This window comes from Rhinatrema bivittatum, chromosome 11, assembly GCF_901001135.1.
Source record: "Rhinatrema bivittatum chromosome 11, aRhiBiv1.1, whole genome shotgun sequence".
NCBI classification, from domain to species: Eukaryota; Metazoa; Chordata; class Amphibia; order Gymnophiona; family Rhinatrematidae; genus Rhinatrema; species Rhinatrema bivittatum.
The window spans coordinates 85,573,638-85,861,995 of NC_042625.1; the positions used below are offsets into that span (position 1 = coordinate 85,573,638).

General features: G+C 42.6%; 2 protein-coding genes and 2 long non-coding RNA genes across 15 annotated transcripts; 2 read left to right on the forward strand and 2 right to left on the reverse strand.

The window, feature by feature from the left end:
* Positions 1-13,319: 13,319 nt before the first annotated feature.
* EPB41 (erythrocyte membrane protein band 4.1) lies at positions 13,320-224,116 on the reverse strand. 11 transcript variants are annotated; one of them, XM_029571504.1, is made up of 26 exons: positions 224,017-224,116; positions 132,131-132,638; positions 128,335-128,550; positions 122,064-122,168; positions 116,463-116,505; positions 108,739-108,814; positions 107,743-107,961; positions 104,265-104,352; positions 96,698-96,850; positions 95,411-95,508; positions 94,045-94,217; positions 89,810-89,917; positions 86,402-86,524; positions 85,520-85,642; positions 77,884-78,095; positions 72,031-72,087; positions 71,897-71,941; positions 69,778-69,840; positions 63,081-63,263; positions 59,993-60,043; positions 38,546-39,019; positions 36,059-36,187; positions 32,732-32,833; positions 29,059-29,139; positions 27,683-27,791; positions 13,320-13,902 (listed from the first exon to the last, which is right to left on the reverse strand). In XM_029571504.1, the coding sequence occupies exons 2-25, from the start codon at positions 132,626-132,628 to the stop codon at positions 27,693-27,695; spliced, it is 3,519 nt and encodes a 1,172-aa protein (XP_029427364.1). In that variant the 5' UTR covers positions 132,629-132,638; positions 224,017-224,116; the 3' UTR covers positions 13,320-13,902; positions 27,683-27,692. The 11 variants fall into 11 exon arrangements, with proteins under 11 accessions (XP_029427364.1, XP_029427363.1, XP_029427366.1 ...); XM_029571503.1 differs by lacking the exon at positions 13,320-13,902 and adding an exon at positions 14,401-21,803; XM_029571506.1 differs by lacking the exons at positions 13,320-13,902; positions 32,732-32,833 and adding an exon at positions 14,401-21,803.
* Positions 78,014-130,112, forward strand: LOC115073237. Of its 2 annotated transcripts, none has more exons than XR_003851953.1 (3): positions 78,014-78,118; positions 78,357-78,423; positions 130,019-130,112. It is a non-coding gene; the product is annotated as an uncharacterized LOC115073237 (long non-coding RNA). The 2 variants fall into 2 exon arrangements; XR_003851954.1 differs by lacking the exon at positions 130,019-130,112 and adding an exon at positions 122,602-122,730.
* LOC115073235 lies at positions 173,744-207,312 on the forward strand. Its single transcript, XR_003851952.1, has 4 exons — positions 173,744-173,787; positions 175,019-175,071; positions 180,149-180,297; positions 207,182-207,312. It is a non-coding gene; the product is annotated as an uncharacterized LOC115073235 (long non-coding RNA).
* Positions 224,117-237,530: 13,414 nt separating the features above from the next.
* Positions 237,531-247,341, reverse strand: LOC115072903 (CCN family member 2-like). Its single transcript, XM_029570894.1, has 5 exons — positions 247,002-247,341; positions 243,342-243,555; positions 242,274-242,525; positions 240,780-240,994; positions 237,531-239,122 (listed from the first exon to the last, which is right to left on the reverse strand). Exons 1-5 carry the CDS (start codon positions 247,230-247,232, stop codon positions 238,811-238,813), a joined length of 1,224 nt encoding a protein of 407 aa, XP_029426754.1. The 5' UTR covers positions 247,233-247,341; the 3' UTR covers positions 237,531-238,810.
* Between the last annotated feature and the right edge of the window lie 41,017 nt (positions 247,342-288,358).

The following is a 288,358-nucleotide window of genomic DNA, read 5'->3' on the forward strand; positions in this document are numbered from 1 at the left end:
CTAGGCACACATTTCTTATTGGGGCTTTTGATGGTTAACATTTCGGAAGCGTTCCCAATCTCCTACAGAATGATTATGATCTATTAGTTATGAAACAGCAGTGCCAATGGTTCAGGCACTACAGAGCTTGGTGCAAAGTGCACTGCCCCTCCCGTTTTCCTACCCCACCCGTTCGCACGGGTGGGGTAGGAAAACGGGAGGGGCAGTGCAGAAAACGGGAGGGGCAGTGCAGAAAACGGGAGGGGCAGTGCAGAAAAGAACCCAGACTGGAATGGTTCAGAGGCGCTGAGCCGCTATAGACCAGGCAGAGTGGGACAAGGAATAAGCAAAGGCAATCAGCACTGCCAGCAGACGCGAGTAAACCCCTGAGGTTGTTGCCAGGCCAGCTGCTTCCATGCTTTTACGGATGGACTGATGTACAGCGCTGTACTTCCCATATCCCGAAGCAAAGATGAACTAGAGCTCCATGCTTGGGAGTGGGCAAAACCTGGACTGGATTGGCACTTTAGCAAGTGATGGAGCCAGCTGCAAACCCCATCTACTCCTGGCCAGGGCCATCAATACAAGCTGGCAAAATGAGCCCATGCCAGGGGAGGGGGGCATGACAGAGGCAAGAAGAGAGAGCCCAGCCCCCTTTCTGTATTCTACCAGTGTGGCACTCCCTAAACTGTCCAAAAGCAGCCCAACACGAAGGAGGAGTGGCCAAAGGCTCTGCCAGCAGGAGAAGGTTAAGTGGGGGGTGGGGGAGGGGAGGGCCAGGGCTGACCCTACTGGAGTGCAGGGGCCACCTGAGACTGACGAGCAAATCAGGGCAGGGAGAGAAAAGTCAGGAAACCAAAATTCAGCATAATCATTCAATGGGATGGCAGGGGGCCAGAAGATGATTGCTGAGATAATAAATAAAGGAAGGACACATCCTTTGCTGTCACTAATGGTGTCAGGAGGAGCTGTGTCTCTGTGCAGTCAGAAATTTACAGATGCGATGGTGGTGGTGGTGGTAAAACCACAACTGTTCCAGCACGGCCCCCTTACCCTGCCTGATGGAAAGACATTGCCTTGCCTAGAAGCCACCATTCGTAGGATGAAACAGCGCTTAGCCTCAGCTGATTTAAAAAAAACCAAACAAACCAGGGAGTTTGTGAACCCAGGACAGAAACAGACCAGCAACGGATGCCAAGTTCAATTTGATTCATAGGCTAAATATGGATAGAAGGACCCTGACAGAGAGGAAGTAACAGGAGATGGGAGCCCATCACAAACCTGCACAGTGTTGCCAATTTGCCCAATTTCTGGCGGGAAAGCTCTTGACCAGCCCTGGTCTTTCGAACTTCCATCTCAGCCCCGTGTGGGATTTGTGGCGCCTGATTCTCCTGCTGGTCATCAGCACTACAAATACCAGAATGCACCAGCAGGGGGCATCAGAAAGCCTGAACTAGCCTACTCTGTCTAGCAATTGGGTCACTGGCAACCTTGACTTACATTAAGAAAGAGATGTGGAAGGATGGTATAATGGGGGAAAGGTTTCTAAAAAGGTTCTTGGTATCCTAAATATTGCCAGTTACTACTCTTAACAGAAATATGAGGTAACCTGCACGGAGCGGCAGTTACTACCCTTAACAGAAGGCATGGGGTATCCTGCACGGAGCGGCAGTTACTACCCTTAACAGAAGGCATGGGGGTAACCTGAACAGAAACATATGGGGGGGGGGGGGTAACCTGCACAGAGTGGCAGTTACTACCCTTAACAGAAGGCATGGGGGTAACCTGCATGGAGCGGCAGTTACTACCCTTAACAGAAGGCATGGGGGTAACCTGCACAGAGCAGCAGTTACTACCCTTAACAGAAGGCATGGGGGTAACCTGAACAGAAACATATGGGGGGGGGGGGGGTAACCTGCACAGAGTGGCAGTTACTACCCTTAACAGAAGGCATGGGGGTAACCTGCATGGAGCGGCAGTTACTACCCTTAACAGAAGGCATGGGGGTAACCTGAACAGAAACATGGGGGGGGGGGGGGGTAACCTGCACAGAGTGGCAGTTACTACCCTTAACAGAAGGCATGGGGGTAACCTGCATGGAGCGGCAGTTACCACTATAAGAAACATGCTGGGCAGACTAGACGGACCATTTGGTCTCTATCTGCTGTCATTTCTGTTAGTATATGATATGTTATTGCCTTGGCAAATTTCTGTATTTTCCCTTAGATTTTCCCTTTTCTCCTTCTTCTTCTTGCAAACAGGGCTGGTTGTCGGGATATCAGCGAGGAATAGTCCATGGGCCTCATTTGCCAGGGAGGGGGGCTAATTTGCACAGCTTGGTTGCCTTGTAACCCAGACCTCTTTGGGGCTCCCGAAGTTGGGACCCCCGACCCTCAGCATTAGAGTGAGTGAGACTGACATGCAGGCCATATTGCAGGAGCTCGGCCAATGCCGTTGCTTGCATTTGCATATCTTTGCTGATGCACCCCAGGGACAGATTAAAGGAAGAAAAGCTTGCAAACGTGCCCCCAGCACACAGGAAAAAAACAGGGACGTGAGCTCTGGCAGGAGGAGGAGACATGTGGAAGTTATTAAGGAAATATTTCCATGGATCCTTATCGTACCAGCAGGCTCTTGGCAGGAAAGGCTTTCTTGCAGATTTTCTCTTTCTCCAGGTCGAGGGCTCTGCGCGTTCCCTAATCTCGGAGAGGTTTGGAAAGTATGAAGGCGTCAGGCCGATTCTTTAACAAGTGAAAGGGCTGGGGTTAGCTGCAGAGGGGTTGTTTCTTTAGGGACAGTTTTCAACCCTTTTGCTGTGAATAATTTTGCAGGTCTCTTATCTGACTCCCAGCTAGGAGAGTGGTGCTCCTATTTTCCCAGCTTATATCACAGCTGAAACCTGGAGATGCAGGAACAGGCGGAAGTTTCTGAACGGCCTGGGCAGGAGAGACACCTGGGTTTATTGATTTGCGATCTCTCCTGGTCCTGGCACTTTGCTAATATTTGCATCCTCTCTAATCGAACTCCTCTGACCTTTCCTTGGCTGCTTTGAGAGCTGAGAGACCAGAATTAGGTAATCTGTAGGTTTTGTTTTTTTTTTTTTAAATAAATAAATAATGATTAAACTTGATTACTGTCTAATGTCGGTGCTCAGGAAGATGATAAATGTTGGTTTTGGCGCACAGAGACGAGGACATTCTCATTTGTTCTGTTTCTGTAACAAGATAAGTGGAAATGTAAGGTTAACAGCAACAGAAGAAGAGGTGATATTTTTTCACTGGACTGACTTAATGCGTTTCTTGGCTGGTTTTTGGGTGATCTCATGGCAGGCGGAGAATGCATTCAAGTGCACTGTCAGGGCAACCACCCGACTTGTAATAAGATAAAGACATTTTGGACAGAGGTCTGGGGAAGCGGTAAAGGTGTACTGAAATCCAGTGTGAGCTGGGATTTCAATGTATTTGGAAAATGATTGTAATTCGGAAAGATCTTTGTACTTACAATAACAAATTGATGGATATTTTCCTATCTTTGGCCTTAAAACTCATCCTTAGGAACTGGGAAAATGGTTCTTTCCTAGAAATAGGTCGTTGGTGCAATATTTGATGTTTGACGTACAAATATGAAGCTGTTGAAGGCAGAAAATATGAAAGAGAAGATTTCAGGTAACCTAGAAACCTGTAGCTCAGGGGATGTCCTTGCAATCCGGTTTGTCGTATCGTGAGATAAACTCTGTCGTGCAGTACGGTGGCAATGCCCCCCCCCCCCAGACGAGTCACTGTTGTAGTCATTAAATGTAAATCGCATAGAGAAAATTCATGGCCACTGCATACAAATCTCTGAGTACACACAAGCAAATCTTTCCTGACAGAAAGCCGTTTGGTGGCCTGGTGGCAATGAGTTGGTGGCTTCAGCTGGCTTTGTAATGAACACAGTGGTGCCTGATTGGCCACGTGGTCAAAGGCCGACCAGGCCACAGTCAGACTTATCCTCTCTGACCAGGGTGGAGACAATTTCAAAGCAGCAGAGCCATGGGGGGGTCATGCCATCTTTTCATCTTGTTTCTTTTTGGTGCATGCAATTTTACAATAGCAAACCCACTCCACCTCAATGTTCAAAAAACTCCCCTCCCCTGGGCTTGTGGTCTTCCTTTCACCCCTGCCCCTCCCCTGCCATTGGCCCCAGCTGCAGGTTCCCTTGGGGGCAGAAGTGATCACCGGTTGCTCCTGTCCACCAGTGCCACCCTCCACAAGGGGACCAGCCTCAGGTCAGCTGGCGCAATTTGGAAACAGAGCAGTGGCAGTCGGAGCAACTGGGATTGCTGCTGCCTCCTGTGGACCTGCAGATGGGATAAGGGCAAGGTAGGGTGACTTTATATTAATTTAGGTGGCCTGCTTTACTTTTGCAAACAAAACAAAAAATGAATAAGAATTTTTTTAAATGTAATTTTCAAAACAAAATTAAGTAGGGAGTTTAGTTAAATTTCCTGTCTAATTTTAAATGAAAGCACATTCCTCCTGTCACTCTAGCATGTCTCACACACACACTAAGTGCAGGAGGAAATATGCACTGGAACTAGTTATAGGAACTGGCAGAGCTGTGCAGGGGTCTCAGTCCTGGAACAGCAAGGGCTGCCGCAGGGTAGGAGGGAGGTGCATTAGCAGAGCTGTGCATGTGTGGGTGTGTGTGATGCTTGTACAGTTTCTGCTCATGCTGTTTTACCTTTCTAATTCTCCTGATCGTAGTTGCATTAGCAGTAAGATAACACATCCCAGAGGTTGAGCCCTGCCTGTCGGACTATGGAAGTATGTGCTTTAATTAAAGACGTGCTTGCATTCCAAAGAAGAATGAGAAGCAGATGTGTCTGGCGACAGATTCTGGTCCAGAACGCCGTGAATCACTGTGCGGCTTACACTTTTTGGACATTCAGGGGTGCAGTCTGTTTCTTCACGAGATGATGAGCAGCACAGGCTCTGTGGGTGTTTGAGCACCCCCAGTACAGTCTCCTACACTCCACGGAGAGCTCCATGCTGCAGGGTTGTGGGAGAGGGCAGCGAGGCGGTGTTTATGTCTCCTTGCAGTGCATTGGCTGGGTTTGCAATGTCTGATTAATGGGCTGCAGACAAGAAATGCACGCGCCTCCTGTGAGCCTGTCCCTACCTCCCCCTGAACCCTATTAATGTCTCATCCATGGGCTCCAGGGGACGGCAGGCACTGCAATTCTGTCTCATGGCAGAAAAGGCCCAAATGGTCTTTCCAGTCTGCCCAGCAAGCTTATGGTAGTAACTCCTGCGCCACCTTTATAATTATCAGTTTCCCAGACGGTCAAAGTCAGGACCCTCGTTGGTTGCTGTTGGAGTCCAATTCTCCGTTACCTCTTGCTATTAAAGCAGAAAGCAACGTCGGAGATGAATCAACAGGATAAAGGCTTCTTGGTTAAGGGCAGTAACTGGCACCTTTCTATCCTTTTCAGGACTCCATCCCCTCGGGTCGGTGGCTGACAAGGGCTGCTTTTAATTTAAAGAAACTCATGTTCATGCTCACACAGCCAAAGAAGAAAGGCTGTTTGTACACAGCCGTTCTTAAAAGAGTCGAGGAAGGGGAAGGCTAATTGAATCTTGAAACCAGTTCAAGTGGGAACTCTTCGGAGGCCTGGAATCAAATGTCAAAGGGCCGTCTCGCTTTCTTCCCAGTCTCTGAGTGATTTGCCATCGTCCAGCCTTGCTCCAGTCCAGTTCTATATTAAAAAAAAAAAACAAACCCCATCTACTCCAGGATGCATTAGTAAAGGGAGCTGCCTGAAGCTCCTGGTAGACCAGCGCCTGGAAAATTATGAAAAGCTTTCAGGACCGCAGTGATCTGAAGGCAGGGACCGAAGTGGTCTCCAAACCTTGTCTGTGTTCACAGCTTTGGCTAATATTCATAAATAAGCCAGCAAGCGATATTCTTACACTGTGCAGCGAGCGTTGAGGATGGTGGAGTGTCATTATCTGAGATCTCCTCGGTTATCTCTTACAAACTAGGCCTCCAAACTTTTAACTGAGGCTTGTCGTCTTCCGGGAGGGCCTGGGAACTAAAGAACCGCCCCACTTCAGTCCAAGGGGAAATAGTTCCTCTGGGCGGCTGGTCCCACTCCAGCGCGAAGCATAGAGCTCGGACCCAAAGCCAACTGGCACGAGTGGGCCCGAGATTCGCTTCGGTTAACCATCATGATGCAGTGCGTCCGGCAGGAGGCCAGCAAACGGATGCAAGCAGGCACAGGCACACGCGGTGCCCTCCGCAAAGGATGCGGTAACGCCAGCCTCCTGGAGCAGAGCGTAGCTTCATGTGCTACCGGAACAGAGAGGGGTGGGGCTCGAGTTTCCTGTTCTCGCCCACAAAAGAGATCCCAAGATCTGGGCGGCATTTGATCTGTTGTTTGCAAACCACCGCTTGCCTCATTCCCACCTCCCTGCACAAGAACCGGTCTGCAGCACGATGGCCCTTTGCACACCACAAATTTGGTGACAGGGTTGTGATCCAGCTGGTAACGGTGGGATGTCGAGTAGGGATGTGCAGTCATTACAAGCGTTTCGGGGGTACACGCATACGAGTTATTACAAAAAAACACGCACAACTATCCATTTTTACCCGTGCACTATAAAGTTCACGAGGTTTGCAGGTACCCCCCACGTGGAGGTAATGAATGCACATCTCCAACGCCCACAACACTTTGTAGTAAATGCACATTTTGCAGATTTCTGGGACTGGCACTGCACAAAAGCTTGGAAGCTTCATTATTCCTGGAAAGACAACATAAATGATTTTCTATCCCACATTAAAGCTACAAATTTTAAAATCTTAAATGAGCTTTATGCTCCAAAGAGCAATCAAAGCAGTGACCATCCAGTCCTAAAATACAATAAATATAAGATAATCATGAAATACAGCAATAAAATCCCATAGCCAATCATAACACAAACAAAAGATCAAAAGCAAGAAGCCACCTACCTCTAACCATCCATTATAGCAGGATGCCACCTTTTTTACCTTTAACTGGTTGTCTTACAGGTGTGGAGGACTGTGTAAGGGCAGCGCCGGTGCTTTCTAGATTATAATATGGTCTAGTTTGACCAGAGGCTGGTCTCCTGCTGCCAGGCATATCTGTGTTACATTGTATTCTGTCCGGTGTATTTGACTGAGGGAGAGAAGTTGCTGGATGAAAAGGGTCATCTAGCTGTGTTGTAGCTTGGCTATCACCCAATGAGTATATATCTATATATTTTTTTTCCTTATGGTAGCCATAAGCTGATGAACTTCGGCTATGCTGCCTCTACTGCTTGGGTGTCTGTGGCATTGTACCAAGCAGTAAGTCGGGCAGACCAGCTGGGCCTTACCTGCCTTCAGATGTACCTACAAAAACAGATGGATGCAACTGATAGAAAGACAATTGGCTGAAGGCTGCAAGCCTCTCTTATTAAGGACTTGTACAGACAGTGGCAGGAGAACTCTCCAGCTGCAGAGAGAAAGCAGCTCATAGCCCCAGAACAGGCCCAAGGGGTGCACAGTATCTTGACGTCGGTTGGCAACCTTGACAGGCTGTCCAGTGGCCGGCTGTTAAGTTATTTCTAGTAAACCAAAATAGAACAAATTAAGTGGGCATGCAACTATTTTATTCAGCTCAAGCGAAATACTGCAAGTGGCATCAAACACGGAGCTCCACCATATAATCTTTAAATGAAGCCATCCACCCCTTGGCAACATCTTTCGTCAGGTCATCAATCTTTTGGAATTTTTTTTATTTAGTGATGCAGACACTGTCACTTTTAAAGCTTTTTCAAGGCAATTTTAAGGTTCCAAAGTCCAATGAGTACACCAGATCGCAGGAGTAGCTCAGCAGATCCCAAAGTGCCTTCCAGTGCCAGCTCTGTATTGCCACACACTCAGCTGGGGGATGTGCATTGTACGTATCCGAGTCTTTGCTCTGTGGAGGCTCAGTGTGGTCTTATGCAGTCTTCTCCCTTAGAGGTTTCTCATGCTACATTGTACTGCTTACGTGTTTGCCCTGTATTTTTTTTTTTTTATGGGGGGGGGGGAATAAAAGGCACATATCTTTATCAAGACCAACAGATCATGTGTTAAAATAAATCTGCTTCTTTTAGAGTATTTCTTGTTTTGTTAACAAATGCAGTTCCTGTAAAGAAGGCGTGATGATGATGATGATGATCAGCCCAGCGGCCTCCCAATTTAGTAAGATTCACAGTGGTGAGAGCTAAATGAGGTCCAGCTGTCAAAAACTGTAAGGTTAGGCATGAAAGAGAAATTGGAGCCAAAAAGAAGTACTTTTTTTTTTTTACTGCCAAGGGAATGAATTACAATCCCCCATCCCCCTTCTGCCACCACTGGTGTCCCACGGCCATGGGGTGGAGCTTGGGTCTGTGCAGGGGCCACGCCCACCCCACAGTGAGCAGTTTCTGGATTTATTCTGTTTTTCGGGTGCTGGTGAGCTCAGGAGCTGTGATGTAGATGTTTTGAAAGTCGGGCCTGGCTTTCGGTTTTCTTGTCTCTGCGGCTCCGGGCTGCCACTGGCGTTGATGGAAATAAAGAGGAAAGGTGGGAGGTGGTGCCGTCCCAGATCCAAAAAATCTCCTGCCATGATTGGGAAAGTTTTAGGGGAAAACGGCACAGAATGTCCTGGATACAGAGTACAGACATGGCTCTGTATACAAGACGAGTGTGAGCGGGACAGGGCAATGTATTTTTCTCTAGTGAGTAAACGTGGCAGCCTGATCTTATTTTGAATAAATGGCACCGGGCTCGCCCATGCACCAGCGAGGAGCTTCTTTTGCTTGAGCCTATTACAATGGGAGGCAGTGAGAGGGGGCATCTATTGTAAGATTTAATCCAGGCCCAGGTGTAGGAGACTCCCCCATCCCCACTCCTCCCTGGCTAATAACTCATACCAGAGCTCAGGTTAAATATCCCACAACACAGAAGGGTGAACATTGCTTTCATGCAGATGGGTCCAAGGCTTTGAGAGTCAGCCATAGCGATCAAGTCCAGCACTGGGGCCCATGCTAAGTTTTTGCTCCCCCACCCCATTTATTCTCTTTTCCAGGCCCACCAAAAACACACCCAGCTCCCTTCAGTGATACAACCGGACACCCCCCCCCCCCCCGTGAACCCATGGCTGGTGCAAAGGTGAACCTTACAGCCTTAAACAACAACCCCCCCATTCCACACACAGAGTTAAGAGTTGTGCATTTATATTTTACATGAAAAATAGGAAAGTACAGTATTCTGAGGTCAAGATATCCCTTCCATTACATTTACATGCACTGCTGTGATGCCGACCAGAAATCCCTGCAGAAGAGACACCTGGAACCCATAAGGTATTAGGCCTATTGTGAAAATAATGCAGTCAAAGCTCCCCACCCCAATATACCCCCAAAATAGTCAAGTGTATAGTGCCCCCCCATGCCCCCAAAGTAAAAGAAAAAGCATTGATGGTGTAGGACCCCCCCCCCCCCCCTCAGCCCCGACTCTCCTCCCACACCCCCAAACATTGAAAAAATAGTTAAAGTTCGTGCAAGGGGCCCCAGGCTGCGCCCTAGCCCGTGCCTTTGATAAATGGCGCCGACCTGATCTTGCCCCATCTCGATCATAATGCCTCTATTGCCCCATGGTGCGACCACACCATGTGCAGTTCTGGTCGCCCCCATCTCACAAAAAGACGTAGGTGCAGAGGAGGGCAGGAGAACGATAAAGGGAACGGCGCGGCTCCCCAGCTTGGAGAGAAGGCGTGAGAGAGGTCTACAAAATCCTAAGCGGGGCAGAACAGGTAAACAAGGAATGGTTATTTACCCTTTCAAATTGTAGGAGTGGGGGACCCGCCCTGAAACTAACAGGTAGTGGATTTAGAGCAAATTGGAGAGAGGTTTTTTTTTTATTTTTCACTCAGTGGTGTTTTGGTGTTGGAGGATGTGGTCAAGGCGGCTGGCAGAGCTGGGCTAGAAATGGGTTTGGACAAACTCGGGGAGGAGATGTCCATAAACCGTTATTAGTCTGTGGGAGAAGGGGGAGTGAGAAGCAAGGAATGGTCACCTGATCTCTGGGAGCTGCTGGGTAGTTTTCAGCTGGATTGGCCACAGGTCAGAGCCAAGCTGCTGGGCTGACCCAGCATAGCACACATTAGGGGCAGATGTTCAGTTTTGTTATGAAATAGAAAACTTTTAATGTGCACTCCCCACCTCCAGTTCTTGTAGCTCTTCAACATTGATAGAACTAGCAAATGCATGGGGCAGGCCAGCAAAACACTGCACAGCTTCTTACAGGCTGTAAGGCATGTTAAAACTACATCTCTATTCAACTATAATAAAACTTATTTATTGACTCTACAGGAAGTTTTAAACCAATTAAACACCAGCAGGAATTTTGTGTTTAGTAAAACAAGGCTGGCACTAGGGTGTTACTGTCTGTAGGGCTCTGAATGAGGAGGACACACGGAGCGGTGGTGGCATCTAGTGGCAAGCGGATGCTACTGCAGGTAACGGGGTTGTAGCGCCCATTCCTGGAAAACCAACTTCAGTTGTCACCAACTCAAGGCCTTCCTGCAGCTAGGATGTAATTCAGATATCTCGATCTCCAGCAAGGTAACGGGAAGCACCATTTTAAAATGAACCCCAAAGAAGTGATGTATAGGGTCCTTCCAACACTTAACTGCTGTGCACTTGAGTTTTTGCACAGTGTCAACAGCCTGAGGTGGCAGTTTCACCCCCTCCCCAGCCCTGTGAGGGTGCATGAATCCTGCCTAGTGTTAGGAACTGATATGATCCCTGCCCTGCCACCACAGCTCTGCTAGGGTACCTTCGTCCTGGCCTGTGGCCTCCCCATATTATGGGCCGATGGAGCACACTGTTAGCCCGGGGTTGGCCGCACGTTTGAATTGCTAGCTTCACCCCTCATACAGTAAGGGGTAATAGCGCGAAAACATGCGGCCACCCCCCCCCCCCCAAAAAAACAAAACAAACTAATAGTGCCTGCAACATGCGAATGCATGTTGCAGGCACTATTAGTTATTCCTGCGCGATCCAGAAAGCACATTTTACTTTCAAAAATTAATGCCTGCCCAAAGGCTGGCGTTAATTTCTGCCGGCACTGGGGAAGTGTACAGAAAAGCAAAAAAACCCCAACTGCTTTTCTGTACACCCTCTGACTTAATATCACAGCGATATTAAGTCGGAGGCCCCAAAATTAAAAAAAAAAAAAAAAGTTTAAAATTGGCCCACGGGTCAGAAGACGGACGCTCAATTATGCCAGCGTCCGTTTTCCGAACCCATGGCTGTCAGTGGGTTTGAGAACCGATGCTGGCAAAATTGAGCATCGGCTGTCCGCAGGTTTTCCTGTATCGGCCTGTTAGTTAGTTGTTTCAGGGTGTGCTGTCAGAAGATTGCAAATTACATAACGCATGGTATTTCAGTTAACTATAATGACCCTGCCGTTTCAGTAGCAAAGCCTAGAGTTGCCATTACATTGCTTGGTCTCACTTTTTTTTTGTGGATGGTGAAGAAGCTTCCTAATGCATGCCATGATCGTTGGAGGGTGCAAACAGCGCACTGAAGCCCCGATCAGCAAGCAGAGAGGCAGTTGGGAAGTGAAACAGAAAAAGTTGAACGTTGTTGTAGTTTCTTTTCTTTCTTAATAACTGGATAGGGAGCTTCAGTCCATGGTCGTGAAATCCCGCTGGCAGGTTCATCCCATGCTAACTCGTTGGCGCTCATGCTCGAGACATTCTGTTTATGCCGGTGATGGAAGGGCGTGAGAGGAGCTGGCTCTGCCTTGGTTAGCGATGAGTACATTCTGTCCACCCTCACCTCAGATTTAGTTCATAATGAAAAGGACTATGAGAGTTACACTGATTGCACTGTTATAGGTTTATATGTGCGCTTGATATTGCAGTAGAAACTAGAAAGCAAAACTAACATGCCAATGCTTTGTTGCCACTGCCATCTGGGTTATACTTAAAGTATGACTTTTTGCTCGACCTTTAAGTTACTTTTTTGTAAACATTTTTTTTATAACTAAAGGAGTCCATTTTCAAAGAAGTTAGGTGTCTCCTTTGGAAACCGACTAGGACCAAGTGCTTAAGTTTAGGAACCTACTAAGTGAACTGGGTCGGGTCAGGGGAAAAGAGCAAGGCACCTTCATGTAGGTGAATAAAAGTGTAGGCCCAGAGCCTTTTCATCCCAAAACTTGAGGCATCTAAGTTCAACTGAAAATTCACTTTAACTTTCAGCATTTAAAACAGAGGCTCCTAGGTCAGGCATTCAGCTTTCTTTCAATATCTGCCTCTTAAAACCTAATTTGAACTTTACAATAGCAAACCAGGAAAGCTGCAGGTAATAGAAAACTTGGCTAAAAGTTCAAGTGCTCCATTTTGATTGGGAAAAACTTATACAAAAACTGCCGTTTAGTGGACAGTAGTTTAAAAAACTGAAGGGGTCGATTTTCATGGATGCGCCGATTTTATAACATGCGCGTGCCAGCATGTGCATGTTATACAATCTGATGGCTGCACGCATGTGCGGGCAGTGCGCTCTCGGGGGGAGAATTTTCGCTAAATACGCGCGGTGATGCAATCGGGCCTCCCCCAGGTCCCTCCCAGTCCGCTCCAGTTAAGGAGCGGACTGGGAGGGAACTTCCCTAGCCCCCTACCTACACTTCCTCCCTCTTCCCCTCTCCCTAAACCTAACTTTCCCAAAATTTTTTCTTTTATTACTTACTACTCCTGTGGAGCAGCAATAATCTCCGCACGCTGGCCGGCCGCCGGCCCCTATGGAGGGCACTGGCACCTGTGCGCAAGGCCAGGCCACCCACATATACCTTGGTATTTGCACGCATGGGCCTTTGAAAAACCAAATAAAAAAATCTCAAATTGCAATTCTAATTATCATAATTCATGTAGGTACAAACACTGATTTCATTGCACTCGTGTTTTTACCCAAGAGGTCTCCAAATAAAGCAATATGTACTAATCCCTTAAAAACTCTAGTTTGATTTCTCCCTCAGAACAGACTATGACAGCAGATAAGTACAATTAGGCCCATCTATTCCTGATGCAATGCCACAGTAGACCTCTATCCTATCTCATGTTGTTAACAAGGGAGCCTGTCCTTATCTTGGGCTTTCTTGAATTCTCAAACTGTTTTTGAATCTACCACCTCCACTGGGAGGTCATTTCATGCATCTACCACCCTTTCCATGAAGAAATATTTTCTGAAGTTGCTCCCGAATCTGTCCCCTTGGAAGCTCACACATGACTTTAAGGTTTTTTTACATTTACTTTTTTTTTTTTTTTTTAATTGAATTCTCAATGACAAAAGTGTACATCAGTGCACCACCACAAGGTCCTAAACAGGACAAAAGTAAAAGCATTGAAATACAGGAATAAAACATTCTTGCCAATGATTTCTACCTTTTCAGGAATTTGAATGATTCCATCATATCTTCCCGTTTCTCCTCCTCTAGGGTGTTCATATTCTGGTCCTCAATTCTCATTTCATATGGCTTCCAGCAGAGACCATGAACCATCTTGACGGTGTCTCCTTGGACCACCTCCAGCCTATAGCCTTTCGGACACTTTATTCTAGGCGAGGTCCAGTGACTTGCTTAGGGGCATTATCAGTCCGTATCTTCTCCCTGTGCACTCTAGCATCCTGGCTACCCCAATTTGCTATCTTGAGATTACTGGACATGTTCACCTCAAGATACGTTTCCTGCTTGGTGCATATCAGTTTTTTTTACTTCCATCCCCACTTCACGTTGTATTTCCATTATCCAAATTCATGATTCTGCACCTGAATCTTCCTTCAGAGCTTTCTTACATGCTTCTCATTTTATCTTCTCCCTTACGGGTGTCCATTCTGTTGCAGATTATAGTGTCATCTGCAAAAAAAAAGCAAACTCCTAACCTCTCCACAAAGGCGTTGGCAACAAAATTGAACAGAACTGGCCCCAAGACAGATAGCCAAGGCACTTCACCAATTGCTTTTTTTTTCCATCCCATTTGCCACTGCCCTCTGTCTAGTCCTGTCCACCATCGTGGGGCTCTAAACCTGCAGCTCACCTTGGTTTATGAGCCTTGTCTGTGGAACAGCAACAAAATCGTTGCTGAAACTCAAGTGATTCCCATCTCTAGCACCAGCCCTTGATCTAACTCTTAATAACCTTACCACTCTGTGCTTCACTTTATAATGCAGTCTGTTGGTTCCTTCAGTACTAGCATTTATTTTCAATGAAGCTTTCTGGTGTTCTAGGTTGACCAACCTTGTGATGCCAACATACCAAATATGAATTAAAAAAAATAAATCTCAATTTTATAGTATTTGAAATAGCAAGATGTGGATATAAAATGCTACAAAAATAAGTGTCCATACATAAAAAGACAGGAGTTTCAGAAGTATTTATTTGAAAATTTATTGAAAAATGCAATAAAAGAAGTAAAATACTTGAACACATACATTTCTATGGAAGTCCATCACTCTCTCAACTTAAACTACAAAAGTCCAAAATGGATCCAGGTGTTTACTGTACCTTGATCCCCTAAAAAGATTTTGTTTTAAATTTTTGTTGTTGCATTATATAATTTTGGTAAATAAAAAAATGTAAACATCTATTCTATACAATTCACAACATATTTTAAAAAATTACAATGTTCCTTCATATTTTAAACTAATACATTTGAAATTGTTTGTAGAAAATAAGTTAGAGCTCAGACACCCTTTCCCCTCCCTTTAAAATTAATTTAGTAACCTGCAGCCTCATGTAAATTTAAGATTGTGTCACCCTAGTGATTAAGTTATTACGCTTAGAGAACCCTTTGAGGGATCATTTTCCTTATTTAAGAAGTGTATGCTAGGGGGTCCCCTTGCTCTTTAACAACAAAAAAAAAAAATAAATACGGCTGATTGGAACATCCCAAAGTGATTAAAAAATGCCACTTGTTTTCAATGTTTCTGGCAATATTGGTCAGAGAAATATGATGCCTAGGGAAGAGTCTGGTCATAGTGCACAGAAAAATCAGCCGCTGTCATAAGATGCACATTCTGCATGTAATGTCCTTTGACCTAATGGAACCAGCTAGATGCTCTGGAAAATAAAATAAAATTGGATGGTATTACACTAATTTCTTCGGAGAGTATGGGAATATCAAGTCTCATTCACTTAGAAAATATGCTACCCCACCCCGAGAATGAGAACACAACTTTTAACTGAAATTACGTCCTTAGCTACGCAGAGCATGCAACGTTCTGCACTCTGACGTCAGGCAGCCTTCTGGGAATGAACAGAAAAGTGTTAAAAAAGCAATTATACTGTACAAAAGCTGAGCTAAATGAAGTGCACTCAAATATTTTAATATCTGGATGGAATACCGATGTTAAAATAGCACTGCTTCCAGGGACGAACTGGATCCAAAAGGAGTATTATCAATGTAGTAAGTGGTGGATGTATCACCATCCACGTGGAGCCTGTTATTGGATAGTAGTGATACGTTTAAACGATCAATAAATTGTAAGCATTAGTGGAAGTACTTAAATCTATTACAGGATCAATATCTGAGGATGCAGGCACCAACCAATACAGCACAAACTAAAAGTGAAATCCTATGGTGCCTGAAGCTAGGAGGGATTCATTCTTCCTCCAGACTAGTCCTCAGCATGGGACACCATCACCTCAGCTGTATTTCTGCAAAAGCCTTCAGCGAAAAATGGCTCTCATCAGGCTGTGCTTTGCCACTCCCCCCCTGCCCGGGTATGACTTTCACTTTCATATATTGCTGAAACGTACAGGATGCAATCAGTGGGAAAGTACATCCAGCTGCATGATTACCTGTTTCTGCAGACAGGCGATGCCAGAATGCATCGGGGAAAAAAAAAGAAACAATACGAGGTACTAATATGGGGGCCGATGAAAATAAGGTGCCCTCGGCAAAACCTCAGAGTTTTGCCTGTAATGTGTGCATTTTTTGAGTGTACACTTTAATGCAGTGGCAGCAAAGAGTTTTGTGCTCAAAAATTGTGCGCACAACACAGGGACGGTAACTTTTAAACAGCCGTGTGGGCGCACATGTACATGCGAATGGACGTGGCCATTTTACAACTTACGTCCATATGTGTGTGCATGATATAAAATCAGCTGTACGCACGTCCGGGATTGCAATTTTATATGGACACGCGCATGAGAGTGTAAATGCCGGCTCTACCATGTAAGTGGGGGGATTGTATTAGATGTGCATGCTGACAATTACCAGCGTCCCCGGTCCATTCCCAGTTTGCCCAGGTAAAGGATAGGACTTCCTAACCACCCTAGACAATATATTTCCCTTTTAGCCCCAATTCTTAAAACCCCCACTAACTAGCCTTGGTTTGTTTGTTGCAATACTTACATGCCAGCCATAGCAGAAGTAAAGTTAAGCAGTAGGGGAACCCGGCGCGCGCTTGTGCGTGTAAATTCGTGCGCGCTTGTGCGTGTTACAGACCTGGACTGCCCATGTCCCACACAGACTCCACCCCCTTTTTTGCATTTGTGTACCAGGAGATATGCACGTACTCAGGTGCCTCTTAAAATCCGCGCAGCCTGCGTCGGCCCGAGATACTTGCGTATCTCCTGGCTTTGGCACGGGTAGGGCTTTTAAAATTCACCTGTGGGTGATTCAGTTAGCACCCGCACATGGAAGTGCCACGCAGATGAAGAAATTAACCATTATCCTCCCCACCCCATGCAGAGGGGTGCGCTGGCTTAACTCAGGGTATCTTAGCGCTGAAAACGTTACTGCTGGTCAGAGATGGAGTAAAGTTTCCAGTGCTCCCATGTGGGCACTTGTGAAACCATTAAGGATGGGTGGGTGCATTGGTCAGTAAGAGTTTCACAATAACCCCATACCTGGTCCTGCATTACTTCTTATACAAATTACTGGGCTTGCCATGAGGGGTTTCTTCTTGTCTATTCCCGCCCTCCACTATAATGCCCAATTACTTTAATAACTAAAACATTTAAATCTTGGTACACCATAGCCTTTGATCAATGAGTGCTTTGCGTGTGTACCTTATAGCTTGCAGGCTGGTTCTGCTTGACTCCCCAGTGTACACTGGCTCTTGCTTCTGGCTTTAGTTTGCTTTCACCTTCCTCTCCCCATGCAGCCTCTGCCCTCCCTCTTCAGACAGTTGGTATGTCCTGACATTTATCATCCTGAATGCAGAGTTCCTTGGGCTTGCACTCTGGGTAACTGATACAGAGCACTGTACTAGTGTAACAAGGAAAGCAGGAACTCAACAGATGTAAAATAGGCCACTTGGTCTTTATCTGGCATTCTCTCTCTCTCTCATCTGCTAATTTTTTGTGGGCTGTGTTGCTAAGGATATATCCCAGCTGCCAGCCATAGAAGCTTGACCACATGTAGGATCTCTCCTTATCCAAGTCAGTTTTTATCTTACTCTGTGCATCTACTATCCTGGGTCAACAAAGCATACACATTCCCATATTTAATCCAACACCCAGCATTGCAGATATCTAAACCAATGGTTCTCAACCAGTGTGTCGGGTGTCACCAAAATAGCAAGCCTTTGCTTTCTATAAAAGCCACATGTGCTTGCTGCTTGAGGAGAGTGCAGAGTAGGAGCTGGTACTTAAAAATTCCTCATCATTGTTCCCTGTTGCTGCTTTTCCCTTAACCATGGCAATCACTACCACCATCAGTCCAAGCTAGAAATGTTGCAGGCATGCTGTATCCTGCCCCTGCCTTCCTGCACCCCCTCCCCTCCCATACACACACTCCAAGCTTCTTGGAGTTTCAGTTTTTCTCTGTGTGCTTGTTTATAATTTATGGTCTTTTATTCTGTATTAGATAAGTCCGCCTGCATTCTGGATGCTTGACAGAGGTGAGGGATTCTGCTAACTAGGACGTAGATTCTGTGTAGGGATCTAGAGCAGTCTGGCTTGCTTTGTTTCTCCAGTAGTAAGTGTACTGTGTTCTATATTTGCAATCTTGCTTTTTCATAGGTAAGGTTGCTGTTATGGTATGGCAGGTATGCTGTATAATTTCTAAATGTCTTTTTATCAGGTTTTCACATTATTTCACAAAGTGGCTGTCAGGGAAGGGATTCTGACGTACTATTACTGAGGGGGGTATCAGAATTTGAATATATTTTTGTATAGAGAGTTGAAAGGGGAAATTTTCTGACTCCAGGAGAGGTCAGAACTCCCTGAGGTTAACAGTGAATGCATGAGAGTTTGTCTGTATCGAAAAGCTGTGTGCTACATATGCATATCAGTCCCAGATTTCTCACTGATGCAATAAACAAAGATTAAAATGTTTGTGAATAAAACATTTAATAATGATATTTTATAAGCAGTTATTGAAATTAAAGAATATTTTATCTTTCTCCTGCATTATTTTCAACAATAAAATATTTAGGATTATTTTTATTTTTAGTATAGCTGTTAAATGGAGTGTGCAATGCGTCATGCACATGATTATCATCTGTCAGGTGTGTCATGATGGAAAAAAGGTTGAGAACCATTGATCTAAATGGCTACCAAAACTAGCAAGACAACTGTCCTAACATCTAGCCACTTGTGTAACTGTGGCCTTGCTTGATGGTCTCAAGCCACCAGTGACCTGCTGGGGAATTATAGCCTGATACCCTGAGGCATTTAGTAGATCCAGCCTGGGCTCTGTTTTCTCCCTATCACCTCTCCCCTTGCATCCACTCTTGAAGGTATAAAGGGTGGGTTGTTTGCAATACTGTAACTAAAATACCTTCTAGTGCTTTTACCTCTTTCATGTATTGTCTGCAATGCTTCATACGAGTTTGTCAAAATTACCTATTTTGGGGTCCTTATACTAGGATTCAATCAATTTTCTCTCTATGGTTTATCCCACATTTGACATTATGGAACCTAGAACTTATAGGATGTATCTCACATTTTGTCATCATATTTTGAGAATAAAATAACCACACAACATGTCCACTCAAAATAGAGTAATCATAGTACTAGCTGACAGCAAAATTATCTCCACCTCCAACGTTTGTTACTACCACGCTCCTCTGTATCTAAAAGTTTCCTGTGATTCTTCTGATCATGCCTCTTATCAAAGAATTTCCTTTTCTATGGAAAGTGTTACCTTCTCATATCCCCGCCCTCCTCTTTTCTCCAGCAAATGTAATTTTGAGTGATTTATGCCTCACCGGCCTTCTGCCATTTTAGCTGTTCCTCTCTGAACCATGCCCTCAATGTCCTCTTACAAAGATACAGCCTCCCGCACAGGACAGTACTTAAGAAGGCGCCTTCCTAGTGAACTATATAACGGCAATAGCACTTTTTTTTTCCTGCTGCTGCTTCTACTTGTGTGATCAGTTTTCCCAACTGCATTATTACATTGACTATTTACATCTCCTCCTTGTCTGACAGGTTACACTAGTTCCTGTGATTACTGTATGCTGCTCTTGGTTCTTGTTGCATGCCATTACCTTTAGACATCTAAGCACCATTTACACATCGCTAATCTGGCAATAGCTTCTGCTACTGGGGTTGAGGGAGCCACAATGCTTAAGAGGATTTTTAAACTCCTTAATATTTAAACCTAAAAGCTTGGTCCCTAAAGTGAAGAAAGATTGTTCCTGAAACAGAAAGGGACAGATTTACTAATGCACGAGCCATAACCCCAGTGCATGCAAAATCCCCTTGTACTGTCTACCCTGAGAAGCACAAAACTAGGGCTGTGCATTTTTCCATTTGATTCAGTAGTTTAAGCATGTTACTTTTTTTTGTGTGTGTAAAATAGCATCTAAACACAAAGTTTATCAAATGAGCAGAGGGGAAAAATAGCACACCCTACAGAGTTACTGAAATTGGTTTTGTGATTTAATAAAAAGTTTGCATGTCTGGGTTTTCCAGCTTTATTCCCCTCTACATTTGCACTATAAAGGTAATTAAACTGGGCTTGGATTTAAAGTCAGATTAAAGGTTGATATCTTGAAATGGCAGGTTGTGTTGGGTACGCAGAGCAGGGATCTATTTGCATTCCTTTTCTGTCCCCCCCACAGAAAATGTGAATGTTGATTCACCTTTGTTTTTTATATAGCTGAGCTATATTTTGAACATGCCTTTCCTCCATATAGGTAATAATCCCCTTTCTTTAGCTCCTTAGTAGCATTTTACATTAGGGGGGGGGGGAATCACCCTAGGTTAACTCTGCTCTGCTTCTGGCAGAAAGCAAACCCTAGACTCGGGTGTGACCATGAAAACCCTGAATTGGCCAGGGTAAAGGGTTAATGTGAGGTTTAGGCATATATAAAAGGTTACTAGTGAGGCTCAAGATTTGTTAGGACTTGACTGATCTTCTGCAAATCTCAGAACAATTTTTTATAGCTTTTTTTTTGGTTTTTTAAAGACCTGCTCCCAGTATAGTTAGTCTTTAAAAATCAGGCATGTGTTTCCTTTAGTACTATCCAGAAATTCCTTCTTGAATATCTTTTCACTCCAGGAAACAAAGCTTTCTGCAGCAGTAGTGGAAGATTTAATCAAAGGAAAACTACACTTATACTCCACAAAACACAAAACCTAGCTTTCAAATAATGTTTTTAAATAGATTTTATATTATTACAGAAGTATGATTTTTTTTCCCCTATGATACCTAATATATTGGGAAAGATTCTATTTTAAAATATAATTACAATGTTAAAGACACACAGATACGTGATACTTCAGGAAAGGGATGCATTTCAGAGGCTACAAATGATTTAAAAGAAGTGGCAGGAGTGAAGGTATTGTGTGCCACAGAGCCAGAAACTAGGGTGGACGTCACACAGCCTCTTTTAAAACTGGTTCTGAAGAACTAAAAATCAGATGGAAAAATAGCAAAGAAGAATTAAGTACACGGCCTCTTCCTCTTTTCTCCCCCCCAAAAAAAGTGTTAGTGACCCGTGTACTATTCAGAAACTGCTGCCGCTTGTTGGAATGTTAGAGACAGGAGGAAGTCAAGGCCGTCACAGTTCTACTACAACGCTTTAAAAATTTACTGTAGAAAAAGATGAGTGAGAACACTTTTATATATACAGTCCCTTAATCTATTGTCTGCACATGTGGAAAAAGAGACAATTGTCCATGTCCTACAAAAAAAAAAAAAATACATTGGCTGAATGTTCATCACATTAGAATTGGCTGCGACCTCAGTCTCTTAATCCTCTGTAGGCTTGAAGCTGTATATTAGATCCGGGGCAAACTCTCACATCTACCTACTACTGTTGGTAAAACATTGTGCAGGTACTGACCTGCCCTGCCATCAGCAAAAAAAAAAAAAAAAATGAGGTGAAGAAAAAACCCAGCTGGTTTTGCATCCTCTTCCTTCCAGCATTTTGCATTATTGGAGATTCATGGAGTTAGTGAAAGGTGCCACTTTTGTATTCAACACACGATGAAGGAAATGGAAAAACTACATTCAGAAAGCAACCTACACTCTCCCCAGAAAAAGCCAAAAAATTAACCTCGGGCTGTGGCCATGGATGTGTAACAAAGCAAAACAGCTGATTAAAAAAAAAAGTCAACAAAGTGAAAAGTACTGTTTGGCATTCTGTATCTTAACCTAAAAACACATTGATCCAGCGTATGGAAGGGACTTCTTAATGCTGCAAAACACAACTCTTTAAAAAAAAAAAAGAAAAACGAATTGAGATGAATGTTCAGTTTGCAGAAGATCCTTGAAATCAGGACCCTGCATTCCAGGGAGCTGAGTCCTCGAGTTTGCTGGTGTTTCTGATGGTTGTCTTTACTTAAAAAAATTTTTCCTAGAAAAATATAAAATAAACTAAGGGTTACCAACTAGTAATGGTATACAGCACGTGTCAATTTCATCTAAAATGGAAACCTCACTTCACCTTCTTAATTGTATTTCCTCTTATCTTAGATTTTCATACATTTAACACATTTAAAGCAGTTTAACATTATAAGTACACTAACATTTTAACTCATTTTTTAAACCGTGTGAGACGCAAAAAGTCTTTTTTTTTGTTAAAGCGCAATTCGTACCTCGATGTCTAAAGGTGCAATGGAAGTCCTTTTTAAAAAATCAAGTTCCAAGACAGGTCCAGTCTTGCTAACAGAACCTCATACAAGATTCCTCACTGAGAGTTGTTAAATCCTTTCGCCATAACACAATAAATTCCTCTTGTATAATATTGTTAAATAAACTGGTTTAAATGTGTTAAAAAATGCTGTATGAAAATCTAAGATAAGAGGAAATACAATTATTAAGAAGGTGAAGTGGAGTTTCTTTTTGGTGTTTCTTCAGAATTACCTCACGGGCCATGTATTCTGTTTCAGTTTCACCTAACCCATCAGACTTTTTTTTTTTTTTTTACTATTTTGATGGCATAGCTGCGTTGTAGTTCTATTACCTTTCATACCCAGTCTTTTGAGCATGAAAAGCTGGCTATGCTAGTTGACAGAGGTGTGCACTCACTGCTATCAAAGCACTTGGTGAAGACATGTGGGGCCGAGGCCAGGCTGAATGGCAATACCTTGTACTGGAAGTGACTGTCGCCTACCAGGAATCGTAGGTACTTCCGGTGACTGGGAAAGATTCCTATTGGGCATAGGCGTCCTTTAGGTTGAGGGAGCAAAGCCAGTCCTCTCTTTGCAGGAGGGGAATCAGGGTGCCCAGCGAGACCATCTTGAACTTTTCTCTTTGCAAATGTTTGTTCAAGGCCCTCAGGTCTAAGATGGGGCATAACCCCACTGTTTTCTTTGGAATCAAGAAATATTTGGAGTAGAATCCTAGTCCCTGCTGACTTTGCGGAATGGAATCTATCACTCCCGCCATTAACAGGGCGGAGAGCTGTCCAAAAAGCCTCCTGATGTGCGATCAGGCCCTACGATGAACAAGGGGCAGAGTCTGCCAGGACACTCAAAATTTAACAGATACCCTCGATGGATGATTGACAGGACTTACTGGTTCGATGTGATCTGTGGCCATCGGCTCTGGAAGGGCTGTAGCCAACCTCTGACCGGGGGCACAGGTACAGGGCTTATGCTCCCTTGGGACCAGTCAAAACCCTGTGGCGGGGCTTTGCTGGGGAACCGGCTGAGGTCTGGGAGTCCGCTGCTGTCGAAAGCGGCCCCAAGAATTACCTCGAGGCACATGTGTACACAAGGCTGGAGGACATTATTTCCTCTGGTGATAAAAAGACCTTCTGCTGCCCAGACGTGAGGACTTCTGGACAGAGAACGGAGGGTCTGAAGTGCTGGCGGAGAGATGGTGGTCTTTCAGCTGAGCCACAGCATCCCGCACCTTGTCTCCAAACAAGTTCTCCCCAGTACAGGGCAGGTCTGTAAGCTTATCATGGACTTCCGGTCGGAGGTCTGATGCTCAGAGCCATGCCAACCTAGAGACCCCAATGCCCGCTGCCGCCACCTGAGCCACAGTCTCAAAGACATCATAGGTGGAACGCAACTCATGTTTTCTGCACTCCAAGCCCTGTTGGGCAACGGCCAGGAGGGCTTCCTGCTGTTGCTGGGGGAGGTGTTCGGCTACCTTCAGGATATGCTTCCAGAGGTTGCGAGTAGGAGGCAATGTGAGCGATCAACATTGCGCCCTGATACTCCTTACTACCCAGAACATCTGCAGCCCGGTGTTCCCACCCTGGAGACGCCGAAGTGTGGGTATGGGAGCGTTTAGCTTTCTTGATTGTGGCGCCTTTCAAATCCTAAGGCCGGCTGGACCAGGTAGAATGCATCTGCCTATAGCTCACTAGCAGTACTGAGACTGGGTGATCCATATCCTGAGGAGCAACTCCTTAAAGATATCATGGATGGAGATAGCAAGCACCTCCTTTGGGGCATCTACAAACTGGAGAACCTCCAGCATCTTGTGACGGGTGTCCTCCTCCGCCAGAAGCTGGAAGGGAATGGACTTAGCCATGGCCTGCACAAAGCCCGCAAAGGTCAGATGCTCCGGCAGGGATCTACTCCTCTCATCCGGAGAAGATGGATCCAAGGGGAGGTCTTGAGTCTTGTGAATAAGGCTTCCAGGTATCATCCCCCCAGGGATCATATGGGGCTTCTTTCTCACTGAAGTCCGCTAGGGCACCCCAAGGAGGGCCCCTGCCTGAGACCCCTGGCCTCGGGACTAAATGCACCGACAGCACTTAGGGTACAGACTGAACTGGGGCAACTGATGGCCTCGAGGGCACAGAGGGACTAGGAACTGGACTGGGCAAGCGTAGACAGTACCAGTGCCCCCGATGGTGCCCCCATCCTCCTCCTCCGAGGACACCATAATGGGGATGACCTGAGAGGGAGGAGGACTTGGCGGCCGCTAGGGCATCGCGATACCCCCGAATGCCAATAGCAGCTGCATGGGCAGGATGCCCAAGAGGACATCAAGTCACTCCAGCAGCAGCGGTAGATTCGCAGGGGCAGGCTCAAATACCGGGGGCACCGGCGGCTCGATGTTCTGAAAAGTGCTGAGCACTGCCTGTTGCAGTCTGTGGTCCAGCTCCTCCTGGAAGTCCACTGAAGCGAGGATAGAGGGAGGAGGAGCAGGACGAGACGTCACCGGAGCCTCCCCAGCACCGATGTTGGTGGGAAATGCCCAGGGCTCCCACATACGATGGGGGTCGATGCCTCTTCTTCTCAGGGTCACTTTGGGGGCAGCATGGTGCCCCGAGCACGGCACCGTGCGATGATGGTGATCAGTGCTGATGCTTCTGAGATTTCCCACTGTGCTCAGCCCGGTCTTTCCCTGGTGCCGAGGACAGAGATGATCATGAGGTCCTGGAGCGCAACGTCACCGAAGGCGGCCCATCTCCGGTCCTGCGCTCACGCGAGGACACTGGAGGGGGAGTGGACAGTGATGGAAGCAGCTCCATTGGTTCCCCACGGTCTTTGGGATAAAGCCAAGCTAAAAGAGACTTGGGGGTTGTTTGGTCACAAAGATGACACTCCTGGATGTCGTGCAGAGGATGCAGATCTCCTGTGGATCCGTGATAGACATGGCTCGAGGAAACTGGTGGCATCAGTGAAAACCCGACTATGCCATGAAAAAGCCGGCGAGTGGTTGATGACTGGCAGATACCGAGAACGGCAGAGTCAGGAATCAACTGCAAATAAGGTACACAAAACTTACCATGCTGCCCTGAAGCACAGACGGGAAAAGGGGGACCCAGTGCAGAAAAATACAGAGAAAAAAAAAACACTAAAAAGAGCACAGCTCCAAAAACCTGTGAGGCTACAGCTCCGTGGAAAAGAAGAGACTGAAGGGGGACCTTGCATGGATCCGTGGATAATGGCGTGCTGGGCATGCTCAGTGTGCCTAGTCAGAGGTCTACAAACTTTCTGTGCCAGGCTCCATCTGATGATGTCACCCATGTGTGAGGACTACCATGCTGCTTGTCCTAGGAGAAAATTAGTTTTCACTCAATGCCAGAGGATGTGATTAAGGCAACTAGTGTAGCTGGGTTTAAAAAAAGGTTTGGATAAGATCCTAGAGGAGAAGTCCATAAACTGCTATTAATCAATAGGGAATAGCTACTGCTTGTTGCCAGCATCAGTAGCATGGGATCTGTTTAATGTTTGGGTACTTGCCAGGTACTTGAGACTTGGATTGGCCACTGTTGGAGACAGGATACTGGGCTTGATGGACCCTTGGTCTGACCCAATATGGCCTCTCTTATGCTCTTATGACCAAAGAACAAAAACGTTTGATTATGATTCACTGGCGGTTGCTAAAATGGCTCTAGATGAGAAAGATTAAATATTATTGCCCTAAGTAAACCTTTGCTGATTTTCTCAGAGCAAATTAGAGTTTTAATGCCGGCCTGTAGAAAATGTTGCCATTGGGTCCAGGATTACCATCACAAAAGTCACTCTGAAGCACACTTGAATAGGCTCAGGGCTGATGGGGGGACGGAGAAGCGTAAGGTATACCCCCTCTCTTTTCAAGCCCTCCAAATCTCTCCATCATGTTAGTGCCCCATCTTTATTTTACGGTTGCCTTTTGGAAGGGCGAATACTACATTTGAAAAATAAATCATCCATATTTTGCTCTTTCACTCTTCCCTTCATCTGCTGAGTTTTCTTCCTCTTTTCTCACTCACTTTACCTTTTAGCCTTACACCTTCCTGTCTCATATGTTTGCCCTTTTAAGTTCCGCCTCTCCCTGCCCTCCAATTTCCCATCTTTCAGGACTCATCCCCTCTAAGCTTCCTCACATCCCATCCGTTTCCCCCCACTTACATTTTAGCTGCTTTTCTCTGTACACGAGCCACAAAAATGAGAGCAGCCGAGAAGCCGGTATCACAGAGTAATATGCGCCTGGTCCCCACAGTCGCTCCTTCCCCCTCCTCCCTTGTGCGGGTTTGTCTTTAGACAGAAAGCACGTGCGGGCAAAAAGGGGCAGCGAGCACATAAGATACCAGTGCCGGTGGCATGGGAGGGCGATACATACTAGTTACAAAAATATAATCAGCCCCAGCAGCAGCAGCAGAACAACAGTAGTGCAGCTCATCCACCTCCCTTAGAAGAACAGAGAACCAGTCCTGCTGCTCAGAGTGAGAAACTTTCAGTAACAGTGGTAAGGAGGATCATCATATGCTGGGTTACTGCTAATCCATCTTTCAGTTCTCCGTGACGTCCAGCTAGGAAGACTTGCTCTCAAGCTGACTGGATGCCAGGGAAAAGTTGTTCTTTTAAAAATTTAGGGCAAGGATACTATTAGTTCAAATCTTGAGACTGGGAAAGTGATGATGTCCGAGTGCTGCAGTGAGTGTGATCAGATCTTACAGAGCCTCATTCAACAAGCGGAGCAGGAACACTGAATCAATGAATAAAAAAAAAAGAACAGCTTCTGCCCTTTAATGAAGATATGTTTTTGGACATGTGACCTGCCAAGGGCCCTATTTTATTAGGGATGTGCCTTTGTTTCTTCCGTCTCCTGGGGTTTGCGCGTACCTCGCCAACTTTCTAATACACGCAATTTGCATTTTTAATAATGAGATACATGCATGCCATCCATTCTCCTGCATGTGCTAGAAAGTTGGCGAGGTACGCGCGTACTATCAAAGAGGCTGAAACAAACGCACATCCCTAAGTAAGCGCGTAGCTCACCAGCTTTCTGATACAGGTGAAAAAACGGATATTATGCACATAACTCATTATTAAAACTACACACATAATATCCGTTTTTACGCGTGTCCTAGAAAGTCGGCAAGATGCATGCATCCCCACCGAAACGGAAGAAATGAATGCACATCCCTACTATTTACTTCTCCCCGAGATAAAATCCTTATTAAAAAGAACCCTTCCTAAGTGTAATCCTTATCGTCTCTAGTACATACTATTGCTTTCTGAACCTATGGTAGGGCCTGCAAGAGGTTCCTGTGGTTCTTTTCATATTGTTAAGCAGTAGCGAATGGACTGCCTTAAGAGCTCAAATAATGAAAATTTTAACACGAGAATGAGGGCAGTAGTTAGTACAGTGGATCTGAAAAAAGGAGAACCAGTGTATTAATCATGAAGTTAATCAATTAACTCCTGCTTAACTGAAGGTTTTGTTAGAACAGGCTCTTGCTGAGATGCCATAAAAACATGAAAAAGTTAAAATCAGCATTAGGTGTAGCGAGCCACCAATTGAAGACGTGAAAGTTAGGCCGGGATTCCATTTGATTACCTCATGCCTGCTACTCTTCGGCAATCTCTGTCTCTTGGTGTAGCACCACCTTTGTCACTGACATGTCTGGGTGCTGCTCCTTCACTTCTTTAATTGCCTGAACTAGAACCTGTGACAAAGAAAACCCAATGAGAACCAGAAGGGATCTGTAAATTATGAATTACCATGTTACACCTCTCCTCCTCCTTCCACCCTCCCCAACAAACATTTTCCAATGCACCTCAAGAAAGCTCGGTATGTTTTGCATTATGATAGATTTGTAAATTCCGAGCGGAAGCTGGCTCAGGTTCACCTGGAAGCTGTATTCTTCTCTGACCCACTTAGATGACATCTGGACCCCAACTCCGCTTTTCATTTCAGTGATCAGGAAGATTTCCCCCACTGCCTTATCACAGTACATGACAACATTTCACTGCTGCTAAATCCACACCATTTTCTTTTTTTGAAGTTTGGGTTGCGTGCGAGTGTGTGTGTGAGAGAGAGAAAGGGAATGTGTGTATATATGAGGGTGAGAGACCTTATGTGTAGGGGAGAACATGTGTGTGTGGTATGTGAGAAAGAACGAAAATAAAAAGAAGTTTGTGAACAACAATCCCTTTCGCCACCCCTTCAGGGCAAGTGTTCATCAAAGTTCCCAGGTATGGAGAACTGGCGGATTTCTATCCTTGTTAGTTTTAATCATTGGGTGTTTTCTTATGTGTCTGCTGTTTTGCAATATGTTTTTTAAATATGCATTTTTAATTATTGAAATTTATTCTGTTTGGTTTTACTCTTACTGGGAGGGTGTGTGTGTGTGTGTGTAAGATGTTAAAAAATGCATTTATTCACTCAAGTTTTTCAAGGAATTGGAGTAAAAGAACTGTTTAATTTTTGGCTTTGGCTGTGCAATAGTAGTCTGATATGCTTTAGTTCTTTTAATTTTATGAGACTGTTTTAAATGCTTGTCGAGTCTGATTTTGATGTAATGTACGTTTGCGATTTTTGTTTTTATGTATTTATATATATATGATTGTTTGATATGTAATCCACTGAGGATGGTGGACAAGCAGACTACGTTTTTAAATAAATACATAAATACATATAGCTCCATGTCCAAGGGAACAACCTGAGTCAGGCCTGGCTACTGGGATTAGTTCATTTTGGATCCCGGGCTATGTGGTCAAGCTACTCCTTTCTGAACAGAGCACTGTACATATCTACAGTCCCCGAATTCAAAAGAATATATTTTCATTTACAAATAAGGGTTTTTATGTTATCCTCATGAAGCAACTGTAGAAAAACTGTACACTGAGAGGCTCTGAATGATCTGCAATTCAAAGTTTTATGTATTCAGAACACCCCCTAACTCTCTCACCGAATCTAAACAATCATTTTACCTGATCATGGTCAATATCAGAATCTCCACTGATCACTATTCTTTTTTCAATTCGTGTTTCTGAAATGCCACCTTTCACAGTCTGCAATGAAAAGCACAAAACTCACATCTTTCAGCAAAGCCTCATTGACTAAGCTCCCCCACCACCACCCGACCCAGAATAGGGGAAAAAAAAGCCTTAGCAAATTAGACCCTAGGACACAGGAAAAAAAAAAAAAAAAAGAGAGACAGAAGATTCTAAAGGGGAAGGTTCTTAAATATTTCTCTACTTTGTATATTTTTGGCAATCTAAAATAGATCTCTTCTTCTTGGTATTCCCTACATTTTACTGCTGTTTTGAGTATCTCCTATAATATGCTTGGCTCCATTTCAGGCACACTTTCCATCATGGCACATAAATATTTTGATGCTTATGATGAGATTGCTATGAACAAAAGCTGTCAAAAGTAGGGATGTGCTTTTGGTACAACTGTTTTGGCGGGTACGTGTATACCTCACCGATTTTCTAGTACATGTGAAAAAAAATGGATATCATGTGCATTTTTAATGAGTTATGCGTATATCATCCATTTTTTCACATGCATTAGAAAGTCGGCGAGGTACGCACGAACCCGCCGAAACAGAAGAAATGAATGAACATCCCTAGTCAAAAGTAATATCAAGCTTTTAGCAGTATCAGAATATCCTTCAGCAGTGCAAATTGTCCTTTTCCACTAGGCAGCTATAGTTTCTAGGCTTCCAACTTTTTCAGTCATCAGTTACTGCACCAAAACCATGAGTACCTCCAACACTTTCTGTGCCCTTTTTACACTACTACATGCTTGCTCCCGCTCTCCGAAGCACGACATTGTCTGCAAAGCATCAGGGGTAATTGGGGCTGTTTTGATATTGACATGGCTGCCTCTTCTCCCTGGTCTCTTTTCATCAGAGCATGGAGTTTAATTTTGGGCCCTGTATTCTCAAAAGAATTATCAAAATGTTAGAAAAGGTAGCCAAGAAGGGTGCTTCCCTCATAAATGGGTCACAAGGGTCTACCTATCCCGAAAGACTGCTCAAGTTAGAAAAGGAGACGGTGGGGGAGGAGTTTTATTATGCTGCACGAATATGTTAATGAACATTACAGGATCCTTTTACCCCAGGAAACACGAACAAAATATGTGGGCAACCTCTGCTGAGAAGAAATAGATTTTATCACCTACAGAGAAAGGTATCCTTTACTCAGCATGGTGAAATTAAGGAACATTTCTCCAATGATTAAAACAAGGACTTCGAAAATAAAAGCAAGCAAGTTCTTGGGAGGAACTAAAGCATAGGATGATGCAGAACGATTCTGGGGAGAATCTAGGGGCTTCAGCAGATTCACTTTACATTCTGTTATTATGGCTGCCGGAATACCAATGTAGAAAACTAGGCCACTAGAAGCAGATTAGACTCATGAATCTAATTCTGCCCTCCTAGGTACTCTTGAAGACAGACTCCCCCTGCAGCTGCTGGAGCATCCAATTTGTGCCAAAAGGATCTGAGTGATGTTGGTATATTCTGCTCTGCTGTGGGAAGTGAGGGACTTGTGATACCACGACCTGCTCTGCCAGTGCTGTTCTAAAATTATGGCTTTTTAGAGGTAAATTAGTTCCAGACCCTGATGGGATCAAAAGCTTATTGCCCAGCTACATTGGGTAAGTCATACTGAATTTGGAGTTCTACTTTAAAACCAATTGATCCGCATGCAATTACGGGTAAGCTGAGGATATACAATTACTTTTTATAGGCATAGCTTTTATCCCATGCCACTCTTAATGAAACTGCAAGAAAGCTGAGGAATAGTGAAGCATGAAGTAGTGAGGGACAGAGAAGTAAACAGCAGAGGAAAGTAATATACCACCCCATGTCACCCTGGTGTATATATATATATATATACTGCCTTTTCATTACAGAATTCTATTGCAATATTTCACCTATTTTACAAAATCACTGAGTAATGGTATTTTTAAGGCTCTGGAATTTCATAGGATTTAGAGTTTCAACGTTCACAATATTCAGTGTTATATTTAAAATGAAAATTGTACAACTGAGCTAAAAAATGTCAAACTATAAATTCTAATTTTTTTTTATTGAGGATTAGCATACAAATGTTTCGGCCTGTACTAACATGTCAAATTAATGCCATCAAATCCTGCTTTATAATTTTTTTTCTCCTTAAGTTTACTAAGAGCTCTCTATCTAGTGCCCGGTCTTAATTTTCCACATGCAGCAGCAGATTAACCAACACTGTAATCTGGATACACATCTGTCTTTGTGATGCACATCAAGAATTCTGAGGGGCAACACAAATCCTGAGATCTATCCCATATTCTCACATTTTACAGAGCATAGTTTAAAAACTAAAATGTTTCCATGCTGTTGAGGTTTGCACCACACGGCAGAGCCGCGCTATGGGATGGGAAAAAAATCACCATTCTTTTCAATTAAACCCCTCACTATAACAACATAGTATTAGATGGCTCATAAGGATCAATTGGTCCACCTAGGCTGTCCAGTTCTTCCTGTCTGCACACTGCTGTAGGAGATATCATTTCTTTCCTAGGTCAGTTTTATTGTCTCCCTTCTTTGGTTATCCACCTTTCTGAGTACATGGCCCATACAAGTTCCCATACTTTAACCATCATCTGCTCTCCTCCAGAATATGCCTTTTACCTAAACTCCAAACCGTGTTCTTACTACTACTCTCTACAGCTGTTCCACGTGTGCTTCATTTCACTCATAGTATTAGCCTCCACCACTCTCTCTCTCTCTCTGTAAAGATGTATTTTGTCCAAGCTTCCTTCTCTCTAGCTTCCTATCATGATCCCCTGCCCTTAAATTTTTTTCTATAAAAATGTTGCACCTTCCTGTACTTTACTGAAGTTTGCTAAATGTTTATATTTCTATCATATTCCCCCTTTCTTTTAACCAGGCTGTGAAATAGAGCCTTTTCGGTAGTCAGTCCTATTTTATGGAATGCTCTGCATGATCCTTTAAGGCAAATACCTAGTAGAAAGGAGTTTAAAAAAGCATTGAAAACTCAGCTGTTTCAGGAAGCATTTAGGGATACTGAACCTCTTAGTCAGAGTAAGTAGCATTAGGTGAGTTGTTCTTAGATATAATTTTATTAATGACCAGTTGATAGTTAAATACCCTTATTTTACTTGTTTTAATTTCTGTTCTTTAAGTTTTTAAAACGTAATTGCCAATTTCTTTATTTTTATGTCACCTTATTTTTATGTTACTGATAATACCATATATTGTATTTTTATTCTTACTCTGTTGAAACTTTGTTTTATTATTTTATTCAGTTTATTTTATATTTAAACCCGATTATAATTTTGTTTTATAACCATATTATTGTAAACCGCTTTGGTCAGTATTAATACTGGTAAAATGGTATATAAATATGCTAAATAAATAATAAATAAATAAATGCTGCTAAGTCTATCTGCCCTCTTTAACTGCTCAACAAGGAGACCGCTCGTAGTTGCAAAGCAGTAGGAAGGCAAGGGAAGCAAGAAACACAGCAAGACACTTCAGCAAGGACTTAGAGTACATATTTAAAGTGCTGCTGGCTATTGTGTGTAGTATAGTTCAAGCAGATAATAATGGAAATACTGATGAGGAATCAGTATGTGCGCTCCCATTACCTTTGTGATCTGAGTAGTGGTTGTGCTGCTGGTGGTCTCCGAGGTTATGGTGTGAGCAGTCAGCAGAATACCAGGATCTAAATCTCCGTTACCATCTTCGGTCTAAAGTACAGATGCAAAACTATGAACCTTGCTGCACTGCAGACTAAACTATTAGTTCAGTCTAGGTCCTCTTATACGTCACAGTTCTGGCCCCCTCGTTCACTACAGATTCCCACTGCTGGGCATGGCAACAACTCCCTGCGTGCCTTCTGCCTTTTGTTATCCTGCTGAGTCTCCAAGGCCTTACAAATACTTGGTGGCTTACTTGCAGAAGCAAATATATCAAAAAGCATAAAATGTTAAACGTATATAAATACAATAATTTGGCACTATCAAGAGTAGACACTGCGATGTCCTAAAGTTCAGTTTGCTTGATAATCTTGAGCTCTAGACAAAAAAACACAGGGCATCAGTCAGGTAATCCTACAAATTAATCAAAGGGCCCTCACTTTGGCTGGAGGGTAATGTAAATACTCTTCAATTTTACTAAGTGAATCTTGAGACTGAGTATCATGGTAACTCCTCTAACAAACCCCAACACATTTCTACTCATTTGGACCCTGTGTCAGGGGGAGGGGTGGATAGGGACCTTACTTTACATGAAGAGAACCTCGTCTGTGGAAACCAGAAAGAATAAGGAAGGTTACTTCCCTGACAACATGCTGGACTCTCCTGCTACAATAAACTGCTCTTTTTCTATGGGGGATGTTTTCCCGATGAAGTCACGTTCTCTTGTTGCAATATCTATTCTTTGATAATATTGACTTTTTTTTTTTTTTGCTGCTATTTATAAATTAGGCTACTTGTGGAATCAAATTCTCTTTATATCTATCCTAGTGCACCTACCTCACTTCTGAAATCTTTACTCTCTGGGACAAACAAGCCCTCAAATGGTCCCCCTCCTGATGCCATATTTTGCTTACTCTTTTTACTTTTGTCCAGGTTACCAAACAGTGAGCTTTTGTTAAATATACTGCAAATTACTGTGTAATTCAACTTTCATAAAATGGAATGGATATATCAAGGGATTTGATCATTCAAAAGATATTCCAGTCTAGGGAAGCCAATGTAATAAGGTGCGTTAAGCTTTAGCCACAATTTAATAAGATTTTTAGTGCTGGAAACGTGTGCTAGAATGTGCTAAGTGTACTACACATTTCTACTGGTATCTCCATTTAAAGGAAATTAGCATGAATGTGCGTGATAAAAAGTGAACAAAGCATTGACAGCTTTAATGCTTGAAACTTAACTCCTGGTTCAGAGGTGGAATAAAGTGAACTCATATTTCTGGGGCAGGTGTTAGTCTATGGTGCTGTGCCAGCATGGTCCCAGAGTGGACCACCATCCCCAGGAACCATAGCTCTGGCACCACCTTGGCACGGCACCATACGCAAGCACTAGCCCCAGAAACAAGAAACCCCCAAGGCAGACAGGGACACTACCCTCCCTTCCCCCATACTTACCTATCCAGTAGAATCTCCTTCTCTTCCTCCTGTCTTCCCCACCAGCCATTTTAAAGATGGAGAGGGGTCAGCTGAGGTAACTGACTTCATTTGGAACGGTCAGTGGGGAAGACAGGGAGGCAGCATTCGACAAAACAGTAAGTATGGGATGGAGACAGTTTCTCTGGATTGGGATCCTGTACTGGACCAGACAGCCTCTAATTTTTAGAAGTTAAAAACAATAGTAAAGTAGTACACTTTTTAACTTTATTACCGGTTCTAGACACATTTTTGACTTTGTGAACGTTTATTCCTGATGCATTTCAATGCCATTTGCTTATTGCATTGGGAGTTAACTAATTTTTTTAATATGCAAGTAAAAAAAAAAAAAGTGTGCAACATTTTAGTGCATATTTTTTTTACTTGCATTGAATTACATTGGCCTCCTAGTGAACAATGCCAAATGAGTCTATGTACTGAAGTCTTTTCCTGGAATTGCTGGGAGAGGACATAATGCAAATGCTTTCTAATTGCAACAATGCAATGGGGATGCACAAGCCTATAGGGAAGGGTTTAAGGCAGTTCTCTAAGGGAGAGTTGATAAAACAGGCATAGTCTGTCATGATGCTAGGTATATAGTGCCATGACAGACAAGAGCTTGCAAAGCCTAGATGGATTTATGAGAAATAGGTGGGGCCAACTACCATGCCACCATGCATATATTAATGAGGGACTATGAAAAGCAGTCCCAATGTTTACAAGTCGGAACAGATTGGTCACAGCAGGATTTGGGAAGGCAAACCTGCATGCTAGTGATGGTACTGAATTTAAGATGACTAAAATGTTGGTATTTTGTTTTTATAAACATGTTTTTAAAATTTTAAATTATGTACAAATCTGCATAGAGGAACAATAAACACATCCAACATTCCAAGCTCTGAGTAATAATGTAGGAGATTCTTGAGAGGTGAGAGTGCAACAGCATGAGCCTTTCAGGTACGCTTAAAATGTGTGTTTGTACAGAAACAGATCTACTTCCTGGTTGGGTGAAGAGATAGTTATATGCTCTTGTCATGATTTACCCTATCCCTAAGATAAACACACCTCTTTACATTTTTTTCAGATGATAGACCCTATAACAAAAAACAGTAGTACTTTCCATATCACTTGCTGAATGAACAAAGACTGACCAGAAAATTTCTGTTTGAGCAGTGTTTCCACTATTGGGATGTTTTTAGAAACAGAAAGTTTGGGACTTGTGGTTTTGCTTTAGTTTGAAAAAAACCTTAAGTCCCATAATGCTCGACTTCTACTGATCTCCAGTAACTTAGCTTAAAATATTGCTTTATTTGAAAGACTAATTTTGTTTATAAAATAAATGACCATACTGTTTAGTTTTGTTATGTGTAAGATTTTAACCCATAAACAACCGGGGTTGGCCTCTTTTCTGTCTCTGCTTGAAGATATTCTAAAATATATTCAGAAACTTTTAAGGACAAAGTCAGATCTCTGCACAGTCGCTACATTATTTTTATCAGGTTAGATACAATAATAATAATAATCATCAAAAATGTTCTTATCAGTAAAATGACCCCTAGATCACTAGATGCGATGCTAAATACAAACAAGGAATATGATAACAGGTAAAGATCAAACCCTGTCCAGTGGTCCTTATCAGCTCTTACATTCTGTATTAAATGAAAGTTTGCCAATTCATCAAAACGGTGCTAAGAATGCTGGGAGACAGAAGCAGAGTGGCTGAAAGACAGCTCATTTATAAACGAAGTTGAATGCACGTTTCCGGGGCATGTATAGGCTAGGACTTAGTTGGCTGGGGGCTCACCTGTGCAGCTTCGTAGGTAATGGTCTTGGTTTCGGTGTGGACTAAAGGAACCTCTTTGGTGGGGATTTCACTTTTCGCCATGCTTGACATATCCGAGATGGTCACCGTCTGAGTCTTCACTAAGGGGGGCTATTAAAGGAAAGTTACAGACACTATCAGGTTTTTTTCTGGTAGTGATGGTGATGCTGCTGTTAGAGATTGTTCTGACAGTGATCTGTTGAAAGTATCATGGACCCAGAAACTACTTTACACTTGGAGGGATTTTTTTTTTTTTTTATATGAAAAGTCTAATTTTCGCATTTACAAGGTGCTGGGGGGAGACCTCATTGAATCCCTCTGATTTCAGTCATAAATGCTGCCTTACTTAGTGACTGACAGGAGTAATCGTTCTTTTCTATATTTTTGGTAGATTACTACCCTGCTTCCCCGAAAATAAGACATCCCCCGAAAATAAGACCTAGTAGAGGTTTTGCTGAATTGCTAAATATAAGACCTCCCCCAAAAGTAAGACCTAGCAAAGTTTTTATTTGGGAGCATGCAGCTGTGATTTTTTTACCCTGCAGGATTCACAGTTAGTTGTCATCACAAACCAGCATAACCAGACAACTATTCAGAATATAATAAATGTTCAATTTCTTGTTCAACAATGTATGTGAATTCTTCTTCATGGAAAAATAAGACATCCCCTGAAAATAAGGCCTAGTGCATCTTTGGTAGCAAAAATTAATATAAGACACTGTCTTATTTTCGGGGAAACACGGTAGAAGGCTACTGACAGTTGTCAGTAGGAGGAAAGCAAGGAGCATGCACAGCCACAATCCTGACTGCTACACAAGTTCCAATGACATACAACATATGGAACTTGCAACACCAAAATAAACAATGTGCATTTATAAAATGATCTCCTAATATTAAAGGTTTTGGTTTTTAGGTTTTATTTTTTCAGATTTTGTCACACAAAAAGAGAATTGTTTTGAATGAAAGCAGGTTGGTTTAGATCTTCTAGATTTGGTTTAGATCATTAAGGCACATCAATATAGCTTATTTTATTTTTAAACATTCGTCCTACTGCTTTCATTGCTAACATAGTTCCAAATTCTAAGAAAAGCAGACCCTGCTTGCAACAGGATAAGAATTAAAAACGGACACACAACAAAAGTTGTATGCAGCACCTTGCAATACACAACTTCATTTTAAGTAAGGATAAGATGGGAGATGGATTCCCAACAGAAACCAAAAGCTTTTACACACAGATAGACCTGTCCATGACCTCTTTCCAAAACACTGTCAGATGTCCGTAAATTAACAGTACTTGCAAGGAAGGGTATATCATAAAAGAAACAGAAAAATATATTGTACCACCACCTGTTAATTTATTTCTTACAGGACAAAGAATATTAGTCAGAATAACCTTGCCAAAGGAATTGGGTCCCTTTCACCCTTTTGTGAATCAATGGTTTAACAGCTGCCACCATGATTAATAGAGAAGTGAAAGCTCCCTATCAGACTGCATTTACCTTAGTAGAAACGATTAGTAACTACAAACACTGAAGCAGGCAGTAACCTCAGCTGGGCAGTTACATCAATATAGGCTGGCACGCTGCTGCAGGCAAGTTCAACTTTACAAGGAGAGCAATTATGGGGGCGACCTCAAGCTTTCTGCTCTATATTTAAAGCAGTCTCTTGTTGGGCTCTTACGGGGGGGGGGGGGGTCTAAGAATGTAAACTCTTCGACTGCCACATCATATCTACTCTGTTTAACTCGAGTCATTTAGTTACTGCATAGTGAAATAGATTTTGAAGCTCGGGAGGTGTTCACTCCCGAGTTGACCACATTTATATGAAGTGCATGCAACCCAATGCTACATACTAGCACAATGAGCAGATATGATCTGGAAGTTAGAAGAAAAAAAAAAATTCCATGCCTCTGAAAGGTTTCAATTTTAAATAAATTTTCACCGCCAGTGTGCGCTTCTTCAGTGCAACACTTCTCCCCTCAACAAAGTCATAACTACCGCCCAGTAACGTTAACCAAGTGATGAACTTAAACGAATGCAGCTGGTGATGCAGCTATGTCATTTGTAAATTAGAGTGTAGGCCACAGGGACTACAAAAATGTGCTAGATTGAAAAGAAAAAGCTTTGTTTGGACTATGCCATGTTCTGCATTTACTTAAAAAAAAAATCCCCATTTTTTCCTACAGCAGTTTGTGGACTATGGGAGAATGCAGATCATGCTGGTAACTGAAACCAGTCCTTTTGGCAACTTCAAAAAATGCCAATGGAGAAAATTCTCTTCTTTGCTATTGGGCCAGCGTGTCGAAAAGATGTCCATCAGAACCTTTACATCAGACTTAAGTTCCAGGGGTCTATGCCTGCTGCAGAGTTAAGCTTTTTGGTTGTTACTCCAATAGAAACACGCACACCCAAGGAAGGTTTTTTTATTTTTATTTTTTTTAAAGAGTTGCTCTGATCTGTTGTTTACTACCTGAAAACAGCGAATGAGGATGGGAGACCCACTATCAACAAGGGAATTGTAACACTTTCCATGTATCCTTACAAACGGCTCCCTTGTTGTAAAATAAATTTCTTCACCATCCTCTGTTCCCTCCTCCTCTTTTTCCTCACTGGCGTGTAGCTGAGGTACAGCGGGGATAACTGGGGTCAGGGTCCCAGCCTCAGGCTCCTTAAAGACCTCTGCTTCTGTTTCCAAACCTAGGTCAGCCCTCGGTTGGCATCTTGGCTCATCCTTGCTCTGAAGGGGGCCAGAAGCCTCCTCTTCCTCCTCACTGCTTGTGGAGGAAGGACCACAGTCCTGGCTTTGCAGGAACCCTGGCAGAGTAGACCTGTGATTTGCACTAAAGGTTACTTCCTGTTCTGAGCCCTCAACTTCAGGGGCTGGGATAGTAATTTTTCCCTCTTGCACTTCATCCACTTCCTGTTTAGGAATGCCATTCATACTCTATAAAGAAAGTGAACACACAAAAAGGCCAAAAAACAGTCATTAAGATTAACTCTGAATTAATAAAGTGAAGTGTCTTCTAAAAGACATTAAAAAGCTCATTACGACAGGTCGGGTTCTAACATCTTGCAGTTGCTCTTCTTTTGGCACATTACACAGCATTAAATAACATTTAAAAACACATGAAAAGAGAGCAATGAACTGAGACTTGTAAGTTCTCTCATTGGCAAGTCCTTGGGCAAGATATTGCTCATGTTTTCATGGAAAAACAGAATAGGAAAACAGATAAATAAATTCTCTCTGTGCTTTTGCTGAAACAGAAAAGGCACATGTCTGCTGGGGACCCCTGGTTGCATTTTTCTGCTTTAAGCGTTTCTTGCGACAACGCATGGCCTATTTCTTTCCATATTACAGTACTTTTAGAGCTAGGGGACAAATCCCTTTCCTGAGAACCTGGGGAGGAAACAGCATTACACAATGTGCCCAGGAAATATTCTCAAGCAGCTTTCCAACCAGTGTAGCATGATTCACGGAATTTCCCCAGCACATGTCATTGTACTTCATACTCTTGTACTAAGAAACTTTTTTTTTTAATGTAATTTTTCAGGCTCCCCTAGGTCATTTATTTCAGAGGCCCCTGCTTAGCACTTAAACATTCTCAAATATTTGAAGTATGTACAGTGCTATATGAGAAATGCTTGGTTGGGGATAAAGAAGCATTTTTGTTTTTATCCTGCAGATCAAGTTATTAGTAGTTTTTCCTCTTCTGGATTTTCATATTAGTAATTATTAAGGTGATCAGAAAAGGAGGCTTGACTCCATTGATCTCTGGTTTTCTTTCAACTTAGAGAACAAAAGAAGCAAACCAACCACAAAGGAGTGAAAACAGTAGTGTGAGTGGTAGCAAAAGAAGCAGATTTAAAAATGCGATGGACTAAAATATGAAAATTGTAAAAAAACAAAACAAAACAGTAAATATTAGCAAATAGTGCTAATCAGCCCTTGATTCAAAGGTGATTTTAATGTTTCATTTTTTAACTGATTAGCATTCTATGAATACTATTTTTGTATTTATATTTTTAATATTATTATTTTTTTTTTTACACAATCTTCATATTTCTCAGTTCATTACATTTTTAAATAGATATTTCTTTTGCCATAGCTCACACTGCTGTTTTCTTTCAGTCTCACCAACTGTGCATGACACAAGAGAGCAATTTAATATAGCTAAGTATTTCAGTCCTCTGTGCAGAAACGGTGTTTTAAAAAAAACTGTGTGCTCAAATTCAAAGTTGCTTATTATCCAGTCAGGTACAAATCCACCTCAGCTCTAGCCTTGCAGCTGAATGGCAAATGTTAGGCTTAAGCTAGATGTGAGACAGCATATCTTGCAGTCAGGGGTATTACAAAGCTTTCATAATCGCTGTCTGCACAAAGTGGAGGGTTCCCACTTACTCCTCCCAGTGAGGGCTTTTAGCTGCTACTTCACAATACCTCCAATAATTTATCATTAAATGAAGTGGTACTTTCACCTGACTAATCAATCAGCTGCTTTGATTTTTAAGCATGGCCTTTTCTTTTTTTAATGATCCACCAACACACAAGCATGTCAGTTTATTGCGCTACGCTATCCAGACGGTGATAGACAATTACATAACTGCCATAGTATTTTTTTTTCTACTATTATGAAATGTAGTTCACAAATCAGACCCTTAACTAGCGCCCAGAGCGAGAAGACTCAAACAAAGAATTCAATGACCAATGCAACACTGACATCTCAACCAAAACAACCAAAAAAAAAAGCATCAATTTTTCTGGGGAAAGAGAAAAATGAAGAAGAGACCATGACAATCTGGCAGAAACCATAAGCATTTTCAACTCTTCCACAACTGAAGTCCTAAACTTTGACATCTTAAAAATACTTTGCCATTATTAGGTTCAGAATATCTTGAAAGATCCAGATCTAAACTCCCTTGTTTACAAACACGATAATAGGGAATGGCACCAGAAGGATTTTAGCCAAATAAGTTTGAAAAAAAATCCACAGACTGGTCTGATGTGATCTTGACCCACTCATTATAAAAAAAAAAAAAAAAAAAAAAAGAGTCAACTGACCCCCTATGACCAGGACTGAGGAGTGGGCCGGCCTCGCTTTATTGCGCGGATCTGTCTCCACAACTACCCTGGTCAGAGCCATCCTTGTTCTGCTTTCGGCCCCGAAAGGACTGGTTTCAGGACTGCAGCCTTCCTGAGGCCTGCCTCTGGGCTCCTCCAGAAGCCCTACCTTGGCTAAAATGCCTTTGTCCTCGAAACCGAGAACGCAAAGGAAAAGAACCTTTTGCCCCTTTAGGCTTATCCTTAGGTAACTTATGGACTTTTTTCTCCCCCAGATGTTTTATCAGCTCCTCCAAGACTTCTCCAAAAAGCAGCTTTCCCTTGAAAGGCAATGCACCCGAGACTTGGAAGAAACATCCGTCAACCAGTTTTGTAACCAAAGAAGCCTCCTGGTCGAAACCACTGACATCATTGTTCTAGAGGAAATCCTAATGAGGTCATACAATGCATCAGCTCCACAGGCGGCCACAGCTTCTAGCCGCTCCACCTGCTTCGACTCAGAGACATATTAAACAGTGAACCACAACTTTAAAGAACTTTTTAAGATACCACCATACACACAGAAAATAATTTATGAGACCTTCATATATAGGAGGCTAGGATCAGAAGCACTCTGATAAACAAAGTTATCCAACTTGCACAACCATAAACTTGAATGATGCCTCACCATTTTTCTAATCAACAGTCTCAATTCAACAACTTTTTTTCTCTTTTTCTTTCAAATAAATTTATAGACAAAAAATATCATCAGACACTTATGACATGATTTGTGTTTCGAATGACATTCCTTCATCAGGGGCTGGAACAATACTAACATTTCTATAAAAAAATAAAATAAAGAGATCAGTTATAACATGTAGATTAACAAAGGCCTAGTTTTCATGGTATCCCCAATGAATATGCATGACACAGATTTACATACAATGGAGGCAGTGCAAGTAAATTTATCTCATGCATATTCATGGTGGATATCCTAAAACCGTGGCTTTTGAGGACAGGAATTGGCCACCCCTGCTATAGGGGACTGCTGTACAAGAAAAAAGTTCTTATAACCAACCAGTGTTAAAAGTTTATATTTAAAAATTAAACAAACTAAAGACAAAGTGATCAATAAAACTATTTAAAATTGAAATATCTGCTTAAAGATGATCAAACTTGTATGTTTATCCAGCATATTTTTCAGAGAATTGGAGGGAAAAAGGCAGCAAAGAAGCCCTGTGATTTTATACAAAAGCGTACAACTTCAGTTTTTAGTAGTTTTCATTAAGAGGGTCATTTTCAAAAGGATTTATGCACATAGATCACTTTTTGAAAAATTATCCAGGAGGTTGTGTGGGGAAGGGTAGGCACGTAACCATTACATGTGCACATCTTTAATTTTCCAAAAGCATGCACTTAAATATATATACACAAAGTCATACATGTTCAGCAGCAGGGGCAACTTTCACTCACATATTTGCACAATCCAGGAATTTTCAAAAGTGAACTTGTGCATGCAAGCCTGCTTTAAAAATTTGGGATAAAGTCTACAAGTAATTTGTACCTGCAAACTTTAGCCCAACATAGGCAGTTGAAAATTACTGTACTAGAGCTCCTGGGTTCTGTCCAGACTGGGATAGACTGAATGAACCTGTAAAATGAATATTCCAAGAAATTTTAATTACTAAAACTAGGATACACAAAGCTGCAATCTACAGCAATGCCACAAGATGGGACAATTCCTCAGAAAACCAAGTTTGAGCTAAGTTACAGTTGACTAGCTCTAGTCCACAAGCAGTAGCTTCTTCAAGCTGGTCACCTAAGTGGTGTGATCCTGGACTCTTTATTGCAATCTGGCTTTTGTAGACATCCATCAGTGGACCTAGTTTGAAGGGTATGACAGGGGAATACGGGACATGCATATAATCACAGCTATTGTAGGATCATTCCTTACTGGCTACAATACATTACAATAAAAACCTGCATCAAAATCCCAGAAATGCTGTAAAGAAGGCAGAGAAATTTTCAGACACTGTTGTGCAGCTTGAAACTTCCCTCCTCCCTCCCAAGTGGGTAAAGGCAGCAAGGTTAGGTCAGGGGAGGGAAAATAGACCCCTGCAAGCACTTTCACAAATGCATTTTGCATCTGCTTCAAAAAAAGATGAGAAATAACAGCATATCCCTGCCATCTGAAATTTTCATCTTGCAGGCCCTTAAAAATTATTCCCCAGCCCCATATAATACATTACCTACATGCAGGCAACTTCAATTATCAAGCATGAAGACTTACTACTGCTATACAAAGTGGGGAAAATGTGTTTCATGATACTTTTGATCTTTAGTAAATGGCCATCGGCCAAACAGATCAGCACAGGATTAAAGCACAATAGTTATAAACCAAAGAACACTTTTTTTTTAATAACATATTAGAAAGTATCAATCTAGTTTCCCTCCAAAAAAAAAAAAAAAAAAAGTGTTGATAGCACCTGCGATATTTTGGAAGACTGTGCCCTCATGTTAGCAAGTTCTCAACTACGTCTTCTTCACTTCTCTGGGAGCCCCTTACAGCCAAGGCTTGAACGAGAGGACAGGAATAGCGACAGAAGAGAAGACAAGAATTAAAAACATGCACAAGAGTAGACAGAACGCCTGCAGAAAAAAAAAACTCCTCTCTCATTTACGTGGATAGTGATAGAAACAAGAGTTAAAGATAGTTTAAGACAACAAACCAGAGAAAAATAAAATGGTGACTTTAAATCCCTAAAGTTTCCCTACTTTCCTCTGCCATTTTTTTGACCATTTTTTAAATCATGCTCTTTGACTTTCAGGCTATCCTGTGTGATCATGGGGCTGGGCCTGTGTGACTTCTTGCTCCTGTTCAGCTCATTTGCACAATTTCTTTTTAAAAAAAACTCATGTAGCATGATGAAGGAAGAGGAGCATAGTCATAGACTGGAAAAATGAAGGGCGAATTAGATGATTTGGCCTTAAATTTTTGACACATTTTTTGATTTAATCATTGTTATGGGAGTGGCTGTAATTTGACTTATAGAGTTCTCTGGGGTACAAGATAAATTAGGCTTTCTTAACTTGACTCCAAATGCATATGAGTCATTCCTTATTTTGCTGGCAAATGAAATAAGATTTATAGTACCAATATGTTCTACAGGCTGTGAATGCTTCCTACAAAAGTACCGGCATTACAAACTTTTGTCTCAAGATGGATTTCATTTAGATGAAATGACAATTTTTAAGAGGACGATGCCGAATGTGAAGCAGGCACAGATTTAGTCATCTCTAGCTTAATTCTTATGAAACCAAATTACAACTTATAATAGTATAATTATCGGAATTTGCCTGTCACTGGAGACTAAGCTGTAAGAATAGTTATAAACAGCCTGTATACCCTTCAACCCGATTAAATATGGGGTTTGCATTTTTCTCACAGCTCCTCTTCTGTGCAAATCATTTATTACATATTCAAACAGAATACCATTTAATAGGGCCATGACTCTAGCAGCATCCAGCATTACTTTAAAGTGCGGATGTGACCTTGAAAAGGCCAGGTGCTGATACTACAGTGGTCACTATATGCAGGCATGATAAAGGGGCAGGAGCCAGGGCACCGATGTCTGTCACATTACTCTGCAGAGTGTTAAAAATCATCCCATGCCCCCCCTCCTCCCACACACACACTTTTTCTGAAGTTCTGCACTACCTTTCATAGTCATTTCTCATCAAATCTACTCAATGGAAAAACAAGAATTGCTAATATCCTCATAAACAGACTAGAAATTTACTCATGCAGGTTAGGTTGCCAGAATTAAGTGGCCCTATCCAATTAGAAATCTCTGGGTGTAAACCAACAATTGCATAATCTGATATGGAAAGCTGGACACTATTTTACTTCAGGGAGTTCAGCTATAAAATTCTTAGATGTATGAATATTATTTAAGCAATAATCCTACAAGGAAGGGAGTATTTTACTTGCAGCTAACCTCTGGTGAGGAAGACCTTACTGTCAGAAAATACCCTTTCCAGAGGGGATTTCTGTTACAAGATGTATACAAGAGCAAATAAAACGTATGGGATGGAGGCAGATTTTTTTTTTTTTTTTTTTTAAACGGTTGCTACATTAAATTTTGAGTAGTCAGCTCTATGAAACAGGGCATTTCTAGATGAGTACAGGGTACATTTTCAAAAGGGTACCCAACTAGCAATGAACACTTGTACTTTTCAACCTTCACAAATCCAACTGATTTTCAAACACAAGACACATACATACGCTGTATTTGAATTTTGTTTAGTTATGCGGCTAAAAGTATGTGTCCAGACTTCTGTATAACGTGAAAAGATAGTGTGAAGTCTGTGTGTTAGTAGAAAGCCTACTATGCATGTACATTTTTGAAACTGAAATGCGTGCACTCTTTCCTATGCTAACAATGGATCATCTCTTTAGGATGTATCGAGTGTTGTGACCCAAATTGACAACTGTTGGAGACAGGATCCTGGGCTCGATGGTCCTTTGGTCTGAGTTAGCAGACATCTCATATGTAATTTTGTTATAACATTATAAAAGTATGCACATATTTCCTGACAAGTAAAAATCCACTTAGCTGGATATAACTGATTAAGGTGGATTAAATATCTAACTATTTAAAAAGTGCTTTAGCCTTTGAAAATTTACCCCCTCATATTCCATGTTATAGGTAATCAGACTGTCTGGAGTTTAACTGAATATTCTATTAGCTTGCAATGTGTTAGAACAAGGGACAAAGACAAGATGCTGTTCACTTTTAAACTAATCAAGTAATTAAAATAACTGATAATTGGTCAACAAAGAGCCAGTAAAGAATGCACATAACGTTTTCAAACTAGTATAGACACTTTAACTACAGCAGTTTACATGACAGATTAACTAATTATTCTCAAAGATAATGCAGGTCATCACATGATACCCTGGGCACTACTTCCAGAAGTAGGCATATGAATCGCTATCACCCGCTAAACAGGATGACTAGATATTTCAAAAATATTTTTTATGTAGTCTTAGCTTTTCTTTTTCTTCCCCAAATTGAGGGCTTTATCATCTTACCGCCTTCACCTGAACCGCAAGGCCCATGTTTAAGGATAGGCACATACAGACCCCAGCCAAAAATGTTCATGTGACCATGAAAGCATATACACAGTATATGTCACTGTGGCTCCCAATGCCTTACATAAGAACATAAGAATATGCCATACTGGGTCAGACCAAGGGTGCATCAAGCCCAGCATCCTGTTTCCAGGATAGAAGCCTGGAGATATAACAAGTTAATGAAGCCTTGCCTTTGTTTAGGGCAGCTGGTCTTTGCCTATTACATGCTTATATTCATGTTTAAGATTTCTTGTCTGGCAAGAGAGTGGCTCAGCTCTATCACTATCAAACTTGCATCGCTTTGAGCGATTTTTAATCTGGAAGAGCGAATAAAATATGATTTTTAAATAAATAAAATAAATAAATGGTTAATGTTATTGCTCGATAATATACCCCACAGGTGCCGGTTTATGTACTGCCACCTTAGTCCACCCACTTATTTGTGCAATAAGCCAACTGAGCAAACAGACATTACTGAAGGTATAAGATGAAAAAGTAAAGACTAGTGCAAACGTTGTCCAGTCAGCATGGCTGATAATTTAAACTTTATTTTGTGTTAAAATTATATTGAAATATAAAGGTAACACGAGTTAATCCCTTTAGTTATCCATATTTTATTTAGGATACATAAAAAAAAGAAAATGCTTTCTGTGGGCCTGCAGAACAGTTCACTGTTTTGAAAAGAAGGGTTGCTTTTAATAGTATATCAACACTCACCGGTAAGAAAGAGACTGGACCTTGGAGTCAACACAGCTGTAGGTAGCAAGGGACTGGAGCAGGCATTTTACATCAGATAAGGATATACAATGCAGAAGAGACTTAATTAAGCATTTATATTCTGTGTTAAGACATGATTCTAACCATAGGGCAAATGCTCCATTGGAGCCCTATTCTTTGTCACAGCCATGAGATTAGAGAACAAGGTAGCTTCAAAATTACCTCAATAAAAATGTAACACTAAATGACAACATTCATACATATTAATGAAAATGAACTACATAGGAAAAAGTGACTCAGATAATGTTTTCTTTCTCTGGGAAGATAAGCAGAAAACTATGACACCTTGCTATAATAAAAATTATTCTTATATATTGCTGCCAGTTTCTTTAATCATCCAAAAGAAGCTGAATCAGAGTTACAATAGCTTTTTACTTATAAGGCAAAAACCAAAACTCAAGAATTGTACAAAAGTATCTCTCAGATATATAACTAAAAAACTGCACACATCATTCTGATTCTACTTTACTTGCATTCACATACTACTAAAGCAGAGGTTAAATTTAGCAGTAGGTTCTTCTGCTCCTCAGGCAGGGGACAGGGGGTACTGCAGATGCAGCATTAACAGCCCCTAGGGAGAGGAAGGCCCCCTAACCAGACTCGGGGTGCACATGTATTAGGTTTCATAAGGAGCCCCTGTGGCCCCTGGCTGAGAACTGTCACTGCAATAGCTGGGCTAGAAGGCTTAAAAAAAATGGGAATGGAAAAATACCCCTGAGCAATTATGAAGAAAGGGCTCATGGACCAAAAAGGCCTGTTCTGATTCAGCAAATTTAAGGCCTAGATGTTGTTGTAACAAGTACTGTTTTAGATTTTGTACAGCCAATATTTAAAATATCCTTTTTGATCGAAAATTGTGAAAGTCGTTTACCTAATTTTACGTTTTATATGGGCAACCACTTCACCCTCTAAGGCATTCCCATTTTTCTACCTTACCAATCTACTGACCAAAAAAACATATTTATAAACCAAATACAAGTAAAAGACAGCAAAGAAACATTATCACAGGCATAACTAGTGGAATGGATGCCTGCTTAAATATAAGAAGCAACTCAAGGCAGTCTCTCTCCAGGGATGATGTCAATAAGTATAAAGGCCCTCTTTCACCTATTTACCCCCAAAATGAGAAGACTTATATGGAACAAAATCAACTACGTGGTGCCTTTAACGTTACACAATGGCCCCTCGAAGCAATGGTGAACTTAGAACATAAGAACCTGCCATACTGGGTCAGACCAAGGGTCCATCAAGCCCAGCATCCTGTTTCCAACAGAGGCCAAAACCAGGCCACAAAAACCTGGCAATTACCCAAAGTAAAACCAAACTAAAATTAAATTGAAAGAACTGTTAATTTTTCCTTGAAGAACTTTCATTCTTTAGAATGCCAAAGAAAAAATTTCAATGCATCCCGAAAATACCCAAATCTGTTAGTATAAACATGGAGAAATACATATTTATGGGATAATGGCTTAATGCAGACCGTGCCAATTATAGTAATGCTATCATAATGCAAATATGCAGATTTGCATGAGGCAAATAGTTTTTTTTTTATAATTAACAGTAAAAACAATTTACCAGAATCATTGTTTGCTACTTGACCCAAACTAAAACTATTTGAAAGACAGTCTGGAATAGATTAATATAGCTGATTGTTACTGAATCCTGTTTTCATACTTTAAATCTCACATAAGAGATCATGTGTGGTTTTTTTTTAGTAAATACACACATTTCTGTTTTTGACCACATTGCAGAATTTGTGGATTGAAATCAGAATTAGTTGAAGTGCCATTTTTTTTTTTTAAAGTCTTGAATTGGCTCTCTGCTTTTGCTATTTTTTTGTAGCCGTTCTTATTTTGTAATCAACTTCACTTTTACCACTAAACTGGCAAGATAACCAGGAAGTATTTCACCTTCGAAATGTTTGTAACAAAGTTTAAATATAGAATCTTATGTCTAAACCCTTCTGTTAGTTGTGATACATTTGAATTTATATAAATTAGTACATACATACTATGTAAATATTGTACGTAAATGGTTTTTAATTTCTGCTATGGAGAGTACTGATATCAGAGGGCAAAGGCCAGAAGCATCCCTAGAGAAATATACAGACACAGTTTGGACTTTATAGTCTCTACGAAGCTCTGTTGCAAAGTTAGATCTGAACTGGTCAGAAGCCAGTAGAGAAATCAAAAGTAAAGCAATTCATTCTACAAGAGGAAAAATATCCTACAGAACTCCATTGCCTGATCAACAACAATAAATACATAAATAAATAAAGCTCACTTTCACAATTCACTTCAAAGATTAATGTGATCAACTTCCTTTTATCAGCTTTACTAGAACACCCAACAACAGCTGGGCGAATATTGCTCTAATCGAGGTTTCAGGGCTAGTGAGTAGTATTCCTGTTCTGGGGATTTAGTAGTTTTTCGGGGAGTATATTTATTGCTGCATTTGTAATGTTTACATTTATGCAACTGCCCCCACACCCCTTACCGAGAGTGGGGGTTGGGCTCTGTGCTAAGTTATGCTTGTACTTTTGGCGATTTATGCAGTAAACCACTTTGGGTCACTTTTCCCCCCCCCCCCCAAGAAATGCAAACTATAAATTCAAGTGTAATGTAATATCACAAAGTCCTTCCTTCTTAAATGCTTTGTATTAAGTGGGACACTTCAGTACCGCTCCCTCACTTCCATTAATTTAAAGCTACAGGGTTCCAGATCTATCCAAAAAAAATATTAAGATGTCCCTATTCACATTCCAGAAGTTTTCTGTGCTCCTTGCCTCTGAATCTATTTACAAATATTTATATAATGAACCTTTTCTAATTGTTTTTAAAGCATTTTTCTCTTCATAGTCAATCTGAGTACTGGGCTTCTCTCAGTTTCTGACGAGGGTTCTTTAGTCAAATGGAACGCGTCTCAGAAAACAGAGTACACAGGGCAGGGCTATACACTGGGAAAATCTGAGGTCTGCTCTGTGGCTAAATCTAAAGCAAATATAGTGAAACAAATCAGCTGGCCTACTTGGCCAGAGCGCGATACAGCCTTTGCAAGCTCACTAGATTTTGAGTATATAGTAACTGGTCTAAAATGGCATAAGTGGGGCAGATATTTCTGTGCAAACAGACATTTGATGGTGCCCAAGACACCTGCCCTCTATTTACAGAGATTATCCATTACTACTGAGTCTAACAAAGGGAAAAGCAAGTTCATCAGAGTTGAGGCAGATTAGAGCAAGTGGTTGGCTAGCTTAATTTAGCTGGAGAAAGAAACTTATCAAGTGGAAGGCTGTAGTGTGCCCCATGATGAGAATCACAGACCTTGCATGCTTTGTTTCCTTCTCTATATCTTCTATTTCAATTGGTACTTCTGGAATTTGAATAGAAAATCCTGAATACAAGGAAGGAGCTTTCTGAGGTCGCTCTACATCGCTTGACCTACGTAGACAACTACGTAGGTCAAGATTAATACCCTTTACATGACTGCATAGCAGCTGTTCATGAAAGCGAATTCAGTCTTCTACCAACTAAAAATCGAACCACGGCATGTTCAAATGAATCAATATTTTGATACATGACCTCATAAAAGATATGAATCAAGCTGCTTCTTCTATATAAAATGATTGTTAAAAGATAGATATAATACATATAAAATGACATGAATTAAAGAAGCAATTTGACTATTAAACACTGCTAGTTATATAAATATAACTGTGAGACTATACAGGTTGGATGACTATTTTTGAAGAGGTTAAATCAGGAAAAGCATTTTTTTTAAAATGCAGAACTGTAACACATGACATTCAGTTAATGTGGGCTATAAATCTGCTTGCAGGGCACTGAAACTGACACTATACCCTGGGCACAGGAATACCACAGACTGACTATGCATTCTGTCATGCACTACGGATTACTTCTGCTTTTACAGAAAAATGTTGAGGTGGAGTCTTAATACAACACCACACATAAGCAGCTGAGACTCCATCAATACTATTAAACAGCCCTTGCAGACAAAGCAGAATGACAACAATTCTTGGCCCACTGACCATGTGTGCAGTTTATTCAGCACTCTCACTTAGAGCCAAGATGACTCTTCCGTAAGCCCATGGTTTTTATTATTTGAATGGCGGTGCCCCTTCATAGGGGCCATGCCTTTGGCCTGCTTACCACACATTCCTAAAGAAGCCTTAGGATCCAAGATATTTCTATAGGGCTATAGCATTTCTCCTTTCTTTGATAGCCAAACTGTAGCCATCCCCTAGAGATTCTCCCACATAACTTAATACCTCCCTTTCATCATTTCAAATGCTTGTCAGATAAAATCTGAATAAAAATAATGCTAAACAGAATTATGCTAACAACTTCACCTTGACTTACATAAAAAAAAAAAAGAGGCATCCAACAGTTTGGTGTTTTTTTCTATTTAAACTAAACATAATTAATTAAGTTCAGTAAATATATTTGCATCATAACATTAAGAAGAACTGAATTAAACAACAAACATACTTAAAAGTGTCAGATTGTGGGCAGGATATTACCTCTTCACACATAGAATATGCCACAAATTAAGAATATATACATCTGTACATATTAAAAAAACACAATGAAACCAAAATGGAAAAAAAAAAAAAAAAAGGTTACAGTTGCGACTCATAACATGTTTAAATATCTACTTAAAAATGTACTAAACAGAACATTTCACTGGAAGTACAATCTAGCTGTGAAGCAGGAGTAGTGCCTTCTTAAAAAGACAGTGTTTAGATGTTGGAATCATTATGCGCTGTACTTAGGATTCTTTAACTGTGAATATCTCTGCAGGGTATAAAATGCCTTTCCCCTATTCTGTCTCTAATGGGAAAAAAATCTTTAATAAGGTCCAAAGGCCACAAAAATCTGCTGGAAAAGGCATTTTAGATTCCTAGTGCTCAAAGTTTCTCAGATGACATGAATCTTGATCACACTTTTTAGCTGTGCTATAAGTTTTAAGGCTTCACAATAAATGATGAGCAATTACTGTTATGGATTTTCTACAATATACAGATGAAAGTGATGGTATAAAGAAACAATTTAGCATTGCTGGTTTTGGGTGTCTTCATATTGTAATTCTGAACTATTAGATTGCTGCTGTGCACTTGCAGGTGAAGACAGAGGTTCCACAGTCTATCATCCGAAAATGAGACTCTCCTGTAATACTACTGAGTAGGTTCTCCCTCAGTTTACCAGATCAAGGTCTTCTCTAGCAGTAACAATTCTGAGTGGGCCAGTCCAGAATGTGACATGAAAATGGAGAACCAGAATCAATAGGTAAGAGGATATCTTTCTTGTTTCTGGTTCTTCATACATATTGCCTAGAATGTACATGCAGGTAACAAAATGATTTAAAATAAATAAAATACAGCTACGTTATTTCAAATTGCAGGATGTGGTGCCTTCTTGAAGCAGGGAGATTCTGGATTATCTGCAGGGAAAGCGATTCTGTAAAGGAACCCACGAGGGTCCGGGGGGGGGGGGGGGGGTGCGATACTGGATCTGGTGCTTACCCATGGGGACACAGTTTTTGATGTGGCAGTGGTTGATCATCTGGGATCCAGCGACCACCAGATAGTGTGGCTCAGGATCAGAGTGCAGGTAGTGATGGTTCATTCTAAGGCGAGGGGTCCCTAGACATCAGGAAAACTAGCTTTGTTAAAATGGCAGAATACCGCAAGGAGTTTGTTAGATGGGCGGGAAAATCTAGGGGAAGTAGAAGAGCAGTGGGCAAAACTAAAAGGAGATATTGTAAGGGCAACTCACCTTTTTGTTAGAAAAGAAAAGGTTAAAAGGAGAGAGGGGCCCTTATGGTTTTTTTTTAAAGAAACAGCTGAAAAGGTAAGGGAAAAAGGTTAACCATCATAAATTACAAGAGACCTCAGAGAAAGTAAGATAGGAGAGCGAAGATGGAAATAGAAGAAAACATTACAGATATGGTAAAATGGGGGGGCAAGTCTTTTTTTTTTAAGATATGTTAGTGATAGGAGGAAGGGCAAAAAGGGCATTGTGAGACTCTGAGAAGGGGAGGAATAGAGGCTGATGAGGAAAAAGCAAAATTGCTTAACAGATATTTCTGTTCGGTGTTCACTGAGGAAGGGCCGGGAGAAGGACCATAGAAAACGGACACAAATAGGACTGAAGCAAGACAAACCTCAAACTATTTTCAGAAATGTGTGTTCATGAGGAGCTAGCTTAACTAAAATTAAAGCAAACAGCGGGGCGGGATGGGATACAGCTGAGGATTTAAAGGGAACTTTAGAGAAATTCTCGCAGCTCCACTGGCTGACCTTTCTAATGCTTTTTTTAAGAGACTGAAGTAGTTCTGGAGGACTGGAGACAGGCAAACGTGGACCTAAGGAGGTGGGGCTTGGAACTACAGGCTGGTTAGTCTGAACTCAGTGCTGTGTAAATTAATGGAATCGCTGCTAAAATGGAGGCTACTGCAGTTTTTAGAATCCAATGGATTACAAGATCTGAGGCAGCATGGTTTTTACCAGAGGTAGATCTTGTCAGACAAATTTGATCAATTTGTTTTGACAAGGTGGCCAGAGAGTTGTATCAGGCGAAAACATTAGATGTAGTATACTTGGATTTCAGAAAGGCCTTTGACAAGGTTCCACATAGGTGACCTATAAATAAACTAATTGCCCTTGGAATGCACCTTAAAGTGACTGACTGGGTTAGAAACTGATTGAGTGGGAGGTGACAAATGTTAGTGCTATATGGAGTTTACGCCAAGAATAGAGGTGTTACTAGTGGTGAGCTGCAAGGACTGGTCCTTTGACCAGTTCTTTCCAACATTTTAGTAAGTGATATTGGGGAAGAACGATCAAAGATTTATCTTTTTGCGGATACCAATGGGTTGAGCAACCCATTGTATTGTAGATAGTTCACTATCCTTTCCTTCCTTCAGCAGAGTCTCCATTAAATTTTCCCACCACCGAGGTGAAGCTAACTGGCCTGTAGTTTCCAGCCTACTCTCTGCTCCCACTCTTGTGAAGCGGGATCACTACCACTCTTCTCCAATCTTGCGGCACCACTCCAGTTTCCAGGGATCTATTGCACATCCATTGTCCTTCAGTGATCCCGCCAGCACATCTCTGAGCCCCTTCAATATCCTGGGATGTACTTCATCCGGCCCCCATGGCCTTGTCCACTTTCAGTTTTCCTAGCTCTTCCCATACATTCTCATTTTGTAAATTGAGTTTCTTCTACTCCTCCCCCAACCACAGTCTTGTCAACCAGCAATGGTCCTTCTCCAGGGTCTTCTTTAGTGAACACCAAATTGAAGTAATTGTTTAATATTTTGGCTATTTCTTTGTCGCTCTCCCACCATTGATTTTTGCCTCCTTTTAATTTCACTACGCCACTTCGGATCTTTCTCTGATATATCTGAAAAATATTTTGTCACCCTACTTTACACCTCTTTGGCAATCCTTTCTTCCGCCTGACTTTTTGCTTTCTTTCTTCATCTCCCTCAGTTTCACCAGATATTCTTCCCTGTGTTCCACTTTTTGGGATCCTTTATATAATTCTTGAATGCTGTTCTTTTTGCTTTAATTTTATCAGCCAACTCTCCTTTGAGAGCCAGATCAGTTTCTTATTTCTGTTACTTTTGTTTACTTTTCTAACATATAGATTTGTTGCTCTTGTAATTGCTCCTTTTAGTTTGACCCACTGTTGTTCCACCTTTAAAACTAAGTCCCTTGGATGGTATAAAAAAAAACCCCTTACTCTGGAACAAAGGATTTTGATGTTGTTTAGAAGTCTTAAGGCATCAGGGCAAAAAAAAAAACAAAAAACCTGAAGGTGCTCCTATTCTACCACTGAAGGTATCTGAACTTTTAGTGAACTTCAGGGATAACTGAAGAGAAATCCTCTGTCCAAAAACGAATATATTAAGAACAGATGTCTTATTACTAAAATTCCATTCTTGTTACACCATTTGGAAATTTTTACATTCTGTAATAAGTATCATATGAAATAACTTCTAGAGGTTAGCCCTGTATCAATTTTGTTTGAAAAATATCTTTCATATACAGATTCTTTCAAGAGCTAAGTTGAGAAGGTTAAATTGTAAAGGTCTGGATGTAAAACTGGGCCTAAACTGGTGAGATCCTGAAGAAGTGTATTATAATTAGGCCTTCTAGTCTTTTTTTTTTTTTTTTTTTTAGCAATAATAAATACCAAACTCTACCTGGGTAATTCTTTAAACTATGAACTTTTTTGTTTTGCTTTTCTCAGGTTTTAGAGTGAGTGATGAAAAGGAAAGGCACGTACAACCATGTTCTATTCTGAGCACTGCAATGCTTGAGGATCTCTGAATCTCAAGAAGTTATGTTAAACTTTTTTTTTTTTAATGTTACATATAAAGAGATCCACTTGAGCCCTTCTAGCCCATTACTCCAAAAACTCCTGAAAAATTTCTTAACATGACCATTCTTCCAAATAAATCAAAATTTCTGCTCTAAAAATCCCATTTTTTAAATGTATTTTTCCTGCTGCTTGAGATGTATTTAGGATCAGTAAAGGTCTCAGGCCAAAGATTTCATATTGTTTCCTTCCATATTTTGAGATCTTGAATATAGCTGTTAGAATAGATAACGCCAAAGACTGACATTAAAAGACCTAATAAATTAGTCTATGTAAAGAAGAGTACCTCAGTTCCTAAGCACAGATGAGAGGATTTGGCTCAAATAAATTAGTCCATGGAAGAACAGAGTTTATAACCATGTGGTGATTTCAGACCAGATGGAAGACGTGTGCCTTGAAATAGCTGATCTTGACACTAAAATTTCAAATAAGTGCCTGGAAGCATATACAGCAAGAAAAGTGTCTTTATATTTAAGATTATTGATTTCAGCATGTACCTAGGAAAATAGTTCTGATAAATTTCTTTAGATATTTAAAATCTAGTATGGCTCAAATCTCCGATCCTTTTGTAACAAGTTATTTTTCTTTTCTTCACCTAATGAATTGGAACAATAGCCATAATATCCGTCAAAAATGTGAAAAAAAAATCCCTCAAAAAAGACACAAACTATTGGGTAATCTCTGAAAAACCTTTTCACCTAAATTGTTCAATGTAATTTAACGGGTCTCAGTACTGAAAAAGTAGTTTTCCATTTACCAGCTACTGAGATTGCTGGGCCCCTTAAAGCTTCTGCTCACAATTCAGAGACTGATGTAGAGAAACAGAAGATATTAGTTTAGTTTCAGTTTACTCATGCCTTCCTGCAGACCAAGTCTGCATCCAACATGTGAGACAATAGGCCTAATATCAATATACAATGTCCAGAATTTCCTTTTAAGAAGCTACTGCAAAAAAAAAAAAAATATGTGGAAATGCTTTTCTCTTTGAAAATTCCATCTATGAATTTCCATGTTTTCCTTTTAGGTTGACCTTGGAAACTCACAATAGCAATATATCTGAGACTTATTTTAGATTTACATTTTTTTGTTATAGTCCGCTTTTCGGCACTTCAAAGTGGATTATATTCAAGTATTATAGATATTTCCCTATCCTCAGAGGGCTCAAGTTTGTACCTGAGGCAATGGAGGATAACATGATTTGCCCAAGGTTACAAGTAGCAGCAGTGGGATTTGAACTGTGGTTTCCCTGGCTCGTAGCCCACTGCACTAACCACTAAAAGTTTAATCCTGGTATGATGCATCGATACTTTGTAAACCGTTGTGATGGCGAAACTGAACGACGGTATATAAAACTCGATAAATAAATAAATGTCATCTTTTTTCTGTGCAGATTTGATATTATTTTATCCTAATTATACTTTTATTTTTACTGTTTGGTTTTATTTTTTGTACTCATGTTATGCTTTTATTATGTATGTAAATATGTAAACCGCATTGTGCATGTTTGTAGACAGCAGTATATAAGATTTCCGAAATAAATAAGTAAACCACTAGGCCACTCCTTCACTTTAATGGTTAATACCCTCTCTGGTTTTTCCAGAACTAAGGAACCTCTTTATTAGAGGCACAATAGTCGCAAAATGTGTTACCTCCATCAGGAGGATATTCTATGCATCCACCATCCTTTCTCTGAAGAAATACAGGTGTGTTCATAAGTTCATATACTACTGGCAGAATTTGTAAAATGTGTAGCATTTTAAGAAAACATGACTAATCAGACAAAACATGTCTGTTAGTTTTAATGTTTCAAATTAAAACTATTATGCATCACAGAATAGCACAATCATTAAACAAACCATAGCAATAAGGGAAGCATGCTCAGTAATGGCATAAAAGTCTCTCCAATGTATATAATAGAATGTGAAGCTTCTGTCTCCCCCTGCTGGTGTAGGAAAGAAAACCTGCTGGTCTAGAATGGTATATAAAGATTTAGCCAACACTAACATTTCTCAAATTTACAGCCCGTGGTACATTAATCTATGAAACAGAAATAAGAACCATTGTAAGCATGCATGTTTAAAACCAAAAGCCTTCCAAGTTACTTAATAATGGCATGCTTTATTTTGTCTTTTTTATAAGTGGATTGTAGTGGCTCAAAGGTAAGAAAAAACAGATCTGGAAATCAGTTAAACTCTTTACTCAAAACCACAATTAACATAACTGATTTTGCAAACATAAATAACAGCAAAGGATCACTCTGACCAGTTCACTGCCAAAGTTGAGGTGGGAGGTTTGTAGATTAGGACAACATAAGTTTCTTGTAAACAAAACGCACTGGTAAAGTTTCATCAGTCAGCTGCTGAGTTCTAAGTAGATTGAAGAAAACGGACAGACATGAGACGTAGTGGAAAGACAGAAGAGAAAGTGAGCACTTTGGTCTTGAAATCTCCAGGGAGGAACACAATCTTCCATCATAGAAAGACCAACCACCAGACAGTCAGTGCAAGAACTAAGCAAAAAGACATCATGAAAGGGACACGGGGATGTGGAAAAATAATTGAATACAGCCGACACTTTTCAAGGGACTTGTGCTCCTCGGGAATCGGGATAGAAACCTTGGGAAGAAGAATTTCCTCTTCTTTTGCCTTCCCAGGCCAGGCTCTTTCACTGGGATTTTCTCTCTTTTTAACCTTGTCGTCTTCCTGCACTAAGAGAGGATGTTCCTGTGTCTGCTTTCATGGTAGAAGATCAAGAAAGACAGAGAGAAATGAAACAAAAGCGATAGATGGAAAAAAAAGTGCTCAGAATGACCCTTAAGGATGTGCAAAGTACTTGGGTTATGTTTCCTGGGCCCTCCTTATAATTTAAAGCTTTCAGTGGCGTGAAATGACAGGAAAAACCACAGCAGCAGATGCTGAAACAGCAGCTCAAGAGGGTAGAACTGATGGTCTTATAAGAATACGCTCTCTACAGAATCAATTGTGAGACCTTGATGGTAGGGACAGAACGTGTTCATAGATCCTCTTGAGACCGAACTGACTGATGCTGCTGGGAACTCTCCGAGTGTTTTCTAGCACCGTCCCTTTGTGACCCAATCCTTTTACCCCATATCTCTTCATGATGGATAAGTGGCCTCCTTTTAAACAAAATACATAAACTTCTTTCATGTTTTAAAACTACTATTTTTTTTTTTATTATTACAAATAGAAAATGTTCCCCTATAAAAAAATCTATTGTTACAATGCCTTCTCATAACATGCTGACTTTTAGAAAAGAACTGACAACTGTACGGGACCTCGACCATTATCAAAATCACGTTCACCTTAATGGAATGTCACTCATATGCTGGAATGGCTTCATTAAAATATGACATTTTGATCTGGGATATTTAGACCCCCAGTTGGTCATGCTTGGCCCTTGAAGCTATCCTTAAGACACTATATTAAACTGGCAGTTTATAAGGCTGGCTAGGGATGCTACACGGAGGCAGCAGTCACCACTTTGGGGAAGGTGGTCTCTGCTATCGTACATCTTTCTAGTGATCAGGCTCAGGGTACACATGTACAGAGTTCTAAAAAAAGCTGAAGCATGTGGGCCCCTGGCCAAAAACTGGCACGGCGCTATCTGGTCTAGATTTAGAGGTGGGGGGGGGGGGGGGGTTGGAAAAATGAGGGAAAATCCTGGATGGTGCAACTGAAGGTATTAACCCAGAAAAGTCAGCTCTGAATGAGCTGGATAGCCAAAGGAACAGGAGAAAAATGTTGGGCAAAGAAAAACAAAATGGCGGTTTTATTTGTTGGCAAACAAAACTGTCTATGTCCCCCCCCACGTAACACCCGCAATGGATGTGCCAAAGCTGTAGATAGCAGGCTTTAATCTAGATTATTCCGGAAAATGAAAAGATGCATTAGGAAAAACTTTGCTTCACAAAGATTCCTCTGATCTACAATAAGTAGAACTAGTTATTTTCGGGAATCTGAAGAGGCATGATTTTCTTATATTCTGTTCCACTGAATTGCTTTAATGGAATACAATTTCTTCTAAGAAAGGAAAAATTTGGTTTTAAGCTCTCTCAGCTGATCCATCCTCCCAAAGTTTGGTTGGAGTTTCTGGACAGGATCTTTGCACACCCCTAAGTGATGAGTATCGGTGGGGAAGTAGCCGGGTGACTGAGCAGCAAAACACAAAATCTGTATGCAGAAGTAACATGAAGGGAAAAAAATAAAAAAAAAAGACAACATATAAAAAGAACGATACAGTTAAATATCTGGTTTGTTTTCAGAGATAACGGTTTATACCTTCATGCAGTTATTTTATTTTCCATCTAGCCATGCGCTGACTAAGCAAAGGTTTAAGCTGCAAAAAGCTGCAGCAGGTGCCAATCCTATGCAAGTTAGGGCTGGAAGGCATGTGAAATGTAAAAATTATTCATGTAGCAAAAATAAAGAGACAAATAAATAGTTACTAAGCCGCAGTGATTACTCTGGGTCTGCATTAGTGCCATTGCAAGAACAGATTCTGGGTTCAGAAGCATAATCAGCATTTTAACAGCAGCTTTACCTCTGGCCCACCGACCTTGCTCTCGGAGGGCACCACAGTGGCTTTCTTGACCTGGACATGCACAAAAATGCATAAAGTTGAGTTGCTTGAAACATAAACCTATCAACAGTATTGAAACTACTCTAAATCATGCTATAACTATGCCAGTAGTAGTGGAGGAAAAAACTTCCCTGAAGGTCAACAAGCAGGACATTTAAAAATGCCGTAAACGTAACACAGTAATGAACTGAAGTGATTAAAGCACTATCTACAAGAGAGACCCCAGCCTCATGAGTCCTACACCTTTTGAAAAAAAGTGCATGTAAAGTCAAACCTGTGGTAGACGATACTGCTAGAAATATTTCAGCACTAGTCCATCAGCAATGCTTCCAAATGTATACTCCCTTTTAAGTAAGCTTCATCCTCTCAGATGTGCCACTTAAGAAAAGGCTAGAGTTGCAGCAATCAAAAATATTAAAATGGGGCGAGTAGCAAAGCACTCTATAAAATACAACTATTAAATTAGTGCCATTCTATCCAGGACTCGGGAGCTACATACATTATATGGCTCTTTAAATACAGCACAGTAAAAAAAAAAACAAAACCCAGAATGTATGAGCAGGATTTAAGATTTGGTTTGTTGCTTATGTGATTCATTGAACACCACAGACTGACTAGCACGGTGTTAAATGGGGCAATTTTTATACATCATGGGGGTCCTTGCACAAAATGGGGGTCCTTGCACAAAATGGGGGTCCTTGCACAAAATTCTGCAAGGACATTTTTAAAGGTGAAACTCCCCACAGAGTTTCACCTTTATAAATCTGGGGTCAATGTCATGGGTTACTCTATAGGGATGTGCATTTTGTTTCTTCTATTTCGGCGGGTGTACGTGTACCTCGCCGACTTTCTAGTGCACATGAAAAAAAAACGGATGTGTGCATAATTCATTATTAAAAAATACAGGGATAATATCCGGTTTTTTTTTCATGTGTTCTATAGAAAGACGGCGAGGTGCGCGCACACCCGCCGAAATGGAAGAAATGAATTATTATCCCTAGTACTTTAGTGCCTGCTTTGCAGCAGGTACGAAGGCTGCACTGTAAATAATGCGTTGGGGGGATTTCAAAACGAAATCCATGTGTGTTCTCTCAGCCAGCGCTGCTGCCCACCCCTTTTTGTTGCTGGGAAAGGCACCAATTGCTGAGGAACAGCACAGGTGCTTTTATCCATGACAGGGGAGGAGGGGAGGCAGGGAAGTTTTGGCCTTCGTTTTTACCAGGTTGTGCAGGACTTTAGTTTGCTTTCACTGCGCACTTTTTTTTTTTCCCCATGTGTACTAAAATGAAAATGAACTGAAAAAAAAAACCAAAAAACAACCCCCAAAATGAATTGAATACAAATAAAATGAAACAAAAATAAAAATGAGTATTTTTGGCTGCACATCCCTAATGTTTACCCAGGTAACTGCTTCCTTACCTGGGTAAAACCTTTTGAAAATTATCTTCTCTGTGCATAACTACAGTGCAGCAAGTTCTATTCCTGCAACAGATCAACTTCTTTCCTTTTTTTTTTTAATTCTATTTTAGCATGGTTTTCAGTTATTCATGCAGAAGGGTTCTATTTGTGTCTCTGTACCAAGCTCAAAGCCTGATTTACTAAGGCTTTTTTCCCCATTCTGTGACTGAGAAAAATGCTTAGTGAATGACTCCCTTTAATTTGGTTCATGAGTAATCTATTCCTTTTATTTTTCTTCAGCAGCTTCCTGCTCAGCTGAAATTAGCCTCTACTAAAACTATGGCACTGTGAGCTTTCGTTCACTATTACCTAGTCCCCCACCTTACTAGCTCAGCAATCAAGGAAACAGTAATAAAGACTGCAGAGCCCAGTACAAAATGAACCTTGAGTTTGGCCAGGATTCTCCCTACCCCCTCCCTCTCTGGCAGATCCATGAACACTGTTTCCACAGGACCCTTAGCCCACCCAACCAACAGAAGCCAGGTTCAGGATTCAAACCTAGATCCCTTATGTGGCAAAGTATAGCACTGCCCCCAAATTTCTTCTTAACAGCATTATCCTCTGATCCATGGACATATGGGTTCATCATCTCAAGGTTACAAAAAAATTAAATCATGGAATGCACAAGTTTCCAAACATCTTTATGCAAAGTGAATCTCAAGGCACTGTTTCATATACTAAAGATGGAGTTTGGAACTGAAACAGATTTCATTTGCACATTATCAATTTCAATAGCAACTGGGAAACGGACAATAACTAATACTCCAAACCAAGGCTTTGAATTACCCCAGAAATAAACGGTTTTATAATGTTACCAAGATGCAATACTAGAGTATTATTAGGTTCCACTACTGAATGCATGGAATGTCCTGGGATTGCCATTCAGTACAGAAGTATTCATGTGCACATACAAACACCCCGCCCCCCCAAAACATTTTGGAAGGTAATACAAAATTACCAGCCAAACAGTTTCTACAGGTCATAAAATTCAAACCTCTTTTTTTTTCTGGGAGAGGGAGGCCCAGGCAGCTCTGACACTGTGATATGTTTCTGTAGTCACAGACATTATTTATAAACTCAAACATGCAAGAACAGCAGACTTGTTTGGGGTATACCATCACCAATTAGGATAGTCAAACCTTCAAAACTACTTTTCCTTTTTGCTTCAATCCATTATGCTTTATTTTTTGTTTTATACGGACAAGTGTATATAGCCAGCATGCAGCTTATCAGAGTATAGTATCTCCTGAGAACAGCTCGTATTTGCCTCACCATCCTGAATGTTCCAGGATACACACTGAGGCGCTGACTTGCCAGGTACGTCATCAAAAATGCCAACAAGTGCCTGATGAATTTGCTGTGCATTAAAGATTTCAACCCATTGTCATACAGTGCTGCCTAATGAAGTGCTTGACTTCTTCCTCTCAGCAATGTGGTCAACCTCTAAGACGATACTTTGAAAAGCAATAATACTTCAGGCTCATTACAAATAGAGGCACAGTACTGGGGGGAGAAGGGGGCTGGAATCACCAGTCATTAAACTTTATTTTTCAGTTAAAATTGTAGCTAGGACACTGTGTAAAGTACTCACTCCTTCTCCTGCTCCTGTGTGAATTTGCCCGTTGATGTTAAGGGTCCGAAAAGGAGAGTGCGTAGACAGGCGCTTATCCCACTCGCTGGGCCGGGGGGCAGGAACAGATTCCATAAAACTTTTCTTCAGTTCACTGATACTGGCCTGGTGCTTCATGATTTCCTCTTGAGTTTTGTCAAGATCCTAAAATGAACGAAAACCCATGCAAAATAAATCACAAAAATTAAAAGCAAACTTTAGGAAAGGAGATTAAACAGAAGGCTCTGGGGTTCTGAAAAACAAACCCAAATCATTTTAATTGCAGACTGATTTCTCAAACCATGCAAAAGAAAAGCTCACACCACTGCAGAAATTTAGAATATATGAGTTTTAATATTATGCCAGACACAGCAACAACCACAATTCTTTGCTCAAAATTATGCCCGAAAATAAACTAAAATCCACAAACTATTGTACCCAAGTAGCTAAGGTTTTGATTTACATTCCACCTTTTATGACACTTCAAAAGCAAATTACATTCAGGCACTGCAGGCATTTCCTTATCCCCAGAGCGCTCACAATCTAAGGGCCTGACTTACTAAGCATTTTCCCCCCATAGACACAGAATGGACGTGTGCTACAAGGCATGCTGGGCATGCTCAGTGTACCTAGTCAAAGTTCCACATCAGGGCTCTATCTGATGACGTCGCCCATGCGTGAGGACCACCATCCCCGCTTGTCCCTGGAGGACAGGTACTGCGCAAAGGGGGCTGGGGTGGGTGGCACAGGGCAACGGTGTGCAAGGATTTCATTTTGCAGTCCCCGGTGCACGATTTACGAGACGGGGAGTGAAGTAACCGTGGCACCATCTGGCTCCAAATTTGTGGTGAGTTTCCCTTTGGAAAATTCATTGAAAAGCACTGCGTCGCCTCATGTATAAGCACCTATAGGAGATAAGTTAGGGCCAGTGCTTCCATTAGGAAAACTAGACTGTCGCCTAGAGCCACCAAGATTTTGGAGGCGGCAAAATCCTGCCAGGGTGATGTCTAGAGGGGGTGCTGTACCCCCAGCCAATATCATCAAAAGAAGGGAGTGCTGTGCTGGAGCTACTGTGACAAGTAATTAAGTTGGGGGGGGGGGGGGGGGGGGAGGCTGGGGTAAATGACCTAAGGTTTGCCCCTCAGGTGCCAAATATGCTTATACCAGCCCTGAGTTAAGGCCTTTCAAGCCGAAGCTCTTTGGCTTATTTACGCTGCTGTTTACTACAATAAATCATGTTTCTCAACTTAAGCAATACCATATAGCTGCTGTTTTCACAAGTGAGCTGAAAAGGTTTTTTTTTTTTTCAATAAATGAATTATTTTAAGATTCAGGCAGTTTCATAAAAAAAAAAAAAAAAAAGTCCACAGGGAGGAAAAAAACCCTCAAGCGGTCCTTCAGGGAAAAAACATCTTACTCAACTTAAATTTAAAAAACTTACCAACAGCAAGACTTTAATGGGACTATTAATACAGGGTTTTTCTTATAAAAACCAAATGGAAAACAAGGTGGTGGTCGTGCACTCTGGCCTCACCCTTCCTTCCATTTTTCCAATTGATATTTATTTTATTTATTTAACACTTTTATGTACCGAAGTTCGTATGGACATCACATCAGTTTACGTAGAACGGATTGGGAGGAGGAAATGGAAAAAGAACAGGATAGAAAGTTACATTATAACAAATAAATTGTTTGAACTAATACGGCAACTAAGATACGTCTTAGTTGATCATTTGGGAGACAAGGCAAACACTGGGACGGAGGTTAGCAGATTAAGCTTGCAATCAAATGAACAAAAAAAAAAAAAAAGGCCCTCGGGGCGCGAAGCATAAAATGAGTTAAAGCAGCTAGATCAGTCACTTAGGGCCAGATGTACTAAATGGTTTCTCCTATTCTGTCTGTAAGGAAGAATACTTCGCACGTTAGTGCAGGAGAACCAGGTATGGATGTTCTGCCCAAAAAGAGCAAAGTCCATCACGGAAGTAGCGTGTGATTTAATCAAAAGCCACTGTAGTGAAGAAGAAAATAGTGACCAACGGAAAGATGGAAAAAAGTCTCTCTCTGTGCTTTGCTATATATATATATATTACATTGTGGGTGGTCATACAAAATCGTTAAGACATTTCTTTAATTAAGCATGCCACTGAAGAATACAGTATTTTGTATTTTAACAGTCGCCTTCAGTCCAATCTAGAGTATGTGACTGGTGCGAGTGCATCACAATAAGAGTGCCCTATTCAATTAAAGTGAGCGTGCCACAAACACACAAAACTGGGAAGGTTATGGGTCATACGGCCTTTCTCCTTTCTTTTCCCAGGCCAGTTCTATACCATCGTGGGACATTTTGGAATTGTGCTCGTCGGGGTAGATTTTAAGACCTGCGCGCGGGCATATACGTGCGCTCGCTACCTGGCGCGCACACGTGCAGGCCCGATTTTATAACAAGGCGCGCGCATGTTATAAAATCGGGAGTCGGCGAACGCAACAGGGTGCACAATCGTGCACCTTGCGCGCGCCGCCTTCCCCTGTTCCCTCCCAGGCCACTCCAAAATCGGAGTGGCCTGGGAGGGAACTTCCCTACCCCCCGGCACCCCACCTTCCCTTACCTCCCCCCGCCCTTTCCCCCCCTACCTTCTTTTTTGTTTTGTTTCAAAAAAACTTACTTCAGCCCTGGGGCCGCTATGTCTGAGGCCTCTGGCCCCACCCCTGCCCTGCCCCTGGACCGCCCCTTTAATAAAGCCCTGGGACTTAGATACATCTCGGGCCTTTATGAACTAGGCCTGGCGCGCGTAAGGCGATTTACGCCCGTAGAGCTGTTAAAATCCGGCCCTTAGTACCTAACTCATTAAGGGTTTTTCCTACAGACACAAAATGGGAGAAAAGCCTTAATGAATCTGACCCTTCATTTTGTGTTGAGAAATTGTGAATGAATCCAAGACCTTGGAGGTCCCTTAATGTTTACAGGCTTAGACAACTGAGCTCTTAAAGCAGAACTCTGGACCTTCCTATACCCAAAGCTCAATAGAAACCAAATGCAAGTTGGCTTTTAACCTCAGACACCCCCTTGTATATTAATTTTGAACCACAAATTCTTTGACTTTTATACCACCCAGAAACATGGAATTATGCTGTCTATGCTTGTTAGGTGATGTGTCGGAAAGGGGTGGGGGGTGGGGGGAATAAGAAGGGAGTAGAAAGCCACTTGTAACTGGGTCCCATAATGTTGGGAAGGGAAGCAATGATTTTTCAGATTGGTCATAAGATCACTTAACTACATAATACTATCCTTATGAGAAATACATACAAAAAATAAAAATAAAATTCATGTATAGTGAATCATCATCATCTCACATGTTAGAAATTACATAGCAATTTCAACAAGGTCAGCTTGCATGACATTTATTAAGGGTGGAAACTATATTTGAGAAATGTGCTAGGCTGAAAATAGTGGAAAATTCAGACCTTCCTCTACACTGTGCCTGCCAATGCATCGCTAGGCCAGGAATCAGCTCATGAAGCCTCAAAGTGCCAGAGCTGACCCACCAGTGGAAGCAAGGTTGGAGCCATGCGTTCTGGGGGCCTGGTGCAGGACGGAGCTAGCCTTCTACCACGGGTAACCTCCATCCTCTCTGGGTGGGGACTTTGTTGCCAGCACAATCCATTCCCATTGCCTTGCCTGGTAGGCAATGAACTTAGAAGCAGAGGTTGTGCGTCTTGGCACTCTGCCCAAAAAACATTACTGACCCCTGCTCTAGGCTGTTAGAGGGAAGAAAGCGTAGTCTCTATAAATCCCTGAAAAATGTATTTTTTTTTTAATTTAAAATTATTTTTTTTTTAACCTGTGGCCACAAATGCTCTACAGATTACAGAACAGCTGTCAAATGGCAACAATGAACTGGCAAATCAGAAATGGACAGATGCAACTCCCCACCAATTCAGTCATTCACTACTGTCCCCCCCTTCCATTTATGGTGCCTTGAAAACTATAAAAGAGCAGGTAACACTTTAGAGGCTGTGATATAAATGATTTGTACATCACTTCTGTTAATACATAATTTACAAACCATCCTTGCTATAACATTTTTTTAAATGCTATTCAACTATAAAATATATAGAGTGAAATCTTGAAAGAAGTGTTACAAACCCTACTGCTTGCTTTCTACAGCTGTGAAATAATTATCTTACTTTGTCCGAAACACTTCCATATACTGCCTTCTTGGACAAAAAAACATTCAAAGCTGTATACAATATTGCCAAATTAAAGCATCTAACTATAATAAAGAAGACAGTTGCCCTGCACCTGCATCGCTGGTATGTAAATTGAGCTCTGCCCCTCTTTCTCTATATGGAAATTGAGCTCTGCCCCTCTCTTTCCCTGTATTCTCCAGCTCCGCTCCCTCACTCTATTGTCCAATCTACTCTCTACTACCACATATGGAAATTGAGCTGTGGCTGTACTCTGCAGCTCTGCCCCTCTCTCCGAATTGTCCAGAACCCTCTCTAGTACCCACCAGTGCTCACCCTGCACTCTGCTACCACACATCTCAATTGCGCACTTCCTACACTTCACAGTATTTTCCCCTTTCTTGGACAGGCTTTTATCACTAGTAAGAATATAATAAAGCACAACGAAACAATACAAAAACAAAACAGAACAATGACAATTACATATAAAAACTGAATTAAAAAGACAAAACCCTAAAAAAAAAAACTGTAGAACATAAAAGACCAAAAAAAGAAAAGCAGCAGAGCCAAATTATTTACAAAATCACACCTTCCTCTCATACACAACTACCCAGGTCTACATAACCCACCGGTGTTATAAACACAACAGACCGATAGAACCTTATCCAACATTCAGTAACAATGCAGTTTTTTCCCACCCTTTACAATACCTTGCACCCAGTACACCAAATCATAATACCAGGGATAATATTAGAGACATACGTCTCATAAAAACCCTCTTTGGTACTCCAAGGACCCAAAGAAATCCTTGCAAAAAGCATTAAAATTGAGGCCTCTGGAAAAAATCCATACCTCTTCAGCATTCCCAGCCTCTTCAGGCTTGTAGGGCTCGCTTTGAATTTATACTGACTTACATACTCTATGTTCAATGTGACACTACATTATCTTCTAAGTATTTCAGATGTCCGTTTACATTAATAAGGGAGGATGGCAGCAGCATGTCAACGCAAGATAGAATCTAAAATGACAGCCCACCCTTGGCATAGTAAGGTGCAGCAGTCTAATAACTTCATCACGAAAGGTTGTTCCCTATTTTCAGAGTTTAGGAAACTGCCCAGCAAACCTATGGAAATATACTACAAACATGAGGCAGTTATGTTGCCTACATAAAGCTAGAGTATGAGCTATAGGTTATATCAGTTCAGCTTGTAAGTAAAAAGAACAAAAACAAAAACCATGCTTTTTACACATTTAGTAAAAATATTCTAGGACGCAGAAAGATTCTTTCAGAAGCTGACCTCATTAAACAACTCCTCCTTACTATCTGAAGTAATCTGAAACATCTTGAATTTTATATTCCAGTGCAGAAATACTTTTCACCAAAGGTCTCTTCAGTACAACTGATAGTACATTTTGCTTCCAATAAAAGGGGAAAAACACTTTTTTTAATTTCCTTACCAATTACAATTATTATAACATTCAATACAAACAGAATGACAAACAAAGATAATATAAAATTGGGTTCATGGTGTGTAACAGCCCAAATTTTCAAAAGCAGACATACACACATAAGACTGCTTTGAAGATTAATGGGAATGCACGAATCTCAGTGTGGCAGAGGTGTGCCACATTATAGGTGTAAATGTCCAGGTAGATATTTACACAAATACTTACAAAAAATAAAAAGCCCACAAATTATTTCCCCACTCCAAAACCATACCAGGAGCACTTCTTTGCAATATGCATAAACGTGCACACAAAATCACTTCCCGCATACTTTTATACGTACAGCCCCCTAGGTAATTTTCAGAAAAGCTGTTTTAAGAGGTAATTTTCAAAAGCATATCTCCTTTTATGTGTGGCCACTATATACTTCTCAACTAACACACACTGTAAAATATAGAATTGGTATGCTCATGTAATAATCAACTAATGAAAGGCAGGTAAGAAGACCTGGTTGAGATCATAGCTCCTTGCACTGCTAATCTACAAGAAATTCATTCATAATGCCCTTAAAAAGCACATGACCCAAGATTAAACTGTGATAAACTACCACCACCACCAGTTACAAAATTCCTTAATTCTCAATGAAGCACTCTTTTAGGGTCAGCGATAATGATGGAGAAAGAGAAAAGGGGAATTTGGATTAGGTATGAACAGAAATACTGTTAAAAAAAACATAACAGGATAAGAGCAGAAGCCCCCTCCAAGCTCTGGATTGCTGGATATAAGCATAGGAGGAGAAGGGAAGCGTATTGTATAATACCAATCCTGCATCCCACCCCCTCATATGACAGCTTGAAAACAAAAGAAGAAATGACAGCTGCACAACTTCATGGCATGCAAAAAGCATAAAAATTATTCCTTTCCATGCAGGTCATGCAAAAAACTGTAAGCAACAAAAAGGGAAACCAAACCAAACCAAAAATTTAAAAATGAAAATGATGCAGAAACCCAGCCAAACAACCGACATAAGCGTCAAGTTTATACAAACCTCCAACATTAAATTGCTATGCCTGATATAAATGTTTTCACCCTCTAGTCTCTTTGATCTTTTCTGTGAAAATGAAAGAAAACAGGGGAGGAAAAAGAAGCACAAAAAAATTAAAATTTTGTTCTTGCAGGATTGCAAATGAAACAAAAAAAAAAGGTAAGGAATGTGTGTATTTTCTCCCCTGTGGATGACCCATGTGTGTACTAATATGTAAGAATGGGACACAGAACCCACAAGAACATACAAAGAAACACAAACTTCCATGACGACGTGGATGAGACATTCATGAATCATGGATACTTGCAACGGATTCAAGAGACGAGGCACTTCATTTCACCGACTGGTTATTGTGGTAAGGTCCTATTATGCTCTCAGTATTAAAGTAGCTAGTCCTGGGTCAGCAATACATTACCGGGATGTAAAGAGTCCCACTCACAGCCCAAGTGGATTGGGGTGGAGGGGAAGCCCCGGCCATTGCTCAACACCTACTGAACAGCCTCAGGGTGCAGGGATCCAGAGGGATAAATCTGTGGCCTCCTGGCTGGGGATTGCCATTGAGATGGTTGGGCTAGATGGAAGGAGGGGGGGGGGGGGGGGGGTCAAAAAACCAGGGTTAGGGGATTCCTGGGTGATTGTAAACGAAGGCTCATGTTAGTGCAGCCTCAAGTAAGGAGAGATTCCAAAACAGTTGAATGTACAAAATAAAACTATTTACTTATAGGAATTATTTCTTCATCATATCAAGTTGACGACATTGTAAATTTTATGGGGGTCCAAAAATTTTATTAGCCCCCTGGAATATATATCACAGCCAATATTAGCTTTTAGATCCTTTGCTCCCTTTATGTTTTTTTGAAGAAGGATATTTAATCTGAACTGTATTTTAATTATAAATAAATTTAAATGGCTACATCGAAGGATCCAGAACTGTATGACAAGCAATTCACTCCTAGAACCTGCCATCTTATTAAATATAGATTTCATTTGTAAAACCTATTTATATTTCAAATTCTATAAGCATAAAATGAAATCCCCCATCTCTCAATTAGCAAGGAGTGGCCTGTTACAATGAAATATAAGGTACCACTGAATGCATAAAACTAGGTGTGCACAATCTGACTGGTTAACAGTTTGTAAATGCTGTACTTACAAAATCTGTTTACCTGATCTCAGGTTCTCATTCTATGACAGTACTATTTTAAATTCTTTTATGGGATTAAAACCAGCGTACAGAGGGAATCCCTGTCTCTTTAAGACAGATTCTGTTGGGCTCCGGGAATCCAAGATTTAGCTGATGGCTGCCTCTTGAATGATTGCTAAAACTTGAAAAAGAATAACCAAGCCAACTGTGGAACAGTGGATCCATATAGTTGGAGCTCACATGCTAAGGAAAAATGGATTTTTCTCTACAGAAATGGGTATCCAGTGCCATTTGGTTGCCTTTTCTAAGCTATGTGGAGAGCAGGGTTGGGGAAGTCAGGAAGCCTGGAAACGTTGCTGCCTTTTATGCATACTAAGGTTACGTACTGGGCATGAACTCTGACCTATTTCACATGGTGTGATTCAGACATAGCTCCCTCCAACCATCCAAGTGACCCTACAGCCAGTTGAGTTTTCAGGATAGCCACAATGACTATGTATGAGATAAACTTGAATATATTGGGGCTCCAAAGTAAGCAAATGTATTTCTGTATATTCACATTGTGGCTATCCTGAAAACTCAACAGGCTTTGGGATCAATAGGGACAGGTTTAAGAAGCTCTGAGATAGAGACTTTAGAGATTTCCATAAATAGTAGAGAAAAGTGAAGTCCTACAGGTTGGTGGGGAACACAACTGTATGAGAATCATTGGGTTATTAGTATAAAACTCTGATCCACTATCTTAACAAATTAACAGATGAAATATCAAAATGCTTAAGCAGATGTGTTTTTTTCACTAATGCAAGGCACATGCATAACTAACATTCTGAATAGGCTGGCACTGTGGCCTTTTTATAGAAACATATATGACTGCAAAGCCTTAATGAAGATTATGAAATTTGAGAAGCACAAAAAGTGTTTAAAATGCAGAGAAGATATGAGGTGATTTCACTCTTTGAAACCATAAAAGCAGCTAACCTTCCTCATTCTTATCGGATCCTCCTCCGTTTCTGTTGGCGTCTGCTGTTACAATAATAAAAATGTTGCTTTAATTTTTCAGCCTTTTAAAAAAGAAATCATACACAGATCAGCTGGTAATGTACAACACAAACCTGGATTTGGTCACCATTTGTGGTGGGTACTATTATCTCTGTGTGCTCCTTGCCAACCTATATTTAAAAAAAAAAAAAAAAAAAAAGAGTAATAAATAAATTTGTAATAAAACATAAGATGAAATTGAATGCCAATATACAATATCCAGAACTAGGTCCTCCCCACTCCCCAATTCCTTGTAACAAACTACTAAGAATAGTATTTCATTTTAAACCGAAAGCTCACATCAAGAAAAGTGAGAAATCTGCATCTGAAGACCCTGTGATGCGATTTCACCCTCAGTGCAAACCTCAGGCCCAAAGAGTAGGGCTGTACCAACATGCTGAAGGGGTGACGTTCAGTTACTGAAAGATCTGAATATACATTAATGTATATTCAGATCATTAATGTACATTAATGACCCTACATTATAGTACTTAGGTTCGGACGTGTTTAACTGCTCGAAGTTCCCCTTACTCCTTATCATATATTCCATGTTTGATTCTCATGTTTACCTTTTCGCCATTCCCCTTAATCCCCTCTTGTAATCCATGTTCAATTCTATTCTTGTTCATTTTTTGTTCAATTTTTGATCATATTGTTTGCTGTAATTTCCAACTGTTGGCTCTCTGTAAACCGAAGCGATATGTACTTGTACATGATCTTCGGTATAAAAAAGTCTTTAAATAAATAAATAAATAAATAAATAAATAAATAATGCTGTTGCTATTTCCAGTTCTCTGTCTAATGTCATCCCATTAGAAATTAACATAAAAATACCATATACCATACTATGCCACCACCAACTGCCTGCATCCAAGGTATAGACTCTACCCTCCAATAAAGAAATATTGAATTTAAACTAGCAATCATTGCACATTAAGGGCAATATTCAAAGCCCTTTTCCCCACACAAGAAGGGGTTAAAATATTATCCAACCTGTCTGCAGAAGTTGGTGTTGTTTAACAACTGATGCTTTTGCCTGCGGATTTTGGAGGCGGGCCTAGGGGTGGAGACAGGAACTAACACAAGTAGGTGTGTGAGTGCGTGGAGTTTTATCAATAAAGTGGGTGCAATCTCCAGGGATAATAATCAAAGTAAAAGCCTGCATGGACCATTGCTCTGATTACTGGTGCAAACTCTGAGGGTAAAGTATCCAGTTTGCACCAAAAATAGGCAGTTTTGATTATTGTCCCCGTCGTTTCTAGCCATTGATTTTTAAACTAGACATTGCTTACTTTTGTCAGGATGATTAAAGGGGGACATAAAAATGAAATTTGTATCAACCAAATCAAATTTTCCATTTTTTAAAATTCCACATGCTACTGGAGAAGAGGCAAGTAAGGCAGCTTTGCCACTGTGATATATGATTAGACATTTTCATTAAAAACTTGAAATATTTACAGTTATAGCATGGGTTGTAACAGCATAAAATAACCCCCTCCCCCCCCTACAAAACCATGTTTTCCTTTTTTGGTTAAATTTATTTTGTGTTTGTGTATGTGTGTGAGGTGGTGGGGACACACGTTATGATATACTGATTTTTACTGGATTCCCAAATAAGCATATATGCTCAAAGACAGGGGAGATACAACTGTATCCCCAACACTCCACGATATACAAAGCAAACGATTACAAGTCAAAAGTTCATAACAAGGATTCTATAGTCCCATCAAAAGCATTTTATTTCTTCATCAATCTAGCACCAACTTCAGTCATAAGAAACAAAATTCAGTCCCCCGACATGGCCTTGTTTCACCTTGCGGCTTCATCGAGAGGGACAGATCTTTAGTAAAATTGAATAAATCAATTTAATAACAGTGCAAACACAGTGAACAAAATCATTACAAACAACAACGATAATGAGGGGTTAACTTTACTCTAAAAACGTTTTCATTGATGCAGCTGACTCTCATCCTTTTTTGTCTTGATATCTAGGCTCTCACCGTTGCAGGGCCTCCCTAGTATTTCTTTGAGGCCACTTTATCCAATTTGAATGGACGCTCATCATCATATGAACTTTTTGTGACATTTGTACAGAGATTTAATCTGACCTTTAGGGCGCTGTTATGTTAGAATGAATGAGCTGCTGTTCATTTTTTGACAAGCTTGCTTATATGAATTGTACTCTTTCCCCTATAAGGTACAAGATTTATTGTAATGGTTATTGTTTGTTAATGATTTTGTCCACTGTTATTAGATTGATTTATTTGATTTTACTTTAGATCTGTCCCTCCCAATGAAACCGCAAGGTCAAACACGGCCATGTCGGGGGACTGCATTGTTTCTCTTATAATTGAAGTTGATGCTGGATTGATGAAGAAAAAATGTTTTTGCTGAGACTAGAGAACCCTTGTTATGAGTTTTTGACTTCTCTGCACAATTTTTGCTTTGTTTCCCTAATTAGCATACATGAAAATAGGAGGAATCTCTTTACCTCCCGAGGATCTCGCAAACTGCGCTCACCCTTTAAATGTTACATGTGGACTTCAAATGCACAGAAACAGGACTGTAGACAAATATAACCCATAGCTTTTGTACTAACAATAGTAAAATAAAAATGACAGGAGTCAGCTGGCACCTTATAAACTAACCAATTGGTTAATCTATAAGTTAGAGAGAGGAAGAGCAGAAACACATTTCCAAAGGTCGGTTTATAATTTTGTTATGAGAGACTCCTACTATCAAACTTAGTAAGCTTTGAAAGTATTGATGTCCCCCAACACAGTTGCCCGAAGGCTGCATTGGGAGGGACAGAGCATACAACGATTCAAAAACATAAATGCACTAGAGGATTGGGTGTAGGAGCTCATCAACACTTTCAAAGCTTACTAAGTTTGACAGTAGGAGTCTCTCATAATTAAATTATAAATCAACCTTTGGGCTAAAGCATTGATACCATGCTTCCCTCTCTCTAATTTGTGATTTTTCAAGCCTGGTTTCCTTCTCTTTGTTACTGGTTGCTTTAGTCGACAAGGTGCCGCCAGACTCTTGTCATTTTTGCTACACTGGACCTTTCCTCTGAAGAATAGTAAAATAGCAGGTTCTGATCTCCAGGTTGTAAGAGATGTGGGCTGAAAGTCAACAAGGTTTATGAAATTTGCTTGCTATATTAGTGATTTTGCCCACAAACCTTAGCAGTTCAACATCACCACATGCAGCCAGCGCCCCCCCCCCCCCCCCCCCCCCCCCCCCCCCCCCCCGGTGAATGCCCTTGCTACAGATTTTTTTTTGTCCTGTATTGAGAATGGGCTTCTCAAAGACAGTAAGAAATAGTAACCATATTACTATTGCCGAACCGACTGAATATGCAGCCACGGGAAAATAAGCAATCATTAGAAATAAAATTACCAGCCCCGCAATAAATGAAAACTGAGTGATACAGAAGAGAGTCAAACTCATGTCTCGAGTTCTTTTAACCCTTATTTCTACACTCCAATCACTACATTAGGGGATTCCCAAAATCTCTTTTTGCCAGGAGCTGAACCATAAGCTGTGACAAAAAAATCACAAGAAAGACGCAAAACCAAATCATTCCAGATCATAGTTTTTAAGTCCATTTCCCTAACTTTTAAACTATGGACACTGTTTACTAAAACACTCCAATCACTACATTAGGGGATTCCCAAACACTCCATTTCCCTAACTTTTAAACTATGGACACTGTTTACTAAAACACTCCAATCACTACATTAGGGGATTCCCAAAATCTCTTTTTGCCAGGAGCTGAACCATAAGCTGTGACAAAAAAATCACAAGAAAGACGCAAAACCAAATCATTCCAGATCATAGTTTTTAAGTCCATTTCCCTAACTTTTAAACTATGGACACTGTTTACTAAAACACGGATATTTTCAATTGATACAAAACTAAATTTTCCTAATGAAACTGTATTACATGAGCCACTCTCAAAGCCAGCTGACAACCACCATTGTAGCCAACACTGTCTCACTAGCACACTACTCTTTGTGTATATGTTGAGTCCAGTGCAGAAAGGGGTAAGCCAATCATACAGTGGTGTATCTTAACTTACTCAATAAACAAACTCCTACTAGCAAAGAATCAATTCCATTGGATATTTACACCACAAGTTTAAAAAAAATATATCATCAGGCTTATTTAAAATAAGATTCTCATCAGTCTCAAAACTGATTAACATTCCTAATAGAAGAAGCAAATCCATTAGTGCTCTCCCTGGAAAGGAGATCGATACACAGAACTCAAATAAACTTGAATAAAAATGTCATGCTTTGTACAGGAACTTTATCAGAAACAAGAAAAAGATCAGAGAATGGCAGATGACTGACACGTGCCCTGAATGAGCTAAACCACTGGAGAAGATGGGGTCGGAACAAAAGGAGAAATCTGAAGTGTTAGAGGACAGAAGAACAGATGGGCTTCAATGTCTCAAGAATTATCCACGTATTATACTATATTTCATGTTAGGTTATTTTTGGAGGTTCTGATATCTTGCTGTTTTGTAATTTAATCTGTACAATGTAAGCCCACTTTGAGCATATGATTATGAACTGACGCAAGTAATAAATATGAATGAATAAACAAATTAAAACATAATGAATGTACTCTATAGTCTTCAGTGTCTCATAACTCTCTTCTTAGGAAGATTAATATTCTGGGTGCTTCTAGTTAAAATCTATTTTTGTAAAACTATCTTCGATCAGTATTTTTCTCTCAAAATGTCAACCCAGATTAAAAGAAAAATTCAATATCGAATTTCATTACGAATGTAGTGATTTATTTCTAAATCATCAAAAAATATTAACTCAGGACAGTGGTTTTAAGACCAGACTGTAACCCAAAAACTACCTGGATTTAGCAAATTGCTGCATCATATGCTTGGAATAGACTTCCTGAGCTGGTGCATCATGCTCTCTCTTGCCTTATTTAAATCCAGCCTAAAAAAACACCTTTTTGAAGCTGCTTTGAAATCTAAAACCCTGATTATCCCACTTACAGCCTCAATTTTAAACATTGATTTAATAAATGAAATTCCCAAAGTCTCTTTTGACCTATATGTTTGTCTTGATTAAACTAAGCTCTACCGAGCAGGAACTGTCTCATATGTTTCTGTACTGAGCTGCATATGTCAAATAGCCCTACAGAAGTGTTAAATAGTAGTAGCAGTAGTTTTCTTTAACCTAAAGAGTGCATGCAGAAAATTAATCTCTACTCTGTGGGAACTGTGAGGCCTTGCTAGTATACACACCAACATCTGATTATAAAAACCTTTAGTTGAGCCCAAGAAATAAAACATTACTATCAATTCTTATTCCAAAGCATTCCTACAATGTTGTAAAAGGAAAACAAGCTGCACAAAACATTGTAATAGAACATTAAATAAAAAGGAATAAACAGAGCCACCCTTTAACAGGTCTGAGCTGGAGTGAAGACAATATTAATTTAAATGACTTACATAGAAACATAGAAATGACGGAAGAAGACCAAACGGCCCATCCAGTCTGCCCAGCAAGTTTCGCCCTTTTTTTTTTCTCATACTTATGTTACTCTTGGCTCTTAGTAACCTTTTGGTTCTATCTTCCTTCCACCCCCACCATTAATGTAGAGAGCAGTGATGGAGCTGCATCTATGTAAAATATCTAGCTTAATTAGTTAGGGGTAGGTAACTGCCGCAATGAGCAAGCTACACCCATGCTTATTTGTTTACCCAGACTTCTAAGATGAGTTCACACTTAATGTCTCTTAATACAAAAATCATAAAGGACGGCGCTCATCTTTAACAGGCTTGCTGTAATGAAACTGTTCTTAATCGGGATATTTCATGCAGCTGGTGCTCATGTTCAGAGGCTGCTGATTAACCACCTTTACTTAACTAACACTTTGGCCCAGCATACCTTCACTTCTTCCACTGGCTCTGGCTTGGATCTTTCTGGTGGTTTTTCTTCACGTTTCACCTCTGCTTTCACAGTTTCTTTCATTGTCTTGTGGCTTGACGCATTTTTGCGAGTGGCAGGAGCAGAGTGACTTGGCTCGATCACATGACTCTGAGAAATGGCCGGTGCAGAAATAGGTCGTGGGCTTCGGTTAGGAGTCACAACCACTGCAGCTGAAGAGCAGAGATCAAGGCAGGTAATTCAGACTATAACATAAAAACATTTCTAGGTACCCAAGACCTCATTCCTAACTTTATTCTGCTCTCGTTATTTCAAGTGAATGCTAATAGTGTTGTGAATACGCAAAATTGTCTCAGACTTGGCTACAAATTCCAAGTCAAACTAATTTACGAGAAATACAGGCATAGCTAGAATATTATTTGCTTAGAAAATCTAAGACATGTTAAATCAAAATCAATATTTCCAATCTCTAGATACCGTCCGACAGTTAAAAGCAAGTATCCACACTGCAAAGCAATCCACACCAAACTACATGTAAAGGTGAGTAATCCAACTGGTGTTATTGTGCAACACAACTCTAAAATTTCATTCAGGACCTGAATTTAAGCATGAAAAAGTGGTACTGGAATGGTTTTTATTCCTGTGGTTCAGGCTGTGGCTATCACCTAATGAGGCACTCAAACATTTTTCCCCTACTGCTTTGTAGTCTACGTATTGTCTTTTAAGATCCCTTATCCCCTTTAATGGGTAGTCACTTGCTGATGACTCTTTTGCAACACCAGTTGGCAGGTCCTACAATAAAAATCAAACTGAGGCTTTTGGTGGCATTATGCAGCTGCATAACAGCTTGGAAACATGCTCTGAAAAGGGTCCCTAGGAAGGTCCACTAAACTCAAAATATATTTCCTTATATAACCCAGAGGTATGTCATCAAACAGACAGCAAAAAGAAAAAAAAAACCGAGATTAATTATCAAAGTAGGAAAACTGGCGCAGCAGTCATTTTCAATGTATAGACAACTGTGAACTATGGGCTCCTATGTACTAAAGAGCATTACTGTTAATGCATATTACCTAATGCCCATGCAGAATGCACATTAGCAATACCATGTATTAATGTTCACGTGCAAAAGACCTACTTGAAAAACTAATATGGTCATGGCCTCCTTAGGTGTTTATACTGGATGTACTATCTAACGTGAATAACTAAGAGGCTTAATGCAGTTTCAAGATCACAGCATGTGCGCTCTCCACCTCTAAGCATCTATTTAGCAGTGGCAGTCTGACTCTTCCTCTGCACAACTAATCATGTGCCGTCCCTTCAACTGTACCTTCCTCTGTGCTGTGCGGGCCGATGCATACTAATGACAACACCTATTCCTTCCCGCAGCGATAGACGTCATCTGAAAGGGAACCCCCCCCCAAAGCAGAAGGCCCCCCCCCTCAAGGATAGCACTAACCCCCATTCGCTTCCAAGTGATGGGGAGGGGGCTGTGAATGCTACTTATGCAGTAACTTGGCCCCCCCCAACCCATATTAATCTGAGGAGAACTCCTCACAGACCTGGAAACTGAACTCAGGTCTGCTGCATGGCAGTGCGCAGTGCTGCTAATGAGCCATTGGGGACGGATATTCTTCTTAATGTGTTACAGAGCTAAATGCCTTACTGAACTAGGTTCCAAAAAAAATGTATCTGAAATGGATCAAAAAAAAAAAAAAAAGTTGCTCCTATTTCAAAACAAAATGATTTGCCTTTATTTTGTTGTATATAACAAAATATTTCAGTGAAATACTTATCTGTTTGAAAGTAATTTTGGAAATTTGAACTGAACATAGGGAAGCACATAGTTTAGGCAAAAAAAATAAAAAATAAAAAGTAGCACTTATACCCATATGTCTAGATCCTGTTCTCTGGGAATAAATACATGAAGCAATGTAATTAACCCACCTAGAAAAAAAAAACCTGAAAGGAGTTTATAATTCTGACTGCTGGACTAGGCTCTACTAAATTTGTGCCAGCACATGTCAAATACGTGCTGTGCAGTTTGCTGTAAGGAAACCAGCTAATTACAACTATAGGATATGGGCCTAAGTCAGTGAGGAGTGAAAGCCATAGGAATGGCTCACATACAATACATGTGTGGTCACCAGCTACAAAGGAAAGTGCAGATAATAAGAGATGATCGATGTCTTCCTACAAGCTATGGGAAGATAGTACAGAAGGAGAACAAACATTTGGACATGAAAGAAAGAATGAATGATTAGGTGCAGGTGGTCTAGGGAAAGGAAGCCAGGCCAGAGTGATGTATTTAGAAATGATCAATACTTGGCAAAGGTAACCAGAAAAAAAATATATAAAAGCCCTGTAAGATTGTGACATAGGCAAGGATGAGCTTAAGGGCTTCTAATAATTTGCAGAGTCTACGCTTATCCTTCCCAGACACTTCTATTGTAATTGGCTATCATTTATTTAGTATATTAAACATTTTCCTAAATTTATAAAATATCTCTGAATCTTGTGTCTGGTATATGGGGGCTAAAACCATAAAGGAGCATCTGCAAAGGTTAAGAGTTTAGATCAGGCATGGACGTTGTTTAAAAATACCATTTTGGAAGCTCAGTACAAATGTATTCCATGCATTAAAAAAAAAAAAGGTGGAAGTCTAAACGACTACCAGCATGATTAAAAGGTAAGGTGAGAGGCTATAATAGCTAAAAGAACATCTTTCAAGAAATGGAAAAGGGATTCAAATGAAGAAAAACAAGAAACAGCATAAGCACTAGCAAGTTACATACAAAGCATTGATGAGGAAGGCAAAGACAGAATTTGAAAAGAAGCTTGCCATGGAAGCAAAAACTCATAATAAAAACCTTTTCAAGTACATTCAAGGTAAAAAGCCAGAGAGAGAGAGAGAGTCAGTTGGACCATTAGATGATCAAGGGGTAAAAGGAGTACTTAGGGATGCCAAAACCAAAAGCAGAGAGACTAAATTAATTCACTGCTTCACATTCACTGAAGAAGATGTAAGAGAGATACCCATGCCAGAAATGATATTCAAAGGTGATGATTCAGAGGAGGTGAAACAAATCTCAGTGAACCTCGAAGACGTACTAAGGCAAACTGACAAACTAAGGAGTAGCAAATCATCTGGACCAGAAGGTATACATCCCAGAGTGCTGAAAGAACTAAGAAATTAATTGCAGACCTACTAATGGAAATTTGTAAACTATCATTAACATTGTCTATGGTACCTGAAGATCGAAGGGTTGCCAATGTAATGCCATTTTTTAAGAAGGGATCAAAGGACGATCCAGGAAACTACAGACCAGCGAGTCTGACTTCTGTGCCAGGCGATATGGTAGAAACTATCATAGAGAACACAACTGCTGAACAGGATTGGTTTAATGGCCCCCGAAATGTGGAATTCAGTGCCACTAATCATCAGGTTGGAAGGGAACCATGCAACTTTTACAAGGAAAGTGAAAGGATGGCTATTCCCCAGTTCAGATGGCTGAGATCACTGCTATGGGGAAAGGGGAAGTGGTTGTCATATGGCTTTTAGTTTGTTTGTCTTTCCAGGAGTATGGTCGCTCAGTTTCATTGTTTCATGATGCTGTATTAGTGATTTTAGTGTTCATTATATTTTAACTGTGATTTGTTGTTTACTGTTGTAAACCGTTGTGGCCAGTCTGCTACTGAGTGAACAGTATATAAAAATCTGAAATAAATAAAATAATGGAACAAAGCTAACATGGATTTAGCCAAGGGAAGTCTTGCCTCACCAATTTGCGACATTCTTTTGAGGGGTAAATATACAAGTGGATAAAGGCAAGCCAGTTGATACAGTGTACACAGTTGAACTGATCATGACACGGTCAAGCGCCATCAATGCCCTGGGTGCAGCATTGTTTGATGCCATTGATGTGATTCATTATCGCTGAGTGAGAGAGTGCTATGGGCCCTATAAGGTGTTGTCACCATGGTGGGCATGGTCAGATGCTGCAGGACATAACCGCAGAGCACCAGGGGCATCGCTGGTCACCATGGACTTCGCTGCTGCCGTTCCATGAGGGAAACAGCGGTGAACCATTCCCAGTGCAATTTTCAAGGCCTGTGTTCATCCTCTTGGAGTGTTATCATGTACTGGGGGTACCATGGGGGCGACATTGTAGAATGCCACCCACCAGAATGCCATAATCAGAGCCCCAGTGGTACTGGGGATCCACTGTCATACTATTCCTATCCACTCCATTTGGAGTTAGTGGGACAGTGGAGCACAGCATGTGTGGTCGGGTACAGCGGGGCATCTACTCCAAGTGTCTCGGTGCTGGTAGGGGCATTCTTCCTTTCTGTGCATTACACAGCCATGCTAGGGTTCTGCCATCATCACATCAAGTTATCAGCCTCTTCGTCTGTTTTGTAACTGGCGAGGAAAACGCCATCACACACACAGAGATTGCTTTTTGGCAGTGAGCTGCCATCGACTCTTAACGGGTGTGCCATGGGTTTCTATCCACAAGCATGGTGGGTGGGTTCTTAGGTGCGCCAACATCCGTAGAATGGAATACTACTGTATGAGTACTGTCAGCGTGCTTTTACAGCGGAGGGCACTATTCTTCTAGTTGCTCTCTAGTAAATGGGTATGTCTGTGTTTCCCTTGTGGAGAGAACAACAGGACTGACTTAAGACTGTGTTCCTGGTTGAACCCCTGTGGGAGTGGATACCAAGAGAGTAGTGTCAGGAGTCTTCTTCTTCAGAAGATGAATGTCTTTCGAACCCTCTCATGTTAGAAATTATCTTTGTGGGGAAGCCCCTGGGACGCCATTTCTTGTAGGTTTATCACTGAACTGGAGCCTCGATTCTTTTTGAATCAGTGCATCTCCTTGAAGGCCAGGACCAGGGGACAGCAGCAGCGGTCATTGCACATGGCTCTCACAACCACATAGCGCTACAGAAAAAAAATAAAAAAAAGAGACTGAGGGACTCTGCCTAGGGGGTAAGGGTAATAACTACAGCTGCACATGCTCAGCAGGGCATGTCAGAAAATTCTAGAATCTTTGAGGTCAAAGTTCCGGTCCGGGCTTCATCCAATGATGTCACCTATGTGTGAGGACTACCATCCTGCTTGTCTTTTGAGAATATTTTTTTATTCAATGCATAATTAAGCTCTGGAATTCGTTGCCAGGGGATTTAGTGAAAGTTATTAGTGTGGTTGCGTTTAAAAACGGTTTGGATAACTTCCTGGAAGAAGTGTCCATAAACAATTATTTAGGTGGAGTTGCAGAAATCCACTGCTTATTCTTGGGATACACAACTTGGAATCTTTTTACCCCTTGGGATCCTGCCAGGTACTCGTGACCTGGATTGGCCACTGTTGGAAACAGGATACTGGGCTTGATGGACCCTTGGTCTGACCCAGTATGGCAAGTCTTATGGTCTTATGTAGATGATATATTATTTGTGTGTAATTAAATTTGTATAACTGAAATGAATGCATGAACAGATCTGTGCAACACCCAGATAGATGTATAAGGCCTATTGACAAAGAAATTAAGAACAAAACCTGGAAAGTACCTAATCAATTTTCTGCATGGTGGCCAAGAAATATGTTTAAAAAAAATTAACTGATTTTGAAAAACTCAGTAACCTATAAATTCTGGACAGAACAGTGCAAATCTAGTTCAAAGCTGACCTTGAAGTTAACTAAAAAGGCCTAGGGAGCCAACCATAGATCGTGCTGTATTGGTAGCCAGGCCTTGTCAAAGCGGGTCCTCAGTTTTATCACATTGTTTATATACTTTAAAGTGGGACTCTTATCTCTGACTCTAACAAACAGAGGGATCCATGGGATTTTCATAGGTGTTTATGTTCCAAAACAATGCCAAAATACAAAAGTAGCATCTGATACAAACATAAAACAAACAAATCATAATTCAGTTTATAAGTGCATCTCCTCTAGTTTGACACTATGCCAATAAAATAAAGACATAACCTTTTCCCAAGATATGGCAGAGATTTTCAAAACATTTACCTAGAGACCATGAATGTGAATGTCAGGTAAATGTAATATGACCACAAATAGTTCATACATTTCAAGCTACTACCTTCCACAGCAGGGGTCCTCAATCCAGTCCTCAGGACACACCCAGCCAGTCAGGTTTTCAGGATATCCATAGAGAGTATGCATATGAGAGATTTGCATACAATGGAGGCAGTCACATGCATATTCATTGTGGATATCCTGAAAATCTGACTGCCTAGATGTGTCTCGAGGTCTGGGTTGAGAACCTCTGGTCTAAGCAATGGGACTTGTTCAGGCATTTAATTCACTCTACAATAACTCTAATATTCCTTACGAGAGAATTAAGAGCTCATATCCTAAAATAAATTTAAAATGCATGTTAAAATGATCAGATAGAATTACTATCTTCAAATAACCAGTAATTAGAATCTAGAACAATTCCCTTTGGCTATTAAAACAATGGTTTACAAAATTTGAGAAATTGTGCATGGTTATTTTGCTGAGGTGTAGAGAAACAAGCTTAAGATTAGCATTACTGCATGGATAAGCTAACGCACAGGATACCATCACTTTCTCCTTCTCTGTTTTTATTTATTTATTTATTTATTTATTAAGGCTTTTATATACCGAATTTCTTGATACAAATCAAATCAATTCGGTTTACAATGAACTAAGTAGAATATACAATTAACCAATCAACAAGAGATACAGAGCATACAGTTACATTATAACAAGGAAGCCTTAACTTGGAGTAGGAAAATAAAGAAGGGGTGAACGGAGAATAAATATATAAAGTGCAATAAAATAGAATAAATACTATATACAGTGGAGGGGGCTAGGAGCCAACCCAATGAAAACATTGTTGGCTTCACCTCAAAGTTTTTAAGACCATATGTGGCTAAAACAAGTAATGCATGCATTAAAAAGCAATCACTCATAGTTACAGCAGTTAACACATCACAATTTAGCATTGCTGTAACAGGCAAGCATGCCTTTTTGGTCTGTCTCACATTCTTTCAAAGACGTACATGTATTGAAATACAGCTCATGGGAAAAGCAAAACTTTAGAATTAAAAAAGTGTAGTATTCTGATGCAATTGCTTTTATATGTTTATGCTGCATAAACATTCTATGCAGTTAAGACATATGTGAGGCAATTTTAACAGGTAAAACAAAAGAGTAAAACATGATTTAGTTATAACTAAAGCACACACAGATTCTGCTTGTCTCACGTCCTAGGACGCCAAATAATAATATAAGGAGTATGTAATGCATGCAGAGAAAAAACTTCAAGCTTTGCAAAAAAATCAAAAGGATTGCTATGAGACAATAGTGGCTTTCAAATTTCACAAAGAAAGAAAGCACAACAGAATACTGCAAATGGGTCCAAAGTCTTCTTGCAAAACCAACAGACCAGCATCTGGCCATTATGGCAAATAAAACGTATATCACTAATACTAAAAGTTTAAATCACATAACAATTGAGCTAACACTGAGTGCAAAAAAAACAAAGATCAGAACTTGGGAAATTGTGTGTGGTTATTCCGAGAAGATATGGAGAAGCAAGCTTAAGGGAAGCCAGCCACACTGCAGAAGCAGCCATCACAGCTATACCTGGCCATCTGGGGGCTGGTGCCACAAATACTTGTTGGGGTTCTGGCTCTGTAAAGGCCACCTCTTTCCTCTCCATCTCCTCCTCCGCGAGTTTCATCTCAATGTTTTCAAAACTACGTGTGGCTAAAAACAAGGTATGCATTAAAATGCCACCTCCCTGGTTGCTCTGAATACTTAATCATAATTATTATAGCGGAGGCTATCAGAATTTAGCAAAGCTATAGTAGGAAAACTCATCTTCTTGGTCTGTCCCATTATCCTTACAAAGACCTACATGTATCGCAGCACAGCACAAAGGAACAACAAACTTCTAAAAATTATTACTCTGATGCAATTGCTTTTGTAGGTCATACTTTGTTACTGCTGCATTAAAACTATGCAGCTAATATGTAAAATCTATTTGCGGTGGGACTGATTTAACATGAAAAAAAAAAACCCAAAACATGTTCTAACTATAATCAAAGCAAACTAGCACTAACATATTATACACCTTATAAATGCTTCTTGCCTTTTCCTATGAAACCACAAAATTACATTATAAGGAATATGTAATAGACTTATAGAAAGAAAAAATTGTAACATAATCTTCTAAAGAAAATGGTGACTATGACAAACTTTTAATTACTTTAAACTTGTAATTACTAAGAAAGAAGATAAAACTACAAGTACCAGAATGCAATATGATAAATTATTACAAATGGATCCAAAGTCTCCTTACAACACTGATGGGTCAGTGCTCATGATAATAATTAACACTAGCCCTTATGGCTAATAAGAAAGATCAGAACCTGGAAAATTCTTGTGGCTAGTCTGAGAATGTATGGAGAAGCAAGCTTAAGGGAAGTCAAGCACACTGCAGGAAGTAAGTCATCACAGCTGTACCTGGCCATCTGGGCATTTGTTCCACCATTACTGATTTTGGTTCTGCCTCTATAAAGGCCACCTCTTTTCTCGCCATCTCCTCCACTACGGGTTTCATTTCAATGTTTTCAAAACTATGCATGACTGAAAACAAGTGCAATCTGTTAAAAAGCCACCTCTCAGCAAATGACCACCATTACAACACTGAACACAGCTGAATCTTTACTCCACATTTCACCAGTGGTTTGTGCAGGTCTTAGCTATAGAATTCCTATAATTCCAATGTAAAGCCCAAGTTATATGCTGCCTAGATTCATACGGTAAATTATAATTTTAATAGCTACATGACATAGGTATTTATGGATGTCTATAAAGAAAAGTTACTTACCTGAAGCCAGTTCACCCACCACACAAGTGGGTCACATGACTGCACATGGTGCCGAGTGGATCAAGCTGTCTGGAAAAGATTAGAAGTGACTTCCCGCAACACAGCTTCTCTTAGTTCCAGTCTAGCCAAGATACCCCTAGAAAAGGCCATGTCCAATCTACTATCTTAACAGCAGACTGCGTTCAGACACTAATGTGATGCAATTGTGTAGACTGAATTCTATGTCACAACCTTACAAATCTGAACAGAGGCAGGTGTTAAATTGACAACCAATGTCATTATGGCCATATCATAATGGGCCTTCACAGGCCCCTGTAAGATCAATCCTAACCGATTGTAACAAAAGATGATGTCGTTTTCTACTCAATTATAATTGGTGTATTTTGTCATGACAATACCAGGTCAAAACAAGCGAAACGCTGAGTGAAATTTCTATAGGCTTCAGTCTGATCCAGTCAAAAGGCAGAAACTCTCTTAAAATCCAAAGTATGAAGAGCTGCTTCAACCTCCTGGACATATGGCCTGGGAAAAATGATGACAGAACAACTGACAAAGTTGAAAGAACTTGGGATGCCTGTGGAGCACAATTCTATGATGATAAAATCTGGTTTAAGGTGGATAAGTCATTAGGTCCTGGAGCTTATTGACTCTGTGAGCTCAAGGGAGCTCCATTACCTTCAAGGTCAGATACTTGAGCTCAAAAGTTCAAAAGCTGAAAAGGGACTTTCATCAACTGAATTAAATTATATTTATATCCCACAATATTTATTTTTTATTTGTCGAGTTTTATATACCGTCATTCGGTTTCGCCATCACAACGGTTTACAAAGTTTCGAGGTTTAACAGAGTTTTCAAAAGGTTCGTTCAAATGGTTAACATAGATATTGTAATTTTACATAGATATTGTTTTATAAACTTAGTTTATACAGTAGGAGTCTTGATGGCAGACTAATTGAAGTACTCCTACATGAATCTGATAAAAGCTGAACAGAAATAAGGTCTATTGAAAACCAACTGCACTAAAGCGTATTCTGAGTTCATTTTGAACTCTGAGAGATGTAAAAGGCAACCAAGCAATTTGTTTTGTGCTTTCATACCAAAACCATAAGGCAGAAGAACTTGACATACTTCATAAAAAAAAACAAAAACCAAGAGATCAAATTACAGACCATGGAAGTTATGGGCTAAATGTTTGGGTGCAGTAATGATTTCTGGTTTTGTATGATTTTGTTTGGGGAATACTCCAACTTTATTATTTTCCTGAGGAACAGCTTTTGCAGAATCGAAAAACAAATCCGTCAAGACCTGATGATTGCTGTCTTGGATCTTGGCATGAGTCTTTGGCATCTTTACTCAGAGTTGAATGGGCAGATTGAGACGTGTCTCGACTCTTGGGCCTATCCTTGGAGTAAGAAGTCAAAAAGGCTGAGGACTTCTTTGGTTAGGCCTGGCCACTAGCATGGCTGTGGTTGGCTGTCTGAGTCATGCATTGAGCCTTTGAGATAAACTTCTTGGAGATGTGCTCAAGTTACCCCAGAAGGAAAACATAAGCATGTTCTTCCAGGAACAAAATACTTTGGATAACATTCTGAGCCAACAATATTATGGAAATTCTTTAAAAAATGCAACACACTTTGCAATAGTCAATGATGGACATCTTCTGTGGCATTTGGGAAGAACATGAAGCCACTGGCCTGATTGCTTGACATAAGAAACTAACAACAATGTAAAATCAAAAGAAGAAAACACCTCCCTTCAGAGAAGAAATCCCTGCAAGATGAATATAAACAATTGGAGACCTCTCTGACTTTTGCTTCATACTAAAAATCAGTGGTAGGAGGGGCTGTCGAATTGGGAGAATGCTGAAAAAGAAAAGAAAACTTTAAAAAAGGTCCAAAAACGTGACTAGGGAACTAAGCGTATAAAAAAAAAAAATTTCTGAGGACAAGAGAAGAAGTGTGAAATGTTGAAGGGAAATCACAGAGCAAGTGGGAAAACATCTGACTGACCTGGCAAAAAATGGGAAGTGAGAAAAGCTGCGGAGTTGTCACAGTGCAGAAGTCCCCCCCCCCCTTCCCCCTCCTCCTCTTTTCCAGATAGCTCAGGAATTTTGTTACGCTCAGCACCATGTATAGTCAAGAGACCCATTTATGTGACTCGGTGAAGGTGGCTTTACTTACAAAACACAATTCACGTTAGATGAAAGAATAACTAGATTAACAAGGTTCAGATATTATTTCCACACTGGCATTGACATATTACACAATTTTTTTAACCATGTCTATGCTAGAGTGCCGAGAACCGGTGTATCTGGGTTTTTTTTCCTGTCCTGAACAACTTTAGCATCATACTTGTACAATATATGTCTCCCTCATGAAGATATTTAATTCTGATGCCCTGGTATTTGTGTGTGCTCTTAAGAGCCTAAGTAAGCATCAGAAATTTTACACTTTTTCACTAACATTTAATTCCATGAAATTTATAACCATTGCACATTTGTATTTCTTAAAGGTTTATCCTCACATGGCAGAGCCTCAGACATTGTTCTCTGCATTTTCCTATTTATTTTCTCATAATCCTTCCTATACAGAGGCCAACATTAACAGCTGCCTCCTGAGCCACTTCTAGCAGGTCTTACCATATGATCATACAGATTTCCTAACTCCTCCAACCAGATGTGACTTTAGCAGTAGTAACATTCTTGGTCAGTCTGAGGATCACCAAGGAAAAAACTGTGCTTTAAGCCTGAGCATTATTTGAACTGAGGACGATCCCAAAGATCCTGTTAATGTTCAGCAGCAAGAACTGTATAGTTACAACTTTCTAACATAAAAAAAGAGTCCTTTGAGAAAAGTAAAATTAAATATTCAGCCATTTTGAAACTGGAAGACTAGCTGCACACCACAAAGACAGGAAACAAAGAAAGCCAAGAGTCAGCCAAACAATTACAAAAGGTTCGGTAACTGAATAAAAGCCATCTCAGCTGAACAGAATAAGGAGGCAGAGGACTGCAGCAGAAGCCAAAGCTCTCAAAGCGATACCTGGCTGATTGGGGAATTGTTCCTCATTCTTTGACTCTGGGACCTCAACCATCACCACTTCATCCTCATCATCAGGTCTGAACTCAATTTTGTGAGGCATAGGTTTAGCTGAAGAAATTGTGCAGATATTAACAGGCTGCTCAGTACATACGTAACAAGTCTGTGTAAGCTTGAACTTAGACTGTAGCGTTTTTATGAACTATGACAGCCGGTAAGGCCCACCTAAACCTGACCAATTTTATTTCTGATACAATGCTATAGGCTCCAGTAGATTTTTTACTTTCCCTTCACATTTTACAACTACTATTACTAATCCTCCTAGCACTACTGAGCCTATGCAATGCTGTACAAGGTTGATAAGTATTCAGATTTAAGTGCCTGCCTCAAAGAGCTTACAATCTAAAGCCCTGAAAGCATTTACATGCTTAAAATTGGATTTTACACATGTAAATGAACTTTACTCTAAGTGGGCTTTTGAAAATTGCTACAATATGTGCCACTGAACTGTCCATAGGATTCACTTGCGTAAGTGCACTTTACTAGAGTAAATGACTTTTAAAAATTACAACAATGGTATGCTGCATTTACGAACTTAACTCCTTTGAAAATTACCTCCACTGTGGGTATCTGAGTCAACGGAAGATACAATGACTTGCTCAAAGTCACACAGTCAATGGTAGATATGAAATTTGAACCCTGGCCTTCCTGGTTCTCAGCCCTTTCCATTAATCCCCTAGACTACTGTCTTCCAATTTTTCACAACTAAGAATCCTCTGCATTCATCTTATGCTGTCGTGAATTCTATTACCATTAAATTTAGACTAGCCCTCATGTTTTGAAGCAAGCAGTTGGGTTTACTTTCAATAGAAGAAAGCTTGACAGCATGGTTCAGTCTTCAAGTTTATGGTGCAGTCCTGTTTCCTTTCCAGATTTTATGCTATTGCTTTCTGGCACTTTTTGGAAAGACAAAAGCGGTTGGAGATAGGAGTCTACATACCAGGATCTGCTTGAACTCTAAACTACTTTGTAAAGGCAACATGTTTTCCATTTAATCTAGGGAGAATTAGTGTAGTACATACAGAAAATGACAAGAATAAGCAGGAAGTTAAAGAACTTTACTTTTATTTAAATCCTTCTACACCACTATATACCATTCTTACATGTTTAGTTTTGGTCACTTTCACCTTCCCAGTTACTGCTCATTAAACTCAGGTTGTTCTCACCGCTCATGAAATCTGACAATAACACTAGCCCACGGCCAGAAAATGTCATGAGCATGGAAAATAAACCTTGAGCTCTCCCATTCAGTTTTTCAGCAAATGAACTACAAAAATTCTAATTATAAAACTGAATAGATAATACTCAAAAGCCAAAGAGGAATGGAAAGCAGATTTATTTACCTGTAGTAGGTGTTCTCCAGCAGAATGTCGGGCCTCACAAGTGGGTGACATCAACCGATTGCACTTGGTCCGAAACTTTTAAATCATAATTTCTAGAAATTTTTTTTTTAGCGTGCCTCACTGGGTAGGTGCAACATGCCACTATACCAAGGATCAGTCTTGTTCCTTAGCATTGTAAGAAGCCAGCTCCAAGGGGAAGCAGGCAGGTTTTGTGAGGACTTCCATCCCGCTGTCCTCACAGACACCTATTACAGATAAGCAACTCTGCTTTCTGTGGGGACAAGCAGGATGACCGTCCTCATACGTGGGGAATATCTAGCTACAGACTGCCCTGAACGAAAAAAGGGATATAAACTATAAAGTGCCAACAAGCACCACAAACTATTTTTTGTTGGCAACAAGCCTTTTTTTCCCCTTTTTATATCTCTTACCTATGAGGGGAGGCCTGGAACAAAAACAACGGGCCCTAGGAGGGAGTGGAGTTGGATTTTACACCCCAAACAGATTTCACAGTATAGACGGGCCAAACCTACTGTTGTATCAGGAATCCCTGTCCAAACGCAGCGTGAATAGCTCAGACAGAATTAGCCTTGACGTGACCCACCAAATTCAGTCCCGCCTGGGTATAACTGAAGGAGAGCGAGTGACCTGATGTTGGAATGACACAACATGCCATGATCCTGAGTGTTGGGAACTAGGGAACTCCCCAGTCTGATTAGTTCCCTAATGGATATCCCTCCTGAGGAATGGGAACCAAATCTGTCTCAGACAAAAAAGGGGGCTATGAAAACCCCTCAGCTTCAACAGAGACTTCGCAACTAGCAGTATGAGAAGGTACGCATACAGCAGACCCTTGCCCCAACTGAGGGCAAAACCACCTGGGGACAGTTTGCCCTGTGCCCTTTTCCTGGGACACAATATTGGAGCTTCCCTGTTCTGAGAGGATGCAAACAGACCCACTGCAGATATTCCCCACTCGCAGAATATTTTGTTTGCTACCCCCTCTCCCCTAGTCCAGGGACCATTCATGGGTGCCAGAATCTGATGCCGTCAGTCCACCAAGATATTTTCCATATCTGCCAGGTATGCGGCCCTGAGGATCAGCCCCTGAGAGATGGCTCAGCTCCACATTGGGACAATCTCCTGTTACAGGGAGTAATCCCCTGCACCTCCCTGCTTGTTAATACAGAACATCGCAACTTGTCCTTTTGGACCAGAATAACTGTTGGCTAAATGATCTCTGAACTAACAGGAAGAGAAAAAAAGACCATGGGGCCCTGCAACGAACAAACCTGCAAATTTCACCAGAGAAAAACCACAACAAGCAGGAGAGCAAAACATCTTGACTCGTGGGCTCCACAGAAAAGAAGAGAATGAAGGGGTCCCTATGCGGATGTGTGGCACAACAGTCCGAGCCAGGTTCCATCAGGTGGGTCGTCACCCACAAGTGAAGACTGACATCCCACTTGCCTTCGGAGAATATCAGCATCAAATTGATATAATGTTATGGCTAGTGGTTTAAAAGTATTTGAAGAAATAATCCTAGACAGAGCTTTTATTGGCAACAAATATAATGACAAAAAGAGCTAAATACCCAACACCAAGGGTCGATGGCAGAGACAATTTTATTTATGTATTTAGGCATTTTATATACCGTCATTCCAAAATAAGATCACAACAGTTTTCAAAATCTGCGTTCAGATTCTGGGTCAATATTCCCATTCTGGGTCTAAATTCATATTTTGGGTAAATACAACATCAATTACATATTCTAGATTCTACCTACATATTCTAGACAATGACTTTCAGCAAACAATACACCAAAAGAATCTATTTCTACTACACTCTAAAACATGTTTTGAGAAATAGCATGATTAAGGAATTTATTTCAATTACATCATATCTTTTAGTACTGCAAAGTAAAGTTGCGTTCTGGTCAGTTTGGTCCTGGAAAATACAGAGTTCTTTGTAGATTGTGCGAACTTTTATTGAACCAGCAAAAAAGGTACACCAGGGAGGAGGCATGGTCTAATGGTAGGGACCTTTGTTTTCAATTTTTATTTTATTTTTCCTGGGAATTTCAATGTTACAACAAAAAAAAAAAAAGTCAGTGGGAAAAATGACTGTTATAACACACAGGAGAAAAATCAGTGGAAAAATCATTTTCCACTGGATTTTTTTTTTTTTGTTATAAAACTTTGAAATTTCCAAGAAAATGAAAACTGGAAACGAAAGTCCCTACCCAATGGTTACAGCAATGCAATGAGAACCAGGAAAGCCAGGGTGAATCAATCATCAAAGAGACAATTGTTTAGTAAAAGTTCAATTATAATGCTAAGTTTAGGGGACTAGTGCTATTGAAAATTAAAAGTAAAATATCTGAAAATTGTAATAAAACAAACAGTTTTCAGATATTTCCTAATACATTTCCTACAGATACTAGTCACTGTAACTGGCAAATGTTCTAATACATACAATAAAGGCAGAAGCTCCATTCTGATCGGCTGGGAGGGAACAGTCCATTTTCTAATTGCTAACTGAACTAAGCGTACATCAACTTAAAGTATCATATGACCAGCGCTTCTTGCAATTTATTTTTGCACTAGAATGAAGCTGCATCTACTTTACAGAATTTCCAAGAATGCTAGTTTATTTTCACTAACATATATACTTGGAATGCATTTCACTTCCGATGAAATCTGAAAATCCAGCATTTCTATAATGTGAAATAAAATCCTTGACTTTTTCTTTAGTTTCATTCATGTCAATAAACTAGGCCGTCTTTTTGATTCAAAGTACATAATTCCAGAAATATGATAAGCTGAAGGCACCTACCTCCATCAAGGCTTCTGGAAGCTCGCTTACTCGCCGTCCGTTCAAACTGTGGAGCTGGTCTGTCAATCAAGGCACTGGCATGCCGAGTCTGGGCTTGTGTTCGGCCACTGTAACGGAATTTGGAACCCAGCGCCAGGAATCTGCTCTTGGGAATCGCTTCCGTGGACGTTAACCTGAGGCACAAAGACGTGTTCTGATTCTGAAGTTAAAGTGGATTGCAACATGTGCACGGATCCCCCATCTATGGCCCCCCTGAGCACCATCTATGGGTTCATCTACAGTTAAAGGAGAATATGGATACCAATCCAGACCATGAGATGTAAGAGAAAAATGCGCTGAGAACCATTTGGTGAGCAATAACTGGCGGGATGACGCAACACTGCTTACAGTTTTCTGTTCTGGGGAAGCCTGATCACTTAATCTGTCAATGAAGCTGTTTTACAAAGCTGCTAAAGAGATATTCTTGCATCTGGGTAATGTCAGTGTATTCGAATGTGATAACAAACCTGACACCTACATATCAAACACTACTATCAATTTCTTCCAAGATTCTCTCGCTTCGGCTATGTAACATCTAGTTTTATAGCTGATGCATATAGAATACACAAATTCCTTGTTTAAACTGTAGATTTTAAAATAAAACCATTTTTCATATAACCCACATTAAACTGATTTAAACCATGTTAAACTGACTGTATGAATCACTACCTGCTTTGGAATGATAGTAGTGCAGGTAACAATACAGAATTGATTTGATAATCCTGACTTGTATCTAGGGGATAGGAATAAAACCATTGGAAGACGCTATGAGAGCAACTGCAGACAGGAGGTGCCGACTCAGACGCTGCGGACAGACTCCTCACTCTAATGTACAGCTCATGCCAGCTGCAAGGCACCCAACTGCAAATGGACTGCCTGTGTCCCACAGAAAGCTCAACTATGCAAGTGGGACACAGAATGAGTAAGAGATGCTGCGCTTTCTGAAGACTGACAGGTATCAGCTATAGTCCATTTATATTCCGTGTCCTGCAGAGTGTGAGTGTGAGTGCTGCAGTCCCTGCCATACCCCCATTGCTGTTGCCACCATCATTGGTGCATCTGCTCCAAAATAATTGTATGCCCGCCCATGTTCTTATATTGGGGCACTTTGTAGGGTTTGGGAACCTCAATTATTTGTGTCATCTAATATCATTTTAGATCAAGAACAGGGGTGCAAACAGCAATTACTCAACAACAACTTGAAAACACTACAACTGCATTTTAAAATCAAAAGTTAAGAAAATTTAGAATACATTTATAAGCATGTACAGCAGCAGTTGAACAATTGTTAAAAGATCAATGCTCCAGAGATAAAATAAAGATATACCTGAAAAATGTATGATGCTCAACACAGACCTTCCACAGCTTCTTGGCTGCCCTGTAACTGGGAAGCTTGAATCCAATAGTGCTTTCATACTGCTCTTGCTACAACAGGACAGACAGAATATATTCATTCAATAGTGTCGTCGTGGATGTTCTATCTTCTACCAGAAGGTGGCATCAGAAACTACAGTTTTTACATTTTTTGTTTAGGATAGCCGAGGCACATGAACTTGAGTGAAATGGTTTCATGTACACCAGCATTTCAATTTATCCAACCAAAGGGCGTGATGTAATAAGGTGCGCTCAGCAGAGCACGCAGTTTGACCCAGTTCTGCAGTGCACATGTGTTATGTGTGCTAACTGTACGCCCAATGCAGCAAGGAGTTTTGTGCACAAAAAAAAAATGTAAGGACTGTGCATGCTGCTTAGCATTGTCACATGGAAATCCCATGCTAATGATGGAATTAACAGTTATATCCCAATGCACAGATGTACATGAGCTTAACTCATGTTTTCTTAGTACTGGAAATTTTACTCCTGGTCTGGGGTGGAGTAAAGTCTTCAGTGTTCATGTTAGTCTATGGTTGGACGCTGAAGTTCTGTTATGCACACAACAGTTCTCTGTGCAGAAAATCATATTTTATACATACAGAACAAATAATTTTAGCGCATGTCTTAACTGCTTATTATTACATCAGCACCAAAAGTTGGCCAGGTTCTTTATATATATATCTCTGTCTATATACATACATACATACCACTACTCACGCTTGTAAACAGGAACAAGAAAGTTATTATGCACAAAATTTTGCGGTTCATAGTTAACTTCTCTACTCCCTCTTGGTCTCAGTCTCTTTGCAGAATTCTAGCAGAAATAACCATGAAGGACAAGCTGTACCATAAGACCCTTGGACAGCCAGCGTGAGAGGGGAAAGGAGAAAAAGCCACTCTTGTGTCCCGTGTTTAACAAAAAAAAAAGTCTTTTGTACTTTTTAAAGAATTCCTCAACTGCAAGCCAATCCCCCCCACTTTGCTTTTAAAGTTACAGCAAAAGGGTCACTTGCTTAGAAGAGACTTTTAAAACTAGTCTTTCTTCATAGAGCCGTACAACACTCTCTAAAAGTGCCATATACCTAAGACCGTGCAGTTCAATAATTTTGCAGCACCCAAATGGCCTCAAATTCTGTACATTTACCTAAGACTATACACATACATTTGTGCATTTCAACATAAAATACAAAACTTAAATTAGGTAGGATAAAAAGATTCTATTAATTCATAAGTATGTTACCTCGCCTGGTCGAATTTTGATGAAAAAGCTGCTCCTTTTGTATGAAATCTTAAGCACCTTTGGCCATGGAAAGCGGTTAATTCTTAGTTTATCCTTATAGACTAACAGGCCGCTGGAACAAACCCCCAACATGATGTCTACCCCTTCCAGGTCCTGAAAAGGAAAGCAATACTGTCTTATTGTCACAGGCCATTTGTTCAAGCTCTAAAAATTGCACAAACCTGCAGTGTTGCAAAACTAACTCTGATGATATCAGGAAAAGGAAAATTGGTTCTTACCTGAATTTTCATTCCTGTAGTACCATGGATCAGTCCAGACTCCTGGTGTTTGGTCCCCACTCTAGCAGATGGAGACAGAAGTTTACTAAAACAAACTCCGCCTCATATAGGCTGGTGCCACCTACAGTCTGGCAGTATTATGACTGTCAAAGCAGAATGGATCAAACTATATACAGTAACCTAACAATCTCAACATGGCATAACAACTCCCCAAAGGGATACAGAACCCATGCGAAGAAAAGAACAAAAAACAGTGTTGAATCAAGCTGTCGAGAAAAATCAGTAAAGAGAGCGAACTCTCCATTCCCTTCCAAGGAAAAAACATGGGCGGGACTCTGGACTGCTCCGTGGTACTACAGGAACGAAAATTATCAGGTAAGAACCAATTTTCCTTTCCCTGTACGTACCCAGATCAGTCCATACTCCTGGAATGTACCAGAGCTTACCTTAATTGGGATGGGATCCGAAGAGGCCCGCTTTAAGCACTCCCTCTCCAAATCCACCAGCACCAGGTGACCGAAAATCCAAGCGATAATGTCATGCAAAAGTATGCAAAGACTTCCACAAATCTCCGGGGATACCTGTTGACTTTCCGCCCAGGATGAGGCCTGAGAACGAGTGGAATGAGCCCGCAGACCTTCGGGCAAAGATCTACCGTCCAACAAATAGGCAGAAGTGATGGAGTCCTTAAGCCACCTAGCGATGGTAGTCTCGGAAGCCATATTGCCCCGTTGGGGACCACTCCATAGTACAAAAAGTTGATCCGAAACTTGAAATACATTGGTCGCCTCCAGGTATCGCAGCAATGCTCGAACATCAAGCTTCCGAAGATTCTTAGCAAAAGGGTCCGACCTATCCAGATCTGAAAATGGCAGAAGTTCGACCGACTGATTTAAATGGAAGGAAGACACCACCTTAGGCAGGAACAAGGGAACCGTATGCAGAGAAACCCCAAAGTCAGTGATGCGCAAAAAGGGCTCCCTGCAAGAGAGCCTGAAGCTCAGACAGCCTGCGTGCTGACGCAATCGCCACCAAAAACACTACCTTCAAAGTAAGGTCCTTCAAGGTTGCCCTGCGCAACGGTTCAAAGGGCGCCCGAAACAAAGCCTTAAGAACCAGGTTCAAATTCCAAGAGGGACAGGGCTGTCGCACTGGAGGCCACAAATGTTTCACCCCTCGAAGAAAACGAGAAACATCAGGATGAGTCGCCAAGGATGCACCCTGGATGGTATCGCACAAGGAACAGAGTGCCGCTACCTGTACATGCAAGGAACTACACGACAATCCTTTGGCCAATCCAGCCTGAAGAAAGTTCAAAATCTCCGGAACAGTCGCTCGGATAGGAACAATGGCTCTGTTGAGACACCACGTCTCAAAGACCTTCCAAGACCCTGACATAGGACAGGGAAGTAGAGACCTTACGAGAATGCAACAGGGTAGCGACCACGGCATCTGAGTATCCCTGAGACTTCAGCCGCTTCGTCTCAAAAGCCATGCCACTAGACAAAAGCGTTCGACCTGGTCGAAACAGACAGGTCCCTGATGAAACAGATTTGGTCAGTCCGGGAAACGCAACGGAGGTGCTACCGCTAGATTCACCAGATCCGCAAACCAGGGGCGCCATGGTCACTCGGGAGCGATGAGTACCACCTCAGATGGATGTAACTATTCGGCGAAGAACTCTGCCGATGAGAGGCCAAGGTGGAAACACGTAAAGCAGAACATCTGTCGGCCAGGGCAGTACCAGCGCGTCCACGCCCTCTGCTCCCGTGTCCCTGCGATGAGCAAAGAACCGCGGGGCCTTGGCATTCTTGAATGACGCCATGAGATCCATCCGAGGAGTGCCCCATTGAGCACAAATGACCTGAAAGGCATCGTCCTCTAACTCCCATTCTCCTGGGTCGAGAATATGTTGACTGAGGAAGTCTGCCTGAATATTCTCCATTCCAGCGACGTGAGAAGCCGCTATGCAGGCCAAGTGTTGTTCCGCCCATTGAATCAAGAGATGGGCTTCCAGTGCTACCGGCCGACTTCTGGTTCTACCTTGACGATTGATAAAAGCAACCATGGTCGCATTGTCGGATAAGACTGACCGCCTTGCCCTGGAGAAGCGGCAGGAACTCCTGCAGCGCTAACTGGACTGCTCTGGTCTTCAGACGATTGATGGACCAATGCGCTTCCTCCGGAGACCACAGCCCCTGTACCGACTTTCTCAAACACACCGCTCCCCAACCGGACAAACTGGCATCCGTCGTGATCACCGTCCAAATCGGAACTACCAAGGGAACTCCCCGCGTCAAGCTGACCAGGGACAACCACCAATCCAGGCTGGACCGTGCCTGCTCTGTCAGAGGTAGCTCGAGATGGAACTATTCTGATACTGGATTCCATCAGGATGCAATGCTGATTGTAAAGGTCGCATATGAGCGAAAGCCCACGGAACCAATTCCAATGTCGACGCCATGGAGCCCAGGACCTGAAGGTAATCCCAGACAGTCGGTATAGGCCGGGATAACCAGGCTCGAACTTGGTCTTGACATTTGAGCATACGCTCCACTGGGAGAGACACCGTCTCTTGATGTGTGTTGAACAAAACTCCCAAAAATTCCAGAGTGAGAGGGCACCAAATGGCTTTTGGCCTCGTTGACTACCCAGCCCAGCAATCTCAATAACTGAAGTACCTGGCGAACTGCCTCCTGACATAGAACTTCCGACTTCGCACGAACAAGCCAATCGTCCAGATACGGATGGACAAATAATCCTTCCCTGCGCAACTGAGCCGCCGCCGCCACCACCACCATAACCTTGGTGAACGTCCTGAGAGCAGTGGCTAGACCGAAAGGCAGTGCCTGGAACTGAAAATGCTGCCCCAGCACGGAAAACCGTAGGAACATAAGAACATAAGAACATAAGAAAATGCCATACTGGGTCAGACCAAGGGTCCATCAAGCCCAGCATCCTGTTTCCAACAGTGGCCAATCCAGGCCATAAGAACCTGGCAAGTACCCAAAAACTAAGTCTATTTCATTTAACCATTGCTAATGGCAGTGGCTATTCTCTAAGTGAACTTAATAGCAGGTAATTGACTTCTCCTCCAAGAACTTATCCAATCCTTTTTTAAACGAATCTCTGATGGTCCGTCCAAATCCCGATGTGTAAATATGCTTCTGTGAGCTCCAGTGACGCCAGGAACTCCCCCGGCCGGACGGACGCAATTACGGAACATAAGGTCTCCATTCAGAACAGAGGGATCCGTAAGCATCTGTTGACCCTCTTTAAATCGAGAATGGGTTGGAAGTTTCCCTCTTTCTTGGGTACGATGAAGTAAATGGAATACCGGCCTTTTCGCAGCTCCATGGATGGAACTGGAACAATGGCGCAGAGGTCGAGAAGATGCTGTAACATCTCCTTGACCACCCGACATTTTGTTGCCAGCCCGCAGGGTGACACCAGGAATCGTTGGTGGGGTTGGCGTGCAAAATCTAACGCATAACTGTGTCTTATCACCTCGAGGACCCACTGATCCGACGTGATCTTGGTCCATTCCCCGTAAAAGAGGGACAGTCTACCTCCCACTACTGGAAACGAGGAATAGCCCAGCTGCACATCATTGCGAGGGCTTACCCCCCGGAACATTCTGGTTGGAGCCAGGTCTACCAAAACGGCACCCACAAAAGGACTGAGAGTATGTCTGCTGCCTGCTGGCATTGTGGCGAAAGGAAGAGGCAGACCCACGGGTGGTCCAAGGTCTCCTACCTCCCCGAAACAGTGACCTTGAAGCAAAGGAACCTCTCGACTTCGGTCTATCCTCTGGCAAATGATGTACCTTATTTTTGCCTAAAGATTGAATCAGATCCTCCAGCTCCTTGTCAAAAAGCAGCTTGTCCTTAAATGGTAAGGATACCAGTTGAGATTTTGAAGACACATCCGCTGCCCAGTTTCGGAGCCATAACAAGTGCCGTGCTGACACAGCTGATACCATAGCTCTAGCCGATGTGCGGAGCAGATCATGGAAGGCATCCGCACTGTAGGCGATCACCGCTTCAGTCTTCCCGCCTGGCGAGCTTCTTCCTGTGATACAGAGTCATTTGCTAGGAGCTGTTGGACCCAGCGAAGACCTGCGCATAAGGAAAAATTACTACACATGGCCGCACGAATACCCAGGGCGGAGACCTCGAAGATCTTTTTAAGCTGGACCTCTAGCTTCCGATCTTGTAAGTTCTTAAGGGCCGTTCCCCCTGTGACCGGAATAGTTGTCTTCTTAGTAACTGCAGCCACTGCAGCATCCACCTTGGGCACCCGCAACAGCTCCAAAACCTCCTCCGGCAGGGGGTAGAGCTTATCCATCACCTTTGCGACCTTAAGCCCCATAGCCGGAGTGTCCCATTCCTTAAATAGCAAGTCCGTTGCCGAAAAATGGAAAGGAAAGGCTGACGGCGGCCCCCAAAGTCCTAGAACTACGGGGTCCATAGCCCCCAATCTAGACTCTTCTTGGTGGAGCTGAATCCCCAATTCCCCTAAAATAGACGGAATGAGGGGACCCAGTTCATCCCTCCTAAAAGATGGATGACCTTCGGATCATCTCCATCCGTCCCGTGCGACTCTCTCAGACCCCCCTCAGAGGAAGGAGGGTATATCTGATCATCCGTGTCTGAAGAAGTATCTGGATCTGGCTGAGGCACCCGGACACTAGCTGGGTGTTGACTCCCCTGTAGGTCCGGCTCCGGGGCGGTCTTGGCTCGCTTCCTGGGTTCAGTCACAGGATCCTGACTGTGATGCTGTTTTCTGTCCGCATTCCGGGCCTTAAAGGCCTTATGCATCAGTAGAACAAAATCAGATGAAAATGAAGAGTCAGAAGACAAATCGTCTCCATCCCCCTCAGGGGCCTCCGCAGACCTAGCCAAATTAGGCCTCGCAGGTCTGTCCCCCTCAGGAACCCTGCACTGCAGGGATAAGCGCGGCAAGGGGGTCCTCCCCCCCCCCCCCCGAATGCTGGTTCGTGAGCTACAGGGGCCGCCGGCGCAAGTGGAGTCAAGATGGTGCCCGCTGCCTCAGACGCGGACCCTAGCGCATTTAAAATGGCACCCGTTCCCACGCTTTGCTCCCTGATAGCGCTGGTTATGGTCTGGACCTGGACCAAGACCCTTCCTGGGGTTGCAGAGGCTCCCTCACCCCTGGAGAGGCAAGTAATACAGAGACTATCACGCGAGAGCCACGAGCGCACGGATCCGCAGGCCCTACACGCGGCCCGATGCAGCATGCCTGTCTACCAAAAAATCTGACAGCCCCCCCCCCCCCCTAAGCGCGGCGAAACAGAGCGCAACCAGTCCCCAACACAACCGGAGGGAAGGGAGAGTCGAGCCCAACCAAGAAGAAAAAAATAAAAATATTTTCTATTCCCCCCCCCTTTTTTTTTTTTTAAACTAATTTCCTGTCTCTAAAGAAACTCTAGCACAGACTGTAGGTTTGGCACCTCCTCCACCTGCTGGAGACAGAAGAATACTGCCAGACTGTAGGTGGCACCAGCCTATATGAGGCGGAGTTTGTTTTAGTAAACGTCTGTCTCCATCTGCTAGAGGGAAGGCCAAACCCCAGGAGTCTGGACTGATCCAGGTACGTACAGGGAACACAGGCTTGCAAAACTGTCCAAATCCAGTAAGGAAAACTGAGATGCAAATTTCAAGAGCAAAATATTCCACAAACTAAATGTATCTGTCGGGACAAAATTTCAGCAGGACTAACTGTGCATTAGTTAGCTGACAAATATATGCATAAATTATACCAAATCCACTTCCACACACTTATATCTGCTATTTAGTATCGATACATTTTTTTTTAGAAAAGTTCAATGCATATATGTGAATTTTCAAACACATATTTGTATGTCCATTTCCTCCCACAGGACACACGCATGTAAGTTCACCCACATATCAGGCAGACAACTTTGAAAAAGACCATTTCTATGGGTAAAACACTTTTCTACCCGCAGAAATGCATTTGAAGAATGATCCCCCCTAGATTCTGCATATGCAGACAAAGGGAGGGGCGGTAACCATGCGCACTGGCTCCTACCCCCATCTTTACTGGTCAGCAGGATGACATGGACCGGGCTGCTATGCTTCTTTGGAGGCTCTCACCCTGAATCTTTTGAACTGGGCACTCTGATTACCATCACCAAGTCAACCTTCAAATAGAATATCTGATGTCTCAGAATGCTGAGATATTAGTACTAAGCTATGAAAAAGTTGCTTTTCCCCTTATTTTATATTGAGATTACTGCTTTACATGACATACTGCTGGCAAATAATGAAAGCAAAGAGCATATTTATTTAACTAAAACAGAAACTGAAACCTCACAACTTTTTAAAGGCAAAATAATGAAAAATTCTCAACATAAAATCCTTGTCATGACTGATCCTGAAGTGCTGATTTTTTCCCTGCAGTGCATGCATGCAAAAGAAAATAGCGATCTGTAACAGATTACTGTATACTTGAAATAATCAGTAGTATGTGAATTATTACCTTGCAAGATGTAGAAATAAGTCTGTAAATATCATAGGTGATAGTTCAATAAAAAAGTAACTCCATAAAAAACTGGATCTGTCTTTATACAGATCCATGGTGTTACTGCACCTTGAGTATTGTGTGCAATTCTGGTCGCTCCATCTCAAAAAAGACATAGCAGTTAAAGAAAAGGTATGGAAAACAGCAACAAAACTGATAACGGGGATGAAAAAGCTCCCTGATAGACAAAGGCTAAACAGATTAGAGCTTTTTAGCCTGGAAAAGAAATGATGGGGGTATTATTGAAATTTATAAAATGATGAGTGAGGTGGAATAGGTAAATAGGGAATGGTTATTTACCCTTTCAAATACTTGGACTAGGGGACACTCAATGAAAAGAAATCATAAGAAGTATTTTTTCACTCAGCACACAATCAAGCTATGGAATCTATTGCCAGAGGACGTGGTCAAGGCAACTAACACATTGGGCTTCAAAAGAGGATTGGACAAGTTCCTGAAGGAAAAGTTCATAAACATTTATTAGCCAGGTAGACTTGGAAAGGCCAGCGCTTATCCATGGGAGTGAGATACAAGAAATAGGTCTGCCCTCTGTCAGCTTTAGAGTCTGACCTGGCCAAGGAACCATAGATCTCAAAAGCTAGTCACAGATATATGAAGTTAGACCAATAAAAAGTATTGCCTTATTTCTACATATTCAAGTGGATTAACATGGCAACCACAATACTACTTTTTTTAAAGTAATACAAGTAAAAGAAAACCTCTACCTTGGCTTGATGCATGTCAACTCCATACATGGACAGCTTTTTGGCATTCTCAAGAAATTCCATGTCAGCTTGGGCTGGAGTCATAGATCTAGAAAATTCAAGCAATGTGGTAGAAGCCAAAAGGTCAAGTTACCAAAAATGTTTGATATGATGCAATAAAATTATACCTCTAAAGATCAAAGAATTCTTCTTAGTGACATTTATATTGTGCTAAAATTTATAAATAAAAATAGCAACTCTGATTCTGTATTCTGAAAAAGGAAAATTGGTTCTTACCTGCTAATTTTCGTTCCTGTAGTACTACAGATCAGTCGAGACTCCAGGGTTTTGCCTCCTTTCCAGCAGATGGAGACAGAGAAATTTTCACAGTCACTGGAACATAACCCGGCGTAGCACCTGCAGTCCCTTCAGTATTACTATGTACCCAAGCTAAGACAAGAACCCCTGCAACAAATTTAAGGAACAATATCCCCCCAATGAGCAGGAGAAAGAGAAAAACAACTTACAACCATAGACAGTAAAGAAACTATGTAGTGATCAGAAACCTGTACTATTCTTCAGACAAAAAGAGAAAAAGACAGATCGAGCAGACTCTCCAAATGCTCTTTCCTCCCCCGGGCAGGACTCTGGACTGATCTGTGGTACTACAGGAACAAAACTTGGCAGGTAAGAACCAGTTTTCCTTTCCCTGTATGTACCCAGATCAGTCCAGACTCCTGGGATGTACCAAAGCAGGAGTGAGTCTGCGAGAGTCCCGCTCGAAGCACACTTACACCTGGATGTCCAATCGGTAATGCCTGCAAAGGTCTGCAGAGACTTCCAAGTAGCTTCCTTGCAAATTTCTTGCAACACTAGCTGACATTCTGCCCAGGCGGCCACCTGGGACTGGGTAGAATGAGCCCTTAACCCCTCCAGAATAAGACGACTGAGACACAAGTAGGCGGAACCAATAGCTTCTTTCAACCAGCGCGCAATCGTGGCTTTAGGTGCCTTCTGACCCTTTTTTGCATCACTCCATAATACAAAAAGGTGATCAGACAACCTGAAACTATTAGTAACCTCTAGGTACCTCAACAAAGCCCTTCTGACATCCAGATGCCTTAATTCTGCAGCATGAGGCGCACCAACCTCCAGGTTCAGAAAAGCCGGGAGCTCCACTGATTGCCCTAAGTGGAACGCTGAAACCACCTTCGCAAAAAAGACGAAACTGTTCTCAATGATACCCCAGAATCTGAGATGCGTAAAAAAGGCTCCCTGCATGACAAGGCTTGCAGTTCAGATATTCTTCTGGCCAAACAAATTGCCACCAAGAACACTACCTTCAAAGCGAGATCCTTTACGGTAGACCTTTTAAAAGGCTCAAACGGCACTGCACACATACCTTTGAGAACCAAATTAAGGTTCAAAGATGGATATATCGGGCCGTAAGTGCTTAACCCACCCTGAGAAAAATGGACAACATTCAGATGCGCCTCCAGGGGCTTCCCGTGAACCTTTCCTTGAAAACCCCTGAGGGCCGAGACCTGTACTCTCAGGGAACTAAATGACAAGCCTTTAGTTAATCCTCTCTGTAGAAAGCTCAGAATCTGTGCCATTGATGCCCACTGTGGATCAATCCTTTAATCAGAGCACCAAGACTCGAAAACCCTCCACACCATGATAAACACCAAGGAAGTGGAAGTCTTTCTAGTCTGCAATAGCTTAGTAATAATGTCCTCAAGATATCTTTTCTTTCTTAAATGCTGCCTCTCAAAAGTCAAGCCGCTAAACGAAAGCGAGCCGCCTGATCCGAAAATATGGATCCCTGGTGTAGTAGATACAGGAGATGCCCCAGATGAAGTGGACTGTCCATCGCCAAATTGGCGAACCAAAGCCTCCTGGGCCACTCTGGGGCCACCAAGGATCACCCGGCCCAGATGGATGTCCATTCTCCTCAGTTCCTTGCCCACCAGAGGCCATGGTGGAAACACATTTCAGAATGTCGCTTGGCCAAGGGAGGACCAAGGCATCGACTCCCTCTGCCCCCTCGCTCTCTTCTGAGAATGAAGAATCGAGGAGCTTTGGCATTCCGCTGAGTTGCCATTACATCCATTTACGGAACAGCCCACCTGGAGGTAATGAAAGTCATCGTTCCCTCCGACAATTCCCATTCTCCGGGATCCAACCACTGACAGTTGAGAAAATCGGCTTGTATATTGTCGGACCCCGCAATGTGAGATGCCGCTATCAAGAACAGATGCTGTTCCACCCAAGCCATCAGAACTTCCACTTCCTGAGCCACCGCTAGACTCTTGGTGCCACCCTGACAGTCGATGTAAGCCACCGTTGTGGCATTGTCAGATGAAACTGTCTCCCTTAGTAATAAATGCAAGTGTTCAAGGAACTTGCCTCTAAGATATCACCACCATGTTCTGTTTAAAAATTGAATACACAGCCATAATTTCATTATTGTACCCATCCTTTTTGTCATTTTCAATGGCTTGTCCCACTACCCTGCCAATAATACAAAGTTATTTCATTTATTTATAAACAATTGATATTCTGCCTTAACTAAGCTGGTTTCAAGGAGGGTATCGTAGAATTCTTATACATCGGCATTTACATTTATACAAAGTTTAAGGGACCCCTAATTTGTCCTAGCTTAAGCCCTAGCCTAGGATTTTTGGTAGGAAGAGTAGATTGCTTACCATCCCTTACAGGTACCTCCAAGAGAGGCTTTCTTGGTTGAACAGCTAAGCTCCACTGCTCCCGCTAAGCTGTGTGCATGCACAGAGGTTGTGAACCCCCCCCCCACACACACACACAACAGCAAAACATAGTGCACAAAGAAATTCGGATATTATCTGCAGCAATTATGTAGCAATTCTGCATAATTTTGCATAACGTTTCACACCTCTGACTGTAAAAAAAAAAAAAAAAAAAAAAAAAGTAAATTTCTAAAGTGAAAACCATAGTTTTTAAAATTATATGCAAAGAAAAAATATCAATATAAAAATCAATAATTTATCAAGTTAAGATATAAAAGTTAAACTTTTAACTGTGCATAAATCTTTGAAAATCTGGGCTAAATGCCGGGGATAAAAAGTATCCACAGACTTGGGCTAAAACACCCTCTTAAATGATTACGCACTGTGAAGATACCGGTTATGGAATAAACAGACTTTCTTCCCCAGTGTTGCATGGAAAGTATTTCTCATACTACAGAAGAGACATCTCAGAGGATTTCAACTTATCAATGGCTACTCTCCGAACATCCTTCTTTTGCGCATTCTGGTTAGCACTGGTTTTAATGAGAACTCTTTTTAATTATTACTCTAGGTCTCTGATTGAAAGTGCAGTTAATCACACATTGTGCAAACCCCACAAATGCATTCTTCCAGCTCTCTATTCCTTGGTATACTGAATACCAAAGCTTTTTTAAACAAAAAGCCAAAACAAAAAAAAAAACAAAACAAACAAAAAAAAACTTGGCCCTCACCTATACGACTTGTGAAGCTCTATCACTTTTTCTTCCAGTTCCTTTGTCTGGTTTGGTGCCATCTTAAATTCACTAATGTAGTCTGTGCCATGAAGATCTGCATCGTAATCCCCCACCTCGGACTGGACAGTATAGGAACCCAACAGTGCCAATGTTGCAAAGGAGCAGGGTAGCCGTCCACTAACAATGTCCTGTCGAAGCTGAAGGCACAAATAATACCTACAGAGATACAATGAGTATGGCTGAATGGTTATTTATAGGGCAGAATTCATACACATAGTCCTGAGGCAGATTAAATCTAGAAGAAGTGCAGTAATTTATTTTTTACCATTCCCTGTTTAATAATACATATGGAATACATTATTTACTGTAAGACACAGTCCGTATTAAAAAAAATAATTTGAGTCCTCAATTATTTCGACTGAACTCACAAAAGGTTCCATGGTTTGGATGATCAACTCAACCTGTTTTCAGAGTTAGTAAGCCTAATCCTATCCACAACTGCTACAAAAGTTTAAATGAAGGATTTGGTATTGTCATTTCTAAACTAGTTTAAAAACTCTAATATGGACAGAGCATAATAGAACAGGGATAGCCACTTACAGTAGACAACACAAATGGCTTGAAATTGCATTGGGGTAGAAACATCAGACTTCCCTACAAAGCTTATGAGATCAGAACCTAAGTCCTGGGTTCAGGGCAAGGCACATTTAAAGCTCAGTTATGGTAGGGGGACCTTCCCTATTTTCCTGGCGACATGCCTGAACTGTGCTGCGCACTAAAATGCACACAGATGGAAATGTGCTAGCAGCTGGTGGGGTAAGGAATAGATCATACCCAACTGTATAAAAATAATATCACATTTTATACTTGTCTTGTTTAATTTGTTTAATTTCCTGTATTATTCTAAATCTTTTCATTTGGGTTTGCATTTTTTTTTTAACGCATTCTTTTGTCCCTCCATGATTCCGAAGACAACAACCTCAGATATTTTACCTGGTTATGTCCTCTGTCAGCTGGGAAGGGTCAGGTGGATAAAATTTCACGTTGAATGTAAAGCTCCAGGGCCCTCCTGCCAAATTTCAAACAAAAATTGTACAATTTATATTAAAATGTTCAATGCATTAGGTGGCTATGTGATCTCCCAATTAATTAACCATTAAAGGTCTGTTTTTGCCTGTTGGGAAATTCCTATCCAAATGGAAATAATGCAATAACTTGCTCAAAACACAGACCAAGAAGAGACAGTCAAATGACACAATCAAGAGTGAAACCAGGTAGCTGACAATAACTTAAATATACTGAGCATACATCTACAACAATAACTAGGAATTTCAGCAATTTGCTTGTTTATTTGGAAAGACTTTTAGTAATGATTGGAGATTCTTTAGTCTAAAGGTGGCATAACAACGTTTTGCATAAGCACATTGAAAAATAAGTAAAACAAAAACCAAAAAAAACCCCACTGGTGTTTATGATTGAGAGGGCCATCATCAGCTATGAATGACAGCCAGATGTAATCCCAGCTTGATGAAACCCCTAGCTCTTTTTTAGATGTATGTTCAGTATTTTTTAAAATTATTAAGTCAGCGACTGTGTTTCACTTTTGGTTGGGAAGTTCCTTACAGCATAAAAACGGAGAGAAGAGTTGAAACAATGGCAACAAAACAAAAAACAAGCGATTTGAAATCTTTCTTCAAACCAGAATGCAAGTGCTGAAGGGGCACCAGCATGTGCGGTCTCAAAGATTATGTTGAGGCAGCTGTGGGGGGAATCGGGAGGCAACCAGAGCAAACTCTGTGCAAGTAACTAAGTCATGTTGCTTAAACTGAAAAATGAACTGTAAGGCGCAGCAAAATCTAATTCAGAAGTGGGCAGATCTTGAAAGGGATGCAGATGACATCAGTGAACAAAACTAGGAACGAAAAGTGGAGGAGAATGAGGAATTGGTATATAACAAACAAACAGCACCATCAAGATTTTAAAAGCAAAGAGCAAAGCTTTAAAAAAAAAACAAAACACTGAAAACAGAATGTGACATAATACTCAGATATGGAGAGTCTCTGAGGACATGGAGGAGGAAGATGTATTGGAATACATAAGCAGACTTTTGGCAAATATATTGCAGATGAAAGAAGAGGAAATTGAGATTGACAGAGCACATACTGCCTTGGGAACTCAAAAGCACAAACTGAAAGACCAAGAGAGATAATTGCCCCGATTTTATTACTCTAGAGACAAAAAGATTGTACAAGAATTAGAACACAAAAATCTGCACCTTTCAAGTGGAAATCTTCAAAGGTGCATCAGACCAGATGCCAAGCAAAAGAAGGGAAAAGAAAGACCCGAATAAAAGGTTAAATAAAAAAAAAGAAATATCCAATATCACCAGGGTTAACCATTCAGCATTATTTATACTATGAGCAGGAAAACCTTCTATGCAATAGCTGAATGAAATCTACTTTGAAGTGCCTGACAGGCAAAATATAAATCAAATAAGTAAATACGGTAAATAAGAGAGAATGTGCAAGAAGCTCAGGATGGGTGGTAAAATGTGGCTTATAGGTTCCAGCAGAAAAGAGAACCTCAGCGCAAAGATGGTGCCCCAAACCCTGAAATGGAAAGAGAGTCACATTGAGCTGGAAATGACTATATTACCAGAAAGTAGAAGAGAATAGAAAAGGAGACATTAGGGATCAAGACATCTGAAGTACTTGCCTTGAGAATGTGAATCGATAGATGTTTTATGAAGTTAAGTTATAAAGGAATGAATGAATAAATAATGGGGCATGGACAGAGGTTGTATCTGGTGGACAAAATATTGAACAGCACAGCACCTTAAGTTATTGCTGTTTTTGAACTGCAATTAAGGTCAGAAGACTTTCTGTAAGACTTTGCTCTCTCTAAATAGAAAAATAAAGATATTTTGCAGTCCAATGTATGAAGAGCCTGTTCGCTCTTATTGGCACGTGGTTTTGGAATAAAATGCTGGGTTGATATAAGTGAAAAGGAGAGCCCACTTCTGGTAGAAATTTAGGATGAATTTTTAAAGCTAGTACTCTGCTATGGAAAATTTGGGCTCAGATCATTCCCAACTTTGAACATGGGCAGAGACAGATACGGCATACATTGCATCTCAAAAAATCCTCCCCATCCCAAATCATTAATGAAAACAAATGAAAAAAATAATGCGTGACCGTCATAATAGGTGTCATTGAGAAATGCCTTCACATAACCTATTCTCTGCCTAATGCTTAATCATCAGTCTTAATGACAACCATTAGAATGTATTTTTTTTAAACTATTTTTGATGCAAATAAAATTATCAGTTTGATTGTGTTCAGTATTATCAGTTTCTGAATATATATCCAATAACCAAACTTCTCTGTTCTAAAATGGTGAACACTGCTGTATCATTTACCGGTAAACTTCTGAAACGCCCGTTGCAGCCCAACACATGGAACCGTGCGTCGGACTCATTGGTCCTTCCCTTCAGGACTATTTCACGTTTCTTCAGCGTTCTAACACGGCATGTCACGGGAAATGTCATCGTATGGTGAAACAAAACTTCTGGTAAGCTTTATGAATCAGGATTTGTGTGCAGGTATCCTTTGAATCTAGGCTGGTTAACCAGTTATTGATTTCCAAGCAAAGGAGGATGGTTCCAAAAAAGAGAGTTCATCCTGAATTTTTTTTTTCAGGTGTTTGTTGAGCTCACAAGAGATCCAAAATTTGATGAAAACCACCCGTTTTCTTTGGAATGACGAAGCATTTGGAGTAAAATCCGAACTGTTAGTGGGAATGGGTTGGTTGCATTTGCAGCAAGAAGAGCAGACCGCTCCTGCTGGAGGATTTGGAGCTGTTCTCCATTTGTGGAGTGATTCCTTGGAGTACTGTTTGGGGGACAGGATTTGAAATTTGAATAGTACATCCAACGGTCCCGTTTATATTGCAGACCATAGGGTGCTGAAATGTTAAAGCCCCTCTCCCCCCCCCCCCCCCCCGGAAGAAAATTTAGATCAAGTTGGGAAGCTCTCTTGATACTGTAGTCAAAAGCTTGGTTTAGATTTTGACTGTTTGTTGGAGAAATTTGAGCTGTGCTCTGTGTCCCTAGCACGTGGCCTGCTCTGCTGTTATTGTGGGCGAGGCATCTGAAAGAAATAGGTTTTATACTTTCTTCTTGCATAGTAGTCCTGTCTCCAGTAGTGTTGAGGTTAAATTTTCCTACTTGTAGAGAAGGTTGCTCAGTTGTAGCTGATAACATGAGTAAAATGGAACAGTGATCTTTAATGAGATCCAATTTTTTTTTTTTAAACTTTCTTTCCAAAAAGATTAGCCCCTATGTACGAAGCATCCACAAGTTTTTCATGAATAACTTCGTGACGAATGGAAGCCCGCAACCATGCTAGTCTTCTGGATCCAATGGCTATTGCAGATATCCTGGAAGATGCATCATAAGATGACTTAATTAGGTGTTTCCTACATTTTCCTGCCTCCTAAAGTACAGGAGTACAATGGTCCATTCAATTTAAAGAAGTTGGATCATGTTCTGCAGCTTCTGCAAGGAGTTGTACATGTACTGTACCATATACAGTGGCTGAACAACTCTCCTAGACATGAATATACCTGATTGGAAAAATGTCTTTCCTATGGTATCTGATTACTTCATGTGTTTTAGAATGTTTGGCTTCCTTCAAAACTGTTTCCACTCTTACTGAATCATGTGGAAGTTGTACCTTTTGATAACCAGGTCAAGCCTGCACCTTGGATTTGAGATCTAATTTTCTTGCTACTGGTAATGTTGACAAAGTGTCTACCATATTCTTGTTAGGAGTTCCTGTACTACTTGTGAAAAGGAAAAAAAATACTTCAGCATAATAAGGAAAAATAAACTACTGAAAAAAAATATGATGAGCAGCTTGAGAGAGAGAGAACAAACCTGTGTCCTTTTGCACACGTGGAAGAAAAAGACTGCAGAGACTCAAGCAGCGGTAGCTGCATGATAATACCCGCACATGCTCGGAAAACCTTCAGGGATTTTCTGGGCTCTGAGAGCGCTTTTCTATCTTGGCACTGTCAGATGACATCACCCACTTGTGTGGCTGATTACTGTTTTACTTGTCCATAGAGAATATACTTTATTCTCTCATTCACACAAAGTACATATTCAAGAACTGATTACATTTGGATCCCAACAGTGTTGCCGGCAGGTTTAATAGAAGCTCTGAGTACAAAGTATGGTCAGACCTTGCAGAAGTTTGGATAAAGGTTAAGATAGTTCAAGAGTCTATCTTTTTGGAGGTTAAATGATATAATTTTGTTACACATACAAATACAAGAAAAATGAAAAAGGTCAAATGAAAGACTTTTTCTCCCTCAATGATGATGAAGAAATATCCAGACGAGTGATTTGGGAAGCATGTAAAGCTACTATGAGAGGAAACGTGATTGCACCAGCTTCAAAAAGAAGAAGGAAAAATGGTTAGGGAAGCCAATAGCTAAAACTGCTGAAGTCTGAGCACAATAAACAAACTGTAACAGAGTTAACAGCAGTTAAAAACTAAATAATGGAAAAATGGAAAAACATACACTACTATTTATCGTATGTTAAAAAGGGAACAAGGTGGGACATGTTATTCTCATTTTGTCTGATGACACTATCAAGACAGCTGATTTATCTCTTTGGTGAACCAAATCAAAACTCCTCAAAGTGAAATGTTCCAGCTTGATAATTTGTTTGTAAAATAGGCTCCTTGCTCATGCCATGTTCTTTCAACGCTGTCAGTATTTTAAAAAAATGAGCACTCAGAGTTCTATGCCTTTGAGCTCCTAGAGCATGAAGTTTTTATTTTTGTATTTTAGGTTGGGGTTTGTGGGAGGGCTAAGAAAGATGATTAGGAAAAAGGGAGAAGTAGTACAGAACTGGGTGAGTAAGCTACCAAAGAAGAAACAGGAGAATGAGGAAAAATAACCAGGAAAATAAAAGAATGAATGAAAGAAAGGGAGAGCTTAGCCGAAACACATCTGTTACAAATTGTTCGTTCCCCCTAAATATCCACTTTGGGCCTGATTTTCAGAAAGCATTTATGCACGTAAATAATGGTTGTGCGTGCATAAATGGCTTTTAGGAAGCTGCCCCTGGGTTTGTGTGCATAAAATGGCTCTCAAAGAATTCCACGGGTACTTTTACATACACGGGAAAGAGGCACTCTGGGCGGAAAAGTTGGGGTTGGAATAGCATTTAGGTGCATACTTTCGATTTTCAAAAACCGTTATGATGGCTTTACCGAATGATGGTATATAAAACTCAAATAAATAAATAACTCTACTCACGCACATTTACACATACTATCAAGCAGGTGTAAATGTGTACACATGCATGCTGCGCTACATTCCTCATGCACATGCTAGTTTTCAAAGTGGAAGTATGTATAAACCTGCTTTGAAAATTTGGGCTAAAGTCTGTGTGTATTTTCTATGTGCAGACTTTAGCCCTAAGCAGGCCATTATAAAAATTGCCTTACTGTTTTTCAAGCCTCTTTAGTTTACACACCAAGGTCATTCTTATCCACTTACGATATGCAATAGCTATCAACTTCCTAAATCTTTTACTAACTGCACTGAATTTTGACTCTCACATCAAAAAAATAAGTTGAAGGACAAATGGCCCTGCCTAGAAGGTTCATTGCAAACATCTTTAAATCTGAAATAAGTGGTAATGTTCAATAGAAAGTAAATCAGTAATCTTACACTATAAAGTATAATAGCATGCACCCTAAAGGGGGGATAATTTTATAACAGCCCAGTAACAGTAAACATCTGTGTTTTACATTTACATGCAGATTTTACTAAGGATTTTCAAAGAGAACTTATGCTCACAAGGTCGTTTTGAAAATCCTCAGGTAATTGTCCAAGTACTTTATGCAAGTTACATAAAGTTACACCACCTCCTATGGAGGGCATATTTTACACACCTACTTTCTAAAATTAAAAAGTATCCATGTAGGTTGCAACTCTGCCTCCCCAAGTTGAGGGCTGCACAGTAGAAGTTCCTACTTGAGTCAACCTGGCCCTATTAGGTGGAGCATGGACTACTGGGTAAACAGGCTGCACAGAACTGCTTGTCCAAATTTACTGTCTCCTCGCGACATGCTGTCCAGAATGCAGAGGGACATGAAGGTGTGCAGTGCCCCAGGTTATTTTTAATACAGCCTTCTATGGCTTTGAAAATTACTACCATAACGTTATATGATTTGTAACTACAGCTCTCTCAGGTTGAATTCATTTTACAATTGATGTACATTCCAAGAGAATGCACCTTTCCTCGTTTATATAGCATAATCATTTTAGTCTTCATGAACCAATAACCATGCCCTGTATCTCTTTCCTTAGTAAACATGCTGCAAATTGCATCTACAACTCAGAATTAGATGATTTCATAGTCCAATAATTTAATGTTCTTTTGTTTTTTAAACTTTAATTCTGTGCCCCTAATAAATTGAGAGAGAGAGAGAGAGAGAGATCAGACACTGTCTTTAGAGACCAATATGTAAGTTTACTATTTATACCACTGTAAGAGGGGGCACTTTTAACGCTGGGTGAGGTTAAGGGGGTTGGGGTGAGTTTGCGGGGGGGGGGGGGGGGGGGGGGGGGCAGTTGTATTCTCTACCTAGATTGATGCAATCAAGTTAGGTAGAGAGTGCATTGTACAAATCAATTCCTCTTTTACCTTTCATTGCTCCAAATGACAGAAAATCTTCAATGATGTCAACTTTGCTGTTCGTACCTCTGACTGACTGTGTATGTAAAAGTGCCCCTCCAAACCTACCCTACCCCCAAACCTCACCCCAAGTGAAAAGAGCCCCCCTCTTACAGTGGTATAAATAGTAAACTTACATATTGGTCTCTCTCTCTCTCACCGGCATGCGCGATGAAAACCTTTTCAGTCAGTAACATGCTTGCGGTGGATTAATCAGCATGCGATGTGAAAAATAGCGCGGGTGCGATAAATGAATTGTGTGTTGCAGAAATTACCTATGTAATGCAGTAGCAGGGAAATTAGCCTAACCACACCTTTTTTTTTTTTTTTTTAAATCAAGGGTGCTATTTCAGATATATTTATAGCATTTTGATGAATCTAGGCCCAAGCTAACTTTGCTCTCCCAGCTAAAGGACAAAATTATCCTTTTGTATATTACACATTCATCTACAGTCTCCACACAGTTATTCACAGTCACTAATGTGAACACTAATATGAAAGTTAAGTTTCCATTAACAAAACAAAAGCTTAATGAACCCACAAAAATGTGTCAGTGAGTGAGAAACAACATGTTCAACAAGCTGAACAAAAAAAATCTACAGAACAAGCTCATTTGTTGAAACATTGGTTGTTCTGTAAAGCTGTGTGTGCGCGTCCACATGGTCTGGAAACATTCACATTTCATGGGTTTGCTCCTCATTTTCCCATTTAGTAAAGTGTTAAGTAGCTCAGTTCTTTCTCTTTTTTGTTTAATCATACTCTCTTCAAGTTGCAGTTTACACTGTAAAGCTACGTTTGGTCCTGGGTCCTTTAATTCAAATCAAGACAAGAACAAAGCCACTTGCACTCTTGCTGAGAACATACACACATCAGCTTTTCCCAATTCTTGGGGCTCAGTCTCTACAAAATACAAAAGATGGAGAGAAAACAAAAGCTAATGAATTAAATTCTTTGGACTTACCATGAATCTGCTTCTTAATTTCTTTGGTGGAGTCCAGCCATGTCTGTAAACAATCAAACAAAAATACTTAGTTCATGCATACAACAGTTGGATTAGGAAAACACAACTGATAACCAGTTATGCCCAATGGACTGTTCTGCATACTGTTGGCATCTGTGGCAGTGACTGTAGTTATATGGGTTCACAATACAGGCTTCAAATATTAAAGATTAATATTTTTTAAAACTTATGAGTTTTTTCCATGACTTCCAGAACAAAATTATTCAATTTATTTGTTACTAAATAATTATGTTTTGTACACACTGCATATTGAAGATACTGTATTTATCAAGCTGGAGGTGTTTTCAATTTCATATGATAATAGTAAGTTACTAGCAGCTGATGTCTAAGTAATTGTGTTGTCCAGGATGTATTTCCATGTTGCATCACAAGCCAGTTTATATAGAGAAATTTAGTCTCACTTGATAATTTCCTTTCCATGAATCCTGCAACACCAGTCCAGACACATGGGTTATCTTCCTCTAACTAGCAGATAGACACAGAGAACACACCTTTCTCCATGACATCATCACTGGTAATTACCACAATACAGATCCAGCAAATAGCCAGTATTTTTATGTCAAAGCCCTGGAAGAAAAATCTAACAGATTCAAACTTTTAAATATCATGTACAAAATTTGAAACACTAAGGATCCTCCAAAGAATTGATCCTTCCAAACTTTTCTTCAATATATGAAGAGGAAGAAAAAAGGAAAAGAAAAGAGAAAGTGAAAAATATACTTCCGATTGCCTCAATTTCTGTAAATTTAGGTATATCGCTTCAAAGTCTTGCAGGTCCAACTTCCTAGAAAGGTCCTGGACTAATGAAGCAGTATTCAAGGAACAGATCAGGTAAGATTAAAATTTCTCCTTCCTTTTCATCCTGCTACACCAGTCCAGATGTATGGGAAGTACCCAAGCCCAATTAATCTGGGAGGGAGGAAGTTTGGAGCTGGTGTTCTCAGGGCAGCCCTAAGGCTGCATCCTCTTTGGCATGAACATACAGGCCAAAATGCTGAAAGTATCCAATTGCTACATTAATTCAGACCTCTCCCTTCAGCATGCTTCAAGCAGTTGCTAGATTCAAACCTAAGTGAAATGGCATTCTTACTGGCCTTCAACAGGTAAATACTCCAGAGAGGAAATATCCTCACCTTTTAAGAACCAGGTAGTAAGATAAATGGAGCTGGACCCTCCATGAAAATGAGACCCTGATTTAGGAGACCTTGTGTTGGAGAATGAACCTGTAATCTCACAAGATATGTATGTCAAGGATAGCATGGCCAATCCAGGGCCATTAGAATGACCTGCGAAAACTGTTTCGCTATCTTTCTCAAGGTCTTAATTCTCAGAACACTAGGAGAAAATACACATAGCATCTGTCCCTCCGACCACAGCTGAACCAGAATGTCTATCCCTTTGGAGCTGTATTTCCAGTAATAATTGAAGAACCAGAGAGCCTTGGTATTCTTGTGAGCCTACTTTAAGACCATGTGTGATGGTTACCACTATATTCTATAAAGTCTCCCGGCTGAACTCCCACTTTCTGGAAATCAAATTATCTCTGAAAAGAGAGAGAGAGAAACTGGATATTTCCCAGTCCCACAATATGAGCCGTGGATATTGCAGAAGATTCTACTCTGCCCACTAAAAAATAGAAGGCTCATATTCTTGGAGACCCCTTGACTCTGGGTTTGTCTGTTCACATAAGCCAGTACCGTAGCAGGGTCAGAGAGAACCTAGACTGCTATTTTCTTCACCAAGGATGGAAGAAGCAGAGGAGGAAATGCAGTAAAATCAATCTGAAGGCCATGGTTTCCAGCTTGTTGATGGACCATGAGCCCTCCTGAGTAACCTGGTCCTGGTAGTGGGCTCGTTTTGAGCAGCAACCATTAAGCAGGTTCTAGACTCATTCTCCTCAGCAAGTTCAGTGCACACACACACACACACACACACCCCTCCACTCTAGCAGGCGTGCCGGACATAACCCCCTGCGCGACCATGAGGCCTCCTTTAGTTGGGCTGCTATGAAAGATAGGATCCCCAGCAGCCCAGGCCTCTTCTCTGCTTTGCCCACAGTGGGATGAGTTCCATTGCGGCCCTGCCGGCCTCTTCTCTGCTTCAGCTGCTGTGGGCCGAGCTCCACCACAGATCCGCTGGTCTTCCTACATGGGGAGGAAACGCTGTGCGCGGCCGCTCACGTGCACAGCTTAAAGGGAACATAGTTACTACCATAAGAAGCTTGCTGGGCAGATTGGATAGACCATTTGGTCTTTTTCTGTCGTTAATTCTATATTACTATGTACAATCCTAAGCACCATGACTATATGTGCACTCATTTTTTTTTTTTTTTTAAATGCACATTTTCAAGTTAGTGAACCTTTTAAACTCAAAATGCATTACCATACAATTAGCTTACTGCATTGGGAGTTAAAAAAGTTTTTAGCATCTGTTCCTTAAACTGTACTTTGAATTTTAGTGCATAGTTTTAATGCTTAGCTTATTATATTGGCCCTTCATTATTCATGCCCCTGGCCAGCCAAACGAGCAGAAGTTGGGTTTGGGAATCAAACTCAAATTTCTTGCATGGGAATGTACAGCACTCTCGCTGAACATATTAGTCTCCTCCTGGCCTCCTAGATATATAATACATTAAAACAACAATATCTTCAATTTAAGAAAGCTTCCTCTAAGAGGAAATGTATCAATTTAGATTTAAAAAAGGCTTTTTTTTTAACTTGTATTATACAATTAAATGTCTTCTGCTTGTCACATTCCAATTTATTTTCTATTAGCAATTACAGAACAATCCCCAAAATGTTAACATCTGGATTGTCTGCAAATTGCGTTACCTTGTATTCAATAGAACTATCTAAAGTTGATGCAGCATGCAAGCTTTCAAAAACAGATAGGTCCTTTCTTCAGATGGTTATAAGTCACATGTGAAGAAACAATATTTGCAGTTTAGAAAGTTTGCATTTGGATGAAGTGGGTAATAAATCTTTTTAAATAAATAAAACTAATTTGGCCAATTCTCATCTTCATCCAATATGAGGTATTTCATCCTGCAAAAGAATCCAGGCTTCTTCCAGGACTAATACAGTTAATAGATCTCTACATTACAAAAATATTGAGAAAGGAGTGTAACCCATATGTACATTGCTGTCTGTATCAGATTTTGAGTATCTCTTTCCTACAAAATGTGCAGATTCAACAAATATTAGTGTTTTGTACTTGGAAACGGCTGCCCTTCTAGAGCCTAGTTATCTGGGAGTGCAGTCAAGCAATTACAGGACTCATCCTGTTTGCCTAATCCTACAGACAATGAGGGAGTTCAGTAATTAATGATACTTTCATCCAGCACTGGGTAATGAATCAGTGAAAAACAATCCTCACTTTCAACCAGTATAAAAAAGTTTAGTATGTAAACTCTGTTAAACAGTCAGCCATTCACTTTCTGCCTTCATGCTTTCTTTACATGGAAAACTGTTTGGCAACACAGATCATTTGCTCCAAAGCGACACCCAGTTCTAACACTGATCCAGAGGTTTGGTTAGGAAACATTTGACTGTTTAAATGATTATGTCAGAGGAACTTCTAACTTGCAAAGTATATATATTCATAAGAAAACAAATTTAGAACAGATGCTTCCACTAGCTGCTTGTGTAGAAACAGATTTTTCAAAATTTAGGAAACGTGTTAAAACGTTTCTATTTTCCCAAGGCTTTCAAGGGCAGTTTTATTCTATATTTTAGGAATTCTTACTGATGCTGTTTTATGTATTTTATATTGTAAAACTGTTTTGTTGTTTTTGTGTGTTAAGTTTTATTATTTTGTAACTCACCTGGAACACTTGTTTGTATAGACAAATAAGAATTATAAATGTGTACTATGGTTTACTTAATTTTGAAAAAATAAAATCTAATGAAATGAAAATCAAGGTCACAAGATGTATGATAAAAATGTTAAATTCATAGGCTAAGATTTGTTTTATTTTTCAGTTCCATTTTCAAATGCATCACTTAAAACAGGCAATTTATTTATTTAAAATTTTATTTAAAATTAAAAAGCAATTAAAAGATATGCTTCTAAAACAAATGTAAAAACTGTATGAGGACAAAATCTACAAGTGAACTGACAGCCAGTTAAGACTCTTAAAAAGAATCAGGTGGATCCTCCAAATTATCAGTACATTACTGCAAGGACACTGTACACTAAGCCCTAACCTAAATAAATGAGGGGATGACATTAATTCTCCAGAAATCGAGCCAAGTGTTAAAAAGTCTCTGGCACCTTTCCTACACATTAGCATCTTGTATTGTTTTGCTTCTTAAAACACTTGTATACTCATGAGCAATTTCACTGCTATCAAACCGCGAATGGGAACTTTTCTTAGTTTCTAAAAACATATGCAGTGAAAAATATGTAAATGATATTCTAACGAAAGATTTTTTTTCCTATTAAAATAGTTCCATCTAAAACATTAAAATAAAGTTTCCACCAGAGAAGGTCTGCTGGCATGCAGTTGTAAGTCAGTATATCTTTCTTCTTACCTGAATAGCTGAAAACCCCATGCTAATAAATCTTACAGATTCCAAAGGCAATGCCCACTTTCCTTTTCACCACTGAAGAGTATAGTAGCAAAGCAACCACTGCTGAGATGCCTCATGGTAAACAAAAGTCTGAGAAAAGTTTGGCTCCAAGCCGGGCAATTCTCAAATGGTTTTGACTGTGGGGGCCCCCAGACGTAGACTGGGCAGTGGAGGCCCAGAGACTTAAACTCTCTCCATCTTTCTACATCCCCTGCTGTTCTTCAACAATCATTTCTGCCCTATAAATTAATTCAAGAGTGCAATTTGCCTCCTCGAGAACTTTTACCCTATTTGACTCTATACTATCTTTTATGGTGCCACCAGACTGATCTGCTCTGTCACATCTGCCTTAAAAAAGATAAAATCCCCCAGCATAGTACGCTAGGGAAGGGGGAGGAGTAGGGAAGGCTTTAAAGATCTGAATACATAAGGTGCTATACCAATGCAGAAATACTATGTTGTTAGTTTATGGATCTTATGTAAATGTTTAAAATACAATGTTTATTACGCTGTGTTTAGTAATTGTTTAACAAACAAAAATGACAACAAATACTGTGTAATGTGGCATGTGATGAGCTTTAATAAAATATAAATTAAAAAAAAAAAAAGATAAATCTGGCTCTCATCTAATAGGCTCACTTATGTCCACTATTTTGATTATGATTTTCATTTATGTTTTTACTGATTAGTGTCTCAATTACTGAAATCATCCTTTCCATACCTTCTCCAAGCATAAAATGTATTAGTTTCCATATATCCTGAATGCTATAGCTTACCTTTGCCCCTCTTCCAAAGAGCAGAGCAGTTTCACTCGTCCCTAGACACAGGGAGCCAGTGGAATTCGGGCACACACTTCAAAGGCTGTCCTACTGGTTTCTATAATAGTCCATGGATTGGTCTTGCAACATCACTGACTATGTCTACAACATTGCTGTGCCACTTGGGCTTTCTCGATTCCTAAACATCCTACCTTTGTGATGGTGGATTCCCAGAAGGCCAGCCCAAAGTAATCTTCTTCCAGGAGATTAAGATGATTACAGACTTTATTAATCAGATCCTGCCCCTTAGCATGTTTCTGTAAGCAAGTCAGGGGACGTATTAAGTTAGTTCAATAAAAAAAAAAGCATCACCAAATATATAAATATTTTTTGTTTTTGTTAAGTTTTATATCTGTGTATTCAAATGAACTAACATGGCAGCCAAATTACTTTACCTGTAAACAACAGACACAGAAAGTTCACATTAAACAACATATCAGTAGAGAGATAGCAGCCAAACAGTTACATTTCAAATGTTTACAGACAAGGCAGGGTGCAGTGACAAAGATGAGAGCAATTGTACTTTAGGGAAAATGACTGAAAATCTTTACAGAACATTTTAGTCCCATACTGCCAGCTAGGCCAACATATATCACAGGGCCCTATAGTTATCAACCTAGGAAAGACATTCAGCATAGTGGAGAATTAATGTGATCTCCTTATTAATGTTGTGTACATTATTCTGTGCAGAAAATGTGAAGATGGATGCTACACTAGTGAAATGGGTCACCAGTTAAAGACAAGAATAAACCTTCAGAAATACGCGATAACCCATGACAGAGAGGAGCAAGGTGACAATCCAGTGGGGGAACATTTTTCCAGGTTAGGTCACTGCATCACTGTTCTTAATATCTGGATAATAAGAGAGAACTTTAAAACTACCCAAGGTAAGACATCCCAAATTAAAACTATCAAACTCTTTGAAACAAATAAAAGGATTTACTAACTTAACAGGGACAATAACTTTCTCATTTGTTACCAGTCTTCTTTGTAGTTGTAAACCTTTTTGGTCTCCCCCAGCTTTCTCACCCCTCTGCTTTAAAATTCTTTGAAAAACAGCCTTGAAAACAAAACACTGCCACTGTAATGTAAGCTGTAATTTACGTGTACATTCAGGCTACATCATCTCTAGTTCATTTTGCATTGACCTCAAAAGTCAGTCACAAATGTGTTATGTTAATCACTAGGCACCTGCCTTATTACAAATGCATCTCCACCACTGTAGCTGATCTGTGTTCTTCCTCTCTCCCCACCAAGTATTTTGACTATCTACCATGACAGTAACTTTTAAACAGCCACGCTGGCACACGCGAGTTTGCCAGCTCACAGACAATTTATAACATATGCATGTATATGCACGCATGGTATAAAATAAGCTGTAAGGTGCACATGTATGTGCAATTTTAAGTAGGCGTGTGCCTATGCATGCAAATGCATAGGGGTGCTTTGACAGACACATGCACCAACACAATTACCAGTTTTCCCAGTTCATCCAGGCAAGGGATAGGACTTCCAAACCCCCCTAGTTTAATAGCCTCCCTTTTACCCATTTACCCCTGACCTTAAAACCCTGCTCACCTCTCTACTTCTGCTATGGATGGCTTTAAGTCAGAAAACAAAAAAAAAAAGTAAAGTTATGCAGTCGGGGATCCCGGCACCTTCTTGTGTGCATAAGTGTCTACACGTGCTAGTTTCATTGTGAAATCCAGAAATGCCCATGCCCTGCCTACCCCTTTTTCAGAAAAATGTATTTGTACGCGCAGTGGCAAGTATGTGTGTAGGCGGGTGCCTTTTAAAATCTGCACAGCACGCGACAGCCCAACTCGTGCATCTACCTCCCGGTTTTGGCGCATGCTGGGCTTTTAAAATTCACCTTTATATATACATATAGGGACTTATTTTCCATTATTTTATTTTATCCGGGGGGGCTTTCATTTTCAGTTTTTAATTATTTTTTCCCCATAATTTCAGTGTTTATTACAAGAACAAAAACATGATAAATCACACACCCACACCCCTTCCTAGATTCCTGGCCTGGTGTTAAATTCTCTTGCCAACCAATCAGCTCTTGAAGCAGCTGCCAAGCCACTAGGGAGCCACACTGCTAACTAGCATCTCAAAACCCCCATTTTGTTTCTCCAAGTTTCTGAAAGGAGCAAGTCTATGCACATGCGCACACACACACACACACACACGCACATAAACATGGACAGGGAGAGGCAGGCACTTCACACCCATACATAGAAAGACAGAGTCCCACACCCAGACAAACTGTACCCAAACAGACAGACACAGACCCACCATGCTCACTCAGAGAGATCACACCACACACACGCAGAGACCTGACACAGACACAGAGAAAAACCACACCCAAACAGCTCACACCACAAACAAATGGTAAAGAATGGAACATTTAAAAAAAAAAAGGTAAAAAAAAACACTTAGGTGCCAGCTAAAATTTTTAGGAGCTGAGAAAAACTCTGTCCCATCCTGCCCAACATTTTGTTTTACTTTATTACCATTTATTTTCATTAATTGTTCTTGTTTTTCTCCTTATTTTTCTATTTTTTTTATTAATTTGTTTTTGCCTTTATTCTCCTTCTCTAACCTTCCTTCCCCACCTCATCCCTTTCTCTCTCTGGCCTCTGCTCATTTCCCACCCTTACTACACCAATTCTTTCCCCTCGGGCAAGCAGCAGCAAAACTTTCTCCCTGGCTAGGGACCCAGCCACAGCAGGATCTCCTCCTGGGCTGGGACCCGAGCTGGGCAGCTCTTCATGGATAGTGGGAGACTGTAGCAGCTCCCTCCATGTCCGAGCCTGCCAGAGCAGAAGAGACTCCTTTTCCTGCCCACCACAGTAAAAGTGGCTTCTTCGCCTAGACCCACTGACCAGCCGATGCAATAATCTCAGCGTTAAAAAAAACTATGTGCCGGATTCCTTCCAGTGGATATTTTTAATGCTCAGGTTATTTTTTTTTTTTTTAACTTCCAATGCAGTAAGCTAATGATATGCTAATGCATCGGGAGTTAAAAACGCGCAAAAACTGTAAAATGTGTATTCGACCCAGGCCAAACGCACATTTCAGCACAGGAAGGGAGAGGCGAGCTGTCCCTGACAAGTGGCTACAGCTGCAGCCACCACTTAGTCAGATAGAACAATAAGTATTATCGGGCGTGGGTCACAGCTAATTAGATGGATAAAGTACTTACCCGGCTAAGAAACGCTGACCTGCACTAGATAGGCAGATAAGTACCAATTTATCCGGCTGCTGCTTACCCCTATAGCACTAGAAACTTGATTCCAGCTTCGAAACTGATTAGTTATCTCTCTAAGATTACAGGCTACAATATTCTATCTCCTGAAGTAGTTCTGTCAAGGAGGGGACAAACTGTTTGCTCTGAAGGCCTCCCTTGTTGGCAAAAGAACCCTCCCGACATGTCGGAGAACTGAACATGTGCCAACCTTCAGGCAATGGAGAAATTTTCTACACAACATGATACAAATGGAATTCGTGGGTTCAAAATACACTTTTCATAATTGGACTAGGTTTTTGTGAATCTGGGAAAAGAGTATATGAATACTTCTCCTAAAACAAGAAGTCTAATTCTAAACAATGGACCATAACATTTCAGGAACAGATTTTTTGATCAAGTTCCAAACAGACTTCAGGATTGTAAGGCAGGGAGTAACTATAAGTGATGTAGGGGCTGGTTTGATAGCGTTTTTATTTAATCTTTGCTAAGCAGTAGGATGGGGGGGGGGGGGTGAGAGGGAGGCAGGAGGAAATTAGATGAAAAATTGTCTGTGTATACTTTCCTTCTAGGTGCACCAGACACAAGGCACCTGAAGGATATGTTTATTATTTCTTATTGTTGCTTATTAATAAAGATATTGAACTTAACTCCAGCTCTGACCCGGGCGTTAATTTTCCAGTGCTAAAGAAAGTGTGTTGGCCCGATGCAGTCTTTCTGCATCGGTGAATAATATTTAATGCCCTCATGGCTACTCACTATCTACTTCACTTCCTCTGTATCCTACCTTTGTGATCAATGTTTTTGTTCTGATCGCAAACTTAATAGTACTGTAACTAATTTAATTTTATTTATTTATTTTTATTTATTATTTTTACTATACCGGCTTTCATGACATGGATCACATCAAACCGGTTTACATTTAACAAAGTGTGCAAGATAAGAGATAACAAACAACTGTAACAAGAGGATTGTAAGGAGAGTGACAGTTACAATAAAACAGAGAAATAAATAACTGGGAGTTGGAGGTGAGAAGAGGGGGATTTAACTTACAGCAACTTATTTACAAGGTTACAAGATTGAGTCCGATTAAATGTGATTTGTATAGTAAATGATAATGGTAACAATGTGAAGGTGATGGCAGCGAATGACAAAGTTTGTTATTTAAAACCATTTTTAATAGTGTGATTGAGATGTCTGGTGTAGGTCTCAGTCAGGGACTGGATAGTGTGGTTGAGATGTCTGGTGTAGGTTTCAGTCAGGGATTGGAAAGGCTTTTTTAAAAAGCCAAGTTTTCAGCCTTTTTCTAAATGTTGGAAGGCAGGGTTCTTGTCTCAGGACCGCTGGCATGGAGTTCCATAATGGTGGCCCTGCGGCTGAGAATGCTCTGGCACTGAGAGACTTATGATGAATGGTTTTTGATTGTAATCCACCTTGAGACTATCTTAGGAAAAGGCAGAATATAAGCAAGTTTGCTTACCGTAAACGGTGTTTCCATAGATAGCAGGATGAATTAGCCATGCTGTCATGGGAGTCCAAAGCTCCCGATCACGCGTAGTGAGTGTACATGTGGTTATGTTTGCGTGATCTAGTAGCGTGGTAGTCTGGTATTTTAAGGTAATAAAGTTTGAAGTACTGCTTGTCCCAACTTTGCATCCCCCGCTGACTGTTTGTCCAGGCAGTAATGAGACGTGAAGGTATGAAGAGAGGACCATGTTGCAGCTTTGCAAATGTCTACTGGCTGCACATTCCGGAGATGTGCTATTGTTGTCGTTGTTGCTCTGACCTGGTGAGCACGAGGATGAGATGCGAGACACAACTTTTGCTTGTCATAACAAAATTTTATGCACTGCACTATCCAACTGCAGATGGTGCGCTTAGCTACTGGTATACCCGGGTTGTTAGGGTTAGAAGAGACAGAGTTGTGACGTACGAGAGTCTATTTTGATCCTGTCTTTGTAATATGCCAACGCACGCTTACAGTCCAAGGTGTGCAATAAGCGTTCCCTATCATTAGAATGAGGCTTTGGGAAGAAAGTTGGTAATTCTATAGATTGGTTGAGATGGAATTGTGAAACCACCTTCGGTAGAAATACTGGGTGAGTTCGGAGAACTACCTTGTCGTGGTAAAATTGTAAATATGGCTTGTGGTGGACTAAGGCTGTGAGAAGGTCCCAGGCAGCAGTAACAGCGGTCATGTCCGGTTACGGACATGGCCTTACCGCAGGGACAAGGTTTGAAGCCGGATGGCTTTTTAAATTTAGACATGTTGAGGAGAGAATAAGCTCTGCACGCGGAAAGAACAGACTGAGGAGAGTCCGTTACTTTCCAGCGCGGGAACATACGCGCAGCCGCAGAGACTCAAAGCTCTAATCTCTGCTTGTTAAAGCTCCGCCTCCTGGGCCCTGATGGACAGTTCCCATGACAGCATGGCTAATTCAGCCCTGCTATCAACGGGAAACAAATGTTTGCAAATAAATAAAAAGTATCACATCTACAGTAAGCAATTATTTTTTTCTTATGAATTCACATTTGCTACGAACCGGCAAGCTGAACAATTTCCCTTGGAAAGAGCTAAATGACACCAAAGAAAGCATCCAATTAACAAAAGAAAAAAAGTTAGGGAGTGAATTGCTCAGTGAAAAAGAATATTTAAGGCATTAAAACCTGCAAAAAAGTAAACTATAGAAGATAGACCATATTACATTTAAACGTGAAACCACATAAATTGCTTACGGGTTGCGAGATCTCATGGAACTGGGTAAAAGTGGCATTACTGCAGATCCTGGCAGGCCTTGTTGCATGTGACTCCTAAACCATATTGAAATCTGTGGAAACTATCCCTTCCAATCTGAAGTGTTTCCTCATGCAAGGTCACTAAATGCTGAAAGTAAATGGGACTAGCTACATACAAGTACTCTTACCTGATAACAGAGCCTAGAGTTAGTACACAGAGCCATAAAACCTGAAAAAGGTTCAGCTCTCAGCAGCTCTATTCAATCTGAAGTAAGCAAGTCACTTAACCTCCACGCACGTTTTCTAGTTGGCTTTGACAGTGCACATGTAAATCATCGCCTACAAAACTCTAAAATACAGTTTCTATTAAAAAAAAGTAGAACACAAAAACACACCACAAACACAATTAAACAAAATCTAATTTTTGGCCTTACCTCTATTTCACACTCGTATAACGTGTCATCCAGTAGGCTGATCTTGCAGTGCATGGTTCTGGATTTCTTGACAGGTTTCCGAGCTGTCTTGAACTCTTTATCAGCTTTTGTCCCAGTATTTTCTACTTTTGCATCTGTTTTAGAACCTTCTCCTTCCTCTTCAGCTTCCTTACACTCAAGATCAAGGTCTTGGTCGTCTCTTCTGTCTTGAGCAAGCTACAAATAGCAAAATACATGAGACCCTAATAGTTATTTAAATTTAAAATATACATATTTATTATTCTGAAGGTCAAACCAGCAACTTAAATAAAAAATACTTGGCACTGGTAAACTGATGTGTAATGTATATATGTCTTTAGTAGATAATAGTAAATAAATTAAATTATTACAAATACACTTTTGACACTCAACCAATCAACATTTTCCATCTCAAAGTCCTGCTTTTAACAGGTTGAGACTATTTGGGCGAGGGTATGTAGACACTGAACTAGAGTGAACAGGGGTTGTGTGTATATAATGCACTTGGGCAACAGATTGTTGAGTGGGGAGAAGGTTTCATACAGAGTGCAATTAGGGTATGGTATATATTATTTATAGCTTTGTATAACCATTTCCCAAACCATAAAACAGCACAGAACATTCTGTCCAAATCGGTGAACTATGATGTTCTCAAGTTGTGCTAGCAAGAGAAAGTAGAAGGAGAGTTACCCAGAAATGCAGCAATGATGTATTCGCTTTCAATATAATACAATTTGGAAAACAATTATAAAAAGCTTGGCAGGAGATATTGGAGGAAGCAATAAATATTTTTAGGACTGCAACCGTGGAAATAATGTATGCAAAGTGATAATTTGTAAACATACATATTAATATAACTAAGGAAGAATTTGATTTTTAACAGTTCAATTTATGTACGAATATATTGTTAACAACATATAAAACCATTACACAGGGTCATTTTCAAAAGGATTTCCATGGTAAATGGGTACTTATCCATTGAGAAAACTTCTCTGGAAATTACCCCTCCTCATGCAGGGAAAAGTTTGCATGCTGTTCACAGCAAGTGTATTCTGCATCACAACAGAAGAGGTGGCATTAAGGCAGGTCCGATGAAGTATGGAAGAGGATTTCATTTTGAAATATCCACACCTTCTTTACCCCATATGCTTTGCATCTGCAGGATAAAGACTCTTCATAGCACCTTTCCACCACCTGATTTTCAAAGCCAACCCTAGCCCCTGACTAGCCCGGTACGCAGAAGATAAGACTCGATAACAAAACTCAGGCTCTCTGCATGGCAACATGCAGCACAGCTACTGAGCTGGCCTACATCTACAAGTTTCTCTAAAGCACAAAGATGCAAGTTTTTGATGTGATCTCGTCCTCTGTGTTGTTCCCCTTCCTGCGCTCATGTGTTTAAAATCAGTCACGAGATCAGCGCACTGGTTCTATATATCCAGAGACGCTGTTGGAGTAAGCCATGATTTACGGACCAGTGAGACTGTCTCATTATAATGTCTTAATGTTTTCCATCATATTGTTGTGTGTCTAGATAGGAGACTCTCCCTCATCTTCACGACATGATACTTTAAGTGTGATATTTTTTAGCTTTACATTGCCACTATTTGTTAAGATAAGTAGAGACTCTTTTTAATTATTTTCGATTTTCATGCCCCTGATACAGATTACCGAAACACTGGAGCAGTGTCAGGTGGCAGAGACTTGAGCAGAAAGACTCAACGAGAATCTTTTCATAAGATAAGTTTTTTAAAATGATGGCCTATGTTTAAAAATTACAGATGCAGAAAAATGATAGACCCAATACACCCTGAGTGTCAACAGCGTCATTTTATTTATATATATATATATATATATATATATATATATACACCCTGAGTGTCAACAGCGTCATTTTATTTATATATATATATATATATATATATATATAAATAAAATGACGCTGTTGACACTCAGAGTGTATATATATATATATATATATATATATATATATATATATATATACACCCTGAGTGTCAACAGCGTCATTTTATTTATATATATATATATATATATATATATATATATATATATATATATACACCCTGAGTGTCAACAGCGTCATTTTATTTATATATATATATATATATATATATATATATATATATATATATATATACACCCTGAGTGTCAACAGCGTCATTTTATTTATATATATATATATATATATATATATATATATATATATATATATATATATATATATATACACCCTGAGTGTCAACAGCGTCATTTTATTTATTTATATATATATATATATATATATATATATATATATATATATATATATATATATATATAAATAAAATGACGCTGTTGACACTCAGGGTGTATATATATATATATATATATATATATATATATATACACCCTGAGTGTCAACAGCGTCATTTTATATATATATATATATATATATATATATATATATATATATATATATAAATAAAATGACGCTATATATATATATATGATGATCTTAAACTTTTCTGCTATAGTCTTCTCTACATATGTGGGGAATTGATATATATATATTTTTTTATCTATACTAATATTCATCCAAGTGGATTCATTCACGATAGTAATACCCCTGGTCTAAGGCATAGTCACCCAATTTCCTATGGAAACTCTGGGGTTAAAAATTCTGAAGTGAACTGGCAAACATTTCCATCTTTTATATTGCATTATAAAAATAAATTATACTAATTATAATGGGGAAAAAAAACCCCTTTATTTTGTTTTTATCGGATGAAGAAATGGGGCCTCAAGTATCAGAATAGGGAAGAGATATCAGGGAGAGGAAGGGAGGAGGCGTATAAGAAGGAAAGAGGATTAGGAATGGGAAGGACAAGTAATGGGGACACAATTAGGTATCTGGCTGGGGAAAGAGGAGGAGTTTCTTTCCGGGACCGAGGAAGGGTTGGGACTGGGTTCCAGGATCCGGGGAGAAGGGAGAGGTAGGAAAGAAGGCAGGTTTACAGGATCTGGGAGATAGAATGCAAGAGAGAGGTTTTGAATTGCAATGGGTGAATAGGAGAGGAAGGTATCTGTACCATACTCTGGTCCTCTTCCTCCTTGCATCCCTTCTCTAATATCCTAATCTCTCACACACACATAAGTAACATTGCCTCTCCCCCCCGCCCAAACTCTCACACACTCTTATTTCCCTTTCTCTCACACAGACAGACATAAGCCCCTCTCCCCCAGATGATCCCCCCTTCTCATCCCCCAGTCTCTCTTCTCAGCCTCTTCTCCCCAAAATGCTCCCTTTGCTCCCTGCTGCAGGCTCACCTCTTCCTCTCTTATTCCCTTTGCATGCTGTCTGGGAGGAAAGGTGCTGGATCAGGAAGCAGAGGGCCGCTCTCTGCCGAGTGAAATTCAGCACAGCTGGGAGGCAGCAAACCTTCAGCCAGTCTTCTGCCTCCCAGATATTTGCCACTCCATCACTTACTTGTATTTTGCTTTTTCAGGCCCTTCAAAAAGTGGATTACATTCAGGTACTGTGGGGGTATTTCTCTGTCCCCAGAGGGCTCACAATCTGAGTTTGTACACGAGGCAATGGAGGGTGATGTGACTCGTCCAAGGTCACAAGGAATGGCAGTGGGATTTGAACCCTGGCTTCCCTGGTTCACAGCCTCTGCTCTAACCAGTAGGCTACTCCCTTCACCCAGGGCAAAGGTCTAGTGCGACCACTGGCAAATCCAGGCCTGGCTGTGAGTAAACTTATCTTAGTATTTCTTACCTGCGTTTCTGCACTACTCAGCGAGTGAAGATCTAGAGATGGATCAGTTCGAAGTTCAGGTTCAGGAGCTGCAATTGGGGCCTTCAATAAAATCTCCTCCTCAAAACTGTCTCCCAAGTCTTTTTCTTCTCCGTCTTTCTGATCCGACTCTTTTTTCCCCTTCGTTGCTTGGGCCTCCTTGGCTTCCTCCTCCGAGACCTCTGACTTGGGCCTCTTAAGGAAAGATGAGAAGAGACGGGATATGCCCCTGCTTTCTGAACTGCGATCCTTGCTCTTATTCTGGTCACTGTGGACGGGGGGGTCACCATTGGCTGAATTACTTGACGTTTTGTGTTTCTGGGCAGATTGGGAATCCCCCTCTGGTACCTGCTCAGAGTCCTCCTCCAGCCGAGGTTTGCCCTTTCCTGTCTCAGCCCCCACCTTCTCTTCCACCTCTTCCTGCTTCTGCTGCTGCTGAGAATTCTCAGCCTCGGCCACTAGGCTCTTCTCTGTCGTCATGGTGAGGTTTCTGTAATACAAAGTTAGAGAAGAAGGTCTTTATTTAAGAGTCTCTCAACACACAGTCGGTTATTTCAAGTTTACGATTTAGGTTAGCATTTATGAGTTAAATTATGATGGGGATTACCGTATTTTATTTGTGATTTGTATCACGAATTTTATGATGTTATAAGCTGTGACTTTTTTGCTATTTTGTAATTTTATGTGTAATGTGCTGTTTTTATTTCTTGGCTACACACATTTTTTTTAATAATCAAAAGACTTTTCAAAATTACCTTTAAATTTCCACACAAATTTAGCATTATTGTATTAATTTTATAATGATTTTATATTTAAGAGAGTTCGAAACTAATACTATAAACACAGGTAGAACAGATGTTTCATGAACACTTTTTTTTTTTGCAAACAAATGGGTTTTGGAATCAGAAATCTGATGCAATATTTACTTTCTCTGGCCTGACTTAATACTGAAAAAACTCTCAAAAGTATTAACTGCAGTGAAAACAGCAAAACATAAATTTCCCAAAAAACTGCTGTAACAACATTATAATCAGAAAGTTTTATCACTATTTTTTCATGAAAGGAAAGCATACAAAAAAATCTATACAATTGACCGATGATTATAAACGTTGGCAAATATATCCCATGCTAATTTAGCATTATTGACTATGCCAGTTTATGAGGTCTGGTGAAAAAAATATTTTTTCTCTCACTTGAGGTGTTCGATGAATTTTCATTAAAATGGTGATGTTACAGCAGTTTTTTGGGAAAAAACTGACTTAATACTGAACATGAAAATACCATGCAGTTCAACACCTACTCAAAGCAACACCAGCTCCTCTTTGTGATAAAACTAAAATGCATCATAAGTAAAAGTACAAGGTAATAAATAGGGGTTTATTCTGAAGATTTTAATTTTGCTTGATCTGGGATTTTTAAAAATATAAAATCAATAAAGAATGCAGAGGCTTAATGACCTATTTATCCACGTTTTGAAGTACAGCCTTGTGGGCATACATTTTCACTTTTTTCCTAGATTTGTATGTCATAGTTGTAGACCTCAGTATTTGTTTATTTAATAGGTTGTAAACATTTGATATTCCACCTTTTTCCAAGAATGGCCTCAAGGCAGATTGCAAACAAATTTAAACAGCTACAGTAACATAAGTTGAGGGTCACTTACAATCAAAAATTAGTCAAATTTAGTTACAAGTAATATGGCAAGATTATTCTTTTTCTTCACCCAGGAACCAACAACAAAATAGGGCATTTCAACAGATCAGGCTGAAAAGGACTGTGTGTGCTGTTGATTGGGTTAAGAACATAAGAAAATGCCATACTGGGTCAGACCAAGGGTCCATCAAGCCCAGCACCCTGTTTCCAACAGTGGCCAATCCAGGCCATAAGAACCTGGCAAGTACCCAAAAACTAAGTCTATTCCATGTAACCATTGCTAAAGGCAGTGGCTATTCTCTAAGTGAACTTAATTAATAGCAGGTAATGAACTTCACCTCCAAGAACTTATCCAATCCTTTTTTAAACACAGCTATACTAACTGCACTAACCACATCTCCTGGCAACAAATTCCAGAGTTTAATTGTGCGTTGAGTAAAAAAGAACTTTCTCCGATTAGTTTTAAATGTGCCCCATGCTAACTTCATGGAGTACCCCCTAGTCTTTCTACTATCCGAAAGAGTAAATAACCGATTCACATCTACCCGTTCTAGACCTCTCATGATTTTAAACACCTCTATCATATCCCCCCTCAGCCGTCTCTTCTCCATGCTGAACAGCCCTAACCTCTTTAGTCTTTCCTCAAAGGGGAGCTGTTCCATTCCCCTTATCATTTTGGTTGCCCTTCTCTGTACCTTCTCCATCGCAATATCTTTTATGAGATGCGGCGACCAGAAACGTACACAGTATTCAAGATGCGGTCTCACCATGGAGCGATACAGAGGCATTATGATATTTTCTGTTTTATTCACCATTCCCTTTCTAATAATTCCCAACATTCTGTTTGCTTTTTTGACTGCGCAGCACACTGAACCGACGATTTCAATGTGTTATCCACTATGACGCCTAGATCTCTTTCTTGGGTTGTAGCACCTAATATGGAACCCAACATTGTGTAATTATAGCATGGGTTATTTTTCCCTATATGCATCACCTTGCACTTATCCACATTGTAGAAGTAGATTGTTTACAAAACAGTTGAGAAAATTAAAATAGGATGTTAGCACCAAGTAAGTGACTATGTATTGAAATGCTTTAGTGTTGCACAATCCACATATGGAAAAGCAATACAATGTCAAAATTACATTACATTTGATAAAACTTGTCTGTATTAATGTTAAAAACATCTGACAATGGATCAATGAGACATTATTAGTATTTATGTATTATGTCATTTTAAAACTCCTGCTGGCATGATATCTTCATAGACAGCAGAAAATTGTAGTGAAGTCGCTGAATGATACAATTAAACTTAAAAAAAACTGACATTTTATTTATTTACACAGAACGGGGACAACCCACCACTGGCAGCATTCAGACACATGGATTTACATACTTCTGAAAACTGAAATAACTGTAGTCAAGCTATATTTATATTTCTATATGAGCACTTGATGTGATTTACTTGGATTTCAGCAAAGCTATTGATACAGTTCTGCATAGGAAGGCTTGTGAATAAAATGAGAAGCTTGGGAGTGAGCGCCAAACTGGTGGACTGACAGAAGACAGCGCGTGATGGTACATGGAATCTATTCTGAAGAGAGAACGGTGGTAAGTGGAGTGCCACAAGGATCTGTTTTGGGACTGGCTCTGTTCAATATCTTTGTGTCATTATTGCAGAAGGCATAAAAGGTAAATTTGTCTATTTGCAGATGATACTAAAATCTGCAACAGAGTGGACATGCCTGAGGAATTCAAAAGACTGAAAAACGATTTAAGAAAGGTTAAAGAATGGTTGAAGATTTGGCAGCTGGGATTCAATGCATCTGGAGTGTGATGGGGGTGGGGGGTGTGAAAGACTAATGTGCTTGGACTGGGAAAGGGACCTTTGGGTAATAATTTCTGGTGACATGAAGGCGGCAAAAGCAATGTGACAAGGCGATAGCTAAAGCCAGAAGAATGCATAGAGAGGAATAAATAAAAGGAGGTAATAATGCTCTTGTACAGGTCCTTGGTGAGCCCTCACCTGGAGTACTGTGTTCAGTTCTGGAGCCAATATAACAAAAAAAGATAAAGACAAAGGATGGAGGAGGCAGGGAACAGTGTAAAGATGTAAGTACTCCTAAGGATTTGCTTAATGTAAAGGATGCATTAGAGGTCTAAGATCAATCTTAAAGAATAACGTTAGCAAAGATATTGCCTCTGACATAGTAGGAACTCCTAATTTGAAGACTGCAAGATTAAAATGCACTCATGCGGGGCCAGCCCCAGGAGTGGGAGGAACATTCATGGATCCACAAACATATGAATGCCACTTTTAAACATGCTGTAGTATCAACCCCCCCAGTGTGAACATTATGGTGTCCAGGTCATCCTGTCTATCCCAAGGATTGTGAGGAACTCACAGCCTGTATTTTCTGTTCTCAATATGGAATTGTCATGACTCTCATCCTCCAGTGTGCAGGGAGTACTATCCAACCTCCTGCCTAGTTAACAGAGAGGTGAAGAAACGTTCCCTTTTTGCATGTTGCCATAAAATTAAAGATGTTTGGTTTTGTTCTTTTGAGGAGAATGCTAACTGTACTGACAACTCCTCGAGGTCAGGTACAAGATACCACAAGAGAGTACATTTTAACGATTATGCATGCATGATACACCTTCTCTATTGTAAGCGATCATGAGCTTGCAGGATCTTCTACCGCCAGTCTCATTCCCACAAAGGGGAAACTGTCAGATCTTAACATTACCCATGGCTCTAAATTTATTGTACCCTTGAAAAATCATGTGTGGACCTTAAAAATTAGATTGGATGTAAGCAGAAAATGAGATAAGGGCTTGGAATGAAGAATTTGCGTGTGAACGATGAGACAGTGGGCCACAAAAACCAATGGCAAGCCAGTGAAAGGGAAATTAAATAAAGGACAAAAGCACAAATGTTGAAAGTTACAAGGATAATTCTGCTAGCATAAGGACTATATTGCTAGCTTGCATAATATAACCTGCTCAGACTTGATGACTGCTTGTGTGTTTCGTTTTTAATGTTTTTGTGTGTTGCTGTATAATCCACTTAGAATAGTAAATAAGTGGAACGCAACTTTATAAATAAATAAATAGACAGACTTCTAAGCAAAAGATTACAATAGCTTTTCCAAGTTATCTGCTATTCAAACTTGTACCTGCTAGATAGTGCCATAGTCTTAGAATTTTGAGCGGCCCATGCAAAATACTAATCAATACCCAATTAATGTTATGATGTCACAGACCAAGGGAATAGCTAAACTGCTAGCATGTATGGCAGCTTAAAGTATTGAGGAAATGACATTTAAATTTGTAGTTTGTAGAAAGAGCTCAGAACTTTTCCCTCTGTTATTCTCTCTCTTGTTCCTTTTGTAATTTTCCTGTAACTGATGAGTTCCAATAATAAAAATGAACAGTTATTCTGTCTCCTGGTGATCTCTAAAGGAAGTGACCTTGCAAATAAGACCAAGTACCAGGCTTTACAACAGCCTTCCCTGGGGATGTGACAATCTAAACCTGTGATTATAACCCAAGAAAACATGGGATAAATATAGAAGATCTTTAGTTGCAAGGAAATAACAAAATTGGAGACTGCATTCGGTCTACAGTATTGCAATAGGAAGGGAAACTGGGCAAACTAGATAGAATGATGGCAGATAGGGCTATACAGCCTATATTTCGCTGGTACACAAGAAGAAAAATGTTATAATATGTATTTTATTATGATGTGGTACATTTTCCTTTAATCTCTTCACTCATTTTCAGTCATCTAGATTACTGTAATGCTTTGTTCCATGGTCTGACTTCAAACAGAATTAGAAGACTTCAGTTAGTTCAAAATGCAGCCACTAAATTAATTTTTAGTAAAAAAAACAAACAAACAAACAAACAAAAAAAAAGCCAGAGCAGATCATGTCACACCACTGTTAAACTCCCCTGGCTTCCCATTTCACTTCGAATCCAGTTTTATGTCGGGTACTCCCCGGAACCCAATGGTCTCGTTCCTCATCACCCATCACATAATAAGAACATAAGAAGTTGCCATGCTGGGTCAGACCAAGGGTCCATCAAGCCCAGCATCCTGTTTCTAACAGAGGCCAAAATCAGGCCACAATAACCAGGCAAGTACCCAAATCTTCATTCGTCACAACAAGAGTTATTGACACTTCTCTCACCTGAGATGATCAGGCTGGTGAGAAACTTGTTTTTCGTATCTTGCCCCAAGGCCTTTGGAATTCACTTCCATTAGTCTTATGTTTGGAGAAAAACTATGGCAAACTTAGAAAGTTTTTAAAGACTCATCTCTTTTTACAAGCGTTTTCAGGTTAGCGGATTCTTTTCCCATCAGAGACTTTTTTTTAAAGCAGCTTTTATTTACATATAGTACCTAGGTTATTACTGTAGATTTATTATGTTTAATTATTTCTGTTTTTAATAATTAATTGAATCATAATATTCCAGGTTTTCACATAAATTGAAAGATTTGACATCTCTATACCAAAGACTTGCCATTCACGAACAAATTTAAAACTGTGTCTCGTTACATTAACACTTGATTAAGTTAATTAGCAAAACTAAATTAAGCATTATTTAAAAAAAAAAAAAAAGAGCGGAAAATGTATTTAAATAAAGAGTTTGGGGGCCCAGTGGCAGTGTCGTGCAGTGCCAAGCAGAGGATCTGCATTTGTTTCCTGGGTTCAGGTCTTCTGCTCCATGGGCCATCCAGGCAGGCAGCGTTTATAGCCTCCGGGGAGAGGGAGCCCCCACTCATCGTGCTATAGCGACACCTAATGGCTGGATTCAGGGCCCATGATTGCAGGAACGAACCGAAAGCAGCCCTGGTACGTGTTCCCCGACCAAGTTGGGAAGGGATATAAAATAGGAGGGAAAAAAATAAAAAAATGTAGGTAGCTGACTGTCAGTGAAGACTCATGCACAGGATCTCAACTCTGGTTCTGTCTGAGCAGGCAGCCCAAAGGAGTGGAAGGAGACTGCTTCCCACTGACTGCTCTTCCCTTAAAGAGCATCATTTAAGCTCCCATTCACGTCAATGGTGAAAAGCTAACGAGGACGGAAAGCATATGGGCAATGATGTCAGTGTCCTATTTTTTTTTTTATATGGCCAGCTTTAAAGAGGATCTGATTTTCAAACTTGCTCCTAGTTTTGTAGGTAAAGGGAGAATTCTATGCTATATTACAGCACCAAGAATATTCAGCAGCGGGGAGGGTGGGGGGGGGGGGAAGGAGTGGGCAGAGGCAACGCCATTTCCTTCCTTTTTGTTTTTCAGCACTGCTCAGGGTAAAGTAAATAGTTACCAGTGGAGGAACACGACAGACTGGCTTGCTCAACTCTTCAGCTTTGCGGGACAAATTGGGATTAGGAGGGCAGCTGCATATTTCAGTTGCCATGGGTTATGAGGGATGTGAGTGCTGCAGCTGTAGAGGGGGAAACCAGGCTGTGGGGGATGCTACAAGCCATATATTTGATTAACTGGAAAAGGCATCCAGCACTAGTGCCTATGCTGTGAAAACACCAGCCCATGCTGATTTTTTTTTTTTTAGCACCCCAAAGAACCTCTATTTAAACAGTAAACACCACACCTAAATTTACAATTTATAAACACCTATAATTAGAAGCCCTAAGTATAAAGCTTGCATGGAGTTCTGAGGAAAATCAGAACAGTAGCACCCCAAACTGCACATAGTTTAACCAAAAAATGACAGGAGTTGGGTGGCACCTTATAGACTAACCAAATTTATTGAAGTATGAGCTTGTACTTGATTTTTTCAGAAAGCCATTTAAAACTAATACTTCAATAAACTGGTTAGTCTGTAAGGTACCACCCAACTCCTGTCATTTTATGCCACACCAGACTAAACACAGCTATCCCTCTGAAGATAGTTTAACTAAGTGAAGCTTCCAAATACTATAAATGCTAATTTTTCCTCTGGAATGAAAGACAGTTTAGAATGAAAAGGAGATCTTAATGATTTTGTTTACCTTTAGTTCATGTTTGCCTACAAAGATCCCAACATGTCAAGATAACCAGAAAACTAAAGAGAACTTAAAGAGCACGGGGATACTTGGATTAGAATTCATTGTATTATAAATGTTTATACAATGAATTCTAATCCATGAATTCCCATGCCTTTTAAATTCTCTTTAGTCTGATTTGGGAATCCAGATCAAAACATACCTGTTTACTTATTGGTTCTTAAACTAAACATCCCCTGTGTTTTGTTACAAAAACAAACGCCTCCCTTTCCCTACACATAAACAAAACACAAGATTTTTATTTTTTTTTATCTGTACGCTGAATCTACTGCAGTAAAGTATCTACACATCTTCCCCCTGGAATTGCATCATATCAGTTTGCAGAGCAACACCCTCTCTCGCAGCTCAGAGCCCGGAAACCTCAAGACAAAACTGCTTCACAGAAGCTAAACGACATGGAAGGAGACACGTACAATACTAGCATTTCCTCCACCCTTCTCAAAGGCATCCACTAACATTTTAAACTGTCTCACCAAATGTATTTTCCCTCTGAAATGAATTCTAGAAGGATGAAAGAGTGTTGACATAAGAACCAAATTCTGGATAGTACTGCTGTGTCTCGTTCTTTCCCGGTAAAATCTCAATCATGCAATTTATGGACTAAAATAGCTAGAACTTAGCTATAAATAAGTACAGAACATTACTATATTTTATTTCTCCACCTAGACTAACATGATGGTGGTAATCCAACCTTTGATTTTCCCAGACAGCCACTTAAAACTCAAGAATCAGAATCACATACTTTCTATACAATTTTAAAAACCTGTGGATAAAACAATAAGGATGCACATTAGTTTCTTTTGATTTGGCAGGTATGCACATAACTCATCAACTTTCTAGAACACATGAAAAAACAGGTATTATGCACTTAACTGATTAAAAATACACTGATAGTATTCAATTTTTTTTTGCATATAAGAGAATGCTGGCAAAGTACATGCATACCCACCAAATCAGAAAAAAGAAATGCACACCCTATAAAACAGCAATATCAGGAACCCTGGAGAGCCTTTCTGGGGTCCTAGATCTCAGATTAAATACTACACCCTGGTGTATTTTACTAAAAATTGGATTTCAATTTAGTATCACTAACATATTAAATGATGGCAGAAAAAGACCAAATTGGACTACCCACTCTGCCCAGTTGAGATTTTTGAATTTTAGGCAGGTGAGCATGGGAAAGGCAAAAATTGAAAAATCTCCTTCAGTGCTGAGAATACATGGAAGTTCTGAAAGTTAAGCGGATAAAAGATGATCTTGTAGCTTGATGGATCTGATGAAAAAGGGTTGATCATGTCTGTGCTACCTTGAACTCAAGAAAAAGCATTGGTCTTAGACAAGAATTCCTTAATACCATGCTACTCCTACTTTCATTGATGAACCATAAAGATATAGTAGTGTTAACTTGCTGATAGTCTAATAAAGTATTTTTAACCAATTTGTTTTCAATGATGTTTAATGCTACAGCTGTCACAAAAGTTTCCATAAGCATATAAAGCTGAGTTGCTTACTTGTAACAGGAATTCTCTTAGGACAGCAGGTTTTTAGTGCTCACAGATGGGTGACACCATCTGATGGAGCCCCACACAAAAAACTTATGTCAAAGTTTCTAGAAACTATGACTGGCCTACTGAGAATGCCCAGCATACCACTATCCACGTGGGGTTCCTTTTCAGTCTTGTAACAGAGAATTACGAAAAATAAAACAACAAACAAGAGAGAAACCCAACTCCACGGGTTGGGAGGTGGGTTTCGTGAGGACTAGCATCCTGCTGTCCTAGGAGAACACCTGGTACAGGTAAGTAACTCTGCTTTCTCTTAGGACAAGCAGGATGGTAGTCCTCACACATGGGTGAATCCCTAGCTACAGACTACTCCTGAACCACGATGAGACCAGACACCTAACTAGGTACCAACGGGCACAACACTGGCGCTATTGGTAACAGAGGGAGATAGTCTAAACCTGAACAATGGGCCCTAGGTAGGAAGAGTTGGGTTCTACAACTGAAAGATGCCGAAGGATGGACTGGCTGAAACTACTATCAGGTTGGCCATCCCCTCGATGTGGATGTAGGCAACTTTTAAGTTGAGGGAACAAAGCCAATCTCCTCTTTGTAGGAGGGGAATCAAGGTGCCCAGCGAGACCAAGACTCTCAAATCTAGAATAGGCTGAAGTCCCCTGGTTCTCTTTGGAATTAGGAATTATCGGAAGTGGAACCCCCATCCCCGCTGCTTCGGCAGAACAGGCTGATGGCCCTGGCTGCTACGAGGGTGGCGAGCTCCTCCAACAGTATTTCCTGTCCGAAGGGACACCCAGGAAGTTCAGTTGTTACCCTCGACAGAACCCCCCTGAACGAGGTAACACTGGGCCAACGGTCCCAGAAGAACCACAACCGGCCTCCGACCGGAGAACCCTGCGTGAAACGTACAGGCAGTTGGCTTATACTTCCTCGCAGCCAGACTTGCTGGGGCACCGGCTGAGGACGGGGGCCCCGCTGCTGTCTAGAGCAGCCCTTAGAGCTCACCAGCTGGGACTAGGTGTGAGGTGTGGGAGGGTAGTATTTCCTCTGGCAGTAGAAGGGCCTCCTTGGGTCCTGATGCAAGGATTTCCTGGCAGAGGACGGCAAGTCCAACGTACTAGCTGAAAAATGCTGCAGGGTCTCATGATAATCCTTTAACTGAGCCACATCATCACTCTGTCACCAAAGAGGTTTTTGCCAGAACATGGTAGGTTGGTGAGCTTCTCCTGTACCTCTGGGCAGATATCTGAGGCCCAAAGCCAGGCTAACGGGCACCAATTCCTGTGGCTGCCATCCTCGCCGCCATCTCAAAAACATCATAGGTGGCACCTCATGTTTGCCGCATTCAAGACCCTGCTGGACGACCACTGAAAATGCATCCTGCTGCTGCTGGGGCAGATAGTCAGGTTCTGGATTGGCTTCCAGAGGTTTTGAGAATATTGCACCATATTAAGCTGGACGATATGGGCAATCAACATAGCGCTCTGAAACACCTTCCTACCCAGCGCATCCAGTGCCCTGTGTTCCCATCCGGAGGGGCGGAGATATGTGTGCGAGAGTGTTTGGCCTTCTTAAGGGCAGACTCCACCACAACTGACTGATGTGGGAGTTGAAGTTTCTCCACCCCCGTAGCATGCTGGACCAAGTACACTGCATTGGCTTTCCTGTTCACCGGAGACACTGATACAGGGTGTTCCCAGATTCTAAGGAGTTACTCCTTAAAAATCTCATGGATGAGAACAGATACCACCTCCTTCGGGGCATCCACAAACCAGAGAACCTCCAGCATCTTGTGTCTGGCATCCTCTTCTGTAAGAAGTTGGAAAGGGATGGCTTCGGCCATGGCCCGCACAAAACCAGCAAAGGTTAAACCCTCAGGCGGGGACCTGCTCCATTCCTCCAGAGGAGACGGGTCAGAGGGGAAGTCACCCTTGTCATCCGATAACTTGGAGGAATGAGCCTCCCATGGGTCGTAAGGGGCATAATCTTCCCCGGCACTAAGGACCCTGAAGGACCTGGACCAGGCAACACTGGCCACAGAATCAAGGGTCTCATTGGCACCTCCAGCCTCAAAAGCCCTTCCTCCTCCTCGGATCCCGCAATGGGGATTAGCCTTGGGAGGAGGCGGCACTGGTGGCCAGTGGGGCATCGATGATACCCTGGATACCGGCATCGGCTGTGTGGGGAGAATGCAGAGCAGAATGTTGAGGCGCTCCAGCAATAGTGTCAACATAGCAGGCATGGACTCCGGCACCGGTGAGGCTGGTAGATTGATATCCTGTAGGGCTCAAACAACTGCCAATTGCACCCTGCACTTCAGCTTCTCCTCGAAGGCCACCAATGATAGGACAGCCTGAGGAGGAGGAGACTTAGCCAGATCTCCCTTAGAGCCCTGAGGAAGATTGGCAACCAGCGCCAGAATTGGTGAGGAATGCCTCGGACCTCCAGCCACAGGGTCGCTTTGGGGACATCACAGTAAAAGCCGGTGCTAGCCCGAGCCCGGTACCATGTGAGATGGAGTTCAGTGGCAATGTTTCCAAGGTTTCCTATGTGGCACGGCACGGTCTTTCCCAGACACTGAAGAAGGAGACGATCCAGAGGTCCTCGAGCAAGAGAAGACCGATGAAGGCCGATCTCCGGCACCCTTCTCCACCAGGAGTCCCGGTGGAGACCGAGGGATGTGTGTCCATTGGTTCTCCCTGGCCCTTCAGCATTGATGCCCCGATGCCGGTGTCGAGGGTTTGGACTTCTTGGGGATGCTGGGCTTGATGTTGAGGCGCTCCTTGGTCTGACCCAGTATGGCATGTTCTTAATGTTTTTAAACAACTTCTCCATCTTGTTGAAGCGGTCCTTGGGGGTCATCTGGTCGCAAAAACAACATCTCTAATGTCGTGCGATGCCCCCAGGTAAAGAATACACACCTCATGCGGATCCATGAGGGACATGGTCAGAGGGCACTGTCGAAAACCCAACAACGCCATGAAAAACAGCCAGCGAGCAGTTGATGGCCAGTGGACACCGGAGGATACCGCTACCAGGAACAGACCACACAGAAGGCAAAAAACATACTGCGCCACAGACTAAGCCAGGAAGAATGGAGAGGGACCCGCACAGGAAAAACGTTTTCCGAAAGAAAAAAAAAGCACGAGCTCCACACAGTCACGCGTGCAGAAGAACCTGAAGAGGGACCCTGTGTGGATGCATGGATAGTGGCATGCTGGGCTCCATCTGATGATGTCACATGTTTGAGGACTACCATCCTGCTTGCCCCTAGGAGAAAATGGTTTACAAAACAACCAACCATTAGACCTCTCTTTTTAGAGAGCAAATATGAACAATCAAAATCTCAGGACAAATGTGGTTTCTAGACTGTAAAAACACAGAATTAAAATATCCATTTATTAACCACAATCCAGTTCAGATTCTGTTGATGACATTCACTAATGATGCAACTCTTTCAGCAATGCTCCTCTATAACCCCCATCCAGACAAAAAAGCTAGATAGGACTTCACTGCACAAATGAGGTGTGAGAAAAAAAAAAATAAAAGGAAAGGTTAGAAAATGCTGCTCAAAGCTGTTGTCAGATTCTCTTGAATTGATCTCATTTTCTTTCCTTTGGGATAGCTGTTCAGCAATAGAGAAAAACATTGCATTAAAAAGAAATTCAGGCAAACTTATTCTATTTTAAACTAAAGGAGATATGAAAAAAAAAGCTTTAATTGAACTTTAAATACAGGATTTAAAGTTGACCTTTATCATACAGAACAACATAGCATGTTCATCAATTGCATAAACAAACTTACACATCATCACAAATACAATCCAAAAGCAGTGATCCAGACTTAACCATTATTATTAGGATTTATTACCTGCCTTTTGAATAGGGAGTTCACCCAAGGCAGAGTACATTTTAAAACCAGTTTAAACAATGTGTGTAGCAGCATACCCAACAGTCTAAAGACTAGCATGGTCTATAAAATAGGTCAGCAGCATAAAGGTCTAAATGTAGAGAGGTAAGTAAATAAAGGTCTAAATTGTAATAGACAACTGCAGCAAATCTGAGGTACTCAAATGGTAAGGGGGGGAGGGGAGATTTAAAGTTAGCTCGTCAGTAGAAGCAACCACTAAAAGAGGTAGCCATAAGTTTGGCATTTAAAGGCTTGGCAGAAAAAAAAGAAAAAAAACCACATTTTCACCAGCTTCCAGAAATGGAAGTAATTATGTGTTTGGTGGAGCTCTTTGGCATCAGGCCAAAGAACAATATTAAAACATCAGGTGGGGGCAGGCAGCCCAGTCTAGAGACCCAGGTTCGATTCCCAAGCCCAGCTTTTGCTTTCCAGTGTGGCAGGGGCTGCGGATGTCACAGAACCAGTGTTCCCAGCCATCATAAAAACACCACCACTTTGTGGTCAGATTCAGGGTATGCAATGCATCGGGTTCTGGAAGGAGCTGCGGTCTGCAAACGCTGGCCGGGCTACGTGATTGCTTGAACTATGCGCCATATTCTTCGTTAGAGGACCATTATACATCCTATTAGCATGTGTACATGCCTTTAACAAGCAGGCGCTTACTGTATGCATGATTTTAAGAAAATAAATGCAGAATTATATTTAATTTAAAACTGTTGTAAATTACATTCTGTAGTCATGAGTAGACACGGCACAAAAATCATGAACCAATCACAATATTCATAGCCTAGGGACTTTCTCCTGGGCAGGGTTAAAGATCACAATCCTAGATTGTAATAAGAACTTTGACACCTTCTCGCCCCCTGATTTCAAAGTCTCCATTTCCTACTCTGTTTCAAGGGTTCTGATCATTGAGATTTAGGGTCACAAGAAGATAAATCCCAGCCAAATAAAAATTCCTAGATAAGAGGTTGTGTTTAAGACTGTGATCCCCAATTATAATTCATGCCCATCTCTACACAAGAGTTCAATTATGCGCTCTGTCAATGATAAATCGCTATGTTCTTGGGCTTTCATCTGGTTTGATTTTACATACCAAAAAAATGTTGTGCAATGTTGACAGTATCTGTTTACAAACTAGAATTTAAATCCTACAAAATGGAGGTTTCCCCTTTTTTTTTTTTTTTTTTTAACCAGAAAGGGCCTTACTAAAGTATTCATTTTATTTCAAGTAATAATTTTTTGACTGGCCTAGATAGCAGAATCTCCCATCCCCCTACTAAATAGCTTCCAGCATGCACCATACATAACCTCTTCGGTATACTTTGCCAATGATGCACATAAATACTAACACAGAGAATAATTTTATTCTTAATTCTGTATTGGGCTCTATGATTAATTTGGAATATCAAAGGAAGAAAGACGGAAATAACAGTGCTGAGCTCAGTAAAAGAAAATTCTATCAAGTCACAGGGAGTGAGGAACCAAAGGGTTGTTTTTAGAGTGAACATATTGATTTATATCGTAGGAGGTGTGCTAAAAATAGCTGCAGACCATTGTACAAACATTCCTTGGAGAAGCAGCAGTTTGCATTATTTAGGCACAGTCAGCTATTCAAGACAAACTATTTTAACCTCTACTACATTCTAAAAATCTGCAACTACACAGATATTAAGTCTGAGACATTCTCCAATGATATTCTAAGCAATTGGCTCTACAGGTAAGAAAGCAAAAGTGTAATATTTAAAAGAAAAAATATTATGGAGGGCAATTTTATTACAGCCCGCAGAATTTTAATCTGAATTTTCAAAGCAGATTTATATACATAAGTCTTTTACACAAGTATTTTATAACCCATGCATGTTTTAAAAAACAAACATCTCTACCCCTTGCAACATACGTGCGTATGTAGGATTACGCACGAATACATGCAATGCATTGAAAACAATTATCGCCTATGCATACTTATCCTATTTCTTTTTTTAAAGTATACACTTATATATTTTACATGCAAAAATAAAGTAGGAATTACACATGCAAGTAGACCAATTTTAAAACATGCAAACTTAAAATTATATTAATCAGTTTACCACTTGAGTATTTAACTATAAAAAGTTGCATTAAAGAAGAAATATGATTTCACATTTCCAGTCCTTGTCTAGGTCAGAGACCTTTCTGGTTCTTCAGCCTGAACTCCCACCCAATCAGTATTATACAATAAACTTGTTTATAATCATTTATGTCAGATAAATAGCAGGTTGTAAGTTGGCAAATGTACAAATGTTAAGTGCCTTTTATAACGTACGCACGAGTTGGCCCCACCCTGCTCCTTTCTTGTACACGTGTATGTGTGCAAAAGTGAAAATATGCATATTTTTGACTTTTATAAAATATGGAATACTTGAGTAGGTTCTACTTATGCGCTTATATGCCTCTTTTTTTTAAATACTTTCTTTTTATTGAACAGTGCCAACATCATCAAATTTACTCCAAAGTACAAAGCATCACCAAATTTCCCCTCTCCCATCCCCCCACTAAATAGCTTCCAGCATGCACCATACATAACCTCTTCGGTATACTTCGCCAATGATACACATAAATATTAACACAGAGAATAATTTTATTCTTAATTCTGTAATTTAAGTCACATAAATTGCAGCTAGGAATTGAATGCTAAAGTCCTCGCCTGAGGAGATAGTGACATCAGATAATCCTGTCAAATGTGAAATCATATTTCTTCTTTGAGGCAACTTTTTTTTCAGTTAAATATTCAAAAAGCTTGAAGTATTTAAAATCTTAGTTTCCATTGAGTACTCGTTGGCCATTCCAACACATTCCAGGATTATGTGCCAATTCTTAAGCTAGTAACATTTTGAAAACTCACCCCATAGTTTTAAAAATCAACATTATACATGGCTTTCCCTGCTCCCAGGCATCTCTTGCGAGTGCCAATAAAAATTGATCTTTAAAATGTGAACAAGGTCTTAAGCATGTGAAGCACTTTGAAAATAAAGCCCATAATGTATTACGTTCCTTTGTTATCCAATGATACAGATAATGATCCTTGTAGTAAAAACACACTACGTTAATAAGAGGTTATAAAAATATTTATAGATTCTAAGGCCTTACTGATAAGAAACAGTTTTACAAGTTAGCCATGACCTCTGCAATAAAGGCTCTGCTCCAAGTGGAAAATTGTAAAGTAATGGCTAAAAGAACTGAGGCATGTGCTATCTGATTGAACTAACCTGAAAATGTTTACATTTGAAGTAGGGCGTAATTTACTAAGGCACTTTTCCCATTCTTTGTCTATATGGGGAAAAAGTTGAGCAAAACTGGCCATTAATTTAGACATCTTCACATCTAATTCCAGAGCTTTCTGGAAAAGGTTAGGAGGCTTTTCTGCACATTGCTGGTCATCTCCCACCACTTCTCACTTTCCTTTTTTCCCCCCCCCCCATCAGTCCAAAAAAGTGTATTCTGGCATGAACCACAGTTTTTTGCTTCAGCATTCACAATTTTCCTCCTGATACTTATCAGAAAATGTTATTTTATTCTCTTAGTTCTCCCCCTACTCAGGTTTTCAACCCCTTTTTTAATATTTCCAACATTCTGCTGAAGCTGAAAATTCCAGTAATTGTGCAAAACCTACTCCCTTGGCTGGCTCAAGAATGCACTTGTGCCAGGTTCACTATGGTCCGGTTTTCTCAGTCAAGAATTGCTGCTGCAATGCCTGAGCTAGACAGGAGGAGAAAATGGAGAAAAAAAGCCCTGGTAGCAATGAATGAAGTGTTCATAGCACCTTAGGTGAAAGATGAAAAGAGCAGGCAGAAGTTGCCAAATGAAAGACAAAAAAAAAATTTTTTTTCAAAAATGAAAGTGGAAGTAGAGTTTTAACCTACCAAAAATAAAATGAAGAAAACAAAGTAATCCGGTACATATATGTTCATAATACTAAAACAATATATAAAATTTGCAAGTTTAGTTTTGACTAGCAAGATCCCTTCATCAAACTAATTTTGATTATCTCAGGTAAGCAAGCTCAATTTAGGGAACAAAATACAAAAACACAGGAATTGTTAAAACAAATCCATAGATTTATTACAGATGCTTCCAAAGATATCCTTAATTAACCTATTTAAACATTCATCTGTATAACTGGCATCTTTGTAGACTGATTTTTTTTTCGTCCTTTTAAAAAGTAAGTGGATCATGAGCTTGAGACCACAAAGGTCTCATCTTCAGATGTTATGCTTTAAAAGTTATAATGTGCAAACTAGTTTTTTTGTTTTGTTTTGTTTTTACTACGACCAATACAGGTACGAGAATTCTACTAAAATATAACAAACTATGAGACTGAAACTTAGGAAATGAAATAATTAACCCTTACTTTCAGCTTTTACATTTTTCACTTTTTTTTTTTTTTTTAGGGATGTTGGGAAAGCTTCACTGCATGGGTCATTCTTCAAAGAGCAAACAAGCTCTTTACTTCCTCTAAAGAAACTTAAATAAAAAAAAAAAGCTACAAGTTGAATGTTATGAGAACAACTAATTAGTATACCATTTTTAGTAAAAGCTTCTGCCAGTACATTTGAGATTATACACATAATATAAACAATATCAAAAAGCACATATACACAGATGGTAGACAGTAATCATTTAATCTGGCTACTAGACTGGTCCTCGTAATCTTCTGCATCTGAGCACAATGTAACCTTCCCCCCTCCTGTCTTCTCCCCCCAGACCCCATCAGGGTACACAGCTTTCCTATTTAAATGAGAAAGTAAAATAGTAGCTTGCCATCTGCTTTCAGCAAAAGAATTATAAATGACTTGACATCAATAGAGGATAATATTTATTACAACTTAATGATGCATGAGAGATCTGAAAAGACCATTGTACAAAATATTAACTACTGCACATCAAAAAAGGTAAAGTAGTAGGCCAGTATTTCAGGGTATCTTTTACATAATAAAAAATGACCAAATACTGTAAATATCAGAAATTCTGTCCACAGGTTCTTCAATTTTGTTACTACCAGAATTCACAGCATTTTATTTTGTATAGAGGTACATATAGCTCTTTAATCTCAAAGCATGGCAAGACATTGTCTTACATTTGTTGCTTTACTGTATTTTATCATGTACATAATACTTTATTGCCACAAGAGCTAACCTGGAACTGTGGCTAATAAGAGTACTACATAAAATTTCAATGTAACAGTTTGAAGTAAAACTTAGTTTGATCAAACTACTATTTTGATATACATTTCTAAAAAAAAAAAACAAAAAACACACCCCACATAAGTAGCATTCACGCTATTTGATATAGTGGCTCTTGTGAATTATACAAACATCTCACAACAGCAGTGTTGAAGGATCATCTCAGAAAAATCTCTCAGCCCTCGAGGATGGAAAGGGTTCTCAAAGCCAGTCAGGAATGCCATCTGAACTGGAAGGGACAAACTTCATGATGAGTAGGAGAAATAAGTCTTTATAAAGACTAGGGGACATGCAAATTAAGTTACTAGGTTATCGGTTTAAGACAAATAGGAAAATATACTTTTTTACTCACATATAATTAAAACCAGAATCCGTTGCTGGAGGATATGATAAAAGCCTTTAGTTTAGCTGGGGTTTAAAAAAGTTTGGACAAGTTGCTGGAAGAAAAGTCCATAAACCATTATTAAGGTGGACTTGAGAAAATCCACTGCTTGTCCCTAGAATAAGCAGCATGGAATCCATAGAATTTAGGAATCCTGCCTGGTATTTGTGACCCAGCTTGGCCACGGTTGGAAACAGGATGCTGGGCTTGATGGACCCTTGGCCTATCCCGGCATGGAAAACTTACGTTCTTATGATCAAGTTGTGTATATACTTGATTTCAATAGCCATGATATAAAAGCCTTTAGTTAAGAATCATTAAATTACATTACAGTTGTCAAGCAAAACCCATAAAATAACTTAAGCACTGCTCCAGAATGGAGTGATGAGCAAAAAAGAATTTACACATATCTTAATTTTACACACAAATATAAACTTATTTAATTATTTTCTTCTTTCATAGAAGCTGCACAATGTTTGTAGCATACATATTTCTCTACAAATATTCAAAGGTTTAAAAAAAAAAAAATCTTATCCAAAAAATTTCTACTTCCTTTTCATTCATGACATGGTAGCTGTTAAGCGCTGGGATATTAGGGATAGGATTAACTGGAATAAATATAGTATATTTAGTTCTTGTTGTTATAGTTTTGCCCCAGCAATTATCTACTCCTCCTCCGAACCGATTTTTATTGGCCAAAGTCATAAACCAGTGTTCTTCACTGTAAGGCCCGGGAGCCAGAGTTGCTACCCGACTCTCTTCCTACAATACACACTCTTCCTGAACAATTAGTCTGGGGTTTTTTTCTTGGTATTGCGTGCCTCTTGGTGAATTTGAGTCACATGGTGCCCAACCTCCCAGAGTGTTCTCATTAATTCTGTGAAACTTTGTCTTAGATGTTTATGACTGTAATCCACTATTAGGATCAGAAGAATGAAGAAATTATTACTTACCTTATAACTTCCTTTCCTCTAGTAAAGGCAGGTCAATCCCCATGAGTGGGGTTTTGCCCCTATTCCAGCAGATGGAGATAGAGCAAAAGCTGACGTCATAGCCATATAGTCCTGCCTCAAAAGCCCACCAGTATTCTCTGGAAAAGTCAAACTGTAGACAAAACTGATTATACTTGAACATTACTATTAACAATCAACCATTCATGTTTCCCAACCAACAGGAACACTGAACTCAGCCAAAAGCAGAAATATAGCTAGTAAACTAAAGGCTAGAGAAGCCACTTACCAGTTTTTAACAAAGAGCAAGAGTCATACTCTGCATAGATTACCCAAACAAAGGTTAATCAACTAAATCATCGGCAGCCAAGGAAGGGCCGGAGATTGACCTGCCCTTACTAGAGGAAAGGAAATTACCAGGTAAGTAGTCATTTCTCCTTCCTCAGCAATTGGGCAAGTCAATCCCCACAAGTGGGATGCACCAAAGCTAATCTCAGGAAGGGCAGGAGGCTTCCAGTAAACCAATCAATACTGCCTGCGCAAATGCAATGTCCTCCCTAGCCTTAATATCCAAGCAGTAACACTTGGAGAAGGTACGCAAAGATGACCATGTCGCCATTCGACGAATTTCAGCAGGTGACAAACATTCTGCCCACGATACCGCCTTAGCTCTCGTGGAATGCGGCCTCAGCAACCACCTAGGCTGCCATAATGGCTTCCTTAACCCAGCAGGCTATCGTTGCCCACATCACCGATTCGCTTTATCACAAAAGGCAGACTTCTGAACAGTTTTAGTCATGTCTAAGTACTGCAGTAAATTATGTTTAACGTCCAAGGAACACAAAAGACTGTACTCAGCTTCATCTCTGTCTCTATCCAAAGTGAGCAGGAAAATGGACTGATTCAAATGAAACACCAAACCACCTTTCAGTGGCCAAACCCTAAGAGAGAATCAACATAACAGATCTGAATGAGATGGTAGCCCTAGAGGACTGCCCACCAGAAGTCTCTGGAGAGCGGCGTATCACAGCCTTTGAGCCTAATCCTGAGCCACTAAAAGGATGGTGTGGGTTTGACTTGCAATCTTCTGTATCAGCCTGCCTAACAAGGGCCAAGGTGAAAACGCATATAGCTGGGCGCCACGTGGCCACTCCTGAAGAAAAGCGTCTATGCCCATCGCTTTTGGATCCACCTGTGACTGAAGAAGCATGAAACCTTTATGTTGTGAAGTTCACTAACAGGTCTAGATCCAGTAGGCTCCAGAAGTTCACCAGGAGCAGAAAGGCTTCATCCACCAGTTCTCATTCTCCTGGGTCCAAGTTTCTCCTGCTGAGGAAATTGCCAGAAAGAACAATATCAGAGCCAATGTGAGAGGCGGAGATGCTTAGGAGATGCTGCTCTGCCCACACCATGAGCACATCTATCTACTCTGATACCTGTTGTCGCATTGTTAGATATTATCTGGAGCACCTGAGCCACTAGCTGTTCAGCAAATTGCAGGCACGCTAATCGAACGGCCTGCGCCTCCAGTCTGTTGATGTTCCACTTCTGCTCTGCTGCATTCCAGCACCCTTGTACCACAAACTCCTGATAGTGAACTCCCCAGCCCTGGAGGCTCACATCTGTCATGAGCACCTACCAATCCTGCATCTTCAGGGAAATACCCTTCCTGAGATGATCTGCCTGTAACCACAAGTACAACTAGGACCTCACCTCTTAATGGAAGGAGCACCCTCAAATAGTTCTGTCACTATGAATTCCATCAGGAGAGCAGTGCATGCTAAGAGGGCTCATTTCAAATGCAGCAGCCATCAACTCTAGGACCTGCAGATAAGACCACATGGTTGGACAAAGAGATATGCAGGGATCAAACTCGCATCATCAACATGCAGATCTGAGACTCCGGCAGAAATACTCTGCCCTGCCTTGTATCGAACCAGACTCCGAGATACTCCAGGGTCTGAGAAGGCTGCAAATTGCTCTTGGCCAGATTCACCATCTAGCCTAGTTCCTGTAGTAAGGAAACTACCCTGCAGGAGGTGTGAAGACTCTCTTCCATGTCCTTGGCTTGAAATCAACCAGTTGGCCAGTCAGGGGTTAAACTAAAATGTCTTTGTTGTGGAGAGCTGCCTCTACCACCTCCATGACCTTGGAAAAGGTCCTGGGCACAGTGGCTAGCCCTAAAGGCAAGGCCTGAAACTTGTAATGATGATCCAGAATAGCAAACCAGAGGAACCGCTGTTCCTGATGGATGGGGATATGCAGATATGCCTCTGTCAGATCCAGAGACATTAGGTACTCCCCTGCTTGTACTGCCATTATCACAGAGTGCACAGGTTCCATCCTCAAATGTGTGACTTGTGTCAGTTGACGCTCTTGAGATTCAGTATGGGCCAAAATGACCCTTCTTTCTTGGGCATGACAAAATTAATGAAATAGAGGCCCGTATTTTTCTGCAATTTGGGAACGGGAATAGCCATTTTAGGGTTAACAGCCTTTGTAATGTTGCTTCCACTTATACACTCTTCTGAGGGAAGTTGTATGGGGAGACCATAACAGCATCCTGAGGAATGCGAAGAAATACCTGAAAGCATACCCGTCCCGAACCACTTCGAGAACCCACTGATATGAAGTAAAACCTGACCCACTTGTGATAAAAATTGGAGAGGCGACCACCTATCTCCTGCATCACCAAATGAGTCCGCAAACCTTCACTGGGAAGACAAGAAAGGCTCCACCTCTGGAGCCCTCATCTTTGAGGCCCTCGGGGCAAAACAACCTCTGGGAAGAACCTCCTCTACAAGGGGTTAAAGGGGCACTTAGGGACGATAAGGCCATCACGGAAAAATTAAACTATTTCTTTGCTTCTGTGTTTACTGAAGACGATGTTGGGGAGATACTCATTTTGGAGACTGTTTTCAAGAGTATTGACTCAGATGAACTGAACCAAAATCACAGTGAACCTGGAAAATGTGGTAAGCCAGATTGACAAACTGAAAAGTAGTAAATCACCAGATGGCATACAGTCCAGGGTTCTGAAAGAACTAAAAAATGAAGTTTCAGACCTATTTCAATTAATTTGTAACTTATCATTAAAATCATCTGTTGGAAGATTGGAAGATGGCCAATGTAACCCCAAAATTTAGAAAGAGCTCCAGGGGTGATCTGGGAAACTATATAGACTGGTGAGCCTGACTTCAGTGCCAAGAAAAATCGAAACTGTTATAAAGAATAAAATCACAAAACAATTAGATAGATATGGTTTAATGGGACACAGCCAGCATGGATTTACCCAAGGGAAGTTTTACTGTCAGAAGGGGGTGTTTAGTGTGCCCTTGGGTCTCAGCCCAAGCCCAGACCTTCAGGGCCGGGCCGAGGGTTGATGGCGTGTCCCACGATGGCTGACGGTCTGACCCTCTGCCAGGCCTGCAAGCTCCCAAGGCCAACACCCAAGGATGTTGGAAGTTGAAGGGTCCTCAGACCATTCCGAGCCCTTTCGGACCTGCTGCGAGGAACAGCATGGAGCAGCAGGCCTGGCCTGAGGTTGAGGGCAGGCGGAGGCCTTGACACGTAGACAGGACTATGGTCGATGCGACGGCATCACAGACGAAGACACTAGGTTGATGCGACGGCATCACTGACAAAGACACTTGGTACTTGACCACAGCTGGAAGGAAAAGACATTTGCACTGTCTCTCAGGGCGCCCTACTCAGGCCACCTGTGGGACTGAGTCGCGGACCACCCTGTCCCACTGCGTGCCCTACACAGCCCTTGGAGGCTGGTCACGGACCACGAGGAGAGCGGAACAAGCACGGGGAAGATCCAGGCAAAGAGGAACTCCAATGATAAAGCCAGTGTCATCCGAAGCTCCCTCTATGGCTGGCGGGAACAGAGGCTCTGGAGCACAAGGGCAATCCCACCTGCAGGCCACCTCATTCCCGGGCACACATCATCCGAGAGAACAGGCCTACAGGATCAAAAGGCTCAGGAGCACCAGACGAAGACGCAGGGAAGAACATCCTGGAAGGCAGGCACATCAGGAGGTGGACGATCATGACGAGACATCAAAACATGGACCGGGACCTCAGGCAAGACATCAAGACACGGTAGAAGGCAGACGAGACGAGGAGCTCCACGAAGAACAGAAGACGTTACAAGACTCTGGCAGGCAGGAGCCTCCAGAGGATGCAAGGCAACGACAGACTGAGAAGACAGCCCTTTTATAGGGCTCAAGCAGGAAGTCCACTTAAAGGTGGGGCCAGCACACTTCCTGTGTCTGGCCCTTTAAATCAGGCAGAGAGGCGCTCGCCAGCGCCTAAGAAGCAAGCAGCAGGGAGCTGTGCAGGACCGCGGACAGCGGCCTGCACAAACGTAGAGATGCTGAGAAGGCAGAGCTGGCCTGAACGCAGGCCCTGACGTTGGCAGTGGCTCCAGCCACTGCGGGGAGCCCCGGGGGCGGCTCCAGCCGCCGGACCAGCCCGGGGATGCGGCCTTAGCGCCGCGAAGATGGTAATGACATCAGGGGCAGTCCCGGCCCCGCGGAGAGGGGCAGAAAGGCCGCGGCTCCAACCGCAGCGAAGATGATGATCCAGGGCGGCCTCCGGGCCGCGTGGGGCAGGCGAGACCGCGGCTCCAGCCACATTGGAGGCCCGACGGCGGCATCCTGCCGCGTCGGGTGAAGAAGGCAGCGGCATGGTGAGTGAGGCTGCTCGCGGGGGAACCCGCGGGCAGCAGTTCATAACATTTACCTCACAAATGTACATTTTTTTGAAGGGTGAATAAACATGTGGACAAAGATGAATAGGTAGATGTGGTTTATTTGGATTTTCAGAAGGCATTTGACAAAGTCCTGCATGAAAGTCATCTAAGAAAACTAAGTAGTCATGGGATAGGAGGCTATGTTCTTTTGTGCATTGCAAATTCTTAAGACAGGAAACAGTAGGATTAAATGGGCTGATTTCACAGTGGAAAAAGCTAAAACAGTGGAGTGCCTCAAGGATCTGCACTTGGACCAGTACTTTTTTATATGTATGTGTACTGGGGAAAAATGGAGTGCGTGGTGTGAGGGAAAGGAGTTTGGAGGAGAGACAATCTGAGGGGAAGAGATTGTATGGGGGGAGCAGATTTTGTTTTAGTTACACGAGTCAGAATGAGCCAGGCTACACCATTGGAAGGGGGACCCTCTCCCACCCCTGCCCAAGCTGTTTTGTCTGGCCACTGTCCTGGCTCTCATATTTGAAGTTTTTTTTTTTTTTTTTAACCAAAATGGCCCTCACTTGAAAAAAAGTGTGAAAATCACTGTCATATGATAAGATTTGTGGTTTTATTTTTGTGTTTTTATTGTAATCCACTTCTGTAAATCATTTGACTGATTATGCAGTACATAAACTTTTGTTGAATAGATAAATAACTTTCATACAGCCGCGCGAGCCTACATGTACGTGTGTATGCTGGTTCACGTCAGTAGATGCAGCCATTTTATAAACATACGCGCACATTATAAAATCGACTTTATGCATAAACATGTGCACACAATTTTATATGGACGCGTGTGCTGGCCTTACTGCATAAGTGTGTGGGGGGGGGGGGGGGGGGGGGAATTAAAAAAAAAAAAACAATGCATGCTGACGAATAGCCCTTTTTCCCAGTTCACAGATTGGATTTCCTAACCCCACTTGTTATTTGTCCTCCCTTTTAACCCCAACCCTTAAAACCCTGACTCGCCTAGTTTTTTATAATTTTAATACTTACACACCGTACATAGCAGAAGTAAAGCTACGCGGTAGGTGACCCTGGTGTGCACAGATATTTACACCCACGTTTCAAGGTAACTTCCTGGTACACCCTTGTTCCGCCTAGACCACACCCATATCCTCCCCACCCCCCTTAAAGCTTTATTTTTGCACGTACCTGGAGATACGCACGTACTCGTGCGCTTTTTTTTTTTTTTTAAATCCTCACCAGCCCAAGAGAGGCAGGTATCTCCCGGCTTTGGCGCACGTAGGGCTTTTATAAATTGACTTGGGAGTATTTTCCCCCAATTTTTTTTTTTTATAACCTTCCCATTTCAGCGATCGCTCTTTAACAAAAGAAACAAAAATAGCAATTTCCTCCATGGTAACATTTATTTTAAAGCATTTATGCGCCACATGATGCAGTGTTCTCGGCGGCTTATAAAAAAAAACAAACCACACAGTCACAAGTTAAAAACAAACATAAGATGCCTGCATGCTAGGAAACGTTGGCAGAAAAAGACCCAAGTGGTCCATCCAGTCTGCCCAGCAAGATGTTTACAGTAGCACCTGCCGCTCCGTGCAGGTTGCCTATGTAGAAATGTTACACCTAAAGTTAAAATAGGTCACCCATTTCTTCATTTCCATTCTTTAGCCACTAGGGATCCTCTGTGTTTATCCCACTACCTTTAGGATTCCTTTATCGTTCTTGCCTTCACCTCTTCCGGGATGGCATTCCAGGCACCCACCACTCTTTCCATGAAGAAATATTTCCCACACTGTCCCCCTTGGGAGTTTCATATTATTTATTCCTGGGTCTGCAGCTTTCTTTCCATCGGAAAATGTTTGATCCTTCTGCATCATTAATACCTTTCAGGTATTAAATCAGAATCCACTAGACATGCACCCTAGTCCCAGCCAGTAGATGTCACTTTCGAGCAACTTGACTAGGACTCCTCTCTTCCCTACCCCAGGGGCCATGAGCGCTGCCTCCACAGTATGACCAACTCTAAATGGCCTGGAGAGTAAATGCCTGGTTCGAGAACTGAAGCCAGGTCTTCTGCATGGTAGTACCCAGCACTACCACTGAGCCGGCCCCACTTTAAACTACACGTTAAGATTAGTTTTAAGCCCGAATTTTCAAAGCCCTGCGTGCGGTAAAAATCGGGGATTACTCACAGAAGTAGCGGGCCTGCCAAAAGGGGCGGGGCGGGCAGCGCCATTAGACACTGACCCAGGGAAGCACATGCCGGCAGCCGGCCAGCGCAGAGAGTTTACTTCTGCACTAGAGGAGCAGTAAATATATTTTTTTAAAAATTGGGGATAGGTAGGTTTAGTTTAGGGGTCGGGGAGGAGAGGGGAAGGGGGAAGGAAGGATTTGGTAAGGGAAGTTCTCTCCCAGTCCGCTCCTTAATTGGAGTAGACTGGGAGGGAACAGAGAAAGACCGATCGCTTCTCTGCGCGTAACTGAAAAATTCCACCCACCCCCCACGCGTGCAAACGTGATCATAAAATCGGACGCGCAGATATCGAATTTTATAACGTGAGCACGGCTACGGGTGCACATTATAAAATCAACGAGGCCATGTGCGCACGCCAGGAACCACGTGCACATGGACGCGCATTTGCGGCTCTTAAAAATCGACCCCTTAGTATGCCTCAAGTTCCATGTAGTTCAGACCTTTCACTGCTTAAAAATAAGAACCTAATGATCCAATAGAGCTGGCTTCAGAAGAAACCCCTAATGAGCTGTTAAGCGCATCATTTTGCATTAATAATTTATTATGGCTCCCTGTTTGGATCCTTCTACAATCATTTCTATGATTAAGAAGTTGTACAACACATCTGAATATTAAACAGCTTCTTTAAAGTAGCAGCATGTGGTACTTGCAGAAGCATCTGAAAAGGGAAGGATGCCAAAAAAATATGAAAAAGTCTAGACGTAAAAACAAGGGGAAAATGGAAAATATTCTAGAGGTCAACAGTAAAGCATCAAATTCCATCACCATATAATTAAAGGAAAAAATAAATCACTTCTTGAATTGGTAGGGTGTCTGCTAGAGATTGCAATTTATTTATTTATTTATTTTTTACTAAAAGCAGGTCAACCTTTAGTAATCAGAGCAGAAAGATCTTAACATATTCCATTTTATTAGAAATTCATTTTGCTAAAGACATTTTTATTTGAGACTGTACATCTTAGACAAACATTTTTCTCCACCCGGGCATGTCGCTTAGCTTTTTCACCGTTAAAATACAAAAAGATTCTTGCTTTGCTCCTAGAGATAGTAAAATATGTTAATGAGCAAACTAGTGCTTTCACTAAAACCTGTTAAATCAAGATCATCTTAGGAGTTGGTGTTATCGAATTAATATCAAATGTTGACTTCCCAGTTTGGGGAGAGGATTGGGTAAGAATTTGCTTGGGACTGCTACACAGAAGCGTGCTATAAAAAAAAATAAACAGAAAAAATATACTGTTTTATTTTTTGTTTGTGCTACACTTCATTGGTAAAGTAATGAAGACAAAAATAAGTTAGCAATACCCCCCGGACAATATGAAGAATAAAAAGAATGAGGCCGATTTTCAAAGGGTTTAGGTACCTAACTTTCAGAGTTAGGCTCTTACATTGGCCCTTTTGAAATGTTACTAGGGCCGAGTTCCTAAAAAATGGGTGGCTATGGTGGTGGAGTGAGGAAAGGGAAAAAAAAAAAAAAGTTAAGAGCTTTGCAGTGAATTTTAACACTAGACACCTAATTTATGAGCCTAAATTTAGGAAAATCAATATCAGTCCTAAACTTACACTTCTAAGTTTAGCTGAATTTTCAGCTACAAACTTGGGACTCCAAGTTCAACTAATTTAGGAGCCTGAAGCCTTAATTTAGGTCCACTGCTTTTTTTGAATATTGGATAGAGCTGTCAATCAATCAATCCCACACCACACAACAGGGCAGAATATAAGTAGTCCAAAGGCAATTAGCTAAACTTTGCTAAGAAATCAGTCCATTTACAGATTCTTTAAGAAATTACCAGTTAAAAAATTATACAGTTAAGAACATAAGAAATTGCCATGCTGGGTCAGACCAAGGGTCCATCAAGCCCAGCATCCTATTTCCAACAGAGACCAAACCAGGCCACAAGAACCTGGCAATTACCCAAACACTAAGAAGATCCCATGCCACTGATGCAATTAATAGCAATGGCTATTCCCTAAGTAAACTTGATTAATAGCCGTTAATGGACTTCTCCTCCAAGAACTTATCCAAAAATGTTTTGAACCCAGCTACACTAACTGCACTAACCACATCCTCTGGCAACAAATTCCAAAGCTTTATTGTGCATTGAGTGAAAAATAATTTTCTCCGTTAATACCCAACAATGGTGTCAAACATTCATGCACAGAAGTCATTTACAAGGAGAAGATAAGAGAACAATTGGGTTTATTGAACAATAAGGAAAGGGCTGTGCCAAGGATATTGGATATTAAGAAGTACAATTTTATACAGGAGATATAGGGGAGAAGTATATATTGAAAGAGCTTAAACACAAGTACTATAAGAATAAAAATAGAGGTAAGACACCAGAAGATGGCTTAAGGAAGCCGCATAGCAAATCTAAAATAAAATATAAACTAATTCAAATCTGTCAAAAAAAATAAAATTACTAATTTAAAAAGGTCCAAAACTCTTGCTTCAGACTGCATAACAAAACAACTGATTTTATTTTATTATGGCAGAGATGGTTAATAAAAGAACTAGAAGAGGAAACAAGATGCAGTCAATGTAACAGATTTATGAACTTCCTTTACAAAAAAACACTAGCTGTATCTAAGGCTGTCTTTGAGATTTTAACAATAGTTTGAACTGAAATGGTCAGCACTTTAACTGGCCACTACAGTGCTTCGCCATATGCTTGTTACCTTCCATTAATTTAGTGAGATAAAATAGTATAAAAAGTTTTGATTTTACAATATTTTTGTTAATAGTTCATCATGCATCACAAAGCAAATAAACCTATGCAGAAAAAGGACAATATTCTCCCCTCTTCAAAGGGTAAATTTCTTTGCTCAAAGCACCAAGTAAAAGATTACTAATATAGTCCTATATACAAACTGATGGGTCACAAGTGTTATGTAACATAAGGAGATTATTAAGCATGGAGCTCAAAATTCAGCCAATCAACTCTTCATGTCAAGGACCAGCCTTTTTTCCTTTTCAGCCTCTGTTAATGTAAGTTTAGCAGGGTTCTTTTCAGACCTAGTCTGACACCTTTGGTTTTCAGGGTAACTAAATACACAAATTCTTACAACAAATATACACCATTAACTGTTATTGCATATATGCTAGAAAACAAAGCCCTGAAGACCAGATTTGAGAATCACTGGTTTAGAAACAACGGAGTTAAAATTCCAAAAAGGACAAAATTGGCGGATTATGTAACACGTCACAGACACCTAGGGGGTCGATTCTGAAAGGTCCGGTGCGCATCCATGTGCGCACGGTTCCTGGCACGTGCACATGAAGATTTTATAACATGCATGCGCACGGGGAGGGGGGGGGGAGGGCAGTTTTAGAAAAATACGTGCGGTGATGCGATCGGGTCTTTGCCCAGGTCCCTCCCAGTCCACTCCAATAAAAGAGAACTGGGAGGGAAATTCCCTAACCCTATCCTTCCTCCCTGACCCCTAAACCTACCCCTAGTTATCCCCAATTTATTTTTTATACTTACTGCCAAGAACCAGGGGGAGGCAGGCTCTGTCCCGCATGTAACCCCCGCTATTTGTACGCGCCTTTTAAAACAGACTTGTTAATCTTTACACACTTATCTCAGAACGCCTGAAAAGGTTTTAAGCAAAAGATCTGATATTAAAAGTAAAAAAAAATTCAAAATTGAGATTATATAAATAGGCTTACAATGCATTAAAACCTTCAAAAACCACAACATTTAAAAGATAACTGTTGCATGCATCAAACACAGCTGCCAAGCTTTGTTATTAAATATTTGTACTACTGTGTAAATTACAAAAAACAAATTTGACATAAGATAACTGTTGATGGAGTCGCACTTGGAGGATCAGCACATTTTAAAAGGACATATTGAAGAGGGACAAAAAAAAAAAAAAAAGGCCTACATTTAAATGAATAAGTTATCAGACTTGAAACCTTAATGCCAAAACAATGAGTTAAAAACCAAACATTTTAAATTATTTTATGGTATTTATATGGCACTCTAACCCAGGGTGCCATACAACAAATTTCCTAAGAGGTATAATGAACCCCTGACATGAACAAGGAACAGACTCAAAGAGAAGGTAATTTGCTTGAGGTCACAGTGAACATTAGAGGGAGAAGTAGAACCTGGAGTTTCCTGCTTCCCAGAACACTACTCTAAGCTCCAGGCCACTCCCTCAACAATGAAACAGTAGTGAAATCCAGAAAATAAAAAAAGACTTAAAACTCCTAGGAAGAGCTTCAAAGCACTGATAACATAAGCCCTAATTAGGAGTGTCAATGTTTATGAAAATTTGACTACAGAATCAGAAAAATGCTTGTTCCCACTGGCAGGAAAGAGAAAAAGGTTGTATGGAAAATCTCAAACAGACACAAGGAGAAATGCATGTCAGAGGAAAAAAATAATATCTGAAGCACTAACACAGGACAAAAGTCTAAGTTTCATTTATAGTAATTATTTCATCATCATGTATTAACTCCAACTCATATCACTTCAAAAATCAAATAAATGTAACACCTCTCATACAATAAGCAATGCTTTTCAATGGCTTATAGAATTTTAAAACCAAGTTATAAAAATACATTTCAATTCACCTGCGTGAGGCTATTGTCTACTTTCCATTTATACTCGCTCAATTTACCAATCAAAATCACTATTTTTACACACTACATTACAATACAATGAAAACAGAATGGAAGGGTTTCAATTGACTTCATCAGTTACAGAAAGTATATATGTCCTAAAACTTAACAACCGATTCTCTTTTTGAAGTGTTTGTAAAAACTGATTTTAAAAACAGTAAGCCCTGCAAATCAGAATAGCTTCAAGCAGACCACATAAGGTCTCAGTTTTTTTTTTTATTACAATTTATCATAAGATTGACACTAATCCATATGCCCTTTGATGACACACTAATGTTAAAGGCAATTTCTTCACATGTATTTTTTTTTTTTTACCCATCTACAAACAAACAGTCATGTAACTTAAATTTCCCACCTTGTAACATCAGTTCCACTTATTTATTTTTCAGTGCTTCTTTCTGGCTGAAACCAGTACTCACCTCCTTCCCCTCAGATCAAATGCAGAAAAAAAAAAAAAAGTCTGCTTTTGCTCATCAGCTGGCAGAGAACATTTTATGCCCCCTCAGAGACTAACTGCAGAGCAGTCACATGACATTTTACCCCCAGTATGATCATGGACTAAGCAATTATGCTGACACCAACATCGTCCACTGCACTAGGCCATTGTTAGGAGGTCTGCTGTTTTAATTCATGCTTTGAGCCACTGTCAGCTTCCACATTTATCCAGTGATGGATCAATAGGCAAGAACAGATGAGTTCTCAAATGAAGTCTGTGACATCCCTTTGCAGAAATAGGGAGAGTACATTTCTATTAACCCAGATCTGAAAGAGGACATTCTAATGATAAAGTGGAAGAGACTAAATTAGAGAAAGGGAAATGAAATGCCAATTTAGTGTTGTATAGAACAAAAAATAGTACTTTAACTGTTAATAAGAATAAGCACTTTTTCAAATAGAAGTGGACAGAGGCATTTCAGCAAGTATTGGGCAGAAGATTGGTGCATATTTACTGTGGTCATTCTAGTTAGGTCATTGGTTTGTAAAATTGTTTTGTCTGTTTAATCTGCTTGGTTTTTACATTTAGCTTGACATTGTTTTTGTGATTAAATGTATGTAACTAGGTTTGGCATAAAATTATTTTGTAGAAAAAATAGGTATCAACAATCAAGCAAGATGGAAAGTTCTAAAGTTCTAGGCTTTAGTCATAGTTCGGAAGAAAATAATCTTGGTGTCCTCTAGATGAATAAAAAAAAAAAAATAGATAATAGTAACCATTACAGATTTCACTATGAAAAATAAAATTACCACAGAGGCAAGACATATCCTTGTACCATCACGCAAATTCAATTCTACAAAATACACTGAAACAAGGAACCATTAATTGTGAATACTGGAAAGCTCATAACATATATAAAAGACAATGGAAACCATTACAGCATTATTAGCATTAACTAGAATCATTATAACATTTTACATTAAAACAGATTAAGAAATTTTAAAAATAGATTCAACAAAAATACTGAGAGGAACATAATTCAAAATGTATTTTCCTATACTCACAGATGAAATTTATGAGATCCAGAGTAAACTGGACAGTTTGATTGCCGGTTCAATCTTATGTGCCATGCAAATCCCCTCCACACAGATACAACTAAACCTATGTATCTGTGAGCAGCACATTTTCCTAATACCATGTAGCTAAACAAACTCTCTCTACACCTATTTCCAAACTTTATATTATATGAAACATTCCATTTTATCATGAAACAGACAAAATAGCCATCTGTCATCCAGATTGAAAGGAAAAACAAAAACCAAAAACCCGGAAACCCTCAAGAGCATTTTGTGTCTCAGGTGCAGTTTCCTATTATTTACCCACAAAACCATCTATTCATGAACCATCCCTGCTGTGGTCTACTTTAAAAAAAAATTTCACCCAACAATGACTTTTTCAAAAGATAATGACTCAAGCATATTTGTACGATGACAATTACAAGGTCAGCATCAAAGAAGAAAATGTGAATGGTATTGCTTTAAATTTCAAAAGGTCTGAATTTAAAGGCTATGAACTAAAAAGTATTAAAAATGTCTAATTGCATAGTTTGCTTGTTTTTAATAACATGGACAGTCAAGAAACCTGGCTAGGCCACTATCTACTCATATAACATGTAAATACACAAATAAATCATAAATCTAACGAGTCATAAATCATGAAACTGGATGTTAATGGCCACAGCTGTATATTAGATACTTGATGAGAAAATCTAATTTGGATGATCGAGCCTGCCTACCTCTACCCTATCCCCCGAGAGATACTGTCTGGTCTCCATGCGATTGTTTCTGCTATTGCCCAAGGCTTCGCCTCAGATCTACGGTAGTGCTTTGACAGATCAACAATGTCGTGGAGGGGGACCAAAATGGGCAGGCTGCTGTACACCAAGACTACCAGCCTCCCCTCCTGTTGTGAGTAAGCAGGCCTGCCAAGAATCTTCCTGGCCCAACCTACAGGTCCTCTTCTGGCAAACCCTGGGTCATCGTTCTTTATTCAAACACCGTGACCCATCCAATCCAAGGGACTAGGGTGGAAGTGGGGTTAAATCTCCCACCAGCCCAACCCCTCTGATGGGGTAATCATGCTGACCCTTTAATCAATCCAAGGTGGTAAAACGGATTACAAATTGGCTAACAGATGTCAGTGAGCGGTGCATTTATTACATCTGCTTCATCAGGTACGCTTATACCTTGTGACTTTCTAGTACATGCGAAAACACGGATATTATGCACATAACATTATTAAAAATACTAGGATAATATCCATTTTTTTGGTTGCCTTTCTCTGAACTTTTGATAAATTCTGCTGTATCTTTTTTTTAGGATGTGGTGACCAGAACTGCACACAATACTCAAGATGAGGTCGCACCATGGCGCAATACAGAGGCATTATGATATTCTCTGTTTTATTCTCCATTCCTTTCCTAATTATCCCTAGCATTCTATTTGCTTTCTTGGCTGCTGCTGAACACTGAGCAGAAGATTTCAATGTATCATCATTGATGATGCCTAGATCTTTTTCCTGAATGGTGACTCCTAATGCAGAAACTTGCATTGTGTAACTGTAATTTGGGTTACTCTTCCTTATGTGCATCACTTTGCACTTGTCCAAATTAAATTTCATTTCACGTTTATATTTTGATTCCTTATGCCCTTCAACGTACTTCACAATTTCAAGATCAGGAACAATTGCTTATTCCATAAATTAAGGAAGTAAAATTAGATTCAATGAGGTATTGGGTCTTCTCCGTAGTGGTTTCTAAAATGTGGAGCTCACTTCCCATTGGAACTGTACGTCACAGTAGATGTGAAAATGTTCTGCAAGGGCCTAAACACCATCTTTTCATGCGAGCTTTGACTAATTGTTTGATGTTTTGTGTGTTTTATTTTTAGTTTGTTACATAAACATTATTCATAAAACAAACTACATATCTTGTACCCTGCTTAGAAAGGCTAGTGTTGTGATTTGTGGGCTATACACAATTTTTAAAAACAACATTTCTGCTTGGGAGTAGCCTGCATGGAAGAGCAGTTTCTACTACCCTTGACAGAAGGCATGGGGGCAGCCTGCACAGAGCAGCAGTTACTTCTATCCTTTAAAAAAAAAAAATTTAAAAAAAAATGTTTTAATATGCTGGGCAGACTAGATGGACCATTTTGGTCTCTCTCTGCCAACATTCACTATGTTACCATTTTAACCTGAGGCTGGCAACAAACGTGGTACCAACTGAGGACAAAAGTAGGCCCCTGTGGGAGCCAATCATGGGGCACCTTGTCATCAAGCAGGGCCAGGAAGAGAGGCCTGCATCTCATACTGACCACGTGGCTGGTGCCATGATGAGACCGCTGCCAGCACACCTCCTCCAGAGGATGCCCTGTTACCGGTGGCTCGTGTGCTTCCAAAACTGGGGGGGCACCCATTTACACTTACAAAATCAGATCGTAAGTCTTTTCACCACACATACAGAACGGTTAAAAACTCTTAATCAGGCCTTTAGATCGTTAACACTGAACTAATAATGTTAAAATGTACACTTACAATTGGTAACCTAACTGAGGTCTCTTAATTTTATTTTTCTAACAGCTTCAAAACTAGACACAGTCCAAGTTCCTTTCAGGTTGTATAATGTTGCTGGCAGTGGACACAGTTCAGCAAGTTCAGCAGTACCAGAATTCACATCCAGAAACAAGAAGGAAAGAAAGTTTGCAAATCCTCGACATTGTTGATAACAGATGTGCCGACAATGGTAGAACAATAGAATTAAAGTTTTTCCTCTGCTGGGTAGTTAGGGAAGTCAAACAATGACTTGTGTAAAATCAGCCAACTACCCAAATCAAAAAAAGAAAATATATATATATATGTCTTCAAACCACCTTCTTCGGATTTCCTTTGAGGCAAAATAAATGGCTATGAGTTTAGCAAGTGCATTTTCCGAGCTAGGATACCTGTATGCCGAGTTTTAAAACTATGACTTGTAATATGTGATTTGCAAGCTTAAAAAAAAAAACCAAACCCCAATTACTGGCCTACACACTAATAAACAAACAAACATTAAGCGGCCAAATCACTAAAGCTTTTTCCCCATTCTGGGGCCGATGTAATAAAGTACACTCAGCCTGGCACATGGGTCTATGCGCTAGACTAGCACCCAATGCAATAAGGAGATTAGCGCGTCCAAAACGCATGCCCAAACAAAACAAACAAAAAAAAAAAAGTAGCCGATAGCGCCCATCACATGTAAATTCCATGTAGATAAGGCTATTAGCTATTACCCTCCCGATGCAGGAAAGAACTGGGTGCCCAAGCACACATTTTAATGCGGCAAATTTAACTCCAGTCCCGAAGGTGACGTAAATTCAATCTGCGAGTCAAGGGCACATGAGAAGTAAAAAAAAAAAAAAAAAAAAATACGATCCTCTTTGTGTCCTCCTACTTAGTATCTTTGTGACACTTAAATTTACTGCTTGCAGTGTTGAAAAAATTCAATGTATAATTCTTCTGGCTTCACAATTTAGATGCCCACAGCAAAGGGGACTTAGCTAAGGGCATCTTTAGCAAATAAAGAAATCGTCCGGAAGAAGCGGGATAAAAACAGACGCTTGCATTGAGCGCCCTTTGCAATTGTGGGCACCTGATGCATTTGAGCGCTACGGACACACAATTCTCCCTTAACGTGCCCTTTTTTTTTTTTTTTTTTTTTACACAGCCCCTCATTCAAATTCTGCATTGGTCACTCAGGGGATGCGGCTGTGTGCGCGTAAGGGAAGCAGGCACTCATTAGTACATATCTTATTGCATCGGTCCCGGACCATGTCTATGGGGAAAAAAAGGCATTAATGAAAGCAGAGTTGCTTACCTGTTACAGTTTCTAGAACTTTGGCTGGCACACTGAACATGCCCAGCACGCCACTATCTGCGCATCCACATGGGTTCCCCTTCAGTCTCTTAACACAGAATTCACAAGCGAGAAAAACAAAACAAAAAAAAAAACCAGAAGAACCCAACTCCGTGGGGTGGCGAGCAGGTTTCCTGAGGTCTAACATTCTGCTGTCCTAGGAGGAGGACACCTGTTACAGGTAAGCAACTCTGCATTCTCCTAGGACAAGCAGGATGGTAGTCCTCACAGATGGGTGGAAACCAAGCTACAGGCTGCTCCTGACAACGATGACCAACAGGCACCGAACCAGGTGCCAATGGACACAAAAAATAACTGCGGTGCTGTTGGTAACTAAGGGAGACACCCTAAACCCAAACAATGGGCCCTAGTTAGGGAGAGTTGGGTTTAAGCCTAGAAGAGGTTATGAAGGACAGATTGGCCGAAGCTGTCTTGCCAACCATCCTTGTCCAAGCAATAGTGGGCTGCGAACATGTGTAGAAAACTCCACATCTCAGCCCTGCAGATGTCGCGACGGAACAGCCCGTAAGTGGGCTGTTCCCAATGCCGCCATAGCACTCACCGAGTGAGCTTTTTGACTCGGCCTCCCAGCTGAAGGCCTGCTTGTGCATAGCAGAAGGAGATAGAATCTGACCTGATTTGGCAACAATTTATTTAATTTAGTCTTGTCAAGTGGATGCTAAACAAACATTTGGAAATTAAAGGTCCCACTGAAAAGCATACCTAAATACTGTAGAAAATGTTTTGCTCCTATTTTCTGCCACCCCCCCCCCCCCCAAATATTTTGAGCTAATCTGTCCCATACTATCATGTACTACAACGTTAGTCAGTAAACTCTTATCAAGCAATGTATTTGGACTTAATCATGCATGAAGTCATATTTATACATAGTTAATTACAAAAATTATAAGGAGCAAAAGTACAACACTGGTGTGCTGGAAGAAGAGCATCTTCTAATCATATTTATAGTGATATAAAAAATGAGGGCTATCAAAACAGTGCAGAATCTGCACCATTAGCTCTACTATATTAAAAATTAAAAGACCTAAGTATGCATATCCTAAAATAACAGCAAAAGACATGAAAAGATAGAAGTTATTAAAATAATGCATTTTGTTCTATGAAAAAAAGATTCTACAAGGAGTTAGGAGACTGCTTAGGAGGTAGATTTTGATGTAATACTGGGAAGCATTTTCTTGAGAGAAAGGAGAGTTGAGATGTGATAGAACCTCACCATAGAGTTGTCATAACAAAACCAGTAACAGCGCAACATAGAGATGACCATTAGTTGTAGGGTAAACAAGGATAAAGAGCATTTAGCTTAATAGCAGCAGCAAATATGGAAATGTGTGACCTAAGACAGTTTCTATCTCACAGGGCTCCATGTTAGTAACCCTGAACAGCGTTTATCAAGGTGGTCTCAGTTTCACACTTTTCAACCATGCACAGCTGAGGCCTACTTATAAGCTATTGGTTTTAAGATAAGAAAAAAAATAAATATCAAGAGCACATTGCTGCCATTTGTATTTTGACATCCCACTATTATTTCTGTCTTTAATAAAACTTTCTAAGCCAGGGCACATTACAACAAGTTATATATATAGGTACAATGAGTCCTGCTCCAGAGATCTTACAATCTAAAATGTATTTATTTATTTAAAACTTTCCCATACCGTCGTTTAGTAGAGCACCATCACAACGGTTTACAGTTAGGCACAAATATGTTTGGTTTGGTTTCTAAATTATCCAAAAAAGTGCCAGTATTATACGGTTACATAGTTCAATAATATACTCTAAATGGGGAATGGGTGTGGTTACCATTTATGATTGTTTATACTGTCTAATATAATACTTAAATATGAGAAAAATAATAAAACTAAGCAACGCTGCATTTTTTACTGGTGACATTCAGCTGTTTCTGTGTTGTTATTCAGTTACCTCACTGTGAAATGCTTTTTTGAAGAGCCATGTTTTTAAGCCTTTTTTGAAGAGTTTAAATTCTTTCATTAGTCTTAATTCCAGGGGTAATGTGTTCCATAGTAAAGGTCCTGCCAAGGATAGTGCTCTCTCTCTGACTTGGGTCAACTTTGCTGTTTTGTCTGAGGGTATGGTTAGCAGAGCTCTATTGGCTGATCTGAGATTTCTTTGAGGGACATGTAATCGTAGTGCGGTGTTTAGCCAGTCAGCCTGTTCGTCATTTATTAGTTTATGAACTGTGCATAGTGTTTTGAATTGTACTCTTTGTTCTATTGGGAGCCAGTGTAAATCCGCCAGTGTTTGGGTGATATGATCTCTTCTGCCTTTACCAGTAAGTATTCTGGCAGCCGAGTTCTGTAGTATTTGCAGTGGTCTGATAGTAGTATATGGCAATCCTAGGAAAAGTGTGTTACAGTAGTCTGTGCTGGCAAATATTAATGTTTGTAGTATTGTACAAAAGTGTTCCTGATTTAATAAGGGTTTTAGTCTTCTAAGGACCATTAGTTTGGCATAGCCTTCTCTTGCTTTTATTGATGTGTGTTGTTTAATGAGTACCTGAGGCAATGTGAGATACATAACTAGCCCAAGATCGCAAATGTCAGTGGCAGAATGATTGGAACCCAGATGTCCTAGTTCCCACTCCCATTATACTAACCATTAGGCCCATCTGATCCCTTCATATATTGTCAGGACAAAAAAACAGCCTGGCTGACCTTGAACTAGGGTCTGTCTCTGAACCAAAGTAGTTAAATTAAACTAAAGCAGAATAACTCACACAGGGTTTTTAGCAGGTCTGAAGCCAAGCCCCACACCCCTCCCCTGAGGAACCAGACTGGTTCTCATTGCTTCTAAAGGGGCGCTGGGACCCAAAAGAAGGCATTACGAGCAATTAGATGGCTAGAAAGCCTGTGTTGAGGGATCGTGGAAGAAACCCATGAATTTTTGTATCTAGGCCTGAATTTAAACATAGGCATCCACCTTAGGTGCCAAATTATGAAGGCACCAAATATGCAGACAAAAAAGGACCCTGCCTCTGCCTGCTTTAGGGCCAGGTACCAGCACAGCTTCAAAAGGGGGGCAAGCTGGGTTACTCTGCTTATGGACGACAAAATCTTAAATCTGGCCCTGCTTGTATCTGTTTGTCTTTCAAGAAACCCTGGACTATATTTATGGATTTGAGAAGCCTTGTACCTGAAAAGCAAGTGCTCTGATAGAAACCCGTGCATAAGGACCTTGCAACTATTAACTGTCAGGTCTCACTGCTGGACAGTGACAATTATGCCATACCTAATAATAGTGGATCAGATCAAAAAGTCAGAGGCAAAGTTTTCCTCCAAGTATCCAGCTGTATGTGCTGCTGACTAAATATTTAATTCATACACCAGTACAGCATCCAATCAGAAAACAAGTGAAACCCAACTTACTTCATTAAAAAAAAAAAAAAAAATCTACTAGTAAGCTCTTTCCCCAAAACTCAAGCCCTCATACAGGAATTCAGAGATTCCCTTTTTTTTTTTTTTTTTTTTAATTATAAACCTTCTCTTTGTGCAGCTATTGGAGGTATTCAGGGTTATTTTACACCGCTCTAAAATAAATCTTACTTTTAAAACAAATCATGCACAATAATACAAGTACATAAACAAATGGGCTGCAAGCAAGTTCAAATCTATAAACAATGAAATCAAAAAAGATTAACAGTTCTATTTAGTTCACCCTTAGCTATTCCTAGTAAAACAATAAAATGGTTTACACTCACAGGAACTGGAATCCTTCTCATTAATATAGGATTACATCATTCAAGTAAAGCCAGGCAAGCTGGCACTACCGATAATGCTCCAAGCTGATCTAAGATAAACTAGGTCTCATCACATACAGTTGTAAATAGATGTTGGATTCTTAAAGTCACTCTTTCTAGGAAACTGGCAATGTTTCAGGCACTATAGGTTAAAATGTTAAATTTTGCAATATCAAATTAAAGGTTTTCTTAGAAAGAAATATTTCTAAGGTTTCAACAATGCTCATGACAGATATACAAAAATAAAGTGTGACGTCATAAGAACATAAGAAATTGCCATGCTGGGTCAGACCAAGGGTCCATCAAGCCCAGCATCCTGTTTCCAACAGAGGCCAATCCAGGCCACAAGAACCAGGCCTCAAAAACGTCACAGATCCTTCAGACCAAAATGAAAAATGTGGATGTGCCAGCATCATAAATGGATATTGGGTTATCAATGCTCCAAATATATTCTACTGAACAACATGTAAATATATATTTTTCAAAAGGTTTTCTCTTAGTGATGGACTGGGAAAGGAAAAGAGGAATAGAGAGGGGAACTCAGAAGACAATAGAGACAGAATCTCAGGCAGGACGACAGAGAAACAGAAGTGGAAGTTAAAGGAATCAGAGAGCAGAAGGAAAGGGAATGAGGAGAGGTAAAGGAAGATCAAAGGAGAGAGGAGGAAGAGAATCCTGGATCAGGAGAGGGAGGAGAGGTAATTTACTCACAACCCTGCTCCCAAAAAACTGAGCCCTTCTTTCACTCTCCTCAACTCATTCACAACATTCTCCTTTCTCTCACTTTACACCTCTCTTCCAATCTCCTCACACTTCCGACACACAACTCTCCAATCACCTCACTTTTTCTCCAATCCCCCTTCATTCACAGTCCCAATTATCTCATTTCCCACTGCTCTTCTGATCCCCTCACTCATAGCCCACCACCACGATTCACTCAAGCCCCACAGCACTTCCACAACCCCTTCACTTATCCTCCCATTTTGGCTTGTTCACAGCACAATTGGCAGGGAAGTGCTTCAAGCCCTCTCTCTCTCTGCTTCCCAAAGCTGCTGTTGCACTTTGACCACTGAGCTGCATGGTTCGAAGCAGGTCACTTGAAGCTGGAAGCAAGGAAGGAGGACGACATGGCTCAAGGCGCTACACTGCGGTTCTGGGATCATGGTAGGAGGCAGGGGAACACTGCATTGGGAGAGAGATGCAAGGGTCACAATCATCATTGCTGCTTCTCCTACCACGATTGATGCTCCTGGCCTGGTCTCCTGCCGTAATTCCATGGGAAGGGCCAGATTTTGCAACTCCTTCTGCAGCATCACAAGAGACGAGGGGGCCCTGATTTAATTTGAAATGTGGAAAACAAGCTGACAAATGGGATTGTGTGTGTGACATAGGTTATGATGTACTTTTTTTTTGTCTTGTTTTATGTATGTTCTTTGCTGCGGCAGCAGTATGGAGGTTTTTGCATTTACGTTATCACATATCTGTAAAGCCTGCATGTCACATCACAACAACCTTGTTGGCTTATTTAATACGAGTGACATTTTTTCAAAAGGGTGGGTAATAAATAAATCTGCTAGAACCAACAACCCTGTGACTTTCAAACAGAAGCAGCAAATCTATTCTCAGACAAATACTAACATTTAAAAATTGTCAACAAGTAATGTGCTGAATACATTGATTCAATTTACTGGATGTTCCTGCTATTAGGCTGGCATACCTTGAGGAGACTAAAGAGAGAGAACTTTTTGCAGTAATGGGTTCAAATTTTTGGAACTCTCTGCCAGAGTATGTAAGGGCTAAAGCATATCTTAAAAGCTTTTGTACTCGTTTCAGGCTTTGGGCAGCAAGGAAAAAGGCTAAATGTCCTTCAGCCACTCTACACACACACACACAGAAATGAGACCATTGTGGGCTGTCGAGCCTTGAAGTCTATCAAATATTGTGTGTTTAAAACAAGCTTGGTAGGCCTGTAAATTATATGGGACTTAAAACAGCAGACAAAAACCAAAAATCCACTAACTTGTTCTCGGCAGACATGGTTTTAACTTGTTCTCGGCAGACATGGTTTCCATTTTATGCATGTACTGCTGTTCCCCAACAGAACGCTGGATACAGCAGGTTATAAATTGTTTTTTAAATAAAATGACGGCAAAACTATACCTGACCATGGGCAGATTAAAGATCATTTTCCTACTTTTTTGGTCAGGTAAATATAATGTATGGTTAGTAATACAGTATAAAAGGCATCGCACTACAGAAAGGATATCTCCCACCCATCACATGAAAATGATAACTAATATTAAGTGGAAGCTTCCTACAATTACACAACAAGAGGTAGTACCACGGCATTAACTGTATGTTAACCAGTGTATTATGTTTCTTAATACTTATGTAGGTGATATTAAACCTTGCAAATGGGGATAAAGTCACGCTTCCTGACTTGGACAGGTATGGTTTTACTTTTATTCTACATTCAATGCATCTCTAAACCAGGAAACCTAGAAAATGGAAGAGCACGACAGATGATGGACCACTTTACACATGCCCCGTTTCTTACACAGTTTCTAGAAACAGCCACCACTCATTTGTATCAGCATTAGGATCTTGGGCTAAATTGATCTTTGATGTTACCCAAATGGCAGCATATTTTTAATGCTATCAACTATAACGCACATAAACCCCAATATCAATGATTTTAAGTACTCAGGTGAAAATACCGCACTGTCAAGATCAAAATATCACCAGTACTGTAGAAATAGACGCTTAGGGTAAATTTTGACCAGTCATAATAGGCTTCATCTTATAAGCAGATTTGCTAGATGATTGGCCTTATACTTAATCATCGGTCAACATCCCACATAATGGAGCAATTTTTTCAACATTTTCATTTGCTTTGTGCAGTTCGTGTAACTTAACTTGTGAAATCGCTGAAGCCAAAGGTAATCAACACGAGTGTAATTCACAGTATTAATATTAATATCTGTTTTGTGTTATCATTAAAAGTGTAATTTTGCATACTGTTGCAGGACTGTCACACGATGCAAAAAAAAATATTTAAAACCCCTGCCATTTCTGTTTGTATTATTAATTTACTAACACTATAGCCCATTTCTGCAATGAGCTTTAGAAAAAACTCTACCAGCAACCTCAACTTCAGTTTAGAATGCATAACTCTGGACATGAGTAACTGACTGTCCACAGACAGCTCTGCACAGAGCTTCCCAAACATGTCCTGATGAGCTTGTCGTCAGCCAGGTTTTCAGGATATTGATCAGGATCTGTTCTAAGGGCTGGAAAATCATGTCCTTGTCTGTGACATGACTGAGTGCTTTGTCAGAGAGAGGGCAGCCCTGAAGGAGCAGGCATACTTTGATCATATGTAAGAGAGAGACCAAATAACCTGCACCTTCAGATGGCGCCCTTCTCCTTCTGCACTTGGCTTAGGGCCAGCCTTGGTTACTGACAATGAATACGTATGTGATAAATCAGCATATAATCAGAGGCTTAGCATATGCAAATTTGTCTCTTTCTTATGCATACTCATTGTAGATATCCTGAAAACCCAACTGGTCGTGGGGACGTTAGGGCAGTTTTAGGAAGCCCTGAAATCAACAGGAACTAATGCTTACAAGGGTATTAACAAAATATACTTCACTTTCAATCCACCCAGAGAACACTCCGATCCACCTACACTGGACTCATTCCTACACCATCACCAAAAATGGCCCACCTAACCTCAACAAGGGAATGATCCCCAACGGTGGCAGGTCCAACACTCTGGAACAGCCTTCCACCTCAACTCAGGCTTAACCCCACAACCCAATCATTCAAAAAAAAAGAAAACCTCAAAACATGGCTCATCAAAAAAGCATACCCCACTACCACCCACCACATGAACACTAGCTCCCCCCACTCCCCTCCCTCAACACCCACATCAGATCTGCATAATCACACATTATGATCAACCCCAAAAAACCAAGCTCTTTTACCACACTTGATGCAAATTCGTAAACGATCTTCTATACCTCTAATATGATCCAGAATAACCCCCCACTGACCAACTGTTACACATGCTACAAAGTTTCAATGCTCACGTCATAAAGTCTCAATACATAATGTTATTATGTTCAATGCAAAATGTTACAAAGTCCAATCTTAAATGTCACAATGTTCTAATGTACAACAAGAAGTCTACGCTAATAGACTCTTCTGTTGCACTGTAAACCGGTGTGATATGTCCGATGAACATCGGTATAGAAAAAACAAATAAATCTGTTAAAAGTAATTAACTTTTTTTTAGCATTAATTAATTGATTTGGATTTCCACTAGTTCCAACCACTCCTCTACAACATCACAAACAATTCAATCAGAATTGAGAAAAACTATTTGAAATTTCAAGAGAGTCTTAAAACATGGCTATTTAGGCAGGTTTATAATGAACAGTCAAGTTTTATTAACTTTTGCATTTTATAAAGATAAAATTATAAAACACTGGATAAATTAAGATAGTTTATGTTATATATAGTTAGGTATATTGTTCAAGTAGTTTTTATTTTAAGTTTTATTATATAATTTATACCCGTGTACTGTAACCACTGATGGTTTTGCTAATCGAAGTGCAGTATATCAAACAAAAATAATTCTCTGCTCTGAATATACTGTGCAGCACAATCTGTACTATATAGATGCATCTCTCATGCATATGCTGTAAAGTTTAATGACTATGGACAACACTTTGGATTTCAAGTCCTGAGATGTTAAGGACTTGAAAATTAAAAAAAAAAAAAAGAACACTGGTATACTTATGCCCAAATTTTAAGAGGCTGAGCATGCTAAAACCAGGAGATACACAATTAGCCAGCCTTGCGCACACCAAGCAGATTTTAGAAAGGGCCACGCATTACCTCCCAGTATGTGCAGAACTGCCGGCCTGTCTCAAAGGGGTGGGCCGGGGCGGGCCAGGACAGTGGCCATTAGGCCCTGTCCCGGGGAAGCGCAGGCCGGCAACTGGCTGGCATGTGTATGTAACTTACTTCTGCTCCAAAGGAGCAGGTAAGTTTTAAAACAAAAAAAAAAAAAAATGAGGGTAGGTAGGTAAGGGTCGGGGAGGAGAGAGGAGAAGAGGAAAAGGCAGGAAGGGTAATTAGGGGTGGGGGGGATAAAGTTCCCTCCCAGTCCGCTCTTTAATTGGAGTAGACTGGGAGGGAACTGAGAAAAAGTCAGATCGTGTCCCTGTGCATATTTTTAAAAAAATGCCCCCCCCTGCGTGTGCGAGTGGGGCACCCACATGTGCTGATACAAAAAATCGGGCACATGTGCATCAGATTTTATAACATGCGCATGCCGGGAACTGCGCACACATGGATGCCCATACTTTTTTTTTTTTTTTAATTTACCCCTTAGGGTATAATGGTCTACAGATGTAAAAACATTAACTGAAAATCAATGTAGCTCCTTAAATTTAACCCCCATTACTAACATTTAAAAAATCTGATTTTACTCTTTATTCTAAGCACATGACTAGACATTATGATCAATGAAAATCTATACATTAAACATTAACGGTACAAACCAAAATCATTTCTTCATAACATAATTCAAATGAGCCAGATAATGTAAATGCTTAATTTAAAATGTAAAAATATGACATCCCCAGAAATTGTGAGGAAAAACAAAATTAAATTCCTCCGGAACTGGCAAAAATATAATGAACAGCTTCCCCTCAGAAAAAGCTTCCAACTATATTTCATAATTTCTCCTACTCTCCAAGTTTGCCTTATCAAGATAAAAACCCAACACCCCCCCCCCCCACACACACACTATGGCCATAGAATTTGTTTACTGCTGGCAAAGCTACTCACAGATATAGAATCTTTCATTTTAATGCTGTTTGACTTGGGTGTGCCCTGATAATTCTCACCATACTTCACAAAACCATCTACAACCAAAAAACTCAAATGGACCAAAGACCCTCTCCAACCATACCACAGCCAGAAAAACCTGCGATCCCAAAACACAGGCCTCCTTATCATACCCCATACAAAACTAGCGCACCTTACCTCCACCAGACAATGTACCTTCTCTGTAGCTGGCCCCACCCTCTGGAACAAACTACCTTCCCAACTCAGACTGGAACCCTCCCACCCAATCTTTCAAAAAGCAATTGAAAACATGGCTTTTCCAAAAAGCCTACCAACACCTTACCTAACCCCTCCCCCCTTCCCCTCACCCCATATCTCCCTCTCCTATACACTCTATCCTCCCATCTAAATCTGGTTCATGTCACCCCGTACATACTCCATCTGCCGCTTCTACATTGTAAATTTTGCATGTACTGACTCAGGTTATCCCCATCATATCCTTTATACCTATCCTTTATACCTACCTTATTCTTGCTTAACTTACTTAACTGTTTCTATCACTAAGGTTTTTTGCCAAATGTTATAAAGTTTATTATAATGTTCCCCTCTTAAAGTTAAAGTTACAATGTACAACTAACTAGTACGACATCCAGTCATACTATTCCTCTGTTATAATGTGAACCGATGTGATGTACGCCAACGAATGTCAGTATATAAAAGCAAATAAATAAATAAAATAAATAAAGTAGGTCCGCAGCTGAATCCCAAAACTGCAGTCAGTCATTGCTCAAGTGTGACACCTAGTAGCCAGATTGAAGACCTGTGACCGCGTGGTTCTAGATAGAGCCCTGGTGCATGGGCCCCAGCCAACATGCAATATTTATCACTGCATTGAGCGGACTAGGTACATTGGGGGAGGGAGATTATAAAATACCGAAAAAAATCTTCAAGTAGCTGCAAATGAATGTTCATGATGCTAGAATCCCAGCCCCTGATTGGAGATCCAAAGAAGCCGGCTGATATTGGATGATCAAAAAACATTTGTACTAAAAATCACTGTTAATACAAAGAAAAATAACCAAAAATGTTCAAAATCTGCCTCAGATAAACTTCATATCAATAAACACTGAGTAGGCAGACCAATCATTAATTTAATAAAATTATTTTATCTTCCATAAAATCACTAGAGAATGAGAACATCTGTTCACATTAACTGAAAAGAAGGAACAAGAGGATTTAAAATTAAAGTACTGTTTAATGTATGTAAGAAAAGTCCATAAACAATTATTAGCCAGGTAGTCTTGGGGAAAGCTACTGCTTATCCCTGAGAGTGAGCCAACAAGAAACAGACCTACCTCTTTGGGATCTGCTAGTTACTGGACTGGCCATGGTCAGAGACAGAATGCTGGGCTCAATGGATGTTTGGACTGACCCAGCATGATCATGTTAGCATTTTATGCTGCATGAACATAGGTAGGTCAATTCCTTTCTACCTAAAAACGTTTTGCATGAAATAAATGATAAAAGTATTTTAAAAGTGAAAGGCGGAGGTTTCATACACAGCCAAATACAGCACAATCCAGGTTAACATGACTCTCTATCCTTAATCACTTACCAACCACCTTTCATCCAGTTAATTATTTATTTATTTGTTTTTTACAAGGCAGCGATGTTTACCTACCAGAGTGAAGTGAAATTTTTCCCTTGATGAAGGATTAATATTTGAAACACAGCCACACTGGGACTGAGAGTACTGAGTGGGACATTCCTCTGATTCATATTGGGAGTGGACAGCACAAGCAACTCTTTGATGTAAGTATTTTTTACAGTATGTATGGGATGTCACATGAACTTCAATACCAATTTACCTGTTTGGAGAATTTGGAAATGATGGCATTATAAATAGATTTTATATTATATTATATATATATATATATTTATTTTTTTTTTAATTTATATAAAATTAACTGGATGAAAGAAGTTGGTTGGTTAGTGGTTAATGATTAAGGATAAGAGCCACATAACCTTGGCTGTGTATGAAACCTGCACTTTTACTTTTTTTTTCATTCAGTTAATGAATTATTATTATTATTATTATTATTTTAGATAGAAAGGAATGGAGTAGCGTTTAGGTATTTAGTTCACACTCCTTGGGTAGAGAATGTATTGTTGCATAGGTAGATCCAGTCTGCTCTTCTTGGAAGTCTAAATTGTTTGTTGTGCAACCTTCTCTCACCAAGAATAGTATCCCAAGATTATTCAGTGAAATCTGACATCACAAGCTTTATAAAATACATTTTCTTTCAGACATTTCTCACTTTTTAAATAAGAAAACTAGATAAACTCTATAAAATGGTCAGGAATAAACACCTTAAATATTCAATTCTATTTTTCTAAGTCTAACAAATCTTCCTCTAAAAAGGCTCTCACATTTTGCTTTAGTGCACAAATTTCACAGATATAGACCAAAAATCACTACACTGATGCATCTGTAATACAGATTTATTCTTCTATCTTAAAGAAGGTAAAATTAGTAGGGTCCTTTGTTTTCAGTTTTCGTAGAAATTTAATCAGCATTTGTTATGCTGTGCAAAAATTCCAAAGAAATTCCAAAGAAAAATAAAACTCAAAATGAAGGTCTTAGGGTATATCGGGCTTATAATTAAAACAGACCATTCAAAACATAGCAATACAAAGTTTGATAAAAGACCATTTATATTCTTGGATACTTAGGTTTTAATATTTGTTAATACCTAATACTAAAAAAATGTAAATGAACCAGTGTCTAAAAAAGCGGAATAAAACTACTCTATTGTGACTCTCCTGTTAAAAATAATTCAGATATGCAGCAATTGTAAACCAAGCTCGGTACCGGTGCAAATAAGCAGCAGTGTTTTCGAATAGACAATGCATTGTCTATCGTTTTTAGAGAGAGAGAGAGACACCCAAACAAGAGCCTGAAAGAAACGGCAACAAAACAAGGGGGTGTGGTCTTGCACGTGAGACCTCCCAAGCCATTTGTAAATATACTTTCGAATGCTAATAGTCAACCTGCCTCACAAGGGAATTCCCTCTCCACTGAAGGGGGGAGAAGGCAGCTGCATCGCAGCCACATTAGAAAAGCCACCAAAACCAGGGAACCTTCCCTGGTCCCAAGGTTTTCCATAGGAACAAGCAAGAAACATGTCACCCCAGAAATTAGCATGCCTCTCTAATCCAGGAGTCGGTAGTAATACAATACAATACTCGCTCAATAACCACGGCAGCCTAAAGAGACCTTGCTCCACATCACATCAGTCAGAAATCGCTAAACCTATGCCGCCTGCTGGGTTGCCTACGTATAGAGTCTCTTATTTACTTTCTAAAAGACATTAGCCATCCACCCTCTTCCATTCATTCATTTTGTAAACCCATGCCATAAATATATGTGTATTTTAATCGGATTATTCTGAGCCACTAGAAGATCCGTAAAAAGCCTTCAACCTGCTCTAGCAGCGCCTCCCTCCCCCTATTTCTCTTCATTTACTTGACATCGCCGTGTCTGAGATTTAGCCTTCTTTCCTGCTTTGTTTCTCTCTCCTCAGCATCTCTCTACCTCTGGAAATTTCTCTCCTCCCTGCTTTGCCATTCTTTTTTTTTTTTTTTTTTTAAGAAAGGTAATAAATCTTCCCTGCCGTTGTGCGCTGCTAGGGTGGTTTGTTGCAGGGATGCTCAGCGGGGAACATTGTGGCGAAAACAAATACCTATTTTTTCTTACATATACGCACGCTGCTGCGGAGAGGCTGGTATTTGTTAAATAAATAAAAAATAATAATAAGAGATTGTTCTCTCTGTCACACACTCTCCTTTTAAAGAGGGAACCTACAAGAGATATTAAAGGATAACAAAAGAGGAGGAGCGGCGCGCGGCTCCCTCCAGCGCCGCGGCCCTATGCGCGCGGCCACTCGCTCGCTCTCCCCCTTCCCCATAGCCGCCACCAGGAGGGCGCTCGCCCTAGCAGGAGCGTCAATACAATGTGCTCCTCCTCTCTCTCACACACGCACACACAGCAGACCCTTTGCATGCTCACTCCCCCTCAATAACGCCGCCCTCCCCCCTTTCCCTTTTACCCGCTTTTCCCACCTCCTTCTCAGAGGGTCCGCGCGCGCCGCCGTGCTCCCGATAAATAAACCTTCGCGCGCGAGGCACCTCTCGCTGCCAACCCCCCACCCCCAGTCAGCGCGCGTGCGCGCTTTCTCGCTCCATCTACCCGCCCACTCGCTACTTCTTTTCTTTTACCTCAATAACATTGTAGTAAAATTCTATTGGAGGAAATGAGAACAAAAAAAAGGTTAGAAAGGCGGAGTCACATATGAACTGGAGGGGTACGACAGGAAAGGGGGCGGGGATATCTACTGGAGGCGCGGCATTGGTTGGCTGCTTGGATCCGTCGACGGGACGGCGGGTTTGGGCGGTTGGTGGCGCAGGTGTGCGCGCCGAAAGGGTTCCGGGCCGCAACGGCACCACGCATGGGCGCCCGGTAGAGGGTGAGGGGCGTTGTTAGCCTCGGCAGCACGCAAAGGATGGACGAGGAGGCGTCTTCAACGTTTCATTTGGTAAACGAAGGTTAGGTGAGCGGCGAGAATTCCAGCAAATGAGAGGAGACCATGCTTTACGGATTATTTCTCTCTCGAGGTGGAGCTCATCTTTTATACAGTAAATACCAGCTATACGCCAGACCCTAGGGTCCCTTCACCCGACAACATATGGGGGGGGGGGGGGGGAGGGGGGTTTGAAGGGACATTTAAGATTTAACTAAAAAAAATGGAAGCGCTTGGTAGTTGAAAGCACCTCAATAGTACGATCAGAAAACGTGATGTCAGCGCTGCATGAACAGTTGTGGAATATTATAAATGATCCAAATTTCAACCTTACGATAGGGGGCTGTGGCTTTTTGAGATCATCCTGGTTGGTTACCTGTAGCCTTGCTGCCAAACACGTGCCTAGAAAACCAATGCAAAGCCTATACTACGATAACACAACATCAAAGTATCCAAATAAAAAGGTATCCGTTTATACGAAAATATTAAAAACACCAGGCTGCTGTACAATAATACTATGACATTTTCTGATAAAGAGAGGCGTCAACAACCCTGTTTTGGGAGGGGAAATAACCCATGCAAAAGCTAATTATATTGGAAAACCGTTGATGCATGCGATATTATGGATAAAGGGTACGCAAGTTGCCCTTGCAAACTTGAAACAGCATAGGTCACAGACCTAATTAACAGGCAGCTACAGTAAAACCCGCTGGAGAGCCAGCGCTCAGGCCACTTTTCTGGGTGCACCCTCAAGTATTTCAATGAGGGCCCGCAGTAAGAGGAGGCTCAAGGGACACTCATCCTTTTTGACAGAAGCAGTAACTGTCAGCAGGTTTGACAGTCGACACTCAATTTTACCTGCATCTGTTCTCAAACCTGCTGACAGCAATGGGTTCAGAAAACAGACACCGACTAAACTGAGCATCCATCTTCTGATCAGCAAGCCGCTTTAATTTTTTTCATTTTGGGGCCTCTGACTTATTATCCAGCAGAGCACACTGTACTGCATCAGCCTGTAAGTGCATGAAAACCGTAAGACATGCAGCCTGAGTCACCGCAAGGGTTGGAAGACCCCAGCATCCTGTCTTTGACAGTAGTCCCCTCTCTCATCTCTTCTTCAAGGTGAAGAATCGTAACCTGTTTTGGAATTGGTTATAAAGGAAGCTTTTCTCTGTACCTTTTCTAATTCTTACCTTTTCTGATATGGTGGGAACCATAACTGCAGCAAGACTAAAAGGTGTGATCACACTATGGGTTTTAATATACTAAAGTTAGGTCTGTATCAAGGGGAAAAAGTTACCCCACCAAAACATGGTTGATTAGCAATATTGTAGTATGAAAACAGACCAGCTCTTATGTTAATTTTACAGTATGTACAGCTATACTTGCCCCTTGCCCCAGCTTTGGCATATCAAAACAGAGATGACTTGGGTTTCTCTTTGGTTTAGGAGACATGTTTCATAAGGACTCTATCCTGGTACTAATGCATTATTTTGAATAATATGGAAAGGGCTTCTTCACTTTGTTTTAGTAAGTGTGTTTGATTTCACTCAGATCAACTATAGGTGGTTTTATGGGGTTTTTTGTTCTATATCTACCAGGATTTTGTTTTAACCCTTTTTAGGGCAGCCTATTTGCATCTGGAAAAAAGATTTGAGTCAGGCAAACAGATTAGAATACAGCCATGAATGGTTCAAATTTATACCATTAACTTTTGGTGTTTCCCACATGGGCTAATTACCTAAAACAGTGGGCCATTTCTCCCACCAGCTTAAAGGGCATTTGGATTTAATCCAGACTTTCATTCATCCCCTCTTATGTTGCCACTTTTTTAAAGCAAGACTTGTCTTTCTCTGAAATATATGAATTAATTCAGCCACTGAATATTGAACTTTGTCACCACGTACACAGCCTTTCCCCCAGTAGGGATCCTCATTGAGTACCACTCATAGCTGTGCAAATTACCTTCTTACTGATCACAGGATGCCTCAGTCCAAGCCTGTTCAGTCCCTCAATACCTCTTCATTGAGGCCTCTGCTTGCCTTGCAGCCTATCCAGGCTTCCTGCCTTACTCTGTCCTAGTTCTAGGGTTGGGATAGGGGCAACCCTACCCTGTTTAAGGAATAAATGTTCTCTTCACTGGTGGCCCCTGCTTCAGTCTGTAGCCTTCCAGGCTTCCTTAACTTGCAGCCTAAGTTCTGCTGCATTGCACAGTGGGCTTCTGGACCTACGTATCTTGCCTTGTGGCCGTTGAGCAAACTAGGATTACCAAACCCTGTCAGGCTTTCTTGTTTACTATTGCATGTCCTAGTTTTGTCCTTCCCAGTTCACTTCAGTCCCTTGTCTGTTACCTTTATCCTTGGTTCAGCCCTGCTTGTATCTAGCCCCTATTTATCATCTGTACTAACATTACTGCTACTGCCTGACTCCAGCTGCCTGTCCATAGCTGCTCCAGCTATTATGTTCTGCAACAAGTCTAGCAGCCCCCAGAACCAAAGTGCTCAACCTATGGGGGAGGGGGCTGGTTAGACCGAAGACCAGCTCCAGTCCTGCAGGCTTATACCACTCCACTGCTTGTTGCTGACATGAGTAGCATGGAATAACTCCACCCTGTCAAAATGACAGAATGAAGAGGCCAAACAACCCACACAGCAGCAGGTGCAGGATTCCCTACCAACCAATGAGCAAAGACGTTTTGTACCACTACTTATTTTTGTAATCTGTGTCAATATCTGATCTCACCATTGTTCCTTGAATATACTGGCTTTCTGAACCCAGGCTGATGGAGGTGTTTGGGGTGCAAAGTGGTGAACCCTGTGTATGCAGAGCCCTATCGATCCTGTAATATACCAAATTTGAGACCCAGGCTACAAACTCCAGACTAAGATAGCAGGATATCTCCCTCTAAAAGAATACCCCACACAGCTTCCCTAAAAACCACAGCAAACAGTCAATTTGCCAGTGATTTAAATTCTAGTGGTAAGGGCAAACTTGTTCTAACAGTAGCATATGAAGTTATCCCTGATGCTTTGCTTTAGTACAGCTGCTCTGCTTACCAAAATTTGAACCCACCAACCTTCCTTGAATGTTTTCACTGTCATTTCCCTAACTCTGGCAAGTGGATTTGTAAAAAAATAAAAAGTGCAAGTTCACAAGTATTTGTTTTGGCTGCAATTCATTAAAACCAGCTTTACGGCTATCCTTCAGGCCAGTTTCTCTGAGCCACACCCAGGCACAACTCAAACCAGGCAAAAGTAGTTAAAAATCTGTCCCTGTAGGGGGTAAATGCTGCTTTACAATCTGGCACTCCTATTCTTCTGCCCCTGTCTCAGATTACTGCAGTTTCAAAACCAGTTTCTCGGATCCAAACTTCAGATCTAGCAAGAGCATAGCCTCTTTGAAAGTTATAGCCAATACAGCTACAAGTTGGCAAGAAATTCTGTACCTGTAAAGACAAAGTTTGCTTTTGGATCCACCCAAGATAATCAGGAGCAAATAAATACATAGTAGCACTGGAGCAGGATTACCCTGTCTGCAGAAGGTTTGACACAGTTAATTCAGCAGCTGGGTTTCCAGGATCATCAGGTACAGGCAACAAACCCTTAAATAGGATCAGCCCTGAACAAGGTTCAGCACCTAACTCCAATCCAGCTAGTGTCCACTCCAGACTGCAGGTCTATCTTCAGAGAAGTCCAGTGCCTATGTTTGGCTATTTTGCTACGTTAAAAAACCTTTAATGCTTTCTGCTTATTCCATATTCTCTTTCCAGCCTGAGGAAACATTAACCCCAGTACAAGTTTTAAGAACATAAGAAATTGCCATGCTGGGTCAGACCAAGGGTCCATCAAGCCCAGCATCCTGTGTCCAACAGAGGCCAAACCAGGCCACAAGAACCTGGCAATTACCCAAACACTAAGAAAATCCCATGCTACTGATGCAATTAATAGCAGTGGCTATTCCCGAAGTAAAATTGATTAATAGCCGTTAATGGACTTCTCCTCCAAGAACTTATCCAAACCTTTTTTGAACCCAGCTACATTAACTGCATTAACCACATCCTCTAGCAACAAATTCCAGAGCTTAATTGTGCCTTGAGTGAAAGAATTTTCTCAGATTAGTCTTAAATGTGCTACTTGCTAACTTCATGGAATGCCCCCTAGTCCTATTATTCAAAAGTGTAAATAACAGATTCACATCTACTCGTTCAAGACCTCTCATGATCTTAAAGACCGCCATCATATCCCCCTTCAGCCAGCTCTTCTCCAAGCTGAACAGTTTTATAGGTCTCAGCTGTGCCTTAGCTCCAGGAGGAGCCCACTCCTAAGACTCAGTGCAGCAGATCCTCTTCTCAGGAACTCCACTCCATCTGAGCTGCTCCAGGAGGAGCCCGCTTATATAGCTTCACTCCCTGATAAGTCCACTTCAGCTAACCTGCTCTGGGAGAAGCCTAGCCATTTCAGCAGCCCAGTACCAGAGAGACGCTGTGCCAGCCACCCAGTGCCTGAAAGAACCTGATTCAGTGCCAACAAAACTCTGGTTCTGGACCACTGCCCCAGATAACTGTGATCCAGCAGTCCAGCCTCAGACTCTGGCCCAGTACCTGCTGACTAGATTAAAGTTTCTGCCTCTGCCTTTAATAACCAATCTTCTGGCCACAGCCTCCATGGCAAATGGGACCCAGGAGGAGGGGGATCGTAAAGGAAGGGCTACTGTTAGGTTTTACCTGCTATGTAGCCTCCCCTCCACCAGGGTTACCCAGCAAGCACTGCTCCTGGTGCAAATTATCTCCTTATTGATCACCTGTTGTCTCAGGCCAGACCTATTTAACTGAGCCTGTTCTTAGAGTCACCTCAGTTCTCTGATCTGGCCTGCCTTGCAGCCTACCCTGGCCTTCTGCCTTGCCCTGTAGCCTTCCAGGCTCTCCTGCATTGCTGAGTGGCCTTCAAAACCTACTGCTCCTACATTGTGGCATTTGAGCCTACTAGGGTTACCTAGCCCTGTCTCATGCCTTGTTGGGTTTTATTTACCATTGCATATCCTTGTCCAGCCTAATTCAGTCCCTTGTCTGTTTCAGCCCAGAGCAGACTTTATTTAGCCCCTGCTGGTACCTGGGCCCAGCTTCAAGGCAATACCTGGACCTAGCTCCTAATCTGCACTTATTACAGCCATGATATTCTGCAGGAGACAGAGCCTATTGGGCCCCAGATCCCAAGGGCTTAATTGCGGTAGAGGGGGGCTAGTTAGGCAGAAGAGCAGCTCTAGTACTGCACACCTGTACTGCTTCTGCAAGGGTGCTCCAGACCGTGACAGAACTAATATAGATACCAGGAATGGTGGAGAGACGATGTCAATGTACACTGCACATTCATTCCTGCTCTGCCACAGACTCCATAGTAGGTCACCTTATCTCAACTTGACTGGTGTATCTGCAAGTAAATAAATACCTCTTTGTAATTAAAAAGCAAATGCTGTAGTTTTGTAACCAACTAATTTTGTACACAGATGCTGTTTACTTTTTACCCCAATTTGATTTTCACATACAAATACTGGAGATTTATGAACTTGTTCCCAGGGCTGCACTCTGTTTTTACACTAATTTGTTTTATAAACAAACATTTTAAGCTGTTTACTTTAAGATAGATGGTGACAAAAAGTATATTTGTAGTGATGACTTCTACGCATGCTGAAAACTAACAAGCAAGACAAAGGCAACAAGTAAATAAATACACTTGCTGATTGCACAAAGTTATGCTCTGTACTAAACCAAAAGTATGATTGAGAAACAAGTCAGTTTGTTGGGTTTGAGTTATAAAAAGTGGTGCATTAAACAACCATTTGCTGTACATGTACAGTTTGTATGTGGGAATGCAATCAAGACTGGTGCGGTTTAACTGGGAATATTTTTCTTCACGCATTAATCTAATTCCTTTTTCACGTAGATAAGCATCTGAATTAGCCATGCTGTCTGGGTATGTCTTCCGTGCAACTAGGTGGCGGAGCTCTCTCTAAGTCTAGTAAAGTCTTTCAGCTAGGTGCTCCCTCCTGCATCCTGTCAGGACTGCCTCAGGCTCCTCAATCAGTTTTTTTCCATGCGACCGTTAGCCTCGCGGAGCTCTTCTCTCCTGAGAGAAACTGAAATTGTGAGGAAAAAAGTTTGACAAAAGTTAAAAGATCAGATCAGAAAAAGCAGCAGTTTTTACATATGAGATCTGCTGAGCTATGCCTCGTCCAGGTTTTAAATTTTGCTCGTGTGGCAAAATTGTGTCAGCCACAGATGGCCACTCATCTTGTTACCTGTGTCTCAGACCTCAACATGATCAAAAGAACTGTATTGGCGTGCGGACGCATGTCCCCACGAGCACAAAGACAGCGAGCTGCAAAGATCCAAGACTTGCAGTCCAGAGCTTCAGGCTCTTATGCCACTTCTGAAGCCTCTGTTCGCTCCCCTCCAGATCCTAAGCGAAGACAGAAGGACCTGTCATCAAGGAGAACGTCTTCAGTTGACCCCCCAAGGTCAGGACACAGTCCTTTGACCGCTAGCTGAGAATTAGTTCAAGGCGCAGGGGATGTGTCTGTGGCATCACGGCCGTGTGCTTCACAGACGCATTAGACTACATCGATGCTCTGAAAATAGAAGAACAGATGCCATATTGAAGCATGGGATTACCGACGCACTGAAGCATCGACGCAAACCTCATACTGTGAAGCAGCATCGACCCGACGCATTTGACATTGATGCAATCTGCTTCCAGAGACGCAACCCACTCCTATCGACACATCCAATTCTTCAATTACCAAAGAAGCATCATTCTGGTCATAAAGGGAAGAAACACGTTTCAACACCCTTGCCAATAGAATCAGAGGGCGAGATATCACCAATACACCTCTCTAACACATCTAACACCTGGATCATCTTCTGCATCATACATTGGTACACAGATTCCAGGAAATGTGCCTTCACAATCACCATTAATGCCTGCACCATCTCCACAGCCATCTATATCGGCATTAGCAACACAAGCAGTGTCTCAAATCACCACTATTCTTAATCAAGAATCATCGACAGTACCACCCACAGGTCTTCCACAACAACCATTATCTGTTCCGGAAGATCCAGCATTACCTAGTACGGTGCCAAAAAGCTTCCCACCTTCACAGTTACCAATTACAGAGGACATTTCGGATTCAGATACTACCTCAAACTCCTCAACGGGTTAACCCTCTGATCCACCAGACTTACCTCCACAACCTTCTTCCCTGCCGGAGGACCTCTCATTCTCAATTTGAGAAAGTTGGTCAGATATTGAACGTTGAAACCAAGAGGATCCCGGACCCCCGACAAGAAATGTTGGGCACCTGAAAATATTTGATGTCCCTAATGAGCTGGTGGCTTTGCCGCAAAACCAGGTTTTAACAACCTTAATGGAAAAAGCATGAGACACTCCCTTATCCACCCCAACATCTCGGAAGGTAGACATTAAATACCAGATGAAAGATTCTGCCTTTCATACTGCAGTTCAACTTCCACACCAATCAGTAGTGGTTGAATCTGCGATGCAGAAATCTCATAAGACAAAAATACATTCTAACACTCCAACTAAGGAAAATAAGTCACTAGATGAATTCACTAAAAGGTCCTTCCAATCCGCAATGCTCAATGCCAGGATACAAAATAATCAGTTTTATATAGCCCAATATTTGAGAGCTTACAGGCATTAAAATTACACCTACAACAAGGATCTCCGGATGCCACATTACCTATTCCATATTATAACTTGGAAGAAGGGTTAAGACACCTTTTAAGATCGGTGCATGAGGGTTTCGATATATCGACTAAAATCAGCAAATGCCTTAGCGGCACGACATCTTGCTTGGTTACGCTCCAGTGCTATTCGTGATGATGTCCACGACAAGCTCGCAAAATTACCTTGTCACCCGGATAATTTGTTTGGGGACCAGTTTACAGCTACTGTTACAAAACTTAAGGAACAAAAAAAAAAAAAAAACGTCGGTCCTTTAACAGCACCTCAGCATTCCACCACAACGTCAATACACTAATTCCTGCTCCTTACAGGAAACCCTCCTTCAAATCTTATAAACCATATTATAAACCTCAAATGTATTATCCACCAAGGCAACAACCGTATCAACCACCAGCACCTCGTCAGCGTGCAAGAAACCCCCATCAACCTAGACAGCCAACTGATCCTCAGCCAGCAAAACCCACATGAGGTTTTTAAAGATTGCTCTGCCACCACTACCACCAGTAGGGAGATTATCCAATTTTCTTCCAGCCTGAAGCAAGATAACATCGGACCAATGGGTACTATCCATAATACAACACGGATATTATCTCCATTTTTCCTCCCTTCCTACCCTTCCACATTGAATCCATCAAAAAGTTTTTGCATCTCACAAATCTCATCTTCTGCAAGAAATACAACTTCTTACAGAACAATTGTATTCAGAAGAAAACATAGAAATGACGGCAGAAAACAACCAAACGGTCCATCCATCTGCCCAGCAAGATTTCACTTTTTTTTTTTAACTTTTTTTTTCCCCCCCCATACGTTTTTTTTCTCTTGTCCCTTGTAGGCGACTTTTTGTTCAATTTCCCTTCCACCCTCATTGACTTCTGTTGCAAAGAGGTCTAACACAAAACCAAAGACCTTTTGCTCCATTTACCCGAGCCCACACAGACTCGCTCCGGATGCCTTTTTAATCAGTTGGACACACAATCCATTGTATGCATTTCCTCAGATAGCTCTCATCGCTCGAACAATTCAGAGGTGTATCAAAGACCAAGTGGATCTAATACTCATAGCACCGCCATGGCCAAGGCAGCCATGGTACAGCTACCTCCTACGCCTACCAATTTGCAATCCAGTGCCTCTGGGGGAAGCGATCGCTTTCTCACACAGGACAACGGATCACTGCTACATCCCCTTTACTCTTCCCTACACCTCACGGCATGGAGATTGAGAGGCTCGCATAACATTTAAACCTCTCTCCTGCTCTCCAGGACATATTACCATCCTCAAGGAAACTTTTCACAAGGCTCAACTACCAAAGAAAATGGACTTGCTATATAACTCCTGGTGTTTGTCTACAGGAACAGACCCATTCACTTGCTCACCGGAACAACTTCTTTCGTACCTTCATCTGCTATACAGTGATGGACTCGCCACTTCCTCTTTACGGGTACATTTAAGCGCTATCGTAGCTTACCACACCCCTTTTAATAGAGAGCCTATTTCATGCCATTCTTTAGTTTCGAGATTCATGAAAGGAGTACTGCGCCTATGTCCACCTTTACAGAAACACCACCGGTGCCATGGGATATTAACACAGTTCTCGAACAGCTCTTGCTTCCACCGTTCGAACCTTTAGAAACTTGTCACCTTTGTTACCTCTCGTGGAAGGTACTCTTTTTGGTGGCATTAACTTCATTGAGACAGATAAGTGAACAACAAGCTCTGGTTCATTACCCTCCTTATCTTCAATTTCACCATGCCAAAGTGACCTTACGGACACACCCGAAATTTCTTCCAAAGGTGATCTCCAGATTCCATATTAACCAGACTATCACCTTACCTACATTTCATCCAAAACCTCATCACAATGATAATTATAGGAAACTACATACTCTAGACTGTAAACGTGCACTGGCTTACTACAAACAGCGCACAGATTCTCCCACTAGGCCATCCCAACTATTCATTTCATTCAATCCAAATTCACAAAGACGGCCAATAACAAAGAGAAATTTATCCACATGGATAACCAAATGCATCCAGTTTTGCTATACTCAAATATCACAGACGTTACCTGCAACACCAAAAGCACATCAGTACGCGCAATAGCAACTTCGATAGCCAACCTCCATGAAGTACCAATCATAGATATCCGTAAAGCGGCAACATGGTCCTAGTTACATACTTTCACATCCCACTGTTTGGATAAACAAGCAGCAGATGACGCATTAATGGGACGGACTATCCTTCAGAAGAGCACAAGTTCCGCTAAAACAAAGACTTCATAGGAACTGTCCGCCATTACCTCTAGTATTGAGCAAATCAAGCACTCTGGACATAACTGCTCAATACATCAGCTGGGGACTCCCAGCAGCATGGCTAATTCAGATGCTTATCTACGTGAAGAGAGCAAGTTTGCTTACCGTAAACGGTGTTTTCCGTAGATAGATGAATTAGCTATGCTGGCCCACCCGCCTGCTTTGATACTGATTGAGGAGCCTGAGGCAATCCTGACAGGATGCAGGAGGGAGCACCTAGCTGAAAGACTTTACTAGACTTAGAGAGCTCCGCCACCTAGTGGCATGGAAGACGTACCCAGACAGCATGGCTAATTCATCTGCAATCTATGGAAAACACAGTTTACGGTAAGCAAACTTGCTCTTATGGGTGGGGGTTGGACATGTAAATGATATTGAAAGTGACTTGTAGCACTAGAAATGTGCGATGAAAGTGTACCCCCTTTTATGCGTTAGGAAAGACTGCCTTATGAGGAGGTTATATCAGTCTGAACTAGTATCTTCAGAAAAACTAATGGAATTTTTTCCCTAAGTATCTTTATTAAGAAAGTCAACATCTAGTAATACAGAAATCTTAATGTTTGCATTTGCATTATGTGGCTAATGAAAATTTAGCCTTTGACCAACTTATCAATCACTTGGGCTATTCTAGTTCTTTTTATACAGGTCTTAAATCTTTTGTTCTATCTACACTACAAATACTACAAAATATAGCTGCCCAGATACTTTGATATCTGACATTGCCTATTTCCTTTTAGGGGTGCAATTAAATCTGTCCCTTCATTTTAAATCTTTACTTAAGCACTATCATCAATATCTATCAGATTGATTTACTCTGTTCCAAAAAGAATTTACTCTCTTCACAGGAGCCTTCAGTAGTCAAAAAGCTAGGCTAACTGAAGGCCTTTTCCAGCATAGGTCCTTTACCTTGGAATCTTATCTAGTGATTTGCATTCTGATAAGACTTAGTTATGGCTCTGGCCTTTGGCTGAGCTTTCTGGCTGATATGGATGTCTGTTAGCTGGTGGTGTATGTTTGTGTGGTTATATAGATGTTTACAACAACTACTTGTTAGTTTCTGTATTATCCAAAGCACTTGCTGACTGAGCAGTTTTATAAATTAAGACAAATAAATGTACTTAGGTGGTAGAAGTCTTGACAGACTCAAATATTTAACACTTGTAAACAAAATTGAGAATTAAGCCTGGGAAGAAGGCAGTTGTCATATCAAACATAAAACAAATAGTGCTTAACTATAATCCCAGAGATTCATGCTGGGATTAATACACAGGCTGATACAGTTGGAGCGCACTATTAACCTGCCCTTGGACGCACGTTTTCTCTTACCCCTTATTCAGTAAGGGGAGGAAAATGCACGTCCAACCCGCAGCACCTAATAGTGCATCAACATGCAAATGCATGTTGATGGCCCTATTAGTTATGCCCGCACGATACAGTGAGTAAAATGTGCAGCCAAGCCGCACATTTTACTTTAAGAAATTAGCGCCTACCCAAAAGGTAGGCGCTAGTTTCTGCCGGCATCGGGAAAGTGCACAGAAAAGCAGTAAAAAAAACAAACTGCTTTTCTGGGCACCTTCAACTTAATATCATGGCGATATTAAGTCGGAGGTCCAGAAGAGTAAAAAAAAGTTAAAGAAAAAAAATTTTAAATGGGCCGGCGGCTGTTGGGCTGAAAACTGGACGCTCAATTTTGCCGGCATCCGGTTTCTGAGCCCATGGCTGTCAGTGGGCTCGAGAACAGATGCCGGCAAAATTGAGCGTCTGCTGTCAAACCCGCTGACAGCCGCCGCTCCGGGCTAAAAGGAGGCGCTATGGACGCGCTAGTGTCCCTAGCGCCTCCTTTTGCCTGTTTCTACCGCACCACCTAATTTAAATACTGAATCACGCGCACCGGTGAGTGGCCGGTGTGCGCGCCGGGAGAGCGGGCCTTAGTCCACTCTCCCCGCGGACTTTACTGAATCGGCCTGACAGTGATCAGTGGCAGCAATGTACGTGTGTGAGCTCTGGTTTCTGGTCCTCAGATCAGCCTTCACCTTTCAGCTGTTATACCACCTCCGCTATAGTTTAGGAGGGAACTTGCAATAACTGATCTCACTTGCTTCTTTGAGCTCCCGTCAAAAAAAAAAAAAAAGCCACACAGCAGCAGCATCTAAAGCACATGCTATAACTGGTCTCTCTTTCACTATTCTGCTCCTATAAGGTGGCAAGAACAACATCTCGATCCAGTCTAAACCTTCCTAAAGGCATCTCTGCATATGCGCCCCTGGCGGAAACCACCCAATGCACATCCCAAGGGATATACTGTAGTGTCTGCTTACACCTTTATGACAAGAGCAGTTACTCTGCAGTGCATCTTAGGAGGTCTGGGGTGGTGTCTCAGCAATTTGTCATTTACTGTTTAGAAGTAGGCCTGCCATGTGGTGGACATGGGTGGGCTGTATAGGCAGAAGCATGTGCACAATCTATTTGTTTGGGAGGGGAGGGGGGCAGGAATCTCAGCCATTGCTCAGTGGTATACCTAGTGAAAGAGCCACAGTTTGTACCTCTTGCGATGATTAGGCAGAGTTAGAAGGGTGATAAGGAAAACACCTGTTGATTATTAGTGAAGGCTTAATTGCGCAACGTACTCAAGGTGCCGTCTCACCTTGGAGCGATATAGAGGCATTGACATTTTCCATTTTATTCACCATTCCCTTCCTAATAATTCCTAACATTGTTTACTTTTGTGACTGCCACAGCACACTGAGCAGACGATTTCAATGTATAATCCACTATTAGTGAAGGCTTAAGGTTGCTGTAGCCCAGCAGTGGCCAGGTCTGAGAGAGCTGGAAGCCTAAACCTGCCAGCCAAAAAAACCCAAACAAGCTCTCTTTGCAGGTTTAGCACTGAATCAGGGGACAAGTAGGTAAGCATGTTGCTGATTTCCAAATAAGAGCAACTTTTGTCCATTTTGAAGGAAAAAATAATGCCAGTGTTTTAACAGAATAATATTTAGGAGATTAACAAAACAAGTTTTAGCACAGAATGAAGGCATCAATTCAGATGGGATTAAGGTGGAAGGTCTTCAAAAGTTTATATTTAAGTATATTTTGAAAATAAATAGTGAATGAATCTGTTGTATTTCTTTTTTTCCCCTCCCAGTAATTCCTTCCTGTACATTTTGTACTTCCAGTCCAGTCCGAGCCCAGGCTGGGACCTGGCACTAGGAGCCTTCAGCCACAGCTACCCAGGGATTTTATTCCCAACTAACTAACTTTAGTCCAGTCAGTCAGTGCAGTGATGGTCCTCAGCTGGGAACCATGTACTAAAGCTTTCTGGACCACACAAATCATGATTCCTACAATCTGGCTATGAGTTATCACAACTCTGTCTTCTCTAGGGGCCCTGATGGAATTAGCTCACTTTCTGACAAACAATTGCTCCATCACAATAGAGCCAAAGGTCCAAGTTAATTAGTATAATAGCCTGACTGCTGGATGTATTGCAATGTAAGGCACAATTTAAAAAAAACCTGTTCCATGGCACAGGAAATAGTAGGTATTAGCTATAAGATAAATTGGCTGGGTAATGTCTAGACAACACCCATACTGGAATGCCACAAACCGGTCTGGTTTTCAGGATATCCACAATAATATGCATGAGATATTTGCATATAATGGAGGCAGTACATGAAAATCTCATGCATTTTCATTATGGATATCCTGAAAACCAGATTTGTTTGGGACACCCAGGACCCACATTGTCTACCTCTGAGCTCCTAAGAGATCTTGCCACTTCGAAGATGGATCCGACAAGTAACTCATTTTTAACACACAGCATTAGCCAATTATATGCTACCAATTTCTTGATAGACCTATGCCTCTACTGATTTCTTATCAAGGGGCTCCCACCATCTCCACTGCACTCCGACTTATTCTTTAGTTTCAAAATAATTTTGAACAGCAGTTCCTATGAACCACCTTAAGCACTGGCATTAGTTCACATGCTTCACTGGAACAAAACTATTCATGTTGGCTTTTGTGCTTGAGCACTACAAGTTCATACTGTCACGGGGTCTGTGTAAGCCAAGTATTTTGGCATGTTAGTACCTCAGCTAGAAAAAAAAATGCTGCTTTAGTTCAGAAGTGTTGTGCTAAAAGTTTGCTAATGGCAACCATCAGGCATCAATGACTATTAATTTACAGCAGAAAGTAATCCCACAGCACTAGAAAGCAGCAGCTATTCACTTTGGTCCCATGATAAGATAATCTTAATGAACATCCTAATCCATGGCTTGGCTCGATAGAGACTGCAGTGATATGTATATATTGTAATATCCAATTAGTTCTTGCAATAATTTCCAGGAGGAAAAAAGTTCCATGGAAAAGGACCCACATCAAGGGAGAATGGGGTGGAGCAGGAGCAAAGAGGATTTATTAGTCATGAGCTGTACACCACTATGAGCACCAGTACGTAGAATGAAAACAAAGCCTGCACAAATAATCCATTCCACTGGAGAGAGCGCACTTCTGTTATGTATATGTAACATCTGTGTAAACCCTGAAATGGCTGATTTAAGTCATCCATCCAAGGTAGATTAAGTCAGTAATAGTTTGTAACCAGGTCAAAATAGTATTCTATATTAGCAAAGCATTTTTGACAACTCTCTCCCATTTCTATCAGTTATATCTGGCAAAGGTTGTAATAGACATGTATTGGTACAGCACACAATACTTATTGAACATTTATACCCTTCTAGTCCTAAAAAGCTTGTTCCTAATAAGCCACATAATAAAAACATTAAATAGAACTACACCCATGCATACACACAAAATCACAAAGTATAAGAACATAAGTTGGCATGCTAAGTCAGATTGTGGGTCCATCAAATCCAGCATCCCTGTTTCCAACAGTGGCCAATCCAGGTTACAAGTACCCAAACAATAAGTAGATCCCATGCAACTAATGCCAGAAATAGCAGTGGCTATTCCCTAAGTCTACTTGATTAATAGCAGTTAATGGACTTCTCCAGGAACTTATCCAAACCTGTTTTTTAATCCAGCTACACTAACTTATCTAATCACATCCTCTGGCAACAAATTCCAAAGCTTAAGTCTGCACTGAGTGAAATAATTTTCTCCGATTTGATTTAAATGTGCTACTTGCTAACTTCATGGAGTGCCCCCTAGTCCTATTATCTGAAAGCGTTAATTATTCACATTTACCCTCATGATTTTGTAGACCTCTCTCATAACTTGCCTGCCTGGTGCGAAGGTGGCAGACCTCATGCATCACCTAGATAGGATTATAGACAGTGCTGGGGAGGAGCTGGCTGTCGCGATACATGTAGGCACCAACTACATAGGAAAGTGTGGGAGAGAGGTTCTGGAAGCCAAATTTAGGATTTTAGGTAGGAAGCTGAAATCCAGAACCTCCAGGGTGGCATTCTCTGAAATGCTTCCTGTTCCACGTGCAGATCCCCAGAGGCAGGCAGAGCTCCAGAGTTTCAATGCATGGATGAGACAATGGTGCAGGGAAGAGGGATTCAGTTTTGTTAGGAACTGGGGAACGGGAAGTCTCTTCCAAAAGGATGGGCTCCACCTTAACCAGGGTGGAACCAGACTGCTGGCACTAACCTTTAAAAAGGAGATTGTTCTAGTTTAAAAGCTGCTCTAAGGAGAAAGCTGACAGTCACTCAGCAGGGCATGGTTCGGAGAGAGGTATCTTCAAAGGATACTAATGATCCATTAGAATTAGGGCATCCTGACAGTGAGGTTACAATAAGAAAAGTAGTCCAAGTGCCTGTAACTAAAAACTCACCTGAGCTAAAAAATTCTAACATATCCCTATCAATTAAAAAGCAGAATGAAAATACAACTCAAAAAATTTCTGAATGCTAGATTAAAATAACTGTTCCTTTCTAGGATGGTCATGGATATAGTATGAATGCATTTAATCCACCTATTTCTAAGAAAAAATGTTTTCTTATTTGCTCCAGTTAGAAATATATCTTTGATCTTCAGATTCTTTATAAAATGGTTTATATAAAGATATTGTACCTATTTTTGTTTACAAATAAGGCTTATATTGGAGGTAAATCATCATTGACATGAAAGTTACTGTCTAAACATATGTAAAATTGAATAAATTAAAAAAAAAAGCAGAATGAAAATACAAACAAAACACAAACTTTGAAATGTTTGTATGCTAATGCCAGAAGTTTAAGAAGTAAGATGGGAGAATTAGAATGTATAGCAGTGAATGACAGACGTAATTGGCATCTCAGAGGTGGAAGGAGGACAACCAATGGGACAGTGCTATACCAGGGTACAAATTATATTGCAATGACAGGAGGAGCACCCGGGAGGCGGTGTGACGCTTTATGTCCAGGATGGCATAGAGTCCAACAGGATAAACATCCTGCATGAGACTAAATGCACAATTGAATCTTTATGGGTAGAAATCCCTTGTGTGTCGGGGAAGACTATAGTGATAGGAGTATACTACTACTACTGAGTGAAATTAGGGAAGCTAACCAAATTGGTAGTGCGATAATAATGGGAGTCTTCAATTACCCCAATATTGACTGGGTAAATGTATCATCAGTACATGCTAGGGATATAAAGTTCCTGGATGGAATAAATGACATTTTTATGGAGCAATTGGTTCAGGAACTGACAAGAGAGGGAGCAATTTTAGATTTAATTCTCGGTGGAGGACAGGATTTGGTGAGAGGTAATAGTGGGGCTGCTTGGCAATAGTGATCATAATATGATCAAATTTGAATTAATGACTGGAAGGGGGACAGTAAGCAAATCCACGGCCCTCATGCTAAACTTTCAAAAGGGAAATTTTGAGAAAATGAGAAAAATTGTTAGAAAAAACTGAAAGGAGCAGCTACAGAGCCAAAATGTGTGCAAGAGGCTGCTCATTGTTAAAAAATACTATCCTAGAAGCACAGTCCAGATGTATTCCACACATTAAAAAAGGTGGAAAGAAGGCAAAACGATTATAGACATGGTTAAAAGGGGAGGTGAAAGAAGCTATTTTAGCCAAAAGATCTTCATTCAAAAACTGGAAGAAGGAGCCAACAGAAGAAAATAGGATAATGCATAAGCATTGGTAAGTTAAATGTAAGACATTGATAAGACAGGCTAAGAGAGAATTTGAAAAGAAGTTGGCCGTAGAGGCTAAAACTCACAAAAACTTTTTAAAATATATCTGAAGCAGAAAGCCTGTGAGGGAGTCAGTTGGACTGGAGAAGCTTTTCAGGGGTAATGATTCAGATGGACTGAACCAAATCACGGTAAACCTAGAAGATGTGGTAGACCTGATTGACAAACTGAAGAGTAGTAAATCACCTGGACCGGATGGTATACATCCCAGAGTTCTGAAGGAACTAAAAAATGAAATTTCAGACCCATTAGTAAAAATTTGTAACCTATCATTAGAATCATCCATTGTACCTGAAGACTGGAGGTTAGCTAATGTAACCCCAATATTTAAAAAGGGCTCCAGGGGCGATCCGGGAAACTACAGACCAGTTAGCCTGGAAAAATAGTGGAAAGTGTTCTAAACATCAAAATCACAGAACATATAGAAAGACATTGTTTAATGGAACAAAGTCAGCATGGCTTTACCCAAAGCAAGTCTTGCCTCACAAAACTGCTTCACTTTTTTGAAGGAGTTAATAAACATGTGGATAAAGGTGAACCGGTAGATGTAGTGTATTTGGATTTTCAGAAGGCATTTCACAAAGTTCCTCATGAGAGGCTTCTAGAAAAAGTTAAAAAAAAGTCATGGGATAAGTGGCAATGTCCTTCTGTGGATTACAAACTGACTAAAAGACAGGAAAAGGAGAATAGGATTAAATGGACAATTTTCTTAGTGGAAGGGAGTGGGCAGTGGAGTGCCTCAGGGATCTGTATTAGGACCCATACTTTACGACGAATGAGGTAATCAAATTTGCAGATGATACAAAATTGTTCAGAGTAGTTAATTCACAAGCGGATTGTGATACATTACAGGAGGACCTTGCAAGACTGGAAGATTGGGCATCGAAATAGCAGATTAAATTTAATGTGGATAAGTGCAAGGTGTTGCATATAGGGAAAAATAACCCATGCTATAGTTACAATGTTAGGTTCCATATTAGGTGCTACTACCCAAGAAAGATCTGGGTGTCATAGTGGATAACATTTAAATCGTCTGTTCAGTGTGCTGTGGCAGTCAAAAAAGCAAACAATGTTGGGAATCATTAGAAAGGAAATGGTGAATAAAACGGAAAGTGTCATAATGCCTCTATCGTTCCATGGTGAGATCGCATCTTGAATACTGTGTACAATTCTGGTCACCGCATCTCGAAATAAAGATATAATTGCGATGGAGAAGGTACAGAGAAGGGCGACCAAAATGATAAGGGGAATGGAACAGCTCCCCTATGAGGAAAGGCTGAAGAGGTTAGGGCTGTTCAGCTTGGAGAAAAAACAGCTGAGGGGGAATATGATAGAGGTCTATAAAATAATGAGAGGTCTTGAATGAGTAGATGTGAATCGGTTATTTACCCTTTTGAATAATAGAAGGACTAGGGGGCATTCCATGAAGTTAGCAAGTAACACATTTAAGACTAATCTGAGAAAATTCTTTCACTCAATGCACAATAAAGCTCTGGAATTTGTTACCAGAGGATGTGGTTAGTGCAGTTAGTGTAGCTGGGTTCAAAAAAGGTTTGGATAAGTTCTTGGAGGAGAAATCCCTTAATGGCTATTAATCAAGTTTACTTAGGGAATAGCCACTGCTATTAATTACATCAGTAGCATGGGATCTTCTTAGTGTTTGGGTAATTGCCAGGTTTGGCCTCTGTTGGAAACGGAATGCTGGACTTGATGGACCCTTAGTCTGACCCAGCATGGCATTTTCTTATATAAAGCTGAAACTCCAGAGCTTTAAGTAGGAATAGATGTGTGAAGTTCTTAAGACACAAATAGCTTGTCTAACATTAATCACCCTGTCTTGACATTTTAATCCAGATAGCATGACATCCTTCACGCAACATGCCAACAAAATAAAGTGTAATTAACAAAACCCTAGACTGAAACAAGACCTGGGAGCCATTCCGAAGTCCCTGGTAGGATTCATAGGCACTAGTCAGGAAGTGAGACAGTACAGAAAACCAATCTGGTGCTAAATCTTTCATAATGCTTCCAGCAGTGCTTTAGACTTACTACACAAGGTACTTCCTGGCATATCACCATCCCATGGGGGAGGGGGGGGGGGATGAGCAAGAAGTCAGGTGAAAGATCCTTTCCACCATGCTATCAGGGGATCCCATTACACAGAAAGAAACTAGCTCAAAAAATAAATCTGACTAAAATTATACTACATTTTGAGAAATTCAGAATAGTGATGGCAGTGGCCCCCTATCCCCAAATAGTATCTGTTCTCTCCAATCTTTGCTGCCTTCTCCTAAAATCTTAAGGGAGCCGATGCAATAAGTGTGCGCTGAAAGTGAGCGCTGAACATTCAGGGTCCACTTTCCTAATAGGGGTCATGCAATATTTAAATTAGGAGTCACGTTATCAAGGAGGTGCTAGGGTCGCTTGCATGCCCCTAGCGCCTCCTTGATGATGGGAGCCTGCAAGCGTCAGCTGTCCACTGGTTAGGAAAACAGATGCCAAATTAACACCTGCTCCAGGCAGGCATTTATTTCTGAACGCAAAAAATGTGCATCTTAGACACACATTCGGGCCGATACAGTAAAGTCCGCTCTCCCGGCGCGCACACAGGCCGCTCCCCTGTGCGCGCGATTCTCTATTCAAATGAGGCCAGGCTGTCAGCAGGTTTGAAGGCCGACGCTCAATTTTGCCGGCGTCAGTTCTCAAGCCCGCTGACAGCCACAGGCTCGGAAACCGGACACCGGCAAAACTGAGCGTCCGGTTTGACCCGACAGCCGCGGGCCAACTTCAGTTTTATTTATTTATTTATTTATACATACTTTTCGAAACTTTCGGGACCTCCGACTTAATATCGCCAGGATATTAAGTCGGAGGGTGCACAGAAAAGCAGTTTTTACTGCTTTTCTGTGCACTCTCAGTGCCCGAAGAAATTAGCGCCTACCTTTGGCCTACCTCTAGGTCATCAGCATGGCCCATGAAGATAGAGATGTTTAAAAATTATGAGAGGTCTAGAACGGGTAGATGTGAATCAGTTATTTACTCTTTCAGATAATAGAAAGACTAGAGGCACTCCATGAAGTTAGCATGGAGCACATTTAAAACTAATCGGAGAAAGTTCTTTTTTACTCAACGCACAATTAAACTCTGGAATTTGTTGCCAGAGGATGTGGTTAGTGCAGTTAATATAGCTGTGTTTAAAAAAGGATTGGATAAGTTCTTGGAGGAGAAGTCCATTACCTGCTATGAAGTTCATTTAGAGAATAGCCAGTGCCATTAGCATTGGTAACATGGAATAGACTTAGTTTTGCCAGGTTCTTATGGCCTGGATTGGCCACTATACATCTGGAGGGATGTATAATGACAATACAGTATCAATCTTGCCAATGTTAAGGGCAAGTCTATTGGATGTAAGCCACTTCTTAATCTGACTCAGGCTAGAAAGTCTCTTCAACCATGGATCAAGTTCTACAGAAACTATGAAGAAAAACTATATGCAGATGATACACAGTTTAAATAAGATAGTCTGAAGAACTGAACAAAGTAGAACCAAATAAAGATTGAAGAGAATAGCTGAAAGATTGAAGAGAATAGCTGAAATTCTGGATCCTTGAGGAACTCCTGCAGGCAACGGATGCAGGCCAGAAAACGTTTCCAATCATCACTCTGAAATAGCGAGGGTTTCAGTTTTTATGTATTGCTCCTAGGAATTTCAATGTTTATTGTAACAAGAGCAAAACTGATATTTACCTGGAAAAGTGACTGGTCATTTTTCCTCAGATTTCTCCTGTTTTCGGTTTTATTGTAATAGACAGTGAAATTCCCAGGACAAAAACTGAAAAATTAAGGTCCCTGCCTATGCAAGACAATTTTTGTCCTCTTCCTTCTTAGCATCACACACAGGCAGATACAGTAAGGTGCGCTCCGGCGGAACGCACTGTTAATGTGCGTTTGACGCGCTAGTTTTACCCCTTATTCAGTAAGGGGTAATAGCACGTCGAAAACGTGCGTCCAACCCCCCCGAAACTAATAGCGTCCGCAACATGCAAATGCATGTTGTTGGCCCTATTAGTTATTCCCATGCGATTCACTAAATAAAATGTGCAGCCAAGCCGCACATTTTACTTTTCAGAAATTAGCGTTAAATTTCTGCCGGCACCAGGAAAGTGTACAGAAAAGCAGTAAAAACTTTTCTGTACACCCTCCAACTTAATATTATGGTGATATTAAGTCTGAGGTCCCAAAGTAAAAAATTAAAAACAAACAAAATTTAAAAACCAGCCCGTGGATTGAAAACCGGAAGCTCAATTTTGCCAGTGTCCGGTTTCCGAACCCGTGGCTGTCAGCGGGTTTGAGGACTGACACCAGCAAAATTGAGCGTCAGCTGTCAAACTCGCTGACAGCTGCCACTCCTGTCAAAAAAAGAGACGCTAGGGGCGCACTAGTGTCCCTAACGCCTCTTTTTACCGCGGGCCCTCATTTAAATACTGAATTGCGCTCACAGGAGAGTGGGCGCTTGCCCGCTACTTTTATTGAATCAGCCTGTCAGTCTTCGATAGATTAGGATACAAGATTAGTAACAACCTGTAGATCTGTGAGCAGTTGTGTCACAGTTAACCTTTCACAAAACTAATCTGTCTTCATCTCATTCATCTTCACTGATGGGCACCAGCAGAGTAAGATACTGCCAGCCCCATGACTACATATTAAGCAGGAAGTCTACAAAGTTCCGTGTGTCTATAAGTAAACAGGGGCAACTGTGCGTAGCCCCATGCTAACATACATAAGTGCTTTTAGCTTACAGACAACATTGCAGTCAATTTTCAAAGGAAAAACTGTGCATCATTTCCCTTTGGAAATCAGCACAGACACTCAAGCAGCTGAGCAGGAACAAGACAGCATATGTACATCTGAAAAGCCATAGTATGCCAGTTTTCCTCCCCTAATCTAAAATGACACAGAGAACAACTTTTAACCTTTTGAAACGTACGTGCACTGCGGACACCAGCACATGCTTCAGCAGACAAAGGAAGGCAGCTTTCAACTGAATCATTTTATAGGGACAATGTCTGAAAATGTATCTTTCCCCAGAGGTACACAATTTTTAAATGAGTTTAGGGTTCCTAAAAATAATGGGTTTGCAGCACAGAACCAAAATCTCCCATTTATCCACAGAACAGGGATAGCATGTGCAGCAGCAGTGCAAGCTTCCCTCACACACCCCAATGCTGGCTACCACAGAATAGGGACAGCAGCGGCAGGGCAAGTCACCCCACTACAGCATGCAGGGCACCTCAGCTCTGTTGCAGAGGGCTGAACTCTTAAGCTAAAAGAATAATTCATTTTCATGCTATTCCATTTATGAATTGCTTTCCAGATAAAATTTGCCCAAAGTGATGTACAAACATAAGTTATATAACAAAATAGAATACATATACAATAAAAAGGCAATAGTAAAATAAAAAGCAAATAAAAACAAATGACTAAAGCATACAAAAAAATTATAAAAGACAATCCAACATGAATAATTGTCTCCATGCCTTTTCACTGTTTAGCCGCTGAGATTGCCAACTAATACTCCAATCTGTTGGTGCTTCTTTAGCAGTAGACCTGCTTGTTTATCAAGAACTAGACTGAGATCAACTCAGTTCATGGAGGCCTTAAACAGCTTTCAGATGGTAATAACTTCTGGTCATTACCACCATGACACTAAACACCAATATGGGAATCATTAACTAGTTTTACAAAAGTAAACAATATTATATTGCACTTATCCCCACATATCAGATACACATTGTATATATATCAAATGTCATACATCATAACATATCACAAAAACACATCAATAGTAGATCATGCTTTCTACTTCTATCCAAAAATCTTCAACTTTTTCAAATATTTTGCCCCCCCCCCCCCCCCGGCACCAACAGATTGGAGTATTTGAAAAAGTTTTAAAATTTTTTTTTATATAATTAGAAAGCATGATCTACTATTGATGTATTTGTGATACATGTTATAATAATGTATGACATTTGATAATATATACACAATATGTATCTGGTATGTGGGGTTAAGTGCAATATAATAAAATTGTTTACATTTATAAAACAAAATTTTGAGTGTATGTATTAACAAAAGTGAATAGATACATTTAAGGTACATATATAATAAAATGTTTTTCTTTAAGTTAGTTGGGAATAAGACATGTTATTTACTAGTTAATGATTCCCATAGTGGTGTTTAGTGTTAGTGTTGGGGGATCAGGTAGATTCTCATTTGTTATTTGCTACATTACCACCATGAGCCAGACTGAGGAGAAGATCTATACCCTTGTGCTAGATCCCTGTATCACCCAGTCTGCCTTACCCCACAAATGTCAAAGAAAAGGAGAAACTTTGGAGGCCAAAAAAACATCCAACCCTCATTTTAGTGGGTTTTTACCTCTCCTTTGGAAGCAAATTTTATTTAAAGTTTTCCTAGACCCACATTCGTTGGGAACACCACATCGGTTTACAAATAACTTTTATTTCAAAGTCATTTCATGTTAAGTACAGTGCTGCGCAGCCCCACTCTGATGAACACATTGCCAGCTTTGCATAATCATAATGGGCAAGACCCGTATTTCTCTTTATGTCATTTTCCCAGCTCAGTTTCAGGCAATGAAAGGACACCAATTTGCATGTCGTTATTGAATGTACACAAACCACACAATGTAACACCATATGCACTAAGTGAAAATGCTTCAGATGCTTTTCTTATAGCCTCTGTTAAACAGAATGACCACAAAAATAAGCAAATGAGTCAGTAATGTGTCTGTACATCGGTTTCCATTTAAAACGTATCTGAAAGATGACTACACTTCAACATGGATAAAACTGTTTCCCCTTCACAGAAGTGCAGTCAAATACTCACCAAGAGATGAAACAGCAGGCAACAATGGACCAGGAAGGAGGCCCCACAAATCCATCAACAGGTGAATGCATGGGAAAGAAAAAGAAAAACCCCAAATGAATGCAATCTGCAGCTTTCAGACCAAGAAACTCTTCAAAATAGACCCGGATACCATCACTGTCTCATTTCTGTTAGCTCATGCAACCCTTCCTCATAAAGGAGGCACACTGAAATTCAAGCAGGCCACCTAGCTGCAGTTTGCCTGGGTACCTCGTATCTCACTTTCCAAAAAGTGAAACAGCATATAAGTTGACCTGCAAACTTTCCACCCACTTTTTCCACAAATATTTTTTTTTTCCTGAAAAACCACATGTAAATTTTGAAAATCCAATCTCTGTGCATTGATTTCCAACCACAGGGATGGCTCTCCTCACCAATGCTAGCGTTATGTAACCCCAACCCCAAGCCGGACTGAGCAAGGGAAATTTTCACCAGTCCATGGCTCTGAAAACAGTAAGACAGAGGTACTAAACAGCCTTAACCTGTTACTGTGCAAGAAATGGTAGAGCATCCTAGCCACTTTTACAATAGGAGATGGTATGACTTAGACACATTGGAGAAATTACTTCCCTGATAATTTCATTTTCCTTAGTGTAGACAGATGGACTCAGGACCAGTGACTTTTGCTCCCCTGCCAGCAGATGGACACAGAGCAAGGTGATGTCACAGTATATACACTCCTGCAGTGATCCCAGCCTGCCAGTATTCTCTTCAAAAAACAACTGGACAGACTAGCAAAAAAACTTGATTAAAATCAGTCAACCATAACTGTACTCAACCAACAATAAACACTGAACTCGAGCAAAAATATAGGTACCCCAATCTAGGGACTGGAGGAATACTTACCAGTAATCCCACAGGATCAGTATCCTCACTGGAGGACCATGAACAATCAAGCGGCAGCCAAGGGCAGGAAGCTGAGTCCATTTGTCTACACTAAAGAAAACAAAATTATCAGGTAAGTAATTTCTCCATTTCCTAGCATGTAGACAGATTGACTCAGGACCAGTGGAATGTACCCAAGCTACTCCCGAAAAGGGCAAGAAGCTGCCCATGGTCCAGTCAACACTGCATGTGCAAAGGCTGTGTCTTCCTGGGCCTGCACATCCAAACGATAAAACCTGGAAAATGTATGTAAGGCGGACCACGACACAGCAGATCTCATGGGAGACAAAACAAACCTCCACCCATGACACTACCCTGAGCAGACAACAGCATCTCATTATTCACCTCCTTAATCCAGTGAGCTATGGTAGCCTGCGAAGCAGGTTCACCCTGGTTCCTTCCACCATGAAGGACAAACAGGCAATCTGACCTCCGAAAAGATTCAGAAACCTCCAGATACCGCATGACAAGTCTCTTGACATCCAAGAAACGCAAAAGGCAAAATTCCTCTGCATCCTTGACTTTATCCAGAGATGGCAAAGAAATGGACTGATTCAGATGAAACTCAGAGGCCACTTTAGGCAAGAAGGACAGAACAGTACGCAGCTGCAACACCCCAGGGTCACCTGAAGGAACAGCTCCCGGAAAGACAATGCCTGCAATTCCAAAACGTGATACGCAGAACATATAGCCACCAGGGTCAACAACCGTAAGGAAAGGCTATGCAGTGGTCGAAACATAGGGCCCACTAAAAAAAAAAATCTAGCACCAAGTTAAGACTCCACAATGGAACCGGCAACAGCAAGGGAGGCCGAAGTTGGTTTACACCCCTTTCAAGAAACAGGCCACAACAGGATGGGACAACAAGGAGACACCATTCACTGTGCCTCAAACATGTAAGAGCTGCTACCTGAATCTTCAAGGAATTAAGGGCCAATCCTTTATGCAAGCCCTCCTGTAAAAAAAAAAAAAAATAAAATAAAAATAATAATCCAAAAGAAGCAGGATCTTAACCAAACACCATGCTCCTTGCACCAAGCCTCAAACTCTCCAAACCAGCACATACTTCAGAAGTGAAGAACTTCGTAGCACAGAATAAGGTGGCAATCACTGCAGAAGAATAACCACGTTTCAACAGATGAGACTTCTCAATTAACAAGCTGAAAGACAGAATCAAGCCGGATCCTCGTGAAGAACCTGTCCCTGCTGCAACAGATCCATGTGTAGCGGAAGACGAAGAGGGGTTTCTGTCAGAAGCCTTCGCAGATCCACATACCAGACACGCCTGGGCCAATCTGGAGCCACCAGGAGTACTAGCCCCCTGTGGACTTTGATCCTGCAAATGATCCTGCCCACTAAGGGCCATAGAGGAAAGGCATAAAAGCAGCTATTCTTCCGGCTAGGACTGAACAAGAGCATCAATTCCCAAGGACCATGACTCTTCTCCTGCAACTGAAAAAGCGAGGCACCTTTGCATTGCAAAAAGTCACCAGCAGGTCGAGGGACAGGAGTCCCCAGCGATCCACTATCAGCTGAAATACCTTGGCGGACAAACCCCATTCTCCGGGGTCCAGACTCTCCCTGCTGAGAAAGTCTGTTCGTACATTGTCCTTTCCTGCAATGTGGGAAGCAGAAATCTGTAGATGAACTTCTGCCCATTTCATAAGAGGGCCTATTTCCCGCGACAGTTGCTGGCTCTTGGTGCCTCCCTAGCGACTGATGTAGGTCACCATTGTTGCGTTGTCCAACATCATGTGGACCGTTTGACCCTGCAGTCTGTGGCTGAATTGCAAGCATGCCAACCTAACAGCTCAGGCTTCTTTGCGATTGATGTTCCAGAGGGCCTCTTAGGCTATCCAACAGCCCTGTGCTGCCAGTTCCTGACAATGAGCTCCCCAACCCAGGAGACTTGCATCTGTCATGAGAACCAACCAGGTCAGAGCGGACAAGGACACACCCTCTCTCAGATGAGCCTCCTGCAACCACCACTGGAGGAGAGAACAGATGTCCATCAGCAAATGGACGTGAACCGAATAGTCCTGAGTGCGAGTTTCAATGAGACAGCAGTAAGCGCTGAAGAGGACGCATATGTGCCCTTGCCTACTGCACCACTTCCAGGGTTGCTGCCATCAAACAAGGTACCTAAAGATAGCTCCACACCATCTCGCATATCGCGTTCATCAACTGATGCACTAGACAACTTCTGGATTCATGCATCTGGCAGAAAAGCCTTGCCCAGTCTCATGTCGAACAGAATACCCAGATACTCCAGACTGAGAAAGCTGGAGACTGCTCTTGGCCAGGTTTACTACCCAACCGAGCCCTCGCAGCAAGGAGATTACTTTCTAGTCACCAACTACTCTTCAAATGACTTGGCTCAAATCAGCCAGTCATCCAGGTATGGGTGCACCAGGATTCTATCTTTTCACAATGCTGCTGCCATGACTACCATAACATTGGAAAATATGCTGGGAGCAGTGCCCAAAACTGATAATGGCGACCTAGCACTGCAAAGTGCAGAAAACATTGGTGCTCCAACCAGATGGGAATATGAAGTAGGCCTCGGACAATTCCAGGGAGGTCAGAAACTCTCCCAATTGCACTGCCATTATCACAGAACGCAAGGTTTCCATCCGAAAATGAGTCACCTGCAGATGACACCTTTGAGATCCAGGATAGGGCGAAAGGAACTTTCTTTCTTGGGCACCACAAAATAAATGGAATAAACGCCCCATACTTTCCTGAGAAGCAGATATGGGAATCACAGCCCTCATATGGAGCAGCCGTAAAAGTATAGACTCCATTGCCTGCTTCTTCTGTGGGGAGTGGCAAGGAGACACCATGACCATGTCCTGAGAAGTGCTGCAAAGGTCCAGCAGATATCAGTCCCTTATTTCCAAGGCCCATTGATTGATCTTGACCCACCTCTGATAAGAGAGATAGGCAGCCCCCTAGCTCCAGCCCGCTCCTCTCGGACTGCCATGGGTGAAAGGACCAGAGACCTACCAAAAGGCCGAGACCTCTGAAATGAGGGGTTCCTGTAAAGACAAGAGACGCTGGGAACTCTTGATACGACCCCTCAGAGAAAAGGGGCAATGCATGTGCTGCTTCTTATTCTCCAGCAATCGGGAGAAGTGGAGACTCGCCCAGCTTTTCCATCTCGCTCCCAAACAAGAGCAAGCCTTTAAATGGCATCTTCGCAAGATTAGCTTTGGACATGGCTTCAGCTGACCAATTCCGCAACCATTGCTGATGCCTGGCCCACAGAAGCCACTTCTCTGGCTGAAGTACGGAACAAATCACAGCTCGCATCTGCTAAAAAAAAAAAAAGCAACAGCAGGTTCCGTAACTGCCCTGGGACTGACCCCAGAATTGTCCACCTCCTGAGAGAGAAGCAGACAAGAATGGGCTACAAGTGCAACAGGAGGCAATTTGTAAGTTCACTGCCACTGCAAAGGCCTGCTTAAGGATAGACTCAATCCGTCTATCATGCACATCCTTCAAGGCTGCTGCTCTCTCCACGGGAATAGTCATTCGCTTAGAAACACCGCAAACCAGTACATCCACCCTGGGAAAACACAAACGCTCTCTTGTAGCTGGATCCAGAGGGTAAAAACCCTCCAGTGCTGGGCCCCCTTTAAAAATCGCTTCTGGGGTGTCCCATGCAAGATCAATCAGCTCCTGAACAGCAACCATAAGAGGGAAAAAGCAAGAAGCTTTACCTAAGGAAACCAAAATGGGGATTCTTCCTCTGCTCTGACACAGGATCAGCCCCAGGCACTCCCAGCATCTTCAAGGTCTGGGAAATCAGGGCCGGCAGCTCATCTTTATAAAAAACCTTAACATGGTCAGATATGGCTCCAAACCAAGAGGAATTTCCCCAGCTTCCAAGGAAGCAGGATCCACCTCATCTTCCATGCCATCCAGGTCCCAGTTAGGGAAACCTGTGGCAAAATGAGACGTGCCTCGGTGCTTAACTGTAGGCGTGGAAGAGGGAGGGGCCACCGACTGAGGATCCGACCTGACTGCAAAGCCAAGGCCTGAAAAACCCTGAAAAAACTCCACCCAAGAAAAACGCAGCCAGATCCAGGCCAAGCCCAGAAGACACTGGAGGGGGCCCAACATAACTGCCCTCTCCTGCAGAGGAGCAGGTCAAGAAAGCAACCAGATCCGGTGCACCTCCAGTCAAAACCAGAACCAGACCATCATCCGATTAGGAGGATCCAGGCTTAGCAAAATCTGAGGAAGACAACTCTCCCCTGAGCATCTGCACAGCGCCGGACACATGTTGGAGGATAGGTCAGGCTGAGAATTCTAATATGACAGGCAACAGAGAGCAAGGTGCTCAGGCTTCTTGGTTACTGGTGCCAGTGACAGCAACAGTGCGTGCAAGCAGCTCGCACAGAAAAAGCTATGCGTACAAAAATCAGGCACCAAGGAACAAGCGCAACAAGGCTCATGCACCACAGCTAAAACGTTGTGCACGCCGAGGGGCACGAACACAAAGCACACATCGTATTACAGAGCCAACGCAGTGCGCGCACCAATGTCCTGTAGAGGGCAGTAATATGCACAAGAGCGCGCAAAGAAGCTGCCACCACGCAGGGCACTGTCAAAGCCTAAAGCAGGGCCACTCCACATGCCAGGCAGCCCAGGGCCCAAAAAAACTGACAGGAGTGGGAATGGACAGCAGAATGGCCAGAGGAAGTCCTGAAACCCCTTTCATTGTCTCTGTCGCTAAAGGCAAAACTTTTTTTTTTTTTTAATACCCAAACTCAGCACTTACCAGTTGAGAACAGAGACAGTCTCTGGCTGCTGGGGGAGAGGGTTTTAGCCGTCACCACTGCACTCAGCCTGAGCACCCACCGCTTTTCAGCTGCACAAGCAGCAAAATCCATGCCAAGAACCAGCTACTGGACCAAGGCACACCTCTGAGGAACCACAGAAATCACCTCAGGAATATATGAACTGAGGGAGGGACCTTTAGGTATCACCACAGGAGAGTGGGAGTTTCTTATCCTCAATTTAGAAAATCGCCATTCAAAATAAGGCAGTCCCCATAGGGAGATGCACTGCTGGAGATGGAGAATACTGGCAAGCTGGGGTCACTGTCAGTATATACCGACAGGTTAGCTTGCTCTGCCTCCATCTGCTGGCAGGGGAGCATAACCCACTAGTCCCAAGTCCATCTGTCTGTACGTTACGAAATACAGGGTGGCCCATGGAAAAGTAGCCTGCCTGCATAGCACTGGTATTGGAGGCGGGCTACTTTTCCATGGGCCACCCTGTAGAAAAGCTGCAGGAGAACGGTGTTTGACAGTGAGCAGGTTGCTCACCTATGGTCATTCTCTGAGATGGAGTAAACACTTGGCATATCATCTCCTTCTTTAATACACCACACCTTAAAACACTGGATGAGGAGATTGCAATTTGCACACCTTGCGTTCTGCTTCTGTATAAACATTTCAGCCAAGAACTGCAAAGTTCAAATCTGTCAAGTTTACCACCTCATGCTGCTGCTTCTCATAGGAATGTAATCACATACAGCCTAAATAGCAAGGATAAACTCTTTATCACCTGCTTTCCCATCTAATCCTCATCAGGTAGCATAAAATCTTCTCTTGGGTGGGCATTGATGAGGAGAGGCCTGCTGGCTCGGGAACTGCAAATCCTGCTAATGTCCCAAAGCAGCAGGCAAGGAGTGAAGCTCAGGCAGATCGATGTCTGGCTGTGGGTTGAGAGTACCAAGCAGACGTTTTCCTGCCACTCACAGCTGGACCGCAAATAGAATTCTCCAGAGCATCCATCCGGTTGAATCTTTTTGGCAGAGCTTTCTCTGGGGTTTTAAGGTTTCAAGCTTAATTGTACTCCAGCCTCAATCCTTGCTCACAGTACAAGAACAGGGTAAATAGCCAAGAGCTAAGAAAGCAGGTTTAATTACTGGGTCTAGTGCATTTCAGAATTACAAACACTCTGGTACAACCTTACCTGTAATTCTTTACCTTTTTTTTCCATTTAAGTTTTCTTTATTTAAGCATAAACCACAAAAATAGAAGATGGTATGCACACAGCATAACAGGCATGAAGAACAACCAGGCATGGTTCATCATCACATTGCAAAAAGTCAGACCCTCCCCACTCGCCCTCCTCTGCTCATGCTTCAAAGGAGCGAGAGTAACAAGCAATGAAGAGAAGCACAACTTCTTATGCTAGATGTCCCATACCATTTGGTCTATACAATATCCTACCATCCAAACCCACAATCAAGTATCACATTACCCTGAACACACAAGTACCTCAAGAGAAGCCACCCACTTGCAATAAGGCTCCCAAATCTCATGAAACCCCACCTTGAGGGGCTTATGGTTAATCGCCGTCAATTTCCTGAAAATAAACATCCTATGCAGTCTCATCTTGATGGCAAAGAGAGTCAGGACATCAGCCTCCTTCCATTTAAAGGCCAGTTCACATTTTGCAGACACCAATTGAGTGAAAAGCTTGAGCTCAGTATTGGGCTCCCATCATTAATCCCTAAAAGAAACAAAAATTTGGATCTCTGTTCACCCTAGTGCCCGTCAAAGTAAAAAAGTGAGCAACTGCATCCCACTTTCTTTACCACTACACATCCCCACCATATAAGAACATAAGAAAATGCCATACTGGGTCAGACCAAGGGTCCATCAAGCCCAGCATCCTGCCTCCAACAGTGGCCAATCCAGGCCACAAGAACCTGGCAAGTACCCAAAAACTAAGTCCACTCCATGTTACATGTGGAAGTAGGACTCTAACTTCACAACCCCTCCAACAGTGAGCATCAAACTTGGGGTACATCCGATGCAGTTTCTTGGGGGTCAAGTGCCATTGGTAGAATACTTTATAACCTACCTCCATGACTTTGGTAGAAACTGAGCATTTTTTGACAGCTAAAAAGCCTAAATCCCAGACCTCTTCCCCCATGTTTCCTCCCAAATCCTTCTCACAGGCTCTAATATGGGCTGTTGTGATCTTTTCTTTAGCATTGCTGGGGCAAGATCCTGGAATACAGAGAGTGTGTAATTACGCCACTTAATTTCCTTCATCTGTCTGGTTATCGCATATATTTGTTCTTTCAGTGTAAAGCTGTGAAAACACAGCACAATGTCTCTCGGCCGTTGATCTCTTCTTGGGCCCAAGGCACGTTCGAGCTGTACCCACATCAGCTGGGCTCTCGTGGCCCTGAGATAAAATGTAATTACATATTTGAAGAGCTACTGCGGGGGGCATCAGAAAATTTGGGATTGTCTGGGACCCCCCGGATGCGTAAATTGCTCCTTCTGCTCCGGTTTTCTAAATCTTCCACCTTTTCTTGTAAAGCTTGAATTTCGGAGCTTGAGGTGAAGCACTGAGTGTTGAGGTGATTAATGGCGTCCCCATGACTATTGACGCGATTTTCCATGTCGTCTACTCATGTTCCTAATGCGGCCAGATCTTCTTTGAGGTCCACAACTGATGCCATTATGTCCATTTTATGCTGCTGAAGGTCAGTCAATAAACCACTGCCTTGCCTCGTCCCGAGTCAGGAGGAAGTCAGTAGTCGTAGCAGTTCAGCAAGATTCGGCGCCATGAGTACCCTCCGGTGCAGGCCCCCCATGCTCAGCACCATCTTTGGCCTGGGTCCATTTGAGGTTTCCCATAGGAAAATTGCCTGAGGTCAGTAGTTTTCCACTTCATGGTCCTCTGTAGGTGCAGAGGTATTATTCCGCCGTGTGCGCCGGTTTGGTCAGCTAAAATTCAGGGTGTTAATCCCAATTTTGCAGGTTCTAGGGCTCATCAGTCAGACCTCCTTCCACATCAGCTGCTGAACAGTGCCCCAGAAGTTGTGATCTGTTGGGTACCTTAAAAGCCAGATGTCCACCAGGCCTCTATCAGAAATCAGTTGTTTAAGCACCTTTCTCGATGCCTGGGACCCAGTATCGACCTGCCTGGAGTTATTCAAGTAAGGATAATGGGTCAGATGAAAGTCTCCACCAATTATAAGATGACCCTCCACCCATTCTGACATCAGACCTGAGATTCTTGGCCGGTATTAGGGACATAAATATTTAATACGGTGTAAAGAACCTTATTCACCAGCAGCTTGATACCTACCTACCTGCCCTCGACATTTCTCACCGAAGCTTTAACATCAGCCACCAAGAGACTGGATAATAATATCCACACCATAATATTTGTGTCTCAGTGGCTGATGCCAAAAATTGTTGCGGATACAGAGCAGAACTCAAAACTCCTTCATTGCGCTTTCTTAAATGGGTCTCTTGACAGAATTGGACAGAGGCCCCTAAGCTTTCAGCCTCCTGAAAGAACAGGTGCCTCTTACTGTGAGAGTTCCACCCCCTGGTGTTTAAAGAAAAAAACAATTTTCATGTGACCCCCCCCCCCCGCCATCAGAAAAGGATCCTCCCCCCGTCTGCTCCTCCTCCAGCCCAAAGGACTTGTGATTCTAGACAGAGGAACTCCAGCAAAACCAATTGTCAGCCCTCCCCTTGCAACCTCTTCCACCTCCCCCCCCCCAACCCTGTCCTGTTCCACCAACCCACCTGGTGGAAAAACTCCCTCCATGAGGAAGGACACCACCAACCTTCTGCAACCGCTAACCAGAACCCCCACCCCAATCCATATCTACCTCAGGAAACCGTATGATCACAGTGTGCTTAAGCAAAATTAACAGTAAACACAACCCAAAATAACAGAGCAAAGGTGCACCACATTTATCCCTGTAGTCTAAAGTCCTCATCCTAGCAACCCACCATTGTATACCTCAATACATGTGTATGAGTGTATTCAAGAAAGACATGGCATCAAAAGTTGAGACCCAGACACAAACTCCCCCCCCCTCACAGGGTCTCACCCAAGTCCCTCATGCTCAGTAGAGCAAGCAGGCAAGTTATGTTCAGACTGCTGTTGCAATCTTTTCCCTCCAGTTGTCACCGCCACTTGTTCTCGGCAGCACACTCAGTCTCCACAGCAAACAGTGATGTCCCTCAGCCAGCTGCTCACAGGATCTCCATAGCCTCCGATACCAGACTCACTCGCGACCTAACTCCTGCAAAAGCGAAGCTCAAACAGAAGGGAATCAGCCTGCAGTATCTAACATTCTTCTGCTGCAGCACTGTAATGACCTCCCTAAACGCTCTCCCCTTCCAGATTGTGGGTAGAGAGAGATCCTGGAAAACTTCTACCTTGTGGCCTTTCCACATAAGCGAGCCCGATTTCCTGGCAGCAGCCATCACCTTTTCTTTGATCATGAAAGCAGGCAACTATGTCCCAAGGGAGATTCCCACAATGGGCTCCTAGGGACCTAGGAGCACGATCCAACTTCATCCGTGGGATCTCAGCATCAGGAGACTCTTGATCCAGAATAAGTGTGCATATGCTGTCAATCACTTGAAAACAGTCCATATATCCAGATTCTTCCAGGACTCGCCTAAAGCGCAGGTTGGACCTTCTGGAATGATTTTCCAGATCCTCTTACCTGGGCGCTTAATCCAGACTGTGAAAGAGTTAGCTTTGTCACAGGTGGTCTGGCACTTAAGCAGATCCATGGCCTGATCCTCAATCCACGTCTCAGCCTCATACACTCTATGCCCCAACTCAGGTCAGTTTTCAGTTCAGCTATGGTACTCAGTTTATTGCTTCAGTGTGAGCATATCGCCTCTCAGCTCAGCAAACCATTGCTGAAACTCCAACCCCCTCCAACTCCGCCCATGGAGTGTCCGATTCCTGGGCTCGGACATGCTGGCAGACAAGCCATGCTGCAAGCCCTCCGTTCCAGCAGCCATGGTAGGAAGACTGCTGCAAATCTGGCTTTGTCTTTAGCAAAGCCATGGCTTGGTTCGTGGGGGAGCTTCCACCTGATGTCAACAGTGAGTCCCTCGGGGAAAAACAATGATGGACAGGAATGCGTGCAGATTAGGTTGGGAGCCCAGAAATCAAGCCGCCATTGCAAAATGTGACATCACTGCTTAACTTTTTTTTTTTAAAGAAAGGGAGTTAAGGTCTAGGAAACAGGAAACCTAAGTTCAAATCTTGTTTCTGACTCCTGCTGTGACCTTGAGTAGGTCACTTTACCTGCCTGCACCTCTGGCAAAGGAATCATGCTACACAACTTGTTATATGGTGCTCTAGTTTAGGGCTCCTTATACATGGCAAAACATTTAGCTCAGACAAATACAGCTTAGCAGTTTTTAAAAATAATTGGCACGACATCATTTAACTTGTATGTGTTACATGAGGCTTTTATGCACTGTAATTGTGTTCTAAATGTCAGTCTGCTTTTGAGTGCAGTACAAGAGGAAGTGGATGACAAATTTAAAGCCATTCACACAAGGCCGATGAGGACCAGGGTGGAGTGGGGCCCTGAAGCTCTGCCTCAGTGCCATAATGCACCTTCACTAAGGAGGCCCTTGCGATGCTGGGACCCTGAGCAGTTGCCCACCCCCTGAAAAGCCAGCCCTGAATTCTTCAGCCATCCTGGAGAGGACTAGACTGCTCTTTAACACAGACCTGTAACAAAACCTTGCAATAAGCTGCTCTTGTCACTGCAGCTGTTTTTCCTGTATTGCACTCGGCAATTAAATGAGGGTAATAATGACAAAGAGCACTAATTGGTTAGCAGAGTGCAGAAGGCTAGGGCTGCAGAGTTTCCAGGCAAGTATAAGAACATGAATCCTTGCTTGCAGGGGATGGAGACTGGCTGATCAATAACAAGACACTGTCCAGCCAAAGCTCTGACTGGGCACCACTCGACGCTGAGGAAAGGACGATACAGGAAGCCAAGACAAGGAGAATGAATCTCTTACATTACTGATATAAAGGACTCCACTTCTCGCTACTACAGTTTTGCCAAGTCAGCTCTGTACAGAGCTCATTTTAGCATCCTGTGCAGTTCTCCTATACCCCCCTTCCCCCTTTTTTTTTTTAAGCACTTCTGCTTATGGCTAGGAGGGGGTCCTTCCTAAAAAACACTGGCACCCTGTGCAGATGCAAAGGTCACACATCCCTAAAGGCAGCCCTGGCCCTGTGTTACTATGGGATATTAGCCCTGTACTGGCTTATTTTAACTATCTCCATGGCAGAGGGAGCAGTCTGGTTGTTCACCTAGCAAGCTAGCAACCAGCAGAGCCAGGTTATTCTGTCTCCTTGCACCAACTCAACATCGTAAATTCTTTGGGTCAGGGATCTAGTGTGCCTGCATGCAGTTTGCTAGATGGAGCCATCTGAAAAATAGACATGATCTGGCTCTTTTCCTGCTGAACACAGTAGGGTGGGCAGCTTAAAGAAAAAAACAACAGAACCAGATCAGCCTTGTGATAGAGTCTGGCTGTGATTCTACAATCCTGCATCAAATCTGGCTCAGGTGAGTTTGCCTCTAATCTATATTCAGTGAGTTTACAGTCTGCTGCTTTTCACAAGCACTAAAAACTCACTTCAACAGGTTCCTGCTACAAGAGAAAGCCAATTAATGCAGATGTTTCTGGAGAAGCATGTAGAGATATCCCCCTATCTGCCACAACAGCCTCATTAGTACTGGTAGATATTTAGAGTACAAAGTTTTCTGGTGAGATGTGTGAAGGGAGGGATGATAGCATGCAGTAAATAGGGGGGGGGCTTCCAAGCTCAGTTACCCACTGAGGAAGATATCAAAGCCCAACTTGGATGAAGAGAGATATCCTACAAGTGGTCAAGCCTCTATGGCTGGCAGTTGGGATATTTCCTTAGCAGCAGAGACAGGATAACTGGGCAAACTGGATGGGCCAGATGGGCTTTTTCTGTTGTCATCTACTAGGCTGCTATAGAAAAAGTATTTTTTCAGTCAGCTATTGCAGGTGTGGTCAGTGCAGTGACTAGTTAATGGAAAAAAAAAAAAGCATGGGGTGCTACATGTCAGATTTTCTCATTTAATCTGCTTGGTGATCTGCAGAGGTAGATGTGGTCATCTCCATCTGCAATAAGTAAAATTAAACCATTCAGGCCAAACATGCCTCTCACATCAAGCAAAAAATAAATTCTACCTGCTGAGGACACCATAGAAGCATCCTCTACTGATCTGGGTTAGAAATATCCTGCTGTGGGGGATCTCTTAATTTAGTTTTAATAGTTCCAATGTCTCAATTTTTACAGAATTATTATTTGTGCCATATTTATGGTGTGTTTTGCTTTTGAGTCCGATCGTGATTTAATATTTCGTTAATATTTGAAGTATAAAGATAAACTTTTGGCCACAAAAGTTTTGATTTTTCTTGATATATGCAGGGGGACTCAAAAAAAAAAAAAAAAGGAGGAAGCAATTTCTCTCTTTAAGACAGGTTCTTCAGTTGGGTGCTTCCTTCTTCCCGAGGTTCCCTTGCAGGTGTGAAATAGTGTTTCAGAAGAATAAGTTTATATTTCTAGACTTCACATTTGGAGATTTTTTTTGTTGGACAAATTTAATACGAGTTTGATGGGTCACTTGGGCAGAATATGCTGGATTTAATTTTTCCCTTGTTCTAATACGCAGACAAGTGATATTTCCTCATATCGTCTTTTTTATTTTCTTGTATTATGTATATTTGTTTGTAGTAATATAAAACCTAATAAATAAATAAATATCCTGGGTTTTAAATGTGGGAGGATGTAAATTAGGAAATTGGGTCTTCCAGTGGATTCACTCATTCTATGATGTTGAAACAGAGGTATTTTTACAGTTAGCTTCTCATTTTCAACTTAAGACCCATTCCTTCATTCTTCCATCATCTGTTCCATAAGGTATTTCCTTCCACTGTGGTCTCAGATATCTTCTCCATGAGAAGTGCACTAAAGATTTTCCTGAAAGACTGTAAGAAGAGGTATCTCAATAGTGAGAGCCCACAACAAGGTGTGCGAGACAAAGTACTGCCCTGGGATGAGCCAAAACAAGAACCAATCAGTCAACAGGAATACAGACTGGAGAGAGAAAGACTGGATTTTCTGGGCTCCTAAGCTGGTTCTGCAAGTTAAATGACCCGCCTTCATAAATAAGCAAATCTTAGGCACAATTTAATTAAAACCTAAATCCACTGCCAGCAAATACTGCCTAAAAGTGCTTGCATTAGGTACAGTGATGATATGTAATCTTAGGGAGTGGAAATCTAACCTAATTATTAAAGAGACACTGGTAATATTCTTTAAACCCCATTCTAACATCCTATTATGGCTAGGAGGGGCTGTGCACCGGGTAGCGTTTAAAACTCAACAGCAGTGGAAACAAAGCTGCCGGGTACTAAGTAGCTCATCACAAGCCTTCCTTTCTTTGCCCTTGACTTTTTGCATCCTGTACTGGGTCTGTGACTTTCTTCTAATATCAGGTCTTAGGCATGCCTTTATTCATCACTTCTGGAGCTCCACTTAGTGATCCTACAATGCTTAGAGCCTCACCCTGAGACCATGGCCTGGGTTTTCAGGTTATCTACAAATAATAGGCACAAGATCACTTTGCCTGTATAGATCTCCAATGCATGTAAACTGATCCCATGCATACTCAATAGGGGGTATCCTAAAATCCCGAGTGGCTGTGGGGTCCTCAGAACAGGTTTGGGAAGCCCTGTGGTGGCCAAAAGCCTCCATCAAACTCAACACCATTAAATTTGTAAAACAAATACAAAATCATGAAGAACTGATTGAACTGGAATGGAGAGGGCACACCCTCATCTCCTAGCAAAGGTGGGTCCTCCATATTAGAGCATAAGGTTATGGAAACCTAGCTATGTCTGCCCAACTTTACCAGCTTTAGGATGGCAAGAGCACACCTGTCTTTTAGGCTCCAGGCCACACTTAGTTATGTCCAAGAAAGATATACTTTGGGAAAAGCATTAATAATCCGCATACATCATTCAATGTTAATTCTAATGTAACAAATCTCTCTCTAAGGGAGTGATTAGAGATCCACTGGGAATTTAATACAACGGCACACCCAGCTGCTGGAGCACAGCACTGCAAATGTTTACAAGAAAAACAGAAAATGTCAGAGCAACATCTGCATTTGAACAGTGCTGAACCAACAAGCGCATGCCTCTTTCGTGCCAAGCGGAAGAGCTCAGGACCGTTTCATTTCTTCTAGAAAAATTCAGATTGAATCATTTTAGGTTCAGATATTTCTGGCTAAAGCAGTACTGAAACCGGTTCTCAGGGATCACCAGATGATTATGCATGAGACATTTACATAGTGTAGACAGTACATGTAAATATCTGATGTATTCTCACTGTGGATAACTTGGAAAAATAAACGACCAGTTGAGCAGTATGCCTAATTAAAAATAAAATATGAGCTAAGGCTTCTATAAAGAAGCCAGTAATACAGATTAATTTTTATTACAAGCTAAGTTACTGGAATGCTAATATACTGTTATGGGTAACTAAGTTATCTTGCTTATAAATATCACATGAAAAATAAACATTCACTCCAAATGCCTTAGGACCACGGCATTTGATGACAATTTAAGTCTGTCTGGGTTACATACCCTAGCTGGGGTATTAATTGGCAGTAAATGCCCTAATAAGACTATTACTTAATAATGACCAAGCCCTGATCCTTCTGGCAGTACAAGAATGTAGGTGCTGAGTGCAATATAATACTGCAACAGAAAACCCATCTTTCCATATATACCAGCTTGGTAAAACTGGCTTACTGGTGGGCTTCATAGTAATTTACAATTTTAAAAAATTACTTGGGATGACCTTCCTTTTATATTTTGTCTTCTAGCGCCAGGAAGTCAACCAGTTTGCCTCTGAACTTCACATGTGACGTTCTCATAATTAGTTTATATTAAGATCACATTTGTTTACTGCTCACCAGACGAACAAAATTTCCCTAATCAGAGATAAAGGTGGTTAAATTAAACCAATAATGCTTTGTGCTTATTTATATAAATAAAAAAGTAGCTTGTATGTCACAAAAAAGCCTAGTTGTCAAATATTATAAACGTGTGTATCGATTGATATTTCTATTGTACGACGAACTTTCATGTAATCTTTGTTGTCGGTTTGCTAAAATTAATAAAATAGATTTTTTATAAAATTAAGCATTGCAATCTTTCCAGCCTTAACTGAAATAAGCAGTCCTCAAAACTGCAAACATTGTTTTCGCTATATCTCGCCGCTCGTCGTGTTTAAACTGATCACATCCTAAAAAACTGTTTGAAGTTTGTTTATGCATTGGAGTGGCCAGGAGGAGGAGTGGCTGCCTTCCAAAAGAGAGCAGGAAAATCCGCAGTGCTGTCCCTGGCAAACACAGGAGAAGACCTCATCGTCCTCAGACAGCGAACAGCATCAGACCAAAACCAGCTCCCGAGTTGCCATCCCGACCGCAGTTAACATGGGAATTTTAAAATGACCTAGAGGAAGGTGGATGGGAGATACCTGAGCAGACTCAGGAGATGGAATAAGCCGGTATTGATATTTCAAGCACACATCAGCCACTGCAGTGTGCTCGGTTTAGGAGCTCGTACGCTCGTTGCAGGGCAAGTTTGCAGTAACCAGGAAATCGGAGAACACTTCCCGATTCCAAATACTAAGCTCTGCATCATCACCCTCTCCTTCCACCATCCATCAAAAAATAACCATCAGTAAGGACTACTTTAATTCACACGGGAACATTCACCTTTTAAATTATAACCACTCAGGTGCTTCAAAGCCACTTACATACTCCTGTCCCGGCAGAACCCCTCCGCCAGCTATTACTTATCTCCACCCCCTCCGAAAGGCAACTAAGGTGCAAAGTCTCTCTTAACCGCACCCCCGAAACCAATTTACCAACAAGAAAACGTGGACGCCCTTCTGTGGCAAACGAACGCTACAGAGTAAAATCAAGGGGCAAGTGAGGAGGCAGTGCGGGGTTACCTGAACAATCCGGAACCGGCAAGTTCCCCGCGCCCCCACCCCTTTAACAGGAGCCAGCTCCTGCCCGTCCGGGGCCGCCACCTGCACTGAACTCGCCTCCTCTGACGTCACGCCGGCTGCTCGTTCCCTTCCACCCTGCAGTCGCCAGGAGATCCGGCCGTCCCCGCCCCCTTCGCCGTGATTGGCTGCCGGGATGGTGGGGCAAAGAAGGCCAAATGATAGAGAGCGTCCCATTGCTCCGAGGCCCTGCCAATCATGGTGGGGGTTCAGGCGGGCGGGACATGGGGAGGAGCTTAGTGCGGCGCCTGCAGTGTGCAGGTGGACTTTTCGCGCCGGGGTTAGGAGTAGAGGTGGTAGCGCACGTTTGCTTTGCGTTCTTTTAACTAAAGTAATTACATGAATATTGCATCCTTACCGGGAACCTGTCCCTGTGATTTGCTTCGTGTTTAGTAGAAGTGAGAGCTGCACCGTGAGGTGTGTAGCTTTTGGCTGTGGCATAACGCATGTAGTTTTAGATCAGGATTTTCCTTGAGAATGCTTTGATGAACGTTTATGGGAGAGATAGACCATGAAAAACCGTAGTTGCTCTATCTAAAGCGTCCTACAGCTTTGAGAGCTACTCTGCTGTGTTTATAACAACGGCCGCACGTGATAGATCGATTCAGGCGCATCCCCAGTCAAGCTTGCTGGCAGTAAAATTGCTGACAGACGCGAGCGACGGGCCTATGTCTCCCGTGCCCCTGGCTCAGGCTCTGCAAAACTACAGTGCTTAGATGTTGGGAACCAAATATGTCTCGGTCTCAGATGCCAGCTCTGTGGGTGCAGTGGGTACTTGAGCAAACTCCTTCAGTTTGTCCAAAGAAGAGTAATGTATTTAACCTTGGCAGTTTCTTCCTGATTCTTTTGGCGATTCTTTCCTCTGCTTTGTATCCCCTCTCGACTTGCTTTAGTCCAGTCACTGCTGCAGTAGTCCTGGCCCTAAATCCGACTACTAGGTGTCGCCATTGCACAGTGACTGGGACTCCCTTAGTAACTCCCCCTTTTCCCAGTCCCCCGCTACCAAGAAGCTGAATCAGATCTAAGTCCCTCTGCATAGTATTATGGCCTACTACGATTCCAGAGTAATAATGGGGAATGGTAAAAATTCACATTTAAAAAATATCCTGCCCTCCTAGTGTCTTGTAGCATATATAATGAACAATAATAATGATGTTCTTTCAATTAAAAAGATTATGGTCAAGCTTCTGTTTTATAAATTGAGTATCTTTGTAGTTCCCCTACACCAGTCATGTTGCAGGTCCCAGAGGTTCAGAGCAGAATAATTACAAACATATTATGAAATACTACACTTTACACATTTTAATCCTTACCCTGAGCTGTTCACTCAGGTATAGGAAGCATTACGTTTCACAGATTTAGCATATAAAACTTTCTTTTCCAGATAACATTATATTGCTGTTTCTTCAAACAGTGGGAATTTGCTATAGCGAACTTGTGTTTTAATAAATCTTCTGAACTTTGGCTTCAGTTGCACCACCCAGGGCGTCCTGTTTGGCGGCCTAGGTGAACCTTTGGACACACAGACACACACACACACACACTCCAGCTCAGCAGTCCCTCCTACCCACAGGGACTCCACTACCTTCTTTGGCAGTATTGGCTCTGGTACAACCCCGTCTGAACCTCACATTGCTGGTATTTTCCCACCCCCAGAATCCTGGCGCTCTGGGCAACTGCCTAATGAAGACACCAGTCCTGGCACCACCCCCAGCAACACAAACAACTCACCTTAAATTTAAGGCAGACCCCCAGGAAAGAAAGATGCTAACGTGGTTTAAAAGGAAAGGAGAAGACGAATGGGGGGTTTCTCCCCCTGATTTTACATGCTCTTTTAAGAATAAAGTTTCTGAGTTCCCATAGAACTGGGGCTCTGAGACAGCATGGTACCCCCTACACCATGACTGGCACGGGCCCTCAGTCCTTCACCCTGCTGCAGGAGGGGAGCTGAGTAATGCTGTTAGGCAGAGGTTGTGCATACAGAGATACGCAGTATGCCTGTTTGTGTGCTTACGCTCTTCCAGCGGGACCTCCTCTTTGGAAGGGAAGCTAGGCTCCCTGCTAGGCTGGCTCGGGAGGTTTTATCAGCTCTGTGCAGGAGTTCTTCCAAAGAGCTGAGTCATGGTTCTCAGTTGAAGCTCTGCTGCTGATGCATGAAATGGGTTTAGTTTAGTTTTTTTTTTTTTAACAAACAATTGTCCAAAAAAAAAAATCTTGAGAAGGTATGTGGCTGGTGGGTGAAAGGGAGGGCTGGAAAGGGATTATGTGAAGTGCAGATACGGAGGACTGTGCTCCTGGCCGTGGAACCTGAGATGAGGGGGAAAGGGAACTCACTGCCCACCACAGAAGGGGAATAGGAGAGACACTGGTGTAGCTGTTTGATATGGGGCCAATGCTATTTTTTTTTTTTTTTTAAAATACCATCTCCAGGCATTTTGGGGAACTGTTAAATCTGCTGTAAAGAAATCACAGAACATGGAAATACCGACCTATATTCTTGGATCCCAGTGCACTTACATTTTATACCACATTACTTTGGAAACTATAGGTGCTGGCATATGCCACAGCTGTTCAACCTCTGGTCACACAGCAACAGCTGCTAAAGGGATACGGTGAGGTGTCCAGTGCCACAGAGAAAACTGGATGCAAAGCTAGGATTAGGACTTCTTGATTCCTGGTCCCCAGCTGTCCCCACTAGACCACATCTTCCCTCTGCCCTATAAAAGTCTGAATGCATTGTGTACCCAGCGAGGGCACAGTCACTGGGCAGAGATGCTCACATCAGCCTCCTGAGATAAATTAAATGCAATTACTGTAGCGTTTGAGTGGTTGCTATGTGACAGGAGGGTAACAACAGGAGACCACCGTATTCCACAGATGTGACCAACTGCGTATCGGCTACTTCATCCTTCAATTTGTCAGATTGTTTGCACTGATGCCAGAAACCAGTGTTGTGCACAGGTAGAAAGCAAAAATCATGGAAGGCCTCAAAAACATTGGGAGGGGGAGAGAGCTGGGAACTGAGTGCATGAAAATGGGAAGCTCCTGAATCTATAGAGACAGCCCCACAGATGTGGTTAAAAGAGTCTTTCTCTTCTGAAGTGCAAGAAAATCCACACTGGGGCTTTATGACAATCACCTCAATCCCACTACACGTGACCCACAGAATCACCTTTTAATGCTGAGCACCCAGATTGGAAAGCTGAGACAGAGCAGAGTTAGAAGAAGCCAAAGATAAAATTATGTAGGTGAACATAAGAAAATGCCATACTGGGTCAGACCAAGGGTCCATCAAGCCCAGCATCCTGTTTCCAACAGTGGCCAATCCAGGCCATAAGAACCTGGCAAATACCCCAAAACTAAGGAGAGGTATTAACTGCTCATCCAAAGTTGGAAGCATGGCATGCAAAGGACTCTCTGTTGGCCATTGCAATGACCATGAAAAGAGCCAGCACTTCAGCCTAAGTGGCTGCATCCACATCCCATATCTGATTTTAAATCCAGTATTAAACAAGTTCCAGTTCCTGCATATTTTCTTGTTTGCTACTAAGACATAGGACAACTTTTGCTAATAGTTGTGAGGATGTTGAGTAAAAATAGAAAAAGGGAATGTGGCTGCTTAGCACAAAGTCAGGAAGAGACAAATGCTCCAAATGTAGTATGGAGAACAAACTTCAGAGGCAAGGTATAGCAAAAGCTTCAGATGATGCATGAAGACGCCCCCTCAGCTCTTCCAGAAGTGTCTCTAGCCCCAGCCTGGCTCTGATGCTGTTTGAAGTTGCTTTTGGGATCTCTCTGTGTAAGGTCCAAAAGAACCTTTCCAGCTGCCACCAGTCTCTTCCAAAACACTGGACTCGGTTCCAGGGCTGGTTGATGGTGGGAAGGAGGGGCCAAGCAGGGCAACTGCCTGGAGCCCAACACCACAAGGGATCCTCTTGGCACAGCTGAGCAATGTCACTGATGCAGAACACCAGGGTGCCTGGCACTGGGTGGGTCCCAGCCACAGTTTCTATCCTGGGCCTCCGCACATCTGCCAAAGAGCACCAGAATGTTGGGAGTGCCAAATCCTGCCAGCGTGAGGCCCAAAGGGGGTGCTGTTTCAGAGGCAATGCAACCAAAAAAAGGGAGCACTGTGCTGGAGCCACTACTGCTGGTAGGAGGGCGAGTTGTGCTGGAGCTGTCACCAATAGGTAAGCTTCCGGGGGGGGGGGGGGGGGGGGGTGCATGACCGAAGGTTTGCCCAGAGCTAAATACTCTTGCACCAGCCATAATCTAAATCTAGGATCATTACAGCCTAGTGCTCCAGTTGCCTGCATAGTTTCATTCCAGTGCAACTAGCAGCCAAAAGCAGCACATAGGTCGTGGGAAAGAAGGTGATTATCAAATTCATGAAGCTTTCTGTGGAGCCAGCTCCCATTGTGGGTTTAAGAGAAAATGCTTCGTATAGCTTGCCTGGGTTTGGCTGTGTTGGTTTATCAGAATCAGAGCCTGGAGGCCTCGGATCACATTATTCTGTGCTTTGTGATACAGGTGGGTCATGTTACTAATGTTTAGCTCTATGTCCACAGTTCGGGATTAGAGGCTTCCAAATACACATTTCCTTGTATCACCTGAGCAGTAAGTAGGGCAGCAGCACTATAGGAGGAACATTCAGCCAATGAGATCCCTTACCTGGCTGGAAGTCCCAATGCCCTTCCTACCAAACAAAGATGCAGTGGAATTCCATTGTGCACGAAACATAAGTGCATGGGGGGGGGGGGGGGGGGGAGGTTACAGTGTGGGTTCCTGGCCTGTAACTGCTTCTGTCATGCATTGGTTTATTGTGCATCCACCCTTCCTCCTCCCAAAATATGGTCTCTCAACCTCTTTTCAGTGTGCCGCACTAAGAGGTCCTGCAGGAACTGTCCTCTCGTAAGGGAATAAAATACCTTTCCCAGGGCAAGATACAAACCAGCAAAAGCTTTTCCAAGCAGAAGGCAAGAAAAGAAGAAGCCATAAGGTGAAAACGAAGTAGGGTACGGTTCCTGAAACAGAAGCGCAGGATGAGGCTCAGGTGTCATAAAACAAAGGGTGGGGATCTTCATCTGATCTACTTCTAATCCAGCTTTGCTCTCTGAATATTTAACTCATATTTATTTGGACAATCAACCTAGTTTCTTGGACTGGGTGGGGAGCGAGCGATTTAAGAAAGTTAATTCGGATGGATGGGAACAATGGCAGCTGGGACCTTTCCCAGAGATTTGGATGTGAGCCTAAGTCTGCTGTGTTCATTCAGAGCTGAACTGGACTGGAATCCTCTGATGATCTGAAAGCAGGAGCAGCAACATTGTGTCTGGTTGGGTTCTGGTCCCAATGCCGTTCCTAGGAGGAAACTTTCAAGCTGGCCTCCCCTCAGTCCTCCCAAAGCACCCCCCAAGTTGGAAAACAATATCGGCCTCCCAAGTCTGACTGAATTTGGTGCAGCCCTTCAAAAGATGTATAAGGATGGAGGATACGAAGAAAGCCAGAAACCACAACACACATCGTCAGTAGGGTCCGATAAAGCTTCTCTTCGTATCCAGCCAAGGCCAGTAAACGACGTGAAGCTGCGAGACAAACTTTCGATTCCCAGCGGGGGGAAGGGGGCCATGCCGCATCATTCCTCCTCCCCTCACATCTGGGCTGAGGGCTTTGTGCAAGGCATCACAGTTTTCCTCACAGGAAGAGACATCGAAGATCTATTTTTTTTTTTAATTATTATTATTTTTCAAACGGCTGTAGAGCCTCGAGAGTGCCAGGAGGCGATAAGGGAACTTACTAGCAAAGGGGCAGTTCCAGGTAAAAGAAGTCCTTGCGGTGCAGTAAATTGCACAGTGGAGAATACCAAGAAAGTCCTTCCCCCCCCTCCCCCGCCCCAGCTGAGACAGCGAGGGCTCTGCTGATACACACAGGGCAGGCTCCATCAGCCCCAGGCACACAGCGGCAGAGCTCGCCGGTGCCTGCCAGTGATAAGACCTTTGCAAAGGGAAAATAGCACAGCATCTACATGACCCAGGACTAAATGAGCCCAATCTGACCAAGATCCTGTCTGAAATGAGCCAGGCTTCAGCATAAGAGTGTTCCAGGGGGGAAAGGGGGAACAGGTGATAGTCAAGACTGCTGTTTGTTTGGTTTTTTCCTAGGCCCTCATCAATAGGGTGAACCCCTCACTCAGAAGTCAGACCTGTGGGAGCTTCTCAGTGGGGAAAATCAATTAGAAACAGGAATGGAAAAATAAAAATAAAACCAGAACGAACCTGGAGCCAACTTTTCAAAATGATTGGGGGTGCTAAACTCAACACAAATTACCCCATCCCAGATACAGTGAAGGACTTGGGGGTGCACAAGCTCCTACTGCACACAGAGTTGGCACCTGTGCTTGGAGGTAGGTGGTCATTCTGCCCGTTGGGTGCCTAAGTGCAGGAATTAGCTGAGGAGAGTCGGTTTCCCCAGGCAGCTGAGAACTGAGAACAGTATGGCCAACCCAAGTTCTATGAGTTCAGATGAGAGATGTAATGTTTCTGGGAAACTGAGGGACAATGGGACCAGGTTTAATCTTGTGCTGAAGAGCGAAACCTTTGTTGGAGAACATTTTGTGATGGGCTGAGCAGAGAAAAAGATCTTTTAAAAGTGTTTTTCCAGAGGATCCAAATTTGAGGGGTGGGGCCAGAAGCCGACGAGTGAGTGGGGAAGGTGAACTATAATGAGGTTCAGGTCTTTATCAACAAGGTAGCCCTGAAAAGTGCTGGGAAATCCAAGCACATGCATGATTGCCTTATCCAGATAAGGGCTACTTCTAAATTGATAACTGTAGGGTTGGCTGTCTGTCCTCCATCATCTGGGGTCAGGCTAGAGAGAGATGACTGTGCCAGAGACGGGGGGGGGGATAGCGTGCCAGAGCTTCGGCCTTCCTTCCTCTCCTCTTCCTTCCCCAGTCAATGACTCCGCTCTGTCCACTGGCTGGGGCACGTTTGCAGGGATCCCGACTGGCGAGCTGTGCTGCCATCTAGTGGCAATGAGGGGAAAGCACTGCACTGTAGCAGCAACTGCTGGATTTCAGACAGGCCCACCCTGAGCCTTTTCTGGCACTAGGGGAAGGAGACAACAGAGAGAATATCCACAGGTTTATATTTATATATGCTTCGAAAAATATGCTGTATAAATTAGCACTGATTCAGCAGAAACCTAAAAATGAAGTTTTTACTCTGATTTCAATAATATTCTCTCATACACCGCTATGCAGTATAACATATTGACCCAAATATAAGGCAGCCGTCTTATATTTGGAGCCATCTGATATTCAGGCTAAAATTCTACATTACACAATACTCTTTTTATATTTACATTTTCTCTAATGGGCCACAGAAAGCCAATGATAACACCAGAAATAGATTGTACAGCTCCCTGCAGTAAGAACATAAGAAAATGCCATACTGGGTCAGACCAAGGGTCCATCAAGCCCAGCATCTTGTTTCCAACAGTGGCCAATCCAGGCCATAAGAACCTGGCAAGTACCCAAAAACTAAGTCTATTCCATGTTACCATTGCTAATGGCAGTGGCTATTCTCTAAGTGAACTTAATAGCAGGTAATGGACTTCTCCTCCAAGAACTTATCCAATCCTTTTTTAAACACAGCTATACTAACTGCACTAACCACATCCTCTGGCAACAAATTCCAGAGTTTAATTGTGCGTTGAGTAAAAAAGAACTTTCTCCGATTAGTTTTAAATGTGCCCCATGCTAACTTCATGGAGTGCCCCCTAGTCTTTCTACTATCCGAAAGAGTAAATAACCGATTCACATCTACCTGTTCTAGACCTCTCATGATTTTAAACACCTCTATCATATCCCCCCTCAGTCGTCTCTTCTCCAAGCTGAAATGTCCTAACCTCTTTAGTCTTTCCTCATAGGGGAGTTGTTCCATTCCCCTTATAATTTTGGTAGCCCTTCTCTGTACCTTCTCCATCGCAATTATATCTTTTTTGAGATGCGGCAACCAGAATTGTACACAGTATTCAAGGTGTGGTCTCACCATGGAGCGATACAGAGGCATTACGACATTTTCTGTTTTATTCATCATTCCCTTTCTAATAATTCCCAACATTGTTTGCTTTTTTTTGACTGCCGCAGCACACTGAACCGACGATTTCAATGTGTTATCCACTATGACGCCTAGATCTCTTTCTTGGGTTGTAGCACCTAATATGGAACCCAACATTGTGTAATTATAGCATGGGTTATTTTTCCCTATATGCATCACCTTGCACTTATCCACATTAAATTTCATCTGCCATTTGGATGCCCAATTTTCCAGTCTCACAAGGTCTTCCTGCAATTTATCACAATCTGCTTGTGATTTAACTACTCTGAACAACTTTGTGTCATCTGCAAATTTGATTATCTCACTCGTCGTATTTCTTTCCAGATCATTTATAAATATATTGAACAGTAAGGGTCCCAATACAGATCCCTGAGGCACTCCACTTTCCACTCCTTTCCACTGAGAAAATTGCCCATTTAATCCTACTCTCTGTTTCCTGTCTTTTAACCAGTTTGCAATCCATGAAAGGACATCGCCACCTATCCCATGACTTTTTTCGTTTCCTAGAAGCCTCTCATGAGGAACTTTGTCAAACGCCTTCTGAAAATCCAAGTATACTATATCTATCGGTTCACCTTTATCCACATGTTTATTAACTCCTTCAAAAAAGTGAAGCAGATTTGTGAGGCAAGACTTGCCCTGGGTAAAGCCATGTTATTCTTGCAATACATGTCTAGAATCTGAAGCCTTGATGATGATGTTAAAGCTCACAAGTTTGTGTAGTTCTTAGTAACAACAGCTTAGTTTGGAATGCTATTTTTAATATTCTGTCTGTTTAATGAAGTCTGTAACACAGAAATAAAGATTAAGAAACAGAGGCAAACATAAGATACTATCTTTTTATTGGATTAACTTGACACATTTCTTGACTAACTTTCTGTAATTAATCCCCCCTTTCCTCAAATCAGAATAGAATGAGCAAAAGATTAAATGGCCTGAAAATATAAGGGAATCACAAAAGGCCCTCCAAGGGTAGTGTGAAAGTGAAGGTGCCTATATTTCTGGTAAATGTCATCTTTTACTCTCTGTGCTGACTTGAGGAAGGGACTATTAGCTCCTGAAAGCTAGTCAAGAAATGTATTCATTAATTAGTACATAACAAGATATCTCCTTCTTATTTTTTGTTTCTATTTGTTAATCTTTACTGCTGTACATTCAGGTGGACTAACATGGGGACCACACTGCTTTTTTTGATGCTGACATTTGAAAACGGTTACAGCTACTAACCAATGGTAGGGAAGCTTTCAAAATTCTCAGTGACATCACAGAGTACTCGGATCTCCCTGAGATTTGCCTGACCTGAACTGGGCTGTTTCCCTACAGGATAGAAAAGATGAAGGGATCCTAAGTGTTGGGACATCAAGGGCACATGAAAAGCACGAGCCAGGAGGTCACTGGGCACTTTACTCTCAGTGGCATAAATGGGAATACAGTTATTGGTGGGGCTGGAAGGAGGAGGAGCAGACCAACGTACAGCTTTTCTGATTTCAAAGCTACCAAGTAACCCAGTTCTAGGAGGAAGATTTTAGGCCAGTCCTTGATGTCTGACAACTGTTCTACCTCCCCACTTGGTGAATCAGGCCTATAATGCCTCAGTTCCTTTGCACTATTTAAGAGACCCTCAAACACTAGGCTCGAGCATCATCATTTTCCAGCTTGAAAGTCTCAGGGTGTTAATGGTACTGCTATGCTCAACCCCCAACTAAGGGTTTTGTCCCTCAAACCTTCTGGCTCTTATTTCACAGTCAGGTCCGGGTTCAAATCTGGATCAGTCAAGAGCAAACCTTGAAAAAAAATGCAGTGAGATGGCAGTAAAAGCTTTAAGGTCGATGATTATCAGAGGAGGTTTCCAACCAGAGATGTGCAAGACCATTCCAATGACATCTAGAAGCTTGATGTTTTGGCCAATCAGAGTCTAACCAGGACAGGTTGAAAACTGATTTGAAAAAAATAAATAAAGAGGAAAAGCCCTTCAGATGGGAATATGTACAGATTCCCGCATATTAAAAGTATTCAAAGATTCATGGTGTCTTCAAGCCGTTCAGAAAATCGAAGCAGCTACTCCTGATGCCTCGATTGTATGGAAGAATCAATAGGAATACAGGGGAAGGAACAATGTTATTATTATCTACTAGAGTGTGGTAAACTGAAACACAGACAGGCCGATACAGAACGGTGTGCTCAGCCGAGCGCACCGTTTAGCCCCCGTTTGACCACGCGTTTTACACGCACTATTATTACCACTTATACTGTAAGGGGTAATAGCATGTGGAAAACACGCGGCCAACTCCCCCGAAACGAATAGCACTCATCACATGCAAATGCATGTTGACGAGCCTATTAGTTATCCCCGTGGGATACTGAAAGTAAAACGTGCAGCCAAGCCGCACATTTTACTCTCAGAAATTAACACCTGCCCAAAGGTTGGCGTTAATCACGGACAACACCGGGAAAGTGTACAGAAAAGCAGAAAAAAATGCTTTTCTGTACACCCTCTGACTTAATATCATAGCGATATTAAGTCGAAGGTCCCAAAAGTTAAAAAAACTTAAAAAAAAAAAAAGCTGTCCGCCGGCCCACGGGTTGGAAAACGGATGCTCAATTTTGCCGGTGTCCATTTTCCAAACCCGTGACTGTCAGCGGGTTCGACAACCGATGCCAGTAAAATTAAGCGTCGGTTGTCGGACCCGCTGACAGCCGCTGCTTCCGCTAATAAGGAGGCGCCAGGGACACGCTAGTGTCCCTAGCACCTCCTTATTAGCGTGGGCCCTAATTTAAATAAAGAATCGCACGCCCAGGAGAGGTGCCTGGGCGCGCGTCGGGATAGCGGGCGCTCGCCTCCGGCTCTCCCGCGGAGTTTTTTGAATCGGCTTGAGAGAGATTTAGTAGATTTCCCTGGTGGCTTCCAGGCTGAGCCAATCCTACTTTGTGAGGGATTTAAATTTGCATAGCAGATGCTACCCTGGGCTTGTAGTCAGGGCCAGCGCATCCCAATAGGCAAACTAGGTGATCACCTAGGGTGCTAGCCATTAGGGGGCGGCAAAGAGCAGCCATGTGGGGCCACACGTGAGCCCATCCCACTCACGGCCGAGAGGAGTAGAGACTCGGCAGGCCACAAGCGGCAGAGATTCGGCAGGTTGCGAGCAGCAGGGGGAGGAGGCGGGTGCAAGGCAGAAGGTTTGCCTAGGGCGCCTAATACCCTTGCACCAGCCCAGCATGTAGTTGAATGCCTGAACCACCGAATCCCCCCAGTTACTTCCTTATTCCCCTGGTATTGCCCTAAGGATGCAACTAGGGGTAAGTAATAGAACCTGCCATCCAGGGCAAAAGACTTGACTGAAATCCAAGCCCGGGGCCAGTGGTAGATGTAGAACCAGGAAGAGTGCCATTCTCCTCCTACCATTCAGGTTGAGGAGCGAGAGGGAAGAGAGGGAAGAGGACTGAGCCCGGCGAATAGAATGGGTGGGGTGAAGACAAAGAGGAGCGAGCATCAGGCTGGGGACAGGGCTGCAGAAATGCCTGGTTACAGCTCTGTATTGTCCTAAACCATATACAAGTGGATATCTTTGTTAAGACTAAGCCCAGCTGAGGTCAACAATTTATTGAAAGATACCCAAAATGGGCTGGAAACATGGCCCGGGGCAGTGGTTCAAAGACTTGTCCTCATGACCCTACGGTCACCTGGGGTTTCAGGATATCCACAAGAAATATGCACGAGACATATTTGCATTTACTCCAATGTAGGCAAACATATCTTATGCTTATTCCTCGTGGATATCCTGAAAACTCAACTGAGTGAGAGGACGACAGGTTTGGTAGGCTCTGGCCTAGTGACAGTGCTGCTCACTATCGTGCAAGAGACCAGGCTGGACTCCTAAACCTGGTTTCTAGTTATTGTGGCAGAGAGAGGGTGGAAGGAATGATAGCCAGCATTCAACAGGGACACCTAGAGGCAGAATTCAGGCTGCCCTTGGTTCTGAGGGAAGCCATGGTCTAAGGTCTCCAACCATTCAGTTGTAGAAGGAATAGGAGGGTAATGAATTAAAAATAGAGCATACCCCCCCCCCCCCCCACACACACACACACACCACCCCCATGTAGCTGCAAATCAAGGCTCAGGCACAGCAGCCCTAGTTAGCACAGTTCCAATTGAGCTCAAAGAGTCAGAAAAAAAGCTGTCAGTTCAGGGGGGGAAAAAAACACCAAAACAACCCTAAAAACACCCAGGGTGAATGATGCAAAGATGGTCTCTGGTGGACAGGATTCTGGGGCTCTGAGCTATCCAGTAGAGATCCAAACCCTGAAATGTTCCAGGGGAAGTTGTACCAGCAGATGGCAGCAGAGGTTCCGCTATTCCAGAACTCTGCAGCACACAGAGGGCACTCAGTCACTGCGAGTGCCTATCACCAAGGCACGGGAGCTCGCTTTTCCTTTGGATCCTAAATGAGAGGTTCCTGAAGGTCAGGCAAGTTACAACAGGCAACACTGAACCTGTCAAGGTCAGGGATGGAGTTAGGATTTTGCTGCCCCTAGTCACTTTGGTGCTTTCACCCCTCCTGTAAGGGGCTGATACAGGTTAGCAAAGGGCTGTTCTGTGCTGAATAAGATTCATCAGAGTTGGAAGGCAGCAAATCCTAGCCAGGCTGTTGCACAGACATAATGGGTTCATATTGACAAATCCAAGGCTGGTCAAAGTCTGTCCTGGCTAGGGTTGCCAACTAGCTCCAGATTTTCAGGACAGGTTGATCCAGTCTGGTTTTTACCCCATTGCATGCTGGGACTTATGATTCCCCTATTGCATGCCCTAAGAAAAGCAAGACCATAAGTACCTGTACGCAGGAGAGTAAAACCAGGACTGGATCAACGTGTCCTGAAAATCTGGAGCCAGTCGGCAATGCTAGTTTCTGGCCAGGTTGCAAGATGTGAGTATGGATGTAATTGTGTGACTGTGTGTCTGTGAGTGTCTCCACTGGTGTGGTGTACGGCAGTGAGTTTCTGTGAGTGTGAGTTTGTGCTTTGAGCGTGTGGGTTGAGTGTCTTCCTTTTCCCATTCACATCTGTAATCTGTTTTCAAATGCTGAAGGTGGGATTTTTAGAGAAACAAAGCCTACGAAATTAATTTCAGCAGCGCCTAAACTGTTCAGACACCACCTCAGACCATCTAAAATATCCAAAACAAAGCCCCCTCAGAGGACCCAGATCCCAGATGACCTTCACAGGCAAGTTAAAGTCACCCTACTGAGAATCAGCTCCAACCTGGAAATTTGGCAATTTCTAGTTCCCAGAGAAAGGACTTTAAAAAAACTGCAACATAAAGCCAGGACAAAACAGCTCAGCTGGTTTCTAGAAAAAATATAAAGAACCTTTAATTGTTGACAAAGTGCAGCAGTTCTTAATGAGAGGGAGAGAGACGCACACAGTGCGAGCAAGAGACGCAGAGAGACAGCTGCACGGAATTACAGTACAATGGGCCAAGAGGTTTCCATGAATATAAATTACACACACACCTGTACAAAAACTATTTACAACATTTACATTTCAGATCCAAATGCAGAGCAGGAACAGCAGGCGGGCAGTCAGCTGCATTAGCGGTGTGGAGATCCAAGTTAAAGGTGACATTACATCTGGAAGAGGACAGGTCAGCCGTCAAAGCCTTGCCACGGTGAAACGGATCTTTAGCGTCAAACGTTTGCTTATTTGACCATCTGTCTTACTAGTTTGGACAATTAGGAGACTAGGATGAGTGAAGCCTCTGGGTTATATAGGTAAGGCAGCTCTGGTTTCCAGCCCTGGCAGACGCCATTTATCAGCTAAACATCCCTTGATAGGGCTATGTATGTATTAACCAGCTCCTCTCCAATCCTTTCCCAGCCCTAGGAGCAGCCATGTTAAGAGTCACAAATGACCTCATATGGAACGGGATCTAATGGGTTCTGATCTCACTTGGGACATCATTACCACTAATAAACCAACCAAATCCCGCATAGGGAAGGCCGTTTGTGACACCTTCTATTCTGGGCTCACAGGATCCAGCTGGTCCTTGTTGTTTATGATGTCATGAACAGCACTAGCTCTGTTTATGATATAGAGAGAGGGGCTCCTGCCATAGGATCCCCATCACAGCTGTTTTATCAGGACTTGTACTCCACGCTCCATCGAATGCCAAGGCTCCTGAGCTCTCCCGCACTCGGAATCGGCATGTGTGTCCAGTAACAGGCTATAAAATAAAAACGAAACAGGATCACAAGCGCTGAGCACTGGTTGCACTTGTATCCTCCAGCCTCAAAGTAGCCATCTGTCACCCATCCCCCGATAGGGGCACGGAGCCAGGGCGCAGCTCGGTTGGACTCAACTGCTCCCAGAGACTACCTCAGAAGCACAAGGAAATGCCACAGCCCTTCCAGGTGAGAGTCACCTCTCATGTACAGTTAGGGTCAACAGAGAGAAGGAAAAAAAAAGACTGGCCCATTAATTCTCCCCCCTTCTAGCAAACAAAGCCCCTTCATTAAGGAGATGAGCTCCAGAATTGATAGTTCTAAGAGGGGAGGCCAATCTGTTAGCGAGGCTCGTGGCTCGTCAAGGGGGGCTGTTGGGGGAGGGGGAGGGGGCGGACCAGGCTACGACCGTGGCATTCTGATGTAGTCGTTGCTCATTTTCCGCTGGTGGGTGGCCAGGAAGATGTCATTGTCCCGCGGGCAGTCATGGTGGCAGAGGCAGGACTTAATGATCATCATCTTGCGGGTGAAGACGTCGCCCTCTGGACACCTGAACCTCACATCCAGGGTGGTGCTGTCGTGCGGCGTGCAGCAGCGCCCGTCCGTGCAGCTCCCGCAAAACCTGGGGCGGAAGGTGCGGACGCTGGTGCAACCCGAGAACTCGTAGTGCAGGCCCTTCTCGGGTCTGGGGGTGCGCAGACACTTCTTCCCTTTCTGCAAGGGGGGGGGGGAGATAAGAAAGAACAGAAAACAGGGGTAACACCCCCCCTTTAAGCAAACAGACTGGCAGTGCGACCTAAGGCTAAGAACCAGGGCTCTAATGTTGCCTCTCCCACTGATGCTCCTTGAGACCCTGGGCATGTCACTTAAGATTATAAGTTCTCTGGGGCAGGGACCTAGCACCTGTACCTGAATTTGTTAGTTACCTTGGATGTGGAAAGGTAAATAATTACATCTAAAATCTAAATAACAGAAACTCAATTAAAGGTCTTCATGTGTTTCCACATAAAGGTCCTTTGCTATGGTAAATTCTCTGGTATAAGAGGCAGATGTACGACACATTTTTCCTATCGACCCAAAATAGGGGAAATGCTTTAGTGAATTAGGCCTAGAGAGACCTTTTCTTAACTTTCCTATTGCTATTTCCTCTTTTTCTAGTATTCCCCTGCTCCCTCTCCTCCATCCCCTCGCTAACGCCCCTGCCCTCAGGAGCTTCCCCACTACCATCGCTGCCTATAAATGAGCCAAAAAAAACCCAAAACAAACCAACCCAATCGTTTCCAAAACCCAACCCCAGCCTGAAGCAAGAGCCATGGCGTGGTGGTGACTCGTGATAATCTAAAACCACTGCTAAGGGATCAGCTGCACAATGTCACAAGGTTTAAGTCGGTGGATAGATTTTGTCTGTGCTCAGGTGTACATTGTCATGATTACGTCGCTTCAAGCCCTGGGATCTGCAGTGGCCCCCTGAGCCTTGCAGTAATGTGCACCTGTTAACCGCACTGCATCCTTGCATCAAGAAACCATTTGTAAGTACAAAACTGAAACCACTGTAGTTAGTTCAGACTGCGGCTGATGCGGAAGTTCCCGCAAGCCAAAAAAATTCAGACACAGAGCTGAGGCAGGACAGGTCAAAGAAGCAAGACCTGGCTCGGCTCAAGAAGCCAAGAACAAGCCGAAACTGACTTGAAACTCAGTCCATCGAAACAAAGCTTCGATCCTGACTCCCCCGGGGTGCAGCGTCATATAGAAGAGTGCTTGGAAGTGAACACTGCAGCCCCTCAGACTCACTGCAGCTTTCCCAGAACTATGAATGTGTGCGACAGCTGGGCTCTGTGCCTCCGCATTAAAAAAAAATAGAACGACAGAAAAGGGTTCAATTCTAGGCCCATGTTCTGCGTCCCGGGTCAGTCAGGGCTGAGGCCGCTGCCAAGGCAGTGGACAGAGATGGTCTGAGGTTTTGCACAATGGTGACATCTGGTGGCCAGGTCAGGGAGCACATGTCCCACATTCTAAGAGTAGCCACAGTATGGGACTTTTGGCTGAGAATTGTCACTGCGATGGCAGAGCTAAACGGGGGAAGAGTTGGAGGAGGTGTTATAAAATATTTTTAAAAACCCTGGGTAGTGGAAAATTTGCACCCTTGCATTCTTGGTGCCATGGCCTCAGCCCTGGTTTTGACTGAGCTGGATGTCCAAAGAAGCAGGAGGAAACTGCCTGACAAAAATGCCCCTAAACCAATACAGAGCGAGGTGGAATTGGGCATTTGCCCATCTCACCCACCTTTAAATGCAGGACTACATTTCCCATAATGCAAAGTTGAGAAAAGCAGACCTGGCCTAGCTCTAGTTGGCCTGGACCCTGGCAGTACCTTGATGATGATCTTCTCCAGCAGGAGGTCACAGGGCCGCACCAGGCACAGCCGAGTCTCCTTCTCCAGGCGGCACTGGCGGTTGTCGTTGGTGATGCGTGTGGAGATGCCCATTCCGCAGCTCTTGGAGCAGGCGCTCCACTCCGTGGTCTGCACCAGGCAGTTCTCCTGCAGGTTGTTCAGTTCGGGGCTGTAGGCCGGCACCTGCCTATAGACTGTCCCCCACCCCCATGGAAAAAAAAAAAAAGGAGAGCAAACGGTTAACACCAGCTCACCGGTCAATCAGCAAGACTCCAGATTTGTGCAGATAATCCAGGCCATTGCTTAGCACTGCATTGGGTGTTAACGCAGTTGCACGAGACTGTTCATTGATTTTACTTCCTCTTACGTCCATTCTTCATTTGATGTCATGGGAAATGTACAGAAGAGGAATCAAGGACAGCACTAAGGATTCTATTCCTCCCTCTTCTGTGCCGGTCCAATATCAAAGAGCAGTCTGGGCCGGCCTGGGTTCTATTCCCCGGGTGCCGTGGCTGGGGATGCTGTGGAGGCAGTGGTCACAGCCCCCAACGTGGAGTGCAGGGAGGGAAGGGGAGTGACTGAGTCAGTGTCCGGACTCGGGGTCTGCAGGCCCCCCCCCTTCCCTCCCACCGGCTGAACACTATCACTGCAATGCCTGGGCTAAGCGAGGCGAGAGGGGGATATATAAACTAGCAGAAGATCCAGGAGGGTTGCAAATGAAGGTTTCCGCTGCTGAAGCCCAGCACAGACTCTTTCCAACTGAGCTGGAAGCAGACAGCAGCAGCTGGGAAAAAATTAAAAAAAACAAGAGACGATCTGCTATCTTCCAGTAACCCAAGAGAGATCGTCCATCCTGCCATGCACAATCCTTAGCCATGTTTCATTACATCCCTCCAGGAAGAGAGGAGCATGCTGCTTATTTTTGTTTCATAAGTTGTAAATACTGCTTTTCTGTACTTCCTCCAACTTAATATCGTGGCAATATTAAGTCTGAGGAACTAAAAAATTAGAAATGCCCCTAAAAACAAAATTTAAAAAAAAAAAAAGTGCTGGCGGTCAGTTTAGGAAAAGGGACGCTTAATTAACGAGTGTCAATTTTCCTAACCCATGGCTGTGCACAGATTAGGAAAACGGACGCTCAAAAATTGAGCGTCCGTTTTCCTCACCGGCCGACAGCCACCTCTCCCGGGTGTCCGCTGCCCAGGAGGCGCTAGGGGCGCGCAATTTCCCCTAGCGCCTCCTTTTTACCGCGGCATCTGATTTAAATATTAAAAAATCGGGCAACCGGGAGAGGTGGATCGGCGCTCAATCACGTGCGCCCATTTAACACGCGCCGATCCTGCATCGGCCTGCACGAAAGCAGAACCACCGAGTCCCGCAGGTGCAATGACGCCTCCAGGACTGCCCAGGGAAAAAAAAAAGAAAGAAAGAAACAGAGCCGGCTGACTACCGACCTCCAGGCAGACATCTCACCTGCCAGGCCAGACTCAAAGGGGTTCTCCCGCTCGCTCTGTCCGCACCCCCACTCCTCGCAACACTTCCCTGGGATCTTCACCCGCTGAGGAACTGGGCAGTCGGGAGAGGGCAGGCGCACGTCGTCGGCACACAGGGGGACGCAGCCGATGGCCCCGTCCATGCAGGTGCACTGGTACTTGCAGCTGGGCTGGAAGCTCTCCCCGCTGCGGTACACCAACCCGCCCAAGTCACAGGTTGAGCCCTCCTGGGCTGTACAAGGAGGAAAAAAAAAACCAAAAACGAGTTTGGAAGCTGAGTCCCTGTGCTGCCATAGGGCAGGATTGCTGCATGACTCCATGTCACCTAAGACTGGGCTGATCCAGCCCTGTTACATGCCTGGAAACCTGACCAAACTCCGCAACCGTACATGCCATGCAGCAAAATCAGACAAAACCCTGTGCCGGTAAGCTCGTCATCCCAGACCTCTCCTCTCGACCCCTTAGCCATCTACTTTTCAGGATATCTACAATGAATGTACACGAGATAAGTGTGCGTACACTAGAGATCAGGAATATCTGAATATACATCGTGGCTAGGCTAAAAAACCAGACTAGCTGTGGGGTCAGGGGGTCCAGGAAGCCCTGCCGTGCACCCAGTCCTATGACATCACGTTCAACATTGGGAACAGAGTTTTTATCGCTGTCTGAAAAGGTGCAGACCCCACAATAGATTTTTAGACCCCTCTCTGAAGGCCATAGATTTCTCTTGTAGGAAATGTAACAAGAGCATATCAAAAGTCTTTTCAACTACAATAATTATCTTTCAAGTCAACCAAATGATGCTGTGTCTTTAATTAAGCATTCCCTTCCCTCACTGGTCCATTGCACCAGTAAACATGCTCCTTCCTTCTACCTGTTATTTTTAGGTTTTATTTAGCTTAAAAGCACAGTCAGGCCCTTCCTATTAATGTGCCTACAGCTCTCCCATTAACAGGAAATGCCCTCTCCGTCGGTCACCCCAGCCAGACTTTGGGAACCCTTCTACTTGCCAGGCAGGCGGGGTGGCAGCACTGTAGTCCACGCTTACCTAGGCAGATACCACTGGCAACATGGACACTGGAGTGGTCGCAGTACAGGCCTCTGTGGGGATCACAGGGTGCGCTTTTGGAGCAGGGGTCCCCGAGCTGCCTGGCACACACCTTACAGCACCCACAGGAATCCAAGATCAGGCTGGTGCCCACGGGGCAGATCAGGGGCTCCAAGGGGCACTGGCATGGATAGGAGCACTCTTCCACCTCTGCCTGCGGAGGAAAAAAAAAACCAAACATGAGATGAGAACTCTGCCCTTCGCAGCTAAGAATTAAATAAAGATGCTGGCCGAGGTTCACTGGGAAAGTTGATACTGGGAGACCAGGGGCTTCATTATTTAAACACCCACCCATTCGCCAGTGTGATCTGCAGGATAACATGAGCTAGAAAAACCAGGCTGATGAGGAGCAGTGCCAGCCTAATTCCAGACTTTCTAACTCCCATCCAGGGCAGGGAGGGGCCCTGTCATTGTGCCTCAGTGGCTAGCAGAGAGGATCCAGAAAGCCAGGACTGGAACCGGCACCCCGCTGGACACCCCACAAAGCGCCAGAGCCAAATCCCGGCCTTAGGGCACCGTCGTTAGGATCTCTTGTTCAATTTAATTACGAGCAGGAGACCTCTCGACTGACTCCACTCCAGCAAGGGCACCCTACATCACTCCTGGTTTTTAAACTCCCGACTCCAAGCACTCTGTGGCCTTTGTCATCACACAGTGCAGAGCTTGGAGCTGGGACTCCAAAACCAAATAATCCAGAGCCAGATCAAAGTGCTCCTGATGGGCTGGAGTGAGCGGAGAGGCATGGGAAAGGGGCATCAATGGTATGGTTGTTGTTTTTCTAAAGAAATTCCCCTGTGTCCTGTTTAAGCAAGAAGAGGATTGTTTGTACATGGAAAAAGACATTTGACTGAATTTCCAACAAGCTCTTCCTCTCGGCATAACTGTGCCACCGGTCCTGGCCAAACCATGGCAAAAGGAGGTACAGAGAGAGGGACCGCTGCAGGAGGAGACAGAATAGCGCCCTCGACTATCTGCTGGCGTCTAGGAATTGTATTTGATTGTCATGTTCGGACTTGTATCATTATTTTTATGAATGTTTTGACTGTAAACTTCCTCTGCCTCCTCTGCCCCTTATCCAAAGGAACTGTTATGCTCCAACTGTTTATTTAAACTAGCTGCTAAATCAGCACCCCAAGCTAGTCAATTGTTTTCTGCTTTTTTCCACTACTCCTTTAGTAGCGTTACGTTAAACTAATTCTTTCTCTCTTAATGGCCCTGAATTGTACACCCTGTTTATTGTAACTTTCTTTCTAGTTAAATGGTTTTCCCCCGGTTATGATGTAAACCGGTACGATAAGACTTCGTCTTGAGCATCGGTATATTAAAAGAATTTAAATAAATAAATAAATAGAATAAACTGCTTTCATCTGTGGCGCATGCGGAATAAAAGTAATTTTAAATAAATACATACATGATCCCCGCCCCCTCCCCCCCCCCCCGGACTCTATTTGTATGCAATATGGGAAATACAGGGGAGGGGGCGTCTGCTCCCACATACCAAAAGCACCCCCTCTCATACATCTCTAGTGCTGTTTTCACTTTATTAAAGGGTTTGAGTTGTAACCTGTGGTATCTTCCGCACCTCAAATGTAATCTCCTGCCAAGTTCAGGGCCACAACATGATGCATGAAACCGGGTCAAAACCAGGACTGGCTCAGCCTCTCTGGGCCTATTACCTCATAGGACAAAGAGATAAACCTGTTCTGGTACTGCTCCATGGTGAGACCGCACCTTGAATACCGGGTGCAATTCTGGCCACCGCATCTCAAAAAGGATAGAGCTGCACTGGAGAGAGTGCAGAGAGGGGCGAGCAAAATGATAAAGGGGCAAGGAACAGCTGCCCTACAAGGAAAGGCTAAAGACGTTAGGGCTGTTCAGTTTGGAGAAGAGACGACTGGGGGGGGGGGGAGGGATATGCAGGGCACCGGTGCAAGGGGGATTACGTGCCCTAGGCACCTTTTGCCTTATGCCACTCCCCTGCTCACACCAACACCCTCCAGGTCCTGCCCCCCCACAAGTTGCGCTGACCACCCCCACCCCCCCCCCCCTGGTCACAGCCCCGGCTCGGCTTGCGAGCGGCGGTGGCAAAGAGGATTGGAGATTCCAATCCCCACTCCTCTTTGCTGCCACCGCTGCTCGTGCCCCCTAATGGTCGGTGCCCTAGGCCCGGGCCTAGCCCGCCTAGTGTTTCCGCCGGCCCTGGGGATATGACAGAAGTCTACAAAATCATGAAAGGGCTTGAACAAGTTAACGTAAATCGGTTATTTACTCTCTCGGATAACAGAAGGACCAGGGGGCGCTCCATGAAGTTAGCATGGGGCACATTTAAAACAAATCAGAGAACATTCTTTTTCACTCACTTCATGGGGTAGCTCTGGAATTCATTGCCAGAGGATGTGGTTATAGCAGTTAGTGTTACTGGGTTTAAAAAAGGTTTGGATAATTCCTAGAGGAAAAATCCATAAATTGCTATTACAGTAATTAATAAGCAATAGTAGCCAGATACTTGTAGCCTGGATTGGCCACTGTTGGAAACAGGATGCTGGGCTTGATGGACCCTTGGTCTGACCCAGTATTGCATAATCTTATGTTCATTAAACTAGAGCACAGACCTCATATTACATGGGTGGCCTCTTGCTGCTGGGTCTGTTTGAAATCCAGCGGGCTCACACCAACCTCTTCTCAACTTTACATCTGCCTCCGCTGGACTCTAAGGTTGATCCTCCCTTCTCCCATCATAGGAAGCATCATTCAGTCCTAGATGAAGGATCTCTTCTACTTCAAACTCACCTGAGTCTGTGACGTATTCACAAACATACACCCCCCCCCCTCCCCCAACCCACACACGTGAAACAGAAAGGTAAAATAGCCACAGAAATAAATGAATCTCGGGCTGATGAGCCAGCGCCGCATGCAGAGGTCACTATGAGTTTCAGAGCTAATGCTCTCCAGTGGGACAACCGAGTCCTGCTGTACGAAGGGAAGCCCCACAGCTCTTCCTCGTTAGTGGTTTTCCTTAGATTAAGAGCCAAGCCTCTGTTCCTTCTACTGGACCTCATGTAGGAGGGATCATAGGTTGTAAAGTGATTCCCCTATGGCTGGGAACACAAGGCAGAGCAAGTATCATGTGAGCCCATCACAATAACATTCACTCAGAACAAGCCAACATGTGGTAAGATTTAGACGGGGTTTGTTTTTCCTGGGAGGGGAGGAGGTGGAATACAAATGTGTTTTTTTTTTAAAAAACGCACTTGTTTTCAAAGATCTCCTTCCCCGAGTCCACTCTTCCACTGCCTGTGCTGTACTCAGGTCTTGCAGGTAAGCAGCGGCTCTGATGATGATCAGCACTGCAGCACCGTAATGAACTTTAGTGCGGGGTAAGGAGGAGGAGGAGGAGCTGTCAGAAAACCTTAAAGCGTTCATTGCTCCTTGAAAATTATACTTCAAACCACAGCAGAATTGTGTGTGTGTGTGTGTGTGTGTGTGGTTGTGTAGGGGATCTTAATGAATTTACTGCTGACGAAATCATCACTAAGGAAAGGTCGCAAGCAGTGAGGGAGCCGGGCGAATGGGGTGGGGGGGGGGGGGGCTGTTACTCACCCAGCAGGGAAGGAGGAAGAGCAGAGAGACGGAGACGAGGGGGGCGCCCTGGAAGCTGCGCTGCATGCTGGAGGTCGGTGGGACCTGCTTCCTCGGAGCCGCCTGCTGCTTGCTCGGGAATCTCTCTGCCGAGCCCTCTCTGAGTCCCTTTAAATACTTTCCAAAGGGGTGTGCCCTGCAGCTGAGGGGCATGGCAGGAGGATCCCCCCCATCACCAAACCGATGCCCCATCCAGATCGCGAGGAAGGTTTCCAGACTGCTGTGGGCCCAGTGGTGGAGGGGCTGCCTTCGGCTTCCAAGCTGGCAAAAGCTTCACATTCCAGGTTTCAACTCTGAATCCTGGCTCCTTGCTCACCCTCTCTCCCTCTCTTTTTTTTTTTTAATTTAATTTGAAAAGTATGCAGGCTGGAACTGTTTTATCTCCACACCCCAGCTCATTCCTTCTGGCAGCATGAGTTAAAGCATTACATAAACAAGGCTTTGTTTAGTCTAATTTGGAGGAGGAGAGAGGAGGGCACCGCTTCTCAGCTCCCCCTTTCCCCTGTGGCAGGCTGAGCACGTGGTGCTGGCTGCACAAATTCTGCATCCAAATCATGTTTAGATACTGCAGTGCTCGGTAAGTGGATTTTTTTTTTTCCCAGTAAAGGGAAGGACAGACGTGGACATCCCAATATGCTCCTGTTCCCCGTCTCTGTACCAGGTTGGTGATGCACCCTATGTGAACCTTTCAGCCTTACTCTGCCTCACTCCTAAATTAATTTTCAGACCCACAGACCAAACCTCCCGCCTTCTCTTGCCCAGAGATTTTGATAATTCAACTCAACAATCAAGATCACAACCTCCCAGAATAATACTCTAAAAAAAAAAAATTGGATATCATACATTAAGGTATTACATTTTGCTTAATGTATTATAATATAAATATGTTTCAAAAATCATGGCAGAGAGTCTAATGAATGCGTCGTCTATGAGTTTTGGAGGGAGACTGCAAAAAAAAAATAAATCAAGAAATACACACAATTTAGAAATTAAAAGAAATACATACTGCATAGACTGGCTGGGCTGAACTAGGATCTTTCACATTATTATGCACCATAGCAAAAAAAAAAAATAAATAAAATTTTGTTGCCACTTCAGTAACAATGGCAAAAACTCCTTCCATTGCCAGGAATTGTGTGAAGTTAACATAAAACCTTGCAAAAAAAAATAATAATTAAAAGCCACTCAAAACCTATATAACAAACCTGCCATACCAAAACTGCACTAACTCTCAAAACTCAAACAGCAACAACCCTAACTATGAAAAGACAGCACCGCAAATATTACACCAGGACCTAGAACACTTATAATACTATTACTCAGTGATTTTTATTTTTTTTTTCTAGAAAAAAAAAAGATGTCTGTGCTTAGATGCAGGACCGTCTTGGGGAGGTACGGAGGAAGAATTGGAACAACTGCTTAGTGTCCTGCCCCCTGCAACTATCTGCAGGGCTCAGTCACATCCTCCCTTCCACTGGCAGGAGGCCTAAGAGACCTTCACTTTTTCCTGCTGCTGCCATCACGGCACGGGAAAAGCACCAGTGGGGGAAGGAGGGTGAAAGAGAACGCGGCCCCCACGGATGCTTTTCGCCCTAGCTCCTCTCATTCCTCTAATGGTGCTTTTCTCAGATTTAGATTTTCGAAAACTATATTGTCATGACAGAATTGGTACATGCATCACCAAAATATGTAAAGTAGCTTAAAGGAGAATTAAAAAACAAAAACAAAAACATAATAGTGCTAATAACCTTAACTAAAATGACAGGGTACAGAACGGTTAATAGAATGGAAACTGGCAGGTTCTGGTGCCGTCCTGTATTATCCCTGGGTCGCAGCATATTGGCTGGGGCTTCTGCTTTCCTGCTCCCCCGGAGAAGCAGTCTGCAGAGATCAGGGGGAGTGTTAAGAGCTACTCTGATCCCTCATCCAGTCCCTCCCCTCCTATCATTTCCCAGGGGCTGATACAGAGGGGAAAATAAGGTGACCTCATATACTGGCAGACAAAAGCACTGCTTTTACCTGTTCACTTTTATTTGTGACTTTTCATTTATCATCAAGAAACACCCTGGTAGAGAAAAAGAGAAGGAAGCACATTTCACATTTAACCAATGAAACAATTTTAAGAACATAAGAACATGCCATACTGGGTCAGACCAAGGGTCCATCAAGCCCAGCATCCTGTTTCCAACAGTGGCCAATCCAGGCCATAAGAACCTGGCAAGTACCCAAAAACTAAGTCTATTCCATGTTACCGTTGCTAGTAATAGCAGTGGCTATTTTCTAAGTCAACTTAATTAATAGCAGGTAATGGACTTCTCCTCCAAGAACTTATCCAATCCTTTTTTAAACACAGCTACACTAACTGCACTAACCACATCTTCTGGCAACAAATTCCAGAGTTTACCATGTCAATTAGCTCTTATAGAACAATTCCAGAGTCCTAGCCAATATCGAATCTTCTCTGTGCAACAATTAGTTACTACAAAGTCACGAAGTGCAATACAGACAGCAAAAACATAGTGCATGTGATAATAAATTCAGAGGAACTGTCCAAGAAAACACAGGAAAAACTGAATCTTTGATGCTGCCAAAGACACTTCAGTGCTTAAGAGAAACTGCTGCACCGGCCCATTCTTCCCAACACAAGCAGAGGGTGAGGGGGAACTGTGGGGAGGTCAGAGTAGGCAGCACCGACGCATCCCTTGCAGGAAGCCAGATCTATCACTGTCCAGGTGAAGTTCATAGTGAGTTTAAAGGGTCCAGAGTCAGCCTGTTTCTTAAACTGCCCTGACCAGCAATCAGAGATCAGATTCCCGCAGGGACCATTTCAGTATAGGGTTGGGGGTGACAACACACAAAATTCGTTAACAGTGTAGCGTGTTTCAACAATCACGGACTAGCAGGCTGGAGTCAGGGAGCACCCTCCTCAGAGGCAGTACAGGGCTGCAGCACAGGACTGGAGCTGATCTTCTGCCTATCAAACCCCCTCTCCCACAGGCTGAGTCCTTGGGTTCTGGGAGCCGGTAGGATTTGTCTTCGGCAGAACATCATGGTGCAGACATGGACTGGGAGGTTCTGCATGGGCTGGAAGCTGGGATCAGGCACTGGCTGGAAGCTGAGGGCGGGCCCAGGCTGGACATAGGTTCTGGCTGAGAACTAAATAGAGAGCACAAGCTAGGGCAAAGGACAAAGGCAAGGCCTAGGGAACAGACAAGGGACTGAACTGGACTGAACAAGGACAGGACTGAACAAAACAGATAACTGGGAACAAGAAAGCCCAACAGGGCACGAGACTGACTTGGAGAACCTAGCGGGCTTGAAGGCCATAAGCTACAGCAGGGAGGCCCAGGGGGCCACAGAGCAAGGCAAGAGGCCAAGAGAGGCCACAAGGCAAGGCAGAAGGCCTGGGTAGGCCACTAGGCAAGACAGGATAACCAAGAAACAGTGGCCAGGTCAGAGAGCCAAGGTGACTCAATGAAGAGGCATTGAGCAGGCTGGGCTAAGTAGGGTCTGAGGCTGAGGCATGGTGTGACCCGTGAGGAGGTAACTGGCAGAGCTGTGAGCAAGGCTCGCTGAGGGAAGACTGGGCAGCAGGTGAGGCTGTGACATCAGCATTTATTTAATAGTCTCTGGCCCGCGGTAGGTCCTCTGCAATTCCAAGTAGGAGATGCTGCGTTCTATAAGCAGCTCGGGCATCTTGCTCAGGTCTAGGAGTACAGTGACCAAACAGCAACATTAGAAGTGGCTCAAATGAAATCCGTACCCTTATATCTCTGATTCAGGTGCTGGCAGAAGTATTGAGCTCTTTAAGCACAATGGCTTGCGGATGGTAGCTGGGATGGAGCAAAGAGACAGCTCATGAATGATAGCTTCCTGATGAGAGCTGCTTGAGAAGGAACAAAGAGAGAAGCTGTGAATGACAGCCCCCTCCTGACAGCCAGATGGGAAGGAGAAAGGAGGAAGGAGCCCGGCCAGGCCCGATGGCTCATAAGTGCTCGAGAAGGAGTAGGAAGGAACCGCAGGAGGCTTCCCTGGGGAACGTCAAATGGGAAGATGTAAGGGGAAAGGATTCTCTGACAACAGCGAGCTGGGAAGGTGCCTGGAAAGAGTCCATGGATGAGGGCGAGAGCCAGATGGGATAGAGAAAGGAGAGAGGCCATGCAGGGGAGGATAATAAAAAGAAAAATCAGTTCTCAAAAGAGCCACTGAGCCTCATTGGCAGAATGAAATACAGCAGAGTTTGGCCGAGGACATTTACAGCGTGAGTTTTGGAGAGACTGAATTTCGGGCTGGTTCTCCGTTGAGGCAATGTTGTCAGGTTGGTCAGCGTGCGTGCCCAAATTTATTGTCGCTTTCAAAGGAAAGAGAAGGCCCGAGGAAACTCTCACAGTTGGCCGAAGGGGTCTCACAGGACACTGGGAAGAAATAACCCCTGACAGCAACTCACTGCAGGCAACCTTCCAAAGGCACAGCACGTCCCTGCTGATGTTATGCAATTCTTGACTTCCTATTTGCTTTCCTGGTTTTTAATGCCTACGCAGCTAAATGAGACCATGTCCCTCTCTGATCACTACAGGCACAGCCCCGGCTCCTTCAATAAACAAAAGAACCAAATCAGGTTCTGTTCACTGAGGAGCCTGGAAAGGCTCTGGAGCGATTCCGGTCTTCGTACCTGTGATGCTTGGCCTAGGTAACTTGGCTGACATCACAGCGTTTGACATATAGTGGAGTAACGGTGCCACACAGTATCTCATCACGTTTCATCACACATAAAGAGGGTGGCACCTTGAAAGCCCAGAAGGAGGAGACAGACTGAATCAGTTTTCCTTGCAAATGACTGATAGACACCCCCACACCCCCAACTCTGGCATGGTTTGTGAAAAGCTTCAAACTCCCTTGGTACCTGAGGAAGGAAGGAGAGCTTTTGAAATGTATTAAAGTTGATCCGATAAAATGGTCTTACTTACAGCTTATTAACCTTTATTCCATTCAGCCCTTGCCATCAGCAGCAGTAATATTAATTGCAATAGCTCGAGGGCAAAAGGGTCAGGCTGACCTAGCCCTGGTTTTGCCCCAGTGCAAGCATGCACATGTAGTAGTTCTGAGCTCCTTAGGGAAAAGTTAGAACTACGAGTCCCTGCATGCACTGGGAGTAAAACCAGGACTCCATCATCCTACCCCTTTGAACACAAAGTCCTATCAACAATCACCCCAGTCTTATCATCAAACACGTTTTGAAGTCCAGGTGATCGGGGCAGGCAATCCTTGCATAAAGCAGAGCGACTGCCACGTTAGCCCACTTGATGGTTCGGAAATAAAGGTTAGCAAACACATAAATATAAACACGTTATTGGACTAACTTAACACATTTCTTGACTAGCTTTCAGGAATTAATCCCCCCTTCCTCAGATCAAAATAGAATGAGCAAAAGATGAAGTTACCAGAAAATATAAGGCTCTCATAAAATTCAGTACAATGAGGGGGAAGGGGAAAGGGGACAGTGGAGCTTGATATGTTAGGATGATAAGAAAGTGACTGGCTGTACAATCATTTCTTGTTCTGTGTAAAAAAAAAACAACCCACGTCTGTGGGGCCCTTCTCTGCGAGTTCTGAAGTGCTTATCCTCTTAACTTCAAAGACCTTGCATCTCTGGATTGTTCGGAATTTTACCATTTAGGCTCCGGATGATAAAAGGTCACTGATGCAGGGCATCCTTGAATCTGTGGATGCAGCACCTGGCCGGGTTTCCCCAGAAATGGCTGCATGCCAGCAAGCCGGAGAGGGACGAGGTCAGAGCCCATCAAAGCAGCTGGCAAAGCATTTACCGAGCAGGAAGGTCTCTAATTAGCTCCTTGGGGCAACATTCTCGACAGTGGCTAGTCCCCAGCCTGCACCCCCCCCCCCCCCGTGGTCTGGCTTTACAGGAATATAAAGTCCAACAGGGGCCAACATGAAACACCAATGATGACCTAAGGAGTTGGACTTCAACTGAGATAATGCTCTCCTTTGTGTAGAGTCCCGATAGTCTTGCACCTGGTCAGCAAGAAGGACAGGAAACAGACTACTGCTCACTACGCATCCACAGATTCCTGGGAGAGGGGCTGTTGGTGAATCACTAGGAGGCCAGGAATCTTAGAGACCTGGGGGCCAATGTCATAAACCGTGCTGAACCTAGCACTGGTTTTTCTGTGCTAAAATAGAGGAATTAGCATGGAAAAAAAAAAAAGCTGCTCTAAAACCAGGATTAAAACCTGCATTAGGATTAGCATGGGAAACTGCAAATGCAATGTTAATAAAGGAGTTAGGTATTCCCTTGCAATGCAGGCCGGCACATTAAGGTAGGACTGCTTTGGGTGCCATTTTTTTTTTGTACCATGGGAAATTTAATTCCTGGCTCATGAGCTTCCCGTGAGACTGGTCCAGCCTCTCTGAGCTGGGGAGAAGAGATCAGGGCAACAGTGCAGCACTGATTTTCTTTCTTTTTTTTTTTTGAGCACAAACCAGTATTTGAGTTTGAGGAATGGCAACGAGACAATCCTGCAAGAGCGAAGTCATTTCGGGAAAGGAAAACAAAATATTGCTGACTGAAATAATGAAGGAGCTGCAGTGCCTGAAAAATCAGCTCCGAGAGAATCCCTCAACCACAGCAGAGCAAAAGGAGGAAAGAGTCACTTTATCAGAAAATGGAGACTAGCCTGACTCATTCCCAGAGGAAAGCTGATTGACGTTTTAGGGAAGAATCTTAGAGATATGAATGACTGAAGCACGTGAAACAACCTGTACGATCCTGGGGATACCGGAAGGATCAATGGGAGGAAATCCTATGTGGTTCACGGAAGGTTTTTTGCTGAAATGTTTGGTGATCGAACTCAAAAGATTTTCTGAGACAGCACAAATGGCCCATGAATTAAAAAAAAAAAAAAAAGAAACAAAACATAACATGGTTTCTATGTATAGCATGCTTTTTTTTTTTTTTTACTGATGGGGAATTTGCTTGCCATTAGCTTATTGCATCCCACAGGGCTTGCGGGTTTCTAATTTCTGAATAAAGTAAAACTTGCACTAAAATGTTGCTGCAATTTTAGCAATAGCTTTTAATACATTGGCCCCAGATGTGCTAAAACATCTGTATAACTTTTAGCTGAACTGTTTATTTTTTTAACCTGAATTTAAACAGGTTTTAGTTGCAATGGAGATGTCTTCTTAACGTTTGAGATCTTAATTTGGTTTAATTTTCATTTTTGCCTCTTGATACTTTTTATATGTATTTGATTAGCTCATTGATCAGCAGTTTTTACATTTAAACTTTATAATTTGTGGTTTGATATTTATAATTTTTAGAATGATATTTATTATGTTTATTTATGTGATTGTTTGGTTTTTTATGATGATTGTGATTCTATTTTTTTTATTTGCTGTTCTCCACTTTGAGCTTGTTGGAAATGCAGATTACAAGTAAGTTAGATAACTAAATACAATGGCAAAACCTCGACTTTTCCATTATGCAGAAAAATATGCAAAAAAAGGGGTCTCCTTCCACAAATGTTTTGCCACAGAACTCAATGGCACATTTTTAACAAAACATGAAACTCTCCTTCCCCTCCTTGGCTTCAGTTGCAAGCCTCCTCATCTTGTTTTCTTTTTTTTTGGCAAACCTGAGAAACAAAGCATAACTTGTGAATTTTGCCATTTTTTTTGCCTTTCACGCCGAAATCCTCTCGCTGAAGAGGATGATGGATAGTTTTGTGACGCAGTCTTGAAGCTAGTCATGAAATGAAAATGGTCCTTTTCCGCAGCCATCGCTTATCATGAAGGATGACGTTCACTTCGGTCATCCCCCATGCAAACCAAGCCGTGTCAGAGACCCCGACCCCTGGAGGTTCAGGTGATGCCTGGCTCTGAGCCCAGAGTTTTATCAGCCTCGCAAGGGGTGCAGTCAAATGTTTAGGTCTGGAAATTGAAGCTCCCCGTGTATCCAAATTGGATGTTTTCTCGTGTTTTTAGAAGGAAAAAGAATAATATGAGATCCCACTTTTGGAAGTCAAATATTTCCACGGTGAGGAATCGGGAGCGAGGGGCAGGGGGTGTTGGCTCATTTCTTTTCAGGATTGAAGCTGAGAGAATCTTTGCAGCCACGGGGGAGGGGAGGGGGATGGCCTAGAACAGGGCTGGATTAGGATTTTAGAGTTTTGAGGAAATTTCTCACCTTTTCCAAATCTGAGCTCAGTATGGTTTTAAAAGTAGATGGAGGCGTGCATTTTTGTTCAGCATCCAGAGCTGCCAAGTTACCCAGATTCAGAAGGGAGATTTTACACCAGTACTGGACTGCTGGCAGCTCTTTCCTCATGCATTATGGGACCTGCAAAACTAATTTTAATGGGCAGGATCAGGGAGTACAAATACCACACTGCATTGTGATGCAAATTAAAAACCAGGATTATCCTAAAATCACCCTCCTGGAACCGGGTAACTTGGCAACTCTGAGACTGCCACTTGGGGCTCATGACTGATGTGAATCGCAGCCTAATTGTCGGGATGCTAGACTAACAGGTAAAACTGTACCCGTCTGTACGCACGGCCTCTCGTGTAAACAGTTTTCCTCCCAATAACAGCTTCCAAAACAAAGCAGAGATCCTTGCAGTCATGTACAGCACTGACATCCAAGGCCAGTTTTAGGGGGGGGGGGGAGGGGGGCGAGCAGAGCAATTGCTTGGAGCCCAGCACCACGAAGGACCCTCTATGGCAAAGCTGAGCAATGTCATTAAGGCACAGCTTCATGGCACCCAGCACTGACAGAGCTCAATCCTTAGGCACAATGGGGCAGAGGCCAGAAACTAACCCTCTGCTGCCAGCAAGCAAAGAGCGACATGTCCCTTTAAGAAGACTTGGTAGCTTACCCTAGCTGCCTGAGCACTATGGTTGCCTTGCACCATGCGCCATTCGGCTTCCTTCATTTTACTGAGACCATTGTATCTCATCTGTTTCAAAGGCCTTGGAAAGCACCTATTTAGTGATATAATAAGTATCACTGTAGCCTTGACTTATTCTAGTGCAGACGCATAGTTTTACAACAGGATGGCCACATGTTTTCCTGCTGCACCAGCCTGGCTGTTTGCCTGCCTGCCTCTCTCCCCCATGTCTTTACAGAGGGCTTGGCTTCTTTGCTTCCGTTAACTGTTTCCCATGTGCACCTGACCATAACCAGCGACCTCTGGGTCGTTTCTGTCCACTTCAGTAGGAACTCCACACCCATCCCTGTCCCACCTGATGTAAAGTCAGCTGCTCACTGACCGCTCCTAGCAGAGCTGTCCTAGGACCTGAAGCTCTCGCACCTGTGCTTCATCCCGCCCTGCCTGCCAGCACAATACAAAGCCTGTATTATCCCAGCAGGACAAAGGGATTCTGCCTGCTCATTGCTGTGGTCAACAAGGCAGTATATACGCGGCACAGAGTGCCCCCGAGAGAGGGCTGCGGTGCCAGGGCTGGTATTACAGACCACAATAGCACACCTGCACCAGACAAACCTATGGTATAATCCACACAACAATCCAGACGCATTTGACCCCCAACAACAACAAAAAAAACAAAACAAAACAGTGCCTGCCATTCGTAGGTTAAATTACTTTGTTGATCAGGGGGTATTCATTACAGAGAAAAAAAAATGAACTAACTCACAGCAAAGGTTACCTGAAGGACGGCAGTGAAAGGGAGGCCAAGGCACTGCTGTTTATTTAGGCTTCTTTTGAAACAGATGGCTGAGAAGGGAAGAATGGTACCTGCAGGTCCAGTGCTTCTGACAATTCTCTGTAAGACTGGGGAAAAGGGAGGCCTGAGGGATCCTGGGCCTGGCAGTGCAAGACGGAGTCTTCTCCTCCAGGGGACTGGCACAGGGACACAGCCTCTCACCTCCAGGACTGGGTCTCAGGGGACTGGCACAGGGACACAGCCTCTCACCTCCAGGACTGGGTCTCAGGGGACTGGCACAGGGACACAGCCTCTCACCTCCAGGACTGGGTCTCAGGGGACTGGCACAGGGACACAGCCTCTCACCTCCAGGACTGGGTCTCAGGGGACTGGCACAGGGACACAGCCTCTCACCTCCAGGACTGGGTCTCAGGGGACTGGCACAGGGACACAGCCTCTCACCTCCAGGACTGGGTCTCAGGGGACTGGCACAGGGACACAGCCTCTCATCTCCAGGACTGGGTCTCAGGGGACTGGCACAGGGACACAGCCTCTCACCTCCAGGACTGGGTCTCAGGGGACTGGCACAGGGACACAGCCTCTCACCTCCAGGACTGGGTCTCAGGGGACTGGCACAGGGACACAGCCTCTCACCTCCAGGACTGGGTCTCAGGGGACTGGCACAGGGACACAGCCTCTCACCTCCAGGACTGGGTCTCAGGGGACTGGCACAGGGACACAGCCTCTCACCTCCAGGACTGGGTCTCAGGGGACTGGCACAGGGACACAGCCTCTCACCTCCAGGACTGGGTCTCAGGGGACTGGCACAGGGACACAGCCTTTCACCTCCAGGACTGGGTCTCAGGGGACTGGCACAGGGACACAGAGCCTTTCACCTCCAGGACTGGGTCTCAGGGGACTGGCACAGGGACACAGAGCCTTTCACCCCCAGGACTGGGTCTCAGGGGACTGGCACAGGGACACAGCCTTTCACCTCCAGGATTGGGTCTCAGGGGACTGGCACAGGGACACAGCCTCTCACCTCCAGGACTGGATCTCAGGGGACTGGCACAGGGACACAGCCTCTCACCTCCAGGACTGGGTCTCAGGGGACTGGCACAGGGACACAGAGCCTTTCACCTCCAGGACTGGGTCTCAGGGGACTGGCACAGGGACACAGAGCCTTTCACCTCCAGGACTGGGTCTCAGGGGACTGGCACAGGGACACAGAGCCTTTCACCTCCAGGACTGGGTCTCAGGGGACTGGCACAGGGACACAGCCTCTCACCTCCAGGACTGGGTCTCAGGGGACTGGCACAGGGACACAGCCTTTCACCTCAAGGACTGGGTCTCAGGGGACTGGCACAGGCACACAGCCTCTCACCTCCAGGACTGGGTCTCAGGGGACTGGCACAGGGACACAGCCTCTCACCTCCAGGACTGGGTCTCAGGGGACTGGCACAGGGACACAGCCTTTCACCTCCAGGACTGGGTCTCAGGGGACTGGCACAGGGACACAACCTTTCACCTCCAGGACTGGGTCTCAGGGGACTGGCACAGGGACACAGCCTTTCACCTCCAGGACTGGGTCTCAGGGGACTGGCACAGGGACACAGCCTCTCACCTCCAGGACTGGGTCTCAGGGGACTGGCACAGGGACACAGCCTTTCACCTCCAGGACTGGGTCTCAGGGGACTGGCACAGGGTCACAGCCTTTCACCTCCAGGATTGGGTCTCAGGGGACTGGCACAGGGACACAACCTTTCACCTCCAGGACTGGGTCTCAGGGGACTGGCACAGGGACACAACCTTTCATCTCCAGGATTGGGTCTCAGGGGACTGGCACAGGGACACAACCTTTCACCTCCAGGACTGGGTCTCAGGGGACTGGCACAGGGACACAGCCTTTCACCTCCAGGACTGGGTCTCAGGGGACTGGCACAGGGACACAGCCTTTCACCTCCAGGACTGGGTCTCAGGGGACTGGCACAGGGACACAGCCTTTCACCTCTAGAAATGGATATCTTAGGGCATTGGCACAGAGATACAGAGCCTTTCACTTCCAGAACTGTCCCAGGGACACAGACTTTCACCTCTAGGATGGAATATCCCAGGGGACTGGCACAGAGTCACAGAGCCTTTCACCTCTAGGAATGGATATCTTAGGACATTGGCATAGGGATACCGAGCCTTTCACCTCCAGGACTAGGTCTCAGAGGACCGGCACAAGGTCACAGACCTTCACCTCTAGGATGATTAGCACATGGACCCAGAGCTTTTCTGCTCCAGGACTGGATATCTCAGGGGATTGGCAGAGGGATTCAGAGCCTCTCACCTCTAGGAATGGATATCTCGGAGCATTGGCACAAAGACACAGACTCTTTCTGCTCCAGGACTGGATATCTCAGGGGATTGGCAGAGGGATACAGAGCCTCTCACCTCTAGGAATGGATATCTCGGAGCATTGGCACAAAGACACAGACTCTTTCTGCTCCAGGACTGGATATCTCAGGGATTGGCAGAGGGATACAGAGCCTCTCACCTCTAGGAATGGATATCTCGGAGCATTGGCACAAAGACACAGACTCTTTCTGCTCCAGGACTGGATATCTCAGGGATTGGCAGAGGGACACAGAGCCTCTCACCTCTAGGAATGGATGTCTCAGGGGATTGGCACAAAGACACAGACTCTTTCTGCTCCAGGACTGGATATCTCAGGGGATTGGCAGAGGGATACAGAGCCTCTCACCTCTAGGAATGGATATCTCGGAGCATTGGCACAAGGACACAGACTCTTTCTGCTCCAGGACTGGATATCTCAGGGATTGGCAGAGGGACACAGAGCCTTTCACCTCTAGGAATGGATGTCTCAGGGGATTGGCATAGGGACACAGGGCCTTCCACATCTCTATAATTACAGAGGATGACTCAGTGGATTGGCAAGGGTCTTTATAGCCTTCCGCCTCTCTGACTGGATCTGGGCATTGGCTCATATGTACACAGAGCTTTCTTCCTTTAGGGCCAGCAGCTCAGAAATTTAGTGCATGAAATCGATTCTATGGTCTCTGTGCAGCAGGTCTGAGGTATTGATCGGGTGGATATATGTTCATGGTCCCCTGACACGGACCGTGTTTCGTTGAGCTGTGTCGGGAGGGACCTTAATTTATGAATAGAAAATAAACATCCATCAAGATTCATAACAGGACACAAAACGCAAGAGCTAAAACAAGTACAACCGGAAAATATTTTTACAGAAAAAGTTCCAGCACTTACCAAGTGTATATAGAGATACAGTTTAACATCGTGAACTGCACAGCAAACAGAAGTTCTGGTAAAGGGATTTAAATAGTTACAAAGCGCACCAAAAGGACAGTTATGAAAGAACAGAGTGTCATTCAATGAACGAAGGGGCTGCATCCTAAGAAAGTGTCCCAATATGCAACAATCAGATATAATTAGTGACACTGTACATCATGGATAAAAACGCCAGTACCACCACGGCTACCATTTCAGCATTAATTATAATTAGTGGCATTGTACATCACGGATAAAAACGCCACTACCACGACGGCTACCATTTCAGCATTAATTAGTGGCATTGTACATCACGGATAAAAACGCCACTACCACCACGGCTACCGTTTCAGCAAAGGCATGAAAAATTAATAAGCTCCTTACCTGCAGCTGTGATCCCTAAGGTACATCTGGGAGGCAGACTACTGAGAACTGCTCCCTAAAAGTGATGTTTGGTACTGGGGGAGTTGTATTACTGTCCCTTGAATAAAGCTCTCCCAACTATTTGCTCTGGCTCAGTTCTTTCGTTTCTTGGTTCTTCCCCATCACACATGACTGCACTAAAGCTATGCTTGACTTGCCTTTCTCTGAGGCAGATGTTTTGTTCCCAGTCTTGTGCTTTATCCTTATCTAACGGGACTAGTTTGGGGGGGGGAGTATGCATGAGATAGGAGACCCCGTGTTTTTACAAACCTCTGTATGCCTCATGCATGTGCATTATAATGATCATGCAAACCAAGCCTGTTAGGGAGTGAAGCTGGGAAACACTGCTCTAAAGCACACTTAAAAAGCCTGGCTTTCGGGGTATCTGTAATGTATTTATTGCAGACACAGTGTATGCAAATCTATTTCATGAACATTCATTGAGGATATCCAGAAAACCAGGCAGTTTTGGCAGGACCGGTTTGCAGAACACCGCTCTTAAGGTTTCAGAATTTGCCTTGAAATGGTGATGCCTGACAGTGCTGCAGCTTGCTAGAGGCCAGGTGGCACAGCCACGTGTGGCACCGTGTATTTTGGTAGCACCTGCCCCCCACACCCAGCCATTCCCACAGGTGAGAATCTCAATGAGCCACACGGAGCACCTGTGACCCTGAACAAAAAGACAGCTTTTCCATCGTCTGAGTCTCCTGACCCTTTAACTTCCAGGGAACCATGAACAAAACCACAGAGAATGTCAGATGAAAGGTTAAAAATAACCTTAAGTATCCCCCAAGCAGCTGGTAGGGCTGTAAGAGGGAGAAGGGAAATGTCAGGGCTGGATTCTGGCAGACACATACCTCGGCCACCAAATTGTGAAGACACTGAAAAAGGGTTAACTAGTACCCCCACTGCTGCTCTCTAAGCTCCAAGAGGGCCCCCCTGTTTTCCAGGGGGCACTCCTGCCCCATCTTCTGTCTATGGGCGCTGCAATCTTAAATCCAGCCTTGGAAACTTTATTTGCATTCATTCTGGGAACCTGGTGTGGGTAAGGGCTCAAAGAGGGAGATTCTGGGAAGCGGGGGATCACTGAAGATGCCAAGCAGATGACAAAGATTGCATCCTTCTTCTCACATCTCTCTTTCAGGGTTTACCTAAATGTCAGGAGGCTCAGGAAATAGACAGAAACAGAGAAATGACGGCAGAGAAGGACCAAATGATTCCCCCCCAGTCAGCCCAGCAAGCTTATGCCAGCATCTGCCGTGCTGTGCAGGTTACCCCCCCTGCTTATCGGGGGGGGGGGGGGGGTAACCCCAGACCCTAAACGTCAGGGTCCTCATTAGATGAGAGAGACAATCTCATTAAGAGCGTTAATAAGGCACAGACAATTGGAAACCCCAAAAATGTGAGTATTTGATCAAATTTAAGGTTCGTACAAAAAACCCACCATCTCCACTGCTAAACAATTACAAAACTGCCCCACCTCCTTGCACTGGCCTAATTTTGAAAGAGAACCAGTTTTGCCCAACACATAAATTTAGAAGGAGGCAAAATTTTGTGCCAAAAACCAGAAAAAAGGAAATTGTGCCCACTAACCGATGCCCCATAAATATTTCAATCCTTAAATCTGGACAGAAAAAGATTAGACTCAGGAGTAAAGGAAGAGATCATTTCTTCCCAGAAATAGGAAGTAGATGCATGGAGCTGTCTCCCGATGGAGATGGTGGCGGGCAAAACATGACATCAAAATTCTTAAAAGTCTGGGATAAGCAGAGAGGATCCTTAGAGGCGGACAGTCAAGGGAAAGGCTGAAGACCAGGTAGGCTTTGCCTGAAAGCCCGAGTTGACAAAGTTACTTACTTCACTCATGATCCCCTCATGGCAATTCGGGAACACCCAGATACAATAGGCCCAGGGCCGTCACAAGGGGTGGGCAAGAAGGCTGACCGCTCTGGGTATCAAGCCGGGGCAGCTTGTCCTTGTCCAGGAAACTCTTTCGTCCAATAGCTGCCCTGGTCACAGCCTCTAATAATGTATAGCATAGGTCAACCTAGAACATCAGCAATGTTCATCGTGGTGGCAGAGAGCATGCTCTACAGTGGTCCGTAAACGTAAAGGGTTTTGCCGGTTTTTTTGCAGAAAACAATTCTAATGAATGTAATGGCTGTGAACGGTAAGGGTCCGGCTGCAGTAGAAACCAGAGCCCTCTGTTTATCCACAGAGCAGATATGGTGTGGGCACTACCAATGCAAGCTTCAGACACCTTGCCCTGCCAATGTATCTCAGCCCTGCTGGGGACAGCCACCTCTACGGGTGAGAGGGTAGATCAGCCTGTGCTGTCTTTGGTCTCTCTGCCGAGTCTGTCAACAATGGCGTGAATTAGTACCACATCATGATGGTGGTTTTATGGTCATTTGAACACCGCTCATCTAGAAACTGGACTGGTGCCGTAAGCTACCACAAAGCTTTCAAATGATGGGTGACTTTCGGTGACCGAAGAGCGCAAGGCCCTGCATATCCCTGTGCCCAAGCTCTGCCAGCGATCCCTCTGCTCTAAGCGTTTTCTTGTAGACATTTTGTATTGTAATGGTTTACATAAAGTAATTAGAGCTTCGTGAAGTGCAAACTCTAATCCTCTGCTCCAGATTGAGACAAAGGGGCAAAGGGGACATGCTCTCTAACCAGGACTAGAGCCTCTCTTTGTTTGTTTTTTTTTTACACAAAAACAAGACCTACAGTTTCAGCCTTTTGCTCCGATACTTCTTTTGACATAGCTGGAAGGTGCTGTATAAATCCATATTATTCTCTCTTTTTTTTTTATTTCAGAAAAGCTCTCTCAGTGTTACATTTGCTGGCTGAGGCAGGCTGCCGTGACTGGCTGCTCCTATCCCCCCCAACACTGCAGGCCCGCGACTCCCCCAGCTCCTCTTAGGTACGCGCTGAAACTAATGGGCCCTGCGGCAGGAACAGTGGCTCCAGCGCACATCAATGACATCAGCAAGGTGGGACATGTAAACCCAGCCGAGACTCCATGCAGACGCCTCAGCAACGGGTCTCGTTGCCTCAGCATTCCCGTCTCCTCGCCTTGCCTCACCTCGTCAATCTGCCGTCTCTTCTCTCCAGCCCGTCTCATCTTGTCCAGTCTCTCTTGTCTCGTCAGCCCTTCTTTCCTTACTCCTACCTTAGCCTCAGACTACCTGGATCTGACATCTGCCTGGACTTTGACTATGGTCTGCTTGCCGCCTGCCATGGACCCTCGCCTGGACCTCGACTCTCCTGATGAACTTTCGCCAAAGTCCTGCCGGCTCCCAGAACCCAAGGGCTCAACCTGTGGGGAAAGGGGTTAGAAAAGGTGAAGCTCCTGACCAGGAATGGGGGTGTGGGGGGGAGGGGGGGAAGGCACAGGGGAGGCAACACAAATGCATTGGCTCCTGGGCACCAGAGACCCATGCCACACCACTGCAGAGCTTTACTAGTGTTTCCCCAGAGACTCAGCATTTGAAGCAAATTCCCGGAGTCTCCGGGTGAGATCTGGAGAGTTCCCAGGTCTGCCTCTCAGGACCTTGCTGAGGTATAGCTCTTTCCTGTTCTAGTTCACCGTTAACACATCCATCTGCCACATCTTAAAGAGCCTGATGCAATATGGGACCAGGGCTGGATTTTCCATTACATATAGGGGCACGTGCCAAGGGACACCGATGCCGCGCAGGGCACCTTACGCTTCGACACCACGTCGGTACAATCCTCGCTCCCTCTCCCTCCTATCAATGGGTCGGAAGGCGCTGAAGATCTTTCACCTAGGGAGCGCAAGATGTAGAGCTGGTCCCGTGTGGGATTACTGGTGAGCGCATGTGTGCTGTGGTGGAAGGACTTACATCTGGCCTCTGCTCCTCCGGGGAGCCCTGAATTTGATGGAGCTGCAGGCAACAATGAAACAGTATAAAGACAAAATATTGAGGTAAGCAGCGGGGGTGCTTACTTTCCATGCCAGCGGAATTTGTGCGCGGCGTGCCCATCTTGCCAGGAAGCTGTGCTTGCAGGAGCGGGCACGGTGGATTCTTGTTTGAAGTTTCAGTGTCCTGTTGAAGCAAGGACTGTGGAGCTTGTTAATCGCTCGCTTAGGGATTTCACAGTGTTAAATCTTACTAATGCCTTGAAAGATCACATTTGGTTAATTAAATGTAAACAAACCTCAGCTCCAGATACAGGCCCGCACATGTGGATTTCCAGAACAAGCTACCAGTTTGTCCTTAACGCACCTCAGTCTGTACTGCATGGGGCCTCGGAAGAGGGGCAGATCAGCCTATATCGGGGAACTGGGCATCTCCAGCCGAGTCAGTCGCTCTAGTCCCGTGTTTTCCTCTCCTCTGCATTTGGCCCCTGCCTGCTGGTAGCCAAAGAAACGAAGAGGGACCCCCGGTGAAGCCCATCCCACCATGGCCTAAGGCTGTGGCAGAGCCCATCCTGCCGCAGCCGAGGGAAAGAGAAAACGGTCGTGCGTGTGTGCATTACCCTTTATCCTTAGCCTGTCCGGGCTAAATCTCTGTGAAGATTTGCCCTGAAAGCCTCATGTTTGGCAGTGGAGCTTGAAGGGGGTTCTTGGCTGCTGCTGGGTACATCTGTTCTGTGCCATTGGGAGTGGGTATAACCGAAGCACTAGTGGATTCCAATGGGTCCCGTAAAGCAGGGGGTACCGCAAAGCTCACTCCTCTTCCCTCTGCTGTTTAATGTTGGTTATTCAATGTGAAATGTCCTCTCTTTGCTGATGGTGTGCAGTTTCACCTTATGGAGTCAATAATCTGGAGGACTGCTTGGCTGCAGTGGCTAATTGGCTAGAATGTAATAAACTTACATTGAATCCTGACAAAACCAAACTCATGTGGTTAAGTAGACGGATGAGACCTTTGGAGAGCCTCCCTTGAATCCAAGGGGGGTCGAACTGCAGCCTAAATATATGAGTTAGAACATCTGGGGATGCTCTTAAATGGGACATCGTCTCTGGAAAAAAACAGATTCGTGCTGTGCTACCTGGAACATTTAACAGTCCTGGTTTAAGCTGTCGTTTGCATTTTTACTTCAGTCCTAATGATCGTGCACGAATTATTCACTGGACAGTCACTTTGAGACTGGATTAAGGTCCTATACCAAGAGCCTCCAACAATGGCCACCTCGATGACTTCAGATTCCCCAGGACGTAGCAGCAAAGCTTTTCTTAAGAAAGAAAATATCTGATCCTTTATTAAGGAGTTTTCATTGGTTACCGATTGGTAGTCAGATCGTGTTCAAAACACTTTGTATATGTATGAGGGGGCGCGTACTTGGAGGAATTACCGCCAGGTTATATTCTATCTATATCACTCTGTTCACCTGATCAAACTTTACAGGTGAATTCTCAAAATGTTGTGGTTCGAGTGTGTGTAATGGAATGAACCTAAGCTAAATAAAAAGTCAGGGATGTCCCAAATCCCCTTCTTTCCCTCAGTGGGAAGGGTTTTCTGACTTCTCTTTTCTTGTTGCTGCTAAGCAGAAAGCAGATGCTCCTGGATGCGAGGCCAGCAGCTCTCACCTCACCCTCCACAGGATTCCAAGACTTTAAGCATTCACTCACTTTCAGCAGAACGGGACAATCAGGTGTCCTGAGCATGCAGCTCCTCTCAAAACTGTAAAGAGAACTACCAAACGTCTAAAAGAAAAAATCATTTAGTAATGGCTCAGCAGGCTGAGAGGTTTTGCGATATGTCTTGAAATACAGTCCAAGTTTCCAAGCCTTGGGGAATGACATCGAAGCCCACCGAGGGAGGGCCAGAAGCCTCCCATTGATCACCTCAGGAGGGACGATAGCCCAGCTCACCCACCGGCTCTTCAGCCTACCCTGGGTCTGATGCCTGGATCTCCCCCTCCTTTGTTGCCTGCTGATTACCTCACCCCAGTCCTGCTGATGTCATCATGGCCCCGCCTTTAGCCGAGGCTCCTGCCAGGGAATCCCCATCCATGGGAAAACCCAAAGGGGGTCCTGGAGAGCCACTTCAGGAGTGATAGGGAGCCCAGGCTGCATCAGTATTGACTTGGTATGCTGCTGGGGGTCTGCATGAGGGTTTTAGTGAGGGAGTTTATGTATTGATAATAATTATTTTAGTTTGTGATGTGGTCTGAGTGGGAGTAGGCGGTGGAATAGTCTGTAGCTTAGGGACTTTCATTATTTTTATATTTTGAGTCTCTTCTTTGAGAGGAAGGCTGTACATAAGTATGAAATGTAAGTTTATGCATTTCTGGAGTGAGTGTGTGCCTGACCTTTCTCAAACAGTAGCAGGAGTAGGGGCAACTCTGATCCAGGGGTTCAGCTTGGCATTTCAGTTTCAAAGCAGAAAGCCACAGGAGTGGCAGGGAGTGCTGCAGGGCAGGACGGAGATGCACTGGCAGAACTGTTTGTGGGTCTTAGTAGCAGAACACCATGGGGTCTCGACGTCAGGACTGAGGGGCTCTTGCATAAGTTAGTAGAACCCCCTACAAAATCTTCAAGCAACAAGTGGTAAGTTGAACCCAGAAATTAACTTGGCTCCACAACCAAATTTCCCCAAGGCAGGCCAGTCTCCATATCGTACAAGGGGTTATGTTGACTCCTCTCCTACAATGTTTGCTCCCTTATCACGTAAGTCTATTCACTCTGGGTTTCGGTTCTGTTACTTCTTAGGGCCTCTAAATCTTTCTGCACAAAGGGAGTTTTGTCCTCCTCAGCGTTACTTCAAGCTGTTGTTGTATTTTTCCTGAGGACAGCAAGAGAGGGCCACGTGCAGACACCACAATGTCCCCCCTTGTGTGAGAAAGAACCCAGTTTCTGGCAGGGGACACTTCTGGCAAGCCCCGCTCCCTCCCAAATAAACAGAAGCTAAAAACAGAACTGCTGGGATCTGGTTTCTGCTTCTCCTTTCCTCCTCCTGCTCCTCTCCCCAAACCCAAAGGGATGCCAAAATGAAACAGATGTTTCCAGTTAGGTTATGCTGGGATTTACATGGACTGGAACCAGAAAAAAAGGGAAACACATGATGACATATTGCAAACAAAGGAGAGACTGAAGAGTGGTGTGAGGCATCCTGGGATCAAAACTTCTGGAGACATTTTTCAAAATGGAGAAGCCCCTTACACTCAGAACTTTGAAGTTGCCGATTTGTTTTTTTGTGATGTGCGAATGTCCCTGTATTACAACGTATATTATTTTCCTATGTCAGTTAAACAATGGGTTAAAAAAAAAAAGGCATAGAAAGAAGTGAGGCCACGGTTGGTAGTATTGGCTCCCATAACGTAACTGTTGGATCAGGCCGCCATGTTGCAGGAAGCCGGCAGCTCTTCGTTACAGCTTCAGGGTGGCAAGGAGCTAGTGAATCCTGGAAGCAGGATGTCAACACAACGGGTAAAGCTTGTTTTCATGAAACATCATAGCGCTTCGTGCTCATCAAGCTCTACAAGAGGGAACCATACGCGTGCTCAAGCAGTGGGCTGAGTCGCACCTGCATCCTAATGCCCACACACTTGTTTTTCCATTTAATCAGTGGTTCTTTTTGGGCACAGGCCAGTTCGAATGAAATTGCACGTCTCAAAAAAAAAAAGTGTACAGGCAGCCTAGATAAGTTCCCAGCTTGACAGATTACTCTCCTGATGGTTTTGCTCTCTCTTAAAAATTTTGTTTATCGGAAGTGCACCTGGAGAGAGTTCCTCCCGCTGGAGGGAACCGGCCAGTGGGACTGCTGTGAGCCTGAGAAACATCGCTGAACTTTTTCCTCGGAACAAGTTGAAACACGCCCCCCTGAGAAACCACCTGACCATGAGTGAGACCGGACAAAACCAGGGGCCTGCGGCGCGCAGCCGCTGGCGCACTGCCAAAGGAGCGTGCCTAAAGGGCGCGCTCCTTGTCGTGATCTCTTACCATCTAGCTTGTTCCTATTGAATACATGGGCAGGAAAAGAAAGATAAAAGTTTTTCCCTCAATTCCTGCCACATCGGCGGTAAGAGGTCCTATGGACTCACATATCGTAAGAAGGTTAAATTCTGATTTTTCAATTCCTAACCGGAAGTATCTTTCTCGTCAGGCTCGATTCAGAGTCCCGGCCACCATTCATCTCCTCAAAGTCAAGACTCTAATATTAATGTGAGAGATTTAAATAATTTAAGTGCATTATCTTTAACTAATGATAATCCTCAAAATAAGGATCTAACCGCAGCTACTGGAGAAATGGAAACGCCAGTAGTAGCGGCCTCTTCTTTAGATAATCTGGAAAGTCCAAATGTAGATTTACCTGATTTAAAAAATGTGACTTTGTTGGATGTCTGGAGAACCGTGAATAGTCTGGAGAGATTATTAGCGCAGGCTATGTCACAATTTGTGTTCTTTAATACAGAAACAAAAAATACGCTTCAAGACCATTCTAATCGTTTAAATAATATTGAAAGTAATTATACTGTGGTTAATACACAAGTGGTGAATTTACAAGTAGCAAATACATCCTTTATTAAAGATAGTCTGGTGATGTCTAGACAATTTGAAGGTATAGAAAATGTTTTGAGATCCAAGAATCTCCGCTTCCTAAACTTTCCCATCACCAGACTTCTATCTGCCACTGAGTTACTACGTAAATATATGAATGAAGTCTTGCAAATTTCCTCATATCAAGAAATGGTATTGTCAAAAATTTTTTATGTACCTAGATCTAAAGTTAGCTCGTTAGGACCTGAAGAAGGATTAGATTTAATACAAGTTAATAGTCCAAACTTGACATAATTTCTAGAGGCATCAATTGATGATATACCCACAAGGGCCACTCTTCTAGTTACTTTTAATAGTGAAATAGATAAGAATTTGGTGTTACAAAAGTATTTTAAAAAAAAAGATTATCTTTATTGTGGGAAAAAAATTCAGATATTCCCGGATGTAGCGAGAAGCACTCAAATGAGAAGAAAACATTTTTTGGTGTTAAAAGAGAGAGTATTATCTTTAGGTAGATTATTTTTCCTTAAATTTCCCTGTAAATGTTGTATTACAATACAGGGAAATAAATTTGTTTTCTATGATCCCACTCATTTGGAAACTTTCCTTAGAGATAAAGAGCAGGTGCCAGGATAAACTAGAGAATTGCAGAGGTTCTGATGAAAATATAAATTTAAATGTCTCTCATGATTTGAATTACTATATAGGTAACTTTTTGCCTGTTATAGCGCTCCCCAAATATAGGGGTAGATTTTTTAAAAATGCGCGTTCGCGTACTTTTGTTGGCGCACCAGTCACAAACAAAAGTACGCTGGATTTTAGTAGATACGCGCGTAGCCGCGCGTATCTTCTAAAATCCAGGATCGGCGCGCGCAAGGCTGCCAATTTTGGGCAGCCGGTGCGTGCCAAGCCGCGCAGCCTGCCTCTGTTCCCTCCGAGGCCGCTCCAAAATCGGAGCGGCCTCGGAGGGAACTTTTGTTCGTGACTGGTGCGCCAACAAAAGTACGCGAACGCGCATTTTTAAAAAACAAGGAACAAGAGGGAACTCTCTTTCGCCCTCCCCTCACCTTCCCCTCCCTTCCTCTACCTAACCCCCCCCCCCGGCCCTATCTAAACCCCCCCCTACCTTTGTCCACGGATTTACGCCTCCCGGAGGGAGAAGTAAATCCACGCTGGCGCGCCGAGATGCAACCCGGGGGCGGTTCCGGAGGGCGTGGCCACGCCCCCGGACTGCCCCGGGCCGAAACCACACCCCCGGGCCCGCCCCCGAAACACCGCGTCCCACCCCCAAAACGCCGCGTCCATCGGCCCCGCCCCCGACATGCCCCCGACAAAAAACCCCGGGACTTACGTGAGTCCCGGGGCTCTGCGCGCGCCGGCAGGCCTATGGAAAATAGGTGCGCCGGCGCGCAAGGCCCTGCTCGCGTAAATCCGGGTGGATTTACGCGAGCAGGGCTTTTAAAATCCGCCCCATAATGTGGACTAGATTAGGTTGTTGACTTTTGTCAAAATTGCCTAAAGATTTTGTTTTCCTTATCTATGGTGTAATTCTGAATACCTATGTTTTATTAATGTTGAATTGATAAAATCTCAATAAAGTATTAATTAAAAAAAAATTTTGTTTATTAGGGATGTGCATTCCTTTTTTTCTGTTTTGTTTTTAGTGCACACTAACGTGATTTAGTATGCACTAAAACAAAAATGAAACAAACAAACAAAAAAAAGAATACCAAAAATGAAACGAAACAAAATTAAAAACGAATATTTTCTGGCTGCACATTCCTACTGTTTATTGTGACATGATCCATGCAGATCAGCACTAGCACAGAATGGGAAGCATATACTGTTGTGATTCAATTTCATTTTTGTTTTCAACTTAATGTCCACAGGATGATGAGGGACAAGAAGTGCTGGGTGAGCTCCACAGACACTGAGCAGCTGTGTCACCAGCTAGAGGAACTTTATTAGAACCAGATTTGTGAAGAATTTTCTCCCACACTGTGCCTAGGAGAAAGTACTTAGAACTTATGATTCTTGGATCGTGATCATCACATCATCACTTTTGAGTAGAAAAAAATAAGATTAACAATCCCATTTAAAGAGGATTCTGATGATTTTCTGCAGCTTTTAACTGCTACTGCAAAAACACAAGAGCTAGTTGATAAGAAGGTAGAATCAAGCAGTGGAGTTGACCCAGTGGGTCAGTGCTAGTGTTGTGCACTGCTACATGGAGTCCTGGGTTTGCTTGCTGGGCCAGAACTCTGCTCCCTAGGCCAGCCACAACTGGGATGCAGCAAAGGCATTGTTCATAGCCACTGGGGAGACTGGGGAGTAGAGGGGGCCAGGGAAGAGGGTCCTAGCTTTCACTCAACAGTGACACCTTCTAGCTAGACTAAGGGTCCACATTATTATGTTCTGGAACGATCCTGCGGTTTGTGATCCCAAGCCGAAGATTTTGGCTGCAATAGCCGGGGTAAGTAATTTGAGAGGAGATAGGATCAAAAAAGGCAGAAAAAGCCCTGGCTAGTTGCGAATGACTGTGATGCAGTGGCGCGACAAAGGCTGTTTCCAAATGAGCAGAAAGAAAGGGCTCGACCACCATCCCCCCTCCCCCCCAAAAAAGATGAATAAAATAAAACTGAACGGTTTAGAAATCTAGCGGAGAGGACCTTGCCAGCATCCATTGCCTTGGCTGAGCTAATGCTCCTACTGCTCACAGGTTGTCCAAAAAATCCACTGGGCATTAACGAGCAGCAAATGACTGGACACAGTGGGTCAACATGCATAGCCTGTGGGGTAGCCATGCTGCTATAAGAAGCCTAACACTGCAGATAACACGCATAGGCATACAAGAACCTCTTCGTCTCTGACTGCTCCCACTCACCTGGGGTCTGCAGTCCTAGTTGCCCCTCCTCCACACTACCCGGGCAAGCGCGGCTCTTTTGCTTGTACCACGGGCCTCCACATCCCGGTGAATGGTACTGATCTCCCATCTTCTTGGTCCTTCCTCTGGAACGTTCCCTGCGCTCCATCCGCTTTTCCTATCACCACACTCTGGCAATAATAAACGCATGCTGATGTCCAGGGCGTACATCACACTGCCGCGGGCCGCATCCCCGCTCTACAGTTACACAATACACACAGCAGAGAGAATGCCATTCCTACATAAGAACATAAGAACATGCCATACTGGGTCAGACCAAGGGTCCATCAAGCCCAGCATCCTGTTTCCAACAGTGGCCAATCCAGGCCATAAGAACCTGGCAAGTACCCAAAAACTAAGTCTATTCCATGTAACCATTGCTAATGGCAGTGGCTATTCTCCAAGTGAACTTAATAGCAGGTAATGGACTTCTCCTCCAAGAACTTATCCAATCCTTTTTTAAACACCGCTATACTAACTGCACTAACCACATCCTCTGGCAACAAATTCCAGAGTTTAATTGTGCGCTGAGTAAAAAAGAACTTTCTCCGATTAGTTTTAAATGTGCCCCATGCTAACTTCATGGAGTGCCCCCTAGTCTTTCTACTATCCGAAAGAGTAAATAACCGATTCACATCTACCCGTTCTAGACCTCTCATAATTTTAAACACCTCTATCATATCCCACCTCAGTCGTCTCTTCTCCAAGCTGAAAAGTCCTGTTGCTCATTTCTACAGCACTAGGAGACGTACACAGATGTGCCATGCACAGTCTTCAGAATAGGGATGTGCATTTGTTTCCTCCATTTTGGCCGGTACCTATGTAACGGACAGTATATGTGTATTTTTAATAATGCACATATTATCCTTTTTTTTTTTTTTGGCGTGTACTATAAAGTCTGCGAGGTATGTGCATACTGCCAAAACAGATGAAATGAATGCACATCCCTACTGCACAAGGTGCTCACAGGCGCATAATATACATGCTCTGTAATGTGCACAATGCACATATATAGAAGAGAAACCTGTTTTTAATATGGAATGACCTGGAGGAGAGAGGTTTTATGAACTTGTCTATCACAGCAGTTTGTGGATGGCGGATCCTCAGTGTCTGCAGCAGCTGCTCCAGCTGCCTAAATGGGGAGACCATAAAACAGGAACTGCAGCCTGGACCAGTCAGCCCTCTGCCCTCCCCTGGCATCTGTTTAAACAGGAGACAAGCTCCAAGAAGGAAATAAAAGGCCCATTTTGTCATTCTTCAGGAAGGCGGCAGAGCGGGGCTCTCGGGCGCTGCGCTCTTCCCAACCCTTTCCTCTTTTACACTTTTTCCTGCTAATTAATCAATGTCACTCTAATTCTTGCAGAAGAGAAGGGTCAGCGCTCGCTTTGATTCTGTTGATCAGAGGATGTGCTGGCATGCCATAACTCCCAAAGCTTTGAATAAAGGTCAAGTCAAGTGCTTTTTCTTTCCACAGAGTAGATTGGCACAGCTCAGCAGGTTTAATCCAGTCTAGAAAGTCATCACCACCTGACAAATGGCTCTGGGGTCTTAGGCAGCCATCCCACTGACTAAAGCTGCCACCACTGGCCCTCCTGGATAAAACAGGGGTTACAGTCGTCTGTTCCCCCACCCCCGGTGATGCTGATTTATTTCTGCAAGCCTCATCCAGTCTACCCACGTGACCTACAGCCAAATTCATGTCTGCTCACATCTTGCTATCTCTAGTGTTGCTCTGTTCCTATACAGGTTACACTGCTGCCTCCGATTTACTACAGACATCAGGTAGGCAACAGTTTAAGCAAGGGCTGGGAAATTTGGAATTTTTTGAATACCTACACTTTTCTGTCTCTCTCATTTCCTTGTCTTCGTCCCTCCCTATTGCTCTGCAGCAAGAGGTGACTTTACCTCTTTGTGAAGACGTTTATCTTTTTTTTCAGGGGAAGGGGGGGAGCAGAAGGAGGAAAGGGCAGATTCTCCTGGGAACATTCACAACCACCCAGGGATTTTTTTCCCTTTATTTTCTATCCCATCCCAACTCAGTCAGTGCAGCGTCAACTGGGGCCATGTACCAGACAGAGCTCCTTCCAGACCCTTGCAACCGCGGTCCTCAATCCAGCCACTAGGTGTCCCCATTGCGCGATAGCTATAATGGCCTCTCCTCCTGCACCCCAGAGGCTGTGAATGTGGCCACCACAGCATCCCCAGCCCAGCTGGGGAGCGAAAGGCCTAAGCCAAGGATTAAACCCAAGTCCTCTGCATAGCATTGCTGTGCACTGCCACAGAACCAACAGGCCAGTCCCACCTTCTTTTGCTTGAAATGTGTTCTATATTTCCTCCAAAAACTCAACCAAAAATGTCTATTTAAAAAACAAACCAAAACAAGAAAGCAACGATGCTAATGGATATTCTCCCTTAACTCAAGTTTCTGCTGGTTCTGATTACTGCTGGAAGGAACGTCCTGACAAATGCTCTTGCCCTTTACATTTTCCTCTTATGCTTTCATGATGCTTATTTCTCTTCCTCGTTTTACTATCTGTGCTACTTCATAGCCTTCCTCCAGAGGCTGCGGCAGCAGCAATAAGGACAGAGTTATTGTTATTTAGGAGCTACTGTGCCAAAAAACAGATAAGTGCATAAAAAGTAGGGCCGGCTGAGCCGATTTGGATGGCTCATTCCACCCTAGTGGAAGGACCGAGTACAGAACACAACGATTATTTTTAATTTATTTATTTATTTATGTTCTGCTTTTTGGCACTTCAAAGCGGATTACAGTCGGGTACTGCGCCGCCGCCCCTGAAGATAAGATTCTGCAGCGGTCACATTTATAGAAATGCAGATGGCTGGCACCAGTGGATCCACCCAGCCTGCCCATTTCTACCTGCCTACTTGGTGTCCATCTCTTCCCTCCACTCCCTTGCCACTGAAGCCTTTTGTGCCTGTCCCAAGCATCCTTGAATTCTCTCAGTGCTACATCTCTTCTGGAAGTCTGAAGCCTTTTGAGGCTCCCTTCCTTGTCTCCAGACAATGCTTCCTTCTGGAACCTCACTGCAGCCGGCTGGATATTGGAATCTTCCTGTCCTATCTCCCCGTTCCTTCCTTTCTTCTGAATGGTACATCCAGCTGGCACTGACTAAAGCATCTCCATCTTCTCAATATCCTATCCCAGATGTGGCTGCCGGCTGCTTCCTACCTAATTTGTGCTTATTATAAAGAATGATCCTGGAACCCTTGGAAGCCCGGCGCCGTATGTTCAGTATTTTCAGTGGCTTTTAAGCCAGGCCTCGAGGCCTACTTACATGGTCAAGTTTCCAAAAATATTTCCGTATATTGGATCTCTGAACCAAGTGTGAATACAAATAGACCTCATGCATGTTCATTAGTGAAACCCCTGACTGGCTGGGGAGTTCTTGAAGACTGGTTTGAGAGTTGCTGCTTTATAGAATAGTCCAATGTATATAAAAGTTATAGAAATGGTTCGGTATGGTATTTAGATTGAATGTTGCCAGCAGTAGAGAAGATATATCCCATGGATATAAGGTCTCTGTCCCAAAGAGCTTATACATCCAGATTAGGGAACTGAAGGATTTTACAAAAGGAGGTTTCACAGCTCTGTGTCGGCACCCAATACCCCGAACTGTGGATTTAATAACTTTTAATGGTATTTTTGAGCAATTTCCTTCTGTTCTATTCTGCAGTGTACTCTGTGGTGGGTGTGGGCTATGAGTAATGAAAGCGATTTAATTGATGTTATGTAAAGGGAACAACTGTGAACCATTATCCTGTTCAACAACTGGCAAGAAATATCAGATCCGCAGAAGGCAGTTTGTTTTTTGCTACTTGTCTGCTTTAATTGTTGATTATTTTGTTGGTTTTATTTTGCACGAATGTCAGGAATATAAACAAGTAAATACAATTGGTTTTCTGTCCCCAGTGATGATGAACGAGCCCTGTCTGTGAATATGTGAGTTTGTGCGAGTGGGTTTTGAGCGGGGGGGGGGGGGGGGGAGTAAGGAAAAAGCTTTTACCTGTTCCTTCTTGTTGCTTTGCTTCATAAGAAGAACATGCCAAGCTGGGTCAGACCAAGGATCAGATCAAGAACAACATGCCAAGCTGGGTCAGACCAAGGATCAGATCAAGAAGAACATGCCAAGCTGGGTCAGACCAAGGATCAGATCAAGAAGAACATGCCATGCTGGGTCAGACCAAGGATCAGATCAAGAAGAACATGCCAAGCTGGGTCAGACCAAGGATCAGATCAAGAAGAACATGCCATGCTGGGTCAGACCAAGGATCAGATCAAGAAGAACATGCCATGCTGGGTCAGACCAAGGATCAGATCAAGAAGAACATGCCAAGCTGGGTCAGACCAAGGATCAGATCAAGAAGAACATGCCAAGCTGGGTCAGACCAAGGATCAGATCAAGAAGAACATGCCAAGCTGGGTCAGACCAAGGATCAGATCAAGAAGAACATGCCAAGCTGGGTCAGACCAAGGATCAGATCAAGAAGAACATGCCATGCTGGGTCAGACCAAGGATCAGATCAAGAAGAACATGCCAAGCTTGGTCAGACCAAGGATCAGATCAAGAAGAACATGCCAAGCTGGGTCAGACCAAGGATCAGATCAAGAAGAACATGCCAAGCTGGGTCAGACCAAGGATCAGATCAAGAAGAACATGCCATGCATGATCAGACCAAGGATCAGATCAAGAAGAACATGCCATACTGGGTCAGACCAAGGATCAGATCAAGAAGAACATGCCATGCTGGGTCAGACCAATGATCAGATCAAGAAGAACATGCCATGCTGGGTCAGACCAAGGATCAGATCAAGAAGAACATGCCATGCTGGGTCAGATCAAGGATCAGTTCAAGAAGAACATGCCATGCTGGGTCAGACCAAGGATCAGATCAAGAAGAACATGCCAAGCTGGGTCAGACCAAGGATCAGATCAAGAAGAACATGCCATGCTGGGTCAGACCAAGGATCAGATCAAGAAGAACATGCCAAGCTGGGTCAGACCAAGGATCAGATCAAGAAGAACATGCCATACTGGGTCAGATCAAGGGTCCATCAAGCCCAGCTTCCTGGGCTTGATGGACCCTTACATAATAAGCCAGGCCATAAAAACCTGGTTTATGGCCTGGCTTATTATGTAAGCTCTTGCTAACGTAATAACGCTTCAGGCCAGAGACCTGTGTGAAGCCCCTTCATATGCCTACGGCAACACTAGAAAAAAGACAAAGGAAAAAGGATCGAGTCACAAAGAAAATGCAACAAGCCCACAGGTGACTTTGCTTGCACAGTTCTGACATAGTGCATCTTTCACACAAGGTTTTTATTTCTTGCAATTTCAGGAAAGGGAAAAGAAGTTCCATTGGGAAAAGCCCATACGTAAAAAACTGGTGCAAAGAATGCTGCAAGACATTTGTGCATCCCCCTTCCCAATATAAGGTTCGGGTGCAAGCCCCACCATTCTTTATACACCAGCGTTTGCGCACACTATTCCTCCCCCCCTGTGGAATATTTCCCCATTTTCAAGCATTGCACGAGCTGCAGTGTGTCTATTTATTTATATTCCGCCTTTCAGAGCAGATTACATTCTGGTATTGCAGGGATTACAGTATTGGGAACTGACTGGTAGCTGTTTTGCACTGCGCCTTGACTCTGGCCCTTTCTCTCTCCTCACCAGCCCTGCAAGCTGGGGGCTAAAGAAAATTAGGAAAGGGGGCATGAAGGGACTTCCTGTCTGTGGTGCCCATGCTACGTGTCACAGCCGAGGGCTTCACTGCCATCCTCTGCCACGTGTGCCAGGGCGAACACCCAGTCCAGCTCCAGCTTTCGGTGAAATTCTTTGCTCCATAGCTCCGATTAGTCAAGCAGGTTTTGGAGAGTCAGCGGGAAGAAAGCTTTTCCCAGGCCTCCTGCATGAGACGTGGGCTTGTTTTCCCCAAAGCCTCAGGTCTCTTCTTTGGAGCTGCAAAAGTCTCTGAGGATTACAGACCACATCTACTTTTTTTTTTTTTTTTTTAATAAAGGAGAACAAGATTCCTCACCTGAAAGCCTCCAGCTTATTTCTTCTCTCTGTGCCAGCTGGCTCCAATCTACAGGATAACAGTGCCAAGATGCTATCACAGTGCACGCATCCCAGCACTTAACCGCTGGCTCCTCAGAGGAAGATCTGGAATGAGGAGGAAGGTGGCATCTTAGCTCCCCCACTGAAATGCTTTCTTCAAAAATTTCTTACGTGGGAGAAAGTTTCCTCAACTCTGGTCCACATTGGCTATGCGGCCAGAAATGACATCATGCGTCCTCCATGAACCAATCAGGTGCCGCTGCATGTGAGGTCATCCGTGACAGAGTTCTGAACATGGCTGCCCCCAGGGGCTCAGCGGAGCAGCTGAAGGAATTGGAAAAAATTAATCATTTAGGATTCCGTCAGTCAGGTTTTTTTTTTAGTTGATATGAGTATTTCTACTTGTGTGCACAAAATGAAATATTGCACATCATGCATTAAACAAATATGGTTCAGCACCAGCTACAATAACTCTGGCTCAGTTTTGCTAGAGCTACAAGTCCATCAATGCAATGGGGGTATAGAAAACGGGCCTGTGTCTGCCTGTGCTGACAAAATAGAGCCCACTGGCCACAGCAGCTGACTCCACTGCCCAGTGTGATTCAGTCAGAACAGGAAGTTCTGTCCAGGAAATGCCGACAGGCAGAAATAAAAACAGCTCCTAGGAAGGTACTTGTGCTACCAGTTGGATCCAGGTCACAAGGAGCAGGCTAATCCAGTCCTGGCTTTATCCCTATGCATGCGTAGAGTTTTAGTTCCTGCATGGATTTGTAGTTCTGGTTTTCTCTTGCACTTCTCACTCATGTAGGCATCTGAATTCAGTTTCCAGGCAAGTGGAAATCAATAGATGTTAAGGTGGTGCCTCTAGAACCCCACTCCACTTATCCTCCATAAGAACATAAAATATGCCAAGCTGGGGTCAAACCAAAGGCCCATCGAGCCCAGAATCCTGTCTCCAACAGTGGCCAGTCCGGGTCATTAGGAAGTAGCCAGCGGATACCAAAGAGTAGATCCAATTCCTTGTCGCTCACTCCCTGGGATAGGCTGTGGCTTTCCGCAGGTCTACCTGGCTACTAATTGTTTATGAGTTATTCCTCTGGGAACATTTAAAACCCACATCCTCCAGCAACAAATCCCACCGCTTAATTGTGTGCTGGGTGAAAAACTCCTTTCTCCAATTTGTTTTAAATCTGCTACCTTTAGTTCACGAGGTAGTCCTAGTACTGTTTAAAAGGGTAAGTAACTGTTCCCTATTTCGCTGTTCCACTCCACTCATGATTTTCTCCCACTACATTAATTTCTCCATTTTCATGGAGACCTGACTTCCCAGGAATGCCTTCTGTCTTCTCTGTAACTTTTTCAGATTTTCGGTTGTTAGGAAATGTCTGACCATTTTGCTACCATTTGCTCCATATCCACCCCCACCTCCCAGGACAGATTTCTAGGCCTCATGGGTCCCCTTGCTAGCCAAGGGCTATAGACAAAAGTTTCAACTGAGCTCGATCCCCTCAGCTCTGCTCTTTGGTCAGCAGGGGCCACCCCTACGGCAGCGGCCATTCTCCCTTCCACTGCCCCAGGGTTTTAGCACGTCTCCAAAATGTGCCGGAGCTCTACTGGGCCTGACAGGAAACTCCAGCACCACACAATATGGAGCAGCACCTAAGCCAAGGCACCACATCCTCCCTGCTAGTGAGGCCCTTTACTGGATAAGCCCCTTGTGGCTAATTTTAGGATTCCTCTCTTGTTACTCACAAACATACTGGAGTTCTCGCTGAGGGTTGTCTTGCTCAATCGGATATACAGTGCAGATTAAACATAGCTGAAAACCCAAAAGGTTTCTTTTATTGCTGAATGCCACAGAATGACACTTGACCTCTATGAGCCGAATATGACCCAAGAAATAGTCAGCATAGACTTGCTTGCTGCAGCCAAAGCATCCCAAGTTTCCGTCAGTCTTAGGTTATCTCTATCTTGCTGAGTATCAATATATACATCTCTCCTTTGCACAAGCAGGACTGAAAAAAAACCCCCTTGTGGTGCCCTATAGTATCAGAGGAATATTTATAAATTTAATTTCTAAACCACCTATTCACCAACACGCTCCAGCTGGTGCACAGCATAATTTTAAACAACCATAAAATGCAGCATTAAATACAACAAAAACATTAATTACATTAATTGTCTAACGATTTATTGTAACTGAACCTTTTGTGGCACCTGTTAGAATGTACTATAGTACACATCCACCTACATTAATTTATGTGCCTACATGTAAACCGTTGCGATGGTATATAACTTGGCAACGGTATAGAAAAGAATTTAAATAAATAAATAAATAAATAAATAAATAAAATGGATCAATGCAGCATAAAATCAAACCAATGTAAACAGAAAGTATCCAACAAAGAACAACAGGTAAAAATGTAAAAAACAAAAATACTCCAGGTTTCATTTTAGAAATGTGCATTTTATGAGCATTTCCATCAAAGAATGGAAGGCAAAGAGTGAAGGTAGAAAGAGCGTTGATAAACATCCTCCCTGCGCCAGATTGGTTCCTATCTCCCTGCACTGCTTTGGCTTTTCAGGGATACAGATAACAGTAGAGGCAGCTGGGGGGGGGGGGGGGAGGTGAGAGGTGTGTGTGTGTGGGGGGGGGGGTGGCTGGAGCACAGCGGCAGTTCTTCTTAGCTTGACCTGTAGGAATTCGTCCCTAACACCTGGAATATGGTGAGCACAACAGACGTTAGCAGATCTCCTGCCAGTCAGTCAGCCAGGATCATGCTAACATCCATACCTAATTATGACATTTGATATCACAAAAACAGAGAATATGACAACAGATAAAATGCAGAAGACCCATCTAGTCTGCCTGATTTCCTTTCCAACCTAATCTATGTTGCTGTATTTCACTTACTGAATATCACAGCGCTAGTGAATTACAGATTCTGGGACATGGTATTACTTTCAGAAGCCATCAACCACAATATGATAACGGTTGGAGTTTGTGTCATGTCAGACAATGATAAACCACAGCCTCTGTGACTACAGCTTGTCACCGTTCATGTTCTGCTCTGTTTAAAGGATAGCTCATTATTTGAGAGGCTATCCGGGCTATCCATCTGGGGACAGGGTCCTGTTCCCTGTGATTAATGCTCTGTCTTGTGCAATTTTATGAACATTGGTTTGTTACCTGCCTTGATTCTTGAGAAAGATGGAGCTAGAAATGATTTTTAAACAAATGAATGAATGAATGAATGTCATGACTGAAGTTGTATTTTGCCAGATATGTTTAAGGCAGGGGAGGTTGGATGGGGGCAGACAGAGGGTAGGGGGTGCCTGGAAGCAGATGCTTCCCCATGAGGCCCCTCCGTGAAGGCTTTACCATGGAGGCCCAGAAGCAAAACAAAACCCCAAAAACCCCAAAACAAAACCCTCCGCCTTGGGACTAGGGGGAATTAAAAACCTCCAACCGAATGCAGGATACGGCCCCTGAAATCACACTCGGGTGATCATCCCCAGGAAACACAAGAAGAGTCTCCTTCCGAGAAGGTGACGTCGCTCTCACGTTAGACAAGCGCGCACCTTTCCTTGCTTTTCATGCAGGTAACAACAGGTAAATTGAGAGCGACAGAGCCTGACCCAGGCATTGTGTGTGTCGTTCAATGCGAAAGCTTCTGCATACAAAAGCTGAAAGAAATGCCGCTGCGTTCTTTGATTTCCTTGCAGGCTGGGATTCTTCCCTAATGCTGTCCAGAAGCTCTGAAGGCCCCAGAAATCTCTCATTTGAGGAAAGGACCAGTGTGAACTTGGGAAGCCTGTGAACAAAGCTCCTCTAGGGATAATCTCAGGCGGTTGTTAAGAAAGACCCCCTTCTCTGCTCTTTAGCTTCCACTTCTTTTTAAGTATTGATTTAATATTTACAGTCCCTCCCTCACCATTTTCCTCTTCCAGGACAGAAATATAAAAATGTTTGACTAGGGCTGCACTTAAAAGGACAATAAATCCAACATGACCTGGCCAAGCCGGGCCTGAGCTCAGGAATGGGGGGGGGGGGGGGGGGATCTGAACAGGACTGTGTGATCGCAGTCAGATCCAGATACTTGTGGGCCCAGAGAATTTCCTGCCCTGTCAGCGCACGTTTCCTCTCTGCACAATTGGTAGAAAAGGAAAACAGGCACCACACTGAAAAACAAAACATCAATCCACATTCCCTGAGCACAGGCCAGCTGAGAAACAAACGGGCCCGCTGGCAACCTGCAGAGGCTTTTTCATCACCAACATTCGTTGTAATCCTGCTATAGTATAAATGAGCCAGGGCGACCTGGCTAGTCCTGTGCGAATGAGAGCAGCTCAGTCCAGATCATTTACCCGCGCAGGAAAAAGCACAAAGAGGACCAGATTGCCAGGGGACAGGGTGACCTCCCCCAGGGGTGACTCGCCAGAGAGGATGTGGGTGGGGGTCACCAGCAAAGCAAAGCAGCAAACCAGAGGGAGTCACCCCTTCATTTTTACACTGTTTTATTTTGTTTTGGAGGGAGTGATCTTGGGTGGCTTTCAGTAGCACAAATAGAAAGTTGGGGAGGGAGTGTGATTTTGTGAAGTGATTGTATTTTTATTGTACCTTTTAAATGATGAATTATACTTTGTAGCTCTGCCCTTTACCCCCAGTGAACACCTCTTAACGGTTCCAGGGTGTTGCTCTGACCCCAAATCAACCACTGGCACCCATTGGAAAGCAGTGATGGAGCCCTCCTATTTCCCCCCTGCAGAGCCACGCTGAAATAAATAAATAAATAAATAATAATAATACAAAAAGCCTGTGTTATTCATTTCATGAAAAGGAAGCACAGTGGATGGTGTTGGTTAAGATGCAGGCACAGTTTTGGCTATGAGCCGAAGATAATCTCTTCTTAGCCTTGTGGCTGAAATTAAGAATTTGTATAATATGGGGGGGCGGGACAGGAATTAACCCCTGCCACTCAATCCCAAGGGGGCATGATAATGTAACAGCCATTGCCAAAGCAGGTGGCTTAAAATTCATGGAAAAAATAAAAAGGTCTAGTGTTTTTGGTTTAGTTCTATGCAGCCCATAATGAGGTGTGTGAAAACCAATACATGAATTGTGATCCTGACTCCTGTTCATGATGATATGGCCATGAGTAATAATATAAGCCTGAGAAAGCCCTTTCTGGGACTGTTAAGTACAGAGAGTGAGATTGGTAGTAGTGGAGGAGTAGCCTAGTGGTAAGAACAGCTGGATTTATACCACGGAAACCAGCGTTCAGATCCCACTGCCACTCCTTCTGATGTTGTCAAGTTACTTTATCCTCCATTGCCTCAGGTACAAACTTAGATTGCGCCCTCTCTGGGGACAGAGAAATAACTACAGTACCTGCATGCCAAAAAGTGGAATATAAAAATCTGAAAAGAAAATAGTTAAGTTATGGGGGCTGCTCATGTCCCTTAGATGCCCTGGGGAAGCAGGGTACGAGATGGTGGGCATGTCTGGGGATTCAAGCTGTTAGGATAAGCCAAAGCAATGTTTTTCAGAAGCAAAAAAGCTGTGATCCCCTGTAGAATACAGAACTGGCCCTTTAAAAGCTGCACTTTTAAAGGAAATTTTGCCTAGTGGCTACAACTAGGGTAAGGTCACTATGTTTTATTTTTTTTAGGGGGGGAGGGGGTTGTTTATTTTTTGTTTAGGTGTTACATGACATGTAAAAGAAGAATATATATTGCAGTTATTTTTCCTGCAGTATAAAAGTGTCACAATGAGCCTCATAGCAAGTCACATGAGCCGCACAGCTGTGTCAGTGCTCCATACCTTGCACTTAAGTCAGCCATGAGCAGGCCTCTCTGTTCAGCCTTGAGAAGTGAATTGGGTTAATTTACAAAGGAATTATGCTTGTAAAATGAGCATATACGCACGTAAGTTGCTTGAACATAAGAACATGCCATACTGGGTCAGACCAAGGGTCCATCAAGCCCAGCATCCTGTTTCCAACAGTGGCCAATCCAGGCCATAAGAACCTGGCAAGTACCCAAAAACTATTCCATCCTACTGTTGCTAGTAATAGCAGTGGCTCTCAACTTAATAGCAGGTAATGGACTTCTCCTCCAAGAACTCGCATACAAGTTATTTTATAAATATCAAAAGTGCACGTGTATTTTCAGTTCCATATGCACAAAAAGGGGTGGTCTGGGGGTGTTCCAGGGCGGGGCCAAGTCACTATTTTACAAGTGATTTCCGTTAATTCATTATGTAACTTATTCATGCAATTTTACACCCGCTAATTAACTATTCCAATCGATATCAGACTCGTCCGTTGTCTGCTTTGTTGGGTGGGAGGCCTTGGTGAACTTGGGGGAGTTTAGAGTGAAGAACTAGGAAGGACTCAATGAACTGGAGGTGGACAAGGAAACCTGGCAGAGGTATTTTAAAATATACCTACTTCCGCATATAAATCAGAGTTTTTCATGAACAAGTTATTTTTTGTCACATGAAAAATATGCATGCATGTATTTATGAAATAGGTAGAAAAAGTGCCCACTTTCAATGCATTCAGCACATTCGTATACGCATACTTTATAATCCTATGTGGACCAGATATGCTTGTATACAGGTCCACACAGAAAGTTATCCTCCCTGGATGTGGGTGGCATAGAGACAGTTAATGGAGTTAGTGGCAGCTCCTGCACACCCCCAGCTAAGTTTTTTAGATTTAGTAACCCAAATATATTGTGAAGATCTCCTTTTGTAACAGTTGCTATCTTTATTTATTTGCTATCCTGTCTCCATGCCATAGGCCTGAAGCGGTGCTCATATTCAGTATACAAGATATGCAACAGTAATATCACCGTTACATAAAAACCATCAGAAAACAGCAAACAGTCACAACTAAACCACAACTGCATACATTAAAAATCTGTTAAAACAGCTTACCTCCTATCCCACTCCATTCCCTCCACACCCCCAACACACAAGGACCATACCTCCCATCCCACCCCTCCTCCCTCTCCACACTCCCCAACCCAGAACCCAATTCAGGCAAAGGCAACTGCTTAGGGTGCCAGATTGCAAAGGCACCATATATCCAGGCATATGCTGGCATAGCTTCAAAGGGATACCACTGTGACTGCCTGTGGGCACCAAAATCTTAAACCCAACTCTCCATAACTCAACCACAAAACCCTAACTCCTCATACCTATAATCAAATGCCCTTCTTAATCCGCAGAACCAGGCTCCCTTTCCTACCTCACCCCCCAGTACCTTCACAACAAGTCTGCCACAAGTCAATACTCCGAAAGAGCCACGTCCTTAACTGCTTACAGAACCTCAGATAGGCATTATCCGTACGGCAAAACCCAAATATTTGTGCTATGTAGCTTCCACAGGCCAAAATGATTTGGGGTGAATCAAGCTCCACAACACTACATTTACTATTCAGATAAGGTGAATTTTAAAAGCCCGACGCGTGCCGAAATTGGGGATGCGTGCGCATCTCGGAACTTCTCAAAAAGGGGGTGGGGCATGGGTGTGATCTGGGCGGGGCATGGGCAGTACATGGGCGTTTCGAGATTTGAACCAGAAATTAGTGCGTTAATACTTAGGTGATCTGACGCACACCTGGGACCCTGCCACATAACTTTACTTCTGCTATGGATGATGTGTAAGTGATAAAAAAAAAAATCTAGGCAGATCAGTGGGGGTTTTAAGGGTTGGGGCTGACAGGGGGGAAAGGCTATTAAACCAAGGAAGTTTGTAAGATCTAGTCCTTAACTGGGAGAACTGGGAAAACTGGCATTGGCGTCGTCACACATCCCTTTTAAAATTCCACTTATGTGGTAGAAGCAGGATTTGCAATTCAGCACGCATGTGCGCACGGCCAGGCTATTTTATTACATGTGTGCATATTTGCACATATGTTATAAAATAGCCGCGTCCCTGGACGCGGACCAACGAATACACACACATTTGTGCCCGTGCATAGGATTTAAAATTCACCTTATGGTGTTTGCTCATTTGCCCATGTTATATATAGGGAGCCAGGGATCGACATATCACATGGCTTGCAGGGGTCACCCCAGAAAAGAGGAATTATTCAAATAAGAATTAAAATGACTGCGATATTTTCCCACCGGTGGCTTATTCATGCTATACTGAGAAATCAGAAGAAATGGTTCTTAGGAAACCACAGAAGATAACGCTCTTCAACGCACAAGTTTTGGGGCTGAAATGATTTTGCTTCATCCCCAAAACACATCCTGGCTCTCCTCGTCAGATTCTTTTTCAGGTCCTCTCCGAGTCTGGCAGAACGTGGACCCATCGTCCGATTTCGCTGGGCACAAACGTTCACTCCAGCCGCCTGCCACTCAATCCATTGCACCGGATATTCATGAAGCTCGTGCTCCGTGTTTTGATCCTGACGGGTTTCCTGCACACGGAAGCTCGCTCCCGGCCACAGATCCCGTCTGTGGGAGGCGTGAACCTTCTCAATGGCGGGGAAAACATCTCTTTTAAACAGAATGCTTTCTGGAGCTTTTCCCGTGTTGGTTTTAAGTCTTGGCACACCAGTCCAGACAAATAAGCATACCAAACAAATGACGCTCCTTTCCCAGAAGAGATCAAATGTAATTATCACTGCACAGTTTAAAGGAAAAGAACTGACTGCCATTATGCCAACAGCTGAAGAGCTGTGGTTATAGCTATCACTAGGAAATCTGCACCTTTTAACCCGTTCGCGAAAACAAAAGTTTAGAAATGTAATCATTTCTCCTGCATCCTTTGATGTGGGCGGCAGAGATTCCTTAAGGAGCAAAATCAAATTATATAGCTACACGTACATCTGTGGAACGGCTTCAGCTCTTTTACTTCTGTGCTGGAGACTTTGAAGATGTGCCAGGAAGAAAAGCTGCATTTCAGCTCCTGCCACGCAGAAGGTCTCGGAACCAACGGGCGGGCATGCAGAGAGATGCCTCCGTGAGGATAAAAGGGCATCTGAGACCCAGCGTGGATTATTAGGGAGCTGGATCATTAATTCCTGGGGTTAGAAAGGTGGAGCTGTCATTCTATATTCCGGGAAGGCCACTGCTGTGCCACGGCCCAGGTTATCCTCACTCAGGACAGGATTTAAGGAGGGACAATTTTTAGCTTCTCAAATCTCTAATAGGTTTTTGGTTCTTCACAAGCACCCACCCTATCTTTCCAAGTCTGTTTTTTTTTTATTTCTACATATTGCAGCCCAGGCCTCCTTCTTGCCCTGTCTCTTGGGGCCTGCAGCGCAATTCCAGCTCCTTCCACTGCTGACATCTGCCGGATTGTGCATTGCTGTGGTTTGATGGAAGTGGGAACTCATTCTGTCAATTTATGTGGAAGTAAAACAAAAAAAAACAATTAACACCCAGAGCAGTTTCCATTCAGGCCAGATTTAGCGTTCTGCTTCCACTTTAAAATGTGTCCCAACCAAATGTTTGAGCAAGAGGAGCTAATTTCTCACCTTAAGATACTTTGCAGAGGTTGATGTCTAGTTTCAGTAGTTGCACTGCTCTCAGGGAACCCCTGAATGTTTTTCTGGCTGCAAATAATTAATCATAATTTACTGTTGTGGCGTGGAAATGCCAGACTTATAACAGAGGCCCAGGGTCAGCCAGCATCAAGTGGAGAGCTCACAGCTCACTGCTGTAACCACTAGAGATGAACAGACTTGAAGGAAATAACAAAGCTGATGATCTAGTCTGATGAACCAGCCAGAACATCGTGGTTTCATCTAATTAGTTTGGCAAGCTTGTATTTCTATTTTCTTTTAAATTCTGCTGCAGATTCCTTGGAACTGGCGAATCTGCACTGGCTTTCATCAGATTCGCCGGGTCCATGGTAGGGCAGATTCGACGAAGATCCGCGTGAATCCGGTTGGATTTTTTCCCCCAGACTGGCTGGAGGGAAGCTGACAAATGTACCCGCCGAAACCAAGAATTCTACTGAACCCTAACCGGGCTGCAAAAGTTGGCAGTCATTGATGGCTTAAATTCTACCAAGAATTTAGATGCGTGTGTAGGTGGGGGTGGACAGAAAAGTTTGAAAAAGTCAGGGCGTGCTCCAAAAACCTGGAACGAGATACCACTATCCCTACGCCTCGAGCCGCCTTACCTGACTCTCAGGGGAAATACCATGGCAGGGCTCTTGGCCACGCCTTCGCTTAGCGTCCCCTCGGCAGGGACACACAGTCTTTCCTACCCATCTACCCGAACTGTCAAATAAGGATTATAAATTGCGCCCTGCCCTCCCAGTGCTATTCCTTGTACATTTGATTCGGCTCCGATTGTGGTGAATGACCTTCGAGCAATCTACTGTAGCGTTTTTGAAATCCGCCTTGAGGCCTCTCATGGAAATAAATACATTTGTACAAACTTTTAACAAATCTGTAGCAATAATTGCTCTGA

Excerpts from the sequence above, each read along its gene's own strand:
- LOC115072903 (XM_029570894.1), bottom strand. The coding sequence starts at position 247,232 with ATGGGGCATCGGTTTGGTGATGGGGGGGATCCTCCTGCCATGCCCCTC. Across the intron at positions 243,556-247,001 it reads TCTTCCTCCTTCCCTGCTGG|GCAGAGGTGGAAGAGTGCTC; the intron begins GTGAGTAACAGC and ends TTTCCTCCGCAG. Across the intron at positions 242,526-243,341 it reads TGCCAGTGGTATCTGCCTAG|CCCAGGAGGGCTCAACCTGT; the intron begins GTAAGCGTGGAC and ends CTCCTTGTACAG.
- EPB41 (XM_029571504.1), bottom strand. The coding sequence starts at position 132,628 with ATGACGACAGAGAAGAGCCTAGTGGCCGAGGCTGAGAATTCTCAGCAG. Across the intron at positions 122,169-128,334 it reads TATACGAGTGTGAAATAGAG|AAACATGCTAAGGGGCAGGA; the intron begins GTAAGGCCAAAA and ends ACTTGCTTACAG. Across the intron at positions 116,506-122,063 it reads GGGAATCCACCATCACAAAG|ACATGGCTGGACTCCACCAA; the intron begins GTAGGATGTTTA and ends GATTGTTTACAG.